The following is a 288,358-nucleotide window of genomic DNA, read 5'->3' as shown; positions in this document are numbered from 1 at the left end:
TCAGTTACCTTTTATGACAGGTTATAAAAAATTTAATTAGCAAGGGACCCAGTGCCTAATATCCTGAGACCCAGTACTGGGTATAACCCATACTTTTAAAACTACTGGTTTAACAAGCTAAGATGTCCAGTAGTGTATAGGATAAAGAGGAAAGGGACAAGCCATGATTTTTTGATTTTGTGAACCAGGCCATACTGTATGAACTACCAATCTTTTCCCATGCAATGTATAGGGGAAAGCTGTCATAGGAGCATAAGAATGACCCTGCTGAATTAGGCCCAAAGACCATCTAGTCCAGCATGCTGTATCCCACAATGGCCCACCATATGCCTCTGAGAAGCCCACAGGCAAGAGGTGAGGGCATGCCCTTTCTCCTGCTGCTGTCCCCCTGCAACTGGTATTTAGAGGCATCTTGCCTCTGAAGCTGAAGGTAGCCTGTAGCCATCAGACTAGTAGCCACTGATAGATCTGACCTCCATAAATTTGTCTAAGCCTTCCAAGCTAGTGGCCATCACCACATCCCGTGGCAGACGATTTCATAGATTAAGTCCATGTGTGAAAAAGTACTTCCTTTTGTTGATTTCCTGGCAATTTCCTGGCAATTCGTTTCAAATGCTGACTGTTCCAGGCATAATTTTATACACACAATCATGTCTCCCCACAGTCACCTCTTTTCCAAATGAAAAAGCCCCAGTTGTTGTACCCTTACCTCATAAAGAAGGTGCTCCTGGCCCCTGATCATCTTGGTTGCCCTCTTCTGCACCTTTTCCAGTTCTACAATGTCCTTCTTAAGATACGGTGACCAGAATTGTATGCAGTACTCCAAATGTGGCCACACCATAGATTTGTATAAGGGCATTATAATATTAGTATTTTTACCCTTTCCTAATGATCCCTAGCATAGAATTTGCCTTTTTCATAGCTGCCACACACTGAGTCGACACTTTCAACGAGCTGTTCACCGTGACCCCAAGATCCCTCTCCTGGTCAGTCACCGGCATCTCAGACCTCATCAGTGTATATGTGAAATGGGATGTTTTTGGTTTTTTGCTTTTGTTTTTTGCACCAGTATGCATCATTTAAACTTGCTTACACTGAATCCCATTTGCCATTTTGTCACCCACTCACCCAGTATGTGAGATCCTTTTGGAGCTCCCCACAACCTGTTTTGGATTTCATTACCCTAAATTGTTTAGTGTCATCTGAAAAATTAGCCATTTTGCTACTTACCCCAACTTCTAGATCATTTATGAACCAGTTAAAGAGCACTTGGCCCTATACAAATCCCTGGGGGACCCCACTTCTTACTTCCCTCCATTTAGAGAATTGTCTGTTTACACCTACCCTCTGTTTTGTGTCCAGGTACCAATCCACACATGAACCTGTCCTCTTATCCGATGGCTGCTCATTGCTCAGTGGTGGGGGTGAATCATTTCTATTGTGCTCAGAGGCTATCCTATTTGCTTCACATGTCCCAGGTTGAATGCAAGTACTTTGAAGCAGGTTCCAGCATGGTCCTAACCTACACTACACTCCAGATTTCATTTAAAAAGACACTATCACTAGAAATAAAATACAAATTAAAATGTGCCTATTAAGCTCAGCAATCAGAATTAATTATCTAAACTACAGGTGGTGTGAAAGCTGGACCACTGTGGGTGTGTTTTCCTTGAGATGCAAAGATCTACTTTCACCTGAGCAGAAAAGTGAAGCAGACAAAGAGAATCAATCTGCACACATCAATATTAGAAATGCACCCACCTCTCAGTCTAAATGGGTACCCACAAAAGTGCAAACTAATCAGCACTTTCCTACCACTGAAACTCTGAAGAACTGCATTCGGCAAAAAATTAGCATCCTCCTGTAAGTAAATTGTTACGGAGGAAATAAAATCAATAGGTGTGTTATCAGCTGCTTGCTGACAGGAAGTAGCTGCTAGCAGAATGATGCACTAGATTCTGGTGTGACCTCCAAAATATAAAGCTGCTATGTACTTTTTGGGAGATTGTATTTCCGCAATATGGCCAGAAATGTCTTTGTTTCTGCACATTTAGCAGAGCTCTCTGGTGGCTTAATATCAAGTACTGCACATAAGGTACTAGAAAACCAGTGAGTATAAGTATGTCAGGGGACAATATAATTACGTTTGTCTGACTAACCAGTAGATACAGAATATAATTTAGAACATGTCATTAAAACAGAAGGACTGGTACCTTCTTACTAGACAGTCTGGCATTTGTTCTAGCCCATGTCAAAAGCACTGGCATTCTTAATCATTTGCCCCAGTAGCCTCTGAGACCCGTCCACCAAGAAAACATTATTTTCTGAGCAGGACACTCATTTGAAGAGCCACAAAAACAGGCAGTGAACACTGTCAGCAAGGAACATATACAGAAGGGTATTTATTTATTTTGTTCAAGAGGAATTAACATGGGGCATATCTACACTACAAATTTATATTATACTGGTTTTATACCTGTTTTGATGTTGTGGATTTCCTCAAATAATTCTGACTAGGTGTTGGCCACATTCCCATGTAACACAGAACCGGAATTTAAGGGGCTAGAGGTTGCCAAAACTACATGCCTAAATGCAGGGAACTCCAGTGGCACATGGCATCCAAACCAAGGTTTGTTTGGACCAACTCCAGACTGAACCCTTGGGTTGTAGTGAGTTTCACTGCCCTAACCTGAGGTTTTTCAGTTCAGTTCAGTTTATTTATGGTCGCTGATCAAAGAAATATATACATGCAGCTCAAACAGTAACAATAGCTAATCCAGCTACCTGTAGACTTTAGTGAGTCCAGCTATACAGATATACTTTTAATTTGAATTCTAATGGCAATGAGACAGAACTTAGCAACTGCATAAGTAATTTTGTCATCACTATCAGATAAAAGATAGCTAACATAGAATTCATCCAGATGGCCAGGATAATTTGCTAGGAGGGGCATTGTTAGTTCATAAAGAGCGTCTCTGTAGAAACCACAGTATAGTAGCACATGCGATAGTATCTCAATAGCACCTGACTTGCAAGGACAAAACTGCTCCGTGTAAGGGACTTTTTTGATCTTGCCTTCAAACTCAGGAGAAGGTAAATCGTAAAAATGTGCTAGCATAGGAACCTAGGAAGCTGTCATATATTGAGTCAGACCATTGTTCTATCTAGCTCAGTATTGTCTTCACAGACTGGCAACGGCTTCTCCAAGGTTGCAGGCAGGAATCTCTCTCAGCCCAATCTTGGAGAAGCAAGGGAGGAAACTTGAAACCTTCTGCTCTTCCCAGAGGGGCTTCATCTCCTGAGGGGAATATCTTGCAGTGCTCACACTTCTAATCTCCCATTCATATGCAACCAGGGTGGATCCTGCTTAGCTAAGGGGACAAGTCATGCTTGCTGGAATGGAAGCTTGTGAACTCTCCTTCCAAGTTTTCAAGAGAGGCTGGCTCGGCATTTATCAGGGATGTTCAAGGTACAAGTTCTTGAAGGACTGCCCATGCCAGCATGAAATGGCTTGTGCACCTACCCAGGTTAGAGCTTTTTCAGTGGTGGCACCTCTCCCCAGGGAGGCTCACATTTGTGCCTGCTGTGATGTTTTTTCAGTATTAGAGTCCTGTTAACTTGAAGTTGTTTTAATACCATATTTATTTGTTTTTTACTCCATCAGGTTGTTGCTATTGTACTTTTTAATTGTTCCTTTAAATTAGGCTGCCAGAAAACATAGATACTGAAAGATGGCAAATAAAATTCTTAAAATAAACAAAACAACTTTGCAGTGCTTTTGAACATTCTACACATGTATTATCTTGTAATCCTTACAACAACACTGTAAGGTAAATAAATATTATGCCCATATTCCTGCTAAGGCTGAGAGGGGATGTTCAACCTAAAGTCACTGAGTGAGCTCATGATGACAGGAGAAGGTATTTTGCTACTGTGAGCTTATCTAAGTAATTAGCAGGTTTCTATTCAATAGTTGGTTACCTACCATTATTCTCCTTGAAATAAAACTTCTATCGGAGTGCCATGCTATGTCACAAATTCTTTGGGAGAACACTAGGCTAGCTTGATCAAGATTCATAACCAACAATGACTGTGGAGCAAACTCATAGGAAAACAATTTCCTTTTAAGTTCTGTTTCCCAGTTGGAAGTGAACATGAACAGTAACAATCCAGTGGGATTAAGGGTTTTTTAAAGCCAAAATTTAACTATTAAAAGCCCGATATTAGACTCAACATTTATCGGACCTGCTTCCACTCTCAGAGCTGCATTAGAAACGCCTCAAGGTGCTTGAAATGGCTTTCTAAGAAATTTAGATTGGACAGCTTCTATGGCTTGGATGTTAGGATAAAGGCCGAGCTGTGCTTTGTAGAGCAAATGAGCTAACACTTTGGACTCAAAAAGTTGTATGACTGCCAGGATAAAAAGTCCGCCTCTAGAGTAGAAAAATGCCAATATTGCCAATGATGACCTTTGAGCATTTTGAATGACATATTCTTGATGGATTCAATGACGAACGGTGGAATTAAATACAATACCTACTGTAAGTACTTATTACAACTGACCTGCTCGAGCTTATGCTCATCAATAGACCAACATAAGAGTTTGGAGCGCTTAGCAAACCTCACGATCTGTGTTTTAGAGTAATTAATCTGCAGAGCGTGATTTTTACAGTAGGAAGTGAGGGAATTAAGCACTCTTCTCAGGCCAATAGGTGTCTGCGATAGTATTACAGCGCCATCTGTGTACAAAAGCACAGCTACAGGTTTAGAGGCTAATATTGGGGAATGAAAGTCTGAATGAGTCAGAGATGCAACCATAGAGTCTATATAAAAATTAAATAATAGTGGAGCCAGAATACATCCTTGCTTCACACCTCTGTTTGATGGAATGTCTTTAGAGAGATAACCTGCCACATCGCACCTAACTTTCAAATAGGTTTTCTGCTACAATTTATATATTAACAAAAGTAAGCAACCATCGACAGTAGATGCTTGAAGTTTAGATCACAGCTTCTCCCTAGATATTGAATCAAATGCAGATTTAAGGTCAACAAACGCAGCATAAAATGCCCCTTTTGGCTTTGAAATATATATATTGCTATCAGATGCTGTAGAATCAAGGCCTGAGACAGTGGTGAATAACCAGGCCTAAATCCAGCCCATTCTGATGCTAGAACATTTTCAGGGTCTATCCAATCTATCAACCTTTCGTATAAATGCCTCGCATAGATTATATACTTACTATGCTCAAAAGGCTTATCAGTCAATAATTGGTGGGAAGATCTCTTTTCTCTTTTTTGGAAATGTGGACAATGATAGCAATACCCCAGTCCTTTGGAATAGATGTGGATCAATTGATAAAAGTGAAAAGCAAGGCCAAAACAAGGGCCCACCATTTGATACTATTTTTAATAAATTCTGGGAGAATACAATCGTAGCCTGGGGCCTTTTTTGGCTTCAGCTGTTTTACCAAATTTGAAATATCCTCTGGTGTTTCTGGAGGCCATTTTGGAAGGAAGTCAGCAGTTAGATCTAAACTAAAAAGGTGATTTTCTTCCCTTGAGTAAAGACTATAAAAGTGATTCTCCCATACAGTGGTGTGGATAATACAATCCAAGTGGGAAGGACTTAGTATGGCTCATAGCCATGTAGCACAAAAAGAGAGTTGAATTTTTGGCCCAAGAGGCAGCTATCAATTGTTGCCATGAAGCTCTATGTGCACTTTTTTTTAAAAGATCTTATCAGAAGTATATATTGCTTTTTCAAACTCAACACTTTCTGAAGAGTTACTATCAAGGAATTATCCTTGTATTTCCTGTATGTGTTGACAAGAGTTTGTTTAACTTGATAGCATTCTTGATCAAACCAATGGTGTGAGCTGAGATTTCTTTCCTCCTTGTGTGAAATAATTGAAAAGATTGTCATATAGTTCTAAAGCATTAGCCTCCGTGGCATTGACAAGAGATGCCTGGAGCTGCAAACGTCAATCAGAATTTAGGATGACTGTGGATTTTTCTTCCAGCAGTTTATTATTTATTTGTTTATCTATCTGTCTATCTATCTATCTATCTATCAAATTTATATGCCACCCAAACGTTCGTTTCTGGGCAGTTAACATAAAACAATTAAAACACATATATTTATCCATCCATTTATCCACGTAGAAAGGTGGCTTCCTCAATAAGATCTGGGAACACTGTTAGCTACTCGAGCACATATGTGTCAACGGGTAGTAGAGTCAGAATTAATGGAAGATGATAACTTTCAATTCAACGATCAATTTGGAATTGGTCCACAAGCCATAATGCATTCCATGAGACAGCTATGTGGTCAGAGATACTCATTTTTTTCCCCAACCAGAAAGAAAATTCACCTGGGAAACACTAGTCATAACCCCATTCAAGGAAAGGAGATCAAGATTATTAAAAAAATTGGGACAAACATAGGCCTGAAAAATTTGCAACAGTGTCTTTAGATTGATGGACTAATAATGGGAACGCCAAAGTCCTATCGGGTGGGCATAATGCAAACTTGGTATATAGCAAAAGATCATCTGTCCTTATATGTACATTAAAATTCCCTCCTATAACAGCACTGTGGATGGATGGAAAGATAATATTTCTGACAAGTAGTTTTGAAATTTTGGCCATAAATCCTTAGTCTGTGCACGAATACATGAGAGGGAGAAATAAACTTTAATTAAAACAAAACTAACACTGTTAAAAAAGTAATCAAAACTGCCATAGCATAATGTTCAAAGGAATCTAACCTGAATATAGATGCACGTAATGCAGTTGAAACAAAGAGACCAAGGCCTCCACATAACCTCCCTCCCCCTGTGTGGCTGGAAATGGAAAAGAAACAAATCCATCTGTCATTGGTTCATCTAGAATCCATGTCTCTTGCAAAAATAATAATAATAATGAAATGGAACTCTAAACAATAGTTAACAAACATAGGGTCTTTGTTTTTCTCCTTTGCCAAGTCATCAGAGGGGAAAGTTAGGCTGTTATCCTGCAGATTGTCCAAAAGTTTTCTGAGATGCTCAACACATTTTGTTTATGCAAGTCCATCTCAGCAACTGGCTGGTGGTGCGGTGGGGGAGCATTTTCTGAAATAAGCTTATCACTGTTAGGTATATTCAGTTTAGATGACTGAGGTCTTGCAATGTTAACCCTTACAAGGGTATTGAGGGGTGAATTGAAGAACTTTGGAAAACTCAAATAGGCAAAATTTGAAAGCTAGTCAAGAAGGTTCTCATTTTCAGCAGCATCAAGGGAATAACAGGTTGACTTAAAGTTAATAGAATTTTTACAGTTTGGAGAAGATCCAATCAATAGCAAGAATGTCAACACTGAGGGTGACAATGAAGTAATTTGCTTAAGGAGTATTTAATCTTCTTCCAGGTGAACCAGCGCCTCCCCATATATTATATCAGTTTGTAATTATCTGTAGTACAATCTGTTTAGTCTTTAGAATCCTGGTATTATTCATCTTGCCAAAGTTACTCTCCTGACCTACAGCATTTCTGTTCACAGAAGTCTTCGTGGTAGAACTAGTTGTACTAATTAGGTGGTTTTGCACAAGGGCATCAACAGAAGTCATAATTCTAGCTAATTAAGTTTAGATTTTGGAAAACTGAGGCTACTGTCCATGCCATTAACAAACATTGTTCTCTGATGAAATCTACAGAAAATTTAGGGCACCAGCCTGGACCCAGTCCTTCCATTTGTGTAGGAGATATGCTCGTTAGAGGTTCTTTATAATTTACCAAGGAGTCTTCTCCCTGCAACTGTCTTTCTTTAATAACTGTTGCTGTTTCAATTAGCTCAAGTTCCTGTTGCTCCAAGAGTGCAAATCTATTCAATGTGCGGACAGAATAGCTCAAACCTACAGTCTCTTTTTTTGTCTAGTTGTTAGCTTTTGTTGTTCTAAATTCATCCAGACATGCTTGCTTCATTTTCCTCTGTCCTTGCACTTCTGGGCTGGCATGCTGCTTTTTTTTTTTTTTTAGATCCCATTATTTAAGTTGAATCAAATGTTTTCAACAAGAAGGTAATCTATTGCTTCTTTTAAAAAGCCAACATATCCAAAAAAGCAAGATCTAGACAGTCGGTCAGCCGACTGTTCAATCAGTGCTCCAACTGATTAAAGTACACCAATCCTCCAGAAAGCAGACCACAAACAGAAAATTACAAATTGAGGAGGTGGAAAAACCCCAAAACAAAATATTTCCTCTTCCAAAAGAATCCAAACATAAAACAGCATAAGCAGATCAAGGAAGGATAAAAAAATAAGGTTTAAAATCCAAAATGGGCAAAGAAGGTTCCTACTATTATTTATTTCATTTATTTATTTGATTTATATACCGCCCTTCCAAAATGGCTCAGGGCAGTTTACGGAGCTAAACGGAGCTAACAAAGCTTTCACATCATCAACTTGGCTCCTACCCTCAACCTGAGGTTTAACATAACCTGCGCATAGGCTGTGTTCCCTCAAATCGGAGTTGAGGGAGGAAGCTCCTCCCTCTCACAGGCTGTCATTGGCTGTGCAGGCTGTTCTTCATGAAAGAAGGAAGCCTGTACAGCCAGTTCCCCCTCCGGTCTGCAGTCTCACTTACTGCAGGCTCCCTGCTCTCCATTACGTCTGAATTTGGATAGGAGAGCAAGGGCAGTGGGAAGTGGAGCAGCGGCTCCATTGGACCTGTGGTTCTGCATTACGTGCAAATGAGGCTATTCTGTTAGAGATTCCTAATCCACCTCCTAAGAACTACAGTCCTAGGAAGGAAGGAATGAAAGTGAAAGTGGTTTCAGCCTTTAGCGCAGATACACTCATATGCTGCTGTATCCACAGGGTCTTGTTGCTTTGCCGTTCTGATAAGATTCCTTTTTTGTAAACATATTGAGGCTGTTCTCACAACCAGCCTAACCCTGCATGGGAAACCCCAAGCAGGGTTAAGTTGGTCATGAGAAGCGGTGGGATTGTCGTGGATCCTTCTGCTCTGCGCCCACCTAAAGGACTGCCCACAAACCCAGCTTTTAGCCAAAATTAAGGGTGATCTCGCACCAGTGTTCCCTATAATAAGGATTCCCAGCTATTGTTGACTACAACTCCCATAATCCCCAAGCAAGAGGGATGCCTGGAGGCTGGAACAAGTTCCAGCCCCGGATCCCTCCACCCTGCTCTGTGCTTCACGGAGCTGCACGGAGCAGGGATGTCCATGTAGGTGTGCGGGAATCGTGCTAATGAAGGAAACTTTGGTCATCTGTGGCGGGGGGGAGGTAGGCTAAGCGCAGCCTCCACCCTGCATCCTACCAGCCCACCCAGGATAATCATGTGACTCGCCCCATTAAATTATTTATCTTTGTTCCATCTGATTATACCAGGAACAAAGTTCATTCACGTCTAGATTGTTGGAACTTTCTGGACGGGTAGCAGCAAAAGCAAGAAAAAAAACACATGGCAATTTAAAGCTTGTGAAATTTATTGTCTAGACTCCCAACCCCCTTTTGCTATAATAAATGTGTTAGCCTTTAAGGTGCCACAAGTTGCTTTGTATTTCTTTCTTTTGAATAGAAATGGGTGAATGATCTGCTGCTCATCTCATATCAGCTCAGACACAATCAAACTTAGGAACATAGGAAGCTGCCTTATACCAAGTCAGACCATTGGTCCATCTAGCTCAGTATTGTCTACACAGACTGGCAGAGGCTTCTCCGAAGTTGCAGGCAGGAGTCTCTCTCAGCCCTATCTTGGAGAAGCCAGGGAGGAAACTTGGAACCCTCTGCATGCAATCATACAGGCGCTCTTGCCAGAGAAGCCCATCTCCTAAGAGGAAATCTCTTACAGTGCCCACAAATATAGTCTCCCATTCAAATGCAACCAGGGCTGAGCCTGCTTAGCAAAGGGGACAATTCATGCTGGCTACCACAAGCCCCGCTCTCCACCCTAAACTTCTTCCAAAGCAAACTGGAAATAAGTCAGATCATTTCCGAGCCAATACAAGTCTCAGCATATATCTTTCCCAAGGGCCTTCTGCCACCTCCAGCATGTCCTTTACGTGCCCCAACAGCAATGGAAAGGGGAGGTTCTTCCTTTACCCCTTGCATGTGGCACACCAAGACTAAAGTGTGCAGTATGCCTGAGGCATTTTTCTTCCTTTTGTGTCTCTTCAGCTCTGGTGATTGGGAAGAAAGGTACATGAGCTGTCTCTGGGGTAAATAAATAAAGTGTCTGGAAGAACTGGAAGGCTGGTGGGAGGAAAAGAGAGGTGAAACTGAGCTTCTTCAAGCTCCAACGCAAAAATGCAAATTTAGAGCTTGCCCCTTCTTTGAAAGGGTATTTTCGAAGCCTCAAAACTCATTCCTGAGCCCTAGCCTGGAGAATATCACTGAAACCTTACTTTACCATTTGATACAAGTGTGTTCTGTTTCTGCCTTTCATTACTTCCTTATGGTTCAGCATTTGCCCAAACCAAAACACTTGAGTACAAAAAGATGATAGCATCTGGACTACGTGAAAGGGAAAGAAGGAAAGGTGAAGCCTCAAACAGGTACTCAGAACAAAATAGATTTACGTACATGCATGCAGATTTATGGAGTAATATATCCCTGCAAGATTTCCACTCCTACTGATAGAGCTCAAATTATCCTTTGCATGTGCAAATCTGGGCTTTTGAGTTCAATATCCAGGAATTCATGTCAGATACAATCCAGCTGATGACCAAGATGGCTGCCTTTATACTAATTTAGGCAACATGATACTACCTGTTCTGAAGCCTACACTCTATGTGTGAAATGTGCATCAAATGCATGACCATCTCATTATGCTCCTATTATTGGCATACTGGTATGAGAGTGTTTGAACTCATGAATAAAGCGGGGATAGTCTATGATGAGTCTCACAGAGAGCTCTGATATATCTGAGATCCTTCTTTGAAGAAGCAATGACTCTGATCTTAAAAGGAAACCTTGGAAAGGAAAAGTCAGGCTGTAAAAATCCTCTGATAAGTCTTCTTTCATATCAGTATCCAGCAGTGCCATACAATTCTTCCATTCTCACTAGCATTCATGTTCTCCTATAATTAATCTTCCTTTGTACACTCTTTTCTCTTGAGTTATTTCTTTGCCTTATTGCAAATTCAAAAGAGAGAGAAAGAGAGAAGCAAGAAATGAGATGTGGCCAGGTCTATGAATCAACAGGATGTGGCCATGTCTGTGAGCAGACACAGTAAACACGGCAAAGCAAACAGATTCTCACACCACCAACAACCATTTCTTCATATTTTTCACAGATGTGGGGGATACATGAGGACTAACCTAGATCAAATGCAGGAGGGTCTGTGGTTGGATATGCTGATGTTTTCAAAGCTGCAAGGCAACCATGGAGGAAGGGGCCCAAACTGGGATGGGGCTACAGTATGGAGGGAGCAGGGTATAATCCTACACATACACACTTTCCCAATTAAAATCACCCCCACCCCTGCAAGCTTGCTCACAGCCTCACTAAAGATGAAAGATAAGTCAATGGTGCCAGTGGCAGCATTCCTCCCAGAAAGAAAGAAAAAATAGCCATCAGGGGTTCAATCCAAACTGGGGCCTTAGGAAAGACAATGGGTTAAACCCCCTCTCCTCTCACACCAGATCCTTATTAACACCCTCCTACCTGCCCTAGGACAGCTATGAAGCCAATGAGAACAGCATAATTGTAGCAGGTGGCATGCATTATTTGTCTCTGTGCAGTTTTTCATTCATTCATCCATTCATATTTATATACTGCCTGATATGTGTAAACAGTAAAAACAAGTAAAACCATTTCACAGGACAAAAAGGTTAAAACAATTAATGAGATAAAAACAATTAAACAGTTAAAAATTGATTTTAGATAAAAGCCTCAGAAAACAGTTGTGTCTTGAGGGTCTTCCTAAAAGCAATCAGAGACAGAGATTGGCAGGAAACATATTCCAAGCTCTCGGGGCAGCCACAGAGAAGGCCGAGTCCCGAGTCCCCCACCATCAATAACCCGGACAACTCTATTGGCAATTCCACCACCGGATCTGTCAGCTCAATTAGAGACACTGTTGGGCAGCGAAGTGATTGGTATGCCAACACAGAAGTCCTAGCCTATCCTTGGTCCCACTTTCAATATAGGCCAATTCCCTGGCAGGGATCCTGCTTTTGAGTAACTTACCAACAGAGCAGAACAGAACTGGTCTTGGTAATACTTGTGCACTTTCCTAAGTAATATATGGATTGGCACATGGTTTTAGTTTTCAGATCTTCCCTGCATGGAGTGTGAGCAAATTAATTAGCCTACATCTAATTTAGACCAGTGGCAAACAAGTGTACCAAGCTTGTTTGCTTTGTAACAGGAACCTAAATTAATTGACGTGGGGAAATGTAACCTTCCATCTTTTCTCTGATTAGATCTCAAGCTACATTCACTATCATCAGTAATGAAAAGAAACCCAGGATAGTTCTACCATTTCTGTTTGTGGTCTAAGAAATTGCATATTTTACTCCCAAACAAGTAATAGTGACAGGGCAACCATTAGAGTCTGAGATCCGATGCTATCTTTGCCACTGCTTCCCAACAGCAGTAATGGATGGGAGAGTGTAAAAAGGCTGCAGAATCAGCCGTCACGGGGGGGGGGGGCACACACTGGCATATTCTTTGCTTCCCTATAATCATAGCAGATCTTAAAATTAGCCACAGGTAAAAAGAAAATGGTAAGGAAAGTGTGCTGGGAATGAGTTTTTGTGGACATGTTTTAGACTTATTTATTTATAATCTGCCCCTCTCACAAAGACTCGGAATGGGTAACAAAACCAGAAAAACCCAAACTGAATAAAATTGCATCATTTTATCATCAACCTCTGCTGATTTAATCCTAAATGTCAATATCTAGGTCTTGCTTATTTATTTATTTGTTTGTTTGTCAAATTTGTATACCGCCCCAAACTTTCATCTCTGGGTGGTTAACAACATAAACCAAGTTGAAACATACACAAAAATCTTAAAACAATTTAAAGCAATCTAAAAATTAAAACAGGTTAAAACTTAAACATTTAAAAAGCTTTAAAAAAAAAAGCTTGGCTGAAGAGGTTACTTCCTTAACTAGTAACTGGGTTACTTCCTTAACTAGTAAATAGGCTGTACAACACTTCTGGAAGTTGCTCCAGCTTCGACTTCGGTGAATATCATTGGGAGAGAGTTCCATAACGGGGGGCGGGGGAGCCTGTATGTATGTATGTATGTATACATACCCCATCCCTCCAGTACACTACTGTTCAGGGTGGCTCACAACAAAATAAAAAAGATATAATGTAAAATAAGACTAATAACTTGTTTGATTTGGTTAACTTTAACAAGTTAAAAGACCAAACTAAAACCAGTAAAAGTGCTCTCTTCTAGGGATTTATTAATAGTTTCGCTTTGAACTGTAACGGTGCTGGCGGTTTAAAAAAATGGAATTGCACAAGCATTCGTGCATATGGGAGTCTGTGAGAGGCAGCTTTCCCACATTTTATTTTATTTTATTTTATTTTATTTTATTTTATTTTATTTATTGAACTTCTATACTGCCCAAACTTTCATCTCTGGGTGGTTTGATCACTTTCAGCCACATCTGAACAACCCCTTTGTAGATGTTTGGTGGGGAAGGATCACAACTTGATCAGCTCAGAAGGAATATCTTTCTCTTCAATATGAATTGGACTTCTATTACTAATCTTTCAATAACTGGGTGGGAAATCTGGAAATCTATCAGACTTCAGAGGCTTATATAGCCCTAGTCCCATTTCATTTGAAATCAAATGATCCCTTGAGAAAAGGGTCTCCGATTTTAATATACTGAATTATCTGCAATGTAATTAGGAGAAAAGACTTCTTCAGCAAGCCCAGAGTTCCCAGAGCTGCAATAGCTGCTGAAATATAGAGCAGCATGCTATCCAATATTCAGAATGTGTCCATCTTTTTCTGCTATGCTTGTCATGATTCTCTGTGAAGATAAGACATCTGCCTCAGTGTGGCTAGCAAGCCTTGTGATGACTGAGAATATGGGTGCACTAATGAAAAACTGATGATTAGACTTTTGGTGACCTTATGACTCTTGAAATCTTATATCAACATTCCAATTGTTCACAAAACTCATAATCCCTTGAACTAGAATTCAAAGGGAATTGCTTGTCGACATAGCACATGTCTGGTTTTTATGCTGTTGGGTTTTTAAAGACATGCTTTCCTTCAGGGATATCAAAAAACAACCATTACACTAAATCTGTCTCTCATTTTTTATCCCACTTCCATCTAAAAAGCTCTGATGCAAACCCACAATATTTCTATAGATACAGTCAGGGCCAGCTCCAGGTTTGAGGGAGCACTCACCAAGGTCACCTCTGATTGACCCTCCAACCCTTTACCATTGTACCCATGGGTTTCTTTCATTTTTGGTGGACCAAAAATTAATGTTGTTGCTGTTTGAAACCACCTGACATGTTTTCCCCCTCAACAATGCCCCACATAGAATCACTTGCTTAGTAAGAATGAAAGAAATCCATGTTTGCTGCCACAATAATGGGAGGTGGTGGCCCACTCAGCCGGAAATTGCTAGTTGCTGGCTGGGCCCTATCTTCTCTAGAGGGGGTGGATGCTGTGGCATCAGCACTAGCCCCCCCACCTGGGATGCTGAGCCTTTGGCAGCTGCCCCGAAGGTATCATGCGCTGGCCCTGAATACAATGGAAATGTATTCAAATGTTTGTTTTAAATGTTGTCTTATTTAATCTGGAAAGAACAATCTGAGATGGGGCAAGGCAGATTCCAGGTGTAGTGTGTATGTGAATTAGAACTATATATTTGAAGAAGGGGGGAAAGGGTACTTTGTGACAATTAAAGAGAATGCATTTCAAGAGCTAATTAGAAAGTGGGCATTCCAGTCAAAGTTAAGCACTTATAAGTATAGTTCAATGGGGAAGAGGTAGGCATGGAATTAACTCCTCTAATGAAATTGATGGGATCTGAGACTATTTAACTTTGGCTGGATCATGTCCAAGGACTGAAACAATCAAATCAATCAAAATGATTTCTTTTTACATACAGTAACTTGGGTTTGCTGTTCTGAAACTTCAACTACAGAATTTACTTTAACGTTGCAAAGAGCTGACTGTTAATTTAATTTACTGCCAGAAACCTATACATATATGGAGGTTTTTTGTGGGGTTTTTCACAACTTTTATTTCTTACTTTCTGTGTATTGCCAATGCTGGTACTAGAATCTAACAACTGCATTGAGTATTGGCCAGAAATTTGGCTTCATGAGAATCTAAATTGCATAGCTGTAGGTGCAGCACAGCTGTTGTTTTCATATCCTGCCCCCTGCTTATGAAGAGTTCCTCCATTCAATATAAGTTGGAGGTTCTCCTCAGAATTGTCAGCATCATTACAAGATGCTTTTTTCAACAATTACCCCACTCTGTACAGTCCTCTGACAATGGAGTTACGGGTGAATGGTTCTCATGTTTCAACCAACCTATCTTCTCACTCTTTCACCCATTAAATGCAATGGGGTTTCTGTATAAAGCCATGGATAATAAAAGATGGTCCATCCTCATGGCAGTTCAGACTACCATTCATAAAACCTGTTGACCCTCATTGCTTTTGGGATTTGCTCCTTTCACAGCATCTCCTTTGGGTGACCTTTCTTGACAATTACTTTGCTTTTTTTCACTTTCTCAGTCAGTTCAGTTTGTGCAGTCTATGAATCCTGCTACTTCACCTACAGTAGTTTCGACACAGAGTAACTCAAAGAACTCCTCCTCAATCATTCTTTTTGTTGTGGAGAGAAAGAAAACTCTTGTATGGGGAGAAGGAACATTAAGAATGACTAAGAAAAACACATGTTTAATAACCAGGGTGTTTTCCAGACTACGAGATTTGCACCGGTTAAAGCATTGCAAACTGCAATGTAATAGTGCAACGGTTTCAAACCGAGAGTTAAGGGGTGTTCAGTGCTTCATTGTGGGCTGGTGACCATTCATAATTTCCATTCACTGCAGTGTGTTTTCCAGGCAGGAGGTGTCCATATTCTCCTTGAAATGCATTTATCTGCCCCTCTTCTTCCTGCTGCATTTTGGGCCAATGGAGTTCCTGGTGTGTGTAAGTAACGACCTGTTTCTCAGCTGCCTCATGCAAATCCACCAGCAGGAGGAAGTGCCATTCCAAAACAAAAATCTAACTTTGTCTTGCATCATTGCAGGTTTGTACAAGCGTTACCTAGGAAAAATAATTTTTTTAAGGAGGGGAAGTGGGGTGCATGAGGAGATCCTTTGGAATGATAAAACAAGGGAACTCTTTATCAGTGGGGGAGCAAAAGGGAATCCTGTGGTGAGCCAAGAAGGGGGAAAGACAGGAACTTCGGCACCCTTCCCCACCATCTCTCTGGAAAAGCATGCAGTCTCTCCTGCTCTCCCCAAATGGCCTCTCATAGCCACCTCAGCAGCAGCACCATACAACCTCTTTCACCTCCTCCTCTAAGTACATGCTCCTCCCAGCTGTCTTGGCCACTTTCACGCCACCCCACTCAGCTGCTTCAGACTCGGGGCAAGGGGATCTGCCGGAGGGGAGGGGCAAGAGGTGAGGAGGCAGCAGAGCGCTCCAGAGGGCAGTGAGGAGGGGTGGCCTTGCAAATGCAAATGAAATCAGAAAACCGAGAGCAGCAGAAGAAAATCAGGTTGCACCCTTGAGCAATAACCCGGGTGGATTTTTTTTAAAAAATCATTTAATGAATGGGACGGAAAAATTATTTCATGAACAGAAAGGGGCTGTAAAAATCAGTAGACAAATGGGATTGCACAGAAGTAAATAATTCAGTTCAATGGGCTTCCTCTTATGTAAGTGACCATTCTCTCATCCCAGCCAGCTTCAAGTCACACTTGCCCCCAAAGCAAAATACAAAAGGAAGCGAAGTGGAAGAAGAGGTGCCACCGCCACGCCATGCAAAAGCCACACTGGGAAGGCGGGTGGACCAGCGAGGGAGAGAGAGATCCAGGAGCAGACTGCCAAGAGCTCACCCTATCTTGAGCACAGAAGGAAGAGGAGAGCAGAGGGCACATACTTCTTGTTCTTCTCCTGCTCCTCCTCTCATTTTGATTTGCTACAAGCCCCAGTGCAAAAGCCCCAGTGCACCGCCCCCCACCACCAAGCTGTCAGTGCCAAGCATTCTCCCCACCAGACCACTCAGAGGCCACGGGGACCCACTGAGTGCTACTGGCTTTTTTGTTTTGTTTGGGGGGCTGTTTTTGTTTGGGGCCCAGATCCCACTGGCTGTCCCTTTCATCGCCTTCCTCCAGCACTGAGCTTGATACTAGGGTGGCTGCTGGGGCCTGGTGAGTTGGGGCAGGTGGGTTCCCCCCACCAGGCTGCCCATCCCGCCGTTATTTCATTAACAGAAAGGGGCTCTAGAAATCAACAAATCACCACACACTGTGATTTGAATTGTCCACACCACATTGCAATGCATTAAAAAAACAACGGGGCAAGCCTCCTAAAATGGAAAAACACAGCTACTTTCCTGCAACACATTTACAACGTTGTAGGACAAAAATGCATCCATAAAATCTGAAAAAAGGCATGGGAAATATTATTAATAAATATTTATAGACTACTTTTCAACAAAAGTTTCCAAAGTGGTTTACACAGAGACATAATAAATAAATAAGATGGATTCCTGTCCCCAAAGGGCTCACAATCCAAAAAGAACCATAAGATAAACACCAGCAACAGTCACTGGAGGGATGCTGTGCTGGGGTTGGATAGGGCCAGTTGCTCTCCCCCTGCTAAATAAGGAGAATCACCACGTTTAAAAGGTGCCTCTTTGCCAAGTTAGCAATATGAACAACACCCTGTTGACAATGCAGTGACTGCGGTGCCAAAACACAGGTAACACAGAGGCAGACACATTGCGAATCTGTTCTTAGCAGTCACGTTGTGAATCTGTTGCAGTGCATAATCTGGAAAATGCCAAGATGTCCTTTGGGAGCAGGGGGGGAAACCATTCTGCATAACATGAAAAAAAAAACCAAAAAAACCCACCACCTAAGGATACAATTGACCCAGCTGCCTTTTCATTAAAAATATTTTTTTAACAGCATCTGAAGAAATGGCTATGTCTCAAGTCAGCATCATTCCTGCTTTTTTCTGTCCCTGCTGTTTGGGGGATACGGATGGATTAGGGTTGGGGGGTAAAAGATTGTTGTGGTCATCTTTGAGTGATTTGCTTAAAATCCCAATCAAACAATAAAAGAAGTGATAACTTGAGACATGATGTGAATGAACACAGTTCAATATATTTTCCATGCAGTCTATAAATGCATTTTGTTGAATATTTTCCCCCACTACTAAAGAGTTGGGGTTTTTTTTAGGTCTTTATATGTTAAATAGCAGCACATTGAAAATGTTTATTTTTAAGAATTGAAAACTATCTCGCATTTTTAATGGTAACTAGTGTCGGGGTTTCCTTCCCTCCTCCCTGGGATAGGGAGATGTGCCTGGCTGGCCAGTGGAGTGCCAGGAGAGGCTGGGGGCTCCGGACACCAGGACAGCCCCAGCAGTTGTCTCTCAGAGGCCAGAGAGGATTCAACAGCTGCTTGGGGATGGGCAGGTGTCACCCAAGAAGCAGCAGATTGGTGGAGAGGGAATAGCCAGGATAGCAGCTCCACAGCTGCAAACAGCTGGAGGAATGATAAGGCAGGGGGTGGAGTTGTGGAATGAGCCCCCTTTGGAGGCAAGGGATTGGGTGTCCAGGTCACGTGCCTGGCTAGGGAAGACGGAGCTAGCTGAAAGCCGGGAGGAGTGTCCGAGATGCAGGGCTTTATTTAAGGCAGAGGCTGCCAAGGATGAGCAGATCAGTCGGGACGGGGTTTGTGGGCCTGACAGTCTCCCGGACAGGAGCTCAGGCTTTGGGCTCCCACTGATGAGGGAGGAGAGGAATAAACAAACTTACTTACTTCCCCAACTCCGAGGCAACGCCTGCGCCTATAATTCACTGCGAGAGAGCAGAAAGTGCACTTTGGAGAATTCCTCCTCCCAAAAACCAGACAACTAGAAACAGATCCTGGTTATCTATTCTGGTTACATGCAGTTTAACCACAGTGATTTGACTAGAACTGGCTGGAAAATATGTTTTATCACAACCAGCTCTGGGGGGCTCAGCAATCACGGTTAACTCTTTAACCAAGATTGCAGTGACTGTAAGGATGCAACCTAGGTAATCAACAAGACTGAAGACCTGGATTAACTGGTTGAGGGGGAGTAAAATACAAGGAAGCTCCTCAAGCATTCAGGGAGGGAGGGAATCTGCACTCCTGTTCACCTCATAGCTGCATGCAACAGCCTGAGCTCTTTGTAATAGGCCAACTTAGGTCTTATTCTTAGATCTTTTCTCTCTTCACAACAATCCATATTTATGGCAAACACGTCAGAGGCATTGTGTTAAGCGGTTAAAAACATTTACACAGAACTCTGGCCAATTTGAATTCACTTTTTTCTACAGTGCAGTCTATTTTAACAGAATCAGCACAAATTTAGACTAATATGAAAGAAATCCAGCTCATAACCCAAGGCCTCCCTCCTCTCCCTGCTAGCTCATGGGAGCTGCTTTTTTATTTCCACAAAGCACACCTGTCATCAAACGATTTGACAGAAACTGACCAAATCTCTCTGATATCTTTTTAATATTATCTCACCAATCTGTTTGGTTGAGTGTGGAAAGATTGTACATTTCAATAAGGGAAGGGATTAAGAATCTGGAAGAGTAATGGAAACAGATTGCCGAATTCAAATCACTAGCACACAGGTCACAGATGAGCTCTCGGAGCACATGGAAGCACTTGAGAAGGTAATCAAGAGAGGTCAAAACATTAAATTACTTCCCACCATGTTCATAGTTTCCTTTTGCTGCTATACAAGAAAGCATTATAGAAACTCATTTTTCTGCTCCAGGCTGTAACATTTTCCTCATTACAAAACCACCAAATGGAATTTCAGAGTACATTTGGCTTGACTCTGAATACATCAATGACTTCAGTGGGGTTAAGTCTTGGTGTTACATCTGTGCAAATCTGCTGTAAGTGAGGGGAGAACCAGAGTCTATTCATAGCTTGAAAAGCTGACTAGAGAGAACACAGGTGTGTTTCAGGCTCCCAGAAATTGTGTATTATACAATAATTGTTCATTTTTCATTATTTGTACTATATGAAATCTTTACAAGGAAGTCAGTCCCTATTTATTTGTTTGTTTGTTTGTTTGTTTAGCTATTTAATAATTTCCATATTTTTATACTGCCTGGCATGTACATCTCTAGGCAGTGTACAAAATTTAAAATATTTTAAAAGTCAAAACAGATTGAAATACATGACACCATCAAAACAGCTATTAAAACAAAAAAAATATTAAAAATTAATTTTAAATAAAAGCCTCCAAAAACAAGAGAGTCTTGAGGGTCTTCCTGAAAACAAACAGAGAAGGAGATGCTCTTATTTCCGCAGGGAGCATATTCCAAAGCCCAATTCCATCATTAAATTTGCTCTCAGTTACTTATTATACTAATTATTTTTTTATTTGGGTTTGAGGATGAGATTGTGTTTTCATTTTCAACAATTTTTAGTGCAGTTCAAGGGGAAAATATGAGTAATTTAACAGTGGGTTGCATCACATTTTATAGCCTACAGCCCTCCTGTGTGGTGAGCTCTAAATATAATATCAGAAAATAAAAATGGGGAGATAACAATGTGATAGCAAGCTCTAATGAGTTATTTTTTCAAAAATGTCTCAAACTGCCCATTTGATCCTGATCCTGAATATATGTTCTGCTGGGGAAAGAAGGACTCTGAAACACCCACCTGTTCTATGTTAATTCATCTGGAACAACAATCATATCATGGTTCCATTCCAAAGGTACCAGAAGGAGGAAGTGAGGAAGAGGGCAAGATCCTCAAGATTTAAAGCCAAACTCTTGAATATATCCAAGATTAAATTGCAAAAAAGCAGTGGGTTTAAGAACAGTTTGGGGGATTTTTTAATATACCATTATATTTCATTTTTGTACCATTATTATTAATTCACATACATATATATCACTTTAACAAGAAAATAATTTTAAAGCATGAAAAAAAGGGACTCACAATCTAAAACTAAGCACAAAAGGAACACCAGAAACTGCCACTGGAGGAATGCTGTGCTGGAATGAATAGGGACAGTTGCTCTCCCCCTTCTAAATATAAGAGAGATCACCTTTGTATCATGCCATAAATAATAGGTATAGTAGTGTTATCAACAAATGAAGCAAAGGGATTTGCATGTTTGATATGCATATCTAATGTAAAGGCTTGTTCTGTGCCAGCCCTGCTGTGGGCCCACAGGACCTTGAGCAGGAGTCATCCATCAGTGAGAAGCAGGTACCTGGTACAAGGGACAGGGTCATTTCAGTCATTGCAGGACCTTGGAGAGCTCCAAGCGAAGATGGATGGTATTTCAGTAGTGATTCGGAGATCCGCTGAGCATCTTAATCAGAAGCTCTTAACTTTTTTGTACCTATAGACACCCACCCCCCTCAAGATTCTCAAGTATTACCCATTTATATGATGAAGTTTCATAAAGCCTCAGTAAAGATAAGAGTTAAAAAATAAGTACTCAGGATCATTATTTTCAAGAACTTTATTCTGGCTCACCAGGAAGCATGTTAAATTAGGTGCAGCAAAGATTTTCCATGGATCACCAGGGTCTGCTCCCACCCCTGGACTCCAGGTTAAGAACCCCTGATCTAAATAGCAAAGCAGGTCTTTTGATTGCCCAGGCACATCGCTTAGCTGACAGATTGGTAAAGGCCTGTCTTGGAGCCATAGAAACTGGGTAGACATCATGTGAGTCCTCTGCCTTCTTTTTCAAGAGTCTAGAGGGGAATAAAGATTCTAGGATAGAGGGTGAAGCTACCAATTCTCTTTCTTTGCTTGAAGAGTCTGAGCTCTCAGTCTCAGGAGCCAAGTCAGGTGTCAAGTCCTCCTTCTCTAGAGCAGTGCTTCTCAATGTTTTTGGAGTCATGGACCGGTACATTATCCATGTGCCATTTCCTGGACCAGCAGTTAGTAAAGGGGTCACCCCCTCACCCCTACCCCACCAGGCACCCCCCCCCCAAATTTTGGGCAGCTCTTCAGAGCTCATTTCCAGACAGCCCTCACTGCTGGATAATGTTCATTTCGAGGAAGTGGAATGAATGTTATCCAGCAGCGAGGGCTGCCTAGAAATGAGCTCAGGAGAGCTCCTGGTGGCCCCCACCATCCCAAAAAAAAATTTTTGGGGGGTGGTTTTTATTAGTGATGCCTCACGGACTGGTACCCAATACCTCACAGACTGGCACCGGTCCACGGACCGGTGGTTGAGAAACACTGCTCTAGAAGGTTTCCATAATGCTCAAACTGGGCCTCAGGCCAGTGTGGTATCTGAAGGTTCCCTGAGGCAGCATGTCCGCCAACCTTTCACGGATGAAAACAACAGTGCAGCTAGGGGCAGAGTCCAGCAGTCCAACAGCATGGTTTGATGGACTTTTGCAAGATTATGTCCAGAAATACTTGTGGGGGGAGTACTTCTTAGCATGTGCAAAGTACCTTCCTTGAGTCTCCTTCATCCTCAAACATATAAAACCCAAGAGCAGGTTGTCTTTTAACACATGCTTAGCCCAGGGATCTCACTATACGGGCTGAACCCAGAGTCCTTTCCTTCCACAAAAATACTACTCTTCTCTCCTCAGTCATCCCCTCAACTTCCCTTGATCCAGCAGACCTATTCACAAAATAAAGATGGCTCCCTCCCTTCTTAAACACTTACAAACATAGTGGAAGTTCATCTGGATAGAATTCATCAATACATTAAGGGAGTAATAGAGGGCTAAACCAAGTGCTTCTCTTGACCAGATTCTGTCTGTACTCAGCCCTTCAGACTTGCAATGTAGAACTGCAGTGACTGAGGTCTTTCCTAAACTCAGTGAGCTGGAAGAAGTCAGTCGTAAAAGCATCTCATCCGCATTTCCCACTAAGGCTGTCAGCAGGACTTTCACTGGGGTGTGGAATCAGCAAATACATTTAGAAGAGTATGAGGTCATTCACACAATCAAAAACTGTGTCCTACCCAGGTCTGGGAGCTGTGTGTGCTCCCCATTTTTGGTTGTGTGGAAGCAAGGTAGGAGAAAAACCTGGGTAGAAGTAATTGTGTGGAATCAAGATAGGAGGCAAAGCTACTCAGGTTTTCCTTCTACCGTGCTTCCACACAACCAAAAATTGGGAGCACACAAGGCTCCCAAACCTGGGTAGAACAGTTTTTTTATTGTGTGAATGATCTTTATGTTTTACAACAGTTTCTTTGCTTGCCTCAGTGAATTATATCATATAGTTATATGATCCACCACTGTAGTCTAGTATCACCATAACGTAAAGACTATCAAGCATGCAGATGTGTATACTGTATAAAGCATTGTTTATCATCAGTGAAGACTCAAGGTCTCTGTTAGCCTGAGTCAGGTTGCCAAATGCTGCCCTCTCGCCTTATCCCCCCCTTTAAAAGTAGGGGCAAAAGGACATCTTGTCATGTCAGTAGTATCCCAATAATCTGCTGCCTGATGCAACCGCCTCACCTCACCTCATGGAAGGACTGTCCTTGTTTCATGGGCATAACTATTATTAGACAAGGGGAGGCAATTGTCTGGGGCCCACTGCCTCAAAGGGCCCCCCAGAGACCTGTCACATGGCTCCCCATTACCCACCCACCCAGCCCCAAGGCCCCTCAGCCAGCCCTCCTGGCCGGCAATCTAAGCAGCCGGCCTGCAAGCTGCTAGAGAGCTCCTTCTCTCACTGCCTCTCAGCTGATTGGCGGGTGGATGGGGCTTCCAGAGATGCTTCCGTGCAGGCCTCCCTGAAGCCTGAGCTTGAGTGCCCCGGCAGGCAGCCAGCACGGAAGGAAGGAGGCAGGCAGAGTGGCCATCGCTGGCTACCTTTTACCCACTACAGTTCTCTGCAGACCTTCTGCCAAGCACAGACCAGCCTTTGCCTGCTTAGTAATGGAGGTAGGATGTGAATTCCTTTTTTGTGGTTACCCCCCCCCGCCCGTATATAAGGATCTGCTTGCCATAGGGCTTTGATATGGGGTGGGGAGAGACTGAGAAGTCTCTGAATATTTGAAAGAGATTGGAAAATTTTCTGGCTTTTAAAAAAAAACTATCTAAAAAGTCCTATAAGTGGCTTGTTTCATGGCAGAAAATTACAAAAACTTCTGGAACAAACAATATTTTATTCATTCATTCATTCATAAATTAATGTATGTTCATGTTTTTTTGCAACCCAGAAGGTCTGAGTGAGAACTGTGAAGCATGTGTTGTGCTTTTATTTTATTTTATTTTTCTTTAGAAATGCCAAGCTGGTTGGGCATGTCCCAAAACTTCACTCACACAATTTACACTGTATGTCATCAGTCAGTATTATTCTGTAATGATATGAAATGTTAAGGAGGCCCTGCACATGCTGATTTGACCCCCAGCCCCACACCCCACTAGGGATGACCCTGCTTCTGAGCACCTGCAGAGAGTGGTTTTAACCTCAGCACAGTGAGAGACCACAACCAGCCCTACTTCCACATTGGGGAGCAGAGAGAATGACTTTTAGGACAGACTAGGGCGTAACTTCAGGAGCTCCTTGAGCCCTGGCATGTCTCATCTGTCTTAAAATTTTACCAAGAAGAGGCAGATTCCTCATTCTCACCACCACCACCACCACCACCACCTCTGTTTCTCCTGGGGAATGGTACTAATTCTTGCTCTTTTCTCTATTTCTCCCCACCTATCTTCCTTGCTTCAGTGGGACTTACTGGTCTCCTATAGGGAGCAAAATATGCTAGGAGCACAAATTAGTTTGATTTGCTTTACATCCCTGAGCATGTGCAATCCTATATGCACTTACCAGGGAAGGATCTCAGACAGTTGAATGCAATGGAGTTTATTTTTAAGTAGACATGCTTTCCTTGCTAGTAAGTCCTTTAGGTTTCAGCGAAATGTACTTCCAGCTAAATGTGGTTAGATTTGCTGCCTGAGGCTGCAATTCCCCACATACTTACCTGGGACTTTTACACACAGCAGGCTTTACTGCAAGTTTACTGGAAGGCTTTGCTGAGAAATTGAAGTTGTCCCAGAGAACCAACGCAAAATAGTGTGGTGTTTTTGGTTTTTTTACTCCAGATATAAATCAGGGTACACTCTAACAAGCAGTGAAAAACCTGAATTGCATGTGGACTGCTCCCCAAAAACGCGCAGGAACTTCAGGGTAAATCTGGCCAACATGTAAATGCAGCACCTCCATTCCAGAGGAGATGTGTGTTAAAGGGCTTTAAAAGCCCCGTGTGAAAAACCTCCTGGAATCAAACTTTACTGAATTTGTTCAAAATTTTGAGAAAGCATACATAGGCTCACACTGCATGTTTGACAGTCTCCTTTGCTAATCAGCAGTGAGGGGCCAGTTTTAATTATTAGTGTTTCTAATGTGTTCTAGGCATTAAAAGTAGCACAAATATATAGTATTCAATGTATATCACTATATATTGTGAAGTGTGCATGTGTGAATTCAGTGAAATGTATTTCCAGGCAGCATACTTATTTTGAAATATCAAATCCTTGGGGGCCTGGGTTGTGCAGAGGCCCTGGACTTTGTTGGGGGTGCATTTTAAAATATCGTCTCTGGGCCCAATCCAACCTTGCTATGCCCCTGCCTTGTTTTATCATGCCTACTATAGGCTTCAGCTACTCCCAATACCTACAAATCATGCCTGGCCTGGGTGAATTGGAATATAGTTAGACAGTAGAAGACAAATGCTTCCTTACCCAATTCTGCAGCAGACCTTCCAGCTTCTCTTTAGCTATCTGAAGTAGAGTGGGATGCAGAATACTGTAAGAGCTCTTTCAGCCTGTAGAACATGTGCTACTCTGTGTGCAGCACAATGCACTGACCAGCAATACACTCCCCGAGGGGAATAATTAATGGTCTGAATATACATTAAAAGTTGAAGATGATCAAGGGGTTGTCTGGGAACAAACATTGGTACTACTATAGACCACTGTACAATTCCATTGCCAGTGGAAGTTTTTATTTTTGGTCTTGGTATAGTAATGTCCACACCTAGACTGGACATAAATTAGCTAGAGCAAAGCATCAACCTGCCAAGATCTATATGAATCTTGCCCTTGCAAAAGATACATTGCCCAAAATGTATGTATCTTTACTGTTTCTGCAAGACTCTGGCTCATTATTTCTCTTTTTAAAATACAAAGCTGATTTAATCTGAAGATTACATTAATTGATCTCCCTTCTAGACAAAGGCAGAAGTCATTTAGGTGTTTCTACAAGCCATGACATGCCATTTGGCATTTTATGGGGAAATTCATTACTTTACAATTCATTATTGAATCAGGTTGGATTGAATTGGCAGTGATCATTGAAGCAGTCTTGGCAAGGATGCAAGTAGAATCTGAGTCATCAGAACTAAATGTAATTATGTAAATAAATGTTTGGGCAAATATTGTTGACCATAATGCATACATAATTGGGTAGGTTCTCTTACCTGTGTTATTAGTTCATGCTTTATCAGTAGCATTGGCTAGTAAGAAGTCTAACACAAGTCACATATTAAGTTTTAAAAGCTATAGAAGAATTAAGCTGTAATGATCGAGAATATAATGATGGAGTTGTCAACTGCTGAAAACAAGAATGTGCAAGAGAGCTAGTCTTGTGGTAGCAAATATGAATTGTCCCCTTTGCTAAGCAAGCTCCACCTTGGTTTGCATTTGAATGGGAGACTACATGTGGACACTGTAAGATATTCCCTATAGAGGATGGAGCCATAGTTCAGGGAAAGTGCAGACAGTCCCAAGTTCATACCCTGACATCTCCAGGTAGGACGGGGAGACACTCTTGCCTGGAACCTCAGAGAGCTGCTGCCTGTCAGTGTAGACAATATTGAGCTAGATGGACCAATGGTCTGACTCAGTATAAGGCAGCTTCCCCTTTTTGGTGGCACTAAGCACATCCTGGGATGGGAGAGGTCATTGAAATTTCCCCCCTCTGCTGAGCCAGCAGCTGAGCTGAGTTAGTTGAACTTTTCAGAAGCACCTGTGTTTTGTTGGTCAGGATGTCAGCCAGTGGGACTTATTTCAGAGTAAACATGTACATGATCAAGCTTTAAAACATAGCAAGGAGATGCTGCCCAACCTTTCCTTGGAAATATCAAAGAAAGGAAGAGACATTTGCTACTGTGCACTGCTTGTTTCTTTGTGGAACTGCAGTGAAGCTCAGAATCACTAATGCATTTACTTCATCTCAACAAGTTCTCCTGCTGGATTGAAACCCAACCAGTTGCAATCACCCATTCCGCTCATTATTTAGATCACAATCGCACTTTTCCTCAGATTTATGCACATAGATATCTAACACAACTAGAATTGCACACTACCATATCAAGATGCAGAGCTATTGTTCCTTTTTCAGCTGTGGAGAACAGCTATCACAACATATGCAGATATGTCCTGAACAAAACTCTAACCACATAAGAGAAACCTTTTCGTGATACATATCGTACATCTTTAGATGTTCTGGGGAATAATGTAAATGCTAATATTATGAGTAAATTTTTTTTTTTACTTTTACACACCCACACCCACCACCCATGTAAAAAATGTTAATGCAAAATGAGCCACTTAGTTCCTTTGTGCGTTTTTTGCCATTCCTATTTTTTTTATTTCTTAACATTTTAGCTCCATATATTGTTACTAGCTGATGTAAAATATGTGGAAGAAAGATATAAGATATGCAGCACAGCTGAATTAATGTTTTTGTTGGACTCACAGTATGTTTCTTCTGCAAAAATGAATATATAAAATGGCATCCTGTAACTCACAAAGTATGTTTCTCAAGAATTCAGGGTTATATCTGCAGAGTTCAGAGCCAAATAAAAATGTGGAACTTTTTTATTTTCTTAATGCTGTAGGCAGGCAGGTTTCTCATTATTGCTCTACATAATTAATAGAGCTGACTCCAAAATGAAATCTTCTGGCCAGTACAAGTTCATTAGAAGTTGTACAGGTGGCTTTGTTGGCATCATATGAAGATTGTGCTGGATATTTCAGTATTGTTGAAGACCACTTTGTCATGCCAGGCTATTAGTGGGTGAAGGTAAAAATGCATATATACACCCATTTTCTTGGAAACACAGAAACGGGTTTTCTTTACAAGCCAATATGGTTGGAACTAGACACGTTGCCTCTAAAAATTGTGCAAGCCTCCCAGTCCTCTCTGTGTGAAATGCATTTATCACGTGAAATGCAGGTATCATAATGTATGTATTTGCTCACTCATGGTCTACATTATTGGCTGTAAATAATGACAGCCCCCCCCCCACACACACACACGTGAATTCATAACATTATGATGTCATGTCATGCATTTCAATAACTAAATGTTACAAAGAGAAGTGGGGGAAACTTGACAAGGCATTGCCAATTTTGGCAGCAACTCCATGCTTGTCATCACATTTTGTTCCCACTAAGATGGTATTGACATAGTAAGGAGGTTTTAGGATATCAGATTTGCATGCCTGCATTTTCTCCAGAGCAATTTCTCAAGCAGTCAACAGTGACCTCTCCAAATCAAGAAGAAAACTATTCAAGCTGTTGCATTTTTTAAAAAATTAGTCAATGTTTTGGTTTCTGTGTCCCCCTGATAACCCTTAGCCAATTTTCTGAATAGAAGAAAACTTAGGGCATCTATATGTCAGTGTGAGTGCATGTGTCCCTCTCTAATAATCTTTTTTTTTTTTACAGCCCAATACAAATACACAGCACATGCGTGGAGGTCCTAGGGAACCCTGATGGGGGTATTTTTTTGCTGACCCAAGATGTTGTTTCAAGAGTTCAGCTGCTCAAAGGTATAGGCAATACCCCTTTGTTAACCCATCTGCTTACAAGCAGTATAAATCAAATTCATGGCACATGGAAGATAAAGAATCCCAATGGTGGATTCCCCCCGCAGTCCACCATGTTGTTTCAAGATGGCAGCCATTCAAAGTATAGCCAATACTCTTTTGAAATCTATGTGCTGCCAGTCACATACAAACCAAATTCACAGAACATCGGAAGGGTCTTACATAAGAATCACCATGTTAAAAGAAGCAAAAGGTAGGCAGCATTGGTTCTGCTTAGAACTATATGTCTTTATATTAACTTGAAGCAGAATGTAAACACTGCAACCTTACCCACAACAAAGCCAAGTGTTAACTGTGATTTTAATAAAGATTTGAAAAGAGAATGGGCAACAACCTAAATGATGTTATGACTAGGGGTGTACATTTTGGATTTTCGGTGTTTTGATTTGGACCCAAATCGAAACACCCCCATTTCATTTTGGATCCAAATCAGACCCATCTGAATCACCCCAGATTCGATTCAGATCTGAATAAATCCAAATCTGAATCCGAAGCGAGGTTTTGCACCCCTTCTGCCTCCGCAAGTTGAAAGAGTGGTGACGACAACGACAACAGCAGCACACAAATTTTTGGCACATTTCTTTGACATTTCTGCAACGGATCAGAGCCTTTGGCACCACCACAACCTGATGCAAGCAATCTTTGAATAAAAATGCTGATGATGCTACAATTCACAATATGACCCAATCCACTTCTTTATTGCAAAGAAGAAGTCCACACACAGAGAGAGAACCTTCTGCCATAAAGCAAAGTCTCAAATAACAAACATTAAAGAGGCAAGTGGTTTGGAAAGCAAGCCACATTACAAAACAGAAATGCATGAACAACAGCAACACATGATCATCATCACATCACAGCATCAGCATCATATATCTTATTAATATTATCATATTGACATTCATCATTTTCATTTCAGCATCAATTCAAAATAGTCAATGAAAGAAAATAGGAGGGGACATTGTCAGTAATAATAGTTGCTAACTTGTATCCATCCATCTCCTCCTACTAGCAAACAGCAGAGATACAATGTCCCAAGAGCAGAGATACAATGTGGTATAGCAGGCCAGACAATAAGATACACAATAATGGCTGAGAGAAGCGGTTTGATATACAGGTGAAACTTGGAAAATTAGAACATCGTGCAAAAGTCCATTAATTTCAGTAATGCAAATTAAAAGGTGAAACTGATATATGAGACAGACGCATTACATGCAAAGCGAGATAAGTCAAGCCTTAATTTGTTATAATTGTGATGATCATGCCGTACAGCTCATGAAAACCCCAAATCCACACGATATTCTTTTGCACGATGTTCTAATTTTCCGAGTTTCACCTGTACTGCTGCTGCTCTATAAAATGGGGGGATGGATTGGTTTTAAAAAAAAAACAACCCAAAAGACTCACAGGCAGAACCTAGGCCCAGAGTGGTATGTGTGCGGATGTGTTAAAATAAACTCATGACTAAGTCTTCTCTTCTCCAAAATGTTGGGCTGCTACTTCTGTTGGTCTGGGTAGTCTCCCTCTCCTTCTCCTTCTTCAGTCTTCAGATGGGGCAACCACAAAAGCCTCAAAAATCTGGAAAATCTGGGGCTGGTGGTGGTGGCTGCTTGCACAGGCAGGAAGCATTCTTCTCTCAGCAGCAGGGCAGAACAATGACGTGAAGGCCAAAAAAGGTGGAATTCTCCAATTCTCTTTTTCACACACACAAAAGGGAAAAAATGCAGGAGAGAATCCAGCCAAGGTCCAAGGATGACCCAGGTAACAGGCTGTCAGTGTCAGCAAGGCAGAAGGAAAAAAAGATGGAATCCTCTTCTTTTTCTCAATTTAAAAAAAATTGCTGAGAAAAAAAGGCAGTAATGGCAGCAATGCTGAACAATGGTTGGAGGCAATGGTGGATGCATGATGCCAAGGCTGAACAATCAGGCAAAAGAGCTCTCTACCCACACAAGGCACCAGAAAGGAAGAAATGGCTGCTGACCCTTTAAATACCCTCCTGCAAACACCTCCGAAAATTCCCCTACACACACACACACACACACACACACACACACTTGCCCCCTCCTCCACCTCCCCTTGGCCAATGGGGGGGGTTAATTTGGCTCCTGCAGAGCCAAATATGGGCGTTCCTTTGCAGATCGGAACTTTGCATTGAAGTCAACGGGAGGCTGAAAGGCAGGAAATTCAAGCACACGTCAGAACTCAAAATGGAGGAGGAAGAAGAAGCACTTTATCGGTCACGAAATGGAGGGCTGAAACGACAAAATTTTCAGAGTTGAAACAGTGTCATTTCGTTTCAACTCCAAAACATTTCGGGATGGTGAATGGGTATTTTGTTTCAGTGCCAATATACTTGAAACGGGCTGTTTCGGGTACAGAACATTCTGTACCCGAAACGTTTCGCACATCCCTAGTTATGACACCATTCAGTGCTTTCCAACCTACTCTGAGTAAGTGTATGGGTGCACCTATACCATCTTTTATCCTCTATGGCTTATCTCAATTTGGCACAAAATAAGTACATGCCCAACTTCTCAAAGCTACACTTCTTAAAGAGCTGATGAAGGGGCCTGATTAATTCAGGCAACCCAAGCCATCATACTCTTGCTACCAGAAGCAAGCCAAGACCGCAGAATTCTGCATTCCCACAGATAACCCTAAGCTGCTCCAGCTATAAGGAACTATCCAACGGTTCACACAATATTTGCTTTACTTCCTTCCTAACATCTATGAGAATTTCAATGCAAAATGAGTCAATAAAGCAGCCAACCAGTGTCTCCGCATTTTGACATATGCAAATCAATACTAGCTTGCTCACTGAAATAGTGAATAGGCATTGTGAAGTAGGAAAAAAACATAGGTCACCATAGCAAATCACGGGACTATAGAAAAAACAGCTCCACTTGGGTTCCCTGGAATAGCCAACAGGAACCTGTAGTCAACAAGGGACTCCAGTAGTCCTCTTCCAGCTGAAGTTACTCAGTCAAAGGTGCTCTCTCTCTCTCTCTCGCTCTCTCACTCTCTCTCTCTCACAAACACACACACACACACCCCTCAGGAAGTATGAGGGGCAAACAGAACCTTCAGTATCTGCGAATAACAATCTGTACAGTGAATGACAAACTGCATCATGCATGTTACCTAATATGAGGCTTGAGGAAGATTTCCCAACAATGATAATCCAAACACCACTCTTTCTATTTGTGTCTTCCTGTGGGTCATTTCACATGTATGTGGGAGTGGAAGGAAGGAGTTGTTCATCTTTGTATTGGAATGAGATGCACATGTACATCATTTGATCTCTCATCACCTGGTTGCTCAACACTTGTTAACTACTGAAAAGCACTGCATTTGAGAAGATAGAAAAGTTTGATCTGTGATGCTTCTAATGTTGTCACTGAAATTCCCAAATCCTTGGCTTGGAATTCAAATCTTGTTGACTTATAATGCTCACTTGCAATACAAAGGCGAGCAACTCCTTACTCCCACCCACCACACAGATACCTGCCGCTCCTCCAGTGGCTGCTGTCAAAGTGGCTGTAATGGTGGTGCTTTGGGTGAAAGGCTGTCCCTCTTCCTCCTCACTGATGGTTGTAGCTACAAAGAAAGCAAAGAGAAAGCTCTTTCCCCTCTTCTCCTCCTATCTCTCCTTTCTTCATCTGCCCTCCCTGGGGCATGCAACACTAATAGGAGCCCTGGGAAGGTAGGTTTGCCACAGTGCCCGACATTAACATGGACATCCAGTACCTGAGAAGACTACATTTCCTGAGTTACTGGTATCTGGAATGCTACTATAACAGTGTTCTGGGTGCCAAGGAGGATGAAAAGAGGGAGAAAAGGATACAAGAAGAAGAGGAAGAGGAAGAGAGAAAGGTGTCTGACCTTTTTCTCGCTCCCTGCCACTGTGCAACCGGTGCAGAGGAAGCGGGATGAGAGAGACCTCCTTCCTTTGCTACCACAACTGAGCAACAGCTGCTGCTATGGCAATCGGGAAAGACAATTTGGTGGCTCATGGGGAAACCACAAATTTAAAGCAAATTACAGTTATCTCTCAGGAAGAGAGAATATTCACTTATAATTGCTGTGTCAAATCCAAATAAAGCCTGGGCAAATTCACCCATCACCGCATGTGTGTTATCACTGGATGTTGCATTCATCAAGTGTCAATCAAGAGCAAGTATGAATGTGTGGACCATTTCTATCTTCTCTACTTCTGTCTTAATGTCCACTCACAAAGTCTCCCAATCTGAGATTGCAGACCTCCCAATTTGTAAAACTTACATGTTAAGTAAAGCTTACTACCAATCTGAGTATTGCGGACCTACAGAAGTCAACTGAACAATATCATCACTGTGTCCAATCTTTCCTTAGTTCTTAATTCAAAAAAGAGCAGTAGTAAGGATACCCCTGAGACATCTTAAGACATATTAGGCAGGCTTCCTCATTAGTAACTCCGAACTTCAGCACTTGGCTAGAAAATACCATCAATGTACCATCTGGAGGCCATTTGTAATTACTGTAGACTAGTCTGCACATACCCTTCCACAAATAGCAGGAGAGCCGATGAATACTACTGAAATATAATCTATTTTATTTAGAAATCCTAAGAGAAAGGCTAATTGGTTAAAATACTGTAAAATTGCTTTCCCACTTCTGAGTTTGATTCAGATGCAGAAATATCTGAAATAATTACAAGTTACCCACTCAAATAGATCTTATAACAGATGTTAGCATAAGAAAATGAGGCACTTTGAAATAAGGAAACACTTAGTCTGAGATGTCCCTATTTTCCAGGTGCACACCCCCAAATTATAAAGGTCTGTTTACTGCCTTACTAGGGGGGAAAACAAGCTTGTAAGTTCAGCCAATGCAGGCACAAGTGAATCAGTTCCTTCCAGCTGGAACTAGGTTGTTACTATAGCAACACCCAAATGACAGACAGGTTTTTTTTAATGTGCAGAGGTCTACTGTGATAACAGAGCTTCCAGGATTTCTCTGCCAAATGGTTTCAAAAACCTGTTCGAATGCAATGGTACCACATGCCATATAGTTTTTAAAAGCTGACTTCTGAATATCTTTTATTGCTCTTGGATGCACTGTGCACCCCAAAACTGTCATAAATGTTTAAAGTGCTGCCATGCCATCTGACACCACACAATCTAAACAAAGACTTCCTGTGTCGGCTTCCACATATACAACACAGCTAAACTTGACTCTCTGTGGGGCTCAATCATTAACCATAGGAATGGAGCATAAGCCCCTTATTCACTGATCAGAGTTGAGGGCAGGAACCGCATGAGGCTGCAGGCTCTTCAAACAAATAGGAAGACACTTCTTAAGAGAACCCTCCCAGAAGGGCAGTCAGTTAACCAATCTCTGGCCGAATGCTCAGGTCATGTGAAATCAGAGGTTGATGAACACGTGGTTTCAATTTTAAATCATAAATAGCATTGCAGACATTTGTCCCAACTGTGGTTCAGCAGCCTCTGGTTTCAGGAAAGGGTGGCCGCTCCCTGCCCTTCACCACCAGGGCCATTTCCCAGCAAGCTCCATAGCCAGACCGTGGGCAAAGCGTGAGTACATCACCAGAGCGGCTGCGATTTGCCATGATCTTAAAGGGGGCGTGCCAAGCGCAATCGTGCCTTTTCGGCACTGTCTGCCCTCCCTCGGCATGGAAAGGGCATTTAAATCCCTTTAAATGGCATGCTATGCGAGTGCTGCTTCTGACAGCGATTGCACTGCCCACCTCCTAAGAGCCTCGCAACAAAACTGTCCCACACAAGCACCAATTTTGTTTGTGGCGGGGCGTCTTGGGGGAGCACGATTTCCCTGTTACTCAGGAAAGGGAAGGGAACCTGATGACTTCCCAGGAGGGGATATGTATATGCGAAAGGGCAAAGGAGCCCAAGTGGGGCGTCTGTCCCAACGTGACATAGGAGGCATGTGTGAGTGCTCACCCTGGCAAAGCAGTCCATGCAGACTAAACCACACTCCTGCTCCACTGACAGCTTGCTACCAGCGGACTAGCACTCTCATGAGAGGGCCAGTCTACTGATGAGGGCCATTCGGAGTCCCGCAGGGTTCAGTCTTGTCCCCTATGCTGTTTAACATCTACATGAAACCACTGGGAGAGGTCATCCAGGGACTTGGACTGAGTTGTCAGCAATATGCGGATGACACTCAGCTCTATCTCTCCTTGTCATCTGATCTTGGGGAGGCGGTGGATGTCCTGAATCGGGGGCTGGAGGCTGTGATGGGTTGGATGTGGGCTAACAAACTGAAATTGAATCTGGATAAGACGGAGGTACTGTTGGTCAGTAGGAGAGCCAATCGGGATGAGGAGATTTTACCGGTTCTGGATGGGGTTGCACTCCCCTTGACGGAGCAAGTACACAGCTTGCGAGTATTACTTGACCCAGCTCTGCTTTTGGAAGCTCAAGAGGAGGCGCTGGCCAGGGGTGCCTTTGCATGGCTTCGGCTAGTGCACCAGCTGCGTCCCTTTCTCAACAAGGCAGATCTGGCCACAGTTACCCATGCCTTAGTCACGGCATGGCTGGATTACTGTAACACGCTCTACGTGGGGCTGCCCTTGAAGAATATCTGGAAACTGCAGCTAGTGCAAAATGCGGCAGCTAGGGTTTTATCTGGAGCTGCCCAGTGGGATCACATCACACCCATGTTGAAAGAGTTGCACTGGCTACCAGTTTGTTTCCGGGTCCAATTCAAGGTGCTGGTTTTGACCTTTAAAGCGCTTAACAGTTTGGGCCCAGGATACCTGAGGGACCGCCTGCACCCAAGAGTTTCTGCCCGCTTGATGGGGTATTCTGAGGGGGCTCTGCTCCGGGTGCCGACAATGAGGGAGGCTCGGTTGTCGTGCATGCAGGACAGGGCCTTCTCTGTTGCTGCCCCTAGACTCTGGAATGCTCTCCCAGTGGCTAACTATTCGCTCCTCGGTCTCCATCACAGCTTTTAGAAAGCATGTTAAATCATGGCTTTTTACCCAGGCTTATATTTGATTGTCTCTGCTGCTGCTCTTTGTATTCTGTATTCCTTTTATGCTTTTGTTTTAAATTTTTAATCAGATTTGTTTTATATTTTTAGCTTAATATTTTAATTGTGTTTTGGGGGGTTGTTGTTTTTTACCATCTTGTTTTTAAATTTTGCTGTAAACCGCCTTGGGATTGTTTGAATGAAAGGCAGTATAAAAATTTAACAATAAATAAATAAAATATGGGTGGACGGATTGGCAGGCAGCACGCTTTGGCAGCTACCTGGCAGCAGTCACCAAGACAGGGAGAGCAGTTGCCAGGGTACCCTTCCCTGCAGCTTCCCTGCACAGAATGACCTGGCTCGATACAGAGCTTCCATGTCCTGATATGTGAGAAAGCTGTACATGGGGGGAGGGGTTGTCTTGTTATCACACATGATTAGAGCTTCTGCCTGACACCCCAGTCCCTACAGATGGCGCAGTGGTAAAACTGCCACCCTGTAACCAGAAGGTAACAAGTTCGATCCTGACCAGGGGCTCAAGGTTGACTCAGCCTTCCATCCTTCCGAGGTCGGTAAAATGAGTACCCAGAATGTTGGGGGCAATATGCTAAATCATTGTAAACCGCTTAGAGAGCTCCGGCTATAGAGCGGTATATAAATGTAAGTGCTACAGATGGTTCTTCTCATGAGTTGTGAGGGGATGTCCCCATGGCCTTACACTCTCGTGCGTAAGCAGCCCTCTCAGGATCAGCATCCATCATGATCACAGATGAGGAATCTCTCCTCTCTGTGTTTGCAGTGCTGATCCTACTGCCCAGCCCTTCTCATGAGTAAGCCTAGGGAGCGGCTGGATCCCCCTTTCCCAACTTATTTGTGGAAACAAATAGAAAATAGCTGTCCAATATTAATCCCTCCTTGGGGCTGCCTTTTAAACCCGACTCTGGGAGCCCTCTGCCAAATGTCATGGGGTGCCCTGTTTATGTTGCCATCTGCTGGAGCATTTGTGCTTATGAACATACCTCATTGTCGCTTTATTCTCGGGAAGTGAAGCACTTACTGCCCATCCTGTAATCTCATCCCCTTTTCACCCTGCTTACCAGGAGTGGGGGATCAAGGGACAGAGTGGAGAGAGGGCATGTCCCTGTGCTACCTTGCTGCTTGTCAGGCTGACAAGTTTGGGATGTGACAATTTGGGATGTGGCACCCCTGTTACTGGGCAACTGCATAGCTGTTTCAGAGACAGGAAGGGCATGGCTGGTGCTCAGAGAGGCAACCAGCAAGAAGTGACACAGGCTTGGAGCTGGCATGATCATGGGAAAGTCTGTGCCACAATCTCTATGACTGTGGTTTCAAAAACTTCACAGAAGCACAGTTATGATGCCATCTGCATTTGGACATAATGCTTTGACTGTGGTCTCGGCAAACCTTACTGCAAACCAAAGATTCAAATTGGAGTTTGGCAAGGCATCCCAAAAGTTGCTTTCACTGCAAAGCCATGATTGCACAAATTCAGACATAACGGAGTTCCAACCTCCGCCCTGTTTTGCATTACATCCGAATTGGGCCACTCTCTGCTTGCTCCTATATAAACTTCAAAGCCCATTTCTTCTCTTCTTTCTAAAATGAATCACTTAGGAAACCACTTGGATGTGCCTCAGAGCCTGTTGGATTTACTGGTTTATCCATAGTGTCTGCCTGCTTGCCTGCCTGCTTGCTTACTTTCTGTTGCCCTACACAGCTGTACCTTGCTGGATCCTGCAGAGACTCAGAGCCTGACACATATTCAGGACATCTGCAATTGGCTTCTGGGTAGGAGCTTATATTAGATCCATATGGGGTCAGTTCAACCAGTTACCAGTCAACACACATAATAAGGTTGAGGACATGCCAAGAGCGTGCTTGCCCTGATGTCACAGGCGGATGTCTCAGTGTGTTCTCAGGGCATCCCTTAATTGCATGGGGCGGGGCGGGGGGATTCATCTGAATCACCCCTCTGCAAACACTCCAGCCACAGGATGCTCTTGGTGTGTCTCTGACCATATTGTGTGTGCTGGTTGGCAATTGTCGAACCAGCCCATCATCTAGAGCTGTGCAAAGATTCAGCTTTGAAGCACTGAAGCAAATCATCTGCACAAAGCAGTCCTGAGCACAGCACATTAAGGGAACTTGGAGATGCGGGAAGCCTCAGTGATGTCTCAAAAGGTTCATGGCAAGTTCACAGGGAGTTCCAGGAAATGTAGTCTTTCTCCAAAATTTCCTCACAGAGCTCTATGAGAAACTGCTGGGAAGGACTACATTTGCCAGCAGTCCTGTACACCTCATCATACACCTTCAGAGACAGGATTGGAGCTTCTTGCCACTCAAAATCCCTTCAGCTGCTTGAGCTGTCCTCCCAGGAGCTTTGTGTGGAGATGAACACTGGGAGTAGCCACTTTTCTGAGAGGCTAAGGCAATGTGCAGATGATTCACTTCAGTGCTTCACAGCTGAATCTTTGTACAGCAGCTCAGTGCAGAGGTAGGCACTGGGATCTGCCACCACTTCCATGAGGGACCAGGGGCAATGTGCAGATGCTTCAGCTTCAACACTTCCAAGCCACACTTCTGCACACTCCTAACACAATCTACTCCACAACTTAGCAAGAGTATGGACTTTTGACTGCCTTTTGTGACATACAGGATTGGGGCCTGTCTGACCCCTTAACAGAAAACCATGCCTCCCAGCTGCCCAGTATTTTTCAAACATTGCCACATTGCACAGAGAAGTATAAAAATGAATCCACTGACAGCAGCAAAGGCTGCAATGCTCTTTCCTCCAAAACGTGGACAGGAATAATTCTAGCTCTATCCTCTTCAAGTGAATCAGTTCTGTTGGGAAAGGGAAGTGGAAAAGAGAATATTTTTCAAGTATCTTTCATCTCAAGGAACATATCCAGGATCTGTGTCAATGCTGCACATTTTCCAATGGTTCAGAAAGCGGCGAGAAAAGAAGATGGGTTATGTAGTACGAGCAAGCAGGAGATGTCTAAATTAATGAGAAAAGGCAGTTCTATTCCAAAAGGAAGAACAAATGTAACCTTTTCCTACTAATATAGATAAGCTGAGATCAACTTGGCATGACTCTGTCATGCACAGTCTGTTTTTCAGGACACATTGCCCTTAGATATTTAATAAAACAAACAGGCATTTCAGGTCTTTCAGTTCAGGAGGTCCCCAGTCCCAATGCAATTTGATAGGTTCTTCCTGTTTCCTGCTGAATGCCACAATTTGGGTGTCAACCAATGCCAGGCAAAAAGGGGATGCCCCATACACACGCAGGGTACTGAGATCTCCCCCTTGCTGTGTCATGGTCCTACTACTCCATGGTGGAGTAGTAGGACCAGAATGGGAGCAGAAGAACAGATAGGGAACAGAAACTCACTCAGGTGGATACGGCTGTAGCTCAGTAGGAGAGCATCTGTTTTGTATAGGAAAGGTCTCAGGTTCAATCCCTGGCATCTCCAGGTAGGGCTGGGAAAGACTCCTGCTTGAAACCTTGGAGAGCAGCTGTCAGTCCTGTTAGCTGATGTCATTCGGATTGTTGGAGACTGCTTTGGCAATTTTTAATTAAAAGTGGTATAAAGAGATTTAAAACAAAAAAAATACATTGAGGGTGGAGGGGTTTCTTGGGTCAATTAGGAACATACCTATGTATACAGAATGCAAGCTGTTTGTATAAATAAAATAAAATAAAATAAAATAAAATAAAATAAAATACATTTCTGCCACTCAACCAGGAATCTCCTGTGTGGGATTTGGTAGTTTTTCACTTTCCAGACAGCTGCTGCTGCTTTTGCCAACTTCAGCATTCTTGTCACACTCCCTTTCCAGTCAGCTCAGCTCACTCTGGGCAATGTGTCCCCTTTTACATCTTATGCTTTGAAGGGAGCCTCAGTTACTTCTTGGCATTGCAATCCAGTTGCCTGAGGCAACGTTACAATCCTTGGGGGAACTCTGCCATCAGTTAGAGTGCAGGGGGCGGAGGGACCCTAGCAGCGAACATAACATTCCTTTAGAAGCAATTTCATTTTAATTTAAACTGATATAAAGTCCAGGAGGAAGGATTTGACGGAATAAGACAAGTAATATCTGCTAATAGGACTCTTATCACCCTAGTGGCTGAGTTCCTCACTGTAATGACTTCAGCTTTGATCGTGACTCTGCTGAAATCAGAGGTAGAGGTCTGCTGATGAACCTCACACAGAGAGGAATCATTCTCTCCATATTGGTCGAATGGAGAAGTGTGCTTCCCATGTTTTCTGCAGGACCTTTTCTATAGAGGAGCATTACTACAGCCAAGAAAAAGGTGGGCATTGCTATGTACCTAAGTACCTTTCCAAATCATTGCAGTTATCCTCACCACAGTAAATGCATACCTGCCATGCAATTGCTGTAGAGAATCCAGATTTATTGATTCAGCAAAGCCATTTGTTGTGAGGAAATCACATTTCCCCAGAATTCAAGTGGCTGTATTTTTTTGTTGGGAAGATGCAGTGCTGGCGGTTAGCCTGCTTCCACCTCCTCTTTTGCTTTATTCCCATCAGCAATCAGAGGCTTGCCACAGGATAATTTGGCACCTGAGAACTCTTGCCTTGGATAGGGTCAGGTGGCCATATTTAGGCAGCAGAAGTTTGGCCAAATGAAAATTCCATCTGGAAGTGGGAGATTCCCCCAATGAGAAGCAGTCACATCCGAGACAAAGCCCAGGTTCCAATGGACAAGGGAAATATGAATGTCCCGAGTGAACCTTCCAGGTACTTTTTTTGTGGGGGGCAGTATATAAATGTACTTACTTACTTAAATAAATAAATAAATAAATAAATAAATAAATCCAACTCCTTGAAAGGCCCCCATCTATTCAGAGAAGCTACAAAACAATCAGCCCAAGGAATTCTCTTTAAGTATGCTGATTAGAAACAATTGTGCCTAGTTATCCTTGTCATCAACTGAAGGAGCACCACAGTCTCCACCTCTTCCTGCCTCATCACCTGAGCAGGGGATTGACCCTCCAAACATTTCCCATAGTTAGATGTACCCGAAGTTCAAAATCCTTTAAAAGATCCAGCTCCCCTCCTTTGGTCAGTGCTTGAAGCTCTGGTTCTTGTCACACTGATTTTGGGACCCAGTTCTCTAAACTGGCTAATTTGTGAGAGTTAAGTGGCACATATTGCTAACTACTTCCCAGTGGCAGCCAGTGAGTGCAGCTGGGGAGACCTTTAAAAGTCCTTACAGATGATACCGCAAGCACCTGGTCGCTTTCCAGATTACCCGCTCAACAGCGGCAAAAGGCTTCGGTTCAGGCAAATCGCATTCAAAACATAAACAGCGAAGCTACCAGCAGGGGGAGCAGTCTCACAAAAACTAACAACTGGGAAATACAGCAATCTTTTTATGCTGGACATACAACATTACAGCAATAAATCGCAGCGATTAAATCCAAAACAAGGCATCTGAAATGTGAACAGCACCCTGCTGACAGTGTAAGGACTGCAGTGTCACAACACAGGAAGTGCAGAAACATACTCCACAGATATGCTGTGACCCTGTTGCGGGGTCTAATCTGGAAAGCGTCCTGGTATCATATATGAGATCAGCAGACTCAGGAAAGACATACAGATTGTCTCTTCTCTTCAGACTCTGTGGTCTTTACTCTATCCCTCCTTCTCACTCCTTACCCCCATAATTGCTCCCTCTCTCTTTTGGTTTTGCTATTGCTTTTGAGCTCTTTGCATTTTTGCCAACATAATCAGTTTGTGTCCCTGGCACTGATTGCCAAATACTTTCATTTTGCATGATGCTTCAGTTATTGCAATGTGTCATTTCTGTTTCCACAAGCCTATTCTTTGAGTCTATACAAGGGGTACTCTAACCCTGATATTTACCTGTGTGTGGACTGTGATCCTTTGTTATTGCACACCTGCAAATTGGTTTCAGAGCTAATGCCCTCAACTTGAGTAAAAGCATAGTCACAAGCCTCCATAGGTGATGCCCATCTGAGGAAGTGTAGCAACAGCAGCAACTTCCCTCAGTCAAGTGTGCCTGTTGCATTGCTAGTGCTGAGTAGAATGCATACGCTTCAGCTGCCCACAGATATTTTCCATGGGCAATCCCTATTTTCTGGAATTGGTAGCTGATAAATTACTGCAACTCGTTTAATTTATATCTATTTTTGCCTCTAGTGGATGGCTTGTTCAACTTCTTTCACATTAGTTGCTGAAGTTGTCATTCTTCAGGATGCAGCTCCCCCCCACTCCAGAATCTCTAGCAATCAAATCTCCGAGTGGGTGGCAGGCAGGATGCATCACATCTCTAGTCCACCTGCATATAAATGGGGGCATATCGCTAAGGCACTATGCACAATGCAGTGCCCAGCATATAGCGTGGACAGAATCTGGTCTTCTGCAATGACCCCACAAATAGTGTGGGTGGGAGGCAGAGCTTGAGCAGTAATCCTTGGTATGAGAATTGGTAACTGCAAGTGTATCCCTATTTTGAACTGTAAAATGTTGGCGGGCATGGGTTGGGTTCATCTGCTTTGCTAATCTGGAAGCACATACTCCACTTTCGCTTGATGACCTCTTTTCCATTTGTAGCATGTGTCAGAGTTGTACGCCATGCTTCCCAGACTGATTGGCCATGCCCCCTACACATTCACAGGCATGTACTTATTTCCATCGGTGTATGAGAATGTGGTGACCCAAGGACCCAATTAACTGCTGCATAAGTTGCTGCTACTCAAGAAAAGTAGCAACAGAACAACAGAGGGCATGATGCAGGGAAGTCAAGGAGGCATTGGGAAAAGAAGAGACTTGAAAGGCTTCCTGAAACCTTGCCTTGCCCCACATTCCAAAAGACAAAGAAGGAACACAGGGTACTGCCACCAAACTCTCCTCATCTCCCAGTAGCATTCATGAATTGTACACTTGCTGAGCAGAGGCTGCCCTGGTTTGCATTTGGGTGGGTGACTACATTTGAGCACTGTCAACTGTAAGAACATAAGAAAGGGCCTGCTATATCAGGCCAGGACCCACCCAGTCTATCATCCTGCCTACAGTGGCCAACCAAGTGCACTCAGGAAGCCTAAAAGTGGGGGAAAGAGGGCAACCACCCCCGATCTTGGTTCTCCTGGTGATCGGGGACATGCCACTCCTGATCCAGAAGGAAGTATATAGCAGTTGTTGATATCCCTAGCCTCCCTGAATTTGTCTAATCCCCATTTAAACCCATCTAGATGGGTGTCCATCAAGATATTCCCCCTATAGGATGGGGGTGTAGCTCATTGAATGCAGAAGGTCCCAGATTCATTCCTTGGCATCTCCAGGTAGGGCTGGAAGAGACTCCTGCCTGAAACCATGGAGAGCTGCTGCAAGTTAGTGTAGACCAGGGATTCTCAAACTTGGGTCCTCAGGTGTTATTGGACTTCAACTCCCACAACCCCCAGCATCAGTGGCCTTTGGTTGGGGATTATGGGAGTTGAAGTCCAATAACACCTGAGGACCCAAGTTTGAGAATCACTGGTGTAGACAATACTGAGCTAGATGGACCAACAGTCTGACTCAGTATGAGGTAGCTTCCTTTATTGCTATGTTATTCAGAGGGGAACAATCACAGCAGAATAACTGGTGTTTATCCCTGCTAACTGGACAAAGAGGCACCTTTCCAAAGTGATGATTCTCTTTATGTAGCAAGGGGAGAGCTACTGGCCCTATCCACCCACAGCACAGTATCCCCCCAGTGGGTGTTGCTGGCATCTATCTTGTGTTTATTTTTAGACTGTGAGCCCTTTGGGGACAGGGATCCAACTTTGTTTGTTTGTTTGTTCTCTCCCACTCTCAACAGCTTTGGAAACTTTTATTGAAAAGTGGTATATAAATATTTGTAGTAGTTGTAGTAGTAATAAGCAAAAATATGGTAGCATTTAAATATTGCTGCACCAGGTCAGGGGGTATCAGCGATGGTGACTCCTGCACCTCTCTAGAAATGCACTTTTACAGGGTTTTCCAACTCCTTTACTGTCCTCTAGGGTTAAGGAGTCACTCTGCTCCTTCCTGGTTTCCCAGACTGGTGGAAATATACTGAACCTTGTGCTGTCTTCTTAGGAGAACGGTGCATATCTGAGGAGTTTACTAGCCAATTTCTACCTTGCTTATAAATAAAATATTCAGGCTTATTATGATCAGTAGGATTCATTCATATGGGACAGTAAGATGTTAGCCATATTGCACAATCAGTTTTATGTTCGCCATGAAGGTGCTCATAAATTTTCATCCATGCAGTTTTAGTAGAGGTTAGTAGAAAAGATTTATCCTCCCAAATTATAAAGAGTTGCAGGCATAAAATCACCAAAGACAACATTCATCTTATATATATCAACTGATCTCAGGCTCTGCCTGTCAATGAGTTTGAGGAAGAATAGGAGAATGAAGACAGTTTTAATTTGGAGTAAAAGATTAGTGATGAACAGACGTTTCTGAATCTGATTTGTAATGAGTTCTATAAGTCTGGATTAATTTGGAGGACATCTGTCAAATGATCATAATTAATCGAAAACAGTAAACAGGGTGCCTTCTGAATCGCAGAGGCCTCTAGTGCTATTGTGCTTCCAAGTGATGTGACTGGAAGCACAAAGAGGCCTAGAGAATCCCCTGTACCTTGCAACTTTCTTACCATGAACAGGATCCTCTTTTGCTATCCAGGAAGAGCCTGTATGGGTGGAGTAGGGGAACAGTAAATGAGCTGCAGGTGCAGCTTGCGCCTGCTCACCTCTCTCCTCCCCGGCCACCTTGATCAACCTCATCTTGCTCACTCCTACATTAACCCCAGGCATGCAGGCTGCTTATTTGCCCGGCTCCCCAGCTGGATGAATAACCAGCCTGCAAACCTAGGGCTAACGTGGGAACAAATGAAAGAAAGCAGAGAGAGGCAGATGGGGTGGGGAGAGGTGAGTGGGAACAAGCTGCACCGGTGGCTCATTTATCATTGACTGTGTCCCTACCTGCCCTGCCTGTATAGGCTGCTCCCTGCTGCAATTCCCACTTAGTAGAGATAAGGGGTGATGGAGATGATCCATTCCATGCAAAGAAGGTGACTGGGTGCAGGTGGGCCTCAGGCTCAAGGCCACCTTGGTTCCATCCCACGGCCTCCCCTCCTCCTTCCTGTTTTGATCATTAATCCTTTTTGGGCAGACAAACCAAAATTATCTTCCTTCCCCCCCCACACCTTTTTTTAAAAGCCATAAGTCACCAGGACATTCTTGCCATCAGATGAGGAGCTCTCACTCATTAAATAGCTGGTGTGTTTTCACATTACTGCCTTCATTTTAAAATTCCCCTCCTTTTTGCAATCACTGCCTGCAGAGGCCTTTACCACTACACAAAATCTGGGAAGTGAGGTTTTGTTTATTTATTTACTTTTTCATATATATGAAAGGGCCAGCAGCCTCCCCCTCCACCATGCCCAGCAGCAGGGTTGCTGCTGTGCCCTAGGCCTGTTCTTAACCCCTCACCATGCCCAGCAACAGGTTGCTGCTGATGCTTCCTCCACCAAGCCAGGCAGCTGCATTATCACTGGGCACAAGGGCCACCCTCCATCCCACGATGCTCAACAGCTGGGTTGAGGGCTACCGGCTACCCACTCCACCATCCCTGACAATTGGGTTGCCACTGTGCATGTTAGGAACTCCCCTGGTCCCATCTGGAAGATTGACATCCCCAGGTCCAGGGAGGACCAAGCAGAAGAGGATGACCTGCCATCAGATGAGGAGCTCTCGCTCATGGAGGACATCAGAACCCACACCCATCCCAAGGGGCTGCTATCATCCCACCTACCTCAGAACCACTACCAGAGCCCCTCCTTAGCAGCAACCCACAACACACTCTGGGCCCCTCACTCTCTCCAGCACCTTGCCCCACAGAGTGGTGAGGCACCTTGCCTCGCCACTCCCCTGGGATCATCTACAACTCCACATTCTCTGCTTGGTGACCAGGACACCCTTGAACCCCCACCAAACATGTCCCCTCCAAGAACCATATCCAAACCCTCCCCATCTACCCCAAAGAGCCCCTCCAAGTTCACACAGGCACAGCCAGGCTTGAGAAGCCCTCCATGACCAGCAGAGAAGGGCACGCCTGGTAGCCAAAAAGCGACATACTAATGGGCCTACAGGGGTGGAAGATTGACAGCAGGGTTACTCAAGAGTCAGGTTAGCTTTGTATGAAAGGACGTGGCCCTGACCTGGCCTATATAAGCTTCTTCCCAGTGACAGCACTTTGCCGGTAGCAACAGTTCATATAGGGAGAGACTCTCAGCCCCTAATAAGCACTGAACCAGCTCCTAGATTGTGTGCCTTGCTCTGGGTTATCCTGCTCCTGCTGCTACTTCCCCGAGCAACAACCTTGACCCACCCTACAGCTTGCAGCCAAGCCTTCACCTACAGGGCCACCCTGTGCCTGACCTGAGTGAACCAGCCACCTAGTCTAACTGGTGAGTGATGACCAGGCTCCACCATCTGAGCCCTGCCAGCTGGCCCAAGTGCTTGACGATGCCACCCCCACCCCCACCCCTACACACATACACACACCATTCCTGACAGCTAGGTTGACACTGTATGTGAGGGCTGCTGCTGCCCTCTCCACTGTGATTGACAGCCAGGTTGCCACTGGGTATGAGTCTTTCTCTCTCCTACACTCCAGCACCTGGGTTGCTAAAGAAAGGGAAAGGACAGAAATGGGTAAAAAGTGCTTGGTCTGTCTCCCCCCATTTCCATTGCAATTACACAGGGGTGGAGCAGGGAGGCTCAGTGACAGAGGAGGCAATGATAGGATGCTCCTGCAAAGTTCCCGCTTGGAGCCTGCCCCTCCCCACTGTCTTCTGCTTCTTCCACCCAAGGTCAGGGATGCAGGCATGGGGGTGGAGGCAATAGGTCCAGGGCTCCCAGCCAACCAGTAGGGACTGAGTTGTTAATGGACTTGCTCCAGGATGATTGACATGAGCACCCCTAACTTATGTTTTAGGTTTGTGGGGGGAATTTCACTATTTTGAATGGAGCAGTCCCACCTCGAGAATAATTTGTTCAAAGCTTAGGTCTCAGAAAGAGCTGAACAGAGAAGCTGAAGTTCAAAAATAAAGTAAGGTTTTATTTGAAGGTTTTGGGGTACAGCGGGATAAGAAAGTTGATTAATAATAATAATAATAATAATAATAATAAATACCTTGAAGAGCACCTCAACACCATAGGGGCCACAGAAATCACCATCAGCCAATTACAAAAAGCAGCTTTACTGGGAACAGCCTATATTCTGCGACGATATCTATAACAATTGACAATAAAATTCTGGCATCCCAGGTCCTTGGGAAGGACTCGATGTCTGGATAAAACAAACCAGTCAATAACACCTGTCTGACTGTGTAAATAAGAAATAATAATTCAATTTCTATACCGCCCTTCCAAAAATGGCTCAGGGTGGTTTACACAGAGAAACAACAAACAAATAAGATGGAACCCTGTCCCCAAAGGGCTCACATTCTAAAAAGAAATGTAAGATAAACACCAGCAACAGTCACTAGAGGGATGCTGTGCTGGGGATGGATAGGGCCAATTACTCTCCCCATGCTAAATAAAGAGAATCACCACGGTAAAAGGTGCCTCTTTGCCCAGTTAGCAGGGGTTAAAGCAATATTATACTAAAGCAATATTATATTAAATATTGTTAAAGCAATATTATATTAAAGCAATATTATACTACTAAAATACATTACAGAGATTAACCAGGTAATTCACAAAGGCAATTTAGCTTGGTGTTCGAATTTGATGAACTCCTAGATGAGCTGGCTAGAGAAAGAAGGCTATGGAGAAATAGGTTTTTGGATTTAAGGAAGAGCAAGGATAGGGAGAAGCCCAGAGGGGTGCAGGGATTATTATACTACCACACTCCTCATGACTCCGATGCAACCGAAGGACTTTTTTCCTTGGGAACTGGGAGGCAGCAGCAGTGGACTGAACTCTGTTCAAGGGTTAGGCAGCAACAGTGACTCCAAAGGGAGTCTGGACTCGTGTAGGCAGCTTCTCTTAGCAGCGAGGTGTGCCAGACAAACCAGGCCAGTGAGGAAGGCCAATCTGGAGGCTGAGAGCAGGAATGGAGTAAGACATGGCCAGATGTTATGGTGGGTGTCAGGTCAATCGCCCAAACAGTGGGTGACTCCAAGGTGCAGAGACCAAATGAAGCACACTGGTTCATGAAACCAGGGCCATTTCTAGCCAAAATGTGCCCTGAGATGAAATGCCGATTCCTTCTCCTTCCTGAGGAGAGGAATTCCTGTGGATCTCAAAATAATCCATTGTTTTTGTTGGGTATACTAGAGTAAGCAGAATTGCTGTGAATAGATCAAGAACAATCTGTATGTAAATGGACTGAATGGACGTGCAAGGACTTATCTGTCAGGTCAGAAGGACCCAGAAAATCAATCATGAGTGCATCTCCTGAGTTCCTATGGCCCATCAGCCTCTCTTGGGGAAGAGAGCAGCATTATCTGTGCCTTATCTGCTTTCCTGCTGAGATGATTAGTTTAGCTCATTTGAAGCAACTAAGGAGGGGAGATAAAGGGGTCAGTCTCTGGACAGAGAGACCTTGAAGTGGAGTTAACTTAGCAGTTAACTTGGGTCTGCTTAGACATGCCCAATAGAGGGAAAGGTGAGTCTAATCCCCTTTCAATTTGCTTGATAACTGGTGAACCTGAGGGTGATCATCCCACTGTCTGCTAAGTGACCTGTCCTCATATACTGACAGGAGGTGAGCCCACAGTCCTGTAAGGCCCCTGAGCATGTTAAGAGTGGGAACTACAAGCCTGTAGCCCCAGGCATAAGCAGAGAGCCTTCTGGGGAGTCCGCAGAACAGCAGTGCTGGCACCTGAGTCCCCTGGACCATGTACTAACAATGCCAGTGCTCAAGGCCCTGGATACTACTACAAGTACTCACAGCAGCATCCTTGATAAACTATCCTTTTTCCCTGAAAGTAAGACCTACCCAGTATAAGAAATGAATTCCCATGGTTTCTATCACTCGAGGACACTGCTGTAGTTATGGACACAGCAGCATCCAGGGCTTCAAGCTTGAGGTCAGCTGCCATAGGTGGTCCCTAGAGCCTTCCCTGATGAGTTCTAGCAACTAGTGATGTGCACGAATCGGTTGGGCTCTCCTTTTACAGAGCGCCGAACCAGTTTGGTAGACCTGTGTTCAAGGCAGTTCGGAGGCGGGAGGGCTTTAAGGGGCAGGGAGGGTGCCCTTACCTTCCTTGGTGCTTTCCCCCCACCGGTGCTGTGCCCAAAACTGCTGGTGTGGGGCTGCAGCCTACCTCCCTGCAGCCCCAGTCAGCATCATACCAGAAGTGGCCAACATGCATGTGCGCATATGCATGTCGGCCACTTCCAGTATGACAGTGACTGGAGCTGCAGGAAGGTATGCTGCAGCCCCGCACCAGCAATTTTGGGCACAGTGCCAGTGAGGGGAAAGCGGCAAGGAAGGTAAGGGCACCCTCCCTGCCCCTTAAAGCCTCCTGCCCACCTCCCAGGAGTGAACAAACCCATTCATGCACATCCTTACTAGCAACCCTGGGATTCCATTACTATGGAGAGCCACCCTATAGTAAATTTGGGGAAGAAAGCAGTGGGGAAGACCCTGCCTCCCGCCAGCATCAATTGCTGAAATGTGTTGCTTCCATATTGGCCCAGTCTCCCATCTTCCAGTGGGGGAGTCTGACTCCAATCTGCAATATATCTGGTAGAAGCAGATTACTTGTCCCCTTAGCTAAGCAGGGTCCACCATGGTTGCTTATGAATGGGAGACTAGAAGTGTGAGTACTGCAAGATATTCCCCTCAGGGGATGAAGCCGCTCTGGGAAGAGCATCTAGGTTCCAAGTTCCCTCCCTGGCAACTCCAAGATGGGGCTGAGAGAGATTCCTGCCTGCAACCTTGGAGAAGCCACTGCCAGTCTGTGAAGACAATATTGTGCTAGATAGACCAATGATCTGACTCAAGATATGGCAGCATCCTATGTATTCGTAATGTCCGCACTCAAACATTTGGAGACTTTTTTCCTATCACTAAACAAAAGATAACTACATGATATATGGAGTTCTATGTAATTTCTCACCAACGTTTTGTTAAGGCAAAACAACTCTTATGATAGTGACTGGAGGACTGGCAGGTGAAGAAGGATTGCTTAATGCTGTTTCTGCTCTTCTACTACAACCTTTCTTTCCCAGCTGCTTTGCAGTAATAATTATTATTATTTCTTGTTTACACAGTCAGACAGGTGTTATTGACTGGTTTGTTTTATCCAGACACCGAGTTCTTCCCATCCCTGGGATGGCTGAATTTTATAATAAATACTGTTGTTATTAATATCATTCTTAATAGATGATGATTATGACGATGATTTTTTAGACCCTCACCCCAAATAACAACTTGTTCTCTGGGGTTTGTGTGGAATACAAGCACTATCAAGGACAACTGCATATCGTACAATGCAATAGTTAGCTTCAAGGTTACAAAAGAAATAGCTGAAGCCAAGAGAGATTTGGTGAATTATTTCCTTGGCCAGTCCTCTTCTCCCAGATCACACAGCCTTGCCAACTATCATTACCTTTCCAGTATCTGCCTAGAGATGGGAAATTGCTAGTGCACAACATATTTCTTTGTAACACTGATGAGATCTAGAGTATAGGACCCCTGAAGATGGCTTCCAAGTACTTTATTACTGTTGTAGGTTGTCTTGTGCTCTCTCTCTCATCAAAAACCCAGGAAAACGATTTCCTGCTTTTGGCTCTCTGTCTGAATCATATCTTGTGCACAGTGGGATCCTGGAGCTAATACAGATTCAAACACAATTTCATTAATGGTATGAAACATCACATTGTAGCAGAGCCCAGTATGTACAGACTGAAGCTAAGAAACGAACAAACTGTACAGCAATATTGCCTCCATTATTAGCTTTCAAAAGAAAGGCATGATCCTTTCTAAGGAGAGAAAGGACTTTTGATAACATACTGGGCTTCTTCTAAAGGCCCCCTGATAGATATTGAGGAGGAAAAGAGGTGAAAGTTACTATTTTATGTAGAAAACAGAAGAGATGGGTGAAGGCGTCAGCTGAAGAGCATAGATCAGTTCAACACTAATATAAAGTTGGAACATTACAAATTTTGCAACAAAACAAAATCAGGAGAACATTCTGACACTGTTGCATTTATCCAGGACCTGATATTCTTGCAATAGTGAGCAATGATTCAAAGCCTATGAGATGCTGCTTGGATTTGTTTTAATGTGGTACAGTCTTCTCGTAGGTATTGTACCACCTATTTCATATGTGTAAAAAAAAACTGGAAAACATACCATCAGCAACAATTATGTCAAACTAGATTGCTATCTGATGTAGTAGTTTTCTCCGCCCCGCCCCCAGCCAGCCCTTCACAAGAAGGCTGTTACAGAGAAATGGCTTGCCTTGTGAAACTGGGATAATAATCCTACACAGTAATTGCATTGGATCCAAAATAAACTGTGATCTGAACCAGAACTCATGACAACTTTCACAAACCAATTTATAGTGATTCCTTTGGTTTAAATGAAGAACACCTCTGAGGCAAGATTGCAGTCTACTAAATGTTGTGCTTTCTCAGTGGTAATTGTAGATCCTTTCTTCAGGCAACCCACCAGATGTGCGCCCTTGGTCCTTTTATAACAGGGTCTGGGGATTATGGGAGTTGTAGTTCAACAACAGCTGGAGTGCCAAGGTTGCTTACCTATGTTTTAGAAGAACAGTTAAAACTTTTCTATTTTGCCAGATGTCTTAAATGGTTCGTGTCTTATAGCTGCTTCCCTCATACATACAAAGCAATCTTATGTTTGTTTAACTAAGACTTTATTCCAGAAACAACTCCATTTCCTCCTTCCGCTTTCCCTTCATTTTCTTTCTGACTCCACACCCCCCCCCCTACAGTCTCCCCACTGGGGCAAACTTGTAATCTACAAAACATAAACAACTTCTAAATAGAATACCACACACGCCTCCTTTTCTTACAAACAGAACTGAATTGATTAAAATTTGTTGATAAAGTCTTGAAGTGTTTAGGTAGTCTCCTGTCATGCACACTTCTCAGAATTCTTGGGGTCTCTGGCAAAGAAGCTGTTAGTGATTTGTTTTCTGGTACAGAGGATTGTCCATCACTTCCATCAGCCTCATCTGTGAGGTCAAAACTGGAGGCAAGATCAAATTCCTCTACCGCTCCTCTCTTGAGATAAGACTCCCTTCCCTCTTGTCTCACAATATGCATGTGTGAATGTCTTGAACAGTTCTATTTCTTTCCATGCATTATATGACTGGGGTCACACAGATGGCCAGTGTGCATGCATGGCAGCCTCTAAAATGGCCACCACTAGCATGAAGAGGCCCAGAATGGACCAAAACCTGCCCGAACCAGGCCATTATGAGACCAGGAGGAGGCTGGTGGGGGACTGCCCCTATGGCAGAGACTGCCTCCATGGCAGTGCCCCACCAGTGGCAGTGAGTGCTTAAAAAAATTATTATTACATTAGAATCCCCGAACAGGCTCAAATTCACGCTAAGAGGGCGGGGGTTGGGGGGCACAAAACCAAACACGCCCATTCTGTTCAAGTCTGGTTTGGACTCAAACTGAACCAGGCAAACCAGCTTTGGGTACACCCCAGTACCAAAGAGAGTTATTTGGCACAGTGAAGTTCATTTCCCACCCACCTAGCCATCTCTATAACTTTATCCAAGGTAGGTTTCCCTTCCAGTAGCAATTTTTCACCCAGTTTGAATCCGTTTGTTTTCATAACAATCTGATTCCTGATCATTTCATTAGTAAAGCTGGAAAACTCACAGGTTACACTTAAGGCACACAATGCTGTGGCATATGAATTGATAGATTCATCAGGCAGTTGGGATCTAGAATAGAACTTGTAACTTTCAGTAATCACATTCAAAGTAAGGTTGAAATGATCATCTAAGGCTTGAAGAGCAACTTCATAAGGGTTGGAATCTCCTTCCAAGTTGGCAGGAAAGGGCAAATGATAATATATTTGTTAGTCTACAGGGCCCAGCAGCAGTGAAGCAATATAGCCTTCTGCTTTGCTGGAGTAAAATCAGGGGGCTGTATAGTGAGGAGGTAATTGTAGAAACAGGACCTTCATTGTTCCAGGGAAGAGCAGGGGTGAACAAGAAAAAAGGTGGTGGTGGGATATGCGACATTATGCAGTGGGCATCCAGTCAACAACCATGTCCAGGACTGATAAGGAAAATTAACTTCAGCGGTTGTGCAGGTCAGGAAGCTGGAGAAACAATCAGCAGCAGCAATCGTAGAAAGCAGTACCGAAATGTAGGCCCAGAAATGCAATGAAATGAAGACGGAGGAACCTTCACAAGTTTTGTAGGCTCACATGCATTGGTGGTTCAAAAACTCATCGCCAAATGTTTATAACTGTTTCCCTCAAAAACAAATTAATTAAGACTTTATTGCTGAAACTTTATTACAGAAACAACTCCATTTTAGCCTACTTTCCAGTAGGTTTATAAGATCACCCAGCATTATCTGTGTGTGTGTGTGTGTGTTTGTTTCTGTCTGTGTGTCCGTCCATGTGTCCACGTGTGTCCCCTCTATAAAATTCACAACGCCTGGACCAATATGAACCAAATCGAGTACAGTTGTAGAGACACATAGGGACACCTCAATTGTGTAGTTTGTGATGATGTCATCCACACCAATCCAAGATGGCAGACATGTAAACTTTTGAGGTGCAAGTGGGCTAACTTGTGAACAGCCTAACCGATTTGAACCAAATTTGCTACAGCTGTAGAGACACATAGGGATGCCCTAACTGTGTGGTGTGTGATAATGTCATCCACTCCAGTTAAAGATGGTGGTCACGTGAACTTCTGAGACTCAAGTGGGCTAATTCGTGGACTGCCTAACTTTTTCAAACCAAATTGGGTACAGCTGAAGTGAGTGACACACAGGGACACCTCAGTGGCATAGTTTGTGGTGATGTCATCCACACCAGTTCAAGATGGCAGACATGTAAACTTTTGAGGCGCAAGTGGACTAACTTGTGAACCACCTAACCAATTTGAACCAAATTTACTACAGCTGTAGAGACACTTAGGGATGCCCTAATGGCGTGGTGTGTGATGATGTTATCCACTCCAATTCAAGATGACAGCCACATAAACATTTGAGGAACAAGCAGGCTAATTTGTGGGCTGCCTAACTCATTTGAATCAAATTGGGTACTGTTGCAATGAGATACACACAGGGACACCTCAATGGCATAGTTTGTGATTATGTCATCTACCCCAATCCAAGACGGCGGACTCATGAACATTTGAGGTGCAAGTGGACTAACTTGTGGACTATCTGATTTGAAGCAAATTAGGTACAGTTGTAGTGAGTGACACACAGGGACACCTCAATGGCATAGTTTGTGATTATGTCATCCACCCTGATTCAAGATGGTGGAATCATAAACTTTTGAAGTGCAAATGAACTAACTTGTGAACCACTTAACTGATTTTAATCAAATTTGCTACAGCTGTAGGGACACATGGGGACACCTCAACAACGAAGATTGTGACTATGTCATCCACCCCAATTCAAGAAGACTGGCATGTAAACTTTTGAGGTGCAAGTGCACTAACTTGTGGACAGTCTAACCGATTTTAACAAAATTTGCTACAGCTGAATGGATACATAGAGATTCCCCAACAGTGTAGTTTGTGATGATGTCACCCACCCCAATCCAAGATTGTGGATGCATAAACATTTGAGGCACAAGTGCACTAACTTGAGGACTGTCTAACTGATTTGAACCAAATTTGGAACAGCTATAGTGAGTGACACACAGGGACACCTGGATAGTGCAGTTTGTAATGATGACATCCACCCCAATCCAAGATGGAGGACACATGAACATTTGAGGCACTAGAGATCTAATTTGTGGACTTCAGTTTGCACCAAATTTAGTCCAGATGTAGAGATAGTGAAAGGAAAGTAGGCTGATTAGTTCTTACTAGAACAACTTGTTTAATACTTGCACCATGAAATACCCCATGATGATTCCAGGCTATGGAAACCTCAGATTCATTCTCATTCTCTCTCTCTCTCTATATATATATATCCTCACAATGAATTATGAAAACCCGCTTAGGTACATGAATGAGAACGAAATTCCATAAAGATTGTTTGTTTGATTACTTCATCCCAATTTTGGTTTGCCTCTCCCAGTTGCCTGGACATAAGACATTTATAAGTAATATATGGAAGTTCTTGTAGATGCACCCTGAATCTGAATGTTACATTATGATCAGAAACCAATGAAATCATCAGGCTTAAATTTGACTTGTTCCAATAGCTGGAAACCACTGGAATCATAACATGCTTTATTCTGGAATTGTGGCCTTATAAGCAAGGCATGTTAGTATTATTACATAACATTTGTCCTCTTTGAAAAACAAAGGTAAAAAACTGGCTGACGCAATGCGGAAATTATTCCAAGCACTCCCATCGAAATTAAAAGGGCACACTACTTGTGTTTTTAATTTCAATGGGACTACTTGGAGTAATTTTCCTCATTGTCATAACTCCTATGAGAGCCAAAGCGGGAGGGGGAGTTCACTGGGTGAATCCTTGACTGTAAGAGATTCACAGTAGGCTGCCACCATCCATTTAATTTTGATGTGAGAAAACCCACTTTCTCCATAATCCGGAGGCTTATGTTAAAATGACAAATCCGGAGGCTAGTGTTAAAATGGCAAAACCCTCTCTAGAAGGAGCTGAGCATTCCTAGGCCTCCAGAGGCATGTGGCTAAGACAGACCCAAAATGAAGAGTAGCACACTTCACCAACAAGGGTTTATTAATAGATTAAAATAAAAACATGGTTATGCAATAAGAACAATTGCCTCTTCAGAAAGCAGATTATAAGAGAGAAAAGTTTCTCATTAAGTAGGCAACTCAGATTCATGCAATACAATAAAGGAAAATAACTTTCATTATGTGTCTAACCACTGGTTCCTATCTTATTACTCACAGGCAGGGTCCTTTCTGCTGTCTCCAGCCTCCAGGCTTTGGCCCTCCCATTTCCCCAGTAGTTTCAAAGCCAACTGCTTCCTTGGAGTACTCTTGGAACAGAACAAAGAAACAGAACAAAGCTTTCTCTTCTTCTGCAGGTGGCTGTGAGTGAAGTTCCCAATCATTCCTCGAGATTGGTCCTCCTGTTTTGATTTTCCTGGGCTTTCCCCCTTATTAGGAAAGGCCCAGCCTCCCAGCAGTTGCTCTAAGTGAGGCCTAGTCCTTCCTCAAATCCTTCCTATCATTATACTCATCATGTTAGCTGGCACTTGTACAAGGCAAATTTCCATTCCTTAAGAATATCGCTAGGTTTGTATAGTAACAAGAAAGATAATTGAATTGGGGGAGGAATAACTAAAAAAGAGAAAAGATCTATTATCCTTCATAAAAGTGATACATGTGTGAATGGAGGCAAAATCTGTCCTTTGGCTCATTGGCAGAACTGTTCTTCCTTAGCAAGATCTCGGGGTAAGCAGAGAAATTGTTTCCTATGTCTTGCACACTGATGACTGCACAATATTGTTTGCTGCCCATTTATTATTATTTTTCTCCTCATCCACCTTTCCCACTCAGCGTTCTGCAGTGATTCTATAAAAGCTGGTTTACTGTACAATGTAAAAGTCAAGTTAATTTCACACTCCATGTACCTCAGACTGATTAGGGTAATTAGATCTTTAGCTAGTAATAAGACTCTGCATGTGACCACAAACTGCAAATCCCTAGGTTGCCACTGATTACAACAGAAATGAATTTGCACTTCCTGAGCAACATGGGTGAACAGAATGAAAATATTTGTATAATAACAATAAATGAGAACTTTTACAGTACATTTTGAACCTACAGCAGCATTCAGGAATACAAAATATCTCTCTGTGCTGATTTAGAATTTCAGGTGTATCACTATCCATATTAATACAAATTAATAAGGTAAATGTTTACTGGTGTGTCATCACTCTGACCTAGGGATTCCTCTTGGGTGCAAGAACCTCCGCACAGCTCCTTCATTCACCAGGCCTTTTCCATTAACTACAATGGTTGGAATAGCTCTGTGGAACTATTGTCTTCTTCCTCCATGGAAGCTCATGCAGTATATCTGCATTGTAGCTCATGCTGGGACTCTTTGTGCTCATCAGAGCACAGAGAGAACTCAAGATCCAAGGCAATCTTGAGGAAACAATCAGCAATTGAAACTGAACAGCACTAAAGACAGCAGTAGTCATTGCCTGGCTGCAAAGATACAGGATATTTTGGAGTCTATAGCTGTATGTTAAATAAAATAGCATATTAAAAATAAATAAAACAAGTTGTCTGTGTTCAGATTACACACTACTCTTTCCCTGAAATTGGCCTGAAACCTGCTTTTGTTTTAAACTTAAACCCATCCTCTGATATCTAGGCCAATGGCTGGGGTTTTTTAAAATTACTATTATTATTATTCAGTGTGGCAGCCAGATTGGTCTCTGAGTCATCTCAGAGAGACCATATCACTCCTGTCTTAAAAGATCTACACTGGTTGCCGATAGGTTTCCAGGCAAAATACAAGGTCTTGATTAGAACCTATAAAACCTTAAACAGTTTGGGCCCTGTGTATTTAAGAGAGCTCCTTCACTATGAACTACACCGCCCATTGAGATCACCAGAAGAGGTTGCCACTGGCTTTTCTGGTGGCTACTCAGGGATGGGCCTTCTCCGTTGCTGTTCCGAGGCTTTGGAACACGCTCCCTTCTGAAATAAGAGCCTCCCCATCTCTTACAACTTTTTAAAAGGCAGTCAAGACACATTTGTTCACCCAGGCTTTTAATTAGATACTGTTTTAATAGTTTGATGGTTTTTAATAGTTTTAACGTTGTCTTAAATTTTAAGTTGTAATGTTTTAACCTTTTTATTTGTTGTTTTTATTATATTATTGTAAACCTCCCAGAGACTTGCGTTTTGGGCGGTATGTAAATATGTTAAATAAATAAATATCAACACGTTTATACAAAAAATATATCAGATATATTTATAACAGAGAGTGGCACAGGATTGGCTTTTGTTAGACCACCTGGCTTTCAAGACTGGAACACTTCTGGTTCATGGTGATTGTTGATAATTGGAAAAGCCTGAAGTACCTTCTTTCCTCCAACCTCCTGCTGCTTACCACAGTTTTTGCCTTCTATACCAGCCTCCTATTTGGCTCCTAGACCTTTCCAAACCTTGCTATCTAATCAGGGCTGCACAGACTCTATTCCTGCCCACTTTTTCTGCCGGCATTCACCTGCAACCGTAAGAACATTCAGAAGAACCCTGGTGAATCAGATCAAAAGCATAATCTAATCCTGTTTTGCATGGTGGTCAATGTTTTGCATGGTGGAGAAAAATGTCTCTTTATCCAGTTTTTCCACACCATGCATTTTATAAGCATCAATAATGTCTCCTCTTAGACACCTTCTTGCTAAACTAAAAAGCCCCCAACACTATAGCTTTTTATCATAAATGAAGCGCTTCATGATCGTTTTGGATGCCCTCTTCTGCAGCTTGTTCAGCACCACAATAATCTTCTTGAGATATGGTGACCAGAACTACATATACACATTTTTCCAAATGTGGCTGCACCCTAGATTTGTATAAGGGCATTCTAATATAAGCAGTTTAATTTTTGGTCCCCTTTCTATTTATCCCTAGATAAATGCATGGAATTTGCATTTTTCACAGCTAATGCACACTGGGTCAGTTCTTTATAGAGCTGTCCACCACAAACACAAGATCTCTTTCCTGGTTAGACACTGACAGCTTAGATTTCATCAGTGCATATGTGAATCTAGAATTTTTTGCTCCTGAACTGCCCTTGCCATTTTATTGTCCATTCACCCAGTTTGGAGAGATCCTTTTGGAGCTCATCACAATGTGTGTTGGTTTTTACTGCCCTGAATTGTCAGCATAGTACAGATCCTTGTAGTGGGTGGACCTTATCTCCCTTCATTATGAAAATTGGCCATGTATTCCTGTTCTCTGCTTCTTGTACATTAACCAGTTGCCAATCCATAAAATGGCTTGTCTTCTTATCCTATGATTGCTAGAGCCTTTGGTGAGGGACTCTGTAAAAAAGCTTTTTGAAAATCCAGTGCCAGCTGATCACCTCTGTTCACATGCCTGTTGATACTCTCAAAGAACTCTAAAGGTTATTACAGCAGGTAGAAGCTGTGCTTTCCTTTTCTTCAGGAAAGCATATTCCTTTATGTCTAACATAAATGTTTATCTTTAATTATGCTCTCCACCAATTTATGTGAAGCAGATAAACTAACTGGCCTGTAATTTCCTAAATTGCATCAAGATCCCTGTTTAAAAATTGGTGTTACATTGGCTACTTTTCAGTCCTTTGGCACAAAGTCTGATTTTTGGAACAAATCCTTTTTCCCTTTTTCTTTTTTTGCTAGAAGATCAGCAATTTCATATTTGAATTCTTTAAAAACTCTTTTGGAAGCTTTTTGGACCTATCCACACCTGATCCTTGCTTGTCCATGCTACAGGGTGCCTTACATCTTGCCATCAGTAAGGGACTGCACTTACTGTTGGAGCTAGGACCCTGGCAGCATCAGCTCTCAGCTGCAATGTTTCATAGTGACCACTGGGTTTTTTTAGGGTCATGGATAAAAGTGCTAGACTCCTCATCTCTTTGTTCTTCCAGTGTTAGTCTCCATTTTGTCTCTCCAAAGATGTCTGTTTGTTTTGTTCACTTTCTGCAGCCATGAGCTACAGCTGAAAATAAGCTGTGGGCTCTTTCGTATTTGTTTGTAACCTTTTCTTTAAATAAATCCTTGTAGTTCTTCAATACTAAAGAACTGTCTCAAGACCTCTTGCTTTGCTTCTTTTTCACCAAACTGGTTTTACTCTGCTATTTGGGGACTGAATTGCCATGCTTCCCCTACAAAGGGTTATGGGTCCCAGAAGCCAGTAAATAAAAGAGAAAAGCCTAGAAAGTTAAAAAAAAGAAAGCAAAGCAAAGAGAAAAGCTTTGAAAATAGAGACAGCACAAGGATGCCAAATGACTGAAAAGTTGCAAGGTCCTGAGTATGAGTTCTGGTCTTTCAAGTTGGAGATGCTCCTCAAGAGTCATGGACTTGGCAGTGTTCTGCACACCCAGCATCCTGCAGATGCAGGAAAGGAGCAGAAAGAATAAAACAAAGCAGATGAAAAGGCATCAGGAATTATTTGCTTGGCAGTGAGTAACCCAATTTTAGTGCATCTAAGAGACTAAGAAAATGCAAAGGATATGTGGGAAACTCTGAAGGGATTATATAAAAAAGAAGTCTGTGGTTTCCAAGTGCATCTAGTAAGAAAACTAAGCAATAAAAGACTTAGAGAAGGAGAAAGTCTGTCCACACACATAAATGAAATGTTAGAAATATCTAGGCAACTTCAAGCTCAAGAAGTAATCATGCCAGATGCAGTTTTGATAGGACTGCTGCTGAATAGTTTGCCACATTATTTTGATAGTGTGACTAGTGCCTTGGAAGTCAAGGAGGATGGAGACTTACAATTTGTAATTAGCCATCTAGAGGACTTTGATTTGCACAGAAGGGATAATAGGCAACCACAGAAAAGTGGGGAAAAATGCATTTAGAACCTTGCAAAGAAATAAGAAATGCTTTATTTGTGGGAGCCCCAAACACTTGCAGAATACATGTCCCAAAAATAGTTTGCAGACAAAAGGCAAGCAAAACAAAGTTGCAAAAACAGTGAGTCATCTGGGAACACAGAGTACAGAACTCCCAAGCAATCAGCAGCTAAAGCTAATAATCAAAGGATATACCTTGCAAGAAGAGATAAAGTTTTGGGAGCTAATTCTGAGAAATGCAACAGTGGCATTTGCACTGACTCAGGTGCTACAAGCATGAGTTATGGCATGGCAACAAGCCCACTTTGAGTCACATAAGAGTGTTTGGATCTAAAGCATACACCCATATATCAAAAGCCAAAAGGACCAAACTCAGCTGTCGATCTGAGGAAGGAGTACTTGTTGGCTATTCCATATGATGTAATGGATATAGCAGAGGGCCCCTGTCTGGGCTTGGGGGTGCATGGAGCAGGGCTCGCCTCAGGCATGCCAGAAGACCCCCTGCAGGAATCCAGCTGGAAAGCACAGGACCTGGCCTGTGCCTTGAGAGGCTCCAACAGGGAGCTGGTCTTGTGGAAGCAAGCATGACTTGTCCCCTTAGCTAAGCAGGTAATTCATTTACCTGGTTGCAAATGAATGGGAGACGTCATGTGTGAGCAGTGTAAGAGATTCCCCTTGGAGGATGGAGCCACTCTGGGAAGAGCAGAAGGTTTCAAGTTCCCTCCCTGGCAGCTTCTCCAGGATAGGGCAGAGAGAGATTCCTGCCTGCAACCTTGAAGAAGCCACTGCCAGTCTGTGACAACAATACTGAGCTAGATGGAGCTAGTACTATCTAGCTAATACTGAGCTAGATAGACAATACTGAGCTATATAGGGTTTTAGATCTTGCCACAGAAACAATTAAAATATACAATATATCTGCCCGGCAAGGCTGGCTATCCTTACTTCCACGGATGGAGTGGTGAGAGGGCCCAAGGTGAGAGGGACGGGTGGCAGCCGGGGAGAGATGGAGGAAAGACTGCCAACGGGCAGGGACTCGGCTTCAGTGGAGGAGGAGCAGAGCCCTGATAAGACCGAAGGGGAGGCGTGCAAGGATAACATCAGCAGCATGCCTCCCAAGGGAGAGGGTCTGAGCAGGAGGAGGGGGAGAGGCATTGGCAACAACTGTAAGGGGTAATCAATTACAGGTAATAAAGAGGGGCGTTGGCCCCATAATTGGAGGCGGACGATACATAGCCTGTGAGGAGGCATATAAGGAGCCGGCTGGGGATGAGAGACTGGCTGGTGGAGATTGTGAGGGGTCCTCGGAGAGGGGCAGACACAAGGAGCAAGCAGCCTGGGATGGAGGAGGAACAGGGTGATGCTCAACCCCCTCCCTGTCCCTGCTCTGAGGCCGGACCCAATAAGCCTAGCCAGGCTGGATAAAGGAGACAGGGACATGTAGCTGGACAGTAGCATATTCAGTGAAAATGAAATACCAATCACTAGTGAACTGCCAAACCTAGAGCCCAATATTCAGTTGGAGAAAGCATCAAGGCAATATGACCAAAAGGAAGGATCCACTGTAAGTTTTACTCCTGGCAGCGATTCAGCAGAAGAGGATGCTGATGAAAGGGTGTGGCATTCAACACAACAAAATAAAGGAGTTGTGCCTGAGAAACCTTCCTACATTGCAAAGGTTTCAAGAACCATAAGAGGAGAATCATAACTATGTACCCCGCTCTGGGCTCCTTAGAGGAAGAGCAGAATATAAATATAAATTAGATAGATAGATAGATAGATAGATAGATAGATAGATAGATAGATAGATAGATAGAAACCAAGCACATGGAAAGAAATTGATAACTTACCTGCAACTGAAGTACAAAACTGGAAGGAAGCTGCAAAAGAAGAAACTGAATCATTGCACAAAAATAACACATGGACACTCACAGACCTACCTGAGGGAAGAAAGACTGTGGGGTGCAAGTGGGTTTTTTAAATTAAGCAAAATGCAGAAGGAGATGTCCAGCATTACAAAGCGAGACTGGTGGCAAAGGGATTCTTGCAAATATTTGGGGAAGATTTTGATGAGACATTTGCTCTCCTTGTAAAACACAGCTCAGTAAGGACACTCCTAAGCATTGCAGCAGTAAAGAAAGTGCAAGTGGATCACATAGACGTGAAAACTGCATTTCTTCATGGAGACATCAAAGTAGATATTATATGGAGCAGCCTCCAGGATTTGTAGAACCTGGTAAAGAAAATCTATATGTAAGCTGCAGGAAAGTATCTATGGACTAAAGCAGGCCACAAGAGCCTGGAACATCAAATTAAACCAGTTGCTAGTCAATGAGGGATTTACCCAAGAAAAGGCTGACGGTTGCTCAAAGACAACAGAGGTTCAAAGACAACAGATGGACCCATATACTTACTTCCATTGATGATCTGATAATTTGTTGTGAAAATAGAGAGGATAGCCTTGAAATAATAAAGCACCCGAATAGTGAGATAGAAGTAAAATAGCTTGGGCCTGTTTCACACTATCTTAGGATACACATAGAGGCTCTACACATGACCAGTGTGTAGAGCCTCATGGGGTTATGTGGAGAGAGTGGGATTAGCCCACTCTCCCTGCACACAAGAAGTTGCTCGTTGCTGGGCTGCTGGATCAGCCACCCAGATGAGCGGCTACTTTGGTTGGGTGCTCCCATGCCCGGCCACGGCTCCCTCGGAAGCTCTGGGGGTCAGGGGAAAGGGAGCACCATAGCGTGGCCCTCCTGGCCCCAGAGCCCCAGGAAGGCACTGCGTGAGAGTGCAGTGCCTTCCTGGGATCCCCCCTCCCCTCTCCCTACCATCCCAAGTGTGCAACTGACACATGTTCAAGCAAGCAAGGCTGATGGAGTGCTCGCTCCATTAACCTTGTTTAAGGGGAAGGGGTTTTAGCTGGGCTAGCCACCATGGAACCACCAAGCTCACCTGCGAGCCTGGTGGTTCTCACGATGGGGGGAAACCAGGCTGGGCTACCTTAGCCTGGTTTTTCCCCATCATGAGAATAGCCTAATAGAGAGAAAATAGGATGGAAGCTATTTGCTTAACCAAAAAAAGAAAATAAATGATTTACTAGAGTATTTGGTACTTACAGAGGCCAAAGAAATGAGTACACCTATGGAAACAAGTTACCTAAAACAAAAGGAGGAGAGTGAACTTCTGCCAGACAACAGTGAGTACAGGACAGAGTAAAACATTTGAAAAACTTTTATATGTAGCTGTGATTAAGTGGCGCAGCAGGGAAATGCTGGACTAACAAGCATAAGATTGCCGGTTTGAATCCCCACTGGTATGTTTCCCAGACTATGGAAAATACCTATATTGGGCAGCAGTGATATAGGAAGATGCTGAAAGGCATCATCTCCTACTGCACGGGAGGAGGCAATGGTAAACCGCTCCTTTATTCTACCAAAGAATATTGGTAGGACTCTGTGGGTACCAGGAGTCAGAATCGACTTGACAGCTCACTTTACTTTCACTATGATAACAAGACTGGATATAGCTGCATCTGTGGGAATCTTGAGCAGGAAAGTAAGCACACCCAGTAAAGATGACTGGACTGCAGTAAAGAGACTAGGCAGGTGCCTAAAAGGGGACTATCCATCTAAAATTAAAGTTGCCTGCTAGTAGTGGACCCAAATTAGTAGGTTATATGGATGCAGACTGGGCTGAAGATCAAATAGAGTGGAAGTCAACCAGTGGTTATGTATTCTTTTATGGTGGTGGAGCAGTCAATTGGTGTAACTGAGAGCAGTCAATAGTTGCTCTCTCATCTACTAAGGAGAATGCATATCTGCCACTCAATCATGTCAAGCGGTGGAGTGGCTGCACAAGCTAATGTCAGATTTCAACATAGACGAACCAAAACCCACTGAGATGTTTGAGGATAATCAAAGCTGTATCCATATCTCACAAATGGAGAAAATTAAATTTAGAACAAAACACATTGAAACAAAATATCGTTATGTGTGAGATGCACAAGAAAAAGGGCTTGTAAAACTGATATACTGTCCAAGTGAACAAATGGTAGCAGATGTGCTAACTAAGCCATAGCCCAGGGATACTTTCAAAGCCTTGAGAGAAAAGTTGGGATTTATAAACTGCAGCACAAGTCAATGTGGAGTGTTGGAACTAGGACACTGGCAGCATCAGCTCTCAGCTGCAATGTCTCATAGACCACTGGGGTGGGGGGGTGGGGTGGGGTTAGGGTCATAGGTAAAAGTACTAGACTCCTCCCCTCTTTTTTTCTTCCAGTATTAGTCTCGTTTTTGTCTCTCCAGAAATGACTGCTTGTTTTGCTCGCTCTCTCTTCAGCCATGAGCTATAGCTGAAATTAAGCTGCAGATTTTTCCAAATTTATTTGTAACCTTTTCTTTAAAATAAATCCCTGTAGTTCTGCAATACTATAGAATTGCCTCAAGACCTCTTGCTTTGCTGCTTTCCCACCAAACTGGTTTTGCTCTGCAATTTCGGAACTGAACTGCCATGCTTCCCCTATACTTACTACTTGCAGCTTGCCAGGGACACTGGGAACCAGCCTACACACATCCCTCCATTGCTCTCTTAAATGTTTTGAATTGCTCTATGAATGGAACTTGTATAGTTATGAATTAGATATCAAGACAAGAACGGATTTTATCTGTTCACAGCATGAAAATATTTCTGCTAAACTATTGTGAATAAATACTTGACATAAATGGTCTTCTGAAAGGTTACCAAATATGTACCTGTCTGATATCATTCTAAATAACTCAGTCAAGGAGTGGAGGTGAGAAAACTGCCAATTTCTCCACACTGAGTTCCCCCAAGGAGGATTAATGTTATAATTAATGCTAGTTGACATTTTACCCTTCTTCACATATACATATGTGATTTTCTCCTTTTTTGTCCTTTGGCATTTGAATAACATAAAAACAGTAAACGGCTACAGAATTATAATTGGGACCATCATTGATCTGTGATCTCCTAGCCTAGAAGAAGGTTGAAAGACTGTAATTGGACTAGCTCTTATCTTGTTTCATTATCACTCATGCCTACAGCTATATTAATGTATATATTTGATGGGTGAAAGCTATACAGATACTAGCCTTATCCACACATTACACAGTAGGGTCATTCACACAACCCATTAGCTGGGGCTGGGGAGAGGTGGGGAGGAAGGCAGGAGCCTGCCTGATTTCCCCCCAATGATCGGAGCTGTCCCCAGGCTCTGACGTGTCGCACGCCCACATGACCAGTGCATGAGTGCTCCGGGAGCAGTGGGGGGGGGGGGGAAGCAGGCTGGGTCCCCATGCATCTTCCAATACACCACACAAGGAGCATGGTGCATTGGGCGTTTCCCCTGCTGCCAGGCACTCCATCTGCCCTGTTGTATGGAAGCTCAGGCTACCAGAAGCAAGGTGTGCATGTGCCTTCCTCCCACACTTTTTGCCTGAGTTTAAAACCTGGGCTACCCAGCTGGGGAGCACCAGAAACATTCCTGATTCTGGTGCATCTCATGACCAGCTCTACCCAGGTAGGGCTGCACTAGCCCAGGTCAAGCTTGTCGTGAGAATGACCTCATCATGTTATACAACAAGTGTACAGTGCACACAGGTACAGATCTGTACACAGGTACAGTCATTCACATGTTCTGTTGAACGCAAGTACAGAAGTACACTTCCTATCTGTACCATGCCTTTGAAGGGCCTGTATCCAGGTTCAGTTTTAAAATAAATGCAGTTACAGTCATTCATACAAACACATGTACATGTACACAGACAGACCTCAGTACAGTTGTTGTATACCATTATGTTTTAGTAGGGCTACTGACAAGCCATATTCACATGCTATGTTGAACACTTGTATGTGTGTATGGTGTACACAGGTACAGATCTGGGCACAGGTACCATTATTCACACGTTAGGTTGAAAAGAGGTATATTCAAATCAATCTTTATTATGGTCATAGACGAGCATACAGCAAGAGAGGTGATTACAGATTACATTTGAAAACCGAAGTGACAGTAGATATTAAAAGCCTAAGACATACGACAAGCATAAATCAGGAATAAAAGTAAAATTTCTATGACCGAGCAAAAATGACAATGGGTAAAGGCATAACAGAGAGGGTTAAAAAGTCACATGAGTATATAATCATTAAAAAAGCATCAAAGAGAGTAGCAAGAATGCAATAAAATGATATATAATAAGAGTGATTGCAAGTTAAAGTGAGAGCAGAAAAAAGGGATTACATATAAAATGGTACATATTAATATTAAAAAGCCTTAAAATACTAAAAATAGTAGAAACAGAAACACACCTGAGGATGGAATAGTAAAAGTCATAAAAAAGCATAAAAACATAAAGGGGGGGGGGCATAAAGTTGTAATAAGGTTCCTGAGTAATAGAACTAGAAGACAGATGAATTGAGGGTTATGAGGAACAGTAAAAGGGAGTTGCGAGAGCAATTGCAAGGCCTGCCCAGTTACCGGGAGTCAAATTAGGGTTGATAGGACTCACTGCCCGTCATCCGCTGACGAATGCTGATCGCAGCCGCACAGTACCTGGTGACGCTATATGTGATGGCAGGCTTAGAGTCAAAGAGTAGCAAGGAGCTATAGAATTGGCTCAGACAACCTGGATACTGGCTTAGCTGTGGTAGGATGAGAGAAGCACATATGTCTCTATAGAACAAGCAGTATAGGAGAACATGCTCAATAGTTTCGATCTGCCCTAAGCCACAGGGGCATAATCGCTCTGCAAGTGGGGTCCTTCTATAACGGCCTTCTAGTACTGCTAAGGGAAGGCCATAGCAGCGAGCCAAAGTGAACGCCCTTTTGTGGTTTGGAACCTCCAGTTGGGTGAGGTATGCTGCTGGGGAGGCAGAATATCTAAGCCCGTCACTGATATGAAATTTTGGAATTCTGCTGAAATCAGTTTGGCACTCAGTGTCTATAATGTGCTGCTTGATGGGTGCTTTTGCCTGATCATGGCCCATGCTAACTTGGCAAAGATAATAATAATAATTAATAATAATGCTGAGCAAGGTCAAGGGGGAAAGGCCCAAAGCAGTTATTTTGGTCTCAGTTGTCTGAATCCAGTTAGATTGGTAATCATCGTATAGAGTTAGGGGGGCAAGACCAATTGGGCAAAAGGATAGTCTGAGCCAGTAACAGAGTATGGCCACCCACACCCTAGCCTCCAACTTGATCAGGCCTGTCTCCAGGCACAGAGTGGCATTGGAGACACATCTCAGTACCTGTAGCACTGCCCTCAGGAATTTGGATTGTACAAGTTCGAGAGTAGCAATGTTGGGGAAAGGGCCCAATTGAACACCACAGAGAAGCTATTGACTTGGCTGTGAAAAGTTCAAGAGCCACGGGTACATAAGGGCCTCCTCTTGTCCGCAGGAATTTGAGAATGGCAGAGGAGCTTCTCCGGGCATTTAAAGCCACATGTTCTCCATGAGCTTTCCTAAAGCCACCAGAATGAAAAACTACTCCCAAGTATTTAAAGTGTGCAACTTGCTCAATCTTGTGTCCCTCAATCCACCAAGAGTGGATCTTGGGCTTCCTGGTGAAGGCCATAATTTTAGTTTTGTGAAAGTTGATTTCCAGGCAGTCCTCCCTGCCGTGCAATGTCTGGGTCCTCAGTGCTCTTCTAAGGCCAATGGGAGTCCTTGAGAGGATGGCTGCATCATCCATGTATAACAGGATGGTAATGTGTCTCCCAGTGAGCTTTGGAGGGTGGAAATCTTGGTTCCTGAGCTGGCCTACCATAGAGTTAATGTAGAAATTGAAGAGGAGTGGGGTCAAGATACATCCTTGTTTGATGCCCTTCTGAGTTGGTACAGCTCCTCTGAGGTGGCCTTGGAGGCTACATCTCGCCTTGAGTGATGTGTCTACATGCAGGGTGCAAAGAAGGTATAACAGGCACCGGTCAATGGAGGAGGCTTCCAACTTCTCCCATAATTTGACACGTGAGATGGAGTCAAACAGCAGTACATTTAATAAACGTGCTATGCATTCGAGGGGCCTGCACTCAAATTCACTTTTCAAATGAATGCAGGTTACAGGCATTTGAATTTGAATACCGTCATTTCCACAAAAACATGTATGAGTGCAATAATATTGTACAGAATATGTACAACATAAAGTCTGAATAGGGCTTTTGTCATGGCGATGGTACAGACTAGGCCTGTGCACCACCAAAAATTATGCATGGAGTGGAGTGGGTGGACAGAGATAAATCATTCTCACTCTCTCACAACACTAGAACCAGGGGTCCCCAATGAAACAGAAGGTCAGGAAATTTAGGACTGACAAGAGGAAGTACTTCATCACACAGCACATAATTAATCTATGGATTTCTTTGCCATGGGATGTGGTGATGGCCACCAGCTTGGATGACCTTAAAAGGTGTTTAGACAAATTCATGGAAGGTCTATAAATGGCTACGAGTCTGGTGGCTGTGGACCACCTCCAGCTTCTCAATATCACTCGCAGGAGAGTAACAGCAGGAGAGAGAGCATGCACATGTTTTTATGTGAACCATCCTGAGCCATTTTTGGAAGGGCAGTATAGAAATCAATCAATCACTCAATCAATCAAATAAATAATGCACATACCCGTTGCCTGTGGGCTCTCCAGAGGCATCTGGTGGGCCACTGTGTGAAACAGGATGCTTGACCAGATAGGCCTTGGGCCTGATCCAGGTGTTCTTATGTCCTTATGATAGATCACAGCTGCACTCTGTCAGTCACTGTGGCAACTCAGGCTACGGTAGGTGGAAAGGAATGAGAAGAGGGGGAGAAGGGGAGGATGGGACTGGAAATGGGAAGTGGGCAAGCATTAAGAGAGAGTCAGGATGAGGATGAGGAGGAGAGCCATGACCGTGTATCCGGCTGTGGAAATGAACCCTCGCTAGCCAGTACAAATGCCACTGTCCAGGACAGAGAGGGATCTGGGTGAAGAAAACTCCTTCCTTGTCCATTCTGAGGCCTCTGCTGAAAAGGATAGGTGGCCACAAAACCACCACAAAACCCACAATGTTAACAACAACACTGGACAAACAGGCCTCTTCCCCCCTTTTTAAAAAATAAGAAATCTATGCCTTTGGCACACATATAATCAGGCCTACTGGATTATCTAACTAGTTCACTGTTTTGCAAGTTGTGGCGGGGGGGAGGGGAGAGAACCAATTAGACACTAAACTAAGGTTTTTATGTCTCTTGTTTGAGCTGCTGGAGGAAACACTATTTTGGAGCCTGTTCTGACAGCTAAGCTTAAAACTCTGTTTGAAGGGAAAATTCAGGAGATCAGATACTAGCTTGTTGACCAGCACAAGGCCTGACAGCTTGCTTTAAATAAGCTGCATATCCTGAGCGTGCATTGACAACTCAACAGTCAGATAAATGTATAGAACTGGATTACACATCCTTCCTGGGTATAATCAAGTGTGGTCTGAGTGTGTGTGTGTGTGTGTGTGTGTGATAGCTCACTCCCTGTCATCCTAAATGACTCCTTGGAATAACCTGGTAATTGTGCTTGTATATCTAATCTATATATATAATTATCTTAGGCGTACCCATGGTTAATCCCATGCGTGTTAGATCTCACAAAAGTTCGCGAGCAGAAGCACAGTGGTGATTGGGCAGTGGAGATTACATATGCAGATAGGGAGGAGGAGCCTGTGAAAGCAGAAGCACTATGATGATTGGGCAGTGGGGATTCCATATGCAGATAGTAAGGAGGAGCCTGTGAGAGCAGAAGCACCATGGTGATTGGACAGTGGGGATTCCACATGCAGATAGGGAGGAGGAGCTTGTGGCACCCTGGTAATTGGGCAGTGGGGATTCTCTATGCAGATAGGGAGGAGGAGCCTGTGATGTTTAAGAACAGTTCGAATACAATGGTTACTGGTTGGAAGATGTTCTTGATTGTAGAGGAGAGGGATAGATAGATAGATAGATAGATAGATAGATAGATAGATAGATAGATAGATAGATAGATGGCAGGCAGGGGTCTACGAAGAGAGGGCTTGTGAGGAAGAAAAGAGCCCCTTCAGAAGAAGGAGGCTGCCATTGTGTGAATTAGATGAGGAAATGAGATGAATAAAATCTGTTAACTCAGGAAGGTGGGGGAGAGAGGGGGGGAGGGGAAGAAAGACAGAGGAAAAGAATGAGTGGAGGAGAAAGAAAGAGAGAAAAAGAAGGGAGGGGAAGAGAGAAAGAAGGAAGGGCAAGGGACAGGCCCGGGCAGCCTGAGGGGAACAAGCGGCCATGGCGGTGGCGACAGCAAGGAAGGGCCCAGTCAACCACTGCTGCTGCTTCTGTGGGGAGGAGCAGTAGCAGGGCTCAGGTGAGGGTGGGAAGGTCTCTGGGGGCTGCAGCTTGATCAATAGGCACCAGCAACACTGCAGCCATGACCAAGAGGGGTGAGGGGGATGGAAGCAATCGGATGGAGGAGGAGCAGGAGTGAGGCTCAGGTGAGGGTGGAGAGATCTCTGAGGTGAGGGGGGCTGTGGCAAGGGGTGAGGGGAGCCCAGAGGGTGAGGGGAGCCCAGAGGGTGAGGGGAGCAATCAAGTACTAGTGTGCAGATGCTTTGTGCGGGGTAAGCTAGTACACAATAATAGTGGTGAAGGCACATAGTAGAGTACATGCTTCGATGAAGAAGGTACACTCTGAATCCTTGGCATTGTTGGATATCAGGTAGCAGGATGGGGGAAAGACAGTAGACAGCCACTGTTACTCAGTGTAGATAGGCCTGGGCTAGAGAGTAGGGACGTGCGATTTGATTCGTGCCAAATCGGGGGCAATTTGTGGATCCGATCACGAATCAGTCTCTTCCGTAAATGAAGAGACTGATTCAAGGTCTAATTGAATCAGCCCCAATTTGGTGCAAATCAATTTCTGCAATTCATGTGGCCATTTTGAATTTCCCCACAGCAAGGCTTTCTGCATTTGCTGATTGGTTTTCTGGCACTGGCTTTCCATTGACTTGAGATCTCCTTACTTCTTGGTTGGCTCGTTGTCATTCAAATCAAGTGCTGGCATGGGCAACTGCAACCCCATTGGCTGGAAGGAGGGAAGGAGAGGGTGGAACACTTTTGGAAGGAATTTTAAAATGTATTCAAAGGGACTGGGAGGCACAGAGAGAGAGCCCGTATGAAGAAGAGGATACTTCAGGACAGGAGGGAGGGAGGAGAAAGGTTTGATTTTGTGGTTTTCTTTTCTCAGCATTGAGTATATGCAGTACTATTGCTGCTATAACTGTTTGAGGGTGTGCACAGAACTTGTTTTACCAGTACAATTTGAATCCAAAATGGAACCGACCCAGCCTGGGCTGGTTTGGGGTGTGGCCATACTGGGTCCATTCTGGTTTGACCAGCAAACCAGGCTGAACTGGTTCACAGGCCAGTTTCGGTATATACTTGTAAAGGGGAATCGAGTGAGGATTCCCCTTTACAAGTAAAGGGGCAATCCCTAGCCTAAGGACTTGTGGGGCGGGGTGCAAAAAAAGAGGTAGATACCAGCTATTTGCAGGTAACGGTGGCAGAGACAGTGGCAGGAACAGTGGAGGTCACTGAGACAGTGGCGGAGGCTCCTCCAAACACACACACACACACACACACACACACACACACACACACACACACACTGGCCTCCTGAAGATCAGTCTGGGACAGCTGTGGCCCAGTTTGGGCCTACATGTGTGTACAGAGGCCATTTTCATGACCTATTTTTGTGGTGATGCAAATGGCCTCCAAAGGTCATGCAGAGGTAATGAAAATGGCCTTCGCTTGTGTGCAGAGGCCTCATCTGCCAGCCTGGGCTGATCTTTGGGAGGTTAGCAGGGGGGTCCACCATCACCATCTACACCACTGGCACCTGGAAATAGCAGGTATTTACTGTTTCTTTCACCCCCATAATCTTGTGTGGTCAGAAATAACTTTCCCTGCATTGGCTGGGGGGAAGGGACAAGGGTGGGCAGAGGCAGATGGAGGGATTTTCAAATGTACGTAAGGAGGGCTACAACCAGCCAGCCAACATTCTGCCTTGTGGGAGAAGAGAGAGAGAGAGAGCAAGAGAAGAGGTGTTGCGTTGCCTGCCTGTGTTCCACCACTTCCTGCCTTCTTCTTGGATTCTGCTGCTGCGGCTTTTTCCACCCTGAGGAAAGAAAGATTGAAAATCATCACTGCTTGCTGTCTTGTGGAGAAAAAAGGCCCCTGTGGCCACTGGCTGCCAGGCCAGGCCAGCCCCCCTCCCCCCCCTTTTTTAATTTCCCCGGCTTTTGCCCCTGGGTGGCTGCCCCTGCCCCCCTCACCCCTATCTGAAGAGAAGAGAAGAGAAGAGAAGAGAAGAGAAGAGAAGAGAAGAGAAGAGAAGAGAAGAGAAGAGAAGAGACCACCAGACCAGAAGGGGACTACTGGGATGCTACGTGGGCGAAGTCCTAGATTGAGTACCCCATTTTTAACACATACACACAAACACACACTACACGCAAACAGATATGAATAAAGTATTGTTTCATTTTGAATTGTGTATTTTTTAATTGCGTTTTTTTCTGGTTGAGCAGGGAGGTTTGACCTTTTTTTTTAAAGGGTTGCATTTTTTTAAAAAAAATTGTATTTAGTTTTAAAGAAGCTTAAACAGGGATGCTGTGGGAAGAATCCTCAGAGTAACGAGGTGGTCAGGAAAAGGAAGGGTAGGCTAGCTTAAAAAACAACAACACCCTGTCTTTTCCAGACCCCCCACCCCATCCCATAGAATAAAAAAAATTAAACAAAAACCCACAAGCCTTTTCCCCATTGAAGTGTGTGCCCACCACAGTCCATTGGCACTGGGTGTGTGGGGCAGACTCTGCTGAATAATCCCCAGCCAAAGGCCACTGGGCCTGGGGATTATGGGAGTTGAAGTCCAAGAACATCTGGGGGCACAACGTTGAGGATCCCTGGTTTAGGGGGTGGTTGGTACCCCATCTGCAGTGGGTGCCAACCAGATTCAGCTTGAATTCAAACCTGGTGTGAACTGATTAAAATCAGTTTGAGCCTCTAAAACTGGGTTGGGTGGTAGGCACCCATGGGTGCCAACTACCACCCAAATCCCAAAGCAATCAGACACTCCTATGATTTTTAATGATTTTGGGGGGGTATTATTATTGCCCATTAATTGCTCCATCCTATGTGGAGTACCCGGGGTGCCTACCACTCACCAAACCCCAAGACAATCAGACACTTCTCTGATGATTGGTGAATTGTTGAAATATTTTTCAATTTTTGTATTCATCCCATAGGCAATAATGGGGATTTGGGGGTGCTGCATTCCCCAAATTTGGGGGGTGCCAGAGCACCCCAAAGTGGGTCTGGGGGCACGGCAGGGCTAACCTCCACCCCCCAAGCACCCCCGTTGATAGGATTTATTGTTGATTAATCAGGAATTTAAAGAATTAATTTTTGGCTCCATAGACATGCATTGGCTCAACAGGAAACCATTGCCTGAGCCTTGCCATTCAGTAAGAACACTGTGTTCCCTTTCACCTTAATAGCTTAATTGCTTTGATCAGAACTCAGAGTTCAGAGCAATAAGCAATTAAGGTCAGTAGGTCAAAAGGCACTCTGTTATTTCCTATGGAGAAATAGGTTTGGTGGGTGGTAGGTACCCCTGGGTGCCTACCATCCACCCTAGTTTTTAGCTCCTTGGTACTCCTCATAGGGAATAATGGGCAATAATAATAAAAATTCAAAAATTCATTAAATATCATAGGAGTGTCCGATTGCTTTGGGGTTTGGGTGGTTGCCATGGATGCCTACCTCCCAACCTAGTTTTGGAGGCTTGAACCAGTTAAAATCAGTTCAAATAGAACCAGGCTCTGTTTGGTTTGCATTCAAACTGGCAGGTCGAACCAATACCTGGTTTGGTTTGAATTCAAACTGTCAAACTGAACTGGTTCAAATTCTAACTGGTTCAAATTCAAACCAGTTTGCACATCCCTACCATCCAGCCCACAAAAGAAATGGGCAAGTGGGCAATTTTTTTTAACCAAAACCCCCATAGGATCCTATGGGGTTTGGGGGGAAAGGTTTTTTTTTTAAATTAAAAATTAAACACATGGGTTGGGTGGTACATAGCACCCATCATGTCCTACCATCCAACCCACTCTGGTGTTCCTAGGACCTGCCCATGGGGAACAACAGGGTGATTTGAGTTCCCCATTGTTCCATATGGGCAAATCACAAATATTTTTTTTGCAAATTTTTGATTCATCAAACCAGCCAGCAATGGTCAGCTGGTTCAATGAATCAATTCAAATGTTTGATATTAAATTTAGAGGTGTGTGATGGGAGGGAGATCACAGAGTCCATGAGATATGATACTCTGGAGTAGAGTGATGAAACTTGGGGGGCATCAGCTGACCAGAGTCACTTTAAAAGCCCCTGTGGCTGCAGGCACTTAAAGCAAAACATTTGCAGGAGCAAGGATGATGCAGGCTTCTCTTTGTCAGTAGATGGAATGATAGAAGCAGGCCTTGAGGTAGACTGATGTGCAGTGCAAGTGTATCCATGAGGATACTTAGGAGACCTGCTTACTCTCAAGGGTACTAGTACCTCTTTATGGGAACTAGAACACTCATAACTAGTTGTCTTTCTATTGTATCAAATATTAAGATTTGCAAATAGGAAACTTGCAAGCCATTAGACTGATGCATAGTATTAGTATTATGAATAATGCTGTGTCTATAATTATGGCACATTAAGTTCACAACCTTGCTTTGCAGGAATGGAAGATACCCTAACTTAAAAGAAATTACTAATAAGAAAGCCTAAAACATAAGGGCTGGCATACAGTACTGTGCAAGTGTATGTTGGCCTAGCACTTTTACATTAGTGTAAGTAGCACAAAATGCAAAATTTGCACAAATTCTGCTACAAAAGAGTAAGTCCATTAAGAACAGGCTTACTCTTCTGTAACAGAATTAGGCTGATGTACTCTGCTACCGTATGTTGACTACAATTTCAAAATCTTTGAATTTATCTTCAACATATTACAAACCTGAATTTTGATTACAACAGCTTTTATACATTCAGTCTTTTGGATTGCCTTATCAAATAGCCAGTGTAGCTGAAGCATACACACCTCACACACATTCTCATGGATGACCTAAAAGCAGAATACAAATGCACCCATCTCTTCTGTCTGTATATTGGTTAGGAAGGCGAGGGCTCTGGTTCCCATCTCACCACCCTTCCTGTTGTAATACTGTCTAAAACTCATTGCTTGGAAACATCCAGCTGAATTTCCATGTACTTGAGACACAGGGCGGCAATGTGAATGCACTGACAATTAGCTGTTTTGTTTACATGGTGCTGGATGCTCGCCAGCACCTCACTGAAATTCAGTCTGTAGGGAAATTGTTTCTGGCTTCTCTGGCTTTTGGAGGATGGGGTATTAAGCTGATGGGGGGGATTACTCTCTTCAATATACTTAGCAGTGAACAAGGCTTTCAAACTGTATCATAGCAAGAAAAGGTTTTGTAAGTCAAGAAAAACAGTGGATGACAGGCACACTAAATTACTCATGAGTAGTCCTATTGAAATTAATGGGACAAGTCTGTCATGACTGGATATCAGCCGCTAAGGACAAGCAGGATCTGTGTGCATTCTTCTCATTAAACAAAGCCACATAACCTTTCACAACATGCACATATCTTCCCCTCGATATAATGGAAAAGTCCTTGCAACAATATTGTTACATGTAATCCCTATTTCCTGGAGCAGTGAGTAGTTCCAGGATGCCATGCTACTTGGATTCTGGCAACCTCTGAATGAGAGGATTATGCTGTCTTTGTAAAAATTTATTTATTTACAAATATACAAGTAGAGTATCAGATGGGGGAAAAGAACATAGGAAGCTTTCTTATACCAAGTCAGATCATTGAGACCATCTAGCTCAGTATTGTCTACACTGATTGGTGGCAGAAGCTTCTCCAAAGTTTCAGGCAGGAATTTTTCCCAGCCTTACCTGGAGATGCCAGGGACTGAACATGGGATCTTCTGCATGGAAGGCAGATGTTCTAAAACTGAGCTGCAGTCCCATCCCCCAAAGCAACATGTACACCCCCATAAGTCTGCAATAGATTATGTCAGATCCTCAGAGAGCAGGCCTGCACACCCTAAGATACTTCAACTCTCAGTTCTCTCTCTCTCCCAGATTTTCTCTCTCTGTCCTGCCCGAATTGCTTATCTCATTCAGTTTCTTCAACTGCCAGCAATTTCTTTTGTGTGGTCCTCTCTCCTTCTCCCTCTCCCCACCCCCCCCCACAGCAGTCACTTTCAGAAGTAGCACTGAGCCACATTGGACCTGTGGATCTTCACCCCTCACCCTCCCATCTACATTTGGAAAAAATGGAGAGCTCCTTCTCTGTAGTCTCACTGACCACAGAGACTGGGGCATAGCAAGGTTGTAGTGGGCCCAAAAATTTTAAATGGGCCCCCGCCATCACTGAAGCTCAGCTCATGAAGTAAAGAGATCTTAAATGAGGCTGAATAGTGGTAACAAAAAGCATATCCTATGCACCACAATTGAACATCATCCTAAATTATTTTTAAAAAGGTTTTGTAAATTGTGGAGGGTGCAAGTCATTTAAAGGTACTAGAGAAAGACATGCTGTGCTGGTAGCTCCAGGTCTTAACACTCACAGCAATTTCGGAGGATGAATACAACTGAAGGAAGCCCGGGTGGGTGCGCGGCTGGGGAAGTCAGTCATGTGACTTGCCTCTGGGGGGGCCTCCAAGGCAGTGGGCCCCCAGACAACTGTCTCCCCTTGCCCTATTTTAGTTACACCCCTGTGCAGAGATGAGATGGAACAAGCTTTGTGGGCTTCTGTATTTCATGAAGAGAGGAGCCCACACAGCCAATAGCAGCCGGAACGAGGGAAGAGCTTCCTCCCTCAACTCTGGTTGGGAAACAGGCAGGCTGCAGTGCCAGAATTCAGATGTAACACTGGTGCTGTGTTGCGGAAGTTAGGGATGTGCACAAAACTCGTTTGCCCAGTTTTGTGTGACTGAGTCAAGACCTGGGTCACGCAAATGGCCCTGCCCAAAAATGGCCACGTCGCATGGAGACAGGGCTGAAATGGCCCCCAAACAACCTGAAACAACCTGTGGAGACTCGGGAGAGGCTGGGGGAGGAGCTATCGGAGACACACACCCCCGCGGTCGCAGCAGCAGCAGCCCATGAGGCCGCCAAAACTGGTGGTAAGTCAAACCTTTTTAAAAACAAAATGTAATGGCACCCAGCACCCCCGAACCAGGCCAGGTTCATTTTGAGGTTTAGCTCTCGAACTGAACCAGTTTGAGCTCAAACCGGCTTGAGATTGAGCCGGTTCACACATCCCTACCAGAGGTCCAGACACAACAAACTGAAGGTACAATTCTCTGTTTGGGGAGGAAAACCACAGGTCCATTTTTTGCCAAAACTGAGGCTATCTGCATTCAAACATGCAGTTCCCTAAACCAGAGGTGAAGGGACCTCCAATTTCATATTATGTGCTAATGCAGCCACCAGCTCCTCCCATCTCATGGCATCCCTGTATTCAGAAAGATCACTGAAATACCCTCAAGCATTAACTACCTATTCAGCAACATTTCCTGGCCTCCTGGAATATCAGCCAGTGATCAGCCTAGACTAGAGTTGGTCAGCCAGCATTTCTAACTATAAGCTCATAACAATATTCAAGTATAATTTGTGACTAAATATTATGTACCAGGAAAGCTCTTCTTGTATTTGACTGAGAAACCATAACTGTATTTCAACAAGATTCATTTATTTTCATATATAAACCACTAAAAGACCATTCAGTCCTTAGAACAGCATACAACCGATTAAAAAAATTAAACAGAATGAAAACTCCAAATATCAATAAGATAAATTCATAAAGCAAGCAGAAGACAATATAGCCTATAAAAATTAGAGAACGGAGTGTTGTATTCTGTCTAGCAGTGCTTTATGTTTTGTTGATCAGAAGTTTGTTCCAGTGGGGATCCTGTAGGAAGTGTGGGGGCTGGAGTTAGAAAGAAAAGGGATGGAAAGCAGAAGAAAAAAATGAAATTGTTTCTGGAATGAAGTCTTAGTTAAACAAACATAAGATTGATTTGCATTTGCATTTGCATTTATGAGGGAAGCAACTATAAATCATTTGGTTACAAGATTTCGAACCCGCTATGCATGCGAGTCTGCAAAGCTTTTGAATGTTCCTGCATCTTCCTTTCAATGCATTCCTTGTCCTACATTTCTGAACTGCTTTCTACTGTTGCTGCTGCTGGTTGTGAACTGCACAACCCCTGAAGGTACTTTTTCCTTATCAATCCTGGACACTGTTATTCACTGGATGCCCACTGCAGTATGGCTCATATCCCATCACCAACGTTTTTCTTGTCCATCCAAGGAGAACCTGCTCTTCCCTGGAAACAATGGAGGTCCTATTTCTACAATTAGGAAAGTAGGAAACTGCCATATACTGAGTCAGACCATTGGTCTATCTAGCTCAGTATTGTTTACAGACTGGCAGTGGCTTCTCCAGGGTTGCCGGCAGGAATCTCTCTCAGCACAAGTATTAAAAAGAGAACACCTGGACTATTTGAGAGATTTGTTATTCACACTTTAAAAATGGAAGGTTGAACCGGATCTATTTAAAGGATCCTCCTCAGTTAAGCAGCTAAGGAAAACAATTTATGGAGAGATTCTAGAAGTGGGTTTTTAAAAACCTGATTTAGAACGTAAACACTACAAACACCGCACTTCACAGTACTTGTTGCAACCCGATCACCCTATCGCTCTCTTTAAGGAGAAAAAAGTCCCTTTCCATTTATGGGAAACAAGGTGGCGCTTATACCACCAAGTACTACCACTTAATGCGGCTAAGCCATGGCTCCCTGAGGACCAGCAAGAGTGTCCTAAAATCAACTGCAAACAGAAAGCTAGTGAGCTAGGCCAAATATTCAGGGAAACCCACTCACATTTCTTAAAAGAGTGTGTGGTAGCCAAAAGAGTGTGGCAGGGAGTAAGCAAGCTGTTAGAGTGGCCTGATTTGGAAAAACAGACTTGGGAAGAACTAACCTCGGTTTGAGCGATAGAACCTCTTTTTGAGGTCCCAGAAAGAAACCTTCAAGGAAACGGGATGGAACAGGTGCCCTCATACTAGGGAATTGGAACGTTCCTCTTCTCATAATCAGGTTAGTAAACCTGTATGTCATTTATGCAATGCTCCTGCATAGGAATAGGGAGGGAAGATGCGACCAAGAGGTTCACACAGATTAGACAGTAAATCTCTTCTGGAAAAGTTTGTATGGTTATGTGCAAAAAGACAAGTGTATCTCTTCTAAACAGCAATGGGACAAATTGTGGAAATGGATGTTGGACATAACCCCCCCCCCCGCAATTACCTGATGTGCCTTGTAATCCCCCATTCCTGAGTTACAGTACTACCTGCATATACTTCATAACCTTGTGGGTTTCCAAATCCTTGTGTGTAAATCTTTGTAGATATATGATGTTCAAACAACCACTTTGTATATAATTGTGCTTTGGCAACGTACTGTATGCTTTGGTAGTTTGTTGGTCCAATAAAAAAAATCTTGTCCTATCTTGGAGAAGCCAGGGAGGGAACTTGAAACCCAGAGCAGCTTCATCCCCTGAGGGGAATATCTTGCAGTGCTCACACATCAAGTCTCCCATTCAGATGCAACCAGGGATACAATTACAGTATCTCCTTAGTATACAGATCCTTGATTTTACTCCAGCAAAACAGAAAGCTATATTTCTTCACTGCATGTGCCCAGAAGGCCAGAGAATATATAATCATTTGCACATTCTTTCCAACTTGGAAGGGGATGCCAATTCTTATGAAGCTGCTCTTCGAGCCTTAGATGTTCATTTCAACCCTACTTTGAATATGATTGCTGGTTGTTGCAAGTTCTACTCTAGATCCCAGCTAACTGGTGAATCTATCAATTGATATGTCACAGCACTGTGTGCTTTAAGTGTAACCTATGAGTTTGCCAACTTTACTGATGAAATGATCAGGGTTGCTATGAAAACAAACTGCTCCTAATTGGGTGAAAAACTGCTACTGAAAGGGAAACCTATCCTGAATAGAGGAGGTTGGAAAATGCTCTTCACTGTGCAAAATCACTCTCTTTGGTACCCCAAAGCCAACCTCCTAAAATCCAGGCTGTTAAGTCTAAATTCTTCCAAAACCAGTCTTCTCAAATGACACTGCCCTGAAAAGTGGCAGCACAGGAAAGGAAGAGCTACCACAGCTACCGATGTTGAGACTCTGCCCACAAAGACAATTTTGTTCACTGTCCTGCATGGAAGGTCACTTGCAACAAGTGCAAAAAAGGGGTACAATTTGTTGAGGTTTGCAAGTCTGCTGTACACTCCATTATTGATTCACTCAATGTTAATTAATTAATTAATTAATTAATTAATTTGTATACCACCAGACTCCAAAGGCTCTAGGCAGTTCACAAAAGTAAGCACAAGAAAAACAAAATTTAAAAAAACAGCAAGTTATAAATTTAAAACATTCAAAAATTACTAAAAGCCTGGCTGGAAAAAATTGTCTTAAGGGCTCTTTTGAAGGCTGGCAAAGATGTTAAACCACAAAGGTCTATAGGGAGCGTGTTCCACAGCCTAGGAGTGACTACAGAGAAGGCCCGCTTCTGAAACACCACCAGATGAGCCGGTGGCATATGGGGACAGACCTCTCTCAATGATCTCAATGTGCAGTGGGGAGCATGCTGAAGAAGGCACTCTCCTAGGTAACCCAGTCCTAAACCATTTAGAGTTTAAAGCTAATCATCAGCACACTGTATTTTGCCTAGAAACCTATTGGTAGCCAATGCAATTGCTTCAAAATAGGCATAATATGGTCTCTCCGAGAAACCCCGGAAACCAATCTAGCCACTGCATTTTGAACCAACTGAAGTTTCTGAAATACATAAAAAGGCAGCCCCACATAGAGTTCATTGCAGTAGTCAAGTTTAGAGGTTACCAGAGAGTGCATCACAGTTCTGAGATCACTATCTTCAAGGAACAGATGCAGTTGTCATATCAACCGAAGTTGATAGAAAGAGCTCCTGACCATAGGCTCAACCTGAGAAACCAGAGCAAGGCCTGGGTCTAGTAACACTCCCAAGCTACAAGCTACAAGCTACCTTCAAGGGGATTGCAATCCCATCCAGAACAGGAAGATTTATTGTGTCCCTTTCAGTATGACCACTTACCATAAGTACCTCCATATTGCTTAGATTCAGCTTCAATTTATTATCCCTCATCCAGTCCATTACTGCCTGTAGGCAGGCATTTAGCAGGATTATGCCATTTCCTGATGTTGATGTCACAGAGAAACAGATTTGGGTCTCATTGGCATATTGATAACACTCCACTCCAAATCTCCTGATGATCTCACCCAGCAGTTTCCCTCAATATTTAAGATAATATCTTTGAAATGAACCCCACAGCCCATTGAGATCATCTGGAGAGGTTCGTCTGCAGCTTGCCACCAGCTCACCTTCTCTGTTGCTGGCCCAAGAGTATGGAATGTGCTGTTTGCTGAAATAAGAGCCTACCCATCTCTGACAACTTTTTAAAAAGTCTCTAAAGAATTGTTTTTTCACCAAAGAGATAGATAGATAGATAGATAGATAGATAGATAGATAGATAGATATCAGTTTTTTCACAGCACGAAAAGGAAAACACAAATAAAATCCTTTTTCACCAAAGCTTTTTAACTGGACTGTGTTTTTAATTTTTTTAAGGTTTTCATTTTTAATCTGTTCTATGTTTTAAACCTCCCAGAGATTAACTTTTGGGGTGGTCCACAAATTTGAAAAATAAATACATAAATAGAAACTGCTGATTAATCAGAATGGCTCTCTCCCATTGTTCTTGTGCAGAAATCAAACAGTGCACTTCAAATGTGCATAGATTTAAGAGATGTGAACTCCAACATGGTAGTGGGTTGTCATCTATTACCCAATATCAATTAAATACTGTTTGCTCTGAAAGAGGCCTCCATATTAACATCGTTGGACTTGACTTTGGCCTATCATCAAATTCCTCTGCTCAGAAGTTGTTGCAAATACAGAGTCTTCATTACCCCAGAGGGTCTTTTTTAATACAAAAGACGGATTAGCCTGTGCAACTTCACTATTTTAAAGAATGATGCTTGCAATTTTGAGGACTACGGATGGCATCAGTTACTTTCAGGATGACATTTTAGCATCTGACAAAACCATTGAGGAGCATGAAGCTAAACTGACAGAAGTCTTAAGAAAACTCAGACAATACGAACTTAAAATGTCACTAACCAATTTTCTGGTGGCCAAGTATGGCCAAACACAGTGAATATGTAATCAGGCACTGAAGTCATTCACACAATCAAAAGCTGTGTTCTACCCGGGTTTGGGAACTGTGTGTGCTCCCAATTTTCAGTTAAGCAAGGTAAGAGAAATACCTGGGTAGAAGTGGTTGTGTGGAAGCAAGGGAAGAGGAAAGCCTGGGTAGTATACTGCCCTTCCAAAAATATACTGTTCAATTTCCTTTTAGTCAGATCTTGTCATCTCAGTATGTCCCATATGATCAAGTTGCATGTGTATCTGGATCTTGTTCTCTCTCTGTCTACAAGAAAACATATTTCATCATGGCATGTTTAAAGGGCAGAGAAAATACTTCCTTCAGAGACAAATGTTTAGAGTGTTTGTCCTACATTTAAGCTACCAGAAAAGGATATGAAAAAGAAAATTGGTTTACACCCTTCCCTGAAAACAGGATATTAATCCCTTGTAGGCAAATTCACTTCTAGACACAAACAATTACATGCCCGGAATATATCTGAAGCACCAAGCATTTCACTCTGGCCAGTAACTGAACTGATCTACTGCAAACAATAATTATTATACATGTAGTGTTATGCAGACTGAATTGAATGCCAGCCTGCCAAGAGTCCATGTATATCACTGAGTTCACATTGCTGGATCATATTGATTTCAGTTAATTGAACCACCAATCATATCTGCTGCATGTATGTGTTCCTTTATTTTACTTTGTTAAGTAAGATCTCTATTCCACAGACCCACAAACACTGCTGAGCATTGTGTTTGATCCATATACAGATGTGTCCACTTCTTGCATCTGACACAGCATAGGCTCTTGCCCATGAAAGACAAAGTTGCAATGAGCTGATTGAGCTTAAATGGATTCTTCACACACTTTTCTGAGCAAAGTATCTACATTGCCCTGAACCTCGTTCATACGCAGCAAGCCACTGAAGATGTCAGAGAGAGAGATGGACAGATGCTGCATGTGATCCCTCTGTCAGCTTTCCTACATCTAGCAGCTGGAGTGTCTTCAGGGTAGATTCCAGTGTTGACTTGGGACTAGGTACACAGCACAACATAGTGCAGTGCTGGCTGGCGGTGTCTGCTTTGACCATAGCAGCCATGCATCTCTGCGTGTGTACAGAGAACTTTGCGTGTCTATATAAAACCTAACCACATAAAATAATCTTATTTTAGCGGCGTATATGGTCCCAGTCTAGCAATGGGCACCATGCGTAAAGCTTTTAGCACAGAATATGGAGATGCTGATTGCTGAACATGTTGGGAATTCTCTCTGGTAAGAGAAATCCTTTTTCATTATAGCAGAGTGCACAGAGGCACAACACAGTGGAATTTAGTTAAGCATGCGTGTATGCTGAGAGTAAAGTACCTTGGAGCCAGTTCATAGTTTCAAATAAATATAAGTGGTATTTATTAGAGAACTCCATTCTAGATAGGAAAGTGAGGAGTTAGGATCTCTAATCTCTCTATCTAGCTGGATGCAGATGGATTCTGCATCTCTGCACACATGGTGCAGGGGAGAGGAGATTGCATGTTGCAACGTAGAAGGAAGGGAGAGAGGAAGTGACAAGGCAGGCAGGCAGGAAGTCCCTGAGATTAGCAATCTAAGTTCCAAAGGGATAGTGTCAGAGCAGTAGAGAAGGGATGACCAATGTCTTGACCCTCTAGCCCTCTGACTCACTAGTCTGCTCTCCTATGTCATTGAGACAAGAGACAGCGCATAGTCCTTCACTTCCAACACCCCCTCTCGATGTCTCGTGACTCAGTTCAAAGATTCATTTTCTCTCTCAGCTTTTCAAAGCAGGGTCTTGGTAGTGGCTTAGTGAGTAGATCTGCAAGCATTTCATTTGTTGGACAGTAGATCAGCTTGATTAGTCCATCCTTCTGCAGATTTCTCACTACATGATTCTTCACATCAATATGTTTGGTACGCCTCTTTACTTCTTCTTGTTTGGAGAGTTGAATGTAGCTTTGGTTGTCTTCATACACTGGTATGGGCTGTGGTACATCTATACCTAGATCTTTCAGTAATTGACACAGCCATGGTATCTCGTGACAGCCCTGTGCAGCTAATACATATTCTGCTTCAGTGGTTGATGATGCTGTTATGTCTTGCTTTGTGCTTGACCAGCTTATGGCTCCATCTCCATAGAAAATTATGTGACTGCTGGTGGATTTCCTTTCTGTTAGGTCTCCACCCCAGTCTGAATATACGTATGCTTCTAGTTTTGGTTCACTGTTAGTAGGTAGCTTGAGCTTAAAGTGTGCAGTACCCTTTAGATACTTAACAAGTCTCTTAATTGCATTTCAGTCCTTGACTGTTGGTGATGCAGTCTTTCTGCAAAGTAAGCTAACTGCTGTACTAATATCTGGCCTAGTGAGTGTACTAATGTATAGAAGCTTACCCAATGCTTCACGATATCTATGGTTGTCAGATAATGGCTCAGTTTGATCTTCTTGCTGTAGTTCACTTCCATTGGAATTGTGGAGGATTTGCATCTTCCAGTCTGAGCAGGTTTATCAAGTCTTTAATTTTCTGTTCTTGGTTGATGAGGAAACTTCCATCTTTCTCTCTTTGTACTTGAATGCCCAAGTAGTGTGCAGTGTTGCCAAGTTGCTTGAATTCCACATCTCTGTTCAGATGATGCATTATTTCCTTGCTGTCATCTGGATTCTCATAGGCAAGAATCAAATCATCAACATACGTCAAAATGTAAGTCCTTTTGCCATCTCTGAATTTCGTGTACAGGCAGGGATCAGCTTCACTTCTTTTGAAGTTTGCTTGAAGCAGCATATCATTTAGTTTTGTGTTCCATGCTCTGGCAGCCTGTTTTAAACCATAAATGCTCTTTTGCAGTTTGCATACAAGGTGCTCTTTGCCTTTCTCTAAGAAACCTGGTGGTTGTTGCATGTAAATGTCCTCTTCTAGTTTGCCATGCAAGAATGCAGTTTTCACGTCTAGGTGTTCAACATGCATTCCTCTGCTAGCAGCAATACTTAGAGTCCTTACTGTGGTGCATTTGACCATTGGTGCAAATTTTTAATCATAGTCTTCTCCATATTTCTGTGAATATCCTTTCGCTACTAATCTGGCTTTGTAGCACTGAATCTCACCATCAGCATCATGTTTGAGTTTGAAAACCCATTTGCAGCCTATAACTTTCCTTCCTTGAGGTAACTTAGTAAGAGTCCAGGCTGTGCTTTTCTGTAGAGCCTCAAGCTCTTCAATTGCAGCTTCTGGTTGTGGTAGCTGGGATATTTCCTCCCATGATGAGGGTTCTGATTGTTCTGCCATTCTTGCGAGGTAGCAGGAAAAAACAAAAAAGAAATCGTGCACAAGACTTTATTCTCAGTACAGAAAAGCAACATATTTTTTTCACATACTTATGCTGTTTTTTCAGTTACATGAATGGTTGTGAATTGAATTTGTATTCATCCTCAATGATGATTTTTTGTTCAGTTTACTGAGATCTTTGACATATGTATGTGCAGATATATATACAAGACAATTGTTATTGCTATTTATTTACTCTATGACTATTAATATAGTATCTTCAGTCACAGAAAAAATGGATACATGTGTTCTGTCTATTTCCTCCATATCGATTCCAATATACAGCATAGCTTGTGTTTTTGCATTTTCTGGCTTTTTTTTTTAGGCCCCTCTGTCCCATTATTGTGCACGGTTTCTTTTTTGGTTTTTCCTGTTATTTGGCGTGCATCCCGCTTGTTCTCTGCGTTCTTGCAAGGTAGGACAGTCTTGGGGCTGGAACACCTCTGGTTGAATGCATTGATCGCCTCACCTCACCCTCTGCAGTCCCTTCCATTATCTCAGGTGCGTCTGGTGGATCGCTGCGGGTCTCTGTGTCAAGCGTGGTTGGATCTGGATCTGCTGTCTCCTCCTTCTCAATTCCTCTGAGATCAGGAAGCATAATCCAGTCATCAGGGTGCTTGGTCTGGTTGCTTGCTACGGTGTAGGCCCCCTCTGAAGGTGTAGCTCTTTCGTTCTCATCAAAATACACCACTCTGCTTATGGTTATCCTGTTGGTGTCAGGATCCAGAATTCTGTAGCCTTTGGACTGTGCTGAGTCGCCTACAAAAATCCCTTTTGTGGCCCTAGCCCCTAACTTAGTCCTTTTTTTCTTTGGGATGTATGAGTAAGCCATGCTTCCAAAGACATGCAAATGTGTCATGGATGGCTTTTGACCATGCCAAAGTTCATATGGTATTGTTCCTACAGGCTTTGTGTGCATTCTGTTTTGTATGTTTTGTATGTCTGTTTTGTTAGCAGTCATGATGCATTCTCCCAAGAGTTTCTGTGGGAGGTGTGCGTCAGCAAGCATGCATCTTACCATGTCCAGGAGGATTCTATTTTTAATTTCTGAGACTCCATTTTGTGACAGATTGTAAGCTACCATGGTTTGATGCATGATTCCATGTTCTCTCAGGAACTGCTGTGTGGCGCTGGACATATACTCTCCTCCATTGTCTGTGCACAGGATCTTTGGCTTCTGCTCAAATTTGTTGCTTGCCATGGCCACGTAGTCCTGGAGTTTCTCGAGCATCTGTGATTTCTCCTTTAGTAGAAAGACAACCGTGTATCATGAGAAATCATCAATGAATATGAGAAAATATCTTAAATTACCTATGGTTGCTGGTATATCGCAGTGGATCAGATATATCCAGATATATTGCTGTGGATCAGCTCCAGGGGTATTCTGGTCTTCCTTTCACTATGCTTAGGAAATGGCTTGTTAACTGCTTTGGACTCAAGACAACAAACACAGTTAGTCACAATGTCACATGGTACAAAATCAATGCCATCAGCTAATCCCCTTTCCTTCATGTTCTGGATTGACTCATAGCTCCTGTGTCCTAGGCATCTATGCCACAGTTGCAAGCAATTTTTATGCAAGCATGACTGAGCAAGGTTCACTTCATTGGGCTGGTATGCTTCAGGTTTGGACCAGGCTGGTCCTGCTCTGTCTGTCTTTGACACAGGTTGCTCCTGCATGCTGTACAGGCCTTTGCATTCAGAGCGGACAAGGCAAACTTCTCCATTCTGGGTAACAACACATTGTCCATTTCTAATATACAGTTCACAGCCTTGTTTCTCTAACTTGGATATTGAAAGCAAGGAGCTTGAGAAGTCAGGGATTTACAAAACATCCTTCACAAAAAATTCATTAATTGATCCATCTAATAACTTGCAATACAAAATTCCTTCGCCTTTCTTCTTTGCTTTAATTGTAGTATTATTGCACAAATGAACAATCTCTTCAGGAATATCAAACAGTTCAGTATAGAAATTTAAGTGGTTAGAAATATGGACCATGGAACCTGTGTCCAGAATAAAATTTTCATCACCTTGCATTAGGCAAACACTGAAATTCTTATTTGAATCTCTTTCTGTAAAGTCGGCTTTCCTTGTCTGATTCTTGGGACATTTCGCCATCTTGTGGCCAAATTGGTTACACAGAAAACATCTAAAGGCATTAGTCCCAGTTGGCCTCATTCCAGGAGCAGTCTCTCTGCTGGCGGTCATGTGAGCTCTCTCTCTGGACTGAGTTCCCTTGGCAACGGAGCCAGAACTCTTTGTATGTAAATGTGGGGGGCTCATGTGGTTTCCTCTTGCAGCATTCCCTCCCCACCTTGGGTTTCCTCTGGAATGGCCAATTGTTGCCTTAAGAGCAAAGTTATTTGCCAATTCACCTTCAAATTGAGAATTCAAAACTGGTCTTCTGCTTGCTTCAGCAGAGATAGTTTCCACAGCTCTCGCAAAGGTTAGAGTGGTGTGAGTTTCAATTTGGCCGAATATATTGCTATACCTGGACGGCATGCTTAGGAACAGAGCTTCCAATTTCTGACTCTCTGTAAATTCCTCTCTTGCAGCTTTAAATTCAGCAAAAAAAGTCCCATGACAGTTCCACATGCGTGGCAAAACAGTCCCCGTCGTTATATTGGAGATTCTGCATTTTCTTTCTCAAGTTAAAGGTGTATGGCCACCCCTTTTTCATATGCAAGGAATCTAGCTTGCTTAGCATTTCCTTTGAGGTTTCAAGATCACATATGGTAGAAAGATAATTTTTACTTACAGAAGCCGTGATCAAAGCTTGAGCTTTTGCATCTTTGAGTTGCCATGCCTCTTTAGCAGTTTTCTCAGCAGCTGAGGTTCCATCTGTGGGGGGATCTTCTTCAGTGACTTTCTGTAGTCCTTCAGCTCGCAATGAAATCCTCAGTTGAGTTTTCCATTCCAAGTAATTGTCTGGGTTCAGGATAGTCAGCCTGAGCTTTTCCTCTAGGTAAGTAGCAATCCTCACTGAGGTCCATAAAAGGGCAGCTGCTGTAGATTAGCAATTCAAAGTGTTCACAGCTAGATCTCACTGGATCTCCTGGAACAGACTTAACTCTTTAGTTGCAGTACACACAGCTCAAAATACTGGGCTCCCATAACCTGTTGGGAATTCTCTCTGGTAAGAGAAACCCTTTTTCATTATAGCAGAGTGCACAGAGGCACAACACAGTGGAATTTAGTTAGGTATGCGTGTATGCTGAGAGTAAAGTTACTAGGAGCCAGTTCATAGTTTCAAATAAATATAAGTGGTATTTATTAGAGAACTCCATTCTAGATAGGAAAGTGAGGAGTTAGGCTCTCTAATCTCGCTATCTAGCTGGATGTAGATGGATTCTGCATCTCTGCACACATGGTGCAGGGGAGAGGAGATTGCATGTTGCAACGTAGAAGGAAGGGAAGAGGAAGTGACAAGGCAGGAAGGAAGGAAGTCCCTGAGATCAGCAATCTACATTCCAAAGGGATAGTGTCAGAGCAGTAGAGAAGGGATGACCAATGTCTTGACCCTCTAGCCCTCTGACTCACTAGTCTGTCCTCCTATGTCAAGAGACAGCGCATAATCCTTCACTTCCAACAGAACATACATCTTTGGAGCAGGGCCACTGTCTGGAAAGTCTTAATTTAGATACATTGAATTGATGGTTACATTTTACTATATTTAACTTTGGCAATCTGAGGTTTATGGCCTTGTCATGTGTACGAACACATTGGCTGACATCCAGACTAAGTTACTAAATAGTACAACTATGGCATCACTCTAAAGCTGGGTCCCCAGATGTTGTTGGACTACAACTCCCATTATCCCCATCCACAACATCTGAAGTCTCAAGTTTGAGGATACCTTCTCTAAAGGATTTCTTAATTTCAATAGGACTTCCATAGAATGATTTAGTCAGGACATCAGCCATCATCATCATCATCATCATTAATGTTACTGATACCTTGATAACGAGGCTGCACTTTAAGCTAAGCAATTCCTCACAAACTTATCAAATTCTTGTTGTGGCTTAGTTGTTAAGATGCATGATTTTAAAGTACATGTAGTCATTTTGTCTGTTTAGTCTTACTGACTTGCTTTCATTTGTTTTCAGGAAGTCACTTAATTCTTTGATCAGGCATTTGACCTTTCTAGGATCAATCCATTTGACTTTTCTAGGATCATCCTGATACTTAACTTGGGTTTGTTATGTGCAAGCTTGTTTATAATGTGCAAAAATAACTAAGACAAAGTTTATGCAAATGTCATTGTATTAAAAAAATCTTGAATGATTACAAATACAGCAGTGTAAAAAAGGAAACCATGTTCCAGAAAGCAATTTAATAATAGATTCCAAAATGAAATGTGAAATCCAAAATATGAGCATGAAGAAATGGGTTAAAATGAAGGAGTTCAATTGTTGCAATAACCCTCCATACATTGCAAATAAAGATCACAAATCCCCTCTTAAGTACTTTATCCACTTAACTTATTTACTATATTTTGCTGACAAAAGAGGAAATTTGTGAAGGATCAGTTAGATTCAGAACACAAAATAACTTTCCCCCCCCCAGCTTGTGCACTATGAAAGAGGCTTTCAAAAAGGAGCTTAATATTCCTCATAAAATGTTATTTTGGCACAAAGTGTAAAGAGGAAAGCAGTTGCCTGCTTTATATATGTATCTCAAATAAATGCAACCTGAAAGCAAGTTCTCATAACAAAAAAGGATCGATAGCTGTAAAGTCACCGTGGCATTTTTTTTTTTTTTTTTAAGTGAGTGCTCTAAGTCAGGCCATGATGCAGGGTTATGTATGCGGGAATGAAGAGCTGAATCAGAGGATAGGATCAGTAAATATCAGAGGACTTTCTGGGAAGAACAGATTACAAAGTGGACACAGGCAGCTGCCATATGCCAAGTCAGACCACTGGTCCATCTCGCTCAGTGTTGTCTACACAGTCTGGCAGCGGCTTCTCCAAGGTTACAGGCAGGAGCCTCTCTCAGCCCTTTCTTTTTCACCATGTGGAAAAAATGGAGCCTCGCCATGTACCACAAAGCGGTTTACATCCGGACTTACCTGATACCCCCGGTGCATAACCTGGCGGTAGTCTATCCTCCCCCGCTCGATCTCCTTCGGAGAGTTGAAAGCCAGATCTTCCATCTAGTAAGGCACACAGCATCTTTCCTTTTGGACCGTGCGGTAGCATTTAAGGAGGTTGAGCGGGGTGGCCTAGCCCTACCTGCCCTGCCCTATTTTGTAACTGAATTCATGTCCTACAATTTTGGAAACTGGATTTTCATTAATGTCCATAATATGTCCAACCTCCTGCAAAAAACCTGGGTCTCGCTTTTCGCTCTGCATTGGCGCAAGTCAGCATGGGGCATGGCATGGTGGGGGAAAGGATCTTTCAATGGTAATATCACACAAGTATTAAAAAGAGAACACCCGGACTACCTGAGAGATTTGTTATTCACACTTTAAAAATGGAAGGTTGAACCGGATCTATTTAAAGGATCCTCCTCAGTTAAGCAGCTAAGGAAAACAATTTATGGAGAGATTCTAGAAGTGGGTTTCTTAAAACCTGATTTAGAATGTAAACGCTACAAACACCGCACTTCACAGTACTTGTTGCAACCTGATTATCCTATCGCTCTCTTTAAGGAGAAAAAAGTCCCTTTCCATTTATGGGAAACAAGGTGGCACTTATACCATCAAGTACTACTACTTAATGCGGCTAAGCCATGGGTCCCAGAGGACCAGCTAGAGTGCCCTAAAATCACCTGCAAACAGAAAGCTAGTGAGCTAGGCAAAAGAGTGTGGCAGGGAGTAAGCAAGCTGTTAGAGTGGCCCGATTTGGAAAAACAGACTTGGGAAGAACTAACCTCGGGTTTGAGCGATAGAACCTCCTTTTGAGGTCCCAGAAAGAAACCTTCAAGGAAACGGGATGGAACGGGTGCCCTCATACTAGGGAATTGGAACGGTTTCCAAATCCTTGTGTGTAAATCTTTGTAGATATATGATGTACAAACAACCACTTTGTATATAATTGTGCTTTGGCAACGTACTGTATGCTTTGGTAGTTTGTTGGTCCAATAAAAAAAATCTTGTCCTATTAAAAAAAAAAAAATCTTGTCCTATCTTGGAGATGCTGGAGAGGCAACTTGGAACCTTCTGCATGCAAGTATGCAAATACTTTCCCCAGAGCTTCCCATCCCCTAAGAGGAATATCTCACAGTACTCACATGTGCTCTCTCATTCAAATGCAACCAGGGCAGACCCTGCTTAGCAAGGGAACAATTCATGCTTGCTATCACAAGACCAGCATTTCTCCTTTAACAAGAACCTACATGCAAATATTACAGTTTTGGAGAGATACTGAGTTCTTTTGTAACTGCAAACACGTTCTGTATTTTGCTTTTCTTTCTGAGACACACACCTTATTTTTGTTAATGTATTATTATGTAGATGAGGTATGAGTGTGAATATTACATGGTGACTGTTACAATCCTATATTTAAATTAGCTTTGGAAAAACAAGTTTATATTCTGTGCATATCTCTGATCATACAACAGCAGAGAGAGGCGTGGGTGCTACTTCTGAGCCAATGCAAAGCACATCCATGTTGTTTCCAAAGACAGGGTTGCTGCTGCCTTCTAAGCATTGGAAAAATGCTGTCCCAATGCTATTTTCATCATTCCCAATGAGAATAACATTGGCACTGCATTTTGCTAATGTTTAATAGCAGGGGACAGGGTGTAGCTAGGGAATTTTGGACCCTGGACCTAATGGCCTTAGGTGGCCCCACCCCTTGCAGATAAACATCCTTTCCCTACACACACACACACACACACATACACACAGTGCTTACCTGCTGATATTCCACCAAAAGTGATCAAAATATAAATAATATGTATATTAATTAGCTCAATGAACTATGTTTTACACCAGAATATGCTTGGTGACATTTTAAATATATATATTTTTTGCAATTTAAAAAAGAAATTCTGGATTGCATACTTCGCAGTTCAATGGATACCAAATTTTGCATGAACAATCCTGTCAGTTAAATTAGCCGAATGCACCACTTTTTACACTAGAATATGCTTGGGGGACATTTAAATAATTTTTGGTAGGGTTTTTTTTGGAAGAAATTATTAATATCATACTTCTAAATTACCTACAGATACCAAATTTTGCATACACAATCCTGCCACTGAAATTAGGTGAATGCACCACTTTTTACCCCAGAACATCTTTGAGGAAAATTATTATTATTTTTTTTTTATTTTTAAGAAAAAATTCTGAATATAATCATCATATTTTAACTACTATTATTCTCAATAGATTTTTAACACTCAGTGATCAGATCACTAATTCCCAAACAACACCACACCCAAGAAAAGCAGGACCCCCCATTCCCTCCTCACTCCTGCAGGGTGAAGGTGCCTCCCAGTGCTGCCTCTCTTTCCCCCCTCCTCCCTCTTCCTCTCCTGGGCATGAAGAGCCAGCCATGAGGATGCAGGGGGTTGGAGTATGGCAGTGATGGAAGGAAGGAAGCAACCCATGGCTTCTACTTTAGTGTGTGGGTGGAGGAGAGAAATACCAGCAGCACTGGCAAGAACGAACCCAACAAATAAGGAGCAGGGTGCCAAACCTGGCAAGACCCCCGGAGCCGGGAGGTGGCTTTTTGCCTCTCCTCTGGGGGTCTCCTTGTGAGTAGCTGCAGTGTGGAGCCACACCGCAGCTACTCCCAATCAGAAAGCCCGGGTTTGCGGAATGCTCGCTCCGCAAACCCGGGCTTTAGGGAGGGCTACTTGAGCGGGTTACCCATTTGTAAAACGCCGGGCTCGCCTGCGAGCCCGGTGGTTTACATGATCAACAAAAATCAGGCTAGGCTCTCCTAGCCCGATTTTTGTTGATCGTGAGAATAGCCCCAGTGTGGTGTCATGGTTAGAGTGTTGGACTACAACCAGGGAGACCTGAGTTCAAATCCCCATTCAGCCATGACACCCACTGGGTGACTCTGGGCCAGTCATATATCTCTCAGCCTAACTATCTCACAGGGATATTGTGAGGATAAACATAATGATGTATTGTACACCGCTTTGGGTTCCTTGGAGGAAAGGTGGGATATAAATGTAAAGACAATATAATAGACGAGCCATGAAATGGCTCCAGGATTAGCTACCACCTTGTTTCTTCTTCTTACCCCCACCGGCTGCCACATGGGAAAGCAGTGGAACTTCTGCTTATTTTGCTGGCTTGCTGGCTTCCGTCTTACTGCCGTATTTCTCTCCACTCTGCGCACAGGTGGGTGGAAGTCATGGGTAGCTTCCTTCCTCCAACTGAGTTGGGGAGGAGTTTCCTGGCATTGATGGGGGCCCTCGTGAGACCAGACTCTTAGACTTTGACCCTAAGGCCTGCTCCCAATGGTGCCACCACTTAGTTGGCGGCACCATTGGGACCAGGGGAACACCATTGGGAATACTCTTAGATGTATGTACAGATACTATTTGCAAGATAATTGTTATTGTTTTCCATTCATTCCAGACTATTAATATAGCATCTTCAGTTACAGATAAAACAGATATATGTGTTTTGTTTATTCCCTCCACACAGATCCTTAGATTTTTAGATGTAGCACAGTTTGTGCTTTTGCAGTTATTGGCAACTTTTTCATGGCCCCTCTGTTTCTATATTTTGCACTGTTCTTTTTTTGTTTTTCCTGTTGATTCGGCATGCATCCTGCTTTTTTTCTGCTACCACTTAGTGGCAAGCAGCAGTCCTGCTTTAGGAAACAGTATGGGTGTGCGTTACAGTGACTTGGGAGCAGCACCCATTCCTCTCACCCCCATGGATGGGAATCTGCACAGAATGTAAGCTGATGTCAACTATTTTTAAACATATATGCACAGACATAGCATTATGGCGCAGGCAGAATAATTTAGCCCTGTGCCACACATCTTGATATAAGAGCAGGGTTCCCTTGCTGGAACTTATATATTACTAGTGCTGTTCTGTGACTGCGTGCTAAGGTAGCTGGGATCCTGTCTTCTGATGTGCTGGGGGAAGGAGATGGTGCGGCAGCCATCTTGGGCTCTCCATTGACTCCAGAGTGTTTTTATTTATCCACCTCTTTTGATGGTGTGATTTTCTGCTGCTACCACGGTAGACCAGCTACTTTCTAGACTTTTACTGCAGCACAGAGTTAAACATGAAGCTCTTGTCCAGGAAAAACACGTGTTTTTTCTGTAGCACGCCCAGTGCCCACAATGAACAAGCCGCTACATGGACTACATGGCCTGTACTAGTTCCTGTCCACTGTGTGGACTGATAGTGAAATCACAATAAGTTGAAACAACTTGCTTATATGTGAAGTTGGGATCAGTTGTACTGAAATAGCCCATATAGCCTACAAATGAAAACTGTCCGAACATGCCCTTACAGCTGACCCAAATGTACAGAAATATCACTTCAAAAAACTTGTTGTGGGTTTTTCCCCATGTGAAAAGTCTTTGGAAAAGCTGGCTGACAGAACAAGGGGGGTGGGTAAAAACTAGGGATGTGTGAATTGATTCATATTTGAATCAATTTGACTTGAATCTGGCTGATTTGAGACATTCAAATTCAAATCGAATCACAATCAAAGCAGTCACCCGATTTGAGGTTGAATTGAATCAGCCCGATTCAAATTGAATCAATATAAATTGATTTGACCTGTATGAGGAAGAGAGCCTTCTTTCAGCCTTTTCTTCTTTTTATGAAGCAAGAGGTGCTGAGGCTCTTGGCAATTACCTTTGCTGTGCGTAGCCTGCAGTGCGGGGTGGGGAGGTGGCAACACAACCCACCATCCCCTCTGCTAAAAGCCTCTGCTTTTAAAAACAAGAGACATGGAGGCCCCTCTGAACTACTCCTGGGAGAGTTAACTGCAGAGGTGGCGGCACCTGGCCCGCTAGGCCTCCTCATGGCCTGCCGGCCACTAACACTAGGCTATCCCTTTAAATGGCCTCTGCACGCACACACAGGGAGGTCATTTAAAGGGATAGCCCAGTCTTCTTTTCGCTAGAACACCAGTGTTTTTGTGTGTGCAGAGCCTATTTAAATGGATAGCCCAGTGTGAATGGACAGCAGGCCACGGGGAAAGATGGCAGGGCAGATGGCGTGTCGCCACCTCCTTGCTGCTGTGTGCTCTGCTGTTACTGCTCCCAAGAGCAGTACAAAGGCACCTCTGGGCCTCAAGTTTTTAAAAGCAGTAGCCAGTGGGCCGTAGGGCATTGACTGGCTAGGTCACCACTTCCTCATCCACCCACCCACTCACCCTCACTGCAAGCTCTGCACAGAGCTTCCCAGCACCCCAGCACCTCTTGCTTTGTTGGAAAAATGCTGAAAGGTTGATCTCATCCCCCCTCCCCCCATACAGATTGAACCAATTCAGATTCGATTTGAATCTAATCAAGTCTGAATCATATTGGCCTGTTTAGGGTTGATTTGATTCGTATTCAAATCAAAACAACACATTTTGATTCAAACTCAATCGAATTGAAATTTTTTAATCTTGCACATCCCTAGTCAAATCTAGGGGGATTGTCAGTCATCTTGAGCTGGGCTGGATATTTTGTCAGGGATCTGAACTATCTGGTCAGAATTCTCCTTCTTGTATTAACAGGTTCATTTCCTGATCTACAAGGAGATTGTAAATGGAGCCTCCATCTATGCAAATTGTTCATGTCAGATCATGGGGTTGGGGGGGTGGGATTTGTTTAAAACTGAGGGGAACTTGACTTTTAATGAATCAGATGGTCAGAACTGAAAATTTTCCAAAGTGACATTCAAAAGAGGATTTCAGGGTTCCTCCCAAGCATCAGGTTTTCTGAGGCGTTTTTTCCACAGTGCATGTAATAATAGAGTATTTGACTGATGTCATGGATTCAGTGAATGTAATCAAAAACCTTTCTTCAGCTGCTTAGAAAATTTGTATGAGCTTTAAAATGATGTAATATGAACACCTTGAACTAATTGTGTTAGCATATATTGTCAGAGCTTATGAAAGACGTAACCACACAGCTTTGTAAAATGAATATTCTTAAGCACTAGAACGTTGAATAGAGGCCAATATTGATATAAATATTTTGCAGCATTATAATGTTTAATTTTATTATATTTAATTGTATATAATGAAGGTTTTTATGTTATTGTACTCTTTTATGCTGCAGATATTTTGCTCCACATATTGAAATGGCATGTGACTGAATGATATATTGTGCCTGGATTATATAATACAATAAAAAATGTGATGGGAAATGATATTAATTTTTCACATCCTTTTGTTGTTCCTTAGTTCCAGATTCTTTTAGCATTTGTTGTCATTATATCTTCTCAATAATCATGCAAATTAGAGAACAAACAGCTCCTTGGAGCCATGTAGCCCAGGAAGTATACGCCGCTGAGCTTGAAAAATGCTTTTAAAAAAAATACAGAATGGAAGCTTATTGCTCAAATGGACCTAAAGCAATGACGATTTGAAGCAGTCTTGTACCCTTCAGGATTTGTTTTGTTAAAATGGGGAGGGGCTATAGCTCAGGGGTAAAGCACATGCTTTGCATACAGAAGGTTCAATCCCTGGCATCTCCAGGTAAGGCTGACAAGGACTGTTGTCTGAGATCCTAGACAGTGGCCGCATTCACAAGTAATGGCAAACTGCAGGTAGAAGAATCAGAGATTGATTTTTGTAACCGTGCATCACATCGCAGATGTTCGTCCATCCATAGCCCGGCAACCTCTAGTTTCAGGGCAGGGCCCCCCCCTCTCTCTTCCCTGCAAGCTCTGTAGTGCCCAGCAAGCTCCGTGAGCGCTACAGAGCTTGCAAGACATTAGAATGTGCAAGGCATCAGAAGGTCTGCAGGGTGGCAGCCATTGGCCATGATCTTCAAGGGGGCGTGCCGAGCGCGATCATGACTTTTTGGAATGGACTGCTTGCTCTCAGCAAGGAAAGAGCATTTAAATCCTTTTAAGTGGCATTTAAGCCCTTCTCCTGACAGCAATTGCACCGCTGCCCTTGTAAGAGTCCCACAGCAAAACCCATGCTAACTTGACAAAGAGGCACCTTTTAACATGGTGATTCTCTTTATTTAGCAGGGGGAGAGCAAATGGCCCTATCCACCCCCAGCACAGTACCTCCAGTGACTGTTGCTGGTGTCTATCTTATGATTATTTTTAGATTGTGAGCCCTTTGAGATCCATCTTAATTATTTATTATTTCTCTATGTAAACCGCCCTAAGCCATTTTTGGAAGGGCTTTCATGCCAGAGATGCCACCAAAAATAGTGTAACTGTGGTCCTTTGCCAGGGACTATAACATTTACAGATGTGTGGGGCTGAGTTATCAAACACAGTTTTGCTCTGTCTTCCTGGTGGCTGCCACAGGGGGCTTGGAGAGCCACAATATGATGACCAAGCCCATTCAATAAATGTTTTTGACTATTATGGGCAAGGATCAGTCACCACAAGGAAGCTATTCTTGGTGGCTTTCACACAGAGATGCTCTGGCCCTCATGTGAAGTCAATACAGACTTCAGCCAATACAGAGCCAGCGTGGTGTAGTAGTTAGGGTGCTGGACTAGGACCGGGGAGACCTGAGTTCAAATCCCCATTCAGCCATGATACTTGCTGGGTGACTCTGGGCCAGTCACTTCTCTCTCAGCCCAACCTACTTCACAGGGTTGTTGTGAGGAGAAACCTAAGTATGTAGTACACCGCTCTGGGCTAGGTGCAATTCCAAAACAGCTTGAAGAGCACCTCAGCACCATAGGGGCCACAGAAATCACCATCAGCCAATTACAAAAAGCAACTTTACTGGGAACAGCCTATATTCTGCAACAATATCTACAATAACAGCAACAACATTGATAATAAAATTCATCCATCCCAGGTCCTTGGGAAGGACTCGATGTCTGGATAAAACAAACCAGTCAATAACACCTGTCTGTGTACATCAATCAATCAATCAATCAATAATAATACTTAGAAACCAGTAAGAATGCAATTAATAGATGGGGAAAATATAGGTGAGTGCTAATAACAATTGTCAGGAAAGGCTCTTCTTATTCACTACATCTCATTCAACAAATCACATAGCAGCCTACATTCCTCCTCAGCTGCCCAGAAGTTAATGTGGGCTGTGCACAGTTGGCACAGATCGCCACAGGGAAACAAAAGCAATGCAGTCATGAAAGACCCTGCACTGCATAATACCTTCATTTCTCAGGTGCTACTCTCTGCATTTCTTCTGGTATTGTGCTTATGGCCAAACTAAGTATTACATGCAAGTATGTGTAACATTATTCTTTCTTTTATTATCCTTTAAGAAAATAAAACAGAAAAGCAACTTCAGGAATAGACAGGAGTGGCTCAGATGTGAGAGTGCACAGTCCTTTCCCCACTGGCTGCTTTCTCTTTCTGAATAAGTTTGCCGATGCCACTTCCCCCTGCCCCGTAGAGTTCCAAATGCATGTCTGCATCTGTGAAGAGAAAAACATTGATGGATTGATATTCAGTGCTTTCCAAATCCGATTTGCAGTAATGATTTACACCTCTGCCCTTTCCAGCTTCTCTACTTCCAACTTCTCCCTCTCAAAGCTGCTTTTGGTTAACAGAAAGGAGAGAGGAAAAGAGGAAAGAAAAAGGAGCCTCATGTGCTTTCAGACCATTCACTGATCTATGAAATAATGCCCTCTGTGTTTAAATAAGGATGGTTTTTTTCCCCAGTAGATGTGCTTACAGTTATTTTTCAAGGAAGTATTCCTTGTAAATTATGTAAAAGTTCAGAGTTATGAAGCCACCATCCCCTTGGTCTAGAGTAGGCCCATTCACTTTAGTAGAACTATTTCTGAATTTTAATATGTCAGTACTCACAATGGTTGACATCTGAAGCTGCACAGTCCTCAGGGACATATTTTGGGGTGGCACAGAGGGCTTCTAGGGGAAGGAGGGGTCATCAAAAATTGCCCCTTCCCTAGTGCACCAGTGCAATAAGTCTGCTTCTTTAGCTATACTGCCACTTCTCTGATCAGATGTCAACCAATGTATATAGCACTTTTCCTAAATGCTCAAGGTGCCTCACATTATTTCTGTAAACCTCATGACTACCTGGAAGATGCACCAGTATTTTTCTCCCAACATTGTTGACAGAGTTAGCATGAGCAATCGCAACTTGCCTAAGAGATCACACAGCAGGGGCATAGCTAGAGGAGCGTGTTCACACCTCTCCCTAGTGGCCCCTCAGAATGAGGGAGATAATGAAGGGGTGGAGGTTTTGGGCCCTCAGGAGCTGTGGGGCCTGGGTTCTTTGAACCCATTTGCTCAATTATAGCTACAACCCTGTCACCCAGTGAGTTCATGGCAGTGCATAGATTTGAATCAGGAACACAATAGTTCATACTCTTAACCAGTATGCTACATTACCTCATGTCATGGCACCTGAGACCAACCTGGAAGTCTACTGATTGATTTCTTATTCACATTTAAATGTGTCTAGAGAACAATGATGCCAAGTGTGTATTTATTTTATTTTCCTTTTATTTAATTCACTCCACCCTTGGTGATTTTATACAGCTACCCATTGTTGTTTTCCTAAGTTGTTTGTTCCCAAGCTAATTGCTTCCTCTCAGTGGTCATTGCAATTAATTAATTAAACTAAACAACGGTGAGCTTAAAAGATCTTGCAGATTCAAAGAGCTTAATCTTAAAAAGCCAAATTTCTTTGGAATACCTCCTGACTGTAGCTCTTGTAATACATTTTTACTGGAACTATGTCAAATCGGGTCTCTTTTAATGTGTGCCAAATGCAACTATGGGCCAAACTACATGTGATTGGATCGGCTGTCTTTTCTCTCTTTTTTTTAAACTTCAAAGCAGCTGCAGGGAGGCAGTTAATCTGAGCAGATCTAGTGGCAATGGGACAGGAGGGTTTAGCCACTTTCCCCCGTGTCACTTCCACAGTAGAAATTCCCCCTCCAAGTTACTATTAACCTACCTGGGAGAAAAGACAGGCACGATACAAGTATCTGTCCTATTACCCCAGCTAATCACAGGAATGGGACGATTTGAGAGATCTCCTGCATCATGTGTCCTGCATCAATCTCCCTCATGAGATGATGCCTAATTATTGTTCTCAGCTCCTGTTACACAAAACTCAAAGTTCTTCCTCACATGTCTGCACAGTTATTTCTGCAATGGGATATCCTGTTGTGGGATATAGAACCTTTTATAATAATTTTGCACACATCGGGCATTCATAGCATTTTAGACCTTGGAGGTCTTCTAGTCACTTTTTGGTGCAGGAATTTGCTACAGCATCCTTGACTGTTTGAAAACCTACACTGAAGGAGAGTCTGAGCACTGTACAAGGCAGGCTGTTCCTTTGTTGAACAGCTCTTACAGTTAGGAAATTCTTCCCAATGTCTTGCCTAAACCCATGATTTCAACTCATTAGTTCTACTCCTGCCATCAGAAGATAATAAAATAGATAAAACAATACAAAATTAATAACATTTAGTTAAAAACTAGTGCCAGTTAAAATCAAATGTATTGATTAAAAACTCACTGGAATGAGGTATAAAAACTAAAAAGCCTCTCCATCCAGAATGATGAGTTTTCTTAAAACCCAGGGGGAGGGAGCATTGGCAAAATCAAGATACACTATGTCCACTCTATCCCCACAGTCCACTAATCTAATAATTTGTCAAAAAGGACATGATATTAGTCTGGCGTGACTTGTTCTTGTCAAATCCATGCTGGCTCCTTCTTCTGAACCACTTTGCTAGCATGTATGACAAAGGTACTGTTGGGATACTGCGAGGGAGGAAGATATCTGGATGTGCTTGGGGAACCTAAAAGATTTCACCTGGAACTGGGAGGGACCCTCCAAATGACTCTTTCCCTAGGAAAGTTTGGCGGGGACAGGAGACATGACCTTTTTGGTTGTGGCCCCTTGGCTCTGGAATCCTCTCCCAGAAGAGCTTTGCCACGGTCCTTCTCTTAGGACTCTTAAAAAAGATCTTAAAACCTATTTGTTTAGAGAGGCTTTTTCATGTATTTTTACTATAGCCTGATGGGTTTTTGATCTTAATTTTGTTTGTTTTAATTGTTTCTATTCTACATTGAGTTTTATTTGTTTTGTTGTGTTACATTTTATACTACTTTTATTGTTTTACTGTTATGAGCCGCCCTGAGCAGTACTGTGCTGGAGAGGTGGGATATACAGTAAATATTTTAAATCAATCAATCAAGATTGAAGGATATCATCACTTTCTTTGGTTTAGGAAGTCATTATGCTTTGTGACATCAGAGCCATTTCACCAATTCCTACCCTGTTTTCATGCTCAACAATCTATATTTCTAATATTGAAAAAGAGGCTAAGACTTAACATGCCTGGAAGGAAAGCAGAAAAAATAAGTATGAGCACACAGATATTAGCAAAGAAAAGTACAGCTACTATGTGGAAACAGTGCAGAACTTGGATATACAAGAACATATTTTTCAAGGCTTGGGAGCAAAAAAAACCCAAACCCATAAATTTGCTTATTATGCCTTAAATTGCCTATCTCAATAGCACATTTCCATTCACAGTGAAGGACCTGAAGGAATGATGGGGATGAGGCAATGGAAAGAGGCAAGAGTCCCAAGGAATAGAGAGGAGAAAGCAAGTCCAGTGGAAAGAAAGTGGAGCAAAACCAAAGAGGAAGGACAGTTGGCTGGCAGCCAGTCACCCACTTAGCAACAGTCCATCTTTGTAACCACATTCTTATGCCCATTATAATCATTTGGGGCACTCCCTAGTTGCCTAAAAACATTAGTACCTAGAATCTTGCCGTCCCATCTTAATCATTACTTTGCCATCATGGAAGTGCTTAGGATGGCAACAGTTATGTCAGTGTATAGTTACCAAACAAGTGCAATCAGATATGCCAAAATAAATGTGTAGGGTCAGAGTACTACCAGCTCTCTTTTCTCTGGCCTGATTTTAGGGTCTGCTAAGGATAGGAGTACCAACTGCCATGTCAGCAAAATGTCATAAAACGTATACTTCCTTTCCTTTGTGAGGGGGCTGATACAAACATCTAGCAACTGGATACCGCTGCTTCCATCTCATATGATAACAGAGCTGCTGCCTGCCACACAATGTTGCTAATTTGTATCTGGATATTTTCTGGTAAAACATGGATGTTTTTCATATAGCTTTTAGTTCGTATCTCCTCCGGAATGAAGTGTGCATTCACATATTGGCCAAATTTACTCCGAAGTCCCTGCGAGCTATCGGGGAGCACTTCAAATACAATTCGGGTTTTTCATTGCACATTAGAGTGTAGCCTGATTAATATCTGGGGAGGAGGGGAGATTCACTTGGGGGGGATTTCGAACTCGCAGTAAAGCCTCGCAGAAAATCCACAGTAAAGCCTGCTGTCTGGGAAAGCTCATGGTGAATTTTCAAGGTCCATCTGGGGACTGGAAGTGATGCAGTTGCAAATTCAGAAATGCAGGTGCTCTCCATGACAGCCCCCATGGCCATGCCCACCCCAACAGCCAAAGAAGCTGAGAAGTACCGGCGCTCTGTCCCTGTGTGTCCCCGCTCTGTTACACCCCTGGTGACTGGTACTAGACAGCATCTGGCAGCAGCAACAACAACAACAACAATAATAATTCAATTTCTATACTGCCCTTCCAAAAATGGCTCAGGGCAGTTTACAGAGAGAAATAACAAACAAATAAGATGGAACCCTGTCCCCAAAGGGCTCACAATCTAAAAAGAAACATAAGATAGACACCAGCAACAGTCACTGGAGGTACTGTGCTGGGGGTGGATAGGACCAGTTACTCTCCCCCTGCTAAATAAAGAGAATCACCACATTAAAAGGTGTCTCTTTGCCAAGTTAACAGGGGTAATATCAGGAATGTAACTGTGTAGAGCAGAGTCCGGAATAAGGGATCTTATGAACATGCCCTCCACACAGGTGCTTTCATTTAAATTAAATACAGCTAAGATCCCAATTTTACTTTGGCTCAATGGTTAATTCCTGCTATGCTTGCTGGAATTAGTACAAGGCTAGTATATAGACAGTGAATAGACTAGAACAATTATGTGTCTGGGAAGCACTACTAAAAGCATACAGTGTTGTGGGATAAACTAGAATGGGGTAAACAAAGGACAGTTTTCTTGACCTGCTCCAAGTACATGAAGGTCACATGACTATTTGTTTCTTGCAAACATATTGTGTTGGTGTTTGCTGCTGGTTCTCCACTGCCAATACAGTTTTACTGTACATTGCATTCTTGGCACTGGAAAGCTGGGAGTTAAATATATCTGTGGATAGACTTATTTCTCCATCCTCATGGTCAAGGCATTGTTTGATTTAGCATATATTCACAGAATATTAGTGCAGAAAATTATCTTACCAGAGGTTTTTAGCTATTGCTTTCTGATAATCTTCCCATTTAGAGACAGGAGTAGCAAAAGGTAATCATTCTGACAAAGCAACTTGTTCAGAATTGGTCTCGTTACTAATAGCCTGACTTGCAGTGCAGTCCTTTTGTTTAGTACTTCTGAGATGCAGCACTTGAGAGCCTGAAGGTGAACAAAGACATAAAGGAAGTAGTGGAGAAGACGGCAGCAAAAGGAGAAAAAAAATTACACAAATAAAGATATGGAGAAGAATGGGATGACTGCAACATGTACCTGGGAAGACACTCATATTTTTATAAATGTACTTACACATAGAAATGTAATGAAACATATTTAGAACAATATCCCAGTTCATATTTTTGAGAAACAATAGTTATTCTTACTATCCAGAAGACCAAAATATACCTTACGTTCAAAGGTTTTATGACATAATACAAACACGCAGTCTGTTTTCAGATGAGCACATGGACCTCTTATGTATGCACGATCCTCCGTTCAATAAAGTTGAAGGGATTGATCTACACAAAGCAAGCAACAGGGCACCAGTTGGAGGAATAATGTCACCCATCACTCTGGTCATTGAGCAAAGAGACACCTTTTAAAGTGGTGGTTCTCTTATACTTAGCAGGAGGAGACCAACTGTTGCTGGGGTGTGTGTGCGTGTGTTTGTCTGTTTTGTTTTGAAATTACTCTGAGCTCTTTTAGGTGACAGAACCATGTTATTACAGCTTTTGCTATGTAAACCACTTTGAGAACTTTTTTGTTGTTGAAAAGTAGTATATAACAATAACTTCTATAGCAAGGACGTTATTACATATAAAGATCATGCATGTGCCCCAGGGTTATTGCACACAATGTTCATCATTTGAAGAGTATATCATGAGATCACTTGTATATTGTATGGAGAACCAGTGTAGTGGTTAGAGTGCTGGACTAGGATAGAGGAGACCAAAGTTCAAATCCCTGTTCAGCCATGAAACTCACTGGGTGACTCTGGGCCAATAAGTTATCCTTGTTGTTGCGAGGATAAACATAATCATGTTACAGGGGTGGTTACATGTTACATAATCATGTTACAAGATAGTCACTTGCCTATGGCAGAAAATTACAAGAGGTGGCAAATTTAGGGGTCGGGGGTAAGTTAAATCTTTTTTTTTTTAAAAAAAATTCAACTGCTGCTGTGCACATTTTTCAACTGTCGCTGTAGAGGAGATGCGGGGTGGCCGGTAGGGTGTGGGCACTTGTGGAGGTGAGGGGAAACCAAGGTGGGGGAGGCGGTGGCAAGAGCTCTTTTGCTGAGCCCACCTGCCACCCAAATGACAGGTTGGGCCATTTTCAGCCCATTTGGGGCTCTCTGCGCACATGAGCAGAGGCCCAAAATGGGCCAAAAATGGCCCAACCTGTCATTTGGGTGGCAGGCGGGCTCAGGGAAGGAGCTCTTGCCACCACCTCCCTTTGAGTACCTGCCCCCTGTCTCTGCTACCATCCCTGCCGCACAGCAGCAGCCGAAAAAAAGTTTTTAAAAAATTATTTAACTTGCCCCCACCCTCCATGCCTTCAAGACAGGTCAGCAAATCTTTTTTACATACAGGCAGCAAAAAGATTAATCTACCCCTATGTGTACACTGCTCTGGGCTTGGAAGAAGAGCAGGATATAAATGTAATTTTTTTAAAAACCAAACAAATAAATAAATGTGCAGAACAGCCATCAAAGCTGAAGCTTCACAGACAGGAAGCTTCCATGTCACACCAGTTCACCTCAGACAGTACTTTTTAATGGGCACAATTTAGCTGCAGATCGTTCAGAGACAAGGCAGCAAGTAATGAGATTTTATATATATGCATGTGTAAATAATCTCTCTATTGTTTATTTGTTGGAAAGTTGCAGCTAGTAGTGGATTACCAACAAGTGTACATTCCTTCTCTATATGTGTACACCTCAATGCCCATGATTAGGCACATAGCTGATACACATGATGGTACACACCAATTATTATGTTTTGTCCTTCATCGGTAGGATTATCACATAGGAAAAATATATCCACATTATACACCATCTATCTCTGTTTCAGGTCCCCAGATGTGTTAGATTACAACTCCCATCATCCTCAGCCATAAAGGTCATTGTGACTGGGGAAGATGGGATTTGTAGTCCAATAATATCTGGGCACTCATGATTGAAACCACTGTGCTAGCCCAGTACTATCTACTTTAACTGGCAGTGGCTCTCCAAAGTTTAGGGCACAGGTCTTTCCTGAGGTAGCCCTTGCTACCTAGAGTTGCTATGCCCCCTGGAATTTCGTGTTTCAGCCAGATTTTAAGCATCTCAACCAGTTTGCTTATCCCACCCAGATTTGTCCGGATTTCAGCTTTCTTTCTTTCTTTCTTTCTTTCTTTCTTTCTTTCTTTCTTTCTTTCTTTCTTTCTTTCTTTCTAGCCATGCTCTGGCTCTTGTAGAAGCGGAGTTATGGAGCAAAACGTGCAGTCACTATTCTACTCAAAAATTATTTTCAAGCCAGTTTACATAATATGCAAATTAGGCACCCAGATTTGGAAAGCCAGAATATGGCAACCCTATTCCTACCAAAAATTATTTTGTCCAAGGACTGAAGCTGGATTCTTCTACATGCAAAATATGTGTTCTGCCACTGACCTGTGGCCCATCTGCCATGACTTTTGTTTTCCTGAACTCAGTGTTCAAGTGCACTAGGAAGTATGGTTCTCTAATTCTGGCTAGTTGTGATTATTCACTGTAAGGGAAAAGGTACTTTGCGCATACAGAGAAACTCTCTGCCCTTCTCAACGTACAACATAAGAGGGCTAAAGACCATCAAGAGGTTGCATCTTCTGCTTCCTAAGGGGCTAACCAGTCTAGTCCCATCCATTGGCCAAGGAAGTAGCAACTGCAGAGAGCTCCTTCCCCCTTCCTGCTAATTTCCCAGAAACAACAGAAGCAAAGAGAAGCACCTTCTGGCCTCTGCCATGATTCAGAAAGCTAAGAGCTGTTAACGTGCATATGTATGTGGGGGGGGCCTTTCTTTTTACAGTTGTTATTACTGCTGCTATCCATTGTATCCTTTTTGATCATCTAAGGATAAATAGCCATTGTAAGCTACCTTTTTGACCATATGGGGTATAACTCTAAAGGATAAATAGCCACTTCAGCCACTCCTGGCTGAAGCTAAGCACAGAAATTGTATAGATGGACTGATTGCATGCACACAAACACAACTTTGACAGGTTGCAGAAGCAATTGGGCTATATAAACATATTTGGGAGACTAATAATCTTCTTCCCCAAGTTCCACATCACTGGTTCTGCGAATTGGCCCTTTGATAACCTGGGATAAGAGGCAACTTTTTCAAATGCTTTATTTTTTTTATTTTCCCCCCCTTTCCAGTCAAAACAGGCTCCAAATCAGCTCATAGCAATTAAGTGACAATACAAACACTGCTGGTGGGAGGGGTTTTCAACTGGAACTGGATTCAGGAATGGCAGAGGGATGTCTGGCTACCTCCCCTTTCCTATGATGGCAACAGTGACAGGAAGGAGTTCTCTCTACTTCGGGCATGAGCCTGAAGAATCTAATTCCTGTGAAAGGGCATGCATATGCAAGGGAAATAGCAGGAGATTTAATGAGTCAAAGCAATCCCAGAGATCTGTTTTTTTAGGGGGCAGGTCAGTTTCTGAATATATGATATGATGGACACTGATTATTTAAAAAAATAAAATAAACCTCAAAGCTGTTTACATAGCAAAATGAATGAGAATACGGTTCCTTGTCCCAAAATAACCTAAAAAGAAAGCACAAAGCAAACACCAGCAATAGCCACTGGAGGGATGCTATGCTGAGCAGAACAAGGGGGCAGTTGCATCCCTTCCCCGCTAAATATAGGAGAGTCACCACTTTTAAAAAGTGCTTCTTGCCCAGTTAGCAGGGGTTCTGTTTAACATGTATGTGTATGAATACATCTAAGTAAAAGATATCCCAGTTTGTGGAAATAAAAGATGTCTATTATGTTACATGAGACATTTATTTGACAAACGTTTGTGTCCCCAATTTGCAGCACAACCCACATGTACCACCTCACAGCACAGATGTCAAAAGCATACTGGTCTAGTGGTACTGAATGTAACGTGGCTTGTTGCAAATTAGGCATGTGCTGCTGAAGTATTCAGGTGAGGCACCGGTCCATCCCATGCCAAATGCTGATAGGCTCCACACTCAACCATCATTCACACCATATCAGTTAGTTTGCTTGTGTGGATTGCCCAGACACAGTCTCAGGGGCACAGCTTGGAGAGAAGGGGTTGTGTTCGCCTCTCTCCCGGCTGCCCCTCAGAATGAGGGAGATAATGAAGGAAATAGGGAGGGGTGGAGCCGAGGGGCCCTCAGGAGCTGAGGGGCCTGGGTTCTTTGAACCCATCTGCTCAATTATAGCTACACCCCTGCACAGTCTCATACCATACAGCATAACGGACACTTTGCATTTGCAAACCACGTCTAGAGAATACCACGTGCATTCCTGGTGGCGCAGTGGTAAAACTGCCGCCCTGTAACCAGAAGGTTACAAGTTCGATCCTGACCAGGGGCTCAAGGTCGACTCAGCCTTCCATCCTTCCGAGGTCGGTAAAATGAGTACCCAGAATGTTGGGGGCAATATGCTAAATCATTGTAAACCGCTTAGAGAGCTCCGGCTATAGAGCGGTATATAAATGTAAGTGCTAAGTGCTATTCCTGGCTCTTGGCACCATAGGTCCAAGATGCCTCTTAATTCAATGGACATTAGCCACATCACATTCCATAACCCTGGCATGTATTGCGAGCATGCTTTCCCACTTATCACAGTTTACTTTGACTCCGTTCGGACAGGTGGAAAGGAGGTGGAGGTTCCTCCACCTGTCATCTCGCTCCCTTTCCGAGTTCTGTGCATTGACCCGAAGTTCTGAAAGGAGCCTTCCTCCTATAACGAACTGTACGCACAATGGAGGGCCCGCTGCAGGTCGCACAGATCCGTCTGCGCGCAGGCTCAAAGTAGTCCTTCAGATCAACATGCTGCGGGGATCCGACGCAGGGACAGCGCTGGGTACAATGTCGCTCCTTCCAAGAAGAGATTATCCACGGATTCCGAATGTCTGAACGGGGCTGGCGTTCAACGTAGCAAAAACGCCGCCGGCCCCCACGCCAAGTGTAAAACGTAAATACGGAGCTGAGAACTTTGAGCGTAACCCTACCTTGCTAGAGGCTTGGAGGAACAACCGCAGCTGGCTTGGAGAGCGGCAGGAGGAGGTGCGGAGGGACCACTATCTGGGTGTGGTGGGAAAGGCAGCCGACAGCTCCTCACCGTCCGCGCCCCTCCCTCTCTTTCTCTCTCTGTGCGGGCGGGGCCTGCTGGAGCACCCCGCCAGTCTTCGCTGCCCTTCCCCGAACAATGAGCGGGGGCAGCACAGAGACGCGAGCCCCCACCTACCCCCCTCCCTCTGCGCTCGCACTCTCCTTCGCTCTCTCCCTCCCGCCTTCGCATTCGCAGTCCGGGACGCAGAGTCGACGGAAGCAGCAGCTGCTCTGCCAGCTCCCGCCTCAGAAGCCATAGAGACACCGGCAAAGACGCAGCAGCAGCGCCGCGCTTCGCTCAGCATGTCCACCCCACAGCACCAGCGCCGGCCGGTGCATGCAGCCACCCGGCAGCAGCAAGAGCAGCAACTGCGGACCTTCGCGGGTCTTTAACGCCCCGCTTGCCGCCGCCGCCGCTTCGCCCTTTTCGTGGGGTAATGACAATGAACTAACCCGGCTGCAGTGGCACCCTATCTGCTTCCCCTCCTCGCCGGTAAGGAGGGTGGTGTGGAGGTGCTTTCCCCGTCCCGGGAGGCGGCGAAGTAGTCACAATAAAAACGAGGCTTGCCGCCAGGGCGAGAGAAAGCGAGAGGCGCGCGCGACCCAGCGTGCAACCTTCACGGCCATGTGCAATGAGGAGGGAGTGGAGCCCGAGTCAGGAGCGCAGCTAAAGCAGGCGGGAGGGAAAGCGGGCAGCAGGGCAGACCAGGCTAGGGAGACTCGGACAACCAATGCGCGAGGGTGGGCGGGGGGGTGGGGGAGAGACTGACAGTCGGATGGCAGCTGGAGGGGGGAGGGGGCCTCGGGGCTGCCGGTGTGTGGGAGCTGATTGGCGCCGGGCATTAAAGAGACCTTCCGGCACGAGCTGAAGCAAGACCTGCTATATTAGCACCGTTTGGTGATTTTGAGGAATTCCCAGAATGTGGTATGTTTTTCTGCTTGTGTTTGTAAGTCAGAGGTGGTAGTACAAAAGGGAAAGGCTTTCTTTCGCCCGCCTCTTGCTAATGAGGGAGATGCTGCTGCCTTTCTTTCCTCCCCAATGTAACATCTCTGGCTGGGCTTGGCGGCAGCACTAAAGCGAGCGGAGTGCCCCCGGCGCGCGCACACACACACAAACACACACTGAGATTGTGTCAGCTGTAAAGTGCGTGGGAGATCAGAAGTATTCTGCCCTTTGGCTCTTTAAAGAGAAGTGGCGCGGTTTCTCTTTCTTTTTAATTACCGTGCGTGTGTGTGTGTGTGTTTTGAGCGGCTAGATTAGTTTGCAAAGCGATGCGATTAAAAGCCTCCCTGATCTTGAACACGAACATCTGAGAAAGTCAAGATTTGTAAACACTCGTACAAAATACAATTGGAGTGTTTTGAGATGGCTCTTAAACCCCTGCGAGCTTTTTGCAAGGATGAAAATACTGGTTTTTAATTTATTTTAGTATTGTCGAGTCTTTTTGTTTCCATAGTTCTGTGACTTACAGTAGGCAGCAGTGTGTGATTCCCCCCCCCCCCAGTAAGACTTGACGGTTCAACGAGTTGAATAGATATGTTTAGAGAAGCAGCGCTTTCCAAGAATTTAAATTAGGTCTTTAAAAATGGCTTTCCAGGGCTTTTCTATTAGGTCTCTTTGTTTTCTCATATTGACCTTTAAATAGTTAGGCAAATGTTTTAAATCTAAAGGAAAAAGTTCATGTTCACAAACATTTTATCCTGTATCCCTGAGTGTTTTGCACAACTGAAGATACATTTAACCATGATGTTTATCGGGAAGACTTTTGGTATTTACTATGATTTACAGACATCCTAATATAATTTAATTGGGTTAAATCTGTAACCACTTATTGCGTTTTAAGTATTTCCATATTTTAAATGTTAAGTGGAATTATTGTCAAACAGAAATGATTTAAGGTCTTGGGTGGGTTTTATATTTCAACCATGTGTGCCTCAATCCTAAACTTATCTATTTAGAAACGCATCTTGTTCATTTGAATGGAATTTTCTGGCAACTATCCTGATCCTAAACACATTGGTTGACATGGGGGAAATTACTCAAAGTAGTCCTATTGAAATTAAAAGGACAAGCTTGGCATTGCTTAACATGTCCTTTTAATTCAAATGGGACTACTTTGGGTAATTTTCCTCATCATGTCAGCCACCAGTAAGTGGAAGTCCTCTTCACTGAAATTTAATGATATTTACCTGCAAGTAAACCATCTTGTTAAAGATACCAGTTGCAACTTTTTGGCATTCCATGTGTCTGTGTGGAAGTGGTGGGAATGAAATCCAGGATTTATTTAAAAGGAATACTTATATTGGTTGAAGAAAATAATTCAGCTGCTGTTTTTTTTTTTTAATTTTAAGAAATGATTGCTGAATGACAGAAAAAAAAGTATTTCTAAATTAAAAACCTGCCTTTGAAGGAAAACACTAATCCAAAATGCCTGAGACTTATTGGGCATGGAGAGAGACTGAACTCCAGATAAGTGTTTTGAATCTCTAGAGAAAACTTGATTTGACTGGGCTGAGTTAAAGAATCTTTAGAAAAATCACATGCTGTGAATGTGTGGAACACTTAGCAAGAGGTTTTTCCTTCCAAGCTCATAACTGTACAGCTAAGGGAGGGTGTGATGAATGCATGGATGGTTAGATTTCATTGTGTAGTAGATTGTGATATATGGGTACTCTGACTATAAACCAAATCCTTCACAAACTTGCCTATGTGCTGAATGCACTGACAATAATCTCGCTAGAAAGGATAGCAGGAGATATTTAACACCTTAGCCACCTCTTGTGCATGCTCCTTTCTGCACAGTTTTCAAAGTACAAAGCTGGTTTGATACTGCCATTGATTCATGTAGGAAGTCAGGAATGTACGCTGACCTGTATTTCAGTATAAACTTTGTGTACCCCATGTAGCTGATCTGTAAATGCACTACTGCACAAATATCAAGTCCTAGGTAGGTCAGTTAAAAATTATCAATGGAAACAATAGTGAAATTTCAGAGTGCATATTTTGAGACCAAGGCCCTAACTCAATGGATCCATACTGGATACATTTTGTAGGAGAAGGTTCACTGTTGTGAATCTTTTAGTCTCATTTAATTTCTGACATCTGCATTTCTGCATGAGAACTATTTCTGCATGAGACACGAATTACTAGAGATGAGTGAACTGTAGACTTTACATTTTGAATTTTTGTGAACCAGTTAATACTGATGTGCCTTCAGTAGCACACTTGTGAAATCCCTCATCACTTAACCCCCCCTTCCCACACAAATGTGCACTTTGCGCCTACAACATTATCAAGGACTACATACTAAACAACTAGCATTGCATATCTGTTTTCATTCTGTGAATTGTTTTTGTCATTAATAGTGTTCTTTTTATGCATTTGCATGAATGCACGGTTTCTCATAGTACAATATACATACAGTGCCTATGCATACAGATATTCAATCCGTATTTCTGTATGGCTGTATTTAAGCATAAATGTATATCACTTTTAGTTTATAAATTTGGAGGACTTCTTGTAAGCCAGCAAGAAAACAATTATTATGGGATAGCCATACAAATAAAGGTTAGCATGTACGCTTGGTTCTGTCATCTTCTTACCAGGGATGATTCCAAGGGATAGTGGGTGCTTCTTCCAAAATATTTTCTGTTATCCCTTTTGCTCCCCCATCCACCAGACTGGTACTTCAGCAAAGTGTTGGGCAATACAGTCATAGTATATAGCTTGAATCCTATAGCTTGAATTGATTAAAGGCCAACATTGTTTAAAGAAACCTCATTCACTCACTCTTCTACCCTAGAACGAGTATCGGAAGCCAGTGCAGCCAGGTAGGTAGGAGACTGCTCCAAGGAGCCAGGCCTACCCCATAGCTTCCGATCTAGGCAGGGACTGGGGTTGGTGAGACCATGTGTGCAGGATCATCTTCCCTGCAGATTTCTGCTAGCCTGCTACTGATCTTTCTCCCCATGTGGCTCTTTCCTGCTAAATGGTATTGGACAGGAAGAGAAAGCTAGCATTGAAAGCAGAAAGCAGGTTTGACCTACTGTAAAAAGACAGTATTTTCTAAGAGGAATCTGACCCATTTTCTGGATACGTTTGTAAATGTCAAACAAGCTTCCTTAATAAGGTACAGTGGTCCCTCGACTTACAAACTACTCAACATAAGTATTTTTCGAGTTACAAACGGCAGTTTTAGATCCGGTTTTAGATGCGGTTTTTTCGACTTACAAATTTTTAGATGGGGTTTCCTCGACTTACAAATTTTTAGATGGGGTTTCCTCGACTTACGAATTTTACATGCGGTTTCCTTGACTTGCCTGCCTGTTTACTGCCTGTTTATTCTTGAAAAGAAATGTTCCTGTGCAGTTTGCAAGCCTTACTGGGGGTCTGGGTCTTTTTTCTAGGCTCTGGAACGCATTAATCCGTTCCCAATGCATTCCTATGGGAAACCGCTTTTCGACTTACGAATTTTTCGACTTACAAATGTGCATTCGGAACGGATTAATTTCGTAAGTAGAGGGACCACTGTATATAAACTAACATTAATTTCCTTACCTCCATAAGTATTTCATGTACAGCAAAATCCTTTCTCCCCAGATAATAATCTTTGCTGCCCCTTTGCTCCCCCAAAGTTGCTGCTGGTTTATATGGTGTAATCCTATGCATATTTTCTTAGAAGTAAGTTCTACTGATTTCAATGGGACTTAAAGGTAAAGGTATAGTGTGCCATCAAGTTGGTGTCAACTCCTGGCGACCACAGAGCCCTGTGATTATCTTTGGTAGAATGAAGGAGGGGTTTACCATTGCCATCTTCCATGCAGTATGAGATAGATGATGCCTTTCAGCACCTTTTTCCTATATCACTACTTCCCAATATAGGTGTTTCCCATAGTCTGGGAAACATACCAGTGGAACCAGCAACCTTTGGGATGCTAATCAAGTCATTTCCCCACTGCGCTATTAGGTGTTTTTTACTCTCTAGTAAATGTGCAGAGGATTCCAGCCTTAATTTCCAGCTAGCATATACTTTGGTAGCTACTTTAGTTTTTAATTTAGAATGTAATTTTTAATGTTGCCTGTTTGCATGTTGTTGTGCACCGCCCGGAGTCTTCAGAGTGGGCGATATATTAAATGTATCAAATAAATAAATATAAATATACTAAGTACTGGAACAGGAACTGAAAATACAAAATTTGAACAGATTTTCTATGAAATACTTTAGATTTGCATTTATATCTTAAGTCTGGTTCAAATATTCATGTTCATCACTCATTGACTGTATCATCAAGTGATGACTATCGTTAACTATCATAGATTACCATAATCACTAGATGTCTTCTTATGCATTATACTTTACAATGGAGAACGTATACTGCTGTTGAATACTCAGGTGTTGAACTTGCATGTGTTAATTTACTATTAGTGTAGCGAGGTGGAATTCTTGGTTATAGTATGATATAGTAATTTATTATGTAATTCTAATATATGAACTATGCTCTGGGGACATCTATGGATCCCTTGTTTTGGTGGATGGATTAGAGAGAAAACCAGGTGGACATGTGATAGTGCACTCTCTTCTTTATGCCAAACTAATAAATAGTATTAAACAAATACATCTGTGGTGAGGGATTGGGGAACAAGAGATATGCTGTTGTGAATAGCTTGATTGACTCCACTAACAAATAACATTAACCTCTAATTGAAAGGGGATGATGAGAAGCTATTTGCTGAATTTGGCAGAAAGGAGAGCGACGGAGTTGGCATCTGTCTGTAATGTATAGTGTAGTCAAAGGAATTGGAGTGAACAGTAGTAATGAAAAAGTTATGTAGAAGATTTGAGTTACACTAGAGAAATCTGGTCTTATTTTTCATTAGGCTGTTAACTGATCACTTGTCCAATTTCCTAAATAAATCTGTTGCACACTTTCTTATTGCAGCAACACTTCTGTTTGTTTTCACATTAGTAAACTATACTTGATTTGAAGAACCAAGGTTTTATATTTTATTCTTAAATGAGGACTAGGATCTTGAAGATCAGTTAACAGGTGTTTGTGATTTGACAGTTTGGACTGTCTGTGGAGTAGCACTTTGACAGGCATGGGAAGGATGGAGTGGGTCCTGGGACAAGATGGGCTTTCTCACTTCATATTCCCCCCCAACCCATGTCTTTGTTGCAGAAAAGCTATAAGTAAATGGTAAAAAGCAAAATATTGTCAGCATGCCCCTTTCCTTGCCGCTGTGCAAACAATATTGCACACTTCCCACATAGAGAGTCAGTCTCTCTCTCACGCGCGTGTGCATGCACACACACTCTTTCCCTTAGCTCAGAAACGTTTTAGGCACACATACCATCCAACATCAACGTGAAGAGTGAGCTGTCACCCAGCCAGCATGACCCCCTTCCTCAAGGGCGCAAGGACATTTGTTCAGTTATAGCTATGCCCCTGATAATGGATTTGATATCTTAGCGTTTCTGTAGCAATTTCTGCAAGCCATACACTTTCTGTTATGGAAGAAGATCCAGTGCTTTTTGCTCTGTGTCAAATACACATCTTATACTTGCTAATAAAAAACATCATATAGGGTAGTATTTTTCTTACCCTGACATACTACAGCCAGTGCTAAAAATGGCTGAGGAGGGCAAGAGCCCATTAAGCCCAGTGCATTCTGTAAAACATGCTCACAGTTTGAGGAAAACATTGCACCATACTGGTATTTCCAAAGATCCACATGATTCTTCTTCTGTGCTGAGTGATACTGATTATCTCTTGACTAGCTAGTTTTTGAGCCTTGAATAAGTTTGTCAATAATGTATTTCAAAAATGAGAGATGACAGTGCTTTGTCTGGTACTGGGAAACTGGAGATATGAGGAATACCTCTTGAAACTTATTTATTGGCATTTATAGACTGCTTTTCAGGTGACCCTCCCAAAGTGGTTTACACAAAAAATATCAATAAAGAATCGCACTAAAAGCCACATGTTGACCAGTGTTCCGTCTAACAGGGATTCCCAGATGTTCTTCACTACACCTCCCAGCATCCACAGCTGCAATGGCCTTTGGGGATTATGGGAGTTGTAGTCAACAACATCTGGGAATTCTGGTTAGAGGGAACACTGATGTTGACATCTTTACACGTAGGTTTTGTCCCTTCTCTCTTCTCCTCTCATTGGAGCAAGATGGTCCCTGGTCGCTCTGTGGTGGCGGTTGGGGAGGGAGAAATCAAAGGAGAGATCCCAGGACACCACATTTTTTCTGACTAGTTCAGACAGCTTAGCAAAATATGTCCTCTTATTTGGCAATTTTTGGCCTTTTGAGCTTCATAATAGCCTCTCTCATAACTTGGCAGGATGAATAAACCAGTATAAAGCACAAAGATCTGCAAAATGTGTTTCTTTGCTTTCTAGATAATACTATCAGTTACTAGCTAATCCTTTACCCTGCCTTCTCTTGGTCATAAGGAGAGAGGCTTACTGTATTTATTACTTTTGAAACTTGTTCTTCTAAGATGTGTTTACATAGGTGTGCAACCACAAACATGTAGGAAAGTTAAAGGTGGACAGATATCAAAAGTACTTAGAGATTAGAATTCAAGCCCAACACCTGTTAATTAAGTAGGGTTGTGAATTCCGATTTCAGAAGGTGCTGTTTGCTAGCTGAATGGCAGGGCATAATTTGGAAGGTGTGACTGCTTCTTCAGTTGCTGTGATGAAGCACACCTGCTGAATTGTTCAATACCACATAGATTTTAAAGGCAAAACAACTTCCTTTATGTCATGAATTGGCAACATTACTTGATGCCCTGGGCAAACCTTGCCTGCTTGTATTGTTTCTGGTAGCAGCAGTGCACCTCAACCATCTGTCTATAATTAACATTGTACTTTGTGTGTATCGTGGGCAATTTTTCACAGAAATTTGCATTAAGGGATTCACAGTGACAACAAGAAACAGTAGAGAAGACCCATTTTACCATGAATATTTTATAGCAGTGGATATAAGTTGAGTTGAGATGAGATATGAATCCTTACAATGCAAGCTTTAAAAGACTCATTTTTTTGCCTTATGATTGCCCTGGTAAAAACTAGCAGAGAAGATAGGGACAGCTGTTAGAACCTTTAGCAGGGCTTCTTCTTTAAGGTTTAAAATACACTTTTGCAAACTTGCAATACTTGTGAAAGAATGATGGAACAGGAAATGCTGCTGGGGGTGGCTGGAAACAAAATGGTAATTTCTGCTTATTTAATCCAAATGCAATACTGTCGGAATAGTCTTCCACAACTTGGTTAATTTGACTTGTAAATGGCTTATTAGGTATAATTCCATCTTAGTCTTGTTTAATAATTAAAGATTAGCATAGCAGTCGGCATACTATTTAGTTAAAATAATTGAGTTCAGTCCCTAAAATGTGAGCATTATTGTTAAAGATGTATATGTAACCTACCTACCATAAACTTTAGCCACCTTAAGTGGCGCAGTGGGGAAATGCTTGACTAACAAGCAGAAGGTTGCCGGTTCAAATCCCCATTGGTACTATATCGGGCAGCAGCGATATAAGAAGTTGCTGAAAGGCATCATCTCATACTGTGCGGGAGGAAGCAATGGTAACCCCCTCCTGTATTCTTCCAAAGAAAACCACAGGGCTCTGTGGGCGCCAGGAGACAAAATTGACTTGACGGCACACTTTACCTTACCATAAACTTTGCACCACCATCATGCTTGCTTCTGCAGCATACAATTAAGTTGGGGAGGGATAGTGTTACACAACTTTAAAAAAAAGCAGCTGGATGTGATTTCTTAAATAGCTTAAATCAATATTCTGTTAATTATGTACTATACTACATATTTAGGAATGGTAGCATTGACTACTCAAGTAGGTTTTTAAGAATAATCAAATGAATTTCTCCCCATCTCAAATAAATATAAAATTTAATAAGGCTAATCAGTCTATTATTTGTTACTCTCAAGCAAGACAAAGGCTGCAGTCTATGTACACTTATGTGGTAGTAAGTCCTGCAGAACGTACTGGGACTTACTAGTTAATGTGCAGGCAATGGGGAACTAACTTGCCTAGGGAGAAAGAGGTTGCTGGTTCGAATCCCTGCTGGTATGTTTCCGAGACTATGGGAAACGCATATATCGGGCAGCAGCAATATAGGAAGATGCTGAAAGGCATCATCATGTCATACTGCATGAGAGATGGCAATGGTAAACTCTTCCTGTATTCTATCAAAGACAACCACATGGCTCTGTGGTCGCCAGGAGACGAAACTGACTCGACGGCACAACTTTACCTTTATCTTACGCAGATATGAGCAGACCCAGTTTTCAGAGAGTTCTGAGATTATAAATAGGCTACAATTGTCCATATGGTTTGGGAGTTGCAAAACATGTTCCATCCCAAAATATGCAAACAGGATAATTTGGTTATTGATGGCTCCAGTCTGGCAAATTGAAGAGCAGAGCTGGTGGGGGTGAGCAGAGCAGGTCTCCCACCACCCCATGGCAGCCACTGGGTCTGCCTGTCCTTGCGAACTGCAAGGCCCTCCTTTCTGTACAGACACACTGGAGCACCTTGCAGTTTGCAAGGACTGCTTTGTAGGGCCAGACAGGCAGGCCCAGAGGCTGCTTCAGCCATTGCTGCCGCTGCCATGGAGTGAGTGGAGGCCTGCTTGGCTCACTCCCCACCACTGCCCCACACATTGGTGACTAAAGTAAAGAAAGTAAGATAACTGCAGTTTGGCACGGTGGGGCAGAGGCCCCCCCCCAATCAGGGTCTGGGGGTTAGAGCGTCCCTTGTCTCCAAGAAGGGCTCTCCCTGCCATTGCTTCACTCTGCCAGGGCTCTGCATCTTGGTGTTGCCACCACTTTGCCTCCCCAGTCTCACCATTTGTTGTGGACCCTGGGCCCCCCCTAGGGACAGCCCTGGTGCCAAGGGTGGGGTACAGCTTAGTCAGGATCCTATGCCTACTCATAGTTTATTCCTGCAATGGCAAAGTGTCATGCTTGCAAGAGTGATGGGATATGTTAAAATGATCCTATTGAAGGCAGTCTCAAATGACTTCCTCTTTCAACCCCCACAGCAGATAGGATTCCAAAGAACTCTATAGCCAGTTACAGCACAGAGTAGGGCAGGGCTACACAACTTCAGTCCTCCAGCAGTTAATGGAGTACAACTCCTTTTATCCCTAACCACAGTGGGCAGTAGAGATAGTGGGAGCCGTACTTGAACATCTGCAGGAGGGCTGAACTTGTGCCCCTGATGTAGGGGTATGTAAGACCCATCAAGGAAAAAGAGCACCTGTCTGTGCTTCACCCTCATCACATCAGTGGAGAACTGCGTGCAGACTTGGTGGCGGAGAACCTTGGTGAGAGGGAGCACTTTGCCCTAACAAAGTTGGAAGGGCAGATGAATAACACTTGCCTTATCTCAGAAAACTTGCAGATATGCTCCTGTAGAGTTCAAGGTACAAACACCTACCAGGAATATCGATACCAGTCCAGCTGCTTGGATTGCAAGGACAAGGCACTTCACACAGGTAAGTGGGGGATGGGGGCAGGTTTCACTAGGGAGAGAAGAGCCTTTGCCTGAGAATATTCTAACTTCCTTCTCCCTAAGTACTCCAAGGCATACAGAGCACTCTCAAAAAATCAATGTCTAGACAGCTTACCTCACCCACTCACCTGCAATATGAAAAAAGCATGCACTGTTATTCTACAGCTAGGAGCAGTGCCCTCAAATAGAGGACACAGAGTATACAGGTTGTTGTTGGGGGACCACAGATCCTCCCATGTGATCAATCTTCCCTCATACTATGCACTGCTGAAGGCAATGGAGAACAGTGGGTTCACTTTAGTTGGGGAACACCAAACACTCCACCCTACCTATTCCTACTGTTGGCCAACAATTCACAATGTGTCTTTCCTTACAGGATAAGATCCATGTCATGTGGTGCAGAACCAAATGTAAATTGCAGACAGAGTTCCAGTTCAACACTCAGTATGGGAAAGGTGAAATTTTTCTTTACTCCTCCATCAGGTAAATCTTCAAATGTAGACATGGCGGTGGGGTGAACTACCAGTGGGAAACTGGGGAGCTGAACACATAGAAGGGAAGAGTACCTAGCTGGAGTACTCTTTAGGTGACTATAGAAGGGAAGAGTACCTTTCTATCACGTACTCATTAGGTGACTATCTGTTGCAGCTGCTAGATATTATGTATTACTATTCCCATGTTTCTTGTGTTTCCCACAGGCAACCAAGCAGCCATAAAACATGTGGGAAAGGATGTTCCTCACCACCCTGCCCATCTCATGCAGCTAACAAGCAAGACTTAGCACATGGAAAACCAACTGCTCCTATGTGAAGTTGTCCCCTTCTTGTTATTGTGGGGCTCCTGTACCTTTCTAGATTGTAGGATGGACAGTTATTTTATTTTATTTATTTGTCAAATTTTTACACTGTCCCAAACTTTTGTCTCTGGGTGGTTAGTAATAACATAGAACAAGTTAAAATATACACAAAAATCTTAAAATATTCTCATTTCCTTCTCCCTAAGCACTCCAAGGTGTGCAGAGCACACAAGATTTGTACACTGCCTAGAGATTTACATATCAGGCGGTATAAAAATATGATAAATAAATAGAACAATTTAAACAATCTAAAAGTCGAAAACGGATTAAAAATTTAAAAAGCTGAAAAGGCTTGGGTAAAGCTTTTGGCTGTTATGTAACAGATGCCGCAGTAGCAGTTTGGAGATGAATTGGTGGAGAACACCGCAGTTACCTCTCTCTGTCTTGCAGCTTTCCCAGGTATAGGGGCCCTGCAGGAACAATATATTTGTCTACCCTAGCGTTCCACATTGCTCACACAACTCAATCCAGCACTGAAGCTGTTCAATAAAAGCTAAGACTGTTTCAGCGGTGTCTGTTCTCATGATGTTCTTCTCTCTACTTAAGGGCCCTTGCCCATCCTCATCCTGATTGCTGTTCATCTTACCTCTCTTCAGGATAGGACACACAACAGAAAAAGTGCCCAGGAGGTTCTCCCGCCACACTCCACTGAGAATCTCCATCTCACCCCAGTCCAGTTACTAAAGCAGCAGCGAGGAGGAGGGGGGGATGAACTCCATCCGCTCACTATCTACCGGCCCTTCCGCCTGGTTACTGCTGTTGTGGTAAACAGTGCAGTTGTGCTGTGTGAAGTTGAGGAAAGTGATACAGATAACAAAGTCCAGTGGGAACATAACCAGTCAATCTTGCAAGTTTACCAGTGAAACCTGTGGGAGATGTGGATAGTTGGGATGAAGTGGGCTGAGCCAACTGAGGGGCATCCTAAGGCCCACTTGAGGCAAACATCTATCTGAGTGAGGCCATTGGCGCTTGGATTGCTTACAACAGTACTTCCTCAGGCATGTGCCTATGTTCTCTCCTAACTCTTTCTTCCAAAGGTCTGCAGCCAGGAGCCTCTCCTCCTCTGAGCCTGTGTGTTTCCACTGAGCTACAGCTTCTCATAAGGTCCCATAAGGCTCCCTTTGATAGTAAGTTATGTGGCTAGGGGAGATGGAGGGGCTTATTGTGAGTTTAGGCACCTGGGAGACTACAAAGGCCCCATCGTGTACTTTCTGCGGTCATGTGCTCTGTGGAGTTATTTCTGCTCCTGCTGCCTCACCCTTTTCTGTCTACAGATATTGTTGCCAAGGAGATCCCAAGGCTTGCTTAGACTTGTGGAGACTGCATTGCTATCTCTCTGGGTGGGACTCAAATCCACCCCCACCCAACCCCGTTCCTTTCATTGTAATAAGGCTTTTTCCACTGAGCTGTTGGTGGTGGTGCTGTTTCTGTTCTTTCTAGTTCATGTGGCTCCCTTACCTCTGCACTGTAAAAAGTGTGGACACCTATATAGACCTGTTGTGTGCCATCTTATTAGTATTGATGCCAGAGGAAGACTTGGGTCCTTCTGATGTCACTACATTCAGGCTGCTTTCCAGCTGCTAAGCCAAGGATCTGTCTGATTGGAATGGCAGCCTTTCCTCCATGGCTTTTTCCCTGGCTTAAGAGCTGTTCTATTGTTCTTGTGTAAGGGCTGCCAAGGCATTTCTCTATCCAAGGAAGCCCTGGAACCTATGCCTGTGGGCCTGTGTTGCTACTATCCTAACTACAAACTATGCATTAGTGGTGCTGGAGGAGTTGCTGTGAGTTCCTGTCAGTTTGCATGTGCCACCTGTATGTGAGAGGTATGGCATGAGTTAGATGACATCATCATGGTATTTGTGCTATTGCTGTTTGTTGACTGATGACAGAGTTGCTATATGCCTCTTTTTCTGCAGTTACTGTGCTTTTAGGAAAGCTGCCATATGCAGAGTCAGAGCCCTGGTCCATCTATCTCAGTATTATCCACACTGACTGGCAGCGGCTCACCAGGTTACAGATGAGTATTCTCCAGCTCTGCCTGAAGATGCCAGAGACAGAACCTGGACCTTCTACATGCAAAGCAGATGCTCTCCCACTGAGTTGTGCTCAGTGGAACAATGAAGTTGTGCATTCTGAAATTGCTTTTGATTGCTAAGGAAGCATAAAGTGTCTGCTACCCTCACCTCATGTTCTTCCTTGAAAATGCATCTGGTTCATTACTAACTTCTGCCTCTCTTCCTCATTTTTCTTGGTGCTTCCTGCCCCACATATTGACTGTACACTAGCTTAAATATTTGTATTGGCACAAGGTGCAGAAACCCGTATCTGTAAGGGTTTTCATGAAAGGCATTGAACTGGATTGATTAAAAGTCATCCTTATAATATTTGAAACCTCTTAAGGCAACCAGATGATAAAGTATTTGCAAATTCAAAATACTTCTTCATTTTGCATAGTGCCTCCATAAAAGGCTAGGTGGGGAAAACATTTTCAGCATGGAAATGTGGTTTTGAACTACTTTGCACCAGTGGTTTTGAACTACCGCCATGCAAATCTATACAATGGCTGACCAAACGACAAGGCAAGCAAATTATTCCATTTCCAGACCCACCGTAGTGTTAAGTTTTAAATGCAGAAATATATACATAGTATTTAAGTTTACAAATAAAACATCCCTGGCAAATGCATTATTAGCTAATCTAAGAGATGAGGAAAAGGCTTTGTGTCATTTAGTCTCTTGAGTAAATAATCTGAATGTTATGGGTTTTGTAGGTTTGGGTCATAACTTTAATGTTATTTAAATGTAAGGATTTCTTGAATGTGGTCAGCTATAATAGCATATTGATTTTTGAAGATGCAGTGGGTAATTGCAGACACATGGATACTTATTCTCCTTTTGATGCACTCTTGTAGCTCCTATCTGTAGCAGTCATGCATGTTAAAATCTGAAAAGAAAATAGGCTCCTTTATAGCTGAGCCACTTTTCACAATAGATCTGTATTGGCGGAAACTGTGGTAGAATCACCTGGTTCTGCATTTAATTTTTAGATGAATTTATTCTCAAGAAGAGCAACAGATATGAAGGTAGTTTTCCTTCATACAGGAAATGAGGTAGCCAGGACATGAGGGATAACCAAAAGGAACAAAATGTATGAGCACCATTTAGGGAGCCATAGAAATAAACTCATCAGCAATCAAACCACAAACTCCTCTTGTTCCAATAGGGAGGTGTGCTTGGAACAATGGGTCATGTAAATGCAGAGATGGGCTTCTCTGACGGTAGACAGTTAAATTCTTTCCCAACCCCTGCACTTAAAAGAATTAAATCTTTGGACTGATCACTTCACATGGAGTGCAAAATCCATTAAAGAATGAATAGCCATTTGGTCCCTCAGAATTCTTGCATGGCATGAAGTTTGTTCCAGTGGTTGTCTTACAGTTGTCAGGAGTTGTCAAGAATGCAGATTATTCAGGTTGTTTGAGTAATGTGGGCTGTGCTTGGCACCCAATGACAGATACATTTGATAACTGGAATGAGAAAAATCTACAAGGGATGGAGTAGCAGCAAAATTGTGGGGAAAGAAGTATGAAAGAAAGAGAAAAAATCTCTGGGTGCAATGCAGCAGATAGCCAAGAACCCATGGTGTTTCTTACATTTGGGCATCATACAAAAATCTGTTCACTTGAGCTGCATCAGATTGTTAACTTAATTGCAAAGTAATCCTAAACTCTAACAGTCTTTCATGAGGCATTTAAAGAAAAAAGTTTCATCGCTATGTGTGTAGAGAAGTGGGTTAGAGACTCCTGGTTAGAAAAATTTAGTGAACTTCTGCTTTCTTAAGCTCACTTCTGTGGGTTAAAAATTGGAACTGTTGATTCCAACTTGTGGCCTAAAGGCCAATAAAACCCCAGGTGTGCTTAATTATTTCAAGACCAACTTATGCTTACCAGAAGGGCTAATAAGGTGATAGCTCAAGTTCATTTCAGTTGGCTCTGATCATAGTAAGATCCATTTTCACAGAGTGGGACTTTTTACTCCTAATGATTTGGTTATTGCAAATGATCCAGTTGTGATTGTTTGTTGGAAGGAAAAATGTTGGACTTGTGTATATGCCAGAAAAACATGTGAGTGGAGAGGGGAAGAAAAAGAGTTCTGTCTGACTTGAACACCACAGTCCTAAATGCTACTTTTGGAACCAATGTTGTACAAGTAGCCTTTATGCCAGTGGTACTGGTTTTCCCAGTATGTGCAAATGCCAATGTGTGGTGGTGTTGGCAATGAGAAGGGTGCAGATAATGCATATATAATGCCACTGAAATATCAAAGCACTCTTAAATTAGTTGGAGGCACCAGACAGTTTTAACTTTTCTGAGCCAAACCATTTTAAAGTTACGATGAGCCAAAGAAAATTAGAAGAATGTCCAAGAAATGAAGAAACATCTTTTTTTTTCCTTTTTGCAATTCTTTTATCTTCAGAATGCCCAATAATTTGTGCCTTAATTTCAGTAAACAAAACCCTCAACTCTGAAACAAGCTTATATCTGAAAGCTGACATAGAGCAAAATCTACTTCATTGAAGAAACCAGTTTGGGTCACATCAATTCTGTAATATAGGACAGTTTTAAAAAATCTCTGTGTTCAACGAAGTCTTTCCCATGTAAGCCTTTCTGTCATGGAACCATATTGAATGTGTGTACTTGAGTTTGAGGACCAGGGACAGATTGGGACTTCTGTTGGTGTACCGATCACCCCGCTGCCCAGCGGAATCCCTTACTGAGCTCATGGACCTGGTTGCGGAACTCGTTTTGGAGTCTCCCAGACTCTTGGTGCTGGAGGACTTCAATGTTTGTTTTGGGACCAACCTGTCCGGGGTAGCTCAGGAGTTCATGGCGGCCATGACAACTATGGGCCTGTCCCAAGTGGTCTCTGGACCAACGCATATTGCAGGTCACACGCTTGATTGGGTATTTTACTCTGATCAGGGTGGTGTTCCGTGGGTGGGGACTCCTGTGATTTCCCCATTGTCATGGACGGACCACCATCTGGTTAAGGTTGGACTTACAACCACTTCCCATAACTGCAGGGGCAAGGGGCCACTTAGAATGGTCCACCCAATGAGGTTATTGGATCCAGTAAGAGTCCAAGAAGCCTTGGAGGGATTCAGTGTTGGCTTTGCCGGTGATCCTGTTGATGCCCTGGTTGAGAATTGGAACAACTTGCTCACCAGGGCAGTAGACACGATTGCTTTTAAGCGTTCCCTCTGACCCGCTTCAGATTTGGCCCCTTGGTATACAGAAGATCTATGCGGGTAGAAGCGGCAAGATAGGCGACTGGAGCGCAAGTGGAGAAAGACTCAACTCGTATCCGACAGATTGCGACATAGAGCACATCTAAAGATCTATGCTCAGGCAATACGTGTGGCAAAGAGGCGGTTCTTTTCTGCCCGTTTTGCCTCTGTGAGTTAGCGTCCAGTGGAGTTGTTCAGGGTTGTGAGGGGACTAGTATCTGTTCACCCTCCCTTGAACTAGAATTTGGAGTCATCAGTTACCCACTGTGATGTGTTTAAAGAGTTTTTCGCAGATAAAATCTCTGGGATTCAGGCCGACCTAGATGGAGACTCCACAATTAATTTTATGTCTGAGCTGGAGGTGCCCAACAACTCCTCTTATACGATTCGACTGGATCAGTTTCTGTTTGTGACTCCTGATGATGTGGACAAGCTGCTTGGAGCGGTGAGGCCTACCACTTGTTCTCTTGACCCTTGTCCAACATGGCTTGTTCGATCTAGCAGGGAGGCTGTTGTAGACAGCTTCGTGGAAATCATAAATGCTTCTCTGAGGGAGGGCAGGATGCCTCCTTGTCTTAAGGAGGCAGTCATTAGACCTCTTCTAAAGAAGCCTGCACTAGATCCCTCAGAGTTGAGCAATTATAGGCCTGTTTCCAACCTCCCATGGCTGGGCAAGGCAATTGAGAGTGTGGTGGCCTCTCAGCTCCTGGTGGTCTTGGAGGAAACTGATTATCTAGACCCATTTCAAACTGATTTTCGGGTGGGCTATGGGGTGGATACGGCCATGGTCAGCCTGATGGATGATCTACAATTGGGAATTGATAGAGGAAGTGTGACTCTGTTGGTCCTTTTGGATTTCTCGGCGGCTTTTGATACTATCGTCCATAGTATCCTTTTGGAACGTCTGAGGGTGTGAGGCACTGTTTTACAGTGGTTCCACTCCTACCTCTCGGACAGATTTCAGATGGTGTCGATTGGAGATTGTTGCTCTTCAAAATCTGAGCTTAAGTATGGTATGCCTCAAGGCTCCATACTTTCTCCAATGCTTTTTAACATCTACATGAAACCACTGGGAGAGATCATCAGGGGATTTGGAGCTGGGTGTTACCAGTATGCTGATGACACCCAGATCTACTTCTCCTTGTCAACTTCTTCAAGAACTGGCATATCCTCCCTAAATGCGTGCCTGGAAGCAGTAACAGGCTGGATGAGGGAGAATAAACAGAAGCTGAATCCAGATAAGATGGAGGTACTTATTGTGTGGGGTCAGAACTCTAGAGACGATTTTGAGCTACCTGTTCTAGATGGGGTCAAACTTCCCCAAAAGAAACAGGTTCGCCATCTGGGAGTACTTCTGGATTCACACCTCTCCCTAGTTTCTCAGGTTGAGGTGGCCAGGGGTGCTTTTTATCAGCTCTGGCTTGATATGCCAGCTGAACCCGTTTCTTGAGATCAGTGACCTCAAAACAGTGATACATCTGTTGGTAACCTCCAGACTTGACTTCTATAATGTGGTTTACATGGGGCTGCCTTTGTACGTAGTCCAGAAACGTCAGTTGGTTCAGAATGCGGCAGCTAGGTTGGTCATCTCGGAGGTCATCTCGGAGAGACCATGTTAGTCCTGTACTGATAGAGCTACACTGGCTGCCAATAAGTTTCCAGACAAAATACAAAGTGCTAGTTATAACTTATAAAGTCCTAAACGCAGCCCTGGATTAACCATAAGGCAAAACAAGCACGTGCTTAGGGCATCAAGGGAAGGGGGGGCACCACAGAGTTTCCCCCCACCTATCATGCCTTTAAACCTTTCACTGAACATAAGAACAGCCCTGCTGGATCAGGCCCATGGCCCATCTAGTAGAGCATCCTGTTTCACACAGTGGCCCACCAGATGCCGCTGGAAGCCACAGGCAGGAGTTGAGGGCATGCCCTCTCTCCTGCTGTTACTCCCCTGCAACTGGTAATCAGAGGCATCCTGCCTTTGAGGCTGGAGGTGGCCCACAGCCCTCCAACTAGTAGTCGATGATAGACCTCTCCTCCATGACCTTATCCAAACCCCTCTTAAAGCCATCCAGGTTGTTGGCTGCCACCACATCTTGTGGCAGAGAATTCCACAAGTGGATTATGCGTTGTGTGAAAAAGTACTTCCGTTTGTTGGTCCTAGATTTCCTGGCATATCAATTTCATGGGATGACCCCTGGTTCTCGTGCTACGTGAGAGAAGAATTTCTCTCTATCCACTTTCTGTACATCATGCATGATTTTATAGACCTCTATCATGTCTCCCCGCAGTCACCTTTTTTCTAAACTAAAAAGCCCCAGGTGTTGTAGCCTAGCCTCATAAGAAAGGTGCTCTAGGCCCCTGATCATCTTGGTTGCCCTCTTCTGCACCTTTTCCAGTTCTACAATGTCCTTTTTTAGATGTGGTGACCAGAATTGTATGCAGGACTCCAGGTATGGCTGCACCATCATTTTGTATAAGGGCATTATAATATTAGCCGTTTTTATATTCAGTCCCCTTCCTAAGGATCCCTAGGATGGTATTGGCCTTTTTCACAGCTGCCGCACATTGAGTTAACACTTTCAATAAGCTGTCCACCACTACCCCAAGATCCTTCTCTTGGTCAGTCATTGGCACCTCAGATCCCATCAGTGTGTACTTGAAGTTGGTGTTTTTCATGCCAGTGTGCATCACTTTACACTTGCCAGCATTGAAGCGCATTTGCCATTTGGTCACCCATTCCCCCAGTTTGGAGAGATCCTTTTGAAGCTCCTCACAATCTGTTTTGGATTTTACTACCCGAAGGAGTGTGGTATCATCTGCAAATTTGGCTACCTTGCTGCTTACCCCAACTTCTAGATCACTTATGAATAAATTAACAAGCACCGGTCCCAGTACAGATCCCTGGGGGACCCCACTTCTTACTTCCCTTCATTGTGAAAACTCTCCATTTACACCTACCCTCTGTTTTCTGACTTTCAACCAGTTAGCAATCCACACATGTACTTGTCCCCTTATCCCATGACTGCTAAGTTTCCTCAGGAGTCTTTGATGAGGAACTTTGTCAAAAGCTTTTTGGAAGTCCAGGTATACTATGTCAACTGGATCACCTTGATCCACACACTTGTTGACACTCTCAAAGAAATCCAAAAGATTTGTGAGGCAAGATTTACCTTTGCAGAAGCCATGCTGGTTCTCCCCCGGCAGGGCCTGTTCTTCTATGTAGTTTACAATCTTATCCTTGAGAATGCTTTCCATCAATTTGCCTGGAATGGACGTTAAGCTAACCAGCCTGTACTTTTCCGGATCGCCCTTGGATCCCTTTTTGAAAATCAGTGTTACATTTGCTACCTTCCAGTCCTCCAGTACAGAGCCTGATTGCAGGGATAAGTTATATATTTTGGCAAGGAGGTCGGCAATTTCACATTTGAGTTCTTTGAGGCCTCTTGGATGGATGCCATCTGGCCCTGGCAATTTGTTAGTTTTCAGTTTTCCCAGACAGTTTAGAACATCATCTCTTGTCACTATCTGACTCCGTTCTTTAGCCTCCATCTCTGAAAAATCTAGTTCAGGAACAGGTATATGCTCTGTATCCTCTGCCTTGAAGATGGACACAAAGAACTCATTTAGCCTTCTCCATATCCTCCTTAATAATCCCTTTCACTCCCTCATTGTCTAATGGTCCAACAGCCTCCCTGGCAGGTTTCCTGCTTCTGATGTATTTAAAGAAGTTTTTATTATTCCCCTTGATACTTTTAGCTAAATGTTCCTCAAACTCTCTTTTCTCCTCCCTTATTGTCACCTTGCATTTCACTACCACACTCAACTTTAGCTGATTTTTTTGTAATTGTTTTTATCTGCTGTGTTCGACTTTACTCTGCATTGTTAAAAAAAATGTTTTGTTTGGCTTGGTGAGTGACTAAAGTTTCGAGAAACTAATAAACTATGTATCTGAAGTAAAAAGTAATTGATTTGTGAAAGATTACTGTAAAGAGCAGTACAAAATATTGATAAAACTTCACATAAAAGATGGTCACATGTTATGATGTCTGACCTTGAAGATGAAATATTTTTCTCAATCATTCCTTCTGTTGTGGCTATTTATAAGAAATTATAGGCAGTGGAACTGTTTTGTTTTAGCGTTTAAAAATCTAGAAGAAAACGTCTAAAAACTTAAATAACTATTAAGGTATAAGTAAATAATTTGCTTGAGTTTTAATGTCTTGTCAGTTAAGCAATGGAGGGAGCCGGTGGGGGGGGCACCATTGTTGGGCTGTGTTTAGGGCATCAGTTGCCCTTAATCTGGCCCTGCCTAAACGGCTTAGGTCCTGGGTATTTAAGAGAGCGTCTTCTTCACCAAGAGCCCCACCACCCATTGAGGTCATCTGAGGAGGTCTGTCTCCAGTTACCGCCAACTCGTTTGGTGGCTGCACAGAGACAGGCCTTCTCGGTTGCTGCCCTGAGATTGTGGAATGTGCTCCCTGCTGAGATACAATCCTCCCCATCTCTGGCAATTAAAAAACACACACCTGAAAAACCATCTTTTTGCCCATGCTTTCTCAGCTTCCTAAATTTTGGGGGTTTTAATCTCTGGTTTATTTTTAAATTGCTAAATTCTTTTGTTTTTTGTATATGTTTTTAACTGGTTTTATGCTATTGTTAACTGCCCAGAGATGAAAATTTGGGGCAGTGTACAAATTAGATAGATAGAACAAACCCCTGTGTATTGCTAAGGGTTGCTGGGAATGTACCAAGTCATACACACAGTTCATATGGGGTCTTGAACAGACCTGTTGGGTCACCTGCAATTCTGAGATAATCTGATTTAGAATACAGCCAATGTATCATGGAAGAAGATGAAAGTAGGCAAGCTGTCTTTCAAGCAAACTTGTCCACTGTTACTGATCCTGTTGTTAAGGAACCCAGATAACATTCCCAAAACCTCTACCTTTTTCCAGACCATGGGTTTTAAAAAAAATTGATATAGAATATAGAATATGAGTAACTTTTCATAATAGTACAGGTTACACAAGCTGCAGATGTTTGAAAGGGAACTTGTTTTATAGCTACTTCCCTCATACAAACAAACCTTAAGTAGATTTAAGATTTATTCAGCTGCAACTCCATTTTCTCCTTTTCCTTTCCATCCATTTTCCTTGCTGACTCCACCCTCACACTCTCTACAGGATCCCCACTGGGGACAAACTTCTCAATAACACAACATAAAAGATTATTATATAGAGTACAACACATCCCTCCCCTTTATAACGACCAAAAATTGAATTGATTTAAAATCCAATGACAAAGTCTTGAAGTCTTTTAGGTAGTCTACTGTCATGCACACTTCTCCCAAGTCCTGGGTCCTCTGACACAGGAGCTGTTTGGTCTTTTGGTACTGAGGATCACCCATCACTTTCATCAGCAAGGTCAAAATTGGAGGCAAGAGCAATTTCCTCTTCAGTTCGTCTCTTGATATCAGACTTCTTTCCCGCTTGTCTCATAGTATGCATGCTGAAAAGTCTCGAATTGTTCCATTTCTTTCCATCATCCAATAGGACAGAATCTCCTCAGATTTTGTTTGTTTTGGTCCAGAATATTGGAAACATCCCTTTTTCACTTTATAAGGCAGCCATACTCAAAGTCCCCCACCGAAAATGGTTGCTGTTTTTCACTCTGTTTCTGATCCACATGCAATTTATATTTTTATTGCTTCTCCCTTACCTGATCATGAATCTCTCATCCTCAGGGTGAGAAGGCATGGAAAGGCCTATCAGTTGTGGCCATTGGGTAAGTTTGGTGGTAGTTTTGCATCCTCTCAGTAGTTCAAAGGTAATTTTCCTGTAGTAGAATGAAGAGTAATGTGATAAGCAAATAGTTTCACGGATTGCCTCCTTCCAGGGTTTTTGATGCATAATAGACAGTTGTAAACTTTCACTATTCTTTCTTTCCACTAAGCCATTCCCTTGAGGATGGTACAGGAAAGGGTCTTGTGTTTTATCCATGGTTGTGCAAGTATTGCTCCATTTCAAATAAGGTAAGCTGTGTCTAGGATATTTGTCCACCCCAATGGAACTACAATATCCACTTTGAAAACTGAATGTGGCATCCTTATGCTAACTGTATAATTGGCAGCAAACAGATACATCCACTAGGATGGACACATTCTTTCCCTTCTGCAGTAGGTCTTTTGTATTCTGGGACAGCAGTGAAGTATCCACTTATAGCAATAGGTAAACCTCCATATCCCCATGGGTGAGTGTCTGAAGACTGCAAATGCAGATCTGATGTAGTGAGGAGGTTCTTGTAAGGCAGATGGGAAATGGCACACACGCTCACACACATGGAATGCCGGGCAACCTCATAAGCCTTCTGGAATGTAGGCTAAAAATAAGAGTTGAGAGATGTATCCTAGTAATGCTGGCTGACATCCTAACTAACGAAGTGCTTGAGGAAGGGCATTACATTAGCAGAATACTAGCTACTGCATGTTCAACTGCAAGCATGCATATGCAGCAGTTACACAATTTGCTGTATGACTCATTTGTTTTAAAGGGAACTTCTGCTCAAGAGCAGTTCTACAAAATCCTGGGGTTTTGTAGCGCAACTATGTGATCTTCTTGTTCTAGTGCAACTTTGTTATGCAAGTGCTTTGTTAGGATGTCAGCCACTGAACAATGATGAGGGATAATACATTGACATATCTGGCCATATTGATTCTTTTCTTGGAGTTACTATGATGCAAGTTCCTTCCACAATTAGGAGATGGGCTTTCATTCTTCACTACTCAAAATCATTAGCTGTAACAGGCAATCAGGCCATGTGTAATAACTGTATTACTACTAATAAAATAGATCATACATGATCTATCCATTATAGAATGTTGCCTTCAAGGCAGACACTGATGGTCAATTTCTGGTTCTTGTCTGCCAAGCAGAGCTTGTAATCATGTATTTCCCCCACCCTCTTCTCTTTGTAATGTGATACTTTTCTAATCAAAAGACTTGCTCACTTTAAAAACACACACACACACACACACACACACACACACACACCACTGTTGAGAGACAAAAAGAAGCAAATAACACAGTGTGTAAAGTAGTGAGGCATTTCAAGTGGTTTTGAAACATGCAACAGACATTTAATGAGTGTTTTAATTAAGACTTAACATCTACAGTGACTGCTTCCTGGTAACCCACATTTTAGAGTGTAATCTGAAGCCAGAGATTTAGCCCTGGAAACTATTTTTAGTGTAATAGTTCAGCCCTGGAATATGTGAAATGGAAATAAAATCATATTGTGCTTTGGAAGCACATACAGTGTGGTTTCCCACCTCCACCCCCCACATAAACCTTTCATAACTAGGATTAGATAAGCCTTTTCTGGTTGGGGTCATGATTGACTGTGAAGGCTTTCTCACATTGGCAAACATCTCTCAGTCTGACTTAGAACTAATTCTTTGTGGGGTGGGGGGGAAGACACCAGAGTCTGGTTGTGGATCTCTACATCCTGAATTTCTGTGGGCATAACCTCCCTAAATGCCTGCCTGGAGGCAGAAATGGGCTGTACGAGATAAAACAAACTGAGGCTGAATCCAGATAAGATGGAGGTAATGTTAATGAAACTGCCTTTAGAGTGATTGGCCTGCACCCCCTAGTTTGGGTGAATGTGGGGAATTTAGCTTCAAAGGGGAGACAGTTCCAATCAGCCTTAATTTGTGCAAGCGTATGAACTCAAGAACATCTGCTTGAGAGAAAGGTTTTAATTAAATCAAAAAGGAGTTTATTCAAAGCAAAAAGACTAAATAGAGTAGAAGCAATGCAAATATTTTAAAAACAGAATATTTTAAGGCACATTTAGCTTAAAGTTCCAAATTATGTGTAAATTCCCAGGCAGGCTAGAGAGGTACTTTAAGATAGAGGGGCAAGATTTCAGAAATAAGAAAAAGGGATAGGTTCTGCCCTGAAGAAGATGGGCAAGATGCTATATCACCTGTCCTGGAGAGGGGAACACCAAGGTGGTCTGCTGGAGTCTCTTGTTGCAGTCTGTTGGGGTCCAGAGTGAGAGGCACAAGGGAACATTGAGATGTTTCTCAGTGGGAGTCCCAGGTGTAATTACACAAGGAAGCACACAGGGGATACTTATATCCCAAAATGTGCCTTGAGGGCACTTGTCTTCTGTCCTGCTCTGCTGAACAGGGAAGCCCAGACACCTTATTTTGGAATGCATTGTGCCTTAGTCCTTCATGGGTAGGAGTGTGTGTGAATTGCCTATGGCATTCAAGGCTGATTGTGAGGACAACTGGAGTGTGCAGGTGCATTTAAAGAATATCCTGTGCTGGGAAGGGCTTCCCAATAATTCTATCAAGAGTTTTGATGGGCACCTCTTCAAAGTGACAACACCGAATCATCCCTATTGTAATGAAGTTTGTTGTCTTATCTTCCTTGCCTTTCTGGTCTGAGTACTTTGCTAACAACAGGTGGTATCTGTCTTGCAAGAGGAAGAAGGGAGTTTAAATTTCATTCCAAGACTGAAATAATCTTGAATGCCAGACACTTGCAGTTGATAGTCCTGGAGTCTGCTTAGTCAGGGCTCCCTCACAGGAGTGTGGATCTAATCCCTTTTCCAATTTGTGGGGCTTAGGCTGCATTAACAGAAGCATAGTGTCCAGATCATGAGAAGCAATAGTTCAACTTTATTCTGTGCTGGTTAGACATCATTTGGCCAACTGCATACACTTATAAGTTCACCTTTTAAAGAAGGACCCTTGGTGGCTCAAGCTTTGCTGCTTTAGGCAAAGAAGGTGATGACACCCCCACCCCCATTCCACTTACATTAAGGTCCAGTTTACTTTATACACTAGAATCAGCTTCTTCCTGGATAGCACTACTTAAATGTTTCCTCATGTAAGAATATCCCTGCATTATCTTTAATAGTAATATTCCTGCATATTAGCAGGACACCCCATCCCAGAGGAGCAGGGGTGAGATTTGGAGTTCTAAGCCATTGATTGGGGTCCTGAGTCCCAGGAGCCACCCCCTAAAGATGCCCCTGAATTGCAGGTTAATGGGTGTTTATCATGGCTAAAAGAACCAAAGACTATAGACATCAGCTGCGGAAAATGAGAATAGCAGTAGTACCTGTGACATGAACAATACCTCCCCATCAATAAAATTTAGCTGCTGATTCTGGAAAGTTCAGCACTGATTGTGGATGATCTAATACATGTGTGTACGTTGTAAGAAGTAGTGGTGAAACTAAGTATTTCCCCCACTTCTACAGATGGAGTCTAAAGAAGTTCCTTTACTGTAAAGGGGAAATTGGTAAATAATTTGTTTTATGAGCTTGCACAAGATGTTTCACATCCAAACTCATTTATTTTCTCTCTCTGAGCAACATGCTAAATAGTTTGCATATTCAGCTGCTGATTACATCCCCCCCCCCACAAAAAGTAAATTGAATCCAAATCTGATCTAAACTGGGTCCAGGATATTTGTCCACCCCAATGGAACTACAATAGCCACTTTGAAAATTGAATGTGGCATCCTTATGCTAACTGTATAATTGGCAGTAAACAGATACATCCACTAGGTTAGTGCCTGAGACTTCTGGAAAGGCAGCTGTATTACCTGCTGCTGAAAACACTGGATTGTAGAAAGTGTAAACATTGCTATGTTCTGGTTTGAGTGGTTTGAAAGCATATCATCATTATACTTCATGTGCTTCTCCTGATTCGATATCTGTATGAAAACAGTGACATTTACTGGAATGTTTTCTGTGCCCTACCTTTCAATAGTTATCAGTCATTGTTCATTTGAATAAATTTCAAAGTATAAGCTAAGGACTGTGTGTGGCATGAGCATTAAATGGTTCGATGTGCACATCTGTCTGTAACAATAAATTTCAAAAAGGCTTGCAAAAACTGTGTTTTATATGCTTAGCCTGATATGTATAAAATACTCTTAACTCCTTTGGGGGGCTAATTTTTAATGCTTTTCTTATTTCTTGAGAAACTTTTTCATTAAAAGCCCTTGCAATTAGGGATGTGCACAAACAGCAGTTCATGCACTGGTTCAAATATGAACCAATTAGTGGTTCAACAAACTGGTTTGTCCTGGTTCAGTGGTTTGAGTGGGGCACTGGGTGGGGGCACCTTTAAAAGTGAGTAGCACAGGTCGCTACCTGCGTTTCCACCACTCCATGTAGCTTCCTGCCTTGGCAGCACTCCCCCAGCAACCTGCTTGTGGCGCTGGCATGCACATGGCCTCCCTGCATGTGCGGGGGCTATGGCATGCTAACGCTGCACATGGGTTGCTGGGAGAAGCGGCACCAAAGCAGGAAGCTGCATGGAGCGGTGGAAATGCAGGCAGAGACCGCACTACTCACTTTTAAAGGTGTCACTCACTGCCGTCCCACCAGTGCCCCACTCAAACAGTTGAACTGGTTTGTTGAATAATGAACTGGTTCATATTTGAACCAGTCCACAATCTGTGGCTCATCCACACAGGGGCATATCTAAGGTAGGGCAGGCAGGGCACATGCCCTGGGTGCCACTTGAAGGGGGTGCCATTTTTTAAAAAACCTTTAAAATGGCCACCAAAAACAAAATGGCCACCATGCATGCTCAAATGGCCTCTATGAGGCCCTAGGCCATGCCATTTGAGCATGTGCAATGGCCATTTTGTTTTCAGCAGCCATTTTTTAAAAACAAAATTTATTTTAAAAAATGGCCACTACACATGCTCAAATAGTTCCTGCAAGGCCGTAGAGGCCAGCGGGGGGAGGGGAAACCTATGCAGACCCCCCCCATTGCCTTTAGTAACCCAAGGGGCTACAGGTTTTTTTAAAAATTAAAAATTTAATATAAGTCATTGAACACCTATTTAGTTTGGCACTATGTACAGAGAATCAGGGCTTGTGAATACTGAGCTGAAGCTTATGAGCTAGGATTGTATTCATTTGCTCTTACTTTGTTTGTGATAAGTGAGTTAAATGTGATGTCTTAATAATATGGATATTAATGGTGAGTTTGTCTTTGAATCAGTGTGAAATCCTTAGTATTAAAGCCTAATGGGAGTTTCTTGCTCTTTCTTTCATTTTAACTGTCTTTCTGAAATACTAAAATATATTCCAAGCAGTGACACAGTTTACCCTGCATATCCTTTAATTATTTTCAGAGTATCTGGGAAAAGTCAAATTCTCCATTTATTTTTAAAACTTATGTAATTGTGATGTTACAATACATAGTAGAGAATTAGACAGGCACTTCTGTTTAGTTTTCCAAGTACACCTCCAGATAGTATTTGGGTATTACATGAGCCCCAGCATACTGAAATTTGTAGTTTTCCAGCATTTTTTGGTCTGGCTATGTCCACTGCTAAATAGTTTTTGAAATATTAAAAGATTAACGAGCTTGACTTGTATTTTTGAGCTGCTATTATGGTAAAGTTATCTGAAAGATGGGTGTCAGATGTTTGGTCAGGGGGCGCAATTTCAGTGCTTGCCCTAGGTGCTATTTTCCCTAGATACGCCTCTGCTCCACATCGCTACTTACACCTGGCAGTGCATTAGTAGAAAATAAGCAGAAATGTGATCTATTGTGAACTGTAGCAACATGATGCCTAAACTCTGGAATGAAAGTTTGATCATCGAGACAGTGGCCAATATTCTGATGAATGCTGTTCATGCACATAGTGCTAGCATCCCTGCTTCTGAAGTACAAAAGATTGCATTGGAGAGACTTTTTGCCAACCCCACCCCCCACCCCCGCTTTCTTCTGGAACTTTTCCGTGTGACCCAGAAGTAAGTCCCTGAGAATTGTGCTTTATTTTGCTTGCACTGATGCAATATTAGTCAGGATGTCATCTAGTATAGGCAGTTTGTGTTAAATAAATAAATAAATCTGCTTTGGATTACAACACTGCTACTGTTAAAAAGAAATATTTTATTTGATTATAAAAGTTCATATACTGGTAAACCAGGAGTTAAATGCTGTTACAATTCTGACAAATTTCTTTGTGCTTATTCAGGACTTTGGTGTACTTGTATGCAGTACTTTTTTTTTTTAATGAAGAAAATAAGTTGCACCAATTAAGACAAACATTGAATGCCCAAGTCTCAAATTAGCTATAAATTTTATACTTATGTCAAAATGCCAAAATTTGCTATAATTCTAAATCAATGTTGCTTTAGTTTCCGGTTCACTAATTTTTAATCATTACTCGAGTCATTAAAATGTCAACTTTAAAGTATCATTGATTGCCAAGCAGCCACATTTAGAATGAGAGAGAGCTGGTCTTGTGGTAGCAAGCATGACTTGTCCCCATAGCTAAGCAGGGTCTGCCCTGGTTGCATCTGAATGGGAGACTTGATGTCTGAGCACTGCAAGATATTCCCCTCAGGGGATGGAGCCGCTCTGGAAAGAGCAGAAGGTTCCAAGTTCCCTCCCTGGCTTCTCCAAGATAGGGCTGAGAGAGATTCCTGCCTGCAACCTTGGAGAAGCCACTGCTAGTCTGTGAAGACAATACTGAGCTAGATAGACCAAGGGTCTGACTCAGTATATGGCAGTTTCCTATGTTTCCTATGTTCCTATGAGTATTTAAAATCATTCCTGAAGTATATTGCTGGAGTATCTAACTTAAATGTATTTTACCTAATAAAAATGATTGAATCACATTCGGTGACTCAGCCCATTTTTATTAAACTCTGAATAACCATCAAATGTCAGCAGAGAAAAAATGACATTTTCCCTCTTGCAAAAAGGTAAAGAGAGTCCTCATCACTCATGTGACTTTATCCTGGAATTTCATAGGGCATGCTGAATCAGAATATAAAGAAACGACGAGTATAATGGTGCCTTAAAGGCTAACATATAAACGTTTGTGGTTTAAGAGCCCACCCTGTCTGATGAGCTACAAGGGACAAACATAGTTGCCCATCTACAATACAATGATGTTTTGATGATGCACATGAAAAGCTGATAAATGTATAGTCCATTTCATCTTGAATTCAAAGGCCAGTGCCCTGCAGTAAATTTTCTTAAGAACTAAGTTTGTTAGGCTTCAGGGCAATGCTCTAGTGATCTTCAAAAACTGGGACTGTTCTTGGATTTAGTAAAATGGAGTCTGTACTGCAAGAAATTTTTTTCTTGAATTTTCCTAATTCTAGCTACATCAGAAAGAGTGAAAACATTTCTGCAAAAGTTAGAAGCCAGTTAGAATCGACAGCATCTAAGTAAGACACACTCTGTCCTCCCTTTGTAGACTTGCATATTGACTGTCTGCATGTTTCCAAACCTGCCAATGCTAGATATTCAATAGGAGACAATATCATTTCTTTATCAGTTGGCAATCAGTTTGGCCTATTTCTGTGCCTATTTCAGCTTAATGTGCAGAAATGGGTAGTGTGTTGGTTTGTGAGAAGCATTTTACATCATAAAGATAAGCATTTACCTGCTAATGTCTGCTGATCAAGCTGCTGTTAGAAGAACTACAAGAGTAGGAGCCAGTGAAAAAAAAATCAGCAGTTGTAAAAGGTGATAGATTTAGGCCCAGCCACCACTTGGGCATGAAGCGGCAACTTTGACCTGGGAGGTTCAGATTAATGCCTCTGCTCTGAAGTCATGATGGAAGAGAGAGATTAAAATCATCATCATAATGGAACTGGCAAATTAGTATACCAGTCAGAACTACTGTGGTGTACTGGTTAGTGTATTGGGAGTGGAGTAGCACTGTATGATAAAGAAGGAATCGAATCTAACAAGCTAGAAAACCTAGGAGGACCGGAGTCCTCCACAGAATCATTACAGGTGACAATACAAGGACTGAAAGGATATGTGTTCTAGGGACATGCTATTGCCCTCCAGATCAAAACGCTGAGAGTGACCGGTGACAATACAAGGACTGAAAGGATATGTGTTCTAGGGACATGCTATTGCCCTCCAGATCAAAACGCTGAGAGTGACTGGGAGTTAGAGAAGCAAATCAGAGAGGTGTCAAAGAGAGACAGAGATGTAATAATGGGTGACTTCAATTACCCTCACATAGACTGGGTAAATTTATGTGTGGGTATTGACAGAGGCCAAATTTCTAGAAGTGCTAAATGACTGTACCTTAGAACAGTTGGTCACGGAACCAACCAGAGAGAAGGCAACCTGAGTGTTGTCCATGACCTCGTGTGAAATGTGAGAATTGTAGAACCTTTGGGGAACAGTGACCATAGTGTGATCTAATTCAGCAATGCAGTTCAGTGGATGCAAGTGTTAAGTGATGCACACTGGGGCAAAAAAACCCAGCTTCACATATACACTAATGGGTTCTGAGCTGTCAGTGACTGACCAGGAGAGAGGACTTGGGATCATGGTAGATAGCTCGTTGAAATTGTCAAATCAGTGCACAGCAGCTGTGAAAAAGGTAAATTCCATGCTAGGGATCATTAGGAAAGAGACTGAAAATAAAAATGCTAAAGTTATAATGCCCTTATCTTATACAGATCTATGGTGTGTCCACATTTGGAGTACTGTGTGCAGTTCTGTTCACCGTATCTTAAGGAGGACATTGTAAAACTGGAAAAGATGCAGAAGAGGGCTGCCAAGATGATCAGGGGCCTGGAGCACCTTATGAGGCAAGGCTACAGCATCTGGGGCTTTTTTGTTTGGAAAAGAAGTGACTTTGGAGAGAGATGATAGAGGTGTTTAAATTATGCATGGAGTAAAGAGTGGACAGAGAAATTTTCCCCCTCTCTCACAGCACTAGAACCAGTGATCATCCCATGAAACTGCTGGCCAGGAAATTTAGGACCAACAAACGGAAGTACTCTTTCACACAGTGCATAATTAATCTATGGAATTCCCTGCCACGGGATGTGTTATGGCCACTAGCTTGGATGGCTTAAAAGGGACTTGGACAGATTCACGGAGGATAAGTTAATGGGTTATCAATGGCTACTAGTCTGGTGGCTATAGGCCACTTCCAGCCTCAGAGGCAAGATGCTTCTAAATACCAATGTTAGGGGAGCAACAGCAGGAGAGAGGGTGTGCCGTCACCCCTTGCTTACAGGCTTCTCAGAGGCATATGGTGGGCCACTGTGTGAAACAGGATGCTGGACTAGATAGGCTTTGGGTCCTTCTAATGCATACTGGACTTAGAAGCAGAGACCTCTGCCCCTGGGCTGAAGACAAGGGACAGACAAGGCTGGCATGCTCACCTTACAGTTAAATTGAGAAGGCAGGCAAGTGTTAGCTGTGGGCATGAGAGGTCCAAGTTCAAATTCTCACTTATCCATGAAGCTCATTTGGATGTTCTTTGGACAAGACACTGTCTTTTGATCTAAAATACCTGTACATGAATACATTTTAATCTCTGTATTCAGATTAAAATGTGGATGGTACAGCAGTGAAAATGCAAACTTGATGTAGATAAGTACAGAATTAGAACTTGGGGGGGGTGCCATAAAAAGAATCACCAGCAAAAATAATTTGAAACCATGTATTTCAAATTAATTACTTTGCTCCCCATTCTCCCCAGTATAATCCTTCATTTTCAGTAGTTTTTATTACACACACACACACACACACACACACACACACACACACACACACACACCTACCTCTTATAATAATGTGTATGTGTACAAGACAAAGTTTTAAAAGCTTCCACAGGAAAATGACTTCATTTTACATTGGGTTTTTAAAAAAACCAAATTAAGGGATTGAGGGGGGAAATATCTCATGTTTAGAGAAATCCCGCTTGGAACACCTTTTGACTAAAACCATTGTAAGCGAGAGGAGAATAAAAGACATTGTTTTCATCTGACTGAGCCACCTCTTCACACGGATTGTGTGATAGTGATTTATAGGCCTACTGCATGGTTGCAAAGTTTTCTAACCAAATAAGTACCATGGCTAATCCTAGTGGCTGGCATCAAGTTACATGTACTACTGCATCACATGCAGAAGAAAGCCCATTTGATCAAATGTTGTCTTAAGGTAGTAAATCACCCAGCCATGCATGAAACTATGCCAGAAAAGAAAGAATGTAAGCATTAATACTACTTTATTTCCTTTGAGAAAGCCAAACAAAATATACCAGTTAGTATTCATTGGCTTGTCATCAGCAATTTAGCTATATTACATTTTGTTTTATTTATTAAAATCTACAGGAGAGAAAAAGTGCTCAAGGTTGGAAACTTCAGATTTTGAAAAAGTTGATAAATTATTAAATAACTACTCATTTGGCAAGTTTCCTCATAGACAGGACTGTCAGTAAATGAACTTCTAATGTCAGTGCAAATTTTAAGCAGAATTCATGAATATATTTGGTATTAATACATTTGGTGGCCCCATACAGTTCTATTTGGTACTAGGAAAACAGCTTGCAGTTTGCAAGTGTGCCTTCCACACCACAAAGCCCAGACTTTCTGTGTCTAAAAGTACCCAAGAAAACTGCCAAAGTTTGTTTGAAACCTAGACCATGCTTTCCAATGGGGGAGTTTCCCTGCATTTTCCAGGAACTTAATTAATTTTTTCAGGGGTTTTCATTGTTTTTGTTAGTTTGGCTGAGGTCTGGAACCTACTTGTGACAATGGCATGTTTCTAACTTTCATGGTTTGGGATGGAAGTTTCATGTGAACAAGTGACATCTGCAATGGCAGTGAGCTTAGGACTTGGCCAGAGAGTTATATGGAGGCACCATTTGAATGAGCAGTGCCCTTCATAGTGTCTGCATATGAACCCTTGAAGGAGAATGATTTGGAGTTGGGTCAGTATGATGCAGGCTGCGATTGTAAACATCTCTGTCCAGTTACATTTTATGTTTATAATACTTATGAACAGTCATTTTGGAGTTCTGTTTTAGAGTGAAGAAGGATTAATAGTAGATATTGAGGATGTAAAAGACTTGTATGATTGTAATTAAGACATTGCAAAAATATCTTGAAGGACACCAAATGTACCCCCCGAAATCATACTAATATAACTAAGTCAAGATGGTCAGAATATTTTTTAATTAATTGAATAAATTCAAAAGCAAGTATCCTTGTATTACATTGAGTGGTCTACAATCTATTGAAAGGGAGAGAGAATGAGGGGCTAATAAGGAAAAGGCATTGGTGGAACAGTATTTAAAATAACTATGGCAAGCTATGCAGTCTCAGCATTCTTCATATACAACACCAGCACTACATTTCTAAAACAGAGAAGTGACATGGGCTAAGTCAGGTCATCTGTCCCTGAAGCTCTGAGTCAAAGTGCTCACTGGTAACGGTGGGGCACTTTGCTTATGCTCAAATTGAATTTTCATTATTACTTTTAATAAATAAGAATTGTTATTGTTATTGAAAACAAATTCTAGGGCTACACTCTGTTCAAAATTGAGCTTTGGATAACACCTTTGTTAGTGTAGAATTCTGAATTCATTTATTATTTATTTATTTATTCGATTTCTATACCGCCCTTCCAAAAATGGCTCAGGGTGGTTTACATGGAGAAATAAACAAATAAGATGGAACCCTGTTCCCGAAGGGCTCACAATCTAAAAAGAAACATAAAATATACACCAGCAACAGTCACTGGAGGTACTGTGCTGGGAGTGGATAGGGCCAGTTACTCTCCCCCTGCTAAATAAAGAGAATCACCACATTAAAAGGTGCCTCTTTGCCAAGTTAGCAGGGGTTAGTCTGATTAAATTCTACTCATTTGGGACATGCAAAGTTGAATAACAGGTTAAGATTTTTAGCATACTAGCCACATCACCATCATGTTATGCTACTGCTACAGAAACACAGAAATTGCAGTTCTACAAAACTCTCTTCCTGGTTCATGCCCAACACATGTTTCTGTGTCACACTTGACATGTTTATTACAGTAAATGTATAATGTGCAGAACAGCTCTTAACGGAGGAACAAAACATCTTTTAAAATCTTATTACAGGTGTGTTTTGGAGCTTAATGTATTAGAAAATGTTTCTTCTGTAAACTTAATTATCAATTTGTTTATAATAGCACTCTAAATTGCAACTTGGGTTGCAATTTTGGAAGAGTGTTATCACTGCAGATTGGTTAGAATTATAGCAACTCTTGTAATGGATGTTAAGTAACTTTTAGAACCATGATTTCTGTGTTCTTGTGGCTGCAAGCATATATGTCTCTGTTTTTCAGGAAGTAACTTATCTTGTTAATCTCAACTGCTTACCATAGTATTAATGCAGAGTAATATAGCAACAGATAATATTTATATAGTAGGGAAACAAAACCTTTATTCTAACCTTGCTGAGAATAGGTATTTTAAAAATTGAATATTGAGTCTAGACTGAGTATTGAATACACAGTGTGACTGCGTTTACAAAGAGCCATAATGTCTTATTTCAAATGGCCACATCTTGCAAGCAATCACAAAGGTGCATGTGACTTTCAGGGACTACAAATTTATTTATTCTGTCAAAATATTGTAAAGTTCCTAAAATCTGATATTTATTATGTTTAAATATGGATGTTTGGAGTCAACCTCAAAGTCCATCTTAAACTTATATGTGCCCATTTGTGCAGGTGTGATTAATGCAGTTCATAAAAATGCTGTGATAGGCCTTTTCTAACGTTGAATGGTTCATTCACTACCAATAACTTCTTCTCCCAGCAGCCATTTCTGGCTGTAATATGCCATAGAATGTTCCTGCAGTCATGCACAGTTACACATGATGTCAGAGCAGAGGAACGTGCTGCTTTGAACTGCGGTTTTTCAATTTATCTGCTCTTCTAAATTGAATGGAATGGGCAGAGAGAAATTGGTTCCATAGGAGATAAGAGTGGGTTGAAAATGGATAACAGTTTCTTGCTTGCACGCCAAATTAATAGTCACACTGTGCCAATTCACTTGTGTTTCATTTCTCCCAACCACAGAGTGCTTAACAATACTACTGTGAACATTTCAAATGCACATGAACAAATACATGGCAGGTTGTATGCTAAAGGACAAAAATAGAGAAGTTGGGGAGAAATGGCTGCTTCCTCATCTCCAGACATAATACCCATGGCAGCTTTTGGACAGATGGTGGTAGCAGCAGCAGGAAGAAGCCCATATGGTACATGCAATAATTCACACCCACTCTTGACCCTTAGATCTCTTAGATGCTAGTATGATCAGGCTTTCTCATTTTAAAATGGAGAATATTTGTTATCTGATTGGTTGTTGTGCTTTGTCTAGAGCTGCAGAAAACATTGGCTGGAGAAATCTGCATTCCAGAACCCAGAAATTGACATTTCTCCAAATACCAAAGAATTTGTCTGCCTGGAAAAAGAGTATTTGAAAGGGAATTAACTTAAGCCCCTAGCAACACTCCTGTGCTCTTGTATCACTCCTATTCACTTCAGTGGGGTTTGGGCAGAATAACTTATAGTGGATTGATCTTTGTGAACCTAGACCCAAATAACACGACATGCGTAGTTGGAAGAAACTAGGGCCACTCTATTGAATAAATACAAAGCCTGCAATGGGAATTAAACTAAAGTGCAGGTATCCCCTATTTAGGTCATTCTTTGATTTGGCTTGGTAACAGACCGAACCTCTTCTTGATCACGAGGTTACCCCGACGAGGGGATGCATACCAGCCCGCCTCAACTCAAGTCGCATTTGACTTAAATAGTATGTACTGCTTTCTGGAGAAGGACTGTTTCACACATGGTAACAAAATATAAAGAACCTGAGGCATTGAGCTTCATTCGCTGGCATGCATCTGAGTGGGAGTAGATCCAGCCCAAGAGCTGCAAGATCACCAAGCCTTCCTCCATATTCCTACTCACCATAATGGCCCTCCAGTCCAACACCAATGCAATTAATCTACCCTGACCCGTACTTTTCTGCAAAGTGGCCAATAAATCCCATGACCACCTCAACAAAGTCAGTGAGAAGTAGGCCAAAAAAGGCCACAACCACAGCCAATCAGCTGCCACCCAAAAAAATCCCTACTTGGCCCCAAAAGGTGACCAGAATATCCTTCACTGAGTTAAGGGACAGGTGGGAGGGAGCCTATCCACAGAGAAACAGAGGAAAGTGATGGGGCAGGCTGCTTATGCACGAGCTCCTGAATTCTGATCGGTCCTCTGGCAATGCATTCCAGGGGACAAAATGGGTGGCCTGTATGCCCGTCTCTTGGGCCGAGCCCACAACTCCACCCCCCACTCACTTGATATTGCCGCTAATGTGGCAAAAGGGGCAGGGAGCAGCTTTGCACTTTTATTAATTTAAATGTATCCCAAAGGCAGTAGCAGCTAACAAAACTACCTTTTCTTGGTTATATATTTTTATTTTTTGCTTTATGCATTGCTTTAAGCGTTATGGCTATTAAATGAGTAGATTGTATTTATTTATTTGACATATTTATATACCACCCAAAACTTCTGTCTGGGCAGTTTTTATTTTTACTTTTTCATACATTGTAAATAAATTAATGATTGCTTTCTTCTCCTCTTGGAGAACAGCAAGAGTATGTACTGCTTTCTGGAGAAGGACTGGTTAACACATGGTAACAATATGTAAAGAACCTGAATGGAATCTAAAACCTCAAGTACAAATCCTTATTTATTCTAGCACACAGCATAAATCAGTTCAGTTCACTGAGATCTTTGATCAAATACACCGTCCAGATCAAATAAAATAAACCTTGAGGATTGATATCAGTATAAACACATGCATACATATACACATGTAGAATCTGTTACATAGAAGATTAAGATTAAAAAGTATAGGATAAAACAAAATTAAGAAGAAAGAAAAATAAGGGATGATTAAAGTTGACCATTTCTGACACACCATGTGCAGATTAATTGCAGCCATACAGAATTTGGCTACTGAGTGCGAGACATCAGAAAGAAATAAGTTTATATAAAATTCATACAAATTGTCAAGGTATCTAAGAATGAAATACAGAAGCACATGGGCAACCGTCTCAATATTCCCATTTCAGCATATATTATAAAACTACTCTTATAATCAGATACTTCATATGATGATAAAATCTTCACATCTTAAACAAGTTCTAGTGGGAATTAATCTGCCTACTTTCTATTCACTATCCCTACAACTGGACTAAATTTGGTTCAAATCAAATGATTGGTTAGGCAGTCCACAAGTTAGCCTACTTGTGTCTCAAATGTTTGTGTCCACCAATGTCCCCTCAACAGGGATTCCTAGATGTCATTGACTACAATTCCCAGAATCCCCCACTACAATGGCATTTGCTTGGGGATTATGGGAGTTGTAATCAACAACATCTGGGAATCCCTGTTAGGGGGAACACTAGCATCCACCATCTTGAATCGCAGTGGATAACATAATCAAAAACTCTGCCATTGAGGTGTCCCTACAGCTGTAGCAAATTGGGTTCAAATTGGTGAGGTGGTTCACAAGTTAGCCCACTTGCGCCTCAGGGGTTTACATGTCTGCCATCTTGGATTGGGGCATCGCCATATTTCTGATTGGAGAATTAGAAAGCAGCTGCTTCCAGTGTATAGTGTATGATTTCCCCAATGTTCTATTATTTGGGTCTTAGTGCAAACCATGTCTTTTACTTTGCATCTGCTCCATCAATTTTTGGTCTATACATCCAATATTGTGATTAGAACATTGTTATGGTTTTTCTTTTTTAAAAAATCATATATTGGATTTACTTTGTACAGAAAGAAAGCTCTTTTGGGACTTGAAATATTTCATGTCAACCGTGTTTCATTTTAGAAAAATAACCTGTCATTTTTGCATTATGTCTTATAAAAATTGATTGTAACTGCCTCATATACATAATCAGTGTTAAAAATAATTTCGGATGAGAATGAATGCTAAATTTAATCAGGAAAACAGTTAATACTATATTAAATTAAAGATTGTATACAAAGGACTGCACAGTTTTTGCAAGGTACTTAGGAAGTCAAAGTGAATGGTGCTATTTGCACAGCATGGGCTGCAAATTGCCACTTTGCATGGAATTAAGATAGAGCCTGCCTTTTAACACAACACTAGGTCTGTATACAGGTGAAACTCAGAAAATTAGAATATCGTGCAAAAGTCCATTAATTTCAGTGATGCAAATTAAAAGGTGAAACTGATATATGAGACAGACGCATTACATGCAAAGCGAGATAAGTCAAGCCTTAATTTGTTATAATTGTGATGATCATGGCGTACAGCTCATGAAAACCCCAAATCCACAATCTCAGAAAATTAGAATATTACATAGAACCAAGAAGACAAGGATTGAAGAATAGAACAATATCGGACCTCTGAAAAGTATAAGCATGCATATGTATTCAGTACTTGGTTTGGGCCCCTTTTGCAGCAATTACTGCCTCAATGCGGCATGGCATGGATGCTATCAGCCTGTGGCACTGATGAGGTGTTATGGAAGACCAGGATGCTTCATTAGCGGCCTTCAGCAATTCTGCATTGTTTGGTCTCATGTCTCTCATCCTTCTCTTGGCAATGCCCCATAGATTCTCTATGGGGTCAGGTCAGGCGAGTTTGCTGGCCAATCAAGCACAGTACACTGTATACTTTTCAGAGGTCCGATATTGTTCTATTCTTCAATCCTTGTCTTCTTGGTTCCATGTAATATTCTAATTTTCTGAGATTGTGGATTTGGGGTTTTCATGAGCTGTACGCCATGATCATCACAATTATAACAAATTAAGGCTTGACTTATCTCGCTTTGCATGTGATGCGTCTGTCTCATATATCAGTTTCACCTTTTAATTTGCATTACTGAAATTAATGGACTTTTGCATGATATTCTAATTTTCCGAGTTTCAACTGTACAGCTGAAGCTCACTCAGTAGATTTCTGGTTAATTCCACCATTTAAAAAAATCTATCTTCCCTTTGTTCTTTCACTTTCTCCTTTTTCTCAGCTTTCTATCTTTATCAAGTTTTCTTGTCTGTTGTTTTTAGATAATCTACACACATATAAACTGAATAAATGCAGATTTGCTGTTGCATTAGAAGGAGGATTAGAAAATTATTTAGGGCTTTTAAATTGTGTTGAAGATAATCAGCTTTCTGCATTATGCAGCCCTGACTGTGTGTGTGCCCACGTGTGTGTATGTATGCAAGTTCTGCCAAAAAAGGTTGCAGAACAACTAATTTTGACAACTTGATCCTCGGTCCCCTGCTAACTGAGTACAGAGCCACCTATTTAAAGTGCTATTTATTTAATAGGGGGAGAGCAACTGGCCCTATCTATCCCCAGCACAGCATGCTTCCAGTGGCTGTTGCTGGTTTCATTTTTAGATTGTGAGCACTTTGGGGGCAGGGAGTCATTTTATTTATTTATATCTATCTATCTATGTAAACCGCTTTGGGATCTTTTGTTGAAAAGCTGTATATAAATATTTGTTGTAAATATTAGTCATATTCATATTTGTGTTCATTGTGCTTCTGCTCTAAACTTTTCATTAAAGCTGTTCCTTAGAGCTCTTCCGCTCTAAACTTTTGCCATATCTAGAGAAATAATGGAGTGATGTTTTATATCTCTAGTAAAATATATACACGTGGCACAGTGTACTTGCAACGGAAATCAGTTGTATTAGGGGGGGAAAGTAGTGGTAAACAAGTGTGGTACTCTTACTCAGAGAAACAGCCTATGATTGGGAAGTATTAAAAGCCAGGTAGCAGCTGCAGTGCAGGGCGTGCTCATGTGTGGGCATTTTCTCTCTGTGCTGGAAGAAAACCCTTCATTTGCTTTGTCCTGGAGAGGCTTCTTAATTCATTTTGCCAGGCAGTTCTACTGAAACATTTTCTGCTTAATCAGGCTGCATAGTCTTTCCATTAGGTTTGAGTTCCCAACACCCTGGGAATGTCTGGCCACAGAATTCACAACCCCTACGAACCCTGGGACAAACTTCTAATTGAAAAGCTGCAATATCCCCCTTCCCCTATTTTGGGGAGGAGGGAAGCCTTATTTAACATAACAGTGTTTAACATAGAACATCAACTTGAACCGTCCTGACCTCAGAGCTGCTTGTCTTTTATGTACTTTTTCTAAGCAATAGAGACCTTAACAATAGAAACTACTGAAAGAGAATGATGTTTGAAAGGAATAAAGAGTCTTCTTCCCCTCAACTCTCCCCCTCTTAAAAAAATAATAAAAAAATAGGAGGCCTAGTTGAGAGAAATTAAAAGTGCCTTCTGTTGCAAAATAATGGGAATTAAAGCACAGGGGCTGCAGTCAGCTTCTTGAATGAGATCAAAGCAGAACTAAAGATTCTTCAGCAAAATATTTTCACTAGAGGATATTCTTGAGCAAGTGGAGTATTATGTGATCAGTTCTTGGGAACCTTAAAGCATGGATGACTTTGCTGCATTGCAAAGCTCTCAGTACTGTCATTAAAAGCCCTGCTTAATAATAATACTTCACATTTATATAGCATTTCTGAATGTTCATTGTGCCTGAAGTGTTTGTATACACAAGTGTCTTCTAACCCTTTAAACACTTCTGTAAGATAGGGCAGTATTACTGTCGTCCTACTGCAGATGGAAGGAGTGCAGCTGAGAAAGCGTGGTTTGCCTAAGGGCACCAAATGAATTAATGGCAGAGATGACTTCCTGACTGGTAGCTCTATTAGCCATTATGTTACACTTGCTATTGTCTGGAATCTGTTTGGAGTGTTGGAGAATACAGGATCCTGTCTTGAAATACTGAGTTTAAGTGCCCTCCTAACCTATTCTATCCTTCCAACTGTGATTAGAGTATGAAATATTTTAGTTCAGTTGCATTTTAGAAAGCAGCATAATTGAATTCATATGAGAGTTCACTATGGACAGAGTTGCATAGGAAAACCAGTTTCTTCTGGTTTTCATCCCCTCTGAAAATTTGCAAGCAATTTTTCATTTGGTTCAGCTAGAGTTGGTAATTATTTGTTGTAGAGTTTTTATAACAGGCAAACTTCTAAAACAGTTTACAAACTCTCAGCATTATTCCATGAATAACTATGGAGATAGATTAGCATTGCATAGGTTTTTCCAATATAATTCTCTTTATTCTTATAGTACTGTACTTTTATAATTGACTGAATCCGGCTGTGTTACCTTGAAAACCATTTTTAACTGATATTATCATTTTTCAGGTTTTATTTCCCTTCACCAGTCCTTTAAGGTACAGAAGAATTGGCACAGATATTGCCATGAAACCTAACCTGAAGCAATGGAAACAACTGATGCTGTTTGGGATATTCGCATGGGGTCTCCTGTTCCTGGTGATTTTCATCTACTTCACAGATAGTAACACTGCTGAAGCAGTTCCAAGTTCCTTCTCTTACATTGAGACTAAAAGGCTTCTGCCCTTGCAAGGCAAGCAGAGAGTTATCATGGGAGCAATACATGACCCATCCTTCTCTGAAACAATTGATGGAAATGAGATGCTTCTCAACAAAGATCTCTTTGATTCATTTAGATCAGGGACTGGAAGCATTAAAAAATGGACTGACCTCGATGATGGCTTTGAACGTGAAGAAGAGTTTTTTCCTTCCCAATTAAGACGAAAATCAAAAAGTGCTTTCTATCAAACGGATGATGATTATTTATTTGCTGCTGGTCAGCCTCTGTCACAAAGCAGTGTTCAACGAATAGTGAAATTAATCTCTGCAGAGGGGGAGGATCAGAAGAAGAATGCTTTGCAGAATAATTGGCTCCCTCCAAGGAAGATAAAGAAAAGACATGCACGGCACAGGAGAAGCCAAATGTTTGAAGAGTCTGATGAGTGGGATGGAATATATTCCACAATGTCAAAGTCTTTTCTGTACAGGCTTTGGAAAGGAGATGTCTCATCCAAGATGCTGAACCCTCGCCTGCAGAAGGCAATGAAAGATTACCTGAATACCAATAAGCATGGGGTACGGTTCAAAGGGAAGCGGAACTCCAAGCTGACTTCAGAACAGCTCTACTGTGAGCTCAAGGCACGAGTGAACATCAGAACCATAGATGGCAAAGAAGCCCCATTCTCTGTGTTGGGGTGGGAAAAACATGTCCCACAAATTTCCCTGACTAAACTATATCCACGTGGGTTTGGAAGCTGTGCTGTTGTTATGTCTGCTGGTGCCATACTGAACTCTTCCCTAGGGGATGAAATAGGTGGGTGAAAATGTTTAGCTAAAATATGTAAATCAGTTCAGTGACTGGGATCCATGCACAACCTATTGTATGAATGCTGGGAGTGTTGAAGTCCCCTTCTCGCAGTAGTCTCTTGCATGCACCTCACCAAGCTGCTCTCGAAGACTGGGGGGGGCGCTGTTTGGAGCAGCATCTAGTGCAAGGGGAATTGAAAATCAGCGGAAGCTCTCTATGTGCATAGTAGTGCTTTAGGCATTTTGTAACCCAGCCAGTATAAACAAAGAGTACTTAACATGACTGACCTCTCATGCCAGTTCTCATATTTTCACTACAGCATAATAAATGTCAATGCCATTACATTTCTTTTATAGCTGTTGGTACAATATATAGTGTGGTACAATATTAGAGCTTGTTTTCATGCTTCATTATCGGCCTTCTATATAGTTCAGTCTCTGACTTATTTATATGGTCAAAGGTGCAACTAGAGTCTGAAGCAAATAGAAAATTGTGGGGGAAAGACTCTTGATAATTAGAGATTATTCGTTCAGTTCTGTGTTTATCTTTTGGATAAGTGGCTGTGCACAGCTGTAGCTCTCCAAGTTTGAGGCTGGCCTCCCTGGGAGTGTATGAGCTATTTCTGACTTAAACCATTCTACAGTATTATTTATTTTAAAAATTTATAGCCTGCCTTTCTTTCAAGAACTTTAAGACAACTTACAAATTGAAAACTTTAAGAAAAAACAATACAATATAAAACACAATGAGACTGTTCTCACGTGCAGCCAAACCCAGGCTAAGGAAGCCCCACCTGGAGTAGGCAGTGTGTGAGAACCGCTGGAATCAGGCATGATCCTGGCCAGGCAGCACCGCCTAGCCCAGCATTTTACCCTGGCTTTTTGCCAGGGTTAAGAACGTGAGCGTGCCATTAACCCCAGCTCCGGGATTGTGTGTTTGCTTGGGCTGCATTCAGCTTGAGCAGACACAGAGATGGACACCTAGAGTGCCCATCTCCCGGGGGATCCTGTCAATGCACTGCACTCATGGTGCAGTGCATTGTGGGATATCTGGAGGCTAGGACGCATCATCCGAGGCTCCAGAGCTCCGTGCTAGATGATGCAACTCACATCATCTGGGAGTGCAGTCTGCACTCCCAGAAACATTTCTGGATTCATCAGAGGGGGGAGGTGAGTTGGGTTGGACCAGCCTCCCCCCCCCACCCGCAACACCTGTGTGAATGGCCTCACAATAAGAGTACTGTCTGATGACAGAAAAAGGAGGAAAATGAAAACAAACATTAAACATGTCAGAAAAAGCTAGCTGGAAAAGATCAGGTTTTACTGTCTTTATGTCTTCATTGGATTAGGTGTTATGATAGAGATATCTGTGAACTTTTCCAAGCTCAGGCTCTGAGAAAAGAACTGAGCTCTTCAAACTCCCAGAGTTCTTTTGTGCTCAGAGAAGTTCACCAGGGTTCTCTTTCCTATCCCTCAACATCATCTGTCAGCAAATAGACCAGAATAAAGGGTGGGGGGAGACTAAATTTATTTCCTTTAAAACATTATTTTAAACAATTTTTAGCATGAATCTTAGGCAGCACTATAATTTTGAGAGCTCGGTGCAGTTGCAGTGCACATGAAACTGCCAATGGATCTTGAAGGACATTCTTGGGGGGCTCAATGTGAACATGACCTAAAAGGCTACTGGCAAGAAAGACTTGGAGTGGCTACTAGACTTTCAGTAAAGCTTTTGCTAAAAAGGAAAAAATGCTGAGCTGGTTGGGGGAGACACTTTTCAGAACTTGATTAGTTCTTGGGTTTCACAGGCTTCCCTCTCCTAGGCCTTCAGAAAATCTTGGAAAATCTTTCAGGGATCTCTAAAACCTTACAAACCTACTTGAGCTTCTGGGGTTTTTTTTAATTTCTGCATTTTATGGGCTATAGACTAAGTCTGGTGTGGGCTAAAGTTAAACATGTCACTTTTTTGTTTTTGTCTTTCTGAATTCATACTGTTACAAAACAGGACTGATGAGACAGTTAGCGTGGTGAGCCGGAGGAGGAGAAGGCATGGATTGCAAAATAGTTCAGTTTTCCTCACCTGACTTTTTGAGGGAGAGATTGGATCATTTCTGAGCTTAATATGAGGTGATTGTGGAATTACTCACACATCTCTAATTAGTGAGGACAACTCACCTCCCCCCACCCCACAAATACAGAAACTATGCTGGGAGTGCAGACTGCTCCTCCCAGCCAGGCCAAAAGCAGGAGTTATATCCCACTCTTACGTTGATTGCCAGTGCTGGAGGAAAAACATGGAGTAACTGACAACTTAAGCAAGTGTGTGTGCACATGCGCACACATTTTTTCCTTTCCCTAAGATTTTTCACTTGGAGTTTGAAGTATCGTGTGGGTATGGCTACATTCCTCCTTGCCATTTTTATTTTGAGCTGCTTCTCCCCAGACTGAGGACAGGAGTGAATGCTGAGAAACTGCCTGACTTCATAGAGGAGCTCCAGTTTGGATGACATTTTGAACTGGGGGGAGGATTACTACAAAGTGAATTTTCTCTGCAGCTATTGTATGGTCTTGTTAATTTGGGAATACTTGGTATGAACAACTGCTCTGCCATTACCTTGAGTATGCTGGAGTTGGTGGTATTCAGAATTACACAAGAAGGTAAATACAGCCCTGCTGGACCAGGCCCAAGGCTTATCTAGTCCAGCATCCTGTTTCACACAGTAGCCCACCAGGTGCTGCTGGGATGCCCAAAGGCAAGAGCTGAGGACATGCCATCTCTCCTGCTGTTACTCCCCTGCAACTGGTATTCAGAGGCATTCTGACTTGTGAGTCTGGAGGTGGCCTATAGCCCTCAGACTAGTAGTCTTCCATGAATTTATCCAATCTCCTCTTAAAGCCATCCACGTTGTTGGCTGTTACCACATCTTGTGACAGAGAATTCTACAAATTATGTGTTGTGTGAAAAAATATTTCTGTTTGTTGGTCCTAAAGCCACCTAAAGACGCAGTGTGGAAGCAGCCTGCCTAGAGAGCAGGAGTCTGTTGGTTCAAATCCCTGCTGGTGTGTTCCCCAGATTATGGGAAACTCCTATGTGATATAGGAAGGTACTGAAAGGCATCATCTCATACTGCATGGGAGAAGGCAATGGTAAACCGCTCCTGTATTCTACAAAGAAAACCACAGGGCTCTGTGGTTGCCAGGAGTCAACACTGACTTGACAGCACAATCTTTCCTTTTTATTTTTCTTTGTTGGTCCTAAATTTTTTGGCAATCAGTTTCATGGGATGACTCCTGGTTCTAGTGTTATGTGAGAGGGAGAAAATTTCTATCAGCTTTCTCCACACCATGCATGATTTTGTAGACCTCTATAATGTCTCCCCTCAGTTGCCTATTTCTAAAGTAAAAAGCCCCAGGGGTAGTAGCCTTGCCTCATAATGAAGGTGCTCTAGGACCCTGGTCATCTTGGTTGCCCTCTTCTACACCTTTTCCAGTTCTACAATGTCCTTCTTAAGGTATGGTGACCAGAACTGTATGCAGTATTCTAAATGTTGCTGCATCATAGTTTTGTATAAGGGCATTATAATATTAGCAGTTTTATTTTCCATCCCCTTCCTAATGATCCCTAGCATGGATTTGGCCTTTTTAACAGCTGTCACACACTGAGTTGACATTTTCAACGAGCTGTCCACCACAACCCCAAGATCCCTCTCTTGGTCAGTCACCAACAGCTTAGATCCCATCAGCGTATATGTGAAATTGGGCTTTTTTGCCCCAATATACATCACTTTCTACTTATCAACACTGAAGCGCATTTGCCATTTTGTCACCCAATCCCCCATTTGGGGAGACCCTTTTGGAGCTACTCACAATCTGTTCTGGATTTCACTACCCCTAATAGTTTGGTGTCATCTGCAAATCTGGCCACCTCGCTGCTTACCCCAACTTCTAGATCATTTATGAATATGAATTCTGTTTTCACACATTGACCAGAAATGTAAGCCAAGCAGAGGCTCATATAAGGGCTGACTTAACAGTCTCTAATATTCTTGATATTCTTGTTTGTTTTTGAAGGATTCTTCTTTTCCATAAAAATTACCATTTTGGTTTGGAGTCTTTCGGAGGGGGCGCTGAGGGTGGAATCGGTGCATATTTATTTAGTAAAATTCAGGCTGCAATCCTGTGCACACTTACTTTAGTGTAAATCACATTACACTGGATGGGATGTGTTTCTAAGTGAACTTGGCAGGTTTTTCTTGATAGGTGCCCTCCACCCCCCAATTTTTAACTTTCTGTCAAGTTCTAAATTTAAAACCTTTAAAAAAATTTATTTTAAATGTGGTTTTAGTCTGGGCTTTTAACTTGTTTAACCTATTAAACTTTTACTTTGCATTGTATTCGTTTTGTTGGTGTTGTGAGCTACTCCAAACAGAGTACTGGAGGGGCAAGGTATAAATATCCTATATAATAAAAGGCTAAGTGAGTGGCCGTGGCTTTGGAACGTTGGGGATCTGCGTCCCTGCCTCCCTGGGATGTTCTGGGCCTGCACGAAGCGCAGGCCCAGAAGAGCCCAAGGGACACAGGACCGCAGACACCAGTGTCCCACAGCCACGGGCAGCCATTAGCCGGTGTGTGGCGGCGGGGGAAAGTGGCCGCCGCCTCGGCCATGAGTTGCGGCACGGCGAGAGGAGGCCGAGGCAACCAGAAGCGGCCGCCCTGAAAAAGGCGAGGGCAATGGCGGCGGGGGAAGACCGAGACGGGGGACAGGGAAGCTGGGCGAGGTGGCGGCAAAGCCGCCAACGAGGCCCCCGCCCGCTCACAGCCGTCGCCCCCGCCTGATCACCCGCCCTCCCAGCTGCCCAAAATCACCTTCCCCGCTCCCCCCCAAAAAAGATTAAGGGCCAAAATGGCCCATGAGAAGGTCGCCGCCCCCGCCTATCGCCCTCCCGCCCACCCAGCTGCCGAAGACCACCTTACCCGCTCCAGCCCGAGGGAAAAGAGAGGAGCTCACGAGCAGAGCTCCTCTCTGTGCTAAGTCACTGCTCAAACTGCCGCTATGGACGCAAAGGACGCCTATTGCGTCCATTGCGACAGTATGGGCAGCAGCTTAACACAGAGAGTAGCTCTGTTCCCGAGTTCCTCTCTTCTCCTTCGGGCTGGAGCGGGTAAGGTGGGCTCCGGCAGCTAGGTGCGTGGGAGGGCGATAGGCGGGGGCGGCCACCTTCTCATGGGCCATTTTGGCCGTTATTCATCCACACACACACACCCCAAAAAAGGAAAAGCAAAATAAGGAAGAACAAAAACAGAGACAACAACAAAAACAAAAAAAACAAAAAGAGAGAGGGGACAAGGGGGGGAAAGAGACAGAAAGAGAGAGAGAGACAGAAAAGACGGGATAGAAAGTTAGCGCCCATTATCATAACGGGCTTAAAAATACTAGTTTTAAATAAACAAACATGCACAGGATTGGGTTGCATATCTGTTCCATTGAAATCAATGGGACTTGGACGTCTCAGCTTTGACTGTATCAAGCTTTTTGTGATTGAAGTTATGGCAAATCTATTTCAGCCCAGATTTCATTTTAAAAATTCATTTAAAAAGTTTTAATACTTTTCCTGGCTCTTTGCATTCTTCCTTCAGATAAAGGCTATGGAGAAAAAGGAAGACATTACTTGGTTCTCCCAACACCATGAATAATTTCTTCCCAAGTTCTTTAAAATGTGCACCAGTTAATCCTCTGACCATACAGAATTTCACATCTGAGTGCCCTGTTTCATTCGTGTGTGTGAGAGAGACAGACAGACAGACAGGTTGCCCTTTAAATCTGTATGATGCATGAGAATTGTCATTATCCAACCACTTTATTTAATAGGCTTCCTTCTCAGCCCAAGTGTCATGCTGTCTGAGGTGGAATTGTTCCACATTTCCCTCCTTTCTACAGTGTGCTGTCACTGAAAAAAGCAAAAATATTTCCATAACTGGATTATTATTTTTTAAAAGAAAATTAAAATCACCCAATATCCTTTTTTATAGATTATGTCCCTACTTTGTGGAGATCCCACTCTGTGTGCCTTCAGTGTGGAGAGTGCATTGGCCTTTACTATGTAAAGGGATGAACTGCCTCTTATACAGTGGCCTTTGACTCGTGATACAAGCTAATACTTTTGTCTCCAACATATCCTGGAACAGGGCTCATCCTTTCCTTTCCTTTCCTCTCAATCTTTTCATGGTATTGTAGTTAAGAAGCCCCAGCCTGTAACACATCTGCAGCATCTTAAGGAGCCTCTCCTACCCACTTCCCCTAGTGACCTACCAACAAAACAGTTATTCTTTCAAAATATGTGTTTCTATACACAACCACAACAAAAAATAGATTTCCCCCTACCATTTTCAATGCAAGCTTAAATGTGGAACTGTGAGCCTTACCTACATTATTGATTAAGAGATAGGGAACTTGGAGGTGATGCCTCTGGTTGGTTCATTGGTTGGTTGATGTAACGCTATTATTCCAGAATAAAACAGCATAGTTTTGAGCAGGTATCCCATCCTGATTTGCATGGGTTATTGCTGCTAGTCCACTAAATCCCACTTGCAAAATACATTCTATCACAGCCCCTCCTCAATTCACATCCTCACTCTTCACTGGGTGCCTGGGACAGTTTCTAGAGGACTTGTGAAGGGGAGAAGAGCTGCCCACAGTCAGAAGCTCAGCAATTGCTGCTGGTCCATGTGAGCCATAAGCTAAATGGGTGCAAATGTGAGGCCATCTTGACTTTGCAGGCAATTTATAAGGCATTATGGGAATGCATGCTGTCACATTCACCTTATGGCAGCCTGATGCTTTCTGCGTACTTGCTCTATCTTGGCAGAGCTTTTCCTTCCATTAGTCTCCATAAAACAAGATTCTGTATGTCTTTTTAAAGTTATGTTCTAAAATTCCAGGGTCTGATGTTTCACTCGTTACTGTCGCTTGTGGGAAGGAATTGCTCTAAAATGTTTCACTTGTGTACTCTAAGGTTGTGGATAATGATGATAATAAATAGCCTGTAGATGAAGCATTTCAAGTGCACTTCCCATTCACTCTGTTTGTAATCCCCATTATAGCTCTTGCTAAAAAGTGTATGTAGCGGATTAAAGCAAGCTCACATGAGGGAAAGAAATGCTGAATCATCCCTGCTGAGTTTTCTGGTAAAGGCTACGCCTAAAACTCTTCTGTATTTCTGGTGGGTTCAAAAATAGCTACCACCGCCACCCCTCTTTATTACAGAGCTTGAATCTCCCTGGATTGGGAGTGGAATTCCCAGGAAAAACTCTCTTCCTTTTACTATTGGAAAAGTACACAAATCTAGCATGTGCAAGCCTACACGTGGTGAGAAAACAGGTAGTTGCTGAACATCTGAATATGTGTCTGCACCAAAGCAAAAACCCCTTTCAGGCCCCCGCTTTTCTCCTGAGTTAAAAAACCACAATTGGATAGGCTTGTAAAAGAAAAGAACAAAAAGAAAACCAGTTTTATTCAAATGCTACAAACTGCTTCCCTCTGAGGTTCTCCCAGCTTTTAGTTACAGGTAAAAATACTCAGTAGGTTACAATAATACTCCAAAAAGCACCCCAAATGATGTGGGGGCAGCATGCTTCAAAAATAGTGGTTACCCAGTTGCAAGGAACAGGTATGTAGGAAAATACAAAAGCACTGTTAAAAGCTTAGAGTCTTTTGCAATGCCCTGGCTAGATGGGCAAAGGCTAGTGTTTCTTAGTTTAGTCACACTATAGGTGAACAATCATAGAACAGTTTCAGGGATATACAAAGCACAGACAAAAGAAATTGAAAGTCTAATGCAAAATGTGACTAAACAAACTTTCCCTAGACTAACTTTCCTGAAGCCAAAGTCCTGGCTTTCTTTGTCTTGAACTCACCAAAACCCTGGTTGAGAATCAAGCCTCTGCAGCCCTGTCTTCCAAGCTCTGTAGCCATCTTTCTGCAGCCATACACCATGGCCTTACGTCCTGCTCTTACCCCCAGCCTGCTTCTTCTCACAAAGAAACTCTCCTTCCTCCCAATGGTTCTCTAGGTCCCACCCACCTGGTGTGCTGATTGGCTGATCCCTGGAGTTCATTGATTGGCTGATCCCTGAAGTCTAGTCAGGACAGGGTTCACTTTCAGTTAATGCTTTAGGAGAAGGGTGGCTGATTACTACAGTGTAGTTATCATTCCTTCTTCTGAGAGCCACAAAGCACACAACTCCAGCTTCTCCACCCTTGCAGCCACACCAGTTTCTTTCTGCCCCCCTTCATAGACTGCTGCTCTCTCCCTTAGTTTGCTGGCCCTGATATGCTGGGGACTCCCTACGTGGAAGCATTTTCAGTGGCACTCTTAGCCCTGGACTTTGGAGCCATAGGTCCAGGGCCTCCACACCCCCTGGGGGCCCCCTAAATCCTCTAGTCTGTCCTGAATGGTGTGGTTGCCACTGGCCTGCACTGGCCCGCACTGTGGCCAAGTGTGATTATTACCTCTGCCAGGTGCTTTAGAGACAGAGGGGGAGAGTGGGGAAAGAAAGATGTGGGATGGGGATATGTTGAGTTATATGTTGAAATGTTCCTACTACTGGATATTGGCATAAATATACCAGTTTTATATTCTTGTGAGTTCAGTTGCTGATTGTGTCCTAAAGAACCATGTGTTAAAAATACTGCCATTGGTGTGTGCATGTAGGGCGATGATAACTTGCAGTGGAAGAGGGGGCTCCAGCAAGGGGGCGGGGCCTCCAAGGGCCTTTAGATCTAGGCTCCAAAATTATCTAGGTGCACCTCTGAGCATTGCACATGATACTGTTGCTGCCACCACCACATTCTTTTCCTCCCTGTCTGCTTGGTCACTGGGGATGAAATTGGCATAGAAGGAAGATGAGCTTTTTCTGCCATGCCTGTACATATACTTATCTCCCCCACCCCCCAAAAAATTAGATTCATTTTCTTGAATTGCCTAGTTTAGCTATGCCACTTTATATCGTATGTAAAATCTTTTGATGCCCACTGAGTAAAGCCTGTTCAAATGTTACTCTTGCAATATGAAAATTTGCATCACTTAGGATAGATGCAAAATTTGTGAGTACTTCCCACAACTGGACCTTCGCATCCTTTGTGTGTGCTGCCTGACATGGATGTGAGAAATGTCCAATGTGTCTCAGCTCACATGTGTGATGCAGAACTTACCCATAAAGTGTCGAGTGTGGCTACAAGATGGTAGCAGCCATGCCAGGGAGGTGGTCCTGATCCACTTTCATAGGGGGCTATCAAAATTGTTAGGATACTTCTGTTACATATCTGAGACATGACTACAAAGAGAGATGCATTTTGGGTGGTGTATAAATATGATAAATAAATAATAAATAAATAAATATTAATATACCACTTTTCAACAAAAGTTCCCAAAGTGGTTACATAAAGATAAATATAAATAGATAGATAAATCATTAGGATGGCCCCCTGTCCCCAAAGGGTTCACAGTCTAAAAAAGAAACAGAACCAGCAACAGCCATTGGAGGAATGCTGCTGGTTCTAGATAGAGCCAGTTACTCTCCCCATGCTAAATAAAGAAAATTGCCACTTTTAAAAGCGGCCTCTTTGTTAGTTAGCAGTTAGACACCCTGATCATTAGAAAAACCTGGACATTGTCACATCTGATGGCCAAAGCACAGGATCCAAATAGTGTCTTGTGATAGTTGCCAAACTGAGTCTGAAGAGAAACATACACATTTGAAGGTTATAATATAAGCAACTGGGCAGGAATGAGCCCTACTGTTGCACTTCCATGGCTGATTGTGACTGTTTTCAGTGCTGGGAACCCCAGCGTAGTAACTAGAGTGGCATATTGTTGCATTCTTTCTAGTAGTATTTTATGTTTTGTTGTTGAAAAGTTTGTCCCAGTGGGGATCCTGTAGAGAGTGCGGAGGCTGGAGTCAGGAAGGGGAAGGAGAAAATGGAGTTGTTTCTGAATAAACTCTTAATTAAATCTGTATAAGATTACTTTGTGTTTGTGAGGGAAGCAGCTAAAAACACACATATGTAGATGTCAATTGGAGATGCATATTTGAGGCCTGCAAAAACAAAACAAACAAACAAAAAACAGCCTGATTAGTAGGTAAACTATCACATGGAAGCAAAGAAAAACCTGGGGTTTTAAGTGTATCTGTAGACTTTGGGTGCCCTCTTCTGTTTTTCCTTATAAATGCTCAAATTTAGTTTTGATTGTAAGATTTGTGTTACCACTGTTTTACAAAAAATATATATGTGGCAGTTCTGCATGATTTAGTTTGGACCTAGATGCAAAATTTAAAAATGAACTACTTTAAGCAATGTAGTTATAAAGCAATTATAGGATTTGTGAAACGTATGTAGTCAGTTGATGATGACATACTGTATTTCTGAAAAGTTCATACTACAAAAGTGAAACTGAATTTAATATTAATGATTAAGTGTCAAAACCATTAGTTGCTTATTTTTAAGAAGTTTTCATACTGTAGATGTAAAGGCTAAAGATGTAAAGGCTCCATCCTATTTATTTATTATTTCTCTGTGTAAACCACCTTGAACCATTTTTGGAAGGGCAGTATAGAAATTAAGATGTAAAGGCATAAAGGCTACCACCCATTGGTATAGGAAATGTTGATTGTGGTGGTAAAATTGCTCACAATTTTACTAGTGAATTGATGGCAACTTATGTATGGGGTGGTGTGTGTTGTTGTTGTTGTTTAATAGTTCTAGATCTTCAAAATGAATGAAGTTTTTTGAGAAATAACTAAATGAAGTATCTAATATGACAAAGACAATATTGCTGAAAAGATGTTTTATAGAAAAATTGGGAATGGCAATTAGCCTTATCTAAATTGAAACCTTTAAAACCACATTACGTGGCTCTAAATCAATCTCAAGGCAACACTGGGGTATATGTAGACCAGTCTCATACAGACATACTTGGAGGTAAGCCCCTCTGTATGCAGTGGGGCTTCTTCCCATGTAACGGAGCACAAGGTTTCAGGAGTGCTCTGGTTTAAAGATTGCAATGTGCAGTAGTGGCTGGTGGACATAGGAGCGGCGGGGGGTGGTAGGGGAGAACCTGGTCACAGAGGCAGAAGCCTACCCCACCTTCCTCCGCACCAGCAGGCTTGGGTATTTACCCTCCCAAGCCTGCCAGTACTGAGGAAAACAGAAGGGGGGGAACAGAAAAGTGGGGCAAAAGTAGAAAACAAACATTTGGGGGTGATGGAAGAAGGCAGAAAGCAGGGAGAAAGGGCACAAGGCAGAAAGAGAGACAAAAGGCAGAAAGCGGGGATTGCATTTCCCCTCCCACCAAACAAACAAGCTAGTAAAAAAATCAGACTTACCAGCAGCCAGGGAATCCTCCAGAACGGGGACTGCCCTCCAGCCCCTCCTCCCCTGCCTGCATCTTCCTCTTTTGGTCTTACTGGCTGGAACAGCTAGTACTCAAGTTGCTGATTCCCAGCGGGCTCCTCCTGGCACTGACCCCAGTAAGAAGGGGGAGATGTATTAAAAATATACTTCCTGAAGCAACCAGGAAGTGCAATTTAACCCATTTTAGTTTTTCCTGGGGGCAGTTCCAGGAGAGCCCCCTAGGAACCAGATTGGCTGGAGCCGCTTGAGTAGCAGCTGTTCCAGCCAGTAAGACCAAAACAAGAAGTTACAGGCAGAGAAGAAGCGGCTGGAAGAAGCTTCCTGCTCTGAAGGCTGCTGTTGGTAAGTCTGATCCTTTATTTATTTATTTTTATTTATTAGAGACATCTAAAATACCGCCTGCTCTGAAGACTCTGGGCGGTGTACAACAACAGCCAAACAGGCAACATTAAACATTACATTACATTAATAATTAAAAATTATCAAAGAACTAAAGTAACTACCAGAAAACAGAAAAATGAACTACAGGGTAAAGGCCTGGCGAAAAAGAAAAGTCTTCAATAGCAATTTGAAGATCGGTAAGGAAGGTGCTAGCAGGATCTGCCAAACTTTATAGTTTGTTTTTGTTTGCGGAGGGCATTGCTCCTCCTGCCCTTACTTGACCACCCACTATTGGCAATGTGCAAATCTTTCTTGTGCAAGCCTTAAGGGAAGATAACTGCAGAAGAATAAATCTTGCCCAGGTCCCATTAATTTGCGTAGGACTTGCATGGATTACGTTCCTAGTAGTCTGTATCCCTAGAACATACTAACAACTTAGGGACAAATTATGATCACAGTCCACCAGCAAGTTCTCCTACATAAGCTTTGTTGAAATTAATTTGAACTTGGGCTAGTTTTATTTTTCAGTAGGACTTGCATAGGAGAATTTTTTTGGACTGTTGTGTATGAAAAGATCACCGACAGTAGGTATCAGGTGTTTAGATTATTTCCCATTGCATCCTTTACTATTTTAAAAGTGATTTAAACAAAACAGAGTTGACCTTGTAAAACAAGGTCCTGTTGATCATTTATAGACAAGCACTTCTTCTAATTCTGAAGTCTGACTTTGTTTTCCAGAAAGGTGGAAAAGTGGACTTATTAATAGGGATTTGCACGGATCCGCGGAGCTGTGGTCCGGCAGTGGGGTGGCGGTTCTTTTAAGGGCAGGGGGAGGGTGTACAGGGAGCTGTGACAGGCGTGCAAAAGGGTTTTTTTTAAGCCTTTTGCAGCCAAGAGGGGGAATTAATTTGATTTAATTAAATGCTTACAACAAAATGCTTACCAAAAAAAAAAGCCAAATGCTTACAACAAAACGCGCACCAGCGGGGGGAAAGCGGCGGGAGGGGTAAATACACCCTCTCCCCATCCTTAAAGGAACCTTACCCAGGCGTGCGAACCTCGAACCGCCCCAAGATCGGACTGCTCCAGAGGCCTGTGGAATGACCTCCGGACCAGTCCATGCACATCATTACTTATTAGCTATGGAAAAACCTAATAAGTACTTCTAGGACAATTTCAAATGCTTAGATTTACTGATGTCTTAGAAATGACCAAATACTAGTGTGCTAATGGAAGGAATGCAGAATGATAATCAATTCTGCCACTATATACTGCTATTCCCCCCCGCCCTTCTTTTTTGCCTGCACAGAATCATTTATATTGCACAGTAGAACAATGCTCTGTTTGCATGAGTGAATAACTTTTCTGTATTAATTTTTTAAGCTTAACACACTTTGCCCTCATGCCCTGCATAGGGGTCTGTGTATGTTAGTCTGACTGTACTGAATTTTCAGTGAATTTGAACAATACAGTAATCTATAGTAGATAAAGAATGTATATCCTTTTCCCAGTGAGAGGGTATTTATTACCCTTCAGATAACAAAATTTAAAGGATTTGTAAATGATTGTCTCTTATTTGAATAAGAATACATCTAAATGAAGCTCTTCTCTGACTTTAGATTCCCATGATGCAGTTTTGCGATTCAATTCTGCTCCAACACGAGGATATGAAAAAGATGTTGGGAATAAAACCACCATGCGTATCATTAATTCCCAGGTAATTCCCTTGAACCTCTACGTGTATTCTGGGCATTATGCTTTATGTGAACAACATCACAGAGCTTATCAAACACTTTATGCAGTTGGTTGCATAAACTGGTTGCTCACTGTGGGTTTGCCAATATGCAGTGCAGAATGCACTGAGTGGCATAATTTTTGGCATTATATCTGCATTGTGTTGTGGTGATTGTGGTATTTTGTTTTTGTTGCTTTTAACAACTTTGCATTGCCTGTGGCAAGAAAGGCAGGCTATAAATGTGTTAAAATAAACAGAATTTGGTTTCCTCTGAAGTTCCTTTTAAAGAGCAGATTTAACCCTCCTAATTTATTGCAAGGGAGAGTTTTTAAATGTTTCCAAAAGATTTAGCACGTGCAGGGACCCAGTGGTGGTAGCAAAAATGTGCCTGCTTCTCTTTTTCTGCCCACAGTCCCTTCATTGACCATCCTTCACATCATTTCTTTTAGAGTGAGTTTTAAGTAAACTATACAGTTCTGTTGTTATGCATTTTGGGGAAAGGTTTGGATGACTTGTTCATATAAATTGGGTTGCTGTGCAAACCAATTAACATGTGAAGACTGAAACAAATACATGTTATAATTCACTTTAAAGTTCAGGAGGAACAATTTTGAATCTGCAGAGCCCTCTTGTGGTTAACATATTGTAACATATTATATTGTAACATATAACTTTTCAAAAATGAAAAACTCTGTAAGCATTTTTATTTCAGCTTTCCCTGTCTGAAAATATACTTAGTCACAGCAACCTGCTTCTCACAGTCCCTCGATCTAGTGATTTTCTTCTGCATGTAGTGAGAATGGTATGCACACTGAACAAATGTTTCATGGCTTTCTGCGCATGCAGGATGTCTGCAAGTTCTCTGCCTTCCATTTCTAGCAACCTGCTTGGGATTTTGCTACACATGGGTAACAGATTACTTCTTTGCAGAATAACAGACCAGATTTGCAGATTTGTTTTCACATTGTCATGTGAAGGCAGGGATGGATAATCACTGGAAATGCTCTGTTTTTCCTTCTAGACCACTTCTCTGAAATGTAATGCATTTCTATACCAAAGTGTAATATCCAATGTCAGCATGCATGTGAATTAAGATTTGTAAAATTTACCTTTCTGTCTTTGATGCTGTTTCTTGAAATTAAGATTTGTAAAATTTGAATTTAAGATTCAAATTTTAAAATTTTTCAATTTCAACTTCAAATCAATTTAAAATTTGAAATTAAGATTTGTAAAATTTACCTTTCTGTCTTTGATGCTGTTTCTTGAAAAAAAAAATTTTTACAGGAGCCATACCTTTTGAACAGATCAAAGTGGAAAGGGCCAACAATATTTTACTACATGCATTGACTTACTCTTGCACAAGCTGAGAAGGGTCTTAATTTTCTCTTCTTAGAAGAGTGAAGAGCAACAGAGCCTATCCTTCTATTTATACACTCAAGCCGTTCACTTTAAGATACAGACAAAGGAATCCTTAACACTCCCCACCACACTCCAGTGTCAATGGCTGAATTCACACATAATGGATAACCGCAGTTAAACATGGTTACAGGCCAAAAGCTACCTCCGATTTGTCCAGGGAAACACCAAATTTTGGCCCAGTTCAGACATACAAGTTAACTAGAATTAAGCATGATTGAGGTTTCAATTCATAACTCTAAATCGCCACAGATGTTCACCAAATCGTGGCCAGCCAAACTCTAGTTGAAGGAGAGGGAAGCTGCCCCTGCTGTCTAGCCACCGAGGCACATCCCCACCACCTCTATGATTGGAGTTTAGAATAGGCACAAAACTGAGGTTATAGCTGAGTCAGCAGTAGTGCGTAATGCTTTGGCACCAAAAACTCAGTTGTTGTTGGTGAAACTTAGAGATAACCGAAGGTTCCAATTGGAGTTTGGCGAGGCAAACTGGAGTTAGCTTTTGGCCCATAACTGCAGCTTCGTCTGTTCAGGTGTACTGCAGTTACAACCTTGGTCAGCTATAACTGTGGCTATCCTGTATGTCTGAACGTCTGTAAGTCTGTATCTCCGGTTCTCACTAAGGTTAACCGCTGAAACTTTGGCCACCAAAGCGTAATGTGTGACTCCTGCCTTGCCATAACCATGGTTTTGTGCCTATTCCAAACAGCAGTCATAGAGGTGTCAGCGCTGTGGGTTTCAGTGGCCGCCTCTTGGAGATTCAGCTCTGCCCCCCCCAGCCTTCCTTCTCTTCCTTGTTCTGCCTGGCAACAGCGATGCATGCCGTAAAATTTAAGTAGACACAAACTTTTTACTAATTTCTGCTGCAAGGTGCTGTAAAGTCCTTTGTTTCCCAGTAAAATGAAATCATTCTTTCTCATACTGTTGTGTTTCTTTCATTTAGAAGTGTGAAGCTCCCCTCTCTTACTTGGACAGTGGCGGGGAAGGAGACGGAGGTGGGGAGTGTGATCACCCAGTCTCTCCCTGCCCCGGACTGCTGCATTGCCTGCTCTCTGTCTTGCTTCTGCTGCTGCTACCACACTACACCACCACGTCCTGCTGCACTACACCACAACTTGCTCTGGGCTACTCTGATGCCCCCCAAGTAGAGTTATGGAGCTGTTGAAATATCCATTATTCTCTATGGGGGGAAGCTTAAAGACGTGAAAACTTCAGAAATTCTTTAAAAAACACCTCTTTGCCCAATTCCTTTGGAATCTGCGTGGTAGCAGACACCCATTGGGGCCATAGGTTGGATGCAGCACACATCAACAGCAGATCTTTTCAAAGAACAAGGTTTTCCAAAGGTCATGCACATCCACTGTGTCACACACTCACCACATCCGTTGTGTCCCACCCCCCCACCCCTGAAATGCAATTGATCTACACAGAACAATGTGAAACAACAACAATGAAAGGCACTGCCGCACGCACCCCCTCCTAACACAGGGTAACAGCAGCAGCCAGCAACAAGCAAGCAAGCAAGATATCACAGATGCAGCAGACTAGGGCCAACAATAGCATCAAATGTGCCCTGCGTTCCCTCCCCCAAGCATTTTTCTCCCACAAGCAACATAAAAGCGGGTTAAGTAAGGAAGGTTGCAAAACAACATTCTGCCAGTGGAACAGCCCCCCTCCCACCTACACAAGTAAAAGAGGGATGATGACAACAATGGCACACAATTTTTTGGCGCATTTTTGGACATTTCTGCAACAGACCAAAGCCTGTAGCACCAGCACAACCTATTGTAGATGCAAGCAATCTAGTTTGAATAAAAATGATGATGATGCTAGAAGTCACAATATGACGCAATTTCATTGCAAAGCCTACTCTGGCCTCTTCAATTACATGTAAAGTAGGATAAAATACCATCACTTCCTAAATCACCCCCCCCCAAAGAAACACCCATTTTAGGACAATGATCAGAAACTGCCTTCAGATTAATTTCTGATCGAAGTGATGGTATTTTATCCTACTTTACATATAATTGAAGAGGCCAGAGTAGGCTTGCTGCCGTGAAATGGACTTCTTAGAAGGAGACTGTGGATAGTCAGATTTCTTAAAATAAAAACAAAAATCCAATATTCTGAAGCAGAGAGGAGCACACAATCTCCAAAGAAGGTTGTTGGACTAGAAACAGATGGAACATAAGAACAGCCCTGCTGGATCAGGCCCAGGGCCCATCTAGTCCAGCATCCTGTTTCGTACAGTGGCCCACCAGATGCCACTGGAAGCCACAGGCAGGAGTTCAGGGCATGCCCTCCCTCCTGCTGTTACTCCCCTGCAACTGGTACTCAGAGGCATCCTGCCTTTGAGGCTGGAGGTGGCCCACAGCCCTCCGACTAGTAGCTGTCGATAGACCTGTCCTCCATGAAGCTATCCAAACCTCTCTTAAAGCCATCCAGGTTGTTGGCTGTCACCACATCTTGTGGCAGAGAATTCCACAAGTGGATTATGCGTTGTGTGAAAAAGTACCTCCGTTTGTTGGTCCTAGATTTCCTGGCAATCAATTTCATGGGATGACCCCTGGTTCTAGTGTTATGGGAGAGGAAGAAGAATTTATTTCTCTCCACTTTCTGTACACCATGCATGATTTTATAGATCTCTATAATGTCTCCCCGCAGTCATCTTTTTTCTAAACTAAAAAGCCCCAGGTGTTGTAGCCTTGCCTCAGAAGAAAGGTGCTCTAGGCCACTGATCATCTTGGTTGTCCTCTTCTGCATCTTTTCCAGTTCTACAGTGTTCTTTTTTAGATGTGGTGACCAGAATTGTACGCAGGACTCCAAGTGTGGTCGCACCATCATTTTGTATAAGGGCATTATAATATTAGCCGTTTTATTTTCAATCCCCTTCCTAATGATCCCTAACATGGAATTGGCCTTTTTCACAGCTGCCACACATTGAATTGAAACTTTCAACGAGCTGTCCACCACGACCCCAAGATCTCTCTCCTGGTCAGTCACCGACAGCTCAGATCCCATCAGCGTATACTTGACGTTGGGGGTTTTCGTCCCAATGTGCATCACCTTACACTTGCCAACATTCAACTGCATTTGCCACTTTGTTACCCACTCACCCAGTTTGGAGACATCCTTTTGGAGCTCCTCACAATCCGTTTTGGATTCCACTACCCGAAAGAGTTTGGTATCATCTGCGAATCTGGCCACCTCACTGCTTACCCCTGCTTCTAGATCATTTATGAATAAATTAACAAGCACTGGTCCCAGTACAGATCCCTGGGGACTCCACTTCTTACTTCCCTTCATTGTGAAAACTCTCCATTTATACCTACCCTCTGTTTCCTGTCTTTCAACCAGTTAGCAATCCACACATGTACTTGTCACTTATTCCATGACTGCTAAGTTTCCTCAGGAGTCTTTGATGAGGAACTATGTCAAAAAGCTTTTTGGAAGTCCAGGCATACTATGTCAACTGGCTTTATCCTTGAGGATGCTTTCCATCAATTTGCCTGGAACGGACATTAAGCTAATCGGCCTGTAATTTCCCAGATTGCCCCTGGATCCCTTTTGAAAATCGGTGTTACATTTGCCACTCTCCAGACCTCTGGTACAGAGCCTGATTTCCAGGATAAGCAAGGAGGTTGGCAAGAGGTGAAGGCCTCTTGGAGTGGAAGGCTTGATTAAGTGACAGGGAAGTAGACTTTCCAAAAAGAACCATTCATGTGCTCTACCTGGAGTTGCCTTTGAAGATGACTCGGAAGCTTCAGCTGGCCCCAAATGCTGTGGCCCAGCTGCTTATGGGCAGTAGAAAATATGACTGTCTTTCTCCTTTGCTGAGGTCGCTGCATTGGCTGCCAGTTCACTTCTGGGTCCAATTCAAGGTGCATTATCTCCTATAAAACCCTTCAAGGTTTGTGGCCTCTGTACCTTCAGGACTGCCTCCCCTGTCCAGTTTCGACCCACCCTGTGAGGTCGTCTCAGGTGGGCCTTCTCAGAGTTCTGGGCCCAAGGGAGGTACGTGGGACCCGGGCTTGAGGGAGGGCCTTCTTTGTGGCAGCTCCCTCCTTATGAAACACTCTGCCTCCTGAGATTCCTAATGCCCCTTCTCTGCTGTCCTTTAAGAAGCTACTGAAAACCTATCTATTTTGCCAGGCTTTTAGTTTTTAACGTATGTGTGGGAGGGTTCTTTTTTCTTTTCTCCCCCGCCCCCCCTTATCTTGTTTTTGTTGTTGCCTGGGGATTATGAGAGTTGTAGTCCAGCAACAGCTGGAAGCCCAAAGTTGTGCAGTCCTGTTTTAAAACTATGCATCTTGGTATTTCATTTTAAAATGAAAAGTATTTTTAGCAATTATACTGGCTTTTTGCCTTTTAAAAAGAAATCGTTAAGGCGATTGTTCCAGTTAAGAAAGCTTCTAAAGAGAGCATGCTTTTGTCTTTACAGATTCTCACTAATCCTAATCACCACTTCATTGAGAATTCCTTATATAAAGATGTTATTTTAGTGGCTTGGGATCCTGCTCCTTATTCTGCAAATCTGAATGTGGTGAGTTATCAGCAAGAATGTGCTTAACGCGAGTTATAATCTGTTTAAATGAAACAAAGTTCCACGGCTGACACATTATGCAATGTTATGCATGCAGGGGGATGTAATGTATTCACAGTCACGCAAGAGTGTTGTTGCACAAGCACAAACATTGCACAAAATTGCATGACAGTGCAGCCACACTGTTGTACAACTCAGTTTGTACAGTTTTTCAATTTACACAACAGTGCTCTTGCACATTACACTCCACTGCATGTATAACATTGTGCAGTGTGTCCACCACTATGTTTTCATCTTCATGTTTTTCTCAAAATCAAAGCACTTCCAGGAAGCATCTTTCCCAGGAATGGCAGCACAAGACATAAGAGGCAACAGAAGAACCACAGGGGACAGGCACCTGTTAGCATGGTGGCTTAACACTCTTTCACTGGGTTAGACTACAACAGTCAACACAGCTTAATCCCAAAGTGGCAGGGGCATAGTTATAACTGAGCGAAAGGGTTCAAAGAACATGGGCCCCCAGCTCCTGAGGGCCCTCCAGGTCCATCCCTCCCTATTTTCTTCATTATCTCCCTCACTCTGGGAGGCTGCCAGAGAAAGGGATGAACACTGGCCCGCCTCTCCTAGCTATGTCCCTGCAGAGTGGATCTACCATGCCTGATACTTGCAGATCTGGTAGCTGGGAAAAGTGCAGGAAGGGGCAGCAACTAGATGATCAAGGGGACTGGAGCACCTTCTTTACAGGAAAGGCTACTCTGTTTGGGACTTTTAGTTTAGAATACAGGTGACTAATGGGGCATGATGCACAATGTGAAGAAAGTGGATAGAGAGAAGTCTTTTTCCCCTCTGTCCCCTCACAATACTAGAATCAGGGGTCATAATGAAACTGGCAGGAGATTTAGGATGGACAAAAGGAAGCACTTCTTCACCCAGTGTATCTTATAATGGATAACTAATCTATGGAATTTGCTGCTACGAGATGTGATGGCCACCAATTTAGATGGCTTTAATTCATGGAAGGTAAGTCTATTAATAACTATTTGTCAGGATGGCTATAGGTTACTTCCGGGTTCAGAGGCAGTATGCCTCCAAAGACCATTTGCAGGGGAGCAATGGCAGGAAAAGCCCTTCCTCTCCTCCTTCCTTGTGGGCTTCCTAGAGGCATTTGAATGTCCACTGTGGGAAGCAGAATGCTGGACTAGATAGGCCATGGGCCGGATGCTGCAGGGCTCCTCTTACATTCAAATCCTTCTTAAACATTAGATGTTAACAACGTTTTGTAGTTCAGTTTTAAAAGATAGTGGAAGCTGGCATTTTCCCTCCATTTGTCTCCTTCAAATCTATTCCTAGGTGAGAAAATGGTGGATTTTGTGGAGAAATTTGCCGCTACACTTGCCATATTCAGACATAGTTCTATGAGAGTACAGATGTCTGTTTACTCATTCAAGTTTGTGTGTGAATGACTTTTCCTTTTAAAAAAGAACCTGGAAAGAGACTTTTAAAATGTGTGGTACAGTTAGTGAGCTACTGCTGTACCTGTGCTTAACATAACCATGTGAATAACTGAGTACACTGTAAACTTGTACATGAGTTGAACATAATGTGTGAATAGGGCTACTGTTAGGGTTATATTCTAAAAATTGTGACTAACTTGTCTCCACTGATTTCAGAAGTGCTTAGGATTCACTTTTCAACCCTTAATTTTTTTTTATGGATACAACCCTTAAATTTTTAGCCAGTTCAAATCTTTTTTGAGTTCCCTGACTCAAGTAATTGATACATAGAAGTGGCAGAAAGTATTCTAATTCCTGTTGATTAAAGGAACAGAGAACAACAAGCACACAACTTTAAATTTCACAAGGAATTAAAAAAAAAAAATCTGCCAGCCTCATTGCATGAATTTTTATCTTTTGCCACTAGAGGTAGCTGTCCTATCATCTATGAGCCAACCTTACGAGTTTTACCTGCAGCTATGGCCAGTTCAACAATTAATGAAGTCTGAAACAAAAACCTTCTGGTTCTGCATAATCCTAATTGTGTTAAAAACTTTGACATAGGGATGAATGTCAGCTGAAGATAAACTGAAGCAAGAGGACTAAAAGTTACGTTTTCAGCACTCTGAATCCATTCGTGGAATGGCCTGTACTCAGAAGATGAACAGACTGTGATATGGCTCTGCTCCTAGCAGGTGCAACCACAGGGAGTTTATTGCTAGTCCTGTAACCCTTTGCTGCTTAGCAAGGCCATAAATTGTTTCATGAATCTTATAGATGGTAAAAGGTTCTTCTTATTCTGAGTAGAGGTGTGCGTGGCTCGGAGTCCCCCCTGGTCTGGCAGGGGGGGACTGTGACTTTAAGCGGGGGGGTGGTAGTACTTATTCCTCCCCCCCCCCTGCCGCGCTTCCCCCTCCGGCGCTGTTCCTTTTTAAAATCTTCTTGGGGCGGCAGAGCTCCTCTCTGCCACCCCTGCCCCCGTCGTCATTTGAAAAGCTTTAACAGAGATGAGTCACTGTGACGTATGCGGCGCATTAACAGAGCTTTAACAGAGCTTTAACAGAGATGAGTCACTGTGACGTATCACTGTGACGTATGCGGCGCGTGCGCTGCAGTGTCAGAGATGAGCGCACTCGCCACGCAGGGCACATGCGCACCGCTAGCGCTCGTCTCTGTTAAAGCTTTTCAAATGACGACGGGGGCAGGGGCGACAGAGAGGAGCTCTGCCGCCCCAAGAAGATTTTAAAAAGGAACAGCGCCGGAGGGGGAAGCGCGGCGGCGGGGGGGCGGTAAGTACTACCACCACCCCGCTTAAAGTCACAGTCCCCCGCCCAGCCAGACCGCTGGACCTCCGGACCGGTCCGGCGGTCTGGTCTATCATGCCGGACCAAAACCATGCACACTCCTAATTCTGAGAGTTGCCTCCTTAACTGCTCATCGTGGAGAGGGTTCAGCCAAGACTTGGGGGGGGGAGTTTCTATCTGCTGAGCCCTCTTTCCTTCTAGATCTTTGCCTCTAAAGAATTTGGGATAAAACAGCTTCAATGTTAGGTTCTTTAGCATTCACATCCTACTTTAGATTAATTATAGATCATACTTTTCTGTATTTTAGAATTATTTGGCACATAACAACTTGGTCAGTTCTGCTTCTCTAAATTATCCTTGACAGCAGAGTAAAGGTAAAGTGTGTTCTTGAGTCGATGTTGACTCCTGGTGACCACAGAGCCCTGTGGTTGTCTTTTGGTAAAATGCAGGAGGGGTTTACTATTGCCATCTCCCAGACAGTATGAGATTATGCCTTTCAGCACCTTCCTGTATCGCTGCTGCCCGATATAGGTGTTTCCCATAGTCTGGGAAACATACCAACACGGATTCGAACCGGCAACATTTGGATTGTTAGTCAAGTCATTTCCCCGCTGCGCCATTAGGTGGCTATCCCAGAAGAAATAATAGCTTTCAATTAATAAAAGGGAGGGAGGGCAGGATGCTTCCTTGTCTTATTGAGGTAATTATTAGACCACTCTTGAAGAGGCCTACATTGGATCCCTTAGAATTAGGCAATTATAGGCCTGTCTCTAACTTCCCATGGTTGGGCAAGGTGATTGAGAGGGTGGTGGCATCTTAGCTCTAGGCTGTCTTGGAAGAAGCGGATTCTCAACCCATTTCAAACTGACTTTCAGGAAGGTTATGGGGTTGAGACAACCTTGGCCAGCCTTTTGGATGATCTCCAATTAGGAATTGACAGGGGGAGTGTGACACTGTTGATCCTTTTGGATCTCTCAGAGGCTTTCGATACTACTGACCATAGTATCCTTCTGGGGCGCCTGAAGGAGTTGGAAGTGGAAGCCACAGCTCTGCAGTGGTTCTGCTCCTACCTCTTGGGTATGTTCCAGATGGTGTCGCTTGGAGACTGTTGCTCTTCAAAAGAAGAGCTCTGGTATGGAAGCCCACAAAACTCTATGCTGTCTCCAATCCTTTTTAACGTCTATATGAATCTGCTAGGAGAGATCATCAGGGGATTTGGTGCTGAGTGTTATCAATATGTGGATGACACCCAGATCTGTTTCTCCATGTCAGCTTCATCAGGAAATGGCCTAAATGCCTGCCTGGAGGTGGTAATGAGCTAGATGAGAGAGAACAAACTGAAGCTGAATCCAAGTAAGATAGAGGTACTCAGTGTGGGAGGTTGAGACTTAGGAAGTAGTCTAGATCTGCCTGTTCTGGACAGGGTTGCACTCTTCCAGAAAGAGCAGGTACGTAGTCTGGCAGTACTTCTGGATCTAAATCTCTCCCTGATTTCTCAGGTTGAGGCAGTGGCCAGAAGTTCTTCCTATCAGCTTTGGCTGATTCACCAGCTATGTCCATTTCTGGAGATAAACTACCTTAAAACTGAGGTGTATATGCTAGTAACATCCAGGCTTGACTACTGCAATGCACTTTATGTTGGGCTGCCTTTGTACATAGTTTGGAAACTGCAGTTAGTACAGAATGCAGTAGCCAGGTTGGTCTCTGGGCTGCCTGAAGAGATCATATTACACCCATTTTGAAAGAACTACACTGGCTGCCAATAGGTTTCTGGGCAAAATGCAAAGTGCTGGTCATTACCTATAAAGCTCTTAATGGCTTGGGCCCGAGGTATTTGTCTTTATATATATATATATATAATTCTCTTAAACATACCCGTCACTAATCCCATTCGTGGCAGCTCTCGTGAGTGTTCGGGGTGGGGGGGATGCCTAAAAGCAGCAGCACAGCCAGTGGGTGGGCAGAAGAGGGCAGCCGGCCAGCCAAGAAGAAAACGGCGGCAACAGTGGTGGGCAGGCGGGCGAAGCGGAGGGGTAACGGTGGCAGAGGCTGGCGGGGAAGAAGACCGTGACAGGGTGGGGAGCGGCGACAAACTAGAGGGCAGGACTGCTGGCCACCGGACGGAGAGGAGAAGGCTGGCCACCTGCCGCTGAAGGAGAATGAACTGGGGTGGGGAAGGAGAATGAATTGATGGCTGCAGTCCAAGACGCAACTCCAGCACTTCCAAGACCAGACTAGGCTTTGCTGTGTCTCACTGGCAGGAGTGCCCGAGGAGGAGAGCTGCTGAGAACAGTCGTGAGCACTAGGCCTGCACTGCACAACCGGCCTCCTGAGTAAGCACTTCTGTCCTGGGCTGGCTGCTCTCTGAGGCTGGTTGCAACACCATATACGGCAGCAGACCTCTGCAGGAATCCACATTTCACCAAAAGTTATGATGACCGATGCAATTAGGGCCCGGGGGGGGGGTGCGGAAGCCTGAGAGGATCCTAAGGCAGCCCCTCCACCTGTGGGCAAAAGCAGCCGCTCACAGCATAAGAATAACAGGGAGCTTCCTTCCACTGACCCTCCTGCCTAAGACTAAGAAGGAGTCCCGCACCCCCAGGCCAGCCATGGAGATCAGAAACTGGGGTGGAGAACAAACTGGGGTGGGGTGGGGAGAGCGAACTGGGGTGGGAGAGAATGAAATGGGGCTCAATGGGGGAATGAAATGGGGCTGAAGGGGGAGAGAGACAGGAAGAACTAGGGGCGCAGATGCTCTGTGCCAGGTCAGTTATTTATTTATTTATTTTATTACATTTCTAGACCTCTCCATCCAAAGATTCTGGGTGGTGCACAACAAGTTTAAAAAACATAAAAACAAACACCATTTAAAACACACTGCTTAAAACAATATAAACACAATTTTAAAACAGTTCAGAACCATTTAAAACCAATTAAAATACTTCAAAACAATTTTAAAACTTTGGAAGGCCAGGCCAAACAAGTAAGTCTTTAGGGCTCTCTTAAAGGCCAACAATGAGCCTAAATTATGGATATCTGCTGTGAGTGCATTTCATAGGCCAGGAGCAGCTACAGAGAAGGCCCAGTTCCAAGTCGCCACCAGACGTGCCAGTGGTAACTGGAGATAGACCTCTCCAGATGTCCTCAACGTGCGATGGGGATCATGCAGAAGAAGGCGCTCTCTAAGGTAGCCCGGACCCAATCCATTCAGGGCTTTAAAGCTAATAACCAGCACTTCATATTTTGCCCTGAAACATTGGTAGCCAGTGCAATGGTTTCAAAACAGGCATAATATGGTCTCTCCAGGTTACCACAGAGACGAGTCTGGCTGCTGCATTTTAAACTAACTGAAGTTTCTGAACTACATACAAAGGCAGCCCCATGTAGAGTGCATTGCAATAGTCAAACCTGAAGGTTACCAGCTGTTACACCACTTTTTTGAGATCGTTCTCTTCAAAGAATGTGTGCAGCTGTTGAATCAGCTGAAGCTGATGAAAAGTGCTCCTGGCCATAGCCTCCACCTGAGATACCGGGGTGAGGCCTGGATCTAAGAGCACTCCTATGTTGTGTACCTGTTCCTTCTGGGAGAGTGTAACCTCATCCAGAACAGGATGATCTAACTCATCCCTCAAATTCTGATCCTCCACAGTGAGCACCTCTGTCTTGCTTGGATTCAGCTTGAATTTGTTAACCCTCATCCAGCCCATTACTGACCATAGGCATTTATTATTATTTAATTATTTAAAATATTTCTATGCTGCCCAAAACGTGCATCTCTCATTAAGGGAATGAATGCCATTTCCTGATGATGATCATGATAAGAAGAAATAGATTTGGGTGTCATCAGCATACTGATAACACCCTGCACCAAATCTCCTGATGATCTCACCCAGCAGCTTCATGTGGATGTTAAAAAGAATTGATGACAGAATGGAACCCTGAGGGACTCCATATAATAGCTCCCGTTTTGGAGAGGAACCATCACCAAGCTCTGCCATCTGGGATTTGCCTGAGAGATAGGAGTGGAACCTTTGCAAAGAGTGCCTCTTATTGTCGACTCCCCTAGGCGATCTAGAAGGAAACCATGGTCGGTGGTATCGAATGCCACCTAGAGACCCATAAGAACCAACAGAGTCACACTCCCTCTGTTGATTCCCTGGTAAAAGTTGTCCATCAGGCCAACCAAGGTCGTCTCAACCCCACAGCGTGCTCAAAAGCCAGCTTGAAGTAGATCTAGATAAATTGTTTCCTCCAAAGAGAATGCCTTGAGTATTTAAGAGAACGCCTTCTTCTTCGTCAACCCCACCATCTCCCAAGATCATCTGGGGAGATCCGATTGAGGTTGCCACCAACTCGGTTGGTGGCGACTCAAAACTGGGCCTTTTCTAGAATTCCCCCCAGACTCTGGTACTTGCTTCCTCATGAAATTAGAGTTTCCCCTTCTCTGAATGTTTTTAAGAAGGAACTAAAAACATACATTTTTAGTCAGGCTTTTAGTTTATAGCTTTAAAGTTTTGGTTTTTAGAGTTGTTATTGTATCTTAAAATTGTCTTGGGTTAATGTTTAATGGTTTTTATACTGTGAACCGCCTAGGGACTTTTTGTATAGGGCAGTATATAAATGCACTAAATAAATAAATACAATTTTGCAGAGGTCCAGATCTGCTTGCTGCCATACCATGATACCAATGTGACACTTTAGATGCAGTTTGGTATGTACTGAGCACTTTAAGGAAGTATTTGTTGTTTTATTCCCCCTGCTAGTGGTATAAGAAGCCAGACTACAACTTGTTTACTCCATATGTACAGCATCGCAGGAAGAATCCAAATCAGCCATTTTATATTCTCCATCCAAAGTTTATATGGCAACTCTGGGACATCATTCAGGAGAACACTAAGGAAAAGATACAACCAAACCCTCCTTCTTCAGGTTTCATTGGTAGGTTTGTATTTGACTACTGTTTCATGGCTGTTATTGTTTGTGAACACTGTGTCTGAAGAGCGGTTGTTTCACTAGAAATGCCGATGTCCGGTGTGTGTAACTTAATTGCCTTTTTATTTCAACTAACTTGAAGTGGATGGAGACTAGAGCATGCTTTAAAAGAGGTAGGTAGCTCCATTTTCACTACCACAGCTTTCAGCTATGAACTGCAAATTCCTTTCTAAACTCACTAGTCCTGATCGAGATCTGCTCACTTGCAGCAGCCAGAGCTGAGCAAATGGAATAGTTGGAATATTGTCAATCATATGTTTGTAGAAAAGGAAAAATGTGAGGGGGAGGAAAACCCATTGTGTGCTGCCCTACCACAACCATTCTACATGTATATTTGGTAGTAGCTGGCAGTATTTCACTGTTGCTGCTGTGTCAGGCAGGAAAGAGGAGGAGGATAATACAGTTCCTGTTCCCACATCTGCATGTGGCCCCAAACTGAATTGGGCATTTGAGTATTTAAAGAAAATAGAGGCAGAGATATGATGTAGGGGAAAAACTCCAGCACACACACACTTGATTCATGTAGCTGTTGAAAGTGAGATACATACCCTATCAATAACTAGTTTACCATTTAATTCACTTGAAAGGGGGACTTGTACAACTGTTAGTTTGAAAGACTGGTGTAGAGGGCAAGATAATACATGAACATATGATCCAATTGGCATACATTTTTATGGGATGATGAGGTTTTTAGAGTGGTTATCCATCATTCAGGTTTATAAGGAATAGCTGCTTTAAGCTAATGCTGACAGATTTGAAGGATAGGTGTTGTCAAACTGATGAGATATAAATTGGAAGATACCACTGGATTGTTCACAATACTTAAATGTTATTGTATTTATGGGTATATATTCTCAATGGCATAATTCAGCATTTATAAAGGAAATAAATGGAGGCTATAATAATGTGACAGACCTTTATTTCCCAGCAAATCTGTGGGAAAAGATAAGCTGGCTTCATCTCAAATGAGTTTAAAATTGCTCACTTGTGAAGTGTGTGTGTGTGTGTGTGTGTGTGTGTGTGTGTGTGTGAGAGAGAGAGAGAGAGAGAGAGGGAGAGAGAGAGAGAGCGCTGGCGAGCAAGCTTCATATTACATGTGAACTGATTTTGTCATAAAACAAATATGTACAACCTGTTAATTTCTAATCGACCCTACACTCATTAATTGAAAGAAGGTCCCAGCAATTATATTCAGGTTTAGAGATCAAGTGTCTCATAGTTAGAGTAGGATAGTCCTCAGGAGAAGAAGACAGGAATATAGGTCACACAGGCTCGGTCAGGAACCGAGGAATCTAACAAGGAGCAGGCAAAAGAAAAGGCCATGGTCAGGAACCAGGGAACCAGATCTATGTAGGAGTTGGGCTAGGACAGGGCAAGGCTTCTACAACCATCTTGCTTCAGCAACTGCTTTTTTCTAAACTGAGGCCTTACAAAGGCCTGCCTTCAGTATCCAGTCTCAGGCTCCTCCCTCTAGTTCCAACAGCAATAGACATTTAAAGAGGCCGTCTCTTGTTGCTTAACAGCAGGCTCCTGCAACCGGGTAGTGATTCCTCTACCTCTGGTGGGGTTTCTAGGGAGTCCTCAGAATCAGATGATATGGGTAGAGGGGTGAGGGCATGGTGGGGCCAGTGGTTCTTCCAGTTCGGCTGTCTCTTGTGGTGCCTGTTCTTTTGAATTCCCCTCTTGGTAGCCCAATACTGATGGTTGTTCGTTTGAGTCCATTGTTAGATCTTTAGAACTGGAATGCATTGGTACTGCAAGGAGGTCTGTGATACATTCTGCATCCTCATCTTCTGAGCTCTTTTCACTTGAGCCAAGATGTGTGGGAAGGCAGACTTGGGCCTTTTGAACAGGGGATGGAGGAGGAGGAGGAGGAGGAGGGAGGGTAGTGGCTGGTACACAGCAAAAAAAGAAAAAGAAAAATGGCTTGGGGGCAACAAAGGTGGTGAAGGTAGGGTTAGTGGAGGAAGCCAGTCTGCTGTTTTTGCCAGTTCACCACTCTAGGCCTCTGCCTCACCTCATTAGCAGGGCACCCGAGGCTTTAGTGCTTCCATCCTTTAGGTTTTGTAGTGCTGTCATTCTTGCTATAGTTTTCATCCATTGTATCCCTGCAGAGAGAGAGTTGCTAAAACTAAAATTAAAATAAAGCTCAAATGATTGTCTAAGAACCTGTTACTCTACTCTGTTGTGTGAAGAGTATGTGAGAGAGGAACCTGCATCTTTTTTCAAGAATGTTTCTCTCTAGACCATTCAGGATCCCATTTGTACCTGCAAAATATGTATGCCAAGCTTGCGTTTTCTGTGTTTAAAATGTTTTTAAACATTTTCTGTTTGATTCATGGCATGCCAATAGTTTATCAGACCCAACACCAGCCCTTGAGAAATTAGTAGAATACTTGTCAACATCTGCAGGAGGTGATATGGCATTTGACCCAAACTGGATTTGAAGGCAGTTTTGTTTTGGGGATGGGGTTGGTGGGCAGGGGACAAAATAGCTAAGCATACAATAATGTATTGAATGCAAACATTCCTGTTTCAGGTTGTGCTGCATGCATGACATTAAAAATACAACTGGGTTTTTTGGTAGAAAGATATACACTTTCATTTTGGGCATACATTAGCATGACAGAAGAAGCAAGACCTATACAATTTCAACTTTGTCAAACTATTGTATTCCACACACCTCCCATAATAGATATAAACATGTATTCAAACCACTTGTTGATCAAGAGCAGGTGTGCAATATGTTCAAAATCACAAGCCATATTGAAAACAGGGCTGCAGGCAGTAGCAGATTTAGTTACATATATCATGAATGTACAAATAACTGACCTAGATTGCATGAGCTACCAATAGCGGGAAAAGCTTGTGAGTGTGTATATATAAATAAAATAAAGTTTTTTCATGTGTGTATATATAAATACTTGCACAAACACACTTGGATTACTTTAGCTATGAAACATCTTAGGTTGTCTTCCTCAAATATCTTTGAGGAAACTATCTCCTTATTTGCAGAGGTTCCATTCTCACCTGAAACTCAGAGTATGGAAACCGTGAATAAAGAAACCTGAACCCTGTGGGAATCCAGGGTTTAGGTTCCTTAAACTTAAAAAAAGGCAAAAAGAAGAAATAAGAGGACCTTGCTCTCCAGGTCTGCAGCAAGGCTCCTCCAAATCCTCTGAATTTTTGCAGATATTCACAGGGAAATTTTTTAATGGGGTGTGGGGTGGAAGTGCCACAAAATGGCTCTGTGCTGCAAAATGGTGGCTGCAAATGACACCTTAATTCATTTCCAGTCACTCAGGAGCTGTGTATAGGTGAATTGCACCTATTTTCCTACGCACGGATAAATAAAGCAGGTCTCTAAGACCCAACTGTGGATATGTGAAACCATGAATCACAGCTCTGCAGATACTGTAACAAGGGCCTCATCTACTGAGAATAGAAAAAGTTAGTAACTCCAAACCAAAACTTCATACTTCCACAAACTGTGGAATAAGCTGTGTACACACAGGAAGTTTTCTGCAGTGCATCTGAAGCATACCTTACTCAAAGAAGGCTCAGTTTGAAGCCTACTCTGGGAAGAGCAGAATCAGCTTCATGAGGTGAGCAACCTTTTCTAAACAACAGCATCAAGCCTTTTCCCCCTTCAAGCTATCTAACAGGAGGAGGGGTGATTTTAAGGAACTGGTTTCTCTTTAAGGGATATGTCCTAGTCTGTGTGTGTTTTGATTGCAAGACTAGCATTTGCCAAGGCTAGCAAACTTCTGTGGCATCCAGCTTTTGTTTCTCCCTACCTGGAGGGGGTGGAGTCAGCTAGGACTGTGGGAGGCCCCACATTCCTGTGTCTCAGTTTGAAGCCTGCTCTCTACATAAGAGGTGAAGGCCCCAGAGCATAGCCAACAGGGATAGCAAACAGTTTTGGAGTTTTGCAAGAGTTTAGAGGGAAGTGTGTGGGGGAGCCTGGAACAATCCCTGTGATCACAAGGAGCCCACTGGAGAAGAGAAGGTAAGTACAAACTCCTCCCTCATATTCTTGAGTAAGGCAATTTGGACTGTTAAATAACTGACCAATACAGCTGAGACCTATCCTTCTAATAAACTCTCTCTAAATACTGTAAACTGCCAACAAAACCATTTATGAAGATAAAAGGTCAGCAGGGGAGGAGGCACTTCCCAGTGTCTCCATGGGCAGTGTGTGCTCAGTGCAAGGAGCTCCTGGCTCTCAGGGAACAAGTTATTTCCCTCGTGACCAAGGTGGCAGATCTGGAGAAGCTCAGAAAGACAGAGAGGCATGCGGACAAGATCTTCAGGGACGTGGTAGAGGCAACCCACTCCAAGGCCGATAGCTCCTCTGCTGTCAGGGAGAATGAAGGTCTTGGGGAAGGATGACATCAGTCTGAGGAAGACATCAGTCATATTAACTTCCAATCACACAGAAGTTGCACCAGAATTAAATTATGGCTTATGTGATGAAAAAATGCCATTTAGTGGTAGTGGATTCCTTAGTCAATGCTGGTTTTCTGTTAATACAACAGATGTCCTCCTAATTGTGCATTTGAGCATTCTCTTTGAGCACTTGAAATAAAATAGCACTTTGACACAAACCCTTGGTGTGCCCTGTATTCACAGAGTTAAGTTCCTTTTAAGCTTTTGTTCTAACAGGAACAATTGTATCACTGATCATCAACAAATAACAGCTTCATATACATTCTCATACTACAACTATGCATAGGTATCTGAGGTACATTGTCTTATCATTTTTTAAAAACTTTCTATAGTTGTTTAAACTTTCTATAGCTCAGCCTTTTGTCTAAGGGACCACTACCATTACTATTGAAGCTTACCCAGATTATTGATCTGGTGCAATAAATATACATTTTCATTTATAGTTTACTATACATTTCATTTTTAGTAAATGAAATGTACACTTCATTTATAAACTATAAATATATCATTTATATTTATATGAACTATAAACATTTATAGTTTATATAAATGAATGTATACTTCATTTATAGTTTCATTTATAGTTCTGATATCTTCTGGCATGGCTGTGTTTCTCTTGCAGGGATAATATCCTGAAGTATAAAGGGGAACCTCTTCAGGAGGCAAAGTGTTTTAGAGACCTTTTCCTCTTGAACATCTAGGAGTTCAACTAGTCTTTCCCTGCCTCTTCTGAGTGAGCAGGGCTCCTTGTTACACTCCCTGACTAGCAAGTTGCCATAGGCCTAAGATTACATTTTGTGTGTGTTCTCTTTTCATAGTTGGGTAAGGGTTGTGGGTCACCATGGTGAACAAGCAACACAGAGGAGAACTTTTCTTACCTGGACACTGATAATTTTTCTAACCTGGACATTGAGAATCACAGAGAAGTCCACAGACTGGGACAACTTTGGGTATGAAGTGATAAATGCCTTTCATGCTACATCAGTTATACCAGAATTATAATTCTATAATAAGGTATCTGGTTCTTGTATAATTATGGTATAACTGTTATAATTTATAACAAAAGTGCTGATGCCATTTTGGATACATGTTCAAACAGTATCCCACATCAGCATGTTGCAGACTTTTAACAAGAAGTCCACACTAAAAGGGTAAATTTGCTCTCTCTGAGACCCTAGGACCATCCTTCGGGCATGTTCCCTGCACCTTAAATTCTGGGCCTGAATGGATTATGGTTCAGGATATTACTTCTAAAACTGGGGGGACAATAAAAAGAGGACGCACCACAGCTTTTTATGGTCCTCCAAGTTGCTCAGTACCTCTCACCAGAGACTCACACTATTCCCATACCTCCATCCTCTTTTTCCAGGATGCTGGATACAGAAAATTAGGACCTTATTCTCACTGATCCCACAGAGTTCTTACCCAGTTCCCAGAGGGGTCAAAGCTTTATTTCTCAAATTCAAACTGAAGAAGAGAGAGGGATCAATTGACTATTATCAATGCTGTGTTCCACTCAGTCTATTTCACACAGCAGGATATTTCCCAGCCAAGTAGTCTAGGATTTTCAGCAACTGCTTTTAGTGCGACTTGTTTTATTGAAGTTGTTTTTATGTTTTTAATGGTTATATCTTTCTGTCTCAAAATGGTGATGAATCTCCAAGATTCATAGGAAAACAAAATGACGAGACATTGCATAATGTGAATGAGACCATTCAGCCAGTTCTATTTTTAAATGGCCATTGTTCTTTGGATGAAAGATGCTGAAATGTGGGAATAATCCTTCATGTATAATTTTTTTAAATCTGTGGAAACTATTTCTCTTATTGCAAGCAGAAACTAATTGATAAAAGGAAACAAGTTTTTTTTTTTTTAATATGAATTGGATCTTCCACCAGTACAAATGGCTGTTGCCAGGGTAGATGATCATTGTATCTGTAACCCAAAATAACATGAGCAGTACTCCTGATAGTGCCCTCTTCTGCTGCACACTAAACTTTCTGGATTGGAAGTCAGTGGCTAAACAGGTTTTTTTTCTGTAAATGTGTTACAGGGATTTGAGAAACACTGCACATATTCAGTATCAAATTCCAGACAACCTATACATAAGATTTTGTTATAGCACATTAAAAACAAGCAACAGGTACCTGATCTTCTTGTTGGTATGGCTATTGTTAAAAGAATTATAATTTTGCTGAAATTGTGATATGATGATATGATAATTGCTTATGGAAAACAAGTAATTATTCATAATTTTAAACAGATTTTAAAATTGCATTTTTGCTAGATTAGAAGCTGGGGTGACACCATTTGAAATGTTTTATTTCTTTCACCTGCCTTTTTTATATACAGCACTTGGTACAATAAGGTAAATTAAATTATGTTCTGTGTACTTCCAGATTTCTGAAAATGACATTTTAATTAGTTTGCTAATTATAATTACATTGCACAAAATATACATGCTGGAAGCTGAAAAAGCACTTGAGCAGTAGAATTGCCAAAAACAAATCCAATTCTTTGTTGTAGAATCCATAATACAATTATATAAACTATCCATGCAAGGAACTAAGAATTTAATTTAATTTAATAATGTTAAAAGATCTTCAGCACAGACTGCAAAATCCCTAGAGTTTGATCTGTGGCAATGAAGTAGGTTTTAAGTAAACTACAATGAAAGATTCCTAAATTCAGTCATGTGACCAAAAGGGTGGTAAATTTAATTCCTTAAGCTGTGATTTTTTTTTTTTTCCTTATCCATGCCAGAAAATGAAAAACATTAGTCAGGAAACAATTTTGTCCCACTCCAGTAAAGTAGTTATTGTGCAAAAGTTTGTTTCCAGTTCCAGACTGGCACTCTGGTTATGAGTGCAAGTAGAATTTGGCCACATGTGGGGGAAAAACCTTAAACCCAGCATTTGATGGTACATATACAATATGCTTGCACTACAAATGTGCATGCACTATCTCTTTGAAAGGTGAGGAAACTGATTCTAGGCATTCAGTCAGTCAAAGCTTGAGCTAGACATTGGGCCTAGATGCAACCCTTTGCAGGTTCTCCTCACTCCCCTCGTAATATTTTTACACACACACTTTTGGCTCATGATATCACATTATGTATTTCCTGCCTGCAGTAATCAACAATGTGCTTTCATGATATTGAAATTGTAGCTAAACATTGCACTGCATTGGTAACAGTCCTGTGTTGACAATAACATCCAGCTGACAACTGACTTTCTCTTTGGTGGAACATAGCCATGTGTGAAGTAGCATGTGATCAGTCCATTGCTGTGCATGAGAGTTTTTGTTGTACAGCCTTTTGTATAAACAGCCACACTAATCTAGGGAAGCCAATTGGATCAGCTTCGTCAATGGAAAAACAGGCTGCCATTGGCAAGTCTTCTATGAAAGTCTTGAGTTGTGGGAAAGGTGCTCTTCTGCTGTGTGGCCACCATCTTCTAAAGTGTGATATGAACTGTCAGGTCTTAAAGCAAACCACCTATTAGACAGGATGACGAAAAGCAGGAAACCACTTATGTGTCTTCTTCCCCGTGATCAGTATTGTCAGCACAGACAACACTGCTCACATCTTAGGTGCAATGTCTACTTTACCAAAAAAAAGTAGTAAATAGTGTATGCCGGTGAGATTGCAAAATGTGAATGAAAACTTAAAGTCTTAAACATGTAGTTTTAATACCACCCAGAGAACTCACGTTTTGGGTGGTATAAAAATGTGATTGGTTGATTAATTAATTAGTAAATGTATTGGATGGATATCCAGAATTCTAAACTGTATGAGGGATGTTTCCCAAGTTCAGCCCTACCCTCAGATGGCCACTGAATCCATGACTCTAGGTCATGGAGTATATCGGTGTCGGAGCTAGCATCCCCTTCTATCTGAGTACAGCAAATTATATCTGGAATTGCAGCACATCAAAAAGGCTAGAGCCTTCAGTTTAACCAATACGTATTTGCTGTATTTTTAACATAATACACATTTACTGCTGTTCACTTCACCCTGAAAGGAATTAAATGCAGGGTTTTTAAACCTTGGGTCCCCAGACATTGTTGGACTACAATTCCCAGCCACCCCAGCCACAAAGGTCATGGCCAGGGATGATGGGAGTTGCTTTCCAACAACGTCTGGGGACTCGAGGTTAAGAAAACCTAAATTAAAAGAAAGATCATCTAAGAATACTTTGCTTTTAAATATATGCTGGAACTGTGGATGCCAGAGGGTATAGTCTGGACAGGTGTCCACATTTAAGGTTGTAAAAGTGCATTTGTGAAAATGCACTCTTGCTCATATGAAACACCCAAAAAGCTGAGGTCAGCAAATGCACACTTTGGACCACTGGCTGACACCCAGACTAAAGTTTCACACACCAAAAAACATTTTGCACACACAGTGGACAAAGGGCAATTTTCACCAATCTGTCCTTTGAGATTATGTCACTGATGATTCGACCATTCTGAGGGATATATATTTTGGGAGGCAATGTGGGCTGCAGAGTGAAGGAGAAATTAGAAAAATCACTTTCCCCCTGTTGTGCATGTGGAACAGTTTTCGGCGTGTCAGCCACTGTCTTTGGCTACATTAATGTGGATCTTAGCCACTGACTTTAGCTATCACTATTCAAAGGGGAAATAGATATGAAATTTGTACACACTATTTAAAGACAGGGTCATTAATAAATTAAAGGTGAATCTTGGTTCTTTAGTTTTGATTTTTAGGAAAGATGTACAGTATTTATGAAATTTATGAACAATTAAATTAAAATTTAATTTATGAATGAAATTTATGAACAATTAAAAAACAGATCTTCAAAATAGTGCCATTATTGCCAGATACTGTGACCCTATAAAACTTTGTCCTTTTTTCTTTTTCATTCTCTCTTTCTTTTAAGGGAAACATTAGTCTGCAAATCCTGCTGCTGCCACCTGAACAAGGCGAGAAGTAGGAGTGGGAGTACATGATACTTTGGGCAAGTTCAGATGACCACCGGCCATCTGCAATCCCATAAAATCTTGGTAAAATGTTATGACATGATATCACACCCAGCAGGCATGACGTCTGAACCTGCCCAAGTCCAGTTTCCGTGTGACTATGGAAGTCAGTAAAATGTCTTATGAAGAATCTCAGTAATTGGACTTAGTGGATTCAAACATCATGCCCACCAGGTGCACACACACTTGCATCCTGGTATTTCACCAAGATGCTACCATCTGAACCCACTCTTTACAACCTGTGGAAATTAACTCTTCTGTATAAGAGGACTCCACATCTATATCTTATTGCAATTACCATTTGGCTTTCCCAAACACCAGCTCCAGCTCTAAAAATTGATATCAGATGGAATCTCTATGGCAGCCACAACTTGTGACTGATCAAGTCAAATGCAGCCCACCACTCATGTATGGTGGCCTATTAGACTGTTTTTACTGCCTGGAGTGATTGGAGGGTACAATAGGGTAGGGTGCAATATATAGATGATTGATTTTGATTGGTTGATTAAGTGCCGTCAAATCGGTGTCAACTCTTAGCAACCACATAGATTCTCTCCAGGATGATCTGTCTTCAACTTGGCCTTTAAGGTCTCTCAGTGGTACATTCATTGCTGTTGTAATCAAGTCCATCTACCTTGCTGCTGGACGTCCTCTTCTTCTCTTTACTTCAACTTTCCCCAGCATTATGGACTTCTCAAGAGAACTGGGTTTTCACATAATGTGTCCAAAGTATGATAGTTTGAGCCTGGTCATTGGTCCCTTGAGTGAAAATTCTGGATTGATTTGTTCCATGATCCATTTGTTTGTATTCCTGGCTGTCCATGATATCCTCAAAAGTCTTCTCCTGCACCAAAGTTCAAAAGCGTCAATACTTTTTCTGTCTTGCTTCTGCAAAGTCCAGTTTTTGCATCAATATAGTGTCACGGGGAAAACCACTGTCCGAACGATTCTAATCTTTGTAGGTATAGGCACATCACAGCATCTAAATATCCTTCCCAAGGCCTTAATTGCAACCCTACCAAGTGCTGGTCTGCAGCATATTTCTTGACTGCTTTATCCTTTACTGTTGACAGTCGATCCTAAAAGGCAGAAGCTATTCAACACTTTAGTGTCTTCATTATCAGTTCTGAGGCTGGTTGCTGTACCCATTGTCATTGGTTTAGTCTTAATTTATTTAGTCGTAGCCCCATTTTTTTCACTGCACCCAGTTTGGTGGGTTACATGTTGTGCAATTTTATGTTTAACTGGTCTATGGAAGAAAACAATCCCATCCTTACATAACTATATTACAACCTAAACATAGATTTTGTGATTGAACTGCATCTCTGGAAAGATTCACCTGCTGTATACACTTGAGGGAGATCTAATTTTGTATTTTGAGCTTTGAGGAACTAAATCAGTATCTTAAAATGTGTATTATTGATCTACAGACTAAACAGTAGGGTGTGTGAACCAGATAGTATTTATAACTCTCCTATAAAAACAGTGGATACTTGAGGCTCAGTATGTCTCTTGAAAGTTATTCTGAACAGTTTGTTATGATACAAAGGTCTACAATAAAATTCTGGTTTAATTAAGTTAGGGAGCTAATATCCGGCTAACATCAGTAGAACGGGGGATGGGGGGAAGGAGTCTGGCAGTAAATTTCAAGCAGCCCTCCATTAAATTGTCCCCTTGCACATCTGGAAGACCAGTCTTTTTCATTCCACCCCCCCCCCACCCCAGTGCTACTATCACATAATTTGTACAGAGTTAAAAATAGTAACAGCAACACATTTTGTTTTGTTTCTCTTCAACACACAGCAAATTCCTTAAGGGGAAATAAAACAAATAGATAATAACATGTGATATATTGGAGACAGCTTGTGCTTATTCACAAGAGTGAATTTTCCTTGGACATTTGTGGTGTGATTTCTGAAGCTGGCTCCATACTGGACTCTCGACTCAGAAGAAAGATCATTTTCTCATCTGTCTGTGGAAGTCCTTGGCTATTACATGCAACTCCACCTTCTGCTTTCTGGTTTAGCTTGATGACTGTGACCTTTGACTGGCATATGGTTTCTCCATCAGCAGCTGAAGAAGGCTGACAGTGGAAAAGTATGAGAAAGCACTTGTAGAACTGTAAACAACAACAGAAAAAGTTTCATGGTGGTTTTTTAGATACAAATTCTTAACCAAGTGATACATAAAACTTTATACATCTTGTAAGAATTCAAGGATATACAACCTGAATTATTGCAATCTGAATCAAACAACCTGTTATCATTGCAGACTGAATTAGTACATTTCATGTTAACTTTTCCTCTTTCTTGTTTTTCTAAAGCCATTTATGACATATAGGTTAGCTTCAGAGCAAAAGGATTAAATTCAGGCTTCTCTCACACAGCTGGTTTGTAGGTATGCTTATGAGATTCCTTTGTAGGGAGATCCATGTGCTACAAAAGTGACTTGTAATTTGAATTTAGAAGGGAACATCACATCATAAATTCCCTTAGAAATGGTTTCTAAACTGTGTAATAACATTAAGCTTGCTTATGGACATTATATAGACACAAGTTTATTTGATAAATAAAAGGCCACAACTTAATTAATGAACTAACTTGCAGCAGGGCAAACTTGAACTATTAATCTGAACTCCACCCTCCACTCTGTATGCTCTTCTACTGTGGGTGAAGCAGGGGTATGTGCCCCCCATTCACTTCATTCCACATCCTGGTGAGCCCAATCTGGCTCAGAGTTCCTGAACAGGCTGCTCACAGCCAACACATTCCAGTTTGTGTTGAAAGAGCCACAGTTCTCTGGGTTAATAACCTTTTGTTATTGTCCCAGAGGAGGAGCCCCAAGGAAGTTCTTGTCCCAGTTCTTCATGTCCCAGTTCTCTTTTTTAAAGATCCCACTTACCACTCCCATCCTCGCAGTGCTGAACCAGTGCACATCCCTAGCCAAAGTAACAGAACTGTCCCAGGCAGCTAACCTACATCACAATGGAACAGGTCTGGCTCCAGGTTTCAGGGGTTCTTGGCAAACTGCCCTCCATGAACCCCCTTCTATCTAACTGGGCTTCAAGAAAGTCACTCTGTTACCACCACACAAGCCTACAGGCACAGAGGTGATATTAAGAATCAGTAGTGAGCTCTTCTGGATCCTGGGCCCTTGGCAGCTGCCCCATGATGCTGAGCCCTGACCCTGCAGTGGAGCCCCCTAAACAAAAAAAACCTCAATTCACTCAACCAACACAGAGCACCAAAGAGAAAGAAGTTCCTCTTTGGCCAACAGTAAGCAGCTTTCTACAGAACTAGATTGGTGCTATATGGTGAGTGAAATGCGCCAGGAAGTAGGTAGCTTGGCTTAAACAGCTAGCATTAAATCCAGTTCCCACGACTGCCTTGAGTGAAGGCTGCACACACACCCTCCTCTTCCTTGAGTCACATGCAAAAATGTGTGTGCGCGCACACACACACACATGCCCAAACAGCCAGCTTATACCGGATGGGTAGAGTGTATGTCAGCTAGTTCCATGACTTAAATATAGACCTCTTTAGGGAACATTTTTAAAAATCATATGCACACATACTTAGGATTAAGTTCCACGCACATCACTGAAATTTACTTCATGACTAGGCTTGGGCAATAAATTGTTTAAGGAGAACAATGGTGTTTGTAGATATACGGCAATAGTGAAGCACTTCTTAAAACTGTTGTGCTGCATTTTAAAAGACACACACTAGTGTGACTCTTTTCCCGCTCTGATATGAGAGAAGAGGAATATAAGGAGAAATCCATAACCACTGGTCTATGATTAATAATTGCCACTTTTTGGTCCATTATTTTGTCTACCTAGAGCAGTGTAGTACAAATCAAGTGTGCATTATAATCTTACAGGTAATTAAATATTTCAGTATTCTAAAGTTTTGTAAACATTTTATGGAATCTGATGGGGATAAATATTTAACTCACCAGATTGCTATTTTTGCCCTAGCAGCCAAAAGAATTAGGCTTAGATTTGTCTATTAAAATGTGATGTGTTGTTTTGGTGGTCACCTACGATTAATGAGGTTATTCACACCATCAAAAATCGTGCTTTATGGATGTGCATGAACCTGTTCAGAGGCCCTTTTACAGTCCTCTGATCAGGTTCGAACACGGCGGGGAGGGGTTCAAAGTTTGAAGGTGAGGGGGGATCTCACTTTAAGGGCAGGGGAGGGTGTACTTATTCCTCCCTCAGCTTTCCGCCCACCGGCGTTCAGTATTTCACGTGCACGCACACCAGCTACTTCCGGCCATTTCCAACTAAGGAACAGTACTTCCAGTGACTGTTAACAGACTGTTAACAGTACTTCCAGTGACTGTTGCTGGTGTGTGTCTTATGTTTCTTTTCAGAATGTGAGCCCTTTGGGGACAGGGAGCCATCTTATTTGTTTGTTATCTCTCTGTGTAAACTGCCCTGAGCCATTTTTGGAAGGGCGGTATAGAAATCGAATTAATAATAATAATTAATAATAAAAAAACAGGGTGGCAGGGAAGTATGCTGCTGCCCCGTGGGATGTGAAAAATATCGAGCGCCAGCTGGGGGAAAGCAGAGGGACGGGTAAGTACATCATCCCCACCCTTAAAGTGAGACACACACCCCGCCATTAGGCCACCCCCGCCTGGTTCTGTGCACATCCCTACCGTGTTCTCCCGGAGTTTGGGAACGGTGTCTTATCCCAATTTACAGTTGTGTGGAAACAAGGTAGGAAGAAAAGCTACCCAGGTTTTCCTCCTAGCTTGTTTCCATACAACTGAAAACTGGAAGCAGACACAGCTCCCAAATCTGGGTAGAACAGAGTTTTTGATTGTGTGAATAACCTTGTTTCTTTGTATGTTGCACGCGAACTATTTATAAAAGGATGTTTTTCTCTCATGTTTACAGGGACCAATGATTTTTAGGAAATAAAGCTTGACTTGTAGTAGTGTTCTTGACTTGTAGTATTTACTTACTATATACACTTCATTTTCTTAGGAATCCTCATCATGATGTCAATGTGCAGTGAAGTACATGTATATGAATACATTCCTTCAGTCCGACAAACAGATCTTTGCCACTACCATGAACTCTACTACGATGCAGCTTGTACATTGGGAGCTTACCATCCACTGCTCTATGAGAAACTGTTGGTACAAAGGATGAACAAAGGCTTTCAGGATGATTTATACCGGAAAGGAAAAGTGATTTTGCCAGGGTTCAGGTCAGTGAAATGCCCTGGACAAAATCGATTCCCCTACACATAAGAGTGAACCTTTCTAAAACAATGTGCAATAAGGTGCTACTGTCATACTATAAAAACAAAAATACTTGAAAAATCGATCCTAGACCAACCTAGCTTGAGTCTATAAACTGTAACTAAGTAGCAGACATGAATGAAGTTTTCCTTCTGATGTCTGAATATTTATTATTATTTTGCAGATAGATGGGGTTTCTCCCCCTAAGGCTTAGCTTTTGAGGAATGCAAAGATACAGCCTATAGTGAGCATATATATGTGGGACCTGTCAGAAAACATCAAATATTTATACCACATGTGCCAGATTGCAGTCCTTTAGAAATTTTAAAAGTGAAGTCTAATCTAGTGAAGCAGTCCTTAAAATGAAATAGAAATAAAACATGAAGAATTGCTCACAGTATCAGGATTTCTCTTCCCACAAGTGAAAAAATACGTAGCAGTACCAGGTGTGTATTGAATATAATGAGCCATATTCTTTTAATTTAAGGCCATTTAATTTAAGCTCTTCTGGTGGCTTCCTGATTTTAAAATGTTTGTGCTAGTCTATTTTAATGTGTATATTAAAAGTTCACATATTTGGCCAGATACATAAAAGGATGCTATGTACGGGAAAGATTCATTTTACCACATGGGGGGGAAAATTCCCAAGGACCAGCTGTTGCTCTTAGGGGATTTTAAAATATATATATCTTGTGGCAAGCTACTGTACAATGGAAGCTTCAAATGATTAGGCTATCATATGTAATTGCAGTCTTCAAGTGAATAACATGGTTTGAAAGTCTGAATCCAAAGATAAGACAGGACTAACTTGCACTAAATAAACTACTCACATAAGTGATCTTCTAGCTTGTGCAGTGTAACATGGAGGTCATGAATTCACAACACAAGTTCTTGGTTCTCTGTGAAAAGAGCAAATTACACATTGCAGTTTCTCTTTTCGTGGAAGAAGAGCTGTGCTCATACCAGAGTTTGCAGCTCACATATTACACTGCTCAAATAGATTACTCATGTGAATACTTTCCCCCCTCACATTGGCTTCCAGGTTTATTGTTGGAACTGACTCCAGCACAAAGAATTCTCTTCTTGACCTCTTTAAACATCAGAGACCAATCTCTTCCATTAATCTTGTGTGTTAGGTTACACACTAAGTGTTCTCCCCAGTCATCATCGGTACAGTGCCCAGAAGATTCATGATAGGATCTAATGGAGCTTTGTTTTCTCCTACCTTGGTGCATGCATGCAGGTGTTGCACCAGGCACTACAGGGAATGGGAGGCCTGTGTATGCCTCTGATATCTTTGTCCAGTCCATACCCTGTGTTATGTCCCATGGCAAACACATTGTTTTCCCCCAAGGCAATGCACAGGTGCTGCACCTTCACTGGACTAGTTCAAGCTCACACCTGTTAATGTAGTGTATATCTCAAGCTTCTCCCAGTCTCATAATTAAAGCTTGTTGCCCCTTCAGTAGCTGGCATCCTAACAACGTGCTTGTGGAAGCATGTCGCATTAGTGCAGAGTTGTTGCACTAGCTACTTGCACTAATTCTGGAGCTTGCATTCCAGACTAGTTTTGTACTACTGCAAACATGCTTGTGCTTCTGCAACAGTCCACATCTGCAGCACATCTCTTTTGTGTTGAAGGGGACATTTGCGCAATTGCACAAATCTCTAGTTTATAGCACACTGGTGCTATTTTTTGCACTAGTGCAACTTTGCTTGTTACACAAGCACTTTGTTAGGATGTCAGCCACGTTTCCTTTTAAAAAATCATTTGCATGATAGCCTTGATTTTTATCTCTCATTGTGTATATTATCAATATTGGCAGCTTTTACCAAAAGTATGGTTCTGTATCAGTTCACTAAACCTTCAGCAATGTTTAGTAAGGAGAAATAAGCAAGGGGACTAGTCTCCAGAAAGGTTTCATTGTAAGCCCTGGGAGGAAAAGTAGGAAGTTGTGGCATTGTGTGTCCCTTCCAGGTGCATTGTGAGTCTCAGTGGTCCATACAGCCAGAAGTAAGGTGGAGAGAAGGAACCAGTCATGAAAGGGCAAGCAGGAAGGAAGAGGCAGCATTGGAGGGTGATTGTACAAACCAGGAGCCAGGGCTACAGAACTAACCTGCTTATACAAGAACTAGAAGTATTTATGTGCAGTCAAGATAAGAGGAAGCAAATGTGAAGGAGGAAAAGGAGACAGGCCATTAAAAGGTAGTAAGACAAGAGAACATTCAGCAAGCTGAGTTCTGTACCAAAGAGGTGGTGCAGCAGTAAGAAAAGTATTAACCAGCTCGAGGTTTCTCACTGAAGAGCAGCAAGTCCTAATAGCAATCCAAAAATGTTCAAGTGCTGTTTCTGCATTTCCCCTTGCTCTTCCCTCAAGCACCTAGTAGGAAGATCTATAAATGGAAACCTTATTCTTCTCCTAGATCATAAGAATGTAAGAATTGCCTGGCAAGATCAAACTATGGTCCATCTAGTCCAACATTTCATCTCTCACATGGTCAACTAAATGCCTCTAGGAAATTCATAAGCAGGGCATTAAAGTTGATGATTTTTATCTGTGGTTTGTCCCCAGCACCTAGGCATTGGATGCAACTGTGTCTAATAGCCACAGACCATGCACTTTTCTAATCTATTTTTAAAGCCATCTAAGCAGGCATTTTTCTCAGCGTGTTGTTATCCCACGATTACTTCTTAGATTCAAAATGGTGGCCATGAATTCCATAATTTAATTTGGATCAGGAATGAGATTGGCCTTTGTGTCATGCATATGGCAAATGGAAAAAGCTCACAACAAATAAGAACTCTTCTTTGGAAACAAATTCCTGACCAATAACATGAACACTGAATAACTTCTCACTTTGTTGTGTGTGCAAAATCATGCATATCCTAGGAGAGAAACGGGCAATGGTCATCTCCCACTAAGCTGCCCTTTAATATTTTCACCCAGCTCAGTCCTACCTGCACTTGACGTATATGCTTCTGCGCTGTTCTTAAAAATAATCACAGAAGTATAAATGCTTTTGAATAGACATTTTATTTTATATGGCAGCACATTATGAATGTCCAAGATTCCAGTTCTTATATGCACCTTAATGAAAATGACAGTATATCAAAAGACTTCCTACATATTTTCATTTTCATTAAGATGCATATAAGAATTAGACCTCTTGGACACTCCTTCAGGAGTCTTCACTAAATATACACTGTCCATATAACATCGGAAAGTAACTTAGAAGTGTTGCTCTTTCCCAAAGGGTAGACTAGCACAAACTTGTGGATGCCACAGATCTCCAGTCATCCTTTAACAAACAGCTTCCAAAGCCTGGTTTCCCATCTCATGTTTTAAAAGTGTGCCAACACAAACACTTCCTCCGTTTAAGCTGTTGTTATTTATTCCGCTGACATCAGTGGACTTTGGACTATGAACTTTAAAATATTATCCTTGGTTCTTCCCCTAACAGTATTGGTTTTGCAAAATTGAAGAATTCCAGTGCATCTGGATCGTGGGCGAGGTGGGAGGGGGTGTTTAGGAGAAGAGTGGAGGGAATAATAGCAGAATATTACCTACACTAATCTACTCTTCCACCATTCTCTTACTCCTTAAATTTTTTAAAGTTTAAAAATTGCTCTCACAAGTAAAGGAAAACAGCAGAATCAGTGATAGCTTATCAAAAGTTCAAACCATTCATTTTAAGACAGTGAATGAATATAAAATGTTAAATAGATTTTTTGTATGTTTTCTTAGGGCATCTTACAGTATATAATGCATTTTCATCCTACATCAGATTTATAAATATTGCGTATATGTCTGTTACTCCTACTTGAAGTCAGTGAGAATTCTCATTTTAAAAGTACTAAGCTTGCTTAAAGCCTTTGCTTTATTTGCTAGTTAAAAAGCAAGCTACGTAATAATAATAATTTTTAAAAGAGTATGGGTTGGGTGGGAGAGGTGAGTTTCGATTGGCTGGTTGGCATAATGAAAGCCTCACACTTTCTCTGCACTGATGGTTGTACAGATGAAAAGTTGCACTCAACATTTTGGGTAAAAATGCTGATTTTCTGCTGTTATTTGTTATGGTCAATGCTTTCCACTGTGAATTTTTTAACGTGGTGCTCTCTCAATTTTTATACATAACGCCTTTAGATAGTTAAATCAAGGTGTTCTTATGCTTGTTACAGGGAATTTCTTGAAACTATCGACCAATCTTGGTTGCTGAACACAAAAATCATTTTGTATCTGATCCACACTTTCTGGGAATAAACACATTGGGGTTTACTTCTGGGTAAACATGCATAGGACTGCACTGTAAGAGGCATATTTAGAGGGTCATTAGACTCAGTTTTTCTTTTCAACCCTCATAACTGTTATGTTGCTAGTGTTAAAGCAAGTTGATACACAAGTCTGTGTATATGCCGTGATTTTGAGGAAGCACAAGAACAGTGCAGAAGGTAGTATGAGGTGTAGAATCAAGTTTCCTGAGAACCTTAGCATTGATTTTTAAATCAACAAGTTTCTAGCCTTTATGGCTGTAATGATATTTTCAAAGTGTGTGCACTATCTGCTGAAATCTTATCAGCCAGAGAGCTGTCTGAATAAGATTTTGAAGGTCTGGGTCATGGTTTCTGTGTCCTGAATACTCGTTTGCCCTTCCCTATGATGTGCAGAACCAGAATGAATTATGCAAGTAGTAAACATTGACTAAATTATGTAAACCATTCAAGTTTGTTTAATTTACTAATGAAGGTCACAGAATTCAGCTTTTCTTTCTACAGAATTTGAATTGCCTTGCAATCCAGAATGTTAATTAATTAAGCACAGAATATGCACAGCCCTTTGTTGACACAGTTAACCTTGTGACAGTTGCCATGATAGCTCAGTAATGTGAAAGTTGGAAACATCTAATGTCAATTCAATTACATATGCGGTGCGGAGTCGTCTCAAACAAATAATGCAAACTAAGAGCCAGGTGATATAAGAGGCAATGATATCAGGTGCCTCTTGGTGTGGTGCTGATACTAGCAGTTTGAATGTGTGAAGTGCACTTAAGGCTATATGCAGTCTGTTGCACCCTTTGCTCCAGATGAATCACAAACAACTATTGTGTGATGGTTGCTATGATCATTAATGCCAATTAGAATCACACACCAGCCTTAAACTGAAAGAATGAAAAAACCCTACCCTATCCTCACTTTAATCATCTTGACTGTGAATACAAAAAAGGTAGTTTTTAAAAGGTGTTTTAGAAATAATTAATCCAAACTGCAGTACAGTTTAACTAATAAGTGATTGAGTGTATACACTCTAGAGAATACACCTAAACACATTTAACTGGAAATCAGTTGTGTTAACTTCAGTGGAGCTACCTTCCAGTTTTAGGGTGCACTACTGCAGGCATCTAAAAATTGTTGGGGTCTTGCACTAGAGCGCAAGTGCACACATACTTAAATCAGTCACCTACACTTTGTATAAACTACGTATATAGTTTCCAAGGTAAGTAACATGCTTGAAGTGTGGGTGTGTTGCTTTAAATTTATACAGTGCTTCCTTAGATGCCCACAGCAGTGTAGGTTGATTGGAAACACCAGCATAACACTGTGCAGCTTGTGGACCAGTGAAATTATGCCCCTAAGAACAAATGTGTTTGCATCAAGAGAGACCTGCATCTCATCAGAGTATTTGGAATAAGAGGAGAGTCTAGATTTATTGACAAAAGACAACCACCATTTAATTAATCTGCTAACAGACATGCTAACACTGAACCCTCTAAGGAATGGAATCCCATTCCTTTCTCCAGAGTCTCTGACTTTGCTTGCTTTTCATCTCTTTCTTGCCTATGTAGGGCTCAAGGAAAATTCAGAAGTGGCCTGTCATGTACTGTCCTCTCTTCTGTTAAACCCCTTCTCCATGTGCAATGGTCCCAAGCCAGATCATGGTGTTTTGTTTTTTTACCAACAATAAATAAATAAATTGGGGTGGGGGGACTTCGCAATTGTTGTCAACAGACTTAACATCACCTACAATTTGGTCTTAAGGCACAGGGGAAATTCACATGGATGTTACACACATCAAGTAAAGATCTGAACTCCTTGCAGGAAAGCTGCTGGTGTTCCACACTTGTTAAAAATCGCTCTTTCCTTCGATCACTACATTGAAAATATTGGCTGACATTCAGAGCAACAAACTGCTAGCCGAACAAGGAAATGTGCAGTAATGTATAAAGTTAGTTCAGTTGCAGTAAAAATGAGGATTGCGTTAAGAGTGCTATTGGACTATAGCACTCTTGGGCAAAAGTTCCCATTGATATAATGAGGTGTGCCACAATTGCACAACTGTTGTGCAAGCATGCTTGCGGGTAGTACAGCACTAATCTGGAACATAGCCTCCAGACTTAGCACTACTAGCTAACACAACAGTTTTGCACTAGCTCAGTCTTTCTGCAAGTGTTTCATTGCTCTGGATGTCAGCCATTATTTGCATTCTGGATAATTCTTAGCACTTGAGTAGAATTTCCTAGACAGACTTTCAACTAGGCTATTCCTGTTAGACACAAGTTGAACTTTGACTGCTAATTCAGGTGCTCCCTGATGTGAGTTGCCTGCAGTCTGTAGTTGTTTAACCAACTCAAACACACACATACAGAGAGCCTTTCAAAAGGCAAACTAATTCATTAATGGTACAAATTTGTTATGGAAAGAACTACCAGAAAGGATCTGTCAGAAATCAACATAGTTTAGCTGGTGCTTAAACTGGGCACCAACGAGATTAGTATGAATGGAAATTCCTATTATTTTTCTCTTGGATTGCAAAGCGTCAGCCATTTAACATGAAAAAATTCAATCTCAAATCAAATGCATTTTTCTTTGAAAACAAGGAATGTACAGTTCTTTCTTATCATTTGCAAACTTCAGCAACATTTTAAAAAGTCCTCATAGAGGACATAACATTTCCACAATACTGCCACCTTCTGTGCAAAGAGGACACCTGGTTTAACTGTTTAGATTTTAAGTCACCCATGTCTACTGTAGGCTTATTTAATTAAAATGAATTTTTGATATCACTGACTTTTTCTTTTACTTGATGATATGAGTTGAATCTTCATTCTTGAATGATCATCTGTGCACATGCCTTATTCATACATGCCATCTCATTCTCTAAAGCTGTAGTTGCTGAGCTATTCAAGTAGAAGACTGTGTACTTTTTAATAGCCTTGAGAATTATTTTATATGATGATTTTTTAAGTGAATGTGCACTCTTCAAGAAATGAAAGTTTGAGATTTTCCAGGAGTCACATTTTTAAACAGTGTTTGTATACATTTTAACACTTTTGTATTTTCTATTTTGGTTTTATATATTTTTATGTACGCACAGTGTACAGATTTTTCTTGTAAATAAAGTTTGTTTTTTATTTGATTAGAAGTGGTTGAACTGTTGTTATTATTTAGCTTGAAGGGATGAAATTGCCTATATTCCAAACAGGCAGTCTTAAGTCTAAGCATAATATCCAGACTGTTAGTCTAAATGTTGCCCATTAATTGCAAGCTAGCACTGGGATATTTAAAAAAAACAAGTTGATTGGTTTCCAGGCTGTAAGATTTGAATTATTGTTGGTCATGGCCATGAGCCCATGCTAAATGATAGGGGTGTGCATGAAATGGATTTTGCATTTTGTTTCAAACTCGCCCATTTCTTTTGTGGATTGGGGTGTAGGTAGCACCCATCACGCCCTACCACACAACCCACTTGGGTGTCCCTAGGAGTTCCCCATAGGGAAAATTTGGGTTTTTTGAGTCTCCCTATTACCCCCAATAGCCGGAACAAACTGCACTCATAGAGTGCACGTTTTTTTAATGACTTGAAAAACACTGCAGAAGCACATAGTGAAAGAGAACCTGTCCCTCCCAACACAGAATACACATTTCAAACACAGTAAAATTGGCAGAAAAAACCCAACCAACATCGCTGACCCAGAATCCACTGACTCAGCCACATTGTCTGTGCTGCAGTAACATTATTGGCACAAGTTGATCTCTCACACACAATTATGACTCCCACGTTACTTCCTAGCATTGCAACAGCTGCCATGGCAGCATCCTTACTTAGCAGCAAGCATAGCCATATGCTCAACTAGAGCAACTTCAGTCACATTTTGACTGAGTACACCTTGCAATGCAGATTGCAGAACAGACCAGAGCAGTGAGTGAAGCACAAGTTACTATCAAGGCCAAATAGGGGTGGAACCACCATCGTGCAAACAGGTTAAAAGAATGCAAAGGGCTGCCAAGGTCCACAGGGTGTGTGTGGCTCAGGCTCCGGAAGAGCTCCAAGCAAACTCCCCATACCCAGGCTCTGGAGAGCCTTGAGTGAGTTCTCCCCTATCCTTTTCAGACACCGTTTGCTGCCTGAAAGCCTTTATTTCCCTTTCTCTCCCTCCAGTGAGTGAGAGAAAGGGAAAGAGATACTGTCAGGCAGCAAATGTTGCCTGAAATGATAGCGGGAGAGCTCACTTGGGCTATCCCAAGCCCAGGCCATAGCCCCTTTGCACGTTATGTCACATGCACAGGGGCATGGCCTTGAGCTCCAGAGAGCCTGAGTGAGCTCTCTCCCTGTCATTTCAGGCAGCACCTATTTCCCTTTCTCTCCTTCACTGGAGGAAGAGAAATGTGACATCACGCGCATGGGATGTCGCTTGAGGGGTCGCTATGCGGGACTAGACCCAGGCTGTTATTCAGCTGGCTCCACACCTGAGGCCAGAGAGGAAGCTCATCACAGCAATCACCAAGAAATATTTCACACAGAGAGGGCTGCCACTGTCCATTTCACAACACTATCTCACAAACAAAACAAACCACAACTCAAGGAAGGAAGGCACCCAAGTTCTGCCTTTGTCAATTTGAGATCTAGCAAAACTAGATAGTTATAGCAGCAATAGCACAGCATATTCTACTCAGTGCTGAGAAAGGAAAACCACAAAATCAAACCTATTTTCCTCCTCTCCTGATTTATCCTCTTCAAGAGAGCCATAATGGCTCGCTCTGCCTCCCATTCCCTTTGAATACATTTTGAAATTCCTTCCTTTTGTGTTCTCCCTCCTCCCCGCAGCCAATGGGGGCACAGCTGCTCATTGACAACATCTGATTTCTATGATCTCAAGCCAACCAACAAGCAAGGAGATTGCAAACCATTGGAAGCCAGTGCCAGAAGACCAATCAGCAAGAAAAAAGGGCCTCCAAAATGGTGCTTGAAACGTTGAAATGTTTTGATTGAAATGGGGTTGTTCTGTCCTGATTCCTGAGCTTGAAACAGGCCCTTTATTTAGAAAGTGTTTTGTTTTGAGCTCAAAACAGCCTGTTATGAGTCAAAATGTTTCATGGACGAAACATTCTGCATGTCCCTAAAAAGAAATTTAGTCACTGCAACCTGATTTTGTTCGCTGCCAGTCAGTGTAGACATTCGGATCTAGATGGACCAATGGTCTGACTCAGTATAAGCAGTCAGAGTAATAATGTATGAAGAAGATCAAAGATATATTCATAACAATGTCAGAATCTGAAACCATATACTGAATAATACAATATTAAATAGAGACCAAAACAGGAACCATATTGTAGATAGTCATATAATGAGTGATACAATATTAAGTAGAGGCCATAAAGTAAGAGCCACAGATAGAAACCATCATAATACAATGTTAAATAAAAACCAAAATAAGGACCCTATTGTAGACAGTTATGCAATAATATACAATGTTGAATAGAGACCATAAACACATAGTTCTAAACATTGTTTTCAAGTTCTCCATCAGAGTAAGTAGCAATATATATCAGGTGGAAAAACTCAAAGCAGACAAATCTCAAGGTAAATCTACAAAGCAGAGAACACTCTCTGTGTGTCTGTCTGTCTGTCTGTTTATCTGTCTCATGGGGACTCCTCATATTACTAAAATTTGTTCACTGCTATTACATAGCTTTCAGGTAATTGGTGACTTATTGTTCTCTACTTTGTAAATTTCCTCAGTTGAGTGGCCCTTATCATCATGAAGAATATATACCCCACAATGATTTAAAGGAGAAACAAGTCCCCCGTGCTTGCTGAAATCTAGGGAAGACGCATTATACTTCTTTTTTTAAGATAACTTTCTGTGTCTACATCAAACAAGTCTGGTTGCTTGCCCAAGTAAAGTAGCACTTTCCCCTTACCTTCATTGGCTTTCTGGTTAGAGGTAGATAAGGGATACAGTACCCACACTACGAGGCTATTCACACACACGTGCAAAGCTGGGCTAAGGGAGCCCAGTCCAGTTGTGCATGCATATGTGAACTGCCAGGATCGGGCCTAATCCTGGTGGCAAACCTGCTTGTAGAGCCACCTTTTATAATGAGATTAAAGGAGGAAGCACTCCCTTAACCTCATTTTTGTGGTCATGTGTCAGCTGCAGTCGTGGGTCTGGCAGCTGCGCTTGCAGCCGTAGCTGCCAGACAGTAGGGAGCATGGATAGGGGAGGGGGGAATCCTCATGATGCACTGCACACTTGCGTGGGGCATTATAGTATTTCTGGGAACCTGGATGACACATCCCAAGCCACCGACCCACCTCTGCTGCCTGCGTGAGTGGGGAATCATGGGTGCGTGAGGAGTGCACTCAGCACAGGAAAAGTGGTCAACTGTGGGCACAACCACAAAAACGGGGATAAGGAATCTCTTAACCGTGTTTTAAAGGGTGGAGTCACAAGTGGGTTTGCCACTGGGATTGGGCCCGATCCTGGCAGTTCAAACGTGTGCAAAACCAGGCTGGGCTCCCTTAGCCCAGTTTTGCACATGCATGTGAATAGCCTCTGAATATATATTTATGTGAGGGGCATCAGGAACGGAGGTGCACCTAGGTTATCTTGAAGCCTGGTCCTAAAGGACTTTGGAGGGCCCCCCCCTCTGTAAATTAAGTATCATCATGCTCCGCTGGGCAACCACACCACCCAGAACAGTCTAAAGAGGATTTGGGGGCCCCTAGGGGCTGTGGAGGCCCTGGACTTCAGCCCCTAAGTCCAGGGGTAAGAGCACCTGTGATCGGGAACTTGTATGGTCCCTGACAAGGGAAGTCCAACTATGGAGGGAAGAATACTGCATCTTGTTATGGTTAGTCTTTCAACAATTGAGTCTCACACAGGAATCTGGTGTGTTCCAAAGGCAGAGATTGATGATCAAGGCCTTGTCATCTTCAGAGATATGTGGTCTGAAGAAAAAAATCAAACCAGAATGGGTGAAAAGAAGCATCTCTTTTTCTCCTCAGAGGCCCAGGGGAGAACAGCATGAAGAGGCATGCCCCATCCTTTCTTATCTTCTAGGGGTCTCAACAGGAAACCACACATTTCAACATTAATTTCTAATATGATGGGCTTACGCTATAAGGGCAGTAGCATGTAAGAAATGCTACCATACTATCCAGAATGTGTAATGGTTTAATAAACAAAACTAACACGATGGCCAGGTTTTTCAAGATAATTTTTATGTGCACCCCAGTCAGAGGGTTATTAAGATAAAGGTCTTGGCTTTTACTTTTCATGTTGTGATAAATGTAAATGTCAACATTTTCTTTCCAAGTATATGTAATTGGCTGATTTTTCTACAATATCCTTTTCCATAATTGCTGTACTACAAAGGTTAATTTGACTTTGCACTGGTTTTCAAAGTTTTTAAAATGCCAATAATATAACCTATAGCCCCAATCACAGTTTTTGAGACCTGAAAGGCACTGTAAAAGGTCTTTTGTCTAACCCTCTCCTTTTTTGTTGGACTTATACCTCTAAGATTCAAACTTAACTTTATGATTGGTAATGGTAATCAAACTTTAAAGCCCTTTTCAAAATGCCCAAATGTGTGTGGGGAATTCAACAATGCATCTGGCACCAGTGATTCACCAGTTTAGTCATCTGTTGAGTTGTAATTGCTATTCATGAAGTAGTGATTCCCCATCTGTATTCATGAATTTAAAACTATATATTCATGAATGCATGTGTTTAAGTCAGTGCCAGTCCTTGACAGAACATCCATCAAAGTCAATATGAGTTCTTTGTTGGCATTATATACTTCCCTTTGAATTTTATTCAAATCCATCTTTATTTAATTTAAAACTACGTTTAAAAATTAGATTTAAAATACGAGATATGATAGGATACTGTGAATATTTATAGATGAAATGATGAAATAAAATTTAAATGTTTTTAAAAACATTTAAAATAGTCTCTCCCTGCGCGTACTGTGCTAGTTTCCTCGGACAAACATCTATATAGGGCTATAGAGTCCTCTGTGTGCATGGTGCTCAGAAAAGAATGAGAAGTCAGATTTCTGAGGGTCTCACAGTCTCAAATAGAGACAAAAGGGAAACAACAGAAGAAAGGGATGAAAGTGCGTGAAGGAATAAACTGAGAAACAATATGTGTTTGTTTCATATAAATGTATTAGGCTTAGTTACAGTATGGTATAGAGACTAGAGACTAGGGGAGTTTGCCAAAGGTTTCATGGAAAAGTTGAATATTGGGACGTTTCAAGAAAGAAAGAAATGTGACATCATGAAGAACGTTCCAGGCATAAAGGGCAGCAAAGGAGAAAAGATAGAGTCTGTGAGAGAAAAAGGGCACATTTCAACAGTGAAAGGTGGTGGAACTGGATCAGTGAACCTGTGTCGGGACATATGAGTAGAGAGATAAGAGTTGCAAGGTCATGGAGGGATTTTAAGGTGCAGCATTTAGGAGTGGGCAGGAAGCTAGTTTAGGGATTTAAGGAGGGCCATAAATGCTCAGAACAATTTTCGCAACAGCATGGTGGCTAGAGCTGAGGGAACTGACCAAGGGTGATGTAGGAAGGGAGGCAAGGGGGACAAGTGCCTCCATTTCTATTTCAGAAAGTTAACAGCTCCCCCACCCAGAAATGCACCTTGCCCATTCTGTGCACCACCTGAATTTGTTTTTTTCCCCTGGTGCCACCACTGGAACTGACACGAGACCCGAAAGGAAAAGGTTGCAGCAGATGCCTCAGAAGCATGATGGTGGGGATCAGTCTAAAGCCCCACCCAATACTGGCCAGTGGGGGAATCCCCACAGGGATAATTAACCAAAAAAAGGCATCAGTTGCAGTCAAGAATGATTGACTGATAAAGGCAGTGGTGGCCAGTGAGGGCAGGGTGGCGTGGGGGGGAGGGCGGAAAGAGGTACCTTTAAAACGTAGCACTGGCACCCGCAAGCCGCTGCAAGCAGCAGCGTTGCGCCCCAGGATGTGCAGAGGCCAGGTGAGTGCCACACGGAATGCTGCGCAGGGCGCCACTGCTTGCAGATGGCAATGGTCCTGTCGATAATCACTTTTTAAAGGTACCTTCCACTGCCCTCCCCAGCCACCACTGGATCAAGGAGATGTGCAGACATACTCTCTAGGATCCCATGGCTGACTGCAGAGCCTTGCTTGCTGCTATTACTACTACAACTACTACAAATATTTATATACTGCACTTCAACCAAAGTTATCGAAGCAGTTTACACAGAAAAATAAATCATACATAAATAAGATAGTCCCCTGTCCCCAAAGGGCTCACAATCTAAAAAGAAACATTCGGTAGACACACCCCACCCACTGGAGGGATGCTACGCTGGGGTTGGATATGGACAGTTGCTCTCCCCCTGCTAAATATAAGAGAATCACCACTTTAAAAGGTGTCTCTGCTCAGCCTTGCTTGCTGTAGCTGTGAACAGAGCAGAGCTCAGCTATGGAGGAACGCACACAGCTGAGTCGAGGTCAGATTCAAAGGCTCAGAGGCAAGACCAAAGAGTCCTTGAGTAAGTTTCCAGTTCTGCTATTCTATTAGCATCCATGAACTAACCTGTGTCTTTTCAGTACAGCTGACTAGGTCTCCTTTCAATGTAATTTTTAATTGGACCAACTTACGGCCTAGCAGGCTGCTCAACCCTTTTGAAACAGAGAAGCTTTATCTCATTTCACTGTCCAATCAGAAGCATATTATTCTCTTGAAAAAGAAGTGCCACAGGCCAACATCCCCACAAAAGCTGCTCCTCCTTTCCTTACTGTGGGGCTGCCAGGAGAACCCCACCACACCGTGATGACGTGATGACTTGATACTTTTCAGAACAATGTTAAAAACAAAACAAAACATTGTTTGATGCATGATGACATTCTGCCTGCCTCACTCTTTAAAAACAAAACCAAGGCTCCTGGGTTGCAGGAATCAAGGTAAGAGATCACCAAGGGCATGGAGCAGAGTTTTTTGAGGGGACAGAAATGAAAGGCAGCGTTTTTTGTTAACTATGTGAACGTAGAAATGACATTATGGTCTGAGTATTGAAGGGGAGGCCAAAGCAGGGAAAGTAGTCAGGCTTCATGCCTGCTCAACAGGGCAGACAATGATGCCATCAATGGATAAGATAATGAACAAGGAGAGCAGGGATTAGGGGAAAAGAGAAGAAGCTCAGTCTTGAATATATTGAGCTTGAGATGTTGATGATGCATCCGAGCAGAGATTTCATTTATTTATTTATTGTTAGCTTTATAGACAGCTTTTCATAAAATTATTCCAAGGTGGTTTACAAAAGTGAATACAATAGAATTCCATAAAATTAATTAAAGCCATAAAAACATAAGAACACCAAAAGGAACGGCCATAAAAACAAAACAGAGCAGTGGGAAAGAAGAGACTAGCAACCTGTAAGGGGTAAAAGCCGGAACAAATAAGAGTTTCTTTAGTTGCTTTTTAGAAGCAGCCACAGAAGCCACCGGGAAAGGATTCCAGAGCCTGGGGGCAACAACAGAGAAGGCCCTGTCCCACTATTTACTTATAAATATAATCACAGAGGGCTGGTACAGATGATATGAAGCCCAGCACACGTGATGAGGATAGGGTCATGCTGAGAGCATGCCCTCCATGACATCGGTGAAGGACATCGCAAGACACTCCCAGTTGTTTATCATGAGTCTGAATCCAGACAAGACGGAGGTACTTATTGTGCGGGGTTGTCACTCAGGAAGCGATATTGATCTGCCTGTTCTAGATGGGGTCACACGTCCTCAGAAGGAACAGGTATGCAGTTTGGGAGTGCTTCTGGATTCACACTTTTCCTTGGTCCTCTGGTTCCCCAGGTTGAGGCAGTGGCCAGAAGTGCTTTCTATCAGCTTCGGTTGATATGCCAGCTGTGTCCGTTTCTTGAGGTTCATGATCTCAGAACAGTAGTACACTTGCTGGTAACCTCTAGACTTGATTACTGGATGTGCTCTATGTGGGGCTGCCTTTGTACGTAGTGTGGAAACTACAATTAGTACAAAATGCAGCAGCCAGTTTGGTCTCCGGGTCATCTCAAAGAGACCATATTACCCCTGTATTACAGGAGTTGCACAGGCTGCCAATAAGTTTCCAGGCAAAATACAAACTGCTGGTTATAACCTATAAAGCCCTAAACAGCTTAGGCCCACGGTACTTAAGAGAGCGTCTTCTTCTGCATGATCCCCATCGTCCACTGCGTACATCAGGGGAGGCTCATCTGTAGCTACCTTCATGTTGCCTGGTGGCCACCCAGGGATGGGTCTTCTCTGTTGTCGCCCCAAGACTTTGGAACGCGCTTCCCAAAGGAATAAGAGTCTCCCCATCTCTAGCAGCTTTTAAAAAATGCCTGAAGACTCATCTTTTTACCCAGGCTTTTTAACTTTTTAAGTTTTAGATTGTCTATTGATTTGTTTTAAACTGTTTTTAGCATTTAATTGATTTTAATGTTTTGTTTAGTGTTTTGTTGTGAATCACCCTGAGACCTTGGTTTAGGGTGGTATACAAATACGTCAAATAAATAAATAAATAAATTAGTGAGGGGACTTTTCATCTGAATCAACCCTCTGCACATGTTCCAAATATTTGTTTAAACAGGCATGCCTTCCCTGAGGTGTTCCCCAGACTTCCAATCACAAAAAAACCTGTTTACAGTTACAGCATCTGTCTGTCTCTTCAGACAAATGCTCTAAGTGTGGATAGCAGGCAGGTGGAGCGTTTGAGCACACCAACAGTGAGATAGGGCTTCAGGGTGTGCTCTTGGAATGCTGTACATGAGTGCAGCGCACACGCACACACACACACAATTTTAACATCTGAAGACAGCTTGTGGCATATTTGAATGCAGTCAGGAAGGAACCTGAGATGAGACAGGCTGACAAAGTGGGGGAGACGAGGAATAATGTCAAGGGAGGGGGCAACCAGGAGTTGGGAGGGGAATGCAGCCACTCACCTAGCCCGTCTGGGTGCGGCCTCTTTACTCCCAGGCTCGCAAGATGAGGCATAAGGCTTTGGGACCCTCCGGCAACTGGCCAAGCAGGTTTGGGGGTTGGGGCTTGTGTAATGCTAGCATCACCCGCCTCCCAACCCTAGATGCTATACAGCTCAGGGGGTGATATCCAGCTTGAGGGAGGCTTGGATTTCCTCTAACCTGCTGGGGGTCACCAACCTTAAATGCTATACTGCTTAAAGGAGGGGATTCCTTAAGCAGGAGCCTTGACAGCAGGTTGGCAAAGATGGAGAGTATCTGCCTCGGGGCTGATACTGTCTGGAACCAAGGTGTGTCACCCGGTGATCTTTGGCGGGCTTGCACTGAAGCCCATAGCTACCACACTGCAGGTGTGGAGTGCCCATCCTGTTTGCTCGTTATATGATCCATTCCTGTTGAAGTCAATACAGCTGTGGTCCTTGTTCACTCCAGTCCCTGTCTTGTGTCTTCATTGGTCTGGGCGCAAAGGATCAAGAGGCCAGATGGTGGGGTTATATGCGAAGAACAATTCATCAAATGAGACATATGAAACATAATCCACCATATAGAACATTTAAATCCAAACACAGATAACAATGAAAAAGCAATTCTACATGCCAATAACTATAGACAAAGCAGTGATTTTCAAGAGATTTTTATAAGTCCAATCAAGGAACATTTAAAACAAAAAAACTGTACTATACTAACCTAAGATCTGTAAAAAGTGTCTGCCGGCATCCTTTGTAGTTGGAAGATAGTGATTAATCTTTGACTACCTCCATTCGCCAACCAGAATTGGCCATGAATAGGTGAATAATCAGATGGGTTATTAAACCTAGCTATAAGTGAAGCAGTTGCCTGAGTGGTTTGTCAAACTGCTAGTCACCTGCAACAGAAAATCATCCCAGCTAAAATAATGTTTGACTGAAAATGTCCACAACAAGTTGTTGGCACTTCCAAAGACTTCCAAGCTCAGAAATATTTACAGCTTGAAAGTGAACACCACCTACTCACTTTTGTAACATAAATATGTCCGACTCCATTAGTCAAGTGAAATCTGATTGATTAATACAGGCTGACAGACCCATAGGCCAATATACAAAAGTCAGCATTTCAACATCCAACTTCAAATGATGATGCATTTATTAACAATAACTGGTGAGCAATTTCAGAATACTGTATTAGTTCTGGTGCTCCCAGCAGAAAAAGAAGAGAGGAGCAGTTATTTTTAAATCTAAAAAACACTTTCCTTAAACAAAGAACACTCTCCTTAAACAATTATTATTTCAATATTTCCAAAAAGGGAAGGTTAGAAACTAGGTGATAATTGGCAAGAAATCCAATCAAAAGACTTTTTAAAAGGAGATCGCCATGTGCAAACACCATGTGTGCTGACGCCACGCAGGGCTTCTAGGGATCCATGCCGACCCATCAGGAAGCTGCATAAAGAGCTGCTCTCTTCTTTCTTAAAGCTCTCAGACCCCGCTCCCAAAATGTGCTCAAACCATGGTTTGTGCACATCCCTAGTCTGTGGTAGGCATGTGCAAACAAGTTTGACCATTTGGGGCTGAACTGAACCGCCCCTTGTTCAGTCTGACTCCAGACCAAGCTCCCCCGTGGCCAGTTCGGGGGCATAACATATGGTTTTTTTAATGGGCCACACAGAGGCCCTTTGTGCAGGTGCAGCAGCCTCCAAAATGGCCACCACGCTGGGGGGGGGGCAAAAAACAGCCAAAGAATGGCTGCATGGCCAATTTTTTTTTACTAAGGGATGCCAATGGGGGGAGGGGCAACCTCCACACACACACACTGCCACCTTAGACAACTCCCCCAGTGGGGGTAAGTTTGAAAATAATAATAATAATAATAATAATAATAATAATAATAATTTTAAAAGCTCGTGAACCACCCCCAGACCAGACTGGGGGGGAAGGGGTTGAGGGGGTGCCGGATCGAACTGGCCCAGTCCAGTTTGGGTTCAGTTTGGACTTGAACCAACCAGCCAGATCCATGCACACCCCTAGTCTGTGGTTGACAACAAGTACCTTTACTATATTACCATACCATTGTCTGTGGTTGAGGACAAGGACATTTGCTAAAACACAGCAGAGGCCTGGTGAGGGGGAGACTTGGGCCTTCATGGACTAAAAACACATGTTCTGACAAAGACTCTTCCCACTGTATTTAAATAACCCTATCTAAAAAGACAGGCCATGGTAATAACTGTCAGAGCAGATTTGGAGCTTGTGGTCTTCTGGGACTTTGTTTTGCTTCTGGAAAAGCAGTAGCAGCTGCCTCCAGAAATACCTTCTATCATTTATTTAATGCATTATTGCATTGGGTCCAATCCCTTTTTGGAATAGGATACTGCCACACTTCCCCATGCTTTTGTAACATGTAACATGCTTTATGTGAGCCTGTTCTCGAACACTTTGGAGGCTGCAGCAGGCACAAAATGTCACCACCTACCTTCTGTTACATATTGGGGGGATGAGACCACCTATCTGCTTTCTTCCAGGCCCAATTCAGTTTTCTGGTGCTTACCCCAGTTTATGGCCTGGGACTAAAGATTTTTGGATCACACTTTGCTTCCCTTACTTTCCTTATATGTGGTAAAATCATTAACAGCTAGGATCAGAATCTTCACTCCAATTCCTGTTCCTCTGGAATTACTGCCCAATGTTACTCCAACTACTGCAACATTAGGAGCAGTTCTTCCCTTATGCCCTTCCATCCTAAAGAGCTACAAAACCCACCTTTTTGAGGCTTATTTTATGGAATGCTGTTGAGTTCTGGGATATCTTTATAGCAGCTGACTTTTGTTGCAGAGGTATATTATTTGTTTAATATTTAATTATGGCCTTATAATGCTTTACTGCATTTTTATGTAAACTACCTTGAGCCTGGAAAAGGCAGCATATATATTTTATATAGATTTATAAATGAATGTAAATAAATTTGCAGCTTTAAAAATTCTCTCTCTCTCTCATATATAACTTACAGCTCCTTTGACAGCCAACATAATTCAACCATTTCATGGGTCTTGTGGGATTTTGCACAGCCTTCTTTCTCATTTGTTTTCCTCACCTCCTTCCTTCATTTACTCCTCAATCCCCCAACCTCTGTATCTTTGATGATTCTTCCCTTAGGTTTCTCTTTGTTAGTTCATGGCCTACTCCTCCACCTTCTTTCAGCCATCCTGCCTATAGGTTCCTTAGGTTTTATACAGTACATCCAGGGTTCTTTTCCCAGCCAACTTTCTAGTACTCAGATTCTCTGCCTGACCACATCCCTCCCCACAACATTTTCATAAGATGGACTTTTGATGGGGAATTCTGTTCCTTCAAGAGCGGGAACATTTGTAACCATTCTTTGATGTCACAGCATCTCACAAACAGCTGAGTAGGGAGGACTTTCAAACAGGTCATTTTTAGTGTTACTATTATATTTAAGCTTATAATAAATAAAATATTGTGCAGTGGTCCTCCCCAGTCTCAGTTCTCTCCATCTATGAGTAGTTGGATAATTAGTAATGAGTGGAAAAGGCTAAGGAGCTGGCCCACACAAGCATCGTTGTAGACTTGCTCACATTTCCCTGCCTCATCACACAACCGTGCAAGGCTTCCTTCTACTTCTTATTTTTAAAATGTTGCCTTTTCATCATAACTTTGCTTATTCTACACAGTAGGGATGTGCAGAACATTTCTAGCTCACAATAGAATGCCCTTCAAAGAAAGGGCCTGTTTTGAGCTTGGAATGGAACGACCCTATTCCGAGTTGGAACATTTTGAGTGTTCTGAGCACCATTTTGCATGCCTGTTTTCCCTTGCTGACTGGTTTTGGCATTGGCTTCTGAGTGGCTTGCGATCTCCTTGATTCTTGGTTGGGTTATACAAATCAAGTTGATTTGTAAGATAACAAGCCAACCAAGAAGCAAGGAGATTGCAAGCCAATCAGAAGCCAATGCCAAAACCAGTCAGCAAGGGGAAAACAGGCATGCAAAATGGCGCTCGGAACACTCAAAAAGTTCTGAGTTTGTTCCAACGGAACAACCAGTTCAACTGGTTATTCCGGGCATTTGTGTTCCATTCCGAGCTCAGAATAGAACACAAATCCCATTCCATGCTCACCCGTACTAGGAATATAGGAAGCTGCCATAATCTTCATGCCATTTACTTTTTCTATTAACTTGAGAGGCTATCTGAACGGCTGGAATGTCACTCTCCTCAAATCCAAATCAACAGTATGAAGAGGAGAGATGTGTGAAAAGTTCAACCATGCTGTGTGTGCACTTGCAGCGGTATTACACACCTCTGTGTTTTTATGGAAATTGCCATGCTTTCAGGTAGAGTTAATATGTTCTTGGAGACAGGAAATGAATAAAATTACAAGTGTGTGAGAAGAGAGTCATAAAGCCTGTAGACTGTGAAAGCAGTTAATTGAGTTATTAAAATAGTGACTGAGCTACAGGCTGTCCCACTACACACAAAAATAAAAATAAGATTAAAAATGCATAACATAATTTTAAATTACAATTACAGGCATCAATGAGAACAGCAGCATGTATATGAGAAATATGAAACTTTTTTGTTAATCATACAGACTATTAAAACCATCAAATTTACGTCCTTAGTAGGTTTATTAAAATGGTCATGGCTAGAGACTAATTGAAATTTCTATTGAAGCCCATTATGAACCACTAGTCTTTTCTGTCTAGGCTGCATCTACAGTTCTACAAAGTGCTAAGCACAGGAATTTTCCAAAGATTGGTTCTGATACAAGGTTTTCCACTCCTGCAGTGTTTTAAGTAATTCCACTTTGATTTTCCAGGAAAGATCCTAGAACAGAAGTTTAAATTCTGCCAGCTCTTGCTCATAGATATTTCTTTGCAAACTCCTCTTGCATTCTCAGTCCTGACATAAACATTTCCGTATGTATTCCTTCACTCCACTCTTCTGAAAGCACTCCAGGAGAGATGGCTTTAAATTAGAGCTGGCCATAGGTTGTGACCATTTAGCAAGATCCAAATGAGCGGCTTATGGGCATAGGTGTCCAACAAATCATCAGACATCAAGGATAATAAAGTATATAGAGAGCTGGTCTTGTGGCAAACACTTGTAGCCCAATAAGAGTAGCTTGTGCCAATTAGTTCCAGCATCCTCCTTGGAACAAATGTATCATGTTATGCCTAGCAATGAGACTGAAGTTCAAAAATATTGGGGTCGCAATGCAATACGTTGCATCCAGCATACATTATACACATGTCTTTTGAAGTGAGGTCCCTTGCCCCTGAAAATAGTCTTCTGTAGGGATGTGCCAAAACGTGATTTGGCTGTTCAAATTGCTGGCACTGTACCTGCTCCTTCTCCACTCACTGTTGTTTCTGTTGGTTCTGTTGTTTCTGAGGTATTCTGAGTGTGGATTCTATGATAGCAAATGAGATTTTCAATGAGACACCATGAAGCCACTCTAATTTGCTATCATAGAATCCACACTCAGAATACCTCAGAAAAAACAGAACCCTGTACGCCATGGGTTAGAAACCCATGGGGGTGGTTGGCACCCTATGTGCACTACACCACCACTCACTTCAGGCCACCCCAGCACCCCCCAAGTGCACTTATGGGGCTGCTGAAAGTTCCATTATATTATAACGTATGAGGAAAAACCTTAAAGATGCGTAAACTTCAACAATTAACCAAAAATTAGCCCTCTGCCCAAATCCTTTGAAAAAATTCAGGTAGCTTCCTTGCCCCTACCCGGCACTACCACCAACCCCACACCGCTCTAGGCCACCCCTTTCCCCCCGACATGAAGTGACACACCCTCCATTATACCTAATGGGGGGAAACCTTAAAGATGCATATTCAACAATTCACCAAAAATCAGCCCTCTGCCCAATCACTCTGCAATTGGGGTGGTAGCCTCCACCCATTAGGCACTACCACCCCACCCCACTCTTTTGGCTCAGATCCCACACTATGCTCCTGATCTGCCCCAAAGACACTAAAACTTCAAAAATTCACCAAAAATCAGCCCTTTGCCCACTCTGCAATTTGGGTGGTAGCCTCCACCTATTGGGCACTACCACCCCACCCCACTATTTTGCCTCTGGGACCCATTTTTTAATCCGAATCGATTCAGATTCGGATTAGGATTAATTCGGATCCGAATCGAATCGGGGTGATTCGGATGGGCCATATTCGGATACAAAACAGAACAGGGGTGTTTCGGTTCGGATCCGAATCGAAACACTGAAAATCCGAATTGCACACCCCTAATACATAGTCTTCACAATACCAGTCTCTGCATCAGCTAGACTAACTATCTCAGCTCCCATCCCCTGTTGGAAGCCACACAATCACTTACCCAGATCTGACTCTACTCACCAGGGATTGTGGAGGACCTGATAGAAACTGTAGGAGCTATGCCATGGCATCAGGACAGGTACCTCCTTTTGTGTGTCAGCTGCCATTTGTGTGGCAGGTGACAGTGCTGTTTCTGCCCCCCTGCTCACCACCACTAAGTGAACTGCTGCTGCCTCCCCCTTCTAGGACCCATAGTGGGGTGGGGGGAGGAAAGATTGTGCCATTGAATCCGTGTCGACTCCTGGCAACCACAAAGCCATGTGGTGTTCTTGGTAGAATACAGGAGGGATTTACCATTGCTTTCTCCCGCGCATTATGAGACGAAGCCTTTCAGCTTCTTCCTGTATCTCTGCTGCCCGATATAGGAGTTTCCCATAGTGTGGGAAACATACCAGTAGGAATTCGAACTGACAGCCTCTTGCTCCCGAGGCGAGTTGCTTCCCCGCTGCGCCATTAGGTGACTCTGTACCTTACCCCATAATGCACAGGAAAGGAGGCGCCCCTTCCAACTGCATAAAGGAATGCAGGAAACAAAATTCAGCTCCCTGAATTTGTCCAATATTACTTGTGTTGAGGCAACCAGGTCACATTCCTGTTTTCTTGCTCTGCATCAGCAGGCAAGGAAATCCAACGAAACACAAGACACAAGGACAAAAGAGTTACAATCTGGCGATCCTCCCTCCATCCCTCTATTCAAGCTGAGTTCCAAGATTTGCCCTTGCATTGCCACCAGTCTAAATTGGGGTAGGAAATGTTCACTGGAGGCGTAATAGGCGAAGTCACTCCACCTATTGGGTCTCTGCTTTGTCATTTCCTGGATTTTATTGTTGGGACTGAGGTCACTTTTTACACCTCACCCTTACTATACAGCAGGCCTGCTCAACTTAGCCCCCCTCCCCCGGTGTTTTTGGACTACAACTCCCATAATCCCCAGCCACAGTGGCCAAAAGGCAGGAATTATGGGAGCTGTAGGCCAACATCTGCAGGAGGGCTGAAGTTGAGCAGGCCTGCTATACAGGCACAACCCTGCAACTCCTAATGCTGAGCATATAGGGTTGCCCTGAGGTAGCTGGCCCCATAATGACCAAAATGCCTCTAGGATGCCTGCTGGTTATTTTCAACTTCAGTATACAACTGCTAAGGCACATAAATTGTAGATTTGGCAACACCCAGAAAACGATACCTGTTGACAGGTACAGTACATGAAGGCATAGTCCTTCAGATACAATTTTATTTCAGGCTGAGGCATTTGGGATTACCTTATGACAGAACTGAAGCATTAGTGCCATCAGAGCTAAGCTTACATTTGGAAATGCCATGCTTTATTTCCATTTTTTAACTGAGAACATCTATCTAATGTAGGTTGTCTTTGGTTTTTTTCATGTCATGATGATGTCAGGAAAACATAATTATTCATGGTTATTCTCAGTTACAGTACGTTTTTTAATGCCCAAATTAAGTATTAAAATACAAAGTGTTGGAGTCATATACAGCATCAAGCACCTGGCTGGAAACATCAAAGGAAAACAGGAATATCCTAAGTATTCAATATTTAGCTATTAAGATGTATAAATCTTGTTTGCCTTCTAAAGAAAAGAAATAAAGAAATTGAATGAAATTTGTTTTTTAAATGATCTAAGCCTTGCCTATGAAGATGATTTCATTTATTGGAAATGTGAAAAAAACCCTTTTTAGTTTTTTCAACAATTTAATGTTTCATGGTAGGTTTTTTTTAGCACACCTATACATAGTGCCACTTAGAGATTATTGTTGGCTCAAAACAGCTTTTAGTAAGCTCCATTTTTCTCTGTCTTTGAGGATGTTCGGTCTTTGAGAAAGTCGCCAAGATGATAACTTTAAGTTATAGTTTTTAGCCTCCCTCAGGCTAAGCCCTAATTTATTTATTTATTTTATATATATATATATAAAATATGTGATATATATATATCACATATAATGGCTTCTATCTGTAAACTTCTCTTCCCCTCATTCTCTACTATAGTACTCTAAAATGCATTACAACACAAATATGCTTTTAAAAAATCAAATACAATACAAGAAGTATTCTTCCTTTCTTCCCACCCAAGGTCACATTTCTTTTGCCATCAATTGTTTTGGTAGAAATTACCCATCTCTCTAACACCAGTAGCAGTGTAAAATTGTGTGTGTGTGTGTGTGTGTGTGTGTGTGTGTGTGTGTGTGTGTGTGTGTGTACACATGCGCGCACACACACACACGCATACATGCTTTCTTTCCAGTTATAAGCAAATTTTAAGGTTTAAATAAAACTGGAATTCTGGTACTGTTTTACTGTGAGTAGATAAACACACACATGCATGCTTTCTTTCCAATTATAAGCTAATTTTAAGGTTTAAATAAAACTGGAATTCCGCTACTGTTTTACTGCGAGTAGATAATCAAAACCACTCAAGTTTCTTTTCCACATTCACAGATACCTGCAGTTTTACAGATGTCATCAGTCAACTTCACTCTCTGGTACATTCTTCTGACTTCAGGTGTTCCACAGGATGGGACTGTTAACCCGTCTGCTAACAATCTGGAGTCAGAACATGATGCAGTATTCATGATCCAGATACTGTATAGTCATATGCAATAATTAATGGGCAATTTATGACTGGGGCTGGGGATGTGCTTTCCCATGTGCACGGAAATGAAAATGGAAACCTACAACTCCATCCACATTATCAGAGGCGCTCTTACCCCTGAACTTCGGAGACCAAGTCCAGGGCCTCTACACACACCGCAAAGGAGCCCCCCAAATCCTCTTTAGTGTGTTCTGGATGGTGTGATCACCATGCTGCACTGCTGGCCCATGCTGTGCCAGGTGGCCAAGTGTGATTGTGACCTGCACTGGGAGCTTTAGAGTCAGAGCGGGGAGTGGGGAAAGAAATATGTGGGATGGGAATATGCTAAGTTGCATGTTGAAATGTTTCTGCTAATGCATATTTGCATAAATATACCTGTTTTATATTCTTACATTCTTGTGAGTTTAGTTAATGTTTGTGCCCTCAAGAACCCACATGTTAAAAATTGTGTGTGTGTGTGTGTGTGTGTGTGTGTGTGTAAGTAAAGGCATGGTGCTTAACTTAGGGAAGGTGGGGCTCTGAAGGCCTTTAGATCAGGGCTCCAAAATTACCTATGTGCTCTCTGCATATTATGCAGTTTAAATAAGAGCTAAGTAATATGTTTCATGTCCATATATGCAACCAATCTGCTAGGGAATCAATGCCTTATAAATTTGTAGCTGGCTGGCTGGTTGCACTGCAGTAACTGCATTCAGCCATAAGGTGTATGGAAATTAATATTGCCTACTTACATCAAAAAGGGAGCATCTGCAGCAAAAAGACAAAGATATAAAAGGGGGGGACCTGAATTACTAAGTCCTCTACTGTGTCCCTCACTATCTTCCCCACTATTAGTTTCACCAGTCTTGTTATCTTTCTCTTGTTCTTTGTTGGTGGTGGAAGGCTCTCCCTCTGTATTATGCACACACAAACCTGTGTTCATAACAAACAAGAGAGGTGATCACAGTGGACATGGTTTTAAATAATATATAAGGTAGGGAAGCATTCCTTTTCCTGATTTTTTGACTCTCAGAACAATTTATGGGCAGATGGCATTGTAATTGCAGATGCCACTTGAAAGTCTCGATCCTAGCTTGGAAATGCATTTCCTAGCTAAAGAAAGAAGGAATAATTTCCACATAGCTCTTCATCTAAATTTAGATGGCTTGTTTAAAAGGTCTCTGAGCATGGTCCTAAATCAGACAATTGGTCCATCTAGTTCAGCATTGTACAAACTGATTGGCATAGATTCTCCATGATTTCGGGCAGGGGTCTTTCCCTTCTACACACAAAGCAGATGCTCTACCACTGAATACTAGGCCTTTCATCCCCCAAATAATTAATAACAGATAATTTCTCTGCATCCTGCCATTGAATAAGATTGCAGGATATTCTTTTGCCCAGTAAGCACCCGTGGAAAGGAATGCCTATGCACAGCTTCAGCTTGTGTGCCAGCGGCACTCTTTTCTGGAGATGGCAGATCTGGCCACTATCACCCATGCACTGGTTATTTTGAGGCTTGACTACTGTAATGTGCTCTGCATGGGGCTGCCCTTGAAAAGTGCTATGAAAATTCAATAAGTTCAGAACATAGAGGCTACTAAGGGTGGGTGTGGAACCGTATACCGCGGTTCAGTTCGAATTCCAGCCGAATTCAAACCAAACTGCCAGTCTGCAAACTGGTCCGGTCGGACCAACTGCCAGTTCAGTTTGATTGGTCAAACCAGGTCTAACTGGTTCAATTCAGTTCAAGGATTCCCCTTTACAAGCAAAGGGGTGGAGGAATCCTTAAAATGGCTTCTAAAGAGCTTTACTGGTCTGGCAGTGGCCATACTGTCACTCCTAGAAAGCCCCCGGTGCTCCCATGTGTGGAGGCCAATCAATGTCAGAGCTGTGCTGCATGGACAGGCTACTAGGGAGCACCAGGGGCCTTCTAGGAGCGGTAGTATGGCCGCCGCCAGATCAATATGGCTCTTTAGAAGCCTTTTTAAGGATTCCCTCACCCCCTTGCTTGTAAAGGGGTATCCTCACTGGATTCCCCCTTATAGCCCCTTCAAACTATCAAATTGGTTCAACCCTGTCTGCCTTGAACCAGGCTTGATCTGATCGCGGACTGAACTGCATCCAGTCCATGATCAAACCATCAAACCGTTTTGTGTACACCCCTAGCAGCTAGGCTGCTGGCTAGAGGCTAGACAGGAATCATGTGACTCCCCTATTATTATATTTATTATTTATTTATTTTATTCCACTTGGGGGAGGAATATACATGATACCTTGGGTAATTGTGGTCTCTTGGAGCAATATAGTTAGCAATATATTAGTGCTCATTTGGTCGCTGACCGTAAATAAATGAAGTGGATGAATTTATTTATTATTATTAATTAATATTACCATCATCATCATCATCTACACTGATTCCATAGTTTCCAGCCACAATTCAACTAAAGGGAGATGGGGCAGAAATCTATCAAGAGGTAGAAATCTACTAGTGGATTAAAAAAAAAAATCTTGGAATGCTTGCCATTGAAGAAGATTGCACCAAGGTTGAAACGCTTCTGGCAAAAGGGAAAAGATACATTTGATATTCTATCTTTCAGCTGAGTACTGCACTGGCAATCGTATGGTGATATTCACCCACTTTTCTCCCACAGGTCAACAGCATGACACTTCGGAGATGAATTATTGGAGACATTCTTGGACTTAATGTTCTCAACCAGTTACACAGTGGACATTTTAATGAGATCTCATGTATTATATTATTGGGTTCTTTTTCGTATTGCAGCAATTTGTTGAATCCAAATAGGGGGTTTGTGTTTCTTTATGCCACTTTGTGTGCAAATTTTGTAGAAAATGTATGAGTTCACAGCAGCCCCAAGGTGGAGCATTACAGCAACAGTACACTGCACATCATGTGGGCCACTGTTTGCATTAAACACTTTGAATGCAAACACTTTGGTAGACTTTAAAAATCACACTTAACAATGGTCTAGGCTGGGTAGGTAGGAAGGGAATAATTCTGCTTGCCTCTTATATGTAAAGTACAGTTGTGCCGTCGAGTTGGTGTTGACTCCTAGCGACCCCAGAGCCCTGTGGTTGTCTTTGGTAGAATACAGGAGGGGTTAACTATTGCCATCTTCTGCACTGTCTTAGATGATGCCTTTCAGCATCTTCCTATATTGCTGCTGCTCAATATTGGTGTTTCCCATAGGCTGGGAAACATACCAGTGGGGAGTCAAACCGGCAACCTCTTGCTCCCTAGGCAAGTTAATTCCCCGCTGCGTTATGAGGCAAGTATTATTAGCTCTCAAGACTCATGTATCTGTGTATGAAAATGTAAGTCCCTGCCATCACTGAACAATAGCCCAAATATTTTCCAGAGTTGTTAACTTCTTTTCATTGTATCTCAGCTTTTATATTCAGGCAGAATACTCAAATACAAATGCACACATCGCACACTAGATGTCAATGCATATTTTTCACCATTTGCCCCTTTGAACTACCCAAGCAGAGCCTGGGAAAAAATGCTCATGTATTTTAAAGGAACAAGGAGGGAAAAAGACATACATACATACTTCACATCAGTCCAGGCCATGTGTATATTATATCTGAGAATCTTTAATACTAACATGGACACACACAGAAGAGACCTTAGTATAAACAAATCAGGGATTAACGTGAATTCAGGTTTAATCCCAGGATAGCCAGTTGGGTAATGAGGCACTGATGTTTGTCAACACTTAATTCACTAAATAGCTTCCTGTACCTCATCACTAAAATGTACCTGTCAACTCAAACCATATGGTTATTAACAAATTCTAACCCAAATGTTATACATTCAGTTGGCACAAAAGTTAAGGGGAAAGAACAAATTAAATTTTATTAGCTTAGAGTAATGTTAGTTAATAAATTTTGTTCACTCTTATGTACGTCTTTCTTCCATTTTAAATTATTTGGGATTGGTGTGACCTTATGTGGGTGGGTGTTTTTTAAACATATTTTTGCAAATGTGAAACTTGTAAACAAATAATTGATTGCTATACCTATCAACTGAGAAGCCATTAATACAAGACTGAGCCCCTGAGCTAGGTTTACATGTAGTGTTGCAAGGAAGAGAGGAGTCTAGAGGAAGACATTGCCTGTCTCTTCGGGTCTGATTCACTGTGTTAGCTGCTTTCAAGTGCCATGACTGACTTAAAGCAACCCTCTTTTCTCCAAGTCCTTTGAGAAAATGAGAGTCTGTGTACATTTGTATGAAAGCTATGACTTTCATAGAAACTGACAGACTGAGTTGAAACCAAACCACTACTCGGAATATATATATTTTCCACTTGCTCTGGGGCACTTGACCAATTTCAGGCACAGTTCAATGATAAATTGCAAAAGGCTCCAGCACTGTAATTTCTTGTGGCTGCTTCTCAGGAACGCAACTTAACCTAGTAAACAGATGGAAAGACTGTCACAGAGCCATAGTTCCTCTTACTTCAACACATGCTATATCAAACAAAACCTGGATAATTGAGTTTTCACTGTTCAAGCCATGTGCAAACAAAACTTCTACAAGATTTTAAACATAAAATCAATGTGATTTGAAGCCCTCGTTTCCTCTCAAATGGGCACCATACCCACCAACAGGGTGGCACCACCCATTTTCCTCCCTCTTCTGTGCAGTCTATATGTTTCCTCCTTCGTTTGTTCTCTAGGATTCTAGATCCCAAGAGCAGATTTATGCAACTGAAATGCATTAAAGCAGCAGTGGCCAGCCTGAGGCTCTCTTGCTGTAGTTGGACTACAACTCCCAACATCTCCAACTGCAATACATTTGCAGGAGATGTTGGGAGCTGTACTCCAACAACAACTCAAAGTGCCTCAGGTTTGGCCACTTATGCATGGAATGCTCTCCACTACGTTCCATAAGACGGCACAGAGAGGGAGCTCCATATGCCCACTGGCAAGCCAAATCTTGCCTATTTAACCATACGACATGCTCAAGAACTGCATTCGCTGAGGGTTCCCGTTTAAAAACAATAGCAAATGCAAACAATAAGCAATAACCAATTAGACCAGATGTGCTCTAACTTGTGTCCCCAGATGTTATCAGATTACAATTCCCATCATCCCCTTCAGCCTTCAACTATTGTGGCAGCTGTAGTCCAACATCATCTAGGAACCCAAATGTGAGAGTTTTCTTGGCCAGCTGTCACTGGTATACATCAACACATCTCTTTAAAAAACAAACTTACTTTAGGCACAGAAAGAAGCACAAGGATACGGCCACCTGACCCAGGGCACACTGGCCAGGCATGAGAGGGGAAGGGCATGGGGACACCCACACAACCACTCATGAGAAAGACCATCAGAGGTGAGGGGAGAGAACTGCCAAGCAAATTCAGTCATGATGCCCAGCAGCATAACATCTCCTTCTTCCACTTCCCTCATGAGAGTGTCAGGCCATGGGGGCTCTAAATAGAGCCAGGTTGCTGTGTGCAGGGGAGATGCAGGGAGGGGTACCCTAGATACTGCTTTCCTTGTCTTGGGGACTGCAAACAAGCTGTTGCAAAACCACACCCCCTGCCAGCCAACCAAGCCATGTTGACATGTGCGCCCTTGCCAGTGCCTTGAAATGGCCACCCCACTGTTCCGGGGTGGCCAGAGAACAGGGGCTCCCCTCTCCCCATGCCCGCAGATCTACATATAGCATGAAGATGAACTGGGACCTAGGATTCTGAATTGGTTTAAAGGTCCATTCCAGTGTCTTCTCCCTTCCCTCCATGCACGAGTCCGAGCAAGGACACATGGAGCATCTAGATGTCCTTTGGATGTGTGAAAGTCTTCACAGGGAGTGAGGATAGGAAGGTTTAGGGGGATCAGCTCTATTTTTTTTTTTACAAGAGAGTTGGGCCCCCCGCAAAAGTGGGCGGGTATCACTGGGTTAGCTGGCTCAACTTGTGAGCTCACAGTCCATGAGTGGGGCTGAGCCTTTGGATGGGCACAGACTTCCTCAGTATGCACCTTTGGATAGGCACAGCCTTCCCCAGTAGACTGGTCTTCTCATGAGAGGGTTAGCCTGCTCGGTAGCAAGCGGCCAGACAGTGGGTTTTGGTTGTGTCTGCATGGATTGCTTTGCCGGGGTCGCCCCCTCCCCCAATATCATCCAAGATTATGGCAGGGACACAGCCTACAGCATCCTTTGCCCTCCTTAATCTACGTATCTTCTCCTAAGCCTCCTTGTTCCCCTTCCCTCCCTTAATTAAAGCAGAATAACCACCACCACCTGGACCCCCAGCCTCCCCGAAAATCCATGTTTGTGTGGGACTACGGGGCTACTTGGTGGGTGGCACTGTGATCTCTGGCAGAAGAAGCACTGCAATGGCATGCCATTGCAAGGCATTTAAATGGGTTTAAATGCCCTTTTACTGCTGAGAGCGGGTGGAGCACTCAGAAAAAGCACAATTGCACTTAACACGCTGCCTTCCAGATTGTGGCCAATCGTGGCCAGGCAGCAGATGCAGTGCCCGCAGTCTGGCCATGAAGCTTGCTGGGATCTGCCTCGGAGGCTGAGCAGAAGGAAGGGGCTTCCCGCTCCTGGAACTGGAGTTTGGCAGGCCGTGGTTTGTTGAACATCTGCAGTGCAATTTGGAGTTACAAACTGGAAGCTCAACCATGTTTAACTCCGGTTTAGCGTTACGTATGAATGCAGCCTATTAGTAGGAGAATGATGTCACCACTTCAGACAATAGGAGCTATGTTAGAAATTCTGTTGGCAGCACAGAAACAACAACAACAAAAGCTTTACAAAAAGGAGTTTACAAAGAAAACTGAAGAGCAAGTCAGGCGTATTCTATGGTCCCCTTTGTTTTCTGCAATAAAATAATTGACTTTTCCCTATTATGGATCACAGCTGACAGGGTTCAAAAAGCTATGGAGAGAAATGTATCTGATGTTTGAAGATCTTTGTCTTCTTAAGGCGAGTTTACACATTCTATTTTAATTGATTTCAGTGGGATCTACTTCTAAACAGGAAGCAGTAACAGAAGTAAGTTGACAGTTCCCATCATGGAGAGAAATAAACAGTAGGGTCCCCCACTGATCTCTACTGGGACCAGTGATCTTTCACTTGTTCATGAATCCATCTGGAATTAGATGTGAGCACTGAAGTGGCCCAGTTTGTAGATAACACCTAATTATTCCAGATAGTGAAAATCCAAGCAAACTTTAAAGAGCTCCAGAAGGATCACTCCAAACAACAATATGGCAAATGAAGTTGATTGTAGGTAAGTGTAAACATTTGTGCAAAAAATACTTCACATAATGGGATCTGAATGGATGGTGACTAATCAGGAAAGAGATATTTATTGCTACAGAAAACACAAAGCAGAATTTGGATGCATATCTCCTAGCCTGGAGCTTTTTCAGAAGGCAACTTTACCACAACTTTAATTTGGGAAGGTGTGTGTTTACATATCGGCCATATTTATCCGGAAGTCCATGTGATGTTTCAGAGAGCACTTCACACATAATTCAGGTTTTTTTCTCCATATTGGAACCTAGCCTGCTTTATGTCCAAGGTAAACAAATCCTCTTTTTGTGCCGGGGTATCCGTTATGCTGTGAACTCACAGTAAAACCTCACGGTAAACCCAGGTAAAGCCTGCTTTCTGAAAATCCTCCTGTTAAGTTGAAAGGAATTGAGATGCAATCCACTTTAGTTAAGACCTTGTTGTTATCCTATATAATAAAATGGTTGGTGTCTGCGTCCGTGTCTCTGACAGGTGTTCTGGGCATGCGTGGTGCGCGTGCGCAGAACACGCCGAGGGAGACACGGATGCAGGAACCGGCCGCCATGTTGGGCGGTTGGAGGAGAAGTGGCGGGCCGAGGAGCCGAGACAGCGGCCCTGGCCGGGAGAAGGTGGCGGGGGAGGCCAAAGGCGGCGGGGGAAGCCAGGCGAGGCGGTGGATCACCAGGAGGAGGCGGCGGGGGAAGCGAGAGAAGGCGGAGGCGGCGGGGGAAGCTAGGCGAGGCGGCAGCAGAGCCGCCGCCTCAGCCAAAGGAGGCGGAGGGCCCAGCTGGGAGGAGGTGGTGGGGGAGGCCAGAAAAGGCGGAGGCGGCGGGGGAAGCAGCGCGCCTTTCCCCCTCCCCGCCAACCCAGAAGGTGGCAACTCACCATGAGAAGGCTAGAGACTAACGTGGCTCCCCGAGTGGCCCTGGGGAAGAAGGCGGTGGCGGCGGCAGCTCCATTGGCTGCACAAGCCCCCATGGCTGGTGCCGGGCGCCGTGGGGCAGAGACTGGCTGCGGGGTCAGGGGAGGAGGAGATGGTGGCGGCTACAGAGCCATAGAAGCCGGGAGCGGAGAGGAGTGCGCCGTGCCCGCCATGGAAAGAGCTGCCCATCTAGCAGCCCCGCTGCCCCATGGCCAGCCAGGTGAGGGCGGCAGAGGAGCGAGCGGGCGGCCGGCCGGAGGGCAGGGAGGGGAGGCTGGAGGAAGGCTCAGCAGCAGGCATGATCCGCCTGGGCGCGAGACACTGCTCCTGGCCGCTGCCCGGGGCTTTGGGTCCAGCCTTTTGGCTCCTGGCGGGCAGGAACCAAGCGGTGAGGGAGCAGGGCTGGGCACAGCGGGAGGAAGAGCGCCCGGCTTCCCATAGCGACCAGGGGGGCCCGACGGCGAAGGCGTCCACTCCCACCTGCCTGCCTCTCCAGCTGGCTCTGGATTCTGACCAGGAAGGGCGGAGGAGTCCCTCCCTGAGAACTGGCAGCTGGGCAGGGGGAGCGCGCACGTGGGCCAGGGAGCGGGGGCGGGGCTTCCCTTTGTTGCGGTGGCGGGAGGGGGAATGGCGGCGGTGGGGCCCGGAGCGCACGACTCTTCTGTGCAGGGGGGAGGGGAAGGGCAAGAGGGAGTGGGGCAGGGGGGAGGGGGAGAGCAAGAGGGAGTGGGGCAGGGGGGAGGGGGAGGGGGAGGGGGAGGGCAAGAGGGAGTGGGGCAGGGGGGAGGGGGAGGGCAAGAGGGGAGGGGGAGAGGGGAGGGCAAGAGGGGAGGGCAAGAGGGAGTGGGGCAGGGGAGGGGGAAGGGAAGGGCAAGAGGGAGTGGGGAGGGCAGGAGGGACTGGGCCAGGAGGCTGACAGGGAGGGGAGGGTGAGAGAGAGGGTTGAGAGGGGGAGGGAGGGGAAGAGAGGCAAGAGTGGGGGGCAGATGGGAGGGAGGGAGAGTGGGGCAGGAGACAGAAGGGAACAGCCAGCCCCAAAGAACGAGCGACATTAATATAACGGCCTTAAGAGGAGTGGGGCAGGGGCAGGGGGAGGGGAGGGGCAAGAGAGAGTGGGGCAGGGGGAGGGGCAAGAGGGAGGGGGCAGGGGGAGGGGCAAGAGGGAGTGGGGGAGGGGAGGGGGAGGTGGAAGGGCAAGAGGTAGTGGGGCGGGGGGAGGGGGGAGGGCAAGAGAGTGGGGTGGGAGGGAGGGGAAGAGAGGCAAGAGTGTGGGGCAGAAGGGAGGGAGGGAGAGTGGGGCAGTACTCTCAGAAAAGGGCCCCCACTCTCGACCAGAGGAGGCGGTGGGCCCAGCCAGGTGGACGAGGACGCGGTGCGGCCGAGGCAGCGGCGGAGCCACGGCCTCGGCCAGAGGAGGCGGAGTTAGCTGGCCCCAAAGGTCTACTAGCACCCGTTTATTTAACGGGCTTAAAGTTACTAGTCTATCTATATATTTAATTCCTTTAGGCGCACCCGTCACTAATCCCATGCGTGGCAGCTCTTGCAAGAAAGCTGCCAATTAGTGACGGGGAACTGCAGGGAGGAAGAAGTGGCAGCCCAGCGAATGGCCAGCGGCCGGGGGGAGCAGGGAGAAGACAGGTGGCTGGCGGACAGGTGAGCAGCCCCAGCAGGTGGCCAGCCAGAGTGGCCTCAACTGGCGAGTGGGCCAACAGGCGGCCGTGAATGGTGGCTGCGAACGGGAGGTGGGCCTGGCAAGCGGGTGGCCCCGACCGGTGGGCGGGTGGCCAGGCTGCAGCGGCCATACCGTGATGGGCCGCCACGACCGATAGGCCATCGCGACCGACAGGTGGGTGGAGAGGCAAATGGCAGGTGGCCGACGCAGCCGCGAATGGCAAGCTGGCCCAGCAGGTGGGCAGACACAGCGGCTGCGGGTGGGGGAGAAGAAGAGGCGCGGTTGGGAAGAATGCAGTGGGGGTGGCAAGCCAGGAGGGGCGGGGACTAGGGGTGCAGATACTCTGTGCCGGATCAGCTAGTTGATTGTTAATATATTAGTCACTTTAAAAGGAAATGCTAGTGGAACCCTGGGGAAAAGGGAAGGGCAACCCCAGTATAATTCTAGCATTTGCCTGAACAAAGAGCAACAGGTTGTTTAAGTTTCTAATGAACTGTGAAGCAATAAAGGTTTAATTTTTAAAAACAATTTCTTTCCACTGTGCGTCAAAAGAGTTCAGAAAACAATAGATTGTCTCCTGTACTCTATTGCCCTTTCATCATTTCCTCTTCCACTTCATTGTCCTTTACATCACCCCCCTGTCCCAAAGGAAGTAGGAGGATGCACGAAGGTGCACTCTGGCCTAGAAGGAGGAGGTGGATGTTCCCATTTGTACACATCTCCACATGCATGTGGTGGTGACTGCTAACACCACAAACATAAAGGGACACACAGAGGAGAGCGTTGGCATTTGGCTCTCTCCCGGCCTCAGGCCTCAAGACCCGGCCTACGGTCTTGGGCCACTGCTTAGCTCTCTTTATATAAGGTCATCACATTGTTTCTTCTGCAGGTGTCAAAGCAAGGCTTTGACATTACCATTAGGAAGAGTAAGACAGCCACACAGTGAGGCAGCATATTTGTAAGCATTAATACACTTTCAGCTACGTAACACTATGTTTTTTACTATGGGTGGGAGGATAGCCTGAGATTTTTATTTGCTGCTTCAGATGCCAGGATGTTTGGGGCACATACTGAAACACAGGCATGTAGCTCCCTGGAAGAGGACAGTGGAGAGGTTACAGCAGCATAGAAGTAATTTTCAATTTACATAAAACTGTAGTGAAAAGTTAACTTGAACAATCGTTCTCACCTGCTTGTTCATAAGAATGTAGATGATTGGATTGCATACCGTGCTGCTCTTTGCCAGGATAGAGGGGATGACACTGGCTACTGGAGACACCAAGCCTGGCCTGCCGAAGGCTGCAAGCAGAGCGATGACTCCATAAGGCATCCAGCAGATCAGGTAGCAGATGATGGTCGTGATCACCATGGACAGTACATGGAATTCCCGTTTACGGGCAGAGGTCTTCCGGATTTTTCCCACCTGGCAAGAATTACAATGTGTTTTATTATTAATAAGACGCTTATGTATTGAATGGCATTTTAAATGGGCCGGTAATGAGTCCAGCACTCCTTTCACATACTCATCATTGAAAAACAGTAACTGTCAGTGTCTCAAAGAAAATGCCCTACATAAAAATTTAGCCTGCAATTCTACACATTGATTATTTACATCTTAATGAGATCAGTGGCACCCAAACAACCTAAATATATAGGGATTGCAGTTTGACTAATTACTGAAATTAGGAAATAACAGCTGAAATTGGGGACCCTACTTGAAATATATTCTTCATTGGCTTTTATTTGTTTGTTTATAATTTTAAAATGTATATCCCACCTTTATTTGTCTGAATCCAATAAAGGTGGATTTTCTTTGTCAAACAAAGAAAAGTGGGATAGTTTTATGATATAAAACTACCTGGCCTTTTCAGTGGTTGCATCCCACTTATGGAATAGCCTCCCAAGTGAGGTTCACCTGGCTTCATCACTTTGTTCTTTTAGATGCCAGATAAAGACCTTTTTGTTCACTCAGGCCTTTAACATTTTGATTTTTAAATTTAATTTTTAACTGATTTTTAAAGAGTTTTATTATTGCTTTGTATTGTGTTTTGTATTTTCTTTCTCTCCCCCCCGCCCCGCCCTTGCTCTGTTATGATTTAATGTGTTGGGTGTTTTTAGTGTATGTTTTAATGTTATGTTGTGAGCCTCCCAGAGAACAGTTTATTTTCAGGCGGCTAACAAATGACATCATTCATTCATTCATTCATTCATTCATATTAAAGTAAATAAAAATACTGAAAAGTATAATAATACATTTCAAGTAGGGCTGTTGATTTCAGTTAATCTACTGCTATGATCAATCTAAGATAGAGCTAAATGAAAATTGTAATCTTGCACATATTTAAGTAGGTTGCTTAGATGCCACCACTGATTTTATCAGGGATTTAAATACTCTATGTCCAGGATTGCAATTTATACTTTTAACTATACATTAAAATTTGACACTGGCGGCACTAATAATATTCCTGAGAGTCTGGAATATGTGTTGTATAAAAGGCCTGCCAGCACCATGACAGTGAGACTGATGCATCAGCTCCCCTCCCACCGTCGCATTTGTTGAACCCTGAACAGGTTCTGGTACTTTCTGGCACTCATCAGGGCACTTTCCAGATTAAACCCTACAACAGTGTCACTACAGATCTCCTAAGTGTGCTTCCATACCTCCTATATTGTGACACCTCAGTCCTTGTGCTGACAGCAAGGTGCCATTTACTGTACATTTCCGATGCCTTCTTTCAGATTTTATCTTTGCAATATAATGCTACCACATTGCATGTATGCCACAAAAAAGTAACTGCACTTTGCCATTATAGGGATTTGAGATTCTGGGGATCGTTTTCAATACGATCCTGCCAAGCTGAAGCAGTTTACTCCTGTTGTAGGGTTTAATCAGGAAAGCGCCCAGCTGAACATTCTGCCTAGACAAAAAGCAAATCCACTGCTTAAATTTGGTTCGAACCATATTACAACAGTGGTATTTTCAGTTTATTCTAATAGGGAATCCTCTGTATTCTCAAATTAGTAGAAGAAAACATTGAAGATGGTCATTCTGTCTCAGAATGCGAGAAAGTTATCAAAAGTCTTTTCCATTAGTGTTTTTCAACACGTAAATTAATCATTTAAAAATCAGACAAAGAAAAAGTTGATTTCTAAAAACAAATATGCTGCATTTCTTGTAACTTTGTTACAACTATAAATATCTATAGACAACTATAAATATCCCAGTACAATTTACGTTAAATCAGTTCAGAATTACTGTTCAGTTTGGAATCACTGAAGCTTTACTGAATGAATGCGTTTGGTGTTTTGGAAATAGCTTTGCATGTCGTACTCCACGTATCTCTCAAATAAAGTATTTTATTTCATATTTGAAATACCGTTTAAGGAAGTAGCTTATGTTTGGGGTTGTTATTTTGAAATTAAAGCAACAGCTAGATACAGTTTATTAGAAGCAGGCCTTTCACAAGTTGCAGATGTTGCCTATTTCCTGTATACAGCAGTGTAATATGACAATTAATTTGCCTCATGCTAAATATTATGAAAATATTTTGCATGTGCAATCGACACAGTCTTCCAAAGCTTCTGTAAGTCTCCATCTGCTTTACATGCAGTCACACAACAATGCAACCCTAGCATTCTTATTTCTTGTAACAGCTCACAGCAAATATAAAAGGTCTTGTGGTAGCAAGCATGACTTGTCCCCATAGCTAAGCAGGGTCTGCCCAGGTTGCATATGAATGGGAGACTTGATGTGTGAGCACTGCAAGATATTCCCCTCAGGGGATGAAGCTGCTCTGGGAAGAGCAGAAGGTTTCAAGTTCCCTCCCTGGCTTCTCCAAGATAGGACAAGATTATTATTATTATTATTATTATTATTTAATAGGACAATATTTTTTTAATGAACCAACAAACTACCAAAGCATACAGTATGGCTGAGAGAGATTCCTGCCTGCAACCTTGGAGAAGCCGCTGCCAGTCTGTGAAGACAATACTGAGCTAGATAGACCAAGGGTCTGACTCAGTATATGGCAGTTTCCTATGTTCCTATATTAACAGTGTTAAAACGATAAATTCAAATTCACACTAGAAAAAGGAGCAAAAACACAGAGCAGAACAAAGGCAGCACTCACATTCCCTTATGGCCTGGATGAAAGGGCAGCCTTCACCAGTTTACAGAAGGCTGTGAGGGAGGTGAGTGAACAGGTCTCAGCAGGGAGGGAGTTCTACAATCTAGAGACAACCACCAACCAAGAAGGCTCCATCCCATGTACAGGACAATCAGGCTTCAGTAGACACACACCCCACACACCCCAGCTCCTGAATATCTTGTTAGGCAGGTAGATACATTTGGGAGCAAGCAGTCCTTTTGATATCTAGAATCTAGGTGTTCAGGTCTTAAAGCTAAATTGGAATAGATTGTCAGCCAGTGCAGTTCTTTCAGGACTGGGGTAATATGGTTCTACCCAAACAGCCCCAGACACTAACTTAAAAGTTGTATTCTGCACCAGGGTGCTTTCCAGACTAGACCCTACAACAGGCTCGGGACGTATCTCGGAAATGTGCTTTCACATTTCCTGCGTCGTGACACCGCAGTCCCTACATGGAGAGCAGGGTGCCGTTCACATTTCCAGTGCTTTGTGAGTTTAATCGCTGCGATATAGAGCAAGGACGTCGTATATCTGGTGTGAGTTGCTGTTTTTTCGGGTTGATAGTTGCTGCGAGACTGCTTCCCCTGCTGTTTACGTTCCAAATGCAACTTGCCCGAACAAAGGCATTTTGCTGATGATGAGCAGCGAGTCTGGAAAGCACCCAGCTGCAATTTCCAAAGCCTTTGCAAGAGCAGGCCCACACAGTGCACTGCAAGTATGACATGATGGTAACAGTAGCCAGATCCACTTTTTTAAGGAAGGGCTGCAGCTGGCTCACAAGCTGAAGCTGAGCAAAGACACTCCTGGCCACAACCACTAGCTGGCCTTTCAGGAGCAGCACCACTGAGTGCAGGAGAGTCCCCAGACTACACACCTGTTCTGGAGCGCAACCCCGTATAGAACAGGTGAACCTCTACTCCCTGCTTAGCTGTCCTAATGGCCATCAATACCTCTATCTTATTTAGATTAAGCCTCAATCCAAATACACAGTGCAATATCTGAGCTTTTAATAAAACGTTATATAACTGTGTAGGGACAAAAATCAGATTTTAGAATGCAAAAGGAAAAATAATGGTCAAAAGCAGTGGAATGAATCCCAGATAAAAAGATTTTCCCCCATGTGTTCATGAACCTAGATAAAGCCTACGTTTTCATTACTTCAGTTTCATCAGATTGAATACCTATCTGGATAAATAATATATACAGTTGTCCCTCGCCAACCGCAAGGGTTCCGTTCTGGGAAAACTTTGCGGTTGTCAGATTTGAAGTTGGGGCAACATTGCACTGAATGGGAAACAGGGGGTTAGGGGAATCGCGAATGAAAAAATCCCCCCTGACCCCTGATAATTGCCCCCTGACAGGGGAGAGGGAAAATTAAATTGTTTTTTCTTACTTTTACAGCTGTCACTATGTGGTGGCGGTGCAGCGGGGGCGGTAGCAAGAGCTCTGCCCGCCTCCCAAATGGTTGGGTGCTGAAAGTCAGGCACTGAAGGCGAGCATTGGAGGCGGCAGGTGGTCGGGCACTGGAGGTGACAAAAGAGCTCCTTACACAGGCCCGCCTTCCTCCTAAATGCTACAGATTGGGCCCATTTCACACACGCACCCGATCTGTAGCATTTGGGAGGAAGGAAGGCCCATGTAAGGAGCTCTTTCTCTGCAGTCTCGGCAGAAGCGAAATAACTCCTTACACAGGCCTTCCTTCCTCCCAAATGCTCCCGTGCAAGGAGCTCTTTCGCCACCTCCAGCACCTAGCCTGTCACCTCCAGCTCCCAACCTCCAGTGCCCGACAGTTTAGGAGGTGGGCAGAGCTCTCACCATCACCCCCACTGCACCACCGCCGCACAGCAGCAAAAGTAAGAAAAACAGATCACCCAAACCCCCGAAAATCACCCTCAAACCCCTGGAAATTTCCCCCTGATCCCCGGAAATGACCCCCTGACCCCGGAAATACCCCCCAAACCCATGAAAAAACCCACCAAAAAAACAAAACCCTTTGCAAACCACAAATATTCCACTCACAATTTCCCAGTCATGGATACTTAAGTCCATGATTGGGAAACTCGTAATAGGCGAGGAACGACTGTATATTATTGTTGCAGTATCATGGTGGGACTGGACTTCACAGCTGGCTAGAAGAAATAATAGTTGGTTATCAATCTGAGCAACAATTTGCAGGCCACTGTTACAACCACACTGATGAGTGAATTTGTCATGTGGAAAGAAAGATATGAAGTAATTCAATCCAGAAAGAGACAGGAATCAGAACTTATAGATGAAAATTAAAGGAGATAAATGCTTTCAGTTACAGTCCAATTTTCCTTTGGCTATTCACAGGGAAAGAGAGAAGAAATGAATTTGCACCCTCTGTTATTTAACTACTCTTTTTTTCACCTTACCATGTAAATAACATTTTTAAAAGCTTTGAAAGCCCTTTTAATTTTAAGTCATTTACTGAGCCTCAGGCAGTACCCCCCACTTCTTATATCTTGCAGTCAACTAGTTTTTACCTCTTTTCCTCTTATAATTTCCACCTAATAAATGGCAGCTTGTTAATATAAAATAGTGTTTGTTGCCAAGTATTCTTTAGAAACTTTAAAAAAATGTATTTCTATTTTGACATGATCTATTATTTATTCAGCAGGGTTATCACAAACACAGCAGTAATGAAAAATACATAATCATGAGAGGGAATTCTGCCAATCTTCAAATATCTGGTAATTTTAAAAACTTATGTAGGGGGAAATGGGGGAGGGAGAAGTGAGGTTGACACCGAAAAGAAAATGAAACCCAGAAAAAGAAAGTTAGCCAAAGAGTACTCTGTTAAAGATGCGTCATTAGGATGATTTTGACCTGCCTGTTCTAGACGGGGTCACACTTCCCCAAAAGGAACAGGTTCGCAGTCTGGGAGTACTTCTGGATCAGCTTCTCTCCTTGGTTTCTCAGGTTGAGGCGGTGGCCAGGGGTGCCTTCTATCAGCTTCGGCTGATACGCCAGCTGTGCCCATTTCTCGAGATCAGTGACCTCAAAACAGTGGGACATTTGTTGGTAACCTCCAGACTGGACTTCTGTAATGCGCTCTATGTGGGGCTGCTTTTGTACGTAGTCCGGAAACTTCAGTTGGTCCAGAATGCGGCAGCCAGGTTGGTCTCTGGGTCATCTCAGAGAGACCACATTACTCCTTTGTTGATGGAGTTACACTGGCTGCCAGTAGGTTTCTGGGCAAAATACAAAGTGCTAGTTATAACTTATAAAGCCCTAAACGGCTTAGGCCCTGGGTATTTAAGAGAGCGTCTTCTTCACTATGAGCCCCACCGGCCGCTGAGGTCATTTGAGGAGGTCCATCTCCAGTTGCCACCAACTCGTTTGGTGGCTACACAGAGACGGGCCTTCTCGGCTGCTGCCCCGAGATTGTTGAATGCGCTCCCTGCAGAGATACGATCCTCCCCATCTCTGGCAATTTTCAGAAAACACCTGAAAACACATCTCTTCAGCCAGGCTTTCTCAGCTTTTTAAAACTTGTTTTTAAATTGTTCTGATTGTTTAATTGTTGTTTTATGATGTTTTTAATTGTTAATCATTGTTTTATGTTTTATAATTTTTTGTTTTAATTATTAATTGATTTTAATGGTGTTTTAATGTAAACTGCCCTGAGCCTTTTGGAAGGGCGGTATAAAAGTTTTAATAATAAATAAATCAAAATAATAAACAAGTGATACTAGCTGGCCTGGGTGTAGAGCATCAGGGGTAAGAGCACCTCTGCTGAATCTGCTCAGTTGCATTACTGCCAAAGCATAAGCTGCCACCAGTACAGCAATGAAATAAGGAGGTATGGTCAGGGCTCATGGTATGGGAAGAGTGAGTCAGACCCTGGTACACTCACAATCACATCATCAGGACGACAACTGGGTCTGAGTTGCGCTTAGAATTAGAAAGCTACTTTCCTTTTTAAAAATATGTAAATATGAAAGCTATTTATTTAATATGTGAATAAATAGCTTGGTTTGCTGAGCCCAAGCTATTTATTTACATAAAAATAAATTAAATGCCTTGCAATGGCATGCCATGGCAGCACTTGTCCACAACCTCATGAGTCACAAACTGGAACTGATCCAGTCTAACCATATAAGAGTAGTCACTGGACACTTCCACATCAGACATTGCAGTAATTGTGGGTATGAGTCTAAGTCGGCCCAAATATGAGAGATTTTGTCCATAAAAAACTCATTAAAAATTTCACAGCAGGTAACTGGTGGTTCAAATTCTGATTCAGGGAAGGAGGAGCACATACTAGCCCCCTCAGAACCCTGGACAACTCCGCCAAACGTGAGCTTGCAGATGCAATATGTGCAGAAAAGAATTGCTTCTTTGCTGCACTTATTGCCTGAGCATAGATGTGCTCTGTGTTGTAATCTGTCGGATGTGAGTCATCTTTCTCCACTTGTGCTCCAGTTATCTACCCTGCCACTTCAGCCCCCATAGATATTCTGTATACCAAGGGGCCAATTTCGAAGTGGGTCAGAGAGGACACTTAAGAGCAATCATGTCTACTGCCCTGGTGATCTTGTTGTTCCAGTTCTCCACCAGGGCATCAACAAGATCACTGACAGAGCCAATACTAAATCCCTCCAAGGCTTCTTGGAATCCTAATGGATCCAATAACTTTCTCGGGCAGACCATCCTAATAGCACCCTCACCCCTGCAAAGGTGGGATGTGGTTGTGAGTCCACCCTTAACCAGATGGTGGTATGTCCATGACAATGGGAAAATCACAGGAGTCCCCACCCATGGAACACCACCTGATCAGAGTCAAAGAGCAGATCAAGCATGTGACCAGCAACATGCATTGGTCCCAAGACCACTTGGGATAGGCCCATAGTTGTCATGGCCGCTATGAACGCCTGAGCTGCCCCGAATGGATTGGTCTTGAAGTGAATATTGAAGTCCACCATACCACAATCCTGGGGGACTCCAACACCAAACCCAAGACCAAGTCCGTGAGCTCAGTTAGCAATAGCAATAGCACTTACATTTATATACCGCTCTATAGCCAGAGCTCTCTAAGCGGTTTACAATGATTTTAGCATATTGCCCCCAACATTCTGGGTACTCATTTTACCGACCTCGGAAGGATGGAAGGCTGAGTCAACCTTGAGCCCCTGGTCAGGATTGAACTTGTAACCTTCTGGTTACAGGGCGGCAGTTTTTACCACTGCGCCACCAGGGGCTCAGTTAGGGACTCTGTTGGGCAACAAGGCAATCGGTATACCAATAGAAGTCCCAATCTATGCCTGGTCCCCAAACCTAAGTACACACAATCAATCTGGTCAGACACTTCTACAGGGATCCTGGTAGGATCCTGGAATGATGCTATGGCAACTTCCCAGGCATTGGGATATGCATCTTCCCAAACACACAAGGAAAACAACTATTTCTGGCATTCTTAGGTCCTGGGAAACTACTGTGGTGGTGTTCAAGTGCCAAAAGAAATCTGTCTCTCTGCCATTGCATTGTAGCCAAGTAAATGAATGAATGAGAGGGGAAATGAGGAGAGCTTCCCTGGCTCAGGTTATCACAGCTGGAGAAGGACTATTGAAGGATGGGTCTAAGGCAGAATAATAATCTACTAAGGCAGAGTACTAATACAATACTAATGTAATTTAGTGTCCCAAATTCATATTTTGAACCAGGGCATTATGACATTTGATGACATCACTATACATCGCTGTATAGCATTACGCTGTGATGGCAAGGGAATGGCATTTCCCTAGCATTTGCCAGTGTTTCATAAGGCAGAACAAGTCACAACCCATTTGCCTCAGGACTGGCAGACCTTGTCCACTGACCACCTAACTTACCCAATTAAACAAAGCAGCTTATTAAACAAAGACTTTCATTAACATAGACGGTGTTCATCTGTTCATATCTGTTTATGTTCTTCTTTTGACCCAATATTATCTTGAAAAAACAAGGACCAAATTGAAGCTAGGAGCTTTTGAATAGCTTCTGAGTATATTATCAGATTAGAATGTATGTCGCTGAGATAAAATGCTTCATCTCTCAGTAGTAATCCCCCAAATATCCCATCCTCTTGTAAGGTGAAAACCAAGAACTGAATATCTCTCAAATACTGTTTTTGCTTTTTACAGATATTCCATCTAACAGTTTTTGCCAACCAGAAGATGTAACTCATACGTGAATCACCTTGGCCATCCCTCACACAGACTAGTTTTTCTTGACAAGTTCATCTAATCATAATACCAAATGCACCCCACAGCACTTTCACTTTTCATCTTCCACCTGCCAAATTCACTTCACATGTTTTTCAGAGCTGCAATGCTGTTGCAAATGTCAGCTAAAGAACTGCACTCTCTTGTCTGCAAAATGTCTGCCTATGCCAGTGATATCACTAGCTCAGGCTGGAGAAGACAAGTGCAGAGTGAACCACAGGAGTCAAATGCCAGTACTGTATCTGAAAAAGAACTGGTAACCCAGGTATTTTGCCAAGCTTATTTTCTGTTCAACTCTTCCGCTCTGAAACATAACCTGATTAAACGAGAGGACCATATCCACCCCCCATAAGATTCTTCATCCAGCACAAGGAATCTACCGAATCTTAATATAACAAATTTTTTAAAAAATTGTTCAGTGTTATTTGAACATACACTTTTTTACCCAGAAGTTATGTTCAGAGAAGCAATGAGTCATCGTATGTATTTCATCTAAATTGACAATATTGCTATCTTATGCACCTGCTCATCAGTGACTTCATACCCTGTGAGAACACATGTTCTGACATTGTTATTGATGTCAGTTAATGGCAATTAATTATAAAGCCTATTCACTGTGCAGCAAAATATTCCTGTGACTCTGAGACTAATGTCTAGAGAATATAGCAGCCCTGAAATATAGAAGCTGACTATCCCAGATGTGACTCATATTGGCTACTCTGTTAAGGGTCTTTAATAAAGAAGACTGCACAGTGACACTAGCAGCTAGCCTATCCAGGTTCATTCCAACACTATGACTATATGACCTCTTCTCCCCACATTTTTTGAGAGTCTGTGGCCTGGATCAGTATTTCAGGGGATCTTTTTCAATGTGTTTAAACACATTCTATTTTATTTGTATATTTATATCCCACTCTTTCTCCAAGGAGCCCAGAGTACATGGTTATTATTTTTATCCTCACAACAACCCTGTGGGGTAGGTTAGACTGAGAGTTAAGTGACTAGCCCAGTGTCACTCAGTAAGTTTCATGGCTGAATGGGGATTTGAACTCAGGTGTCTCCGGTCCTAGTTCAACACTCTAACCACTACACTTGTTAATTAAAGTATCCCAGAGTGCTGGCTTAATACTCCAATCAAGCTTTTGGACTAGTGGGGGGAAATCAGTGTGACTATATGGAACAGTTCATTAAAGTGTCAATTTGTGCACAGTTTTGGTCTGATAAGACAGAAATTTGGTACAATCAGATTTATTTAGGGATAATCAGGGTATAGGAAGATAAAAAGATTGATTAGGCAAGGTGAGGAGGCAATAAAATCTTAACTAACAGTATTAACTAGAGTCTCACATTAGTATTACCGGTCCTGATCCGTTGGTGCATTGGGTGCACTTGCAGCTGAAGTGCGAAGATAGATTTCCTCTCCAGGGCAACGTAGAAAGGCAGGAAAGTAAAGAAGCAAGTGGTTCAGCATGATCACTTGTGGGCTGAAGAACCAATGTGGTATAGGTCTGTGTGGTATGGGAGCAGAGACCTTTTTCCTTGGATCTAGGGTAGGCTCTGAGAGTTCTCTGGGTGTTCTAAGTGCCTCAAACATGTGTTTGGATGTGGGATGCAAATAGGCAAATTTATGCCCTGAGGCAATGCACAAGTCAGGCATCCTGACTGCAGGGGCTGAAGCTCATGTGTTCATGTTTGCATGAACCAATCAAGTGGGCGTGATCTTTAAGAAACAAAAGATGGAATGGCTGGTCAAGAGCTGTGTGTGGAGTACTGAATGGGTGAACTCAAAAGCTTTATCTGAGACTGGGACATCTCTTCCTGGGAGAGAGAGAGGTCCCCCCCCCCCGTTAATGATCCTACATCTTACCAGCTCATTAACATTGTGATAGAAGACTGGGGGTGTGCCATGCTTATCTGGGTAGTTGTAGGAGCGAATAGCAAGGCTAATTCCATTGCAAAGAGAGTTAGCTATTAGGAAAGAGATATTTATTGCTACAGAAAACACACTGCAGAAATGTGGATGCATATCTCCTAGCCTGTAGCTTTTTCAGATTGCGACTTTACCACAACTTTAATTTGGGAGGGTGGGTGTGTATTCACATATCAGCCATATTTGCCCTGAGATCCATGTGATAGTTCAGAGAGTACTTCACAGACGATTCGGGGTTTTCCCTCATATTGGAACATTGCCTGATTTATGTCTGGGATAAAAAAATTCTTCTTTTTGTGTTGGAGTATCTGTTATGCCCCAAACTCACAGTAAAACCTTGTGGTAAACCCATGGTAAAGCCTGCTATCTAAAAAGCCTCAGTGTAAGTGTGAAATGAACAGAAATGTAATCCACTTTGCTTAAGGCCTTCTTCTCAATGATTGCTAATATATTAGTCACTTTAAAAGGAAAACCTAATGGAACCCTGGAGAAATCCCAGGATAATTCTAGAATTTGGCCTAGACCAAGAGTAGTGATGTACACGGAACCACAGAGCTGCGGTCCGGCACTGGGGTGGGGGTTCCTTTAAGGGCAGGGGGAGGGTGTACTTACCCCTCCCGCCGCTTTTCCCCCTCCGGCGTGCCTTTTTTAGTTAGCAATTGGGGCGGCAGGATACCTCCCTGCCGCCCCTCCCCCTGCTTGGCTGCAAAAGGCTTCAGGAAGAATTTTGCGCGTGCGCACATTGTACACGCGCATCACGTCTCCGCAACGTGCGCAGTGTAGGTTTCATAAAGATATTTTACAAAGCTTTAATTGTTGGTTTTTGGCGGGGGGGGGGGGGACTCAGCACCGCAAATAAGATTGAATGCCAAAGAAAGACTCAGCTGGTAAGTGTGGCCAGCCCCAAATGCTGCACTTCCTTGGAGCGATAAGAGCCTCCAGATGGCAAGAAGTCTTAGTTGTGCTCTGATCAATCGAGAGCCAGAAGTGGAACAGAAAAAACAAACCATTTGTTTAAAGCTGGCTTAAATGTGCTTTGCATTGACTGAATGTGAAATGCTACATTAGAGAAGGGGAGGCTCACATGGTGGATGTCACTTAGCCCCATTACCTGCCAGTTTGATATGCACCTTCTTCCAGAATAAGCATCCAAGCAAGTGATTGCCTGCAGTGTTCCAAGTACAGATGAACAGTTCAGACCCTGAACTGAAATAATTCATTTCCCCTTGCCTGCTTATAAGATATTTATTTTCCCTCTAAGAGCAAAATACAGAAAAGAGGAAGAGAGAAGTATGTTTAGTTCTGCCTGCGCCAGAGAGCACAACGATGCTGGAATAGCAGAAGGCATGCTTCATCTCATGATAATTACCCATAGTATCCTAATGCATCACACACACTCAGAGATCGTTTTAAAACACCCCAGTGAGTTTGCCCGTGGAGAATTTTCCATCACATTCCTATTATTTTTATGAATTTGAGTTTAGGGCTAGATTGGAATAATGAAAAAAAAGTTTTATAATGTACTCATAGCATGCTTACACATTTGAGACACCTGTGACTGGGGCCTGGCAGGTAAAGGAAACGGCTTCAGAAAAATCAAGCGCAGTCATTCCTAACTGTTCATAATGTTGGCCTCACATAAATTACCCAGAAAGCTGTCGTGCTGGGATGACCGGGCAATGTATGTCATTATCCAAAGGGAGAGGAAAAAATCCAATGTGTGTTTGTGTATATGTTGTGTGTGCACACATGTACACACACGGTACTCAGTCTGAACCACCAGAAATCAGTCAAACTTTAATTCACACTTGTGGTAACGACCACACTAACAGGCATGAATGGATTCTAGTGGCACTTCAAGCATCGTAGGAACTAGGAGGCTGCAGAAAGGAACAGGCAGAAATGAACAGGCCTCAGTTCATTTGATCATAGGCCCACAAATGTTGATCATCAGTAGCATCTCAGGGGACAAATACTCACAATAATTTTTGGCAATGTCTACCCTAGCTAGAGATGGAAAATAGATGATAAGCATTGTTGCACTTACAGCTTTCTGTGTTTGTAATCTCTTCTTTATCCCTACCCCAAACAACTGGGGTAAAATTGCAGTTATTTTTGCAAAGGAAAAAGTTAGGTTCAGGGTTAGGATGACATGAACAAGCTGTTGTACTCTCTCCATGGGGTAATCTTTGGAGGACATTTCTGCCCATTGCAATTTCAATACCTCTGACAATATTGATAACATCTTATAGTAGTTTTTTAGCCAGGTCCCACAATCAGTGAGACCCGGTTTGGGAAGGGAAGTGGGTAGAGCAAGCTAAGCCCGCTCTCCCTGCACACGAGCAGGGCGGGAGCCCTGGGTGGCCGGATCGGCCGCCCACACAATTGCCGGCTCCATGACGGATCCAGCAGGGGCTGCGCGACCCCTGGAAGCTCCAGGATGCCCTGCGAGAGCATGCAGGGCATACTGGAGAGACCCCCAGAGCCGGGAGGCAGCTTTTCACCTCCCCTCCGGGGGTCTACTCATGAGTAGCCATGGCACGGAGCCGCACTGCAGCTACTCATGATCAGAAAAACTGGGTTTGTGGAGCGCTCGCTCCGCAAACCCGGTTTAAGGGGAGGGGTACTTAGGCGGGTTAACTGCCAGGAGGCAACTGGGCTTGGCTGTGAGCCCAGTGGCTCCCACGATCATTCGAAATCGGGCTAGGCTCCCCTAGCCTGATTTCGGCTGATCGTGGGAATATCCTTTTTGTATTTTAAAAACATTTAAAAGCTTTTAAAACACCATTGCTGTAGGCCCCATGGTCAGGAAAATAAAAGCATGATAAAAACTGAAAACTGGAAGTATTACAATTCTATTATCTATTTTCCATCTCTAGCGGTGTAAACCTGGTCCAAAATCACAATGATCATTCATCCCCCCAGATGGTACTGATTCGTATACTTTCCATTTTCAAGAGCCTGCTGCAAAAGTAACCAAGTTGCATCCAAGCTGTATTGCTGGCCCCTTTAGAACAAAAACTTGCAAGAGTTCATTGCTAAGGCACAATTCCCTTTGCACCCTTACAGAATGTTTAATTTGCCCTCAAGTAAAATAAAAGCTCATTTATCCAACAAATAAACTAGATGCATGCATCCCCAGAGAGACACAAATTCACTGTGATATCCCCATGCTGAAGATCCTGTCACTACACATTCATCCAACCACCCTAAAGAAATGCAAAAGTTCTTTACAAATATCTTGTTCCAGGAAGGATTGCTTGCCAAGTAAGATTAGACAGGGCACTTCACTTACAAACAAACACAACTATGTAGCTCTTCCTTATATATTTGGATGCATTTTTCCCTCTGAGGGAAACAGAGGGAAACAGAGGCTTTCCCCATATGTATCTGACTTCTGCCTCTAACAAGGCATCCCTAGATTCCTTAGCTCAGGAAGGTTCTGTCTAGGTCAACTCTTTCTCAAGAGGCACACAGAGATAAGGGAGCTTACAAACAGGAGATTACTCACAGAATTCAAGGAGTTTTTTTGTGGTTGGGAGTTTAGCAAGGAAGTAGGGGTGACAGACCGACCAAGTGATGAGGAGCTCCAAGTACAAGAGACAATGAGGGAAGTGTTGTGGTGACCTATGCAAATTATACCACCAGAAGAAACCCAAAACAGATCTGTGGGGACTACGAGGCACTGGGTGTGCAAGTGAAGGAGTTAGGGGTACATGTTTTCAGCAATCCTTCCCATGGAAGGTCAAGATGCATGAGGAGAATGCAGGATATATAGGCTGGCTATGAAGGTGTCATCATCAAGAAAGGTTTGGATTGTTCTACCATGGCCTATGTTACCTATATGAAGGACTCTGGGAACAGGCTGAGGAATGGGACATAAGTACTGGGAAGAATGTATTTGGCAGGAGCCTTGCAAACCTCATCAGAAGGCGTTTAAACTGAATCTAATGGGGAATGGAGACCAGTACCAAGTATAAAACCAAGTACCACGGACAAGAAACATGTGTCAAAGGCAGAAGCAAAATGCGGGAGGAGGCACTCAGAAATTCACAAGTCACTACGTCAAAGAAGCCAGAAGACGGTGATACCACACTAATTATGCATTAGTGTGGTATCACCGTCTTCTGGCTTGTTTGATGTATAGGAAACAAACAAGTATAGGAAATGAAGTATATGATGTATAGAAACAAACAGAGGGAACCGGAAATCCTAACACAGAAAAGCAAGCGTGGTGTAGTGGTTAGAGTGCTGGACTAGGACCGGGCAGACCCGAGTTCAAATCCCCATTCAGCCATGAGACTTGCTGGGTGACTCTGGGCCAGTCACTTCTCTCTCAGACTAACCTACTTCACAGGGTTGTTGTGAGGAGAAACTCAAGTATGTAGCACACCGCTCTGGGCTCCTTGGAGGAAGAGCGGGATATAAATGTAAAAATAAATAAATAAATAAAAAGTGTGCTCTGACAGGTATCACTGAAATTTGGTGATCGGGACTCATCAAGATATAGTACTTGAAGGGTATAAGTAGTTGTTCAAAAGAAATAGACCCAACAGAAAGGAAGATTACATGTAAAGAATCTGTCAACTATGTTAACCTTTTTTGTTGGCCTCAGGCCATAAAAAAGAAAATCAATCAATCATGTAAAGAATGTCTACACCTGCACAGAAATCCATGAAATCCATGAATCCATGGAAGCCCAGTTGAAAGTGCTTGGGTAAAAATAAGATGAGAGAGAAATAAAAGTAAAAGTGAATAAAAAAGTGAATAAAAAATAAAAGTGAATAAAAAGAGACATTGCAGGAGTCCACTATAGACCACTTGGCCAAACAAAAAAACATGGACTATGCTTTCCTTGGACAAATTACCAAATTTGCCAGGGATTAGGAGTGTCAGACTTCCAACTGGCCCATTGTCAGAATAGCTGAAGTCTCCCATTAGCCCATTAGAGTGGGAGGTCTAATATGTTCTTTACCTCTCTTGCTGACAACTTCCTTCAGAAGATGGAACAAGGGGTTGGCTGCCCTGGACTTGACCCTTCTTTGGTTGATGAAGTGAATGTGGGGTGGACCCTGGGGGAGAGCGACTATGCCATTTTGGAATTAATGATATCAAGGGGAGGGAAAACTGCAGCAAGTCTGATGTGTACCCTGGATTTCAGAAAAGCTGACTATAAATGAGCTCAGAGGAAATAAAGTAGGGTCCCATGACTAGAAATCCTAAAGGAAAGAAGTGCCAGAGAGGGGTGGAAAAGCAAGACACCAAAAGGCACCACTGCAAACAGTTCCCATGAGAAGGGAAAATTGAAGACATCTCAGGAAATCAATGTGGATGCACAGAGAAACAAGAAAACTATTCTCTGAATAGCTGAGACGCAAAAAGGACACTTAGAGGAGATGGAAAGAGGGACATATAATCAAGAAATAATACAAAAGAGTGGCCTGAACCTGTAGGTATGGTGTCAGGAAATCTAAGACTCAGAATGAGCTGAGGCTTGCAAGCAATACCAAACATTATGCATACAGCATGTATGTACAGGAACTTGTTAAAGATAACACCTAAATAGGAGGACCTCACTATCCGCGGGTCCAGCACTCGTGGTTTCGTATATCCACAGTTCGGTAATTAGCACTCAACCTTAGTATATGTGAGGGAGACAGAGAAAAAAGGGTTAAACCCACGTATCCACGGATCGGGATTTTGACTGCCAGAGAGATCAGGAGGCATTTTCTGGCTCAAAATGGAGGCAGAAATGTCATTTTTGTCAGAATTTCGTCCCCATGGGCAACAGTGCAGCATGGTAGGGGCCATTTTGGGCCTATATTGGGCTGATTTTTGGCATCTGGAAACCTAATTCCATGTTTCCCATTGCCCCAATGCCCCGTTATTAATGGATTTGCTATCCCCTCCCCCAGAACGGAACCCCCGCCAATAATGGGATTCTCCCATACTAGAAGAGTGTGACCAGAATGCCTGATTAATTTCTGAAATGAAAGTGGAATAATTAAAAGTTGTGTCACATAATATTTTCAGTTTTCAAGTAGAAACTATCAAGTTCATTAGAGCACACGTTTAGTGGGGCACATTTTCAGTAGACCACCTGTCCTCACCCCACCCCCACCCCAATATATAAATAGTGGGAATATTTACCTTTTCGCAATCTTGGTTCCCCTGGTTGCCCATTCATGGAACATTCAGGGTCAATGAATGACAGAATGCTACATAACCAATCAGATTTGGCAATCTGATGATGTTACTGAGAGCAAGTGAAGGAAAAGTAAATGAATAAAGAAACATTCTTTCAAAGAATATTGAAAAATCACCAGATAGCGATAGTGTTCCAACACTGCAGAAAAAAACACACAAAGGCCGTGTGCACAGTTTTAGCTAAGCTGTAGTTCTAAGCCAAGAGCAGTATGGATCCAGTATCCCAGCATCTCAAAAATGTTTAGTTACAAAGCCCTAGAAACGTAGGTGATACAATTCCCTTAAGGAGTACTTTGGAACAAAAATAACAATGTGATGGTAAGCTTACTGGAAAGGTAAGCATCCACTTAGCTTGGTATGTAGAATGATTCAACATTCTAAACACACTCAGCAAGGGACTGAGCTGAAAGTCAGCAGTCTATTTTAGTCTAAGAAACTGTAAAAACAAAATATGTCGGACGTCCCTCTAGTGAAACCATGATCAGGTAATAACAAAGGAAACCTGTGACAAAAATGTCATATGAGATCTGAAATCTCATGTGTGATATTGCTGAGGAAGGGACAGAGTGGAGCATTGATGGACAGCAGGGAGGTGAAATGTTGAGTTGGGAGGGTCTTGTCACAATGGTTTTCTTTGTTATTTATTTATTTATTTATTGCATTTCTATACTGCCTAGTATAGAAATCTCTAGGCAATGTACAAATTAAAACAAAATAAAAAAACAAAACATTTAAAATTCATTTAAAAACAGATAAAAATCATAAAAATAAAACACACATTAAAATTTAAAATTTCAATTTCAATTGAAAGCCTGGGGAAACAGGTGCGTCTTCAAGGTCCTCCTAAAAGCAAACAGAGAAGGAGATGCTCTTATTTCAGCAGGGAGCGCATTCCAAAGCCCTGGGACAGCCACAGAGAAGGCACGGTTGACGGCAACCATAACCGGACCTCTCCAGATGATCTTAATAGGCGACAGGGTTCATGATAGAGAAGGCACTCTCTTAAGTACCCTTGACCTAAGCTGTTAAGGACCTTACAGGTAATAACCAGCACTTTGTATTTCGTTCAGTAACATATTGGCAGCCAGTGCAGTTCTTTTAGAATTGGTGTAATATGGTCCCTTCGGGTAAACCCAGAGAACAATCTGGCTGCTGCATTCTGTACCAAACGTGATGTTAGTACAGTGCAGGCACTGTGGCTGGCAGTGGATTCAAGTCACGGATTTTTTTGGTCATCTTTGGACTATGTGTTTGGCAAAATATGTTATTCTGTGTTGGGAGGGACTTTGTGTGCTTCTGTTCTGTAGAGTTTTTCAAAGCAGAGTTGCAAAATGTGTGCACTCTGCTTCTTTCGCCCATAGGCAACAATGGGGAACTCAAATCACCCCATTTAACACACATACGAACACACACCACTACCATGGCTGATGATGAGATATGGACTGGTGCCCTGACCCATGTGTCAGGCTGTCAGCACAGCACCAATCTGAGGCCCTGGGGTTATCCTCCCTTGAGTTGTGGTTTGATCTGTTTGTGAGATGGTATTGTTGTGGCGAGAAATGGACAGTAGCAGCTCAGTTCGTTCTCTCTCTCTGTAATATTTTCTTGGTGATTGCTGTGAGATGAGCTCCATGTTTGGCATTGAACTAACTTTTGCTTCTCTCACTGCTCTGGTCTACTCTGCAGTCTGCATTCTAAGGTGTATTCAATTAAACCAAATGTGGCTGAAGATGTTGCTATAGTTGAGCTTATGGCTATGCTTGCTGGCTGCTAAGGGTTTTGCTGTGCTGTGGCTGTTGTTGCAAGTGATGATGGAGTCATAATTGTGTGTGAGAGAGCAACTTGTATCATATTATGATGCTACTGCAGTGCAGGCACTGTGGCTGGCAGTAGATTCTGGGTCAGTAACTCTTTTTTGGCCATCTTTGGACTGTGCATTTGGCAAAATGTGGTATTCTGTATTGAGAGGGACTGTGTGTGCTTCTTTTCTGCAGTGTTGTTTCTCTGAAAGGCATGGTTGCAAAATGTGTGCACTCTACTTGTTTTGCCCATAGAGAACAATTGGGAACTTTAACCTCCCCATTGTTCCCCATGGATATGTCCTATGGACACCAAAGTGGGTTGGTTGTTAGGTTATGACCCAACCTGCCTACCACTCAACCCACAAAACCATTGGGCATTCAGGTGATTTTAAATAAATTTTTGAATTATTATCTGGGTTAGTAGGTCAATGACTTGCTGACCCAGATATTTCAAAAAATTACTAAAAATTGCCAGGCTGCCCGATTGTTCTTTAGGTTGGATGGTTGGTAGGTAGGATCATGCTCTACCATCCCACTCATTTTGGTGTCCCTAGGACTTAGCCATAGGGAACAATGGGGTGGTTCATGTTCCCCATTGTTCCTTATGGGCGATTTATGAATTTTTCACAAATTTCCAATTCTATTACTCGAACTGGCCTGCTATGGTACCAAGAATTAATTTGACTTTTGGCTATTTGATTCGAGGTCAAATCAAATAGCAAAAAACAATTGGTGCACATCACTAGGACACAGAATAGCTTGTGTATTGTAAAATTGACCACTCTAGTGAAAAAAGGGTGGAAGAGTATATCCAAATGTTTGAACTGTCTCTTTAATTGGACCCAGTTTCTACTATATTGGAACCAAAATATCCTATTTATTCCTTTTTATATATAAAACTTCATTTTGTAATTAGTTTAGAGGAATACAAATTAAAAAAGAAACAGAAAAAATAGGGGCCTCTTAGTACAGTGGAGTTTACTCCCAAGTAAGTGTTTATAAGAGTACAGCCTTAGGATGAAAGGAAAGAAGAGAAAACAATCTTCTTTAAAAGCTTTTCATAATTAATGTTTATGTAAATGGCAAGTTTTAAACACCATTGCTTTCACAGACATCATACAATATCTGATTTTGTCCATAATAGCAATAGCAATAGCAATAGCACTTACATTTATATACCGCTCTATAGCCGGAGCTCTCTAAGCGGTTTACAATGATTTAGCATATTGCCCCCAACATTCTGCCCCCAACATAATGCCACTTACTTGTTTGACAGCATAAAAGAGGCGTGCATAGCAGTATATCATAACCATTACTGGGATGGCCAAGCAGAATATGAAGAGACAAATGATATAGGAAACTGATTCTGGTGATTCAGAGGTCCATCGGACTGAACAGCTGGTACCTGCCCCCTCAATCCCATAGCTGCTCCAGCCAATGAGAGGCGGTACTGTCCAAATCAAAGAATAGAGCCAGGAGCCACCAACTCCTAGCAGGGCCTTCTGGTAGTCAGAGCCACGTTTGCTGGTGAGGGTGAGTGTGCTGTAACGTTCGTAAGACAGGATAGCCAGCGAGATCAGGGAAACAATGCCTGCCAGAAGCAAAACAAAACATAATCAGAGTCAGACTGTGTTATTCCACATGACGCAAAATTTAAAGGGCAGAGAGTGACATACCATTTTCTGCACAACTACAGTGTCAAGGGGAATTCAATTTCTCAATCTCTGAATTAAACTCTAGGATAGAACCAATAGTTTGTTCCAGGGTTTCTTAACCTTGGGCCCCCAGATGTTGTTGGACTATAACTCCCATCACCACAGACATGGTCTTTATGGCTGAGGATGATGGGAGTTGTAGTCCAACAACATCTGGGGGCCCAAGGTTAAGAAACCCTGGTCTATTCATTTCTTTTTGCTTTAAAATATGTTTGCAATCACAGAGTTATTCTCATTCAAGGCAAATCTTCAAAATTCTATTCAGGACCTGTTTTAGTGAAAATGCATTCCTCATCTGGGATAGTTGATAGAATTATATTTGAACTAACTTGGGTCAAGGCATGATGACTCCTTCAAAATAATGATTAATTCTTTCATAACGGCCATTTCTTGAAAACATTCCTTGAAAAACCATTGTGAGGCAGAGAAAACTGCACTCCACCCCCTTTATACAAATGCTGAGAATTAGGTTTCGTTCTCAAAAACAGAACATTTGGGAGTTAACAATTTCAGTGCATTTTTCAGAAGGGCTTATATTAGCAAAGGGTGCAGTTACTTCCACATTTGTGTGATCCTTCCCTGAGGGTTGAGTGATGCTGACATGGGAAGCAATTAGATAATCCATCCATCCCACATGGTCACTTTCAATAGTTACTGCAGCAGCACAGGATCCAGCCTAGATTCTTCACAATGCAGTAAGTCTATTTTCCTTTACATGGGAATAAATTGTTGTGTGATTTGGTCTTGAGCATGGTAAAAAAACATTTTTATCTTTGTGTCTTATTTGATTTCACTAACATGACTCATTGTGATTTTCCCTGTGCAACACCATCTGTGACACATATAATTCCAGAAGCACAGGTGTTCCAAAAATCAGTGCTCTCTTTTTGCTACTGTAGGGCTACAAAGCATTTCAACACTATATAAAGAAACACTATTACTCATAGTGAATGCTGTTGCTTTTAAAATGTATTGGGCCATTAACTGTAATATAACAGCATGAATGTGCTTTATCTAGGTTCCAACACAAATTAATGAGGCAGAATAAATGAAAACGTGTGAGGATCTCACTCAAACGGGTGCAAAGAGTCAACTCTGTTGATAGGACTGGGAGCGAGTGAATGGAATCAATGGACTTTAGTGCAACAGACTCTGTCTATAAGATCAGGCTGCTTGGATGAAAAGCAGAAATGATGCCATTGCAATACCTACCAAGTTCTCCAGCTAAGTCAAGCTAGGACCAGACCTCTGGGTGTCAGCAAGGCCCACAGGTGGTGCAGGCTCTAGTGGAGAGTCAGGAGTCTCTCCAGCTAAGAGAGGAGCTACTTCTACTTCTGTGGTGCCAAGGAGGCTGCCTGGTATATTTGGCTTCAGCTGCTTTTTCACACAGGCCTATCAGGTAGCTGCACTTAGGGCTGATGGGAACTACTACTAGTTTGCAGACCTTGAAATGAAAAACACTGATCCAGGTGATTTATTATACGAAGCTGGAATATGATGGGAATTATATTAAAGCCAACTACTGATGGTAGCACTAAAACTATCCATTTTAGAACTCTCAGTTAGATTTCTGGATTAGTTTGCTATCCCAAGGCACCGACAAGGTGCAGAAATTGTTTGTTTGTGGTTCTAGAATGCTGTCTTTTTAGAACATTGTCACTAGCATCTGAGTACACAAATCCTGCAAAGAACAGATAGCCCAAGGAGACACACGATCCCGGAGCCTGGATTAATGGCATGCTGATGCCGTTAACCAAGGCTAAGAAGGCAGGCTAGGCAGTGCTACCCTGCTGGGATTGGGCCCAATCCTGGTGGTTCTCATGCACAGCCTAATCCAGGCATAGGCGCTCAAACCCCCAGACCTTGGGGCCCTGGTCCGTGGCCTCCAAGGTCCAGGGAGGCCTCCAAATATCTGGCTGGCCTCCTACAGCCACCCCACGCCTACCCACCACAGCAAACCTACCTATGTGTGTGTGTGGGGGGTGTTAAATCAAAGCCGCCACATGGCTGAGGGGTGGCTGCTGGGGGGGGGTAGCTGAGCAGTCAACCTCCTCTCCCCCCCCCCCGGCGGTGGCAGCGGCAGGGAGAGCAACCTCTGGGTACATCCTCTTGGCCCAGAAGCTCTAGTGAACTGCGAGGTGCGCTTCCACAGTTCACTACAGCCGCTGGGCCGAGAGGACGTGCCCAGAGGTTGCTCCCCCTGCAGCTGATGGGGGGGAGAGAGGAGGAGGTCAACTAAATGGCTACCCCCCACCCCACCTGGCAGCCACTCCTCAGCCATGTGGCAGCAGCATCTTTGATTTAAAAACATACACACAGATTCGCCAATCACCGCAGGAGGCCCCAGAAGTAGGTTTCAGGGGGCCTCACAGCTGGAGGGGGCCCTCGTGGGGGGGCCTCATGGAAGGGCTGGTCCAGACCCAAAAATCACCTAGGTGCGCCCCTGAACCCAGGCTCGGCTTCCCTAGCCTGGGTTAGGCTGCACGTGAGAACAGCCTCAGTGACTGACATCCAGACTAAGTTACTCAAGAGTACTACTTAGAAGATCCTCTAAAGGACTAAATTTCAGTAGGACTTCTGTCATGTAATTTAGCCAGGATGGCAGCCACTGTATATATTCAAATATGGTTAGCATCATTGTAAAAAAAAACCACACACACCCAAAAAACCCACCACCTAGCATTTTCTATTGGTTAAGGGCTAAACTAGAAGAGATGTTAAACACATCGCCATCTCCTGAATATTCCCCCCTTTTTAAAAATAGCAGGGGGTGATCCAATAGAGACTGCAGTGCAGGTGGAGGGGAAATGTAACCCTTCTCATCCCCACCATTTTCCTGCCAAAAATCCCCCCTCGAGCAGCTATTTGCACCATGAGGTGCCTCTTTCTGCAATATCCACTCCAGCAGGGAAGGATTTCATCCGGAAAATGGAACAGAGGCAAAGAGTTGCAGCTGTTCACAACTCCCTTTAAACATGTCCACATGCAGCATCTCCACCAATTCTGGGTGGGCAAGCACAAAAAAATAGATTTCCTAGAAATGCATTAAACTGAAAGAATGCTTTTTTGTACCAAAATAGGTACACAGACAGGAACATTAGCATTTCCACACAATAGATAGCAAAAACGTTCTCTGTGGCAATTAGAGTGCGTGTGTGTGTCAGGCAGAAAGAAAACATTTGATAGCCAGGAGGTTTTGCTATAGATTATTTAAGTACATAATCATGATGTTGTCTACAAATCAATAAATGCTCTTGTCTATTGATTCACAAGTCATTTAATGGCTGCCTTCAAAGGTGTTTTCACCCCCACTGATGACTTGTCTCATTTGATATTTAGGAAAATACCAATGTAAACAACCAAGACTAATCCTCCCGGTTAAATCAAGAATTTTAAAGAAAATTTAATGGAATCTATTTCCCCGCTGCGCCATTAGGTGGTGCATTAAAAATCAAAATAACTCCATCAGGATCCACTTGGACCCTCCCGTTTGCTGTAAACTGGGTTTGTATTGAACTGTTAAAAACAAAAGTTATTAGGGATGTAGATATACATCTCCTAAGACTTCTTCCCTTTGGAAAACAGGTTTTAAAAGAATAAAAGAAATTGAGAGTATTTTACCAATGAGGAAAAGAACAGTTATGGCCCTGATTCAGCTATGGATTCATACTGCAGCTAGGGTATCATAAGTACATTTGTGTAAGAAAACCAACCATCATTACTCTTTAGCAGGAAAGAAAAATTGAGCACTGAATCTGCTTTACCTCCCAAGTAGATAGCCCATTTTTTTGACAGGGCTCTGCATTTGCTGCACTGGTAGCTGAATTGGGGAGGAAGAACTCATTTTAACATGTTGCTTGTTGTCCAATGACAGATGTTTGTGTGAAAGTTGGCTTCTATGCATTTATGACCATAGTTGGATCAAGCATCCAAGTATAAACTCAGATGCAGTACAGTACGTAAAGCAAGTCTTAGGAAGGTATATTGTATAATCATCGCCATCATGATATAAACATAAGACTACTACTATTATATAACTTTATTTATTTATTTATTATATTTATATCCTGCTCTTCTTCCAAGAAGCCCAGAGTGGTGTACATGGTTGTGTTTATCTCACAACAACCCTGTGAGGTAGGTTAGACTGAGAGATGTATAACTGGCCCAGAATCACTCAGCTAGTTTCATGGCTGAATGGGGATTTGAACTCAGGTCTCCCTAGTCCTAGTCCAACACTCTAACCACTACACCACATTCAAACTTGTGTTGCTCTAAATAAGTACAGATCATTCCCTTCACTAGTACTTGGATCCTCCTTTTGTAAAAACTCAGTTTTTCTGGATAAGCTGCTCCATTGTATTTATTTATAGTTCTATACTATAAAATATACTATATTTTATTTATAGTTCACTTAGAGGGAAGGAGGGGATTTGTTTAAAAACCATGTTCACCCAGGTTCACTCAAGATGGCTATCAGAAAACTGACACTGACAGAAATGCAGAATAAAATCGCTATCCATATAATACTAGGCTCACTCCAGCCACTTTCTCATATTAGTCAAAGACCGTAGTAAAAAGAACAGTGTGGACCCATTAAAAAAATGTGTGCGAGAGAACTCACAGAAATAATCTCAGAGGAAAATGATCTCCCAAGGCTAATGCTCCCTTGCCCCTTATGTGAAGAAGCAGTCCTCACTGCTTAAAGGGTGGGAATTACCGTATGTGCCGAGGGACATGCATTCTCCTAGGCTATTTCCCTCCAGCTGACTTTCCCTCTCACACACACATACACCCTATAATCTGCAAGGGATACCGCTTTTCCATAGATTAAAAGACCTTTTTTTGGCAGGAGAAATGAAGTTCAAAGGTGTACATGACAGAACGTGTGTCCTCGGACCCCAATTCCCTCCCTGCCTTTGAATCCCAGGCTGAAGGGACTTAGCCTGGGATTCTTCAGTCTAACTCCCAGCTCTGGCCAGCTGAGAACTTGTGCTGCACTGCACTACACTGTGATTTCCAAACAATTATTCAGAGCATTCTGGAATGTTCTGGATCCACCAGTCTCCAAGAGAGCAGAAGGACTGCAGGCTATTCATATTGTATAAAATGGTTAACAATCTGGTTTTGTTTATTAATTGAGTTCTTAATCTGATGGGATAAATACATTACATTAAACTGTGAATATTCATGTATGTTGTCTAGAACTATCTTATTGCTGCGTAGTATGTAGAATTCTGATTAATTTGTGACAGTATTTGAGGGATATTTTGTTTTGTATGTTTTAATATTTGTATGTCTGTTTTGCAAAATGTTCATGCCTGTTTGGAGCTAGAATCCCCAAATACTAGACATTTCCTAAAGAAACGCCTTGTCAAAGCTTGATCTAGAAAAGCACTCCAGTCATGCCTCGGGGTATGTTTTTGTCTATAAGAACCCCCTCTGAAATGGCAACACGCTCTTGCACTCTTGGTTTACTATTGGACTCTCCACCTGACATTGTTGGGTGCACCTCATTGCTCACCTCATGCTTGAGCCAACTGGAGAGAAGAACCCCAGCTAGAGCAGGTAGCTATGAAAAACAGCTTTTCTCTCTCTCTTTCTTTCTTTCTTTCTTGCTTAAGCCCTTCCCCCTTCCCAGCATTAAAGAATTCCGTACCACTATTGCCTCTCAAGAAAGCAACTCTTTCTTTTTACAAACACGTGCCTACTCTCTCTTGTCTTTCCCAACACATCCATGCCATGGCCAACTTTTTAAAAGTATTTTAAGGTTAACATAGTTTTTGACTGGTCTGCACCCATTTCAGGGGTGTAACTATAATAGGGCAAGGGAAGAAAGTTGTCTGGGGGACCACTGCCTGGGGGGGAGGAAAGTCACATGAATGACTCCCCCAGCCACGCACCTGCCCAGGCTTCCTTTAGTTGTATTCATCCTCTGAAATTGATGTGAGTGTTAAGACCTGGAGCTACCAGAACAGCATGTCTTTCTCTGGTATCATTAAATGACTTGCACAATTTACAAAACCTTTTTAAAAATAACTTAGGATGATGTTCTATTGTGGCACATAGGTATTATATCTATTCTAATCTAATCTAATCTAATCTTATCTGTCTATCTACATTTACTAAGCTTTTTTGTTACCACTATTCAGCCTCATTTAAGATTTCTTTACTTCATGAGCTGAGCTTCAGTGAGGGGGGGCATTTTAAAATCTTGTCTCTAGGCCCACTCCAATCTTGCAATGCCCCTGACCCATTTGATGCTAATACTGAGTCAGACCATTGTTCTATCTAACTCAGTATTGTCTTCACAGACTGGCAGCAGCTTCTCCAAGGTTGCAGGCAGGAATCTCTCTCAGCCCTATCTTGGAGAAGCCAGGGAGGGAGCTTGGAACCTAGATGCTTTTCCCAGAGCGGCTCCATCCCCTGAGGGGAATATCTTGCAGTGCTCACACATCAAGTCTCCCATTCATATGCAACCAGGGCAGACCCTGCTTAGCTATGGGGATAGGTCATGCTTGCTACCACAAGGCCAGGGGATGGCTTCCCTGATTTCTAACATGAAACTTGGGGATGGGGGTGGGACTAGTTTTGCATTTAGGTAAATTCAGTAAGTTTTGTCCCTGAGGAGGATTGAATCTGGGTCTCCCAAGTCCAGTATTCCTAAGGCCTACACTGCACTGGTAGAATTCATTGTCCTAGCTCAACATGCCAACAATTTTGCAAAAAACAGAACTTCACAACACCATTGGCTGATTGTCTAGGGCAGTGTTTCTTAACCGCCGATCCGCGGACCGGTGCTGGTCCGCGACGGGTTGAGTGCCGGTCCGTGCCTTGGGGAATTAACCCCCTCCCCCGCTATGAACCTCCTCTGTGGTTTTTTTAAAAATGTTGTTCCAATTCCAGCCACCACGCGGCCGAGGGGATGGCTATGGGGTGTTTGTGTGTGTGAGCCAGTGGTCCTTCTATCCCTCCCCACCTGCCTCGGCAGCGGCTGATACCAGAGCGACGCTGTAGCTTGCCATCTGGCCCAATGTCACTTCTCAAATGCGAGGCGCGCTTGTGTAGTTAATAGTTAAAAACACAGAGGTTCGCAGCTGTCCTGGACAGCCAGAGCGGCTTTGTTTCTGCTCCTCCTTTGTGAGTGTGTGTAAACGTATGAGCCTAAATCTGCTGCTATCTAATTGAGGTGTTGGGATTCCTCGCATGAGAAGTTGATTTGTAGTTTGAACACATGGCTCATTCAAAAAGCCGGAATATTCAAGTGATTTTCTCTCTTCTTCCCTCCCCCCCCCGGATTTTTTTTTTTTTTTTAATGGCGAGGTGGTGTCCCTACATTCATGTATTGTAACATTTTTATACTCCGCCTGCTGCTGCCAAAGGGGCTTGGTGGCAAGACAAAAGTCAAGTAGTTTCCCCCAATCTCTCCTCCTTTTTCTTTTCTTTTCTTTTCAACCCACCATCCTGCTTCCAAAAGCGTCATGATTTCCTCTATCTCTCTGGATAATGCAGCGAGCGTTTAGTATTCCAATTTGATCACGGGCTCCCCTCCCCTTTTTAACTCCAGTAAGAGAGAGGGGAAAGAGGAGTGGGTGTGGGAGGGACAGATACAAGCAGCAGCGGCTCCCCCCCCCCTTGGTGTTTGTTTGTTTTGGCAAGACGGCGTGTGTGTGTTTTAAAGCTAAGCTCTATATTTCATTAATAAGAAAATGAATAAGCTGTACATTGGGAACCTGGGCAAAAACGTGAGCCCTCTGGACCTAGAAAGTATCTTTAAAGAGTCCAAGATCCCTTTCACCAGTCAATTTCTCGTTAAGACGGGATACATGTTCGTGGACTGCCTCAATGAAAACTGGGCTATGAAGACCATTGAGGCACTTTCAGTTGGGAGAATGTCCTCCAACTTCTCAACCTTAGCTACCCTTCCCCCCGCCCCATTACCTTTCCGGGCGCTATTCTCTTCGGCTCATGTCCTGGTCGTTCCTGCCTCCGGTATGTTGCCCCTGAATGCTAACATGGGCCGAGCTCTTTTTGCAAGAGGTGTTCAGACCGGCTTGTGGTCCTCTCTTCTTCTCTCTCCCCACTTGCAACTCACACACGTGCAAACTGGGATTTTAAAAAGCCCTTTCATCATTGAGGAGGAGCAGGGCCGCCACGAATTGGAAGATTATTTTTTTAAAAAAACACAGAGGTTCACAGCATGCGGGGGGGGGGGATAGAAGGACTACTGACTCACCCCCGCACACCTGGCAGCCATCCCCAGACAACCCCTCAGTCACGCGCCGGCTGGCATTGGAATTTTTAAAAATACATGGAGTTTCATGGCATGGGAAGGCAAGTGGCAAGCAGAGCGAGGTGCAGCGCGGTGGGGTGGTTCTTTCCATCAGTTTCGTTTTAAACTTTCTCTCTCTCCCTCAAGCCAGACCTACCTACCGGTATCATGTTTCCATCTCCTTCTTTTCTAGCTTTTTCTTTCTTTCTCTTCCTCTCTCTCTTCAAGCCTGCCTCATCCCCTTTTCCTTTTTCTATCCCTCTGTCTCTCTCTCAAACCAAGCCTACCCCATTCTCTTTCTCAAGCCAAACCAGCACTATTTCCCCCCTCTTTCTTTCCCCGTCTCGCTTCTCTCTTTCCTTCTTATAAAAGCCTGTGTGGTGAAAGATCAAAACAATCTTATCAAAAATTAAGAGAAAAACTTCTCTAATTTTTTTCCTTAGAAATGCTCCATGTTAAGTGTGATGATTTGGCAGAGGTAGAAAGGAAGAACAATGCATTTTATTGTTATGTTATGTATTTTGTACAGATTGTATTGTATTTATTTTATTAGGATTTTTAATTCAATTTATTTTATTTTAATTTAAATTAATCTTGGCCTGCCAGAGCTTCAAAATTTTTGATTAAATTCATTTTAATTAATTTCACTTTGATTTAATTAATTGATTGATATTAAGTGTTACTTTAATAATTAGCACCCTAAAATTGACCTCAGACCCCATGAGCCAAGTCACGGTCAGTTTGGGCCCATCAGGTCATTTGAGTTGTGCACACCTGTAGTATACTTTAGTACTAATAGATAAACTTAAAACCCTTTTACTAACTGCTGGTCCAGGAAACTGTGCACAAAGAATGTACCGGTTCCTGAAACTGCGCACTAAGAATTTACCAGTCCTTGACTCCGAAAAGGTTGAGAAACACTGGTCTAGGGTAAGCATGGATTTTCCCAAGTATCCAGGAAAGGAAATTATTAATGTTTCCTCTTAGGCCAAGGAAAGGTTCTCAAACTTGAATCCTCAAACGTTTTTGGACAACAGCTATGGATGATGGGAGCTGTAGTCCAGCATCTGGGAACCCCTGTCTTAGGCCACTGATGCACCACAGATGGCTAAATAGTGCTGTCCTGTGTATCTCTGCTCAAAAGTAAGTCCCCACTGGGCTCAGGGCAAACCTCCTAGTTGGGGTGTTGAGCTATAATCCTAAACACAAACAGGCCAACTTGTGAACACATCTGCAAGGCTAACAAAATCATTTGTTTTTTATTTAAAATGAATGCATGTACTGTATTAATCAGGCTTAAAAGATCACTACTAGCTGAGTCCCTAACATTAGAAAGTTCATTCAAACAGGAACCAACCTTAATCCCAAATCAAAACATACATACATACATACATATAAATATATTTTGTTTGGAAGGTATTCAAATACCCCTGCTCCCCCATTATTTTAAAAAACTTACCCATGCCTTCAATTTTGTCTGAGCCTCTGCTCCAAATGATCTGCCTGGTCTCCAGCCTCACTCATAATGTTTTTCTCTTCCCCCACCCCACACACTGGGAGATTTTAAAAAAACAAAACTTTGCAAACAAAAGAGAGATGATTTCAGTGTCCTTTATGATAGAGCTGGAGGAAGAAGAAAAATTAAGGATTGTTTTGTTGTTGTTGTTGTTGTTAGGGCGGGGTGGTGGTGTAGGAATTAATTAACTCAACATCCAAGCATAGTCCCTTTTATAGACCACAGCTCAAATTCAATAATTAAAACACACACACACCTATCTCCTTTCCTCCAGGAAAAGGACAGGGGAGACTGAATCAATGTTTATAGGGGGAGGAAAAAGCCAGCAAGGTGGGAAGGTGCTTCAAAAAGCAGCAGGGAATTGCCTCTCGCCTGCTTGAGAGCATGCTTCATTTCCTCCTTATTCTCTCTCTTCTTCAACTTCCCAGCTGAGTCTAAAGCAAAACAAACCAGCAAAGAGGAGAAGGGGGGGGGGGTATGGGTAAGAGGAGAATAGAAAGGAAAGAAATTCCTTTCTATTTATTTTATTTTATTTTTATTTTTAATCTGTTCTATCTTGGTGTCCTGCTGGTTCTCCAATAATTTGCCAACAGCGGCAACCTCACCTTGCCTCATGAAAGGACCGTCCCTGCCTACTCAGAGCATTGTATCAAGGATGAAGGAAGGAACTTGATTAAATTCCTACTGCTGGTGAAACTTTCCAACCTTTCTAGGTACATGAAAACATTCAAATATGGAAGTTCAGCACCTGGAATACACTTCTTGTGACTAGGCCTGGAAGATCCTTCTCCTTACTTGCACAGCACTAGTCACCACTTTCTCACAGACAAGTATATTAGTAGCACATTCAGAGTAATCCAGTTGAAAGAATAAGAGTTCGAAAATCTGGTCCTAGAGCTGTTCTCCATTATCAGAACATTCTGATTTCTCTTATCTCCCAAGTGAAACGCTTTCTCTACATTTATTTCCTGGCCATATGGTTATGCATAATTATGCCAAACTAAAGCCCTTGAGGTTTTCTACACATCCTGAGGACAAGACCCATCGTTATTTTTAATCTGGTTTGCTAAATGTTATGAGTTCAAGCATTACATTTAAATGTGTCATTTTTAATTTCTTAAAACTTCAGCTTACATTTTCCCTGTATGTCTCTTATATTTTCTTTCATTAAAAAGTAATGTGTGTAAACATCTGTCATTGAACTCCCACATGTTGTTATCTTCATCAGTCTTAAGCAGTTGTGTACTTTTTCAAAATGAGAAAACTTGCCAGCCATTAAAGTTCATCTAGGCTAGAAGAATGACTTAGGGGCGTGTAAGTGCAAGGGAATTTGGCATTCACTTTGCTAAGACAGACATTTAAACTAGACTGAGAATGACAGCTTCTTGAACGCTGACTGACATCTTGACTAACAAATAATGTGTTTAAGGAGATACAGGAACATAGGAAGCTGCCATGTACTAAATCGGACCATTGTTCAGTCCATCTAGCTCAATGGATGGACCATCAATGATTCCTCTAGCTCAGTATGGTCTACAGACAAGCAGTGGCCTCTCCAAGGTTACAGGCAGGAGTTTCTCTCAGCTCTATCTGGAGATGCCAGGGAGGGAACTTGGAGCCTTCTGCTTGCAAGCATGCAGATGCTCTTCCCAGAGCGGCCCCATCCCAAAGGGAATATCTTGCAGTGCTCACTGTAGGAACATGCCAGGAACCCGCAGGCAATTCCCCACCCCCTGTCCTTCTGCAGGTGTGCTGTTGCACCAGAGGGCTAAGACTCCCAAGCAGTGCTTGCACTCTGGAAGCACTCAGCAGGATCAGAAACATGGCACTGATCTCAGGGATGTTTTTCCAATCTTGCGGAGCATGTGTCAAAAATGAGCAGCACTCAGATGTCTTAGCCCTCTGGTACAACAGATGTCAGTCACTGTAAACTGCTAACAAGTGGTGTAATAAAAGTATAATATATCATAAAGTACAGCCTAACCATGCAAGCTTGTACAGGTGAAACTCGAAAAATTAGAATATCGTGCAAAAGTCCATTAATTTCAGTAATGCAAATTAAAAGGTGAAACTGATATATGAGACAGACACATTACATGCAAAGCGAGATAAGTCAAGCCTTAATTTGTTATAATTGTGATGATCATGGCATACAGCTCATGAAAACCTCAAATCCACAATCTCAGAAAATTAGAATATTACATGGAACCAAGAAGACAAGGATTGAAGAATAGAACAATATCGGACCTCTGAAAAGTATAAGCATGCATATGTATTCAGTACTTGGTTTGGGCCCCTTTTGCAGCAATTACTGCCTCAATGCGGCGTGGCATGGATGCTATCAGCCTGTGGCACTGATGAGGTATTATGGAAGACCAGGATGCTTCATTAGCGGCCTTCAGCAATTCTGCATTGTTTGGTCTCATGTCTCTCATCCTTCTCTTGGCAATGCCCCATAGATTCTCTATGGGGTCAGGTCAGGCGAGTTTGCTGGCCAATCAAGCACAGTACACTGTATACTTTTCAGAGGTCCGATATTGTTCTATTCTTCAATCCTTGTCTTCTTGGTTCCATGTAATATTCTAATTTTCTGAGATTGTGGATTTGGGGTTTTCATGAGCTGTACGCCATGATCATCACAATTATAACAAATTAAGGCTTGACTTATCTCGCTTTGCAAGTAATGCATCTGTCTCATATCAGTTTCACCTTTTAATTTGCATTACTGAAATTAATGGACTTTTGCACGATATTCTAATTTTCCGAGTTTCACCTGTATATGCTTCATTAGGAGTGATGGTAATTACAGGCTCCTAACTTCTCTGCATAAAGATATTAAGCTCTTGGGGAAACAGCAAGGTCTACATTCTTGAGCTATGTCCACACTGCATTAAATATCCCACATTGTGTTCTATAGGGTTTGAGTTGCATACCAATACATTTCCCCTCCACTATATTACTACTTGTGTTCTTGTGAATGAGAAGTCCTGTTTTTTGCTGTACTGATGCATTGGGTTTTGCCTGGGAAAAAATACTGTCACAACTGAGTAGAAACATTAGTTTTTTGTTATCCACCTCATTTGTTAAAAAACTGTCATAATAGATACCACAACATAGCTATAAGGAGGTCATTCGCACAATCCAGAACGGTTCTACCCAGATTTCGGAGCTGTGTGTGCTCCCAATTTTTGGTTGTGTGGAAGCAAGGTAGGAGGAAAACCCGGGGTGGTGGTAGAGCAGTGGAGGGGGGGGGCGGAGACTAGGAGCTAAGAGATGAGCTTAGGAGCAGAGTTAGGCTGGGTGGGAGCACCGAGAACAGTGCAGATCCCAGCGCACCAAATGAGCAGCCTAAACCAGGCTAGGCTGCCATAGCCTGGTTTAGGCTACTCGTGAGAACAGCCTCAGAATTTCTCTATTGAGACAGTGAGTTCAGTCACACAATCAAAAACAATTGGGAGCTGTGTGTGCTCCCAATTTTTGGTTGTGTGGAAGCAAGGTAAGAGGAAAACCTGGGTAGGAGTGATTATGTGGAAGCAAGGTAGGGATACAATGGATATATAGCAATGAATATACCGCTTTGCACAGAAGTTCCCTAAGTGGTTTACATAGATATTAAATGAATGAATGAATGAATGAACAAAGAAACAAACAGAAATTACTCCTTGTCCCCAATCTAAAAAAGAAACATGAGGTAGACACCAGCAACAGCCACTGGAGGATTGCTGTGCTGAGGATGGATAGGGCCAATTGCTCTGTACCTGCTATATAAAGAGAATTGCCACTTTTTAGAAGTGCCTCTTTGTTCAGTTAGCGGGAAATTGCTACCCAGCAACTTCAGTCAGGTTGCTAAAGGTTGTGTGACAACTAGAAGTTATCACAGGTATGATCCAGCTATTTTACATATATCAAGGAGCTGCCTGTTGAGATTTAAACCTAAAATTTTAACATGCACACAACCAAAGTTTATATATTGCTTGGATAATTTCTAGATAATTTTTAAAAGGTCACATATTACTTTTAGCACTACAGATATCTATCAGTGATTGAGTCAGTGCTATAATATTCCATTCTCATATAAGGCTATGAGGAGGGAATAGCATTAGTGGTGTGAAAAGAGTCTGTTTATCTAAGCCCTATTCACATGATATATTCAGTGAATGTACAAATAAGGGTGTGTGAACTGGTTCAAACTTGATCTGGGTTTGAGTTGAACCAGCCTGGTTTGAGCATTTCGAGCTCAAACCAGACCGGCCATCCAAAAAAGGCAGTCCAAGTTTAAGCTGAACCGGGCCTGGTTCAGATCAAATCAATGTGGCCCGGTTAGACTAGTGCAGATGCTTGTAAAGTGGAATCCGATAAGGACTGCTCTTTACAAGCATGGGCGGGGGGGGGGAGATTTGAAAAAGGAGTGGGGGGGCAGGTGGGCAGGAGGTTATATTATGCGTAGCTGCAGCATGCAGCTCCTCAATAGCAGGGCAAAGGCAGATCTCCTAAGCCCTACTAGTGCTTCCCACCACCACCAAAATCAGCCCATGCTGGCAAGTAACCTTCTGCCCACCCACCCTTTTTTTTTAAAAAGCAACCCTATACTTCTAAAGAGGAATCCTTACCAGATTCCTCTTTACAAGCATCCAAACCGGGTCGAACCAAAATCGCATGAAGCCAGGGGTGTAGCTATAATTGAGCTAAAGGGTTCAAAGAACCCGGGGGCCCCAGCTCCTGACATCTCCCCCCAGCTCTACTTCTCCCTATTTTCTTCATTATCTCCCTCACTCTGGGGGGCTGCCAGAGAGAGGCATGAACACAGGCCCCCTTCTCCCCTAATTACACTCCTACATGAAGCAAAGGTGACAACAAGAAAGCAGTGGATATCTGTACTACAAATCTATGTTGGTTTTATACCGGGTAGCTATCTTGGCTTACACCAAGGAATCCTGGGAATCACAGTTTTGCTGTGAACTGTTGCTGTGAAAGTGCTGTGAACTGTTAGAGATTCCTACACTTCCTCCCTGAACTAGTTTCTAAGGTTGCTTGAGGAGGAGGAGAGGGAATGCCTATTAAACCAACACAAGTCTGTGGTGTAGATATATCCTTAAGACATGCCCAACACTTCTTGAATTTATTTTTAAAAATACATCTTTGGGTCGGTCTTTTTTTTGTTCCAGAACTACACTTTGAATATACTTGTAAGACTCTCAAGAGATTCTTGGATGTTTCTTTATTTCAATCTAAGCAAAACATCAGCGAACATATTCAGGCTAAAAAATAAAAATAAAAACTTAAGAAGCAGGTTTGTCTCAAATCAAGGTGACCTACTTTCATGTAAAAGGGACATATTTTTGGAACTGAAGGGGTAGGCAAAAGACTGTTTGCATCTCAGGTTTTTAAACCTTGCATCGCAGGTTTAAAGTCTATGAATCACACTGTCTGGTTAAATAAGGCAAAGCCAAAGACTCTGAAATTAAAAGTATCCCACTGAAGGTCAGAGTGCTGTTCATAGGGAATGAGTTAATTCCTACTTGAAACTTATTTATCCAGAACTACTTTTGTGATCATCAGTCAAGCAAGATTGATGGCTTACATGTTGTCCCAGATCTCTTCCTAATAGGAAATAAAAGAAAGCAGCAATAATTTTTCACAGCCATTATTCTTCTAACATCAGGCTTTGATCAGGTATGCATAGACTGATTATGGCAAAATCTTAGCGAGATTAATAAACAGGGGTTTTTTAAAAAAGAAAGAAAAGAAAAAATTGATTAGGTATCTGTACAGTACAAGTGCCCAGGTGTGCATGAAAGTGTTGGGATTCTGTGATAAACGCATTTTCTGCACCAACCCTTTCTTTCTTTTTGGGTTTCCTTTCTCTGAGTATAGAAACCAAAAAAGATCAGGTTGGTGCATAAAATCCCAACACTTTTTGAACTATATACTCATCAAGGGGAAAGAATTAAGAAATAAGAAATAATAAAAGTTCCAAAAGATACTTTTTGCCTTACAAGCCCAGAAAGGGTAGTGGGAAGTAATCTGCATATCTTAAGTGTCTTTCTTCTGCAAAAAGTAGGCCTGCATAATATTGAATGTCCAATACTGAAAATGTCCTGATACTAACAATATCAGAAACAATTCTGATCCAATATTTAGAAGGCTATATCTGATTGGAATTATGCAATGAGGTATAAGACCAGAACAAAACTGGAGAACAAAATGGCACGAGAAATACAAAAATGTCCACATCTATTTCTGATCGTGCACAAGCCTAATAAAAACACCAACAGGAATATATGTGAATACATGTAATATTTCTTTGCATCATGATTTGGGTGGTGGTGGTTGGGAAGTGTATGCTTCCCATGCTGACACAAGTGAGTACCTGAGCCAAAGCTTTGACACCGGAGGCATGTGGAAAGGAGTCAGCTGAAGAGCATTTTCTTGACCTCTTGTCAGTGGAACACAGTATATAGTTCTGCTGCAACAGAAAATGTGAATCTTATCCTAGCTTTTTTAGATAATTTAGATCTATTGCTCTCTTTTTTTGGAAAAGAGTCTGAAGATCTGCTTATCTGAGAAGCTAGGACTACAGTTGTACAGACTTACAACCTCCTTTGTAGGCTAGGATGATGCAGACTGAGAACTAGGAGTCCAGCGGCTGATTAGTTCCAGTCAAGTCTAACAGAGACTGGCTACTTTGGAGCGACAAAATCTGGACTGATCATCTGTGGCTGATCAACCTATGGACTTTTGAGGGCCTCTGCCAAGACATCAGGGACTTGATAGGATTACCATTGGTTTATGTTCGTGTGCTCGCGCTCTATCTTGCTCTCTCTCTCTCTGATACATATATGTTTGTATACGGGCACTTATATATGTATATTTGTTTTTACTTATGTTTAGCTGCAACCATCTAAAGACATTTTTGATTAGCACTGGCAGTGTAAAAATGTAATAAACAAATAAAAATAAATCAGTATAAATATATATATAGCAGTGGGGGGGGGGAGATGATGGGTGTTCCAACAATTTTTTCTCTGTTAAAAGTTGATGAGCAGACACTTGCAGTATTGTATTATATTATTTATATATCGTTTTTCAACAAAAAAAAGATTCTCAATATGGTTGACCCAGAAAAAGAATGAGACAGTTCCCTGTCCTCAAAGTACTCACATTCTTTAAAACACACACAAGAGAAACAAAAGCAACAGCCTGTGGTTGGGCAGTGATGCTTTCTTAACTGGACCTTGGGATACTAGTCTGGGCAGCAACATCACACACACTCTATGGGGAGCCACCTGCAGCTGCCCCTAGAATAGTTTAGGTGGTCTGCAAATAACAATCTTTTTTAAAAACAACAACACAAAAAAACACCTCTATTCTAGGAAGCCCATAATACATTAGGTCCAGGTTGTGGAATAACCTAGCTGTGCCACTGTGGTTGGCTTGAGTAGGGACAGTTGCTCTTTCCCTGCTAGGTATAAGAGAATCACCACTTTGAAAGGTGCTGCTTTGCCAAGTTAGCAGGGGAATTATAGGTCAATGACATCTCACTATCTCAAAATCATTTTGGTCCTTTGTGGTTTCTAGAGGTAGGGGAGAGTAGCCAACAGCCAAACATGTACTTGCGGAAGGATATTGCTCTTGCATAAGGACATTGTGCAGGCAACTTCTGCTATGTCAGGAACTTGCATTCCAGACTACTGTTGCAGAAGTGTTAGGCTGTTGTGCTAGCTTAAGGACATGTTTCTTTCCGTGAGAAACACCTTTGCACTGTCTATTCAAGACGAGACCTTTTGCTAGCACAGAGTTCCCAACCTGTGGTACTCCAGATGTTGCTGGACTACAACATCCATTATCCCCAACCACAATGAATTGTAGCTGGGGATGATGTGAATTGTAGTCCAGCAACATCTGGAGTACCACAGGTTGGGAATCCCTGTGCTAGCTGATGTTGAAAAGCTATGCAAAGGTTGCTCTACAATATTGATGTGCAACCTTGTATATGTTCTTGATAAGGTTTTCCACTAGCGGCTGCACAACATCACAGAGCACTGCAACTTTGTGCAGGCATGCAATCTTCTTGCGCAAACATAGCCTTGTTTACTGTACAATTTGCACCAATAGTCAGAAGGTCAGCTAATTGTTCAGGCCTTAATCACTAGCTATCAATTATGACAAAACATGGATTTGGCCATAAGCCACCTCATTTTATTTGGAAACTGATGAGAAATAGAACAAGTAGCTTCCATTAAAAAGCTAATGTGAACTTAAAATTCAGGGCAAAATCCAAAGCTCCGGACTAAATTGGCCATGACCAAGTCCCAATGAAATTAACAGGATTTAGGTTAGTCACAACTAACTAGGCTCCTTGATTTCAATGGTACTTAGTCATGACTAACTAGTCCGGATGCTACCTATTAATGAAATATATGAAAACTTCTTGCATTAATATGAAAGTATGATCCAACTATTAACTTCATTTTACTGTGCAGATGTTTGGTTAAGAAGTTAATTCAAGAAGCAGATGAATAGATATCCCTCTGAAGCTGCTTGAAATCTGTGCTGATGTGCCAATATAAACAGTCCAACATTGGTTTTTTATTTGCAGAAGACTGTGCTGCCATCAATTATAGATCATAAAGACAAACTCTCTCAACACTTTTTATAGAAAGAAAGGATGCATTTTTGCTCTTAGTCTCTTTCATAAACGTTTCAAAAGGAAATTAAATATAGATTTTAATTATGACTTTTTCAATGCTTTGAATATGAAACAGTTGATAAACAGAGCAAGGTAATCAGGATTTTGCATATCTAAAAATATATTAATTTCCATAGTATTACTTGTCAAAGGGGGAGCTCTCAAAATTGCACATATGCTGAATACAGAAAGTCCCACATGGGGGTCAATATATGGTCAGTGAAGTTTGTCAAGCTTTTAATTAAAATTAATTTGAACGCTTTATCATATAAACTAAAGCTAAAGAACATCCTTTTTATTATATCCATCTGAACAATTTTGCATGGGTGGCTAATAAAGTTTATTATTATTATTATTATACAACTAGAGAACTCTGTAATCTACCATTGGTAGCCTGCACAGCAAGCAAGGCAGCATAACTAAGTATTAGAGGGCTGCACAACTTTGGCCCTCCAGCTGTTTTTGGACTGCAGCTTCCATTATCCCCAGCCACAGTGACCAACAGCCAGGGATTATGGGAACTGTAGGCCAACATCAGCAGAAGTGCTGAAGTTGTGCAGCCCTGCCTAGGACAGGAGAAGGGCTTCTGTATCTCTGCTCTTGTTTACTTGTAAATACAAAAAGGAGTGAGTGGGAGAGGCAAATCGGAGAGGTGTAAAGTCCTGGAATATGGATTGGAATGAATCCCTGAGCAGCAACATGATCAGACTTAATCACCACCTTGAAAAGGAAGTGTGGATGCCTATCTCTGTTCAAGTAGCTGCACTATTTTTTCAGGAATCATTTACCCACAGACAAGTTAGAACTGTGCTCCCTGGCTGCTGTCCTATGAAGTCACACAGGGTTTCATCTTGACCTCTATATAGTCTAGAATCTACATGAAACCCCTGGGGGAAGCTGCCCAGAGATTGGAGCTGGGGTATCACCAGCATGCCAACCTCGCTTTGTCAACAGATTCCAAGGAGTTGGTGGTTTTTCTGAATCTATCGGATGGCTGTGATGGACTGAATGCAGGCTAACAAACCAAGTCTGAATCCAGATGAGGTGTTGATAGATGGAGAGCTGATCTTGGAAAATGAATCCAGTCTGTTCTGAAAGGGGCAGCAATCCTGAAGGAACAGCTGAGCAATCTCTGGGTGCTCTTCAAACCGGCTTTGATTCTGGCAGCAGGCACTCCCAGAAATGCCTTTGCAACTTCAGCTTGTACACTGGCAGCAGCCTTTCCTGGAGAAAGCGTGTGCGGCCACTATCACCCATGTGATTTTGTGATAACTGGAAGAACCTTTGCTAACTTTGGTTGACCAGCTGTGAATAATATGAAATGGTGACAATTGGTTCCAGGTATCTTCTCCACACAGTGATTTGCCAGACTCTGTAAAATAACCACTTCATCTTTCTCAACAAGCCAATGCTTTCTCAATCAAATGAATGAATGTCCACATGCATGAATTTAGCTATAAACCATCATATCTCAAATTAATTAGAGATCCTTTCACTCATTCCTCTCTACTGGGAAATCAGTCTTTTGACTCATCTCCTGAATATTCACAGCAATGAATTAGGCTCAGTCTGGCCTAATACAAAGCCCATGCAGTGTTGCAACAGAGCTGACTCAGTGCAATATACACATAGGGGATGAGTCAAAATCTTGATTTGATAATGGACAAGTACAAGCAACTATCCAGTTTTTGAGAACAATTTCTTTTATGCATCCATCTTCCACTGTCATTTTAGCATATGATTACAGTATTTACACAAAATTGATCACAAAGCAATACCTGCTCCCCACCCAGGATAATCCTGCGTTATTCTTGCTATGTGACAGTCAAACCAACTTCCATATAAAATTGATACTTTCTTTTTAGATTTTGCTGTTTTATTGTTTATAAACTGCTTTTATTAGACTGTATCCAAATAAAGTTTATCATGACAAAATCCAACTGAAATGAATGTGTAATTTGTCCCATAATTAACTCATTTCATTAACTTCAATGGTGCTTAGTCACAACTAACTTTTGACTAAAACCCATTATATTTTTATATGGGGCAAACAAATGAAACACAGTAACTAACTCTGCATACAATTAATCCATCTGAATGTGTTGGGCTGCGATTGTTTAATATCAAAGCAAAGAACACATTCTGAGGCCAATATTACGCACTGTGGAATGCCAGTGTTAGGCTGCTGCAATATGAAATTCAGCATGGTGTTGTGGTGGTGGTAAGTTGTGCAATGACCTAACACAGTGCATGTACCCTTGTGCTGCCAGTTCTATTGGAAACAAATTGAAGTAGTGCTGCAGAAGTGCTCACACACTGTTTTAGGTCATTGCACAACTTCCTGCTTCCACAACACCCCCTGGGCTGCTTTTCACATTGCACATCAGCCCTGACTGGTCCCTAATGCCAGCATTCCACAGCACAGAATGCTGACCTCAGTGTAACAGCCAGCTTTCTGAATAATTATGTATTTAAGCATTTTCCCTTACATAACTATTAAATCTCTTAACATCATGGTCATTTCTGGTAAAGAGCAATAGTTTTAATTTTACATTTAAACAAATTTTATCTAAGAATTTTATAACAAATAGTTATGTTTATTGTGAATATATGAGCAAACTCAAAACACTCCATGTATAGGGTTACATTGAAAAACTAAGCCAGGTGATCAGAAGAGTACTTTTTTCCAGCCACAAAAATCATGTGTTAACTGCAGGTCAACCGACCTATGATCTTTCTGGTCACACATCATCTCTACATAAAACACATGATCATGACTATTTGCATGTACCAAAAAAACCCCACATATGGAACAATTCCCATTTCTCAGTGTGCTCAAGATCACGAATTGATAGAAAAAATTCAAAGGACTTGGCCCTTTTGCCTTTGCTACTTAGCAAAATGCTTCAGATAAAAGCTGGTAAGATACATCTAATAGTTTGAGCATAGTCCTGTTCTTGTATTGTTCCTTGATCTACTGAAAACAAATCTAACATTCCTTCAAGTCATCTACCATATTTTACTTTTGCTAATCTTGTACATCGCCCCTGTTCAATTTCCTCTTGCAGCAGAAGGGCAGAGAAAAGCACCCCTCTGCTGCAGGAGCAAAACCTCAGTGTGGAAACAGCATTTCTCAAACTGCAGACCTAGCGTTCCACCCTAAGAATAGGCTCAGGACAGTTATCCCTGACAAATGTGCACACAGTCCAAAGCTTGAGGGGAAAGAAAGGTGGGTAGATCTATAAACATCTAATTGACCCCAAAAGAGAAAAGCACAGTGTTTAAACCATATTCCATGAAATTTATTTTACAAAAGCAGAGAATAGAGATTATGAACTCTTACCAAAACAAGAATTGACAAAGCCATACCATCTGCAGCCATGTTCCCCTCCAATCCATTTGCCATAGATGCTAGATGCAAAGCTGAAGGTGGTTCCAGAAATGCAGACCAGCATGTCACTTGCACTAATGTTCAACAGCAGCATGTTCACAGGGTTGCGCAGGGTTTTAAACTTGCAGAAGAGGATGAGGACAATCAAGTTATTGAAGAAACCAAAAATTAATATGAGTCCAAGAAAAACTGCCACAATTGTGTGCCCCATTCTAGAGAGGCCAGTTCTTGGCTCATCTGTAGATGCGCTCAGGTTGAATGTCAAGTTGGCATTAATTTCCGACATCACAGTAAGTGAGATAATACTGAAGAACCTTATTGACAGATCTGCCTCCTTTTGAAGGCTGCCATCTTTCCATTACCAATCTTTTTAAAATCTAGATGTTAGTCATGACACAGATGTTGTGCTGCCCGCTCCAAACACATATTGTACAATTTTTTGTGCAATCTATTGTCAGTGTGGACCAGGAGATTCTGATTGTCTGAAATGCAATTACAACAATAATTTCAGATCTGCATAGAAGTGGTTGTTCCCTTTTTTCCTCCCAGCTCCAAAAGCTGTTTTCGCTTATGATGTACGACTGCCATCCAAGCTTCTTTCTCATGCTAGTCCTTCCATCCTGCATAGAAAGACAAAGACAACATGAGCATTACTGTACAGTAAAGCAATAATTTTATAGGAAGACATTACATTGTTTCAACTTTTCCTGAGTTTTCATTCTTACCATCTTCTGGAAGTCAATAGTTTCACTGAAAATGCTTATGAACTAATCTGGTGAGTTGTTTTTATCCAGCTACATATCTCAAGGTAAAATCCTCCATGTCTGAAACTGCCAGAGTAGATAACGTTTTAACACAGTTGCAACATGTAAGAGTTACTAAGATGTATCCAAATGTAAAGAGAAAGGATCAGCAGGACCTACACAAGCCCATCACAAGGGCTTATGGGCCTGGCTATAGCACAGAGAGTCATAGCATGAGACAACACACACACCAAGACATAGAGGAAAGCGGGCTGCATGTCTCTGCTCCCTAGAGTGGCATTATCTTAATCATTGGAACTGACCTTCCAGGAGAGTTGGCCATCACAGCTATAGATAAAGAATCATTATAATCACATGCCTGGATGTTGGTGTCTTCAATTTGTAATGACAATGTGATGTCAGCTCAGCTTCCCTAAGGCATGAGAAGATGCATGGGCACACTACAGCTACCCTTTCCTTTTTGGTTAATTTTTGGTGCCACTTACTTTAGAATACCTTGGGGTTTCCAGTTCTTTAAACAGAGCTGAAATCCTGTCAATGGGGATGAATTATTATATTACATTTGTACTCCACCCTTCCTCCAAGGAGCTCAAGGTGGCACACACATCTCCCACCAATTTTATTCTTGCAATAACCCTGTGAATTAGGTTAGGTTAAGAGATGGTGAAGGACCCAAGGTCACCAGTGAGTTCATCACTGAGAGGGGATTTGAATTCATGTCTCCATGGTCTATGTTCAACACTAACCACTGCACCACACTGGCATTTCTCATTTATGATTCCTTCCCTTCTCCCTTTTCCACCAAGTAACTGATGTGCAGAATTTTAATTTATTTTAAAAGAGCTATGTGCATTCTCTGGTTTGTTCAATGGTTCCTAAACCTTTTACTAAGAAACCAGCAACAAAATGCTTACATTTAGCAGTCTTTCATCTGTCACTAGTTCTTCCAGTCTCTGACCTGGGACTTTTAAGGGACAACTATGCATGTTACACAGCAAACATTACACTTCAAACACCAACTAGCTCAGGATTCCCAGACACATATCTACATATCAGTCACACTGCTGTGGAAAGTGATAGTGGAATATTGGTGTGTTTGCAATTTTGTTTGCTGCATAGCATGTGAACTCCCTTAGCTGGCTGATTCTACATGACTTTCAGCTTTATCTGCTCTAACCAAAAGCAAGGCTGCTACAACTTCAGGTGGAAATGATTTCCTGCAACAGATACTCTGAACAATGCTTTTAAAAATGGATGTGCACCAATATTTAGAAAAATATAGAAAGCTCATTGTTTCTCTTCTGTATGAAATAGTGCACACACTATGAAACAGGCAAGAGCAAAATCTAAATTATTAAATTTTTTGCATCTGAAATCTTACTGGGGTGGGGGAGTTAATGAAAGTTTGATTACACTATGGAATTATGGTACACCATCCTCCATTTTAGCAAATTTCACTATTAACCATCCTCCAGTTTAACAAATTTAACCACTTTCTGTAGCTACTTACGCAATTTCAAGTAAGTTATTTATATTGTTATTTAGTAGCATCTTATAATTAATTATTCATATTTTTGGTTTAAACAGCTCTTTATAGGTTTTCATAAAAGCATTAGGTCATGGATTGCATGGGCCCTGCAAAACCAATAAGGCAGTTCTTTGGGCAAACCTGGTACCAAGATGACTGGGGGTTAAAGTGTTTTGTATATGCCTATTGGATTTAAAATACATTGGAATAAGATTTCCAGTTGTCATGAGACCCAAATCTTGCAGTGTTCTGTCCCACAAATCTTCGGAGCAAAAAAACCAAACACAAACTCAAAATCCAAATATGAACATCTAAACATTATAGGTTAAATCTGGGTGACATCTGGCAGCTTAGTGCAGTAGAGCATACAAATGGCAAATGCAAGAAGGTAAAAGTTCAAATCCTCTCTAATGAGCATAAACAATTCTTTTTTTTTATGATCCAGATAGTCATAACATTTGTCATTATTATCAGTAGCTTTGCTACAACTTTACTATAGCTGAATAGAAATCTTCTACATTAAGCCAATGGAGGCTCCTCATTTGGGAAGGGACATTGTTCTCCTCCTTGCAAGCCCCACATTCTCTCACCAAACATCTCTCTTCCTCTCTTGCATTTCTGCTGCTTGCCAGAAGATGGCATTGGCTTTTTAGCCTATGAGGTCACCCTGCAGCAGTAGCCAGAGGGTTGAAGAGTCCAAGTTTGGTGGACTTCTGAGCAGGAACACCAATGACAACAGTCTCCCCATACCTCCCTGGAGTGTTTTTCCTTTCTCTATTTTCTTCTTCTTCCTTCCCCACAGCAGCATCAACTATGGGGCTCCTTTAAAGTTCAGGCTGAGTCACGGGCGCAAGCCTCTTGGCACTCTCTCCTTGTGGCTCTCAGCCTTGGGTCAGAATTCAGCATAAGTCTGACACCTGGTTAAGTAGTGGAGCTGTGTTTGTTTTGGACTGAGGGATGTGTCTGGGAGAGCAGGAAAGTGGGGGTGGTGTGGGGGCAGCAATACCACTGGTAGCGGGCAGAGGGAGATATGGCGGTGGGAGTTGGGTTGGCCGTTACAGGGGGAAACGGTCCAGGCAACTGAGGCCTGTTCCTATTTCCAGCTCTTCTCCCAATGCTGAAACCCCTGGGAGCTCTGAGAACACTCCCTCGAGGATTAGGGTGCTGCTGCTGAATGCCAGGTCGGTTAATGCTAAAACATCTCTCATCCACGATTTGATTGTGGATGAGCATGCTGACCTGGTATGTGTGACGGAGACCTGGTTGGATGAGCTGGGCGAGGTTGGTCTCTCTCAGCTCTGTCCTCCAGGTTTCCTGATTGTGCAGCAGCCCCACCTGGAGGGGTGGGGGGGTCGTTGCGGTCATCTATCGAGAGACCCTCCCCATTTCCTGGTGCCCAGTCAGGCAATCTCAGAATTTCGAGTGTTTGTCCTTGAGGGTGGGCCTCCGAGATAGGCTGGGGATTCTGTTGGTGTACCGACCACCCCGCTGCACTTCAGTCTCCCTCCCTGAGCTGGCGGGGGTGATCTCAGAGGTGGCCTTGGGTTCCCACAAGCTTATCGTCTTGGGGGATTTCAATGACCACGCTGAGGCCCCCCTAGTGGGTGCGGCTCAGGATTTCATGGCCTCCATGGCAACCATGGGCCTGTCTCAATTGGTATCGGGCCCTACCCACATGACAGGACATACTCTGGATCTGGAATTTGCCGACTGGGGAATAAATGATCTGGAGGTGGGGGAGTTTGAGATAACTCCCTTGTCATGGACAGATCATCATCTAGTGGGGTTTAATCTGACTGCTCCGTCTGCCTTCTGCAGGGGAGGTGGGCCGATTAGAATGGTCCGCCCCCGGAGGCTTATGGATCCACTTGGATTTCAGAAGACCCTCAGGGAGTTTCCAGTGTCCAGAGATGGTGACCCTGTCGAGGCCCTGGTCGATCTCTGGAATGGAGAGACGGCCCGGGCTGTTGACACGGTTGCTCCTAAACGCCCTCTCCGGCTTGGTGGAGCTCATTCGGCTCCTTGGTTTTCCTCAGAGCTTAGGGCAATGAAACAACTTGGGCGACGGCTGGAACGACACTGGAGGAAGAGTCGTGACAAATCCAACTAAACACGGGCTAGACCCCATTTTAGGGCCTACTCCATGGCAGTGGGGGCGGCTTTTTCTCCACCTCCATTGCTTCTGCTCAGTGCAGACCGGAGGAGCTGTTTCGTGTAGCTAAGACACTGCTGCACACATCCCCCCAGGAAATGGGGGAGGAACCATCCACAGCCCGCTGTGATCAATTTGCATGTCACTTTGCGGATAAAGTCACTCACATCTGTGCTGATGGACTCCAGAGTTTTGGCAGTTCCAGCAGACGTGCCTCTGGTACCATCTGGTCCTATTCTGTTGGATTCTTTTCAGCTGGTGCAGCCTGAGGATGTGGACAAGATCCTGGGCAGTGTGCGGGCGACATCGTGTACTCTTGACCCTTGTCTTTCATGCCTAATAAAAGCTGCCAGGGAGGGGGGCAGGTAGATGGTTGGAGGTGATTATCAATGCCTCATTAAAGGAGGGCAAGATGCCATCGTGCCTCAAGGAGGCACGATGTAAGACCATTATTAAAGAAGTAAGACCATTAATGGTCTTACTTAAAAAAGTAATGAACTTACTAAAAAAGTAAGACCATTATTTTAAAAGCTCTCCCTTGATTCCTCCAACCTGGACAACTATAGACTGGTCTCTAACCTGCCCTTTTTTGGCAAGGTGATAGAGTGTGTGGTGGTGTCCCAGCTGCAGAGGGTCTTCGATGATATGGATTATCTGGACCCTTTTCAAGCTGGCTTCCGCCCCGGATATGGGACTGAGACTGCTTTGGTCGCTCTAGTGGATGACCTATGCCGGGAACTAGACAGGGGGAGTGCGTCCCTGTTGGTTCTGCTGGACCTCTCGGCGGCATTCGATACCATCGACCATGGTATCCTTCTGGGCCGCCTCTCAAGTATAGGAATCGGAGGTACTGCGTTGCAGTGGTTCTGGTCCTTTCTTGAGGGGAGGGTCCAGAAGGTGGTGCTGGGGGACTACTGCTCGGCTCCGTGGCCATTGGCCTGTGGAGTCCCGCAGGGTTCGGTCTTGTCTCCCATGCTGTTTAACATCTACATGAAACCACTGGGAGAGGTCATCCAGGGACTTGGACTGAGTTGTCAGCAATATGCGGATGACACTCAGCTCTATCTCTCCTTGTCACCTGATCCTAGGGAGGCGGTGGATGTCCTGAATCGGGGTCTGGAGGCCGTGATGGGTTGGATGTGGGCTAATAAACTGAAATTGAATCCGGACAAGACAGAGGTAATGTTGGTCAGTATGCGAGCCAATCGGGATGAGGAGATTTTACCGGTTCTGGATGGGGTTGCACTCCCCTTGAAGGAGTAAGTACGCAGCTTGAGGGTACTACTGGACCGGGCTCTGCTTTTGGAAGCTCAGGTGGAGGCGGTGGCCAGATGTACTTTTTCACGGCTTCGGCTAGTGCGCCAGCTGTGTCCTTTTCTCGAGAAGGCAGATCTGGCCACGGTTACTCATGCCTTAGTCACGTCAAGGCTGGATTACTGTAACTCACTCTACGTGGGGCTGCCCTTGAAGAATATCTGGAAACTGCAGCTAGTGCAAAATGCGGCAGCTAGGGTTTTATCTGGAGCTGCCCGGTGGGAGCACATCACACCCATTTTGAAAGAGCTGCACTGGCTACCAGTTTGTTTCTGGGTCCAATTCAAGGTGCTGGTTTTGACCTTTAAAGCCCTTAATGGTTTGGGCCCAGGATACCTGAGGGACCGCCTGCTCCCAAGGGTTGCTGCCCGCTTGACGAGGTCATCTGAGGGGGCTTTGCTCCGGGTGCCAACAATGAGGGAGGCTCGGTTGTCGTGCATGCGGGACAGGGCCTTCTCTGTTGCTGCCCCCAGACTCTGGAATGCTCTCCCACTGGCTATTCGCTCCTCGGTCTCCATCACAGCTTTTAGAAAAAGTGTAAAATCTTGGCTTTTTGCCCAATCAGATTTGTTTAATTTTTTTTTCACTTAATATTTTAATTGTGTCTTTCTTACCATCTTGTGTTTAAATTTTTTGCTGTAAACCGCCTTGGAATTGCTTTAATGAAAGGCAGTATATAAATTTAACAATAAAAATAATAATAAAAAAATGTCTCCCCCCACCCCAGACCCCGCCATCAACTTCGCAATGCCGGGACCAATATGAACCAAACCAGGTACAGTTATAGAGACACAAAGGGACACCTCAATGGCATAGTTTGTGATGATGTCATCCACCCCGATTCAAGATGGCAGACAAGTGAACAATTGGGCAAACTTGTGAACCACCTAACCAATTTGAACCAAATTTGCTACAGGTTTAGAGACACACAGGGCAGCGCATGGGTGTAGTATTTAACATCATCCACCCTGATTCAAGATGGCAGACACATGAACATTTGAGGTGCAAGTGGGCTAACGTGAACTGCCTATCCAATCTGGACCAAATTTAGTCCTATTATAGGGATGGTGAAAGGAAAGCAGGCAGATTAGTTCTTACTAGAACAATTTGTTTCTGAATTCCTTTATAAATCCATTTCCTCCCTCTTAGGGTATTCAGTGAGATCTGCTGACCTCAAATGAAGTAATCACCATACTTATTTACTACCCAAATTACACATTTAGTGTCCCAGAAACAATCAGGATGCACTTTTCTTTTTCTCCTTCAGGGTAGGCAGGGGCTAGCTCTGCCCCCAACCAATCAGAATAGCTTACAAGCACCTATTCTGACCAGCAGCCAGCAAACTAAGCCAGCCCAGAAATCTGATTTCCCAGGGTCCCTTTAGGAAGGCTGGGCAGACATTCAGGATATGTTTGTGCAAAATGGGAGAACCCAGTCTGCAAGCAAATGGAGTTCAGAACAGGTAGGAACCCTGGATACCTATCTCCAGATTCCCCTCTTCCCCCCACCCCAACCACCACCCTCTAGAGGAGGAGAGCTGGTCTTGTGGTAGCAAGCATGGATTGTCCCCTTTGCTAAGCAGGGCCCATCCTGGTTGCATCTGAATGGGAGACAACTTGTTAGCACATCCCTTAGGGGAGGGGGCCGCTCTGGGAAGAACATCTGGGTTTCGAGTTCCCTCCCTGGCATCTCCAAGATAGGGCTGAGAGAGATTCCTGCTTGCAACCTTGGAGAAGTCACTGCCAGTCTGTGTAGACAAGACATTGCCTCCACTTCTCCCCCTCTTTGCAATCTCAGCCCTCTCCTCATCCAATGCAGGACTAGGCTAAGACAAACAATTTAAAGGGGTTGGAGCTTCCTTTGAATGTCTATTTCATTCAAGGGCAAGGTGATTGGGAGGGTGGTGGCTGACCAGCTCCAGGTAGTCTTGGAGGAAACTGATTATCTAGACCTGTTTCAAACTGGCTTTAGAGCTGGCTATGGGGTTGAGACAGCTTTGGTCGGCCTGATGGATGGCCTTTACTGGGGAATCAACAGAGTGAGTGTGACTCTGCTGGTTCTTCTGGATCTCTCGGTGGCATTCGATATCATCGACCATGGTATCCTTCTGGATCGCCTGGGGGAGTTGGGGATAGGGGGCACTGCTTTGCAGTGGTTCCTTTCCTATCTCTCGGGTAGATTCCAGATGATAGAGCTTGGTGACAGTTGCTCCTCAAAATGGGAGCTGTTATATGGAGTCCCTCAGGGCTCCATTCTGTCACCAATGCTTTTTAACATCTACATGAAACCACTGGGTGAAGTCATCAGGAGATTTGGTGCTGGGTGCTATCACTATGCTGATGACACCCAAATCTACTTCTCCTTTTCATCTTCAGGAAATGGCACTTATTCTCTAAATGCCTGCCTACAGGCAGTAATGGGCTGGATGAGGGAGAACAAATTGAAGCTGAATCAAAGCAAGATGGAGGTGCTCATTGTGGGGGCTCAGAATCTGAGGGGTGTGTTAGATCTTCCTGTGCTGGATGGGGTTACACTCCCCTAGAAGGAGCAGGTGCGCAGCTTGGGAGTACTCCTGGACCCAGGCCTCACCCTGGTATCTCAGGTGGATGCCATGGCCAGGAGTGCTTTCTATCAGCTTCGGCTGATTCGACAGCTGTGCCCACTCCTTGAAGAGGATGATCTCAAAACAGTGGTGCATCAGCTGGTAACCTCCCAGCTTGACTACTGCAATGTGCTCTACGTGGGGCTACCTTTGTACGTAGTCCGGAAACTTCAGTTAGTTGAGAGAATGCGGCAGCCAGATTAGTCTCTGGGGCAACCAGGAGAGACCATTTTATGCCTGTTTTGAAACAGTTACACTGGCTGCCAATATGTTTCCAGGCAAAATACAAAGTGCTGGTTATTACCTTTAAAGCCCTGAATGGCTTGGGCCCAAGATAGCTTAGAGAGCACCTTCTTTTACATTATCCCCACCGCACGTTAAGGTCATCTGAGGAGGTCCATATCCAGTTACCACCGGATCATCTGGTGGCGACTCAGAGGCAGGCCTTCTCTGTAGCTGCTCCCGCGCTGTGGAATGCACTCCCAGCAGAAATTCATAATCTTAAATCCTTAGTGACCTTCAAGAGAGCCCTTAAAACCCATCTGTTTGGCCTGGCCTTTCAGGGTTTTTAATTTGTTTTAATTGTTTTAATGTTTGTCCTGGTTCTCCAGGGTTTTTAGCTGTTTGAATGTTTAATTGGTTTTATTCTGTTTTTATAGTTTTGATTTTAATTGTTAACTGGTTTTACTTGTTTTTATTCTGTTGTAAACTGCCCTGAGCCGTTTTGGAAGGGTGGTATATAAATCGAATGAATAAATAAATAAATAAATAAATAATGAATATTTGCAAGTAGCACCTGCATACACAATTCCACACTGCTTGAAAATCACACAATATATTTGGTCACACACAGAACCCACTAGTTTCCTTTCTGCTCATAAACATGCACATACAGTATTTTATTTTTAAAAGCAAGCTTTATTTCTCCCTTTCTCACAATATAAAGATTTCTGAGATACGTCCTTGGGCTGCAATCCTATGTACACAGCAGTTACTTGTGAGTAAGCTCCAGTGAGCTCATTAAGATTTTACTTGGAATAAATTCAACCATACAAAGCACAAACCTGTCCAAAGAACTTATGCTGAGGACTTTTCCTTTCAATACTACTAACACTCACAAAGAGAGAGAGAGTAAAACACAAAATAACAAACCAGCAGCAAACAAAAACTGGCATAAGGACTACAGCTTGGTGGAACTACTTGGTTATTTTGGACTGGCCTGGTTTTCAAGCTGTGCCTGTTCGGCTGCCTATGAAGAGAAGACAATAGTCTCTGACTCCTTTAAAAAAAATGTGCATAAGACACAGACGTTTCAAATGGGATAAGTTTGAAGTTGCCAATTAGTAATTTCAGTTAAAATGCCTTGTTTATTTTGGAAGCCTTAACTAACTCACTTCCCTCTATTTTCCCTCAAGAGGTGAGAGAGTAAGAGAAAGGTAAGGGTCCTAGCAAGAGGCTTGGCTTGAAGTCCCAGAACAAGAGTGAAGGCAAGGGGCTGTTTGCTTGTTAGTAAAAAAAAAATACTCAGAGAGTCCACCATATCTCTCACTTTCTCCCTCATTCTCTAAATCTCTGAAGGTTGCCAAGATTTGCCAGTGCCTTTTTAAAAAAAGGAAAAGAAGAGAGCTCTCAGCAAATGCTAGAGAAATCCATTGTCTTCTAAGGTTTGGTAGAAGCGCTGATTGTGGAGAAAGGGGCTGGCTTCCCTCTGGAGAGGAACATAGGCAGCTGCCATATACTGAGTCAGACCATTAGCCCATCTGAGTTAGAGGGAAGCCAGCCCTTTTCTCCTCTCCTTTTCTTTTCCTTGCCTTCACTCTTGTTAATAATAATAACCAAGTAGTTCCACCACTCTATAGTCCTTATGCCAGTTTTTTGTTTGCTGCTGGTTTATTTTGCGTTTTGTTCTCTCTCTTTTTATGAGTGTTAGTGGTATTGAAAGGAAAAGTCCTCAGCATAAGTTCTTTGGACAGGTTTGTGCTTTGTATGGTTGAATTTATTTGCGCTTTGTATGGTTGAATTTATTCCAAGTAAAGCCTTAATGAGCTCATTGGGGCTTACTCACAAGTAACTGCTGTGTGCATAGGATTGCAGCCCAAGCACGTATCCCAGAAATCTTTATATTGTGAGAAAGGGAGAAATAAAGCTTGCTTTAAAAAATAAAAAATAAAATATAGAATACCGTATGTGCATGTTTATGAGAAGAAAGGAAACTAGTGGGTTCTGTGTGTGACCAAATACATTGTGTTATTTTCAAGCAGTGTGGATTGTGCGTGTGCAGGTGCTACCTGCAAATAGGCATTCAAAGCTCCAAACCCTCCACACTTCAGTTGACCTTCTTAGCCTAATCCTGCATGGAGTGAGGAGGAGAGGGCTGAGATTGCAAGGAGGGGAGGAACTAGAGGCAATGCTGATAGAAGAAGGGATAGAGCTACTGGGGAAAAACAGCTGCATGAGGACTGGAGAAGGGCAGGGGCATTGCTACTTTCCTCACTGACATCCACCATGAATTACTCTAAGGGCAGCATTCCTTTACTCATAGCCAACCAAGGGAAGGATTTAGCACTAAATCAGCACTAGATAGCCCGCTGCCAAGTGCTGGTGTGAATGATAGTGGTTTTGGTTGAAACAAGTAAATAACCTGTCTGGACAAAACCATGGGCTGGATCTTTCTAACTCAGGTGGGGCTAATAGTAGGCAGGTCCAACCTTACCCTAGCTTCCTTCCCTCTGGCCCCTCCAGTCCCAAGAGGCAGCCAGTGCCACTGAATTAAGCTTCCTAAATAAACTATGCATATAAACAGGACATATCTGAATGCACAGATCCACTAACCCCCCCCCACACACACACCCATGTAGATAGGTCTAGACTTTGCTTACAATTTGGTCAAAATGGTGAGGCAATTAGAGAACCAATTCCCCACACCCAGCCTACAGTGTTTTAATCCAGATAGATTAGGAAGTGTCTGTTCTAAAAGTTAGATGTTTTTAATCAAAAAGATCTCCACACCCCGACTTTGTTTATTTTGAGTGCACAGGCATAGAACGGCGCAAGCATCAACATATGCATTCTATTTGCTACTCAAGACTCTTGTAGATCAAGATTTTCTTTGCCCTTGGTGACCAAACCAAGGTTTCAGCAGAGAGGAGAATGACATACCACACAGAATGACTTAACACACATTGCAACAGGAATAACTTGGTACCCATGTGTCTGCAAATCGTAGCGTATGAAGTTGGTCTAGATGTCCTGAGCCATTTTGGAAGAGCGGTATACAAATCAAATCAATCAATCAATCAAATCAATAGATGTCCTTCATATCCCTTTCTTCCAGCACGATTACACTGTGAATGCTGACAATGCTCATACAATGATAACAAAAAGAATACCAGACCGGAAGTGGGTGGGTGGGTGCGTATGTCTGTATAAACCACATCTTGCTTAGGACTAACACAGAGAGGAGAGTTTTGTTTTGTTTAAAGCTGGTGTGAAATGAGAAAGAGAGTCAATCGGGAAACTGTCGCTACAGCCCACTCGATTTTAGCATCAAAAGCAGGACCCGGCGTGCTTTAGTTCCCTGCCAGCGACGTTTTTGAGAGACGCCCCCGCCTAATCCTCCAGCAGAGCGTCTAACTGCTCCTAAACATTTTAAGCGAGAACGGAAGAGCCCGCCGTTTTCTCTCTTGAATCCGACCAGAAGAGTTTCTCTGGAGCGGCGTTTTACTTTGCAACATGTCCAGCAATGCGGAAGGTCCCTAGAACAACTTCCCCATGGAATTCGATTCGCCCCAGCAGCAGAGGCGAGAAAAGGCATTCCGAAGGAACCGCTGCTCGCGTCCGAGTCGCCGCCGCCTTCTTCCCCTTTTCCAAACCGAGGAGGACCCCCGCCCCGCTTTTCCCCAGCTCGGCACAAAAGAGAGACGGCTGGTTTGAAATGTATGCCTTAATAAACTGAACTAAACATGGGACTCTTAGGTTAACTATTAGGAACCTAGGAAGCTGCCTTGTACCGAGCCAGACCGGCCATTGGTCCGTCTAGCTCAGTATTGCCAACACTGACTGGCAGCGGCTTCCCCAAGGGTTCAAAGCAGGAGTCTTTCCCAGCCCTACCTGGAGATGGCCAGGGAATGAACCTAGGACCCTCTACATGCAAAGCAGATGCTCCTACCACACTGAGCTAGGGGCCCCATTCACTAAAGAGAATACCTTACCGCAGACAGCACTCACATGTAGTCCACCCCTTGAGTGTGTAGCCATCTATCTTCGAAATCAAACTTAAAAAGAAACCTGTAGTTGTGCGACGGCTGTGACCCAACTCAAACTAAGACCGAAACAACGAAGGTCCCCCCACCCCACCCCTCAATAAGTAGCGAAAAGCGCAGAACGCGTGTACAACGATTCCCACGGGGCGCGTGCAGAATGTAGAGTGTGGAAGGAGCTCTCGGCAAACTTCGAAAGCGTCTCTCTCTTACCCGGCGCTGCTAGCCTGCTACTGTTGCTGCTTCAGAGTCGTGGGGTCTCAGCAGTCCTAGAGCTCCGGCTGAAGGGAGAATCCTAGCGCTAAAGGACCTTTCAAATTTCGCATCCTTTGTAGGCTGCTGCCCCAACTTCCCCAGGCCCTTCCCACAGCCCCCTCCACCCACTCAGGCTCCCGGGCTGCGCTCCGCCTCCTTCTCTACTCATTGGGGGGACGCCGGGAGGCGTGGGGCATCTCTTGGTATTTGATTGCTCGAAGTAACGATGCTGCTGGCTGAAAGCCTCTCGAACTCTTGCGAGCCGCCGAGCAGGCTGGGCTCGCCGCGGGGCTTCATTTGTGTGGTGGTGCGGGTCGGGAATTCCGTTCGGGACTCAAGAGGGAAGGAGAGAGGGCCGACTCCCAGCATCTGCTTGCAATGCAAGTGCTCAACTTTGTGTGCATGATTTTATTTCATTTTTAGTGTAGTGTATGCCTGCCGCTCGGCATGTGGCGATTGCTTCCCGCTCACCATAGCGAGCCCTCTTTACGCATCTGGAATTATGGGGTAGATTTCCGGGTCAGAGGACAATGGCAGGGGACAATACTACCGTTGCCAGCCATTACTTTAAAATGGCGAGAACGCCCTGCCAAGGGCTTCACTGGTTGGTTGTTATGGATTTATTGTCTGTCCCGAGCACAAACTTCCCTTTCCGGGTCCCTCTTCTCAGTTTTTTTATGCTTTCCTCAACTTCTCATGATCTGCCTGTCACACCTTAGGGAATATAGGAAGCTGCCATATACTGAGTCAGACCATTCGTCCACCTAGCTCAGTTCTGTCTACACAGACTGGTAGCGGCTTCTCCAAGTTGCAGGCAGGAATCTCTCTCAGCTCTATCTTGCAGATGCCAGGGAGGGAACTTGGAACCTTCTGCATGCAATCATGCAGGTGAAGTATTTTACAAAAAGGACAGAGAAAAGTTGAGTGAGAGGAAAAGGAAAAAGTCAGAGTAGGGTAATGAAGAAAGAGATTATACCATAAGAAAAATGGACTAGAATTGCAATCCTGAACATGCTGGAACTAGCTTCTGCGTGGAAATGTGCTATAGCGGTAGCCTTCAGAGCTGGAACTTAGGTAGGTCCCTCCTGGGCCTGAAGACTACTGCTGTAGCCAAATTATGAAGTAAGCACATGTCCAGAGCAATTCTAAACTGAGGTTTGGGGCTGTAGGCCTCTTCAGAGTTACATGCATACATAAGCTGGGACCAAGCAAAAATTCACAGTGTTGGCTAGGGTTGCCAGCTAGGAACATGAGACTATTTGGGGTGGGACCAAACAACTTTTTGTTGTGGGGGTGTCCAAAGTTCTGGGAGCAGCTGGAACATTTTGTTGGCTCAGAACACTTTGCTCTT

General features: G+C 42.9%; 2 protein-coding genes and 1 long non-coding RNA gene across 14 annotated transcripts; 1 reads left to right on the top strand and 2 right to left on the bottom strand.

Moving 5' to 3' along the window:
* The first annotated feature begins 56,238 nt into the window (after window positions 1–56,238).
* On the top strand, window positions 56,239–202,544 carry ST6GAL2 (ST6 beta-galactoside alpha-2,6-sialyltransferase 2). 12 transcript variants are annotated; one of them, XM_053306197.1, is made up of 7 exons: window positions 56,239–56,325; window positions 63,943–64,020; window positions 152,150–153,152; window positions 166,555–166,652; window positions 172,527–172,628; window positions 180,189–180,363; window positions 194,873–202,544. In XM_053306197.1, exons 3-7 carry the CDS (start codon window positions 152,207–152,209, stop codon window positions 195,139–195,141), a joined length of 1,590 nt encoding a protein of 529 aa, XP_053162172.1. In that variant the 5' UTR covers window positions 56,239–56,325; window positions 63,943–64,020; window positions 152,150–152,206; the 3' UTR covers window positions 195,142–202,544. The 12 variants fall into 12 exon arrangements, 10 of the variants coding, with proteins under 10 accessions (XP_053162172.1, XP_053162173.1, XP_053162166.1 ...); XR_008318870.1 differs by lacking the exons at window positions 56,239–56,325; window positions 63,943–64,020 and adding exons at window positions 110,691–110,846; window positions 189,771–189,894 and having other exon boundaries at window positions 194,873–194,987; XM_053306198.1 differs by lacking the exon at window positions 56,239–56,325 and having other exon boundaries at window positions 63,847–64,020.
* On the bottom strand, window positions 99,392–110,391 carry LOC128349604 (uncharacterized). The gene is made up of 3 exons (XR_008318872.1): window positions 110,254–110,391; window positions 105,012–105,180; window positions 99,392–100,077 (listed from the first exon to the last, which is right to left on the bottom strand). It is a non-coding gene; the product is annotated as an uncharacterized LOC128349604 (long non-coding RNA).
* On the bottom strand, window positions 191,675–287,265 carry LOC128349603 (parapinopsin-like). The gene is made up of 5 exons (XM_053306203.1): window positions 286,966–287,265; window positions 274,086–274,753; window positions 251,819–252,144; window positions 231,429–231,662; window positions 191,675–191,989 (listed from the first exon to the last, which is right to left on the bottom strand). Exons 2-5 carry the CDS (start codon window positions 274,417–274,419, stop codon window positions 191,744–191,746), a joined length of 1,140 nt encoding a protein of 379 aa, XP_053162178.1. The 5' UTR covers window positions 274,420–274,753; window positions 286,966–287,265; the 3' UTR covers window positions 191,675–191,743.
* Between the last annotated feature and the right edge of the window lie 1,093 nt (window positions 287,266–288,358).

The sequence above is a fragment of the Hemicordylus capensis genome, chromosome 3 (assembly GCF_027244095.1).
Source record: "Hemicordylus capensis ecotype Gifberg chromosome 3, rHemCap1.1.pri, whole genome shotgun sequence".
In the NCBI taxonomy this organism is placed as follows: Eukaryota; Metazoa; Chordata; class Lepidosauria; order Squamata; family Cordylidae; genus Hemicordylus; species Hemicordylus capensis.
Note: the sequence above shows the minus strand (reverse complement) of the source record. Positions and strands in the feature narration are given on the sequence as shown.

Excerpts from the sequence above, each read along its gene's own strand:
- ST6GAL2 (XM_053306191.1), top strand. The coding sequence starts at position 110,691 with ATGCAGCCACCCGGCAGCAGCAAGAGCAGCAACTGCGGACCTTCGCGG. Across the intron at positions 153,153-166,554 it reads TTCCCTAGGGGATGAAATAG|ATTCCCATGATGCAGTTTTG; the intron begins GTGGGTGAAAAT and ends CTCTGACTTTAG. Across the intron at positions 172,629-180,188 it reads ATTCTGCAAATCTGAATGTG|TGGTATAAGAAGCCAGACTA; the intron begins GTGAGTTATCAG and ends TCCCCCTGCTAG.
- LOC128349603 (XM_053306203.1), bottom strand. The coding sequence starts at position 274,419 with ATGTCGGAAATTAATGCCAACTTGACATTCAACCTGAGCGCATCTACA. Across the intron at positions 252,145-274,085 it reads CTTTGTCAATTCTTGTTTTG|GCATTGTTTCCCTGATCTCG; the intron begins GTAAGAGTTCAT and ends TGCTTCTGGCAG. Across the intron at positions 231,663-251,818 it reads TCTTTTATGCTGTCAAACAA|GTGGGAAAAATCCGGAAGAC; the intron begins GTAAGTGGCATT and ends AATTCTTGCCAG.